At 35.2% G+C, this 265000-nt stretch overlaps 13 protein-coding genes across 18 annotated transcripts in view; 8 read left to right on the forward strand and 5 right to left on the reverse strand.

Moving 5' to 3' along the window:
• Nucleotides 1-4785: 4785 nt before the first annotated feature.
• Nucleotides 4786-11073, reverse strand: LOC144453388 (WD repeat-containing protein 74-like). The gene is made up of 9 exons (XM_078144672.1): nucleotides 10996-11073; nucleotides 10335-10441; nucleotides 9686-9871; nucleotides 8895-9038; nucleotides 7447-7548; nucleotides 6811-6911; nucleotides 6308-6506; nucleotides 5582-5635; nucleotides 4786-4958 (listed from the first exon to the last, which is right to left on the reverse strand). Exons 1-9 carry the CDS (start codon nucleotides 11048-11050, stop codon nucleotides 4791-4793), a joined length of 1116 nt encoding a protein of 371 aa, XP_078000798.1. The 5' UTR covers nucleotides 11051-11073; the 3' UTR covers nucleotides 4786-4790.
• An 11665-nt stretch (nucleotides 11074-22738) lies between these two features.
• On the reverse strand, nucleotides 22739-45573 carry LOC144452268 (potassium channel, subfamily K, member 16-like). Of its 2 annotated transcripts, XM_078143335.1 has the most exons (5): nucleotides 45356-45573; nucleotides 41693-41755; nucleotides 37827-38524; nucleotides 26154-26498; nucleotides 22739-25401 (listed from the first exon to the last, which is right to left on the reverse strand). In XM_078143335.1, exons 3-5 carry the CDS (start codon nucleotides 38128-38130, stop codon nucleotides 25121-25123), a joined length of 930 nt encoding a protein of 309 aa, XP_077999461.1. In that variant the 5' UTR covers nucleotides 38131-38524; nucleotides 41693-41755; nucleotides 45356-45573; the 3' UTR covers nucleotides 22739-25120. The 2 variants fall into 2 exon arrangements, with proteins under 2 accessions (XP_077999461.1, XP_077999469.1); XM_078143343.1 differs by lacking the exon at nucleotides 41693-41755.
• Nucleotides 45574-52902: 7329 nt separating this feature from the next.
• Nucleotides 52903-60498, reverse strand: LOC144443890 (potassium channel, subfamily K, member 16-like). The gene is made up of 2 exons (XM_078133487.1): nucleotides 60299-60498; nucleotides 52903-53784 (listed from the first exon to the last, which is right to left on the reverse strand). The coding sequence occupies exons 1-2, from the start codon at nucleotides 60417-60419 to the stop codon at nucleotides 53165-53167; spliced, it is 741 nt and encodes a 246-aa protein (XP_077989613.1). The 5' UTR covers nucleotides 60420-60498; the 3' UTR covers nucleotides 52903-53164.
• Nucleotides 60499-74279: 13781 nt separating this feature from the next.
• Nucleotides 74280-83125, forward strand: LOC144452983 (spermatogenesis-associated protein 7 homolog). Its single transcript, XM_078144234.1, has 11 exons — nucleotides 74280-74343; nucleotides 74499-74632; nucleotides 75940-76005; nucleotides 76711-76800; nucleotides 77727-77774; nucleotides 78056-78189; nucleotides 78473-78852; nucleotides 79326-79736; nucleotides 79905-79949; nucleotides 80307-80442; nucleotides 80944-83125. The coding sequence occupies exons 2-11, from the start codon at nucleotides 74578-74580 to the stop codon at nucleotides 81004-81006; spliced, it is 1428 nt and encodes a 475-aa protein (XP_078000360.1). The 5' UTR covers nucleotides 74280-74343; nucleotides 74499-74577; the 3' UTR covers nucleotides 81007-83125.
• A 5003-nt stretch (nucleotides 83126-88128) lies between these two features.
• On the reverse strand, nucleotides 88129-94260 carry LOC144443897 (uncharacterized). Its single transcript, XM_078133499.1, has 5 exons — nucleotides 94109-94260; nucleotides 92105-92146; nucleotides 91151-91415; nucleotides 89194-89357; nucleotides 88129-88667 (listed from the first exon to the last, which is right to left on the reverse strand). Exons 1-5 carry the CDS (start codon nucleotides 94143-94145, stop codon nucleotides 88129-88131), a joined length of 1047 nt encoding a protein of 348 aa, XP_077989625.1. The 5' UTR covers nucleotides 94146-94260.
• Nucleotides 94261-97024: 2764 nt separating this feature from the next.
• On the forward strand, nucleotides 97025-123183 carry LOC144449005 (neutral alpha-glucosidase AB-like). 2 transcript variants are annotated; one of them, XM_078139405.1, is made up of 26 exons: nucleotides 97025-97070; nucleotides 99117-99215; nucleotides 99952-100188; nucleotides 100589-100771; nucleotides 104748-104793; nucleotides 105172-105370; nucleotides 106107-106203; nucleotides 107790-107891; nucleotides 109407-109485; nucleotides 110079-110252; nucleotides 110453-110514; nucleotides 110652-110729; nucleotides 111143-111218; nucleotides 111746-111872; nucleotides 112628-112851; nucleotides 113580-113676; nucleotides 114045-114146; nucleotides 115222-115280; nucleotides 115968-116152; nucleotides 116381-116445; nucleotides 116655-116731; nucleotides 117257-117331; nucleotides 117518-117631; nucleotides 118251-118360; nucleotides 118974-119077; nucleotides 122758-123183. In XM_078139405.1, the coding sequence occupies exons 1-26, from the start codon at nucleotides 97048-97050 to the stop codon at nucleotides 122862-122864; spliced, it is 2901 nt and encodes a 966-aa protein (XP_077995531.1). In that variant the 5' UTR covers nucleotides 97025-97047; the 3' UTR covers nucleotides 122865-123183. The 2 variants fall into 2 exon arrangements, with proteins under 2 accessions (XP_077995531.1, XP_077995538.1); XM_078139412.1 differs by lacking the exons at nucleotides 97025-97070; nucleotides 99117-99215; nucleotides 99952-100188; nucleotides 100589-100771 and adding an exon at nucleotides 102067-102090.
• A 3248-nt stretch (nucleotides 123184-126431) lies between these two features.
• On the forward strand, nucleotides 126432-147877 carry LOC144443904 (calpain-9-like). The gene is made up of 16 exons (XM_078133512.1): nucleotides 126432-126578; nucleotides 128810-128879; nucleotides 132866-133118; nucleotides 133646-133908; nucleotides 134882-134969; nucleotides 135163-135240; nucleotides 136765-136928; nucleotides 138880-139052; nucleotides 139457-139668; nucleotides 140392-140434; nucleotides 143780-143857; nucleotides 144223-144280; nucleotides 145001-145062; nucleotides 146042-146110; nucleotides 147162-147240; nucleotides 147696-147877. The coding sequence occupies exons 1-16, from the start codon at nucleotides 126432-126434 to the stop codon at nucleotides 147875-147877; spliced, it is 2019 nt and encodes a 672-aa protein (XP_077989638.1).
• An 8101-nt stretch (nucleotides 147878-155978) lies between these two features.
• On the forward strand, nucleotides 155979-206640 carry LOC144449988 (calpain-1 catalytic subunit-like). 2 transcript variants are annotated; one of them, XM_078140557.1, is made up of 20 exons: nucleotides 155979-156042; nucleotides 156482-156685; nucleotides 182298-182367; nucleotides 183309-183561; nucleotides 184440-184692; nucleotides 185194-185291; nucleotides 186715-186792; nucleotides 187221-187384; nucleotides 188144-188316; nucleotides 188635-188846; nucleotides 191341-191386; nucleotides 193718-193786; nucleotides 196303-196380; nucleotides 197046-197103; nucleotides 200372-200433; nucleotides 201543-201611; nucleotides 201967-202045; nucleotides 202559-202675; nucleotides 203066-203124; nucleotides 204082-206640. In XM_078140557.1, exons 2-20 carry the CDS (start codon nucleotides 156518-156520, stop codon nucleotides 204106-204108), a joined length of 2133 nt encoding a protein of 710 aa, XP_077996683.1. In that variant the 5' UTR covers nucleotides 155979-156042; nucleotides 156482-156517; the 3' UTR covers nucleotides 204109-206640. The 2 variants fall into 2 exon arrangements, with proteins under 2 accessions (XP_077996683.1, XP_077996689.1); XM_078140563.1 differs by lacking the exon at nucleotides 193718-193786.
• Nucleotides 206641-209639: 2999 nt separating this feature from the next.
• On the forward strand, nucleotides 209640-230961 carry LOC144447430 (calpain-1 catalytic subunit-like). 3 transcript variants are annotated; one of them, XM_078137474.1, is made up of 20 exons: nucleotides 210785-210960; nucleotides 211452-211508; nucleotides 212271-212475; nucleotides 216356-216425; nucleotides 217130-217382; nucleotides 217923-218175; nucleotides 218901-218998; nucleotides 219335-219412; nucleotides 220233-220384; nucleotides 221012-221199; nucleotides 221853-222064; nucleotides 222442-222484; nucleotides 222689-222763; nucleotides 223156-223213; nucleotides 223727-223788; nucleotides 224305-224373; nucleotides 225665-225743; nucleotides 225853-225969; nucleotides 227758-227804; nucleotides 228446-230961. In XM_078137474.1, exons 3-20 carry the CDS (start codon nucleotides 212317-212319, stop codon nucleotides 228470-228472), a joined length of 2040 nt encoding a protein of 679 aa, XP_077993600.1. In that variant the 5' UTR covers nucleotides 210785-210960; nucleotides 211452-211508; nucleotides 212271-212316; the 3' UTR covers nucleotides 228473-230961. The 3 variants fall into 3 exon arrangements, with proteins under 3 accessions (XP_077993583.1, XP_077993600.1, XP_077993592.1); XM_078137457.1 differs by lacking the exons at nucleotides 210785-210960; nucleotides 211452-211508 and adding an exon at nucleotides 209640-209782; XM_078137466.1 differs by lacking the exon at nucleotides 211452-211508.
• Nucleotides 230962-235500: 4539 nt separating this feature from the next.
• LOC144453380 (axin interactor, dorsalization-associated protein B-like) lies at nucleotides 235501-249588 on the reverse strand. Its single transcript, XM_078144661.1, has 10 exons — nucleotides 249368-249588; nucleotides 248953-249016; nucleotides 248282-248335; nucleotides 243194-243248; nucleotides 240349-240415; nucleotides 239483-239655; nucleotides 238153-238278; nucleotides 237112-237234; nucleotides 236497-236614; nucleotides 235501-235746 (listed from the first exon to the last, which is right to left on the reverse strand). Exons 1-10 carry the CDS (start codon nucleotides 249472-249474, stop codon nucleotides 235650-235652), a joined length of 984 nt encoding a protein of 327 aa, XP_078000787.1. The 5' UTR covers nucleotides 249475-249588; the 3' UTR covers nucleotides 235501-235649.
• A 520-nt stretch (nucleotides 249589-250108) lies between these two features.
• On the forward strand, nucleotides 250109-256612 carry LOC144450138 (peptidyl-prolyl cis-trans isomerase FKBP3-like). The gene is made up of 6 exons (XM_078140709.1): nucleotides 250109-250250; nucleotides 251113-251307; nucleotides 252967-253108; nucleotides 254196-254260; nucleotides 254882-254979; nucleotides 255498-256612. The coding sequence occupies exons 1-6, from the start codon at nucleotides 250149-250151 to the stop codon at nucleotides 255550-255552; spliced, it is 657 nt and encodes a 218-aa protein (XP_077996835.1). The 5' UTR covers nucleotides 250109-250148; the 3' UTR covers nucleotides 255553-256612.
• Nucleotides 256613-259094: 2482 nt separating this feature from the next.
• Nucleotides 259095-265000, forward strand: part of LOC144443917 (nephrocystin-1-like) — a 23250-nt gene continuing 17344 nt past the window's right edge. Inside the window, exons 1-5 of the mRNA XM_078133516.1 lie at nucleotides 259095-259225; nucleotides 259653-259735; nucleotides 260249-260309; nucleotides 261041-261115; nucleotides 261805-261866. Of these exons, the coding sequence (XP_077989642.1) occupies nucleotides 259163-259225; nucleotides 259653-259735; nucleotides 260249-260309; nucleotides 261041-261115; nucleotides 261805-261866 (344 nt within the window). The 5' untranslated portion in view covers nucleotides 259095-259162. The remainder of the gene's footprint in view (nucleotides 259226-259652; nucleotides 259736-260248; nucleotides 260310-261040; nucleotides 261116-261804; nucleotides 261867-265000) is intronic.
• LOC144453370 (uncharacterized) lies at nucleotides 262089-263465 on the forward strand. Its single transcript, XM_078144647.1, has 2 exons — nucleotides 262089-262121; nucleotides 262605-263465. Exons 1-2 carry the CDS (start codon nucleotides 262089-262091, stop codon nucleotides 263352-263354), a joined length of 783 nt encoding a protein of 260 aa, XP_078000773.1. The 3' UTR covers nucleotides 263355-263465.

Below are 265000 nucleotides of genomic sequence, written 5' to 3' on the forward strand. Positions count from 1 at the left end.
TAAATCTACTGATGTTTGTTGTACACATATGATGACAGTACTATTCAACCTTTGACCAATTTATACGAAAAAAGCCTTATTGGTCTTAGACTCAATATAACGAGTGTACATACGAATATCGAATACGGAATAACTTTCTGCATAGAGCGATGAAGTAATCTCGCGCGATATTCTACGAGATCTTAACCTGAGAAGAACGTGTCTACGTCACAAACGTTCGGACGTTCTTCACATGATCGAATTCCAAAACACAGACGTAGACTGACGACAGCGGCGTACTTACGGCTTTTCCTCTTGCTATTTCTAAAAAGAAAATAATAATAATCATGCTGTCGAACATCCAGGAATTGCTTTGCACACCTGGATTGACATCTAAGAGAGTATATCAAGGTAAGATATCAATTTGTTTTAATCTTGTTTTCAAGAGTTTGGTTTCAATCCTTGGACTACTGAGTCGCTTGTTGTATTTCTGGCAATGCTAATTACTGCAACACTTACAACGAACTGTGTTACATGACTGATACGCTCTTATATTTTTTTGTTAATTGTGAAAAGCACAAGATCTTTCCTTGTTCATCTCTCTCTCCTCTCCCCCCCCCCCCTCTCTCTCTCTCTCTCTCTCTCTCTCTCCCCCCCTCCCTCTCTCTCTCTCTCTCTCTCTCTCTCTCTCTCTCTCTCTCTCTCTCTCTCTCTCTCTCTCTCTCTCTCTCTCTCTCTCTCTCTCTCTCTCTCTCTCTCTCTCTCTCTCTCTATTCATTAATAGTGCATACAGTTGTGTTCGTGGTGTATAAGTTTCTTTTTATTGTATGCTTCGTATACTCGACCACTGCGCACGCGTTACAATGTTTCTAGAGAAAGAGATGATGACGTAGCAGTCCGTATATTACGGTACTGACCAAAATCAACCCGGAACTGTTTTCTATATTAACCAAAATCAACCCGAAATTATTTTCATAGATAATACAAAAACAAATGTTACCGGGGTTCGAGATCAATTTACCGGAGTTCCCCCATGGATGTGACCTCTGATCACTAATAGCGTAGCGATGGAAAACATTTGAAATGCTTTGAAATGATGTTTAACGAATAAAAAAATGGGCAAATTAGCTTCGAAAAATATCTTCAGTAAGCCTTATTCAAGAAGAGTTTTTGAATAACAATGCATATTTTCATTCTATATTTTTTCTTGCTACTGAGAGTCGTTTTTTTTATATTTAGATACAATATTAATGTTGCGATTTTCATTTAAATACACAGAAAGTATGTTACATAGCTAAAAACTATCATTTTATTTGCGATCTTTATGTTATTATGAGCAAAGCTATTATTTTAGTTACATTCTGTTATTATGAAAACGTTTATATGTCCCTGGTCGAAGCCAGCACGTCGTTTTGCAAATGCTTCGCGGGAATCCAGACGCTTTCTGTCCACGGTTTGGGACCGATTCACACATTTATTCTAACTTGGGTCAGTTTGGACACCAAGTGTTATTTTACCTGATACTCTCACCTGTACGACCCTCTGCAGAGTGACTTGGGGTTCAAAGGCCCGGGTTAAGCGTTTTCAAACAAGTGATAGATGGACTGTGTCTAACTATAGCGACCCGCTGTTGTTTCTATAGCAACAAGTGTCTAAATAAATAGGATATATTCCATGCGGAAGGTCAAGTTTCATACTTTTTCAAATTTCCATCTGTGGAGACATATAATAAAAATATTATAGCCTTGACGGGTAGTGCTGATTGTATCAATGCAATGATATCAAGGCAATGATGTACATTATTTTGCTTTGTTTTTCTCCTGTACCATTTTATATATTGTTTATGGTTATTCTCTAAATAAAAGCTTTCACATTAAAAAAACGAGATTAAAGGGCGCGACATTAGAGAGTTTCGGCTACACGTTCAATGTGTACGCGCACGTATGACGTAGGAGATTTTGTGCTACTACGTCGCAATTTTGACCTATTTCTCTGCCTACTGACAAGTTTCGCGGGCGTTTCGAACATGGCGACGCGACGGCTGTTTACACGTAAGTAAACAACGTGAAATTTCTTTTGAAATTTTTTGTAAAATCATCACTAATATAATCAAAAATTGTGATGCTTTTATCAAGGTTGACCCTTCACAACATAATACACCTCAGTAATTTTGTTTTCCTTGATAAAATATTTAAAATGCAGCCTTGAATCTGTGGCTGCCTTCACGTAACTGATTTTGCACAGAAATCATGATGTATGATGATGACTGTCGTTGCAATCGTCAAGATACTACAGGGTGATTTTATTGTGAACATACGAGATTATTCAAGTAAATATATCTACTTAGTTATTTGTCTTGTCATAATGTCGAGCCATACGGTTATTGTCATTGCCCTATTTATGTCATATAACCAAAACATTAATGTAATATTTAGGCTAACCATGTAATCTATTATTGATATATACGTAAACGGCTAGCCGAAGCAAAATTAGGCCACAGCTGGTACGCGAACGTGAACGTGAACGTGAGTGAGTTGCGCGTGCGTGCGCGTTCGCGTACACGTTGAACGTGTAGCCGAAACTCTCTAATACTAACAAAGTACAATGGTAATAAACTAATATCAATTTTAATTTTAATTATTACTCTCTTTTTAACTAGTAAATAGAGAGTGAAGTTTACGAAATGAAGCAAACGAAGTAAGAAGGTTAAACAAAGAAGTTGAACGAAGAGAAAGGGAAGTTGAAGTTATGAAAGATACGATACGGCGAGAGGTAGAGATAAGACAAAGAAAGACTGAAGAAGAAAGACAGAGATTTGAAAATGAGTTGCTAAAGTTCAAGAGGGAAGAGAGACGGTGTTGACAGCCAGAGAGGGAGAAGTAGAGGCGAGAGAGGGAAACATTGAAGAAGAAAGACAGATATTCGAAAAGGATAGATTAAAGTTAGCGGAAAGAGAGACGGTGTTGGCAGCGAGGAAGCGAGTAGAGAAGAGGGAAGGAAAGATAGAAGAGGAAATACAGAGAATCGAAAAGGATATGTTAAAGTTAGAGGGAAGAGAGACGGTGTTATCAGATAGAGAGGGAGAAGAGAGAAGGAAAGATTGAAGAAAGACAGAATGGAAAAGGAGAGATTAAAGTTAGAGGGAAGAGAGACAGTGTTGATAGAGAGGAAGAAGTAAAGAAGAGAGAAGGAAAGATTGAAGAAGAAAGACATAATTGAGGAGAGATTAAAGTTAGAGGGAAGAGAGACGGTGTTGACAGATAGAAATGGAGAAGAAGTAGAGAGGAGAGAAGGAAAGACTGAAGAGGGAAGACAGAGATTCGTTAGTGCCAGTTATAATGACATTGAAATGATGTCAAAAATTGAATGTGTAGAAGAAAGAGAAATAACATTACACAGACGAGAAGCTCATGTCTATTTTAACGAGTGTCTCTTGAGATCAAGAGAAAGAGAACTGGTGCAGTGGTTCTATCTGCTGAAGGCAAAGTATGGTTGTGAAGAAGTTTGCTAACAACAACGTGAGGAAAATGTGGTAGAAGATAGTTGGATACCGATCAGTTTGAATAGGTTTGAAAAATAAAAGATTGTTTTGATTATTCATCAAAATCTAGTCTCGTTTTCAATTGTGTAAGTTTGACATTTGACGAACTATGATACGGTATCTGAGCTGACAAATCTAAACGACAGTGTACTTACGCTTTATGATTTGCGTTATTCCAAAGTTCGATGCATAAAATCGCATATGGTGCAGAAACACTGTGCACCATAATAACGAAACGAAACTAAAAATAAGGATATTTTTACCATTTGGAATGTTTTCTTGATACTCAGCTTCCAGACAATTTTAAAAAAAATTCATGATCGATTAGTTAATGTTTGTTTTTATATCTTCGTGTTGTACCTTTTACCTTGCTCAGTAGAGGGTGGGTCTGACCGTAGTCATGGTTACAACTCAAAGTACTGTTACTGATACTATCGCACTGTTTGCAGTAACCATTTTCTGACCATTTTTACTCATTGACAAAATGAAATAACCACTATGGCTGTATGATCACTAGACATTAAAAGGTAAATGGTCACGCATATATTTAAGTGACACAGTCTATGACATGGATCTAATATTCCGCTCAAAAGCCAGTGCATAAAATAAACATTCTACATAGCAAAAACTTGTAGTTTCGGCACTGATGTACAGTAGCATAATTTAGATACCCGGTAAACATATCAAGAGGCTTGGCAACCGAAACTGTAGTGTTTTCGATTTTATCTAACCAAAATATTATATCATTCCGTCATTTTCATATCATTTTCTTAAGGTTTGGGGAGAGTTTCACCAATTGCTCAACATGGTTCACAGTTTTTAGAAGTTAGAACTAATATATGCCAAAATGAACGTAACAAAGGTTACCGTCAAAACCCACGAAGTTTAATACTGACTGTGCATGTGTCCCCTTATTAAGTAAGTGAAGAGATTCAAAAGAATATATGCTAATATGCCTAGCAACAGGATCATGCCCATGGCAACAGCTAAATGATCGTTTATATTGCAAATATGAAGTGGAAGGGTATGCAAGTTAATAAAGATTCAAAAAATGTACGCAAATATCCCTCGCAACAAGGCCATGTCCATAGCAACAGCCACATACAGTTGTGCTACAACACCATTGGCGCTATTTTTCTTTAACATGCTTGGTGTTGCAGAGTCACCCCAAACATGCCATAAGTAGAACACAACTCTACTAAATCACAATGAATACTCCATAAATCTAGTACTTTCTTAATTAAAACAAGAATTTATTGCTATTATCACATCACATTTTGGTTTTAACTTTCTTTTTCTTGGTCACTTCACTTGTGGGCTTTGGTGTTTCTGTGACTGTATCCATATCATCCCAGACATCATCGCCCTCATGTCCTGAATCCTCCGATTCTACTGTTCTTTTCTTACTGTTCTTATCACCCTCAGTCTCTTTAGTCTCCTGGTGGGGGAAAAAGAAGGATAAACAGTCAAGATCTTGTCACTTGAGTCTATTATTGTAAGGGAGCATAAGCCGAGTTTATACATTTCTGGGGGAGTAATTTCTGTTCTATATATTGTAGTATTCTACTTATTGTCAAAGTATACTTAACCATCATTTACTATTGATAGAAATCAAACCTTGTATTTAGGCAGAATATCTTACAGTGGCACAAACTTTTTACATAAAACGGCACTTCAGTTATTCTAGTATAATTAATATTAGTGTCAATGCATGTCTTCTATAACATTACAATTGTCTTCTGGCATTGTTAGAACAGTTGATTGTATACTAGGGATTTTCTCAACATTTTTTTTGTACATGTAATAAATAACGTCATCAGATCGTGTATAAGTTATATCCTAATACCAGGTTTGAGTTCAGTCAATTGCAAGTGATGGCTAAGTAAGTATGCATCAGTAAATAGAATACTGTGGGTTCCTTTTAATATGTAGAAAAAATTACACCCCAAAAACATACAAACTACGCTCTTGCCCCTTTAACAATTAGTTGATATAATTTAGTAAACGAATTTGCTAACAACACCAGAAGATGATTTTCGCTGCCAACAAGAAGCAACTTACCTCAGACTCTCGTTTTGAAAACAGGAGGCAGTTTAATCTTGATTTGAGATAAACCTGGATGGTAAAAATAAAGACAACAGTGTTATGAGTAGAGATTCATTGCAGAAAAAAAAACACTTCAAAATTACCATAAGCATTAAGTATATAAACTGAAATTTGTATGCTTGAGACTCCAAATACTGCTAAAGACTAGGTTATCCAACTTCCCCCACCCCACCACACACACGCACACACACACACCATGAAATGGAGAAATATGAGAAAACAAAGTAACAGTAATTGAAAGGAAAGAGCAAAATATCTTAGCACTGCATAGTGCAAATATTTTCAGGTATTTGTACAAAACTTCGATATCTATCAATTTTGTATGCAGGCCATTACTAACATGTTTTTTTGGGGGGAAATCCTTATTGTTAATTTCACTACAGATGAGAAATTGGTATTAACAGATGTATACACAGACTGGATGTGACATAGTGAGTAGTTGTGTTTTACCAAATTTGTTTACAATCACTTCCTGTACAATCTTTCTACACATTTTTGGAACTTACTGAGTTACAAAAAGACTTGGTCAATGCTATTTTACATTGTTTCTCAAGTAGGAAAAATGGTAAAGTTCTTTCATGAACTAAACAAATCCAAAATAAATACACATCTGTCATCCGTATCACCACTTTAAAATTCCAAAATGTTCATCATTTCTTGCTCTTAACATATAAAGCTTACCTTGTGTTTGAGTTCCCCTGAGTTTGTGTCATGAATTCTAAGATGTCTGTCCAGACCACATGATGCAACTAATGGTTTACTTTCATGGCATTGAATACAACGTATACTTCCAGCAAAGCCTCTGTACACTTTGTGAACCAAACCTTTCCGTAGATCTATCTTGGCCATCTGTCCATGTGAATTACCCACTACGACATAACTGGAAGTAGATGAACATACCAAGTAATGTACACATGTTTAAAAGGTAACAAGCATAATTTTTGAAAAATCTGGAAAAATAATGATATTCACAGTGTTCTTGCAAGTCTGTGAAATTAATTAATGTTTTTGATTCATATTTTGATCACTGTAGAATCATTGACATACAAACACACATAGAATGATCAGGGTATAAATTCCATATTTTTGTCTGAATGCACTCAACTTGGTGTAGAGTTTGACAATTCATAATATTGTGTGTATGTCTTATAAGATATCCACCAACAAAGTTTAAGACAACTTACTTTGCTCCTGGTACTAAGGACAGTGCCATTAATGGATATTCATCAAATTCAACACTTAACACAGGTCTTCTCTGTGGAGTACTAGGGTCATATAGACGAACCTATAATACAAAGTTATACCAATCATTGGTTACATGGTGGTAGTATTATCCCTAGAAGTGTTGGAATCAGATAGCAACAGTCCATATCCTGAATATGGTATGTGTAACATTTAAGTTTAACTACAAGTAATATTGGGTTTACTGGCCTGTTTTCAAACTTCCCACCCAGTTAGTAATGTCAAAAAGACTCTCAGAAATTAGAAGACAGTGAATCATCACCAGTTCCCTTGGTCATGATGGACACTTTATAAAAGATAGAAATTTACATTCTTTCAAAGAAGTCCATTGGCATATAGACTACTGCTCATTATACCTAGACTCAAAATAATTGAATTTATAAGGCATTATTATGTTAGACCAATAGAAAAAATAAACACTGTAGCAGAAACAATTCACTTGGCTAAATTGACCATCAAACATAAAAGATAAATTATAGCCCTGTACACAGGATACACATATCATCACTATTTACTCATTTAAATAAATAAATAAATAAATAAATAAATAAATAAATAAATAAATACAAGGATCTTACATGATGATGTCCGGTACATGAAACAATTTTAGATGATCCTGGAAGGAACTGCATATCACAAACCCAGATGGGTACTTGCAGATCAAGGAAATCATTACGAACCTGTAAGGAAGTGAGATGTAACTATATTAAAGCACAAGGTGTTCACATATGTTTTATCCAGTGTATGTGAGTAAAATGCTGACTGGCAGCAAATACAATGTATAAGGTATTGTGTGTATAATACAGACTTGACCAGAGAGTAGAAACACAGTAAAGAAATACCAAACATACAAACCCTGACGTATCAACACCATTTTACGAGTATAAAGTTGGCGTCAGATTCAGATTCAGATTCAGGTAGCGTCATATTCAGCGTCAGATAGCCTCAGATCCGAAGACACCCGACGGACTCAATCAAACCTGAAATAATACCGTTGAGACTACAGGGAAAGATTCCGCCTCACAACCTTTTGACGGAAGGAGGAATGTCTCTGCTTGTACAATTTTTAAATTTTAAATTAAAATTTTTTAAAATAGCAACATATTACGTACATAAACTTAACTTTACTGACATTTTTACTGACCTCATGTACATTTTTGGCAAAATGTATCAACCAACAAACATACAGTGGCTGAACTTGGGGCTATCAATGTCTCGGTTGCAAGTATTTCAACTCTATTTCACATATTTTTCCCAAATAAAAATTGTGCAAGCAGAGACACTCCAACTTCCATCAAAAGGCTGTGAAGCGGAATCTTTCCCTGTAGTCTCAATGGTATTATTTCAGATTTGATTGGGTCCGTCGGGTGTCTTCGGATCTGAGGCTATCTGATACTGAATATGACGCTATCTGAATCTGAATCTGACGCCAACTTTATACTCGTATTTGTTTAACAACCTGATCTGTAAATTCTGAAAATTTCAATTTTGTTGAATTGATTTATGTGTAGTTTTGTAAAATAAACAAGTATCAGTCCAACTACAGTATTAGATTATCAACAGTTGTAAATGGAAAGAGAACTATATGTACAACTATGTCCACCCATTGAAGATGATACAAATTAGTTATGCTAGGGAGTCTACCTGTATCCATACCCCTAACCTAACTCCCTAGGTTGAATGCACATGTATCTCTAATGTACAACCTTGTTCACAGTTCTGCATTTTTGCCTTTTGTACAAATCAGTGTTATGCTAGGGGGTCTAACCCTATTTCTATCCCTAACCTAACCCTGGTGATAACTCCCTAGCTTGAATATAAATGTGTACATACATAATGTATTGTATAGTCAGTCCACTGTTCTACATTATATGCGCTAACTCCCTAGCTTGCATACAAATGTGTATCTATTGTACAGTTCAGTCCGTTCACAGTCAGAACTGCATTCTTGCCAATAATACATATCTAACCATATGCCTACCCTACCATAACCCTAACCTACTGGGGCCAAAATTTGAAAACTTACATTTTTGGCTTTAAAAATTGGTGTTTCAGGACTTTCCAAATCCCAAACTTTCAAATCATTTTCTTTTCCTCCTGTTGCTAAAATATTCTTTTTTTCAGGATTGGGTCTCATCTTGTAGACATTTCCACCAGCCTTGATTTCAGTCTTAACGTAAAAAAGAACACATTTCTATGAATTGTGAATTCAAATTACAGTATTCAAGAAACAGAACATACATTTCATGTCATTCATTGTTTCTCTATTTATGTTGACATCGTGTTCTTGTTCTGTGCAAGACCACGATGGAAAGGCAAAACGTGAACATATAGGAGAAAACACCATTGCAAGAATTTCTACTGGTTGAATAACATGTTGTGAAGCGAAATTTACTGTACATACTACTGCAATACATTTGTACTTTGAAAATGAACATGACTGCTGCATAACTCAGAGTATTTAAAACAGCAGAAATCAAGGTTTCAACTTACACAATTTGAAACTAAAACTATTGTTTCGACATATTGATATAAGCTACTGAATGGACAGTGGTTTAATTATAGGATGGCATTTCAGGTGAGTATACATTTTGGAGACTACCAGTGTTTACACATCTTGATTACACGGTGATAACACAACAAAGACACCACTGTCGCCCACTTCCGTGACTTGTGTAATCTACCACATTGACAAAGAGTTGAAAGTTTTAGTTCGTGTCTATCTTAGTAAACCGAAACCCCAATTGCCTGAGTAGTATCTCAAGATACACAACATACAGAAATGAAACCATAACAAGATAGCAAACATTAACTTACACACTCCTCAGGTTTATCTTTCCAGAGTTTAACAGTCCCAGACTCTGTGCATGTCAATAGATTACCATCAATCCTGGTAATTCCTGTAAATGCTCCTTCTCCACCTGAACAGTCTTCTTCTTTGGTATATTCATTCAAATTCATGTCAAACGTTTTCACAATTCCATTTCTTAGTCCTAGACAAATCTGCTCACATAAAATAATCAACTTTAGTTTAACATTGGTGTCTCAGTGAAATTACAGATGGCACAAAATTTTATTTATTCAACTTCCCATTTTTATTTTGGTTATTTTTTGACTACAGGTTGATCTCTACCAAAACCACGGTACAGGGATTATGTAGGTTTTTATCAGATTTCTCCCTCTGGTTCTGTGGTTTCCTTAGTCTAGTTCCTATACGGTATCATTACAATTTACACCTCCACTCACCACGTTGACATCCAGACTTGGGTTTCCCAAACCTTTAGTAAAAACAGTATATGGAAATCTATACAACTTTGACCAGATTAACCCTTTGGTACTGATATTCCCAAACCCTAGCATGTATACAGAAATTTACACATATTACATCAAAGCAGCCCATACTCTGCAACTGCCTTGTTATTGAGTCAAACATCTCAACAAATACAGCAACTATACATATACATACCTGGGTTTCATCTTCATTTCCCCAGCACATAGCATTTATTTCTTGCTCTTTATTCAACGCTTTTATGTTTGAAAAATTTGATGCGGTCTTCTTCTCTAGATTAACACCTGTGGGTCAATTTATTTTGTGAAATGAAATATCATACAAGTCTACTTGCAAATCATGCATTTGTCAGTGTGTTTGGTCATAAAAAGAACTGTATCTAAGAGACACAATAAGGATGTGTTGTATTATCAGTTCATGGCCAGGATGCATTTGGTGTGGATCTGTGTGTGTGGAGGGGGTAACTAAATTGTATATTGCAAATCATAAATTAGTATCACCATTATTCCAATTTCACATTTCAACCCCTTCGACTGTTCTCCACTGAAAGGTACCCCTCTCCCGTTCTTCATGAGGTAATGAATACACGCTTGATTTCAATTATATCGTTCAACAGTCCAGGCTATCCTATTACATGTTACATATTTACGGGATAGTTTCACATGGTTTATCGTTCATGGTTGAAGATCGAAGCTCAGTGAATGAGTTGTACTTGATTACATGATTTCCGCAGAACGACACCACTGGCCTCATACATCTTGACTCATAGCAACCTTCCAGTCAACAGTAATAGAGTGACTATTCGTTTATCTTCAGAATAAAACAAATTCCCCTCTACCTTTCAAAATACCGGTTTCAGCTCCGACCCACACGTTGTTCAACAGCGCAGCCATGTTGACACCGGAAATGGACCGAACTAATACAGCGCCCTCTCACGCCAATATCACATAAAAACAAAAGACAAAATGTTTGTAGTGAGGGCGTGGTCGTTGTGGTGGCATCAAGGTCCGTCCATAGCGAGATGGGTTCTTCATCTCTTGTAATTACGAGAATGCTATTCAGAGCCCCCACTTTCTCTTCTTTTTTTTTGGGGGGGGGGGGGGGTCACTGATTAATTTCCAATCTACTTTGAATGGAGACACGCCATTATGATCTGACTTAAAATGAATTTTATTCAAAAAATGAACTGTTGTATTTGTCATATACCTTATCAAATGCAACCCTTCTCATATCCCTCTGGACTTTTTAATATTTTGGAATGTCTTATCCCTTCATTGTATTTTTCTTTTCAACTCCTGTGGATCCCAAGGACATATACCATCTTGGTGGACAGTCTCCAAAGGTATGTATTGTAAACCCAACAGACTGTCCTGTGATTTTGCGCAAAGGCAAAGTCATTGGACAAGCTGTGGAGGCTTCAATCCTGCCAATGGAGGATAACAATTCAGGAGACAAACAACCTCCAGCTGAGATGGAGACCCTAGCTCACCTGTAAGACCTGCTCTAGCAATCAAGCAGCAATTTAGGTGGACCACAAGTAGGGAGTCTGAGGCAACTTCTTCATGAAAATAAGGATGTGTTTGCCTAGGATGACTTCAACTTGGGCAATTTTACGGCCATTGAACGTCAGATTGAGACTGGAGACATTCGGCACTTCTATAGTTTCACTTAGAACCGTAATGTTGGGTATAGAGTAGGCCTAGCAAAAACAAACCTATCTCTGATGGTTACCCCTCCCCTTAAAAATAAGGAACCAAACCTATCTCAGATGGTTGAAGATAAAATGTACATAGTTTTTATTTATTTATATCTTATTCAGTAATATGGAGACAGCTTGGACCCCTTTGGCAAGAATCGGTTCATTTTAGTTATTTATAAGTTTCACCTAGTTTGACCTTTGGTTTAGTTAAGTTTAGTCTGTTATTTTTGGTTTGGCTCAGAAGGGAGTTGTCCGAGTTTCACTACTGACCTTGCACAAAAATAAAAAGGTCTCTGGTTCCCTTTAATAAAACAGAGAGGAGTGTATCGAAATTAGGGCAGCGCCCTCAACCATGGCTCTGAGCGGTATGCAAAAAGGCAAAGCTAGGGGTCCGGCAAAGCCATCAGTTAGTAATAAGTAAAAAGTAATAGTCAGATCCTGGATCCTGGATGAAGTCAGAAGCCTTTGGAAGAGCAATTGCCGGTGCAGCACGTACAGTGTCTTGGGAGAAAAGTTCTGAGACTCCTCCGAAATCAACCCTGGGACATCGGATACCACTCCTCGGAACCCTGGGACCACAGATAGAATATCCTAGGAAGTTCTGCTGTACCGTCACCAGAAGATTTCAAGTATAGCTGGTAATTACACTCTTTTATGCTTGTAGTAAAACTAGGCCCACAATCAGTCGTCACAGTGCATAAAAGGAAAACTAGTTTTCCTACAGAGTCAACGCCGCCACCTGGCAGCAACTGAAATCATTGGATTTATGCAGAACCATCACCAGGAGGGGATGCTCTGCAGGTAAATACAAACAACGTCAAATTCCCATTGTAGATGTGACAATTGTCATCAATCACATGTCACCTGTTAAGAAGGCAAGAAATATTTGCCACAACAACCTCATTACAATTCCATTGACTTCAAATTATATAGTGAAAACTGTTCACCGTCCTGTGATCGCAAGATACAACCGCAAGTTCATCAGAACCCAATGACTGAACCTGCCATCGGTCGCAACAATATCATCCCTATTTCAACTCAGTCGGCTGTTTCTCTATCATCCAATAAAATAAAACAAGTGGCGGCATGCAACTTATACACCACCACGGTAAAGCCTCAAACCAGCACACCTGTATATGTAAATGACAAATACATAAGTGCAGTGATGGACATTTTCCAGCGCCAATCCTGTTTGCTCACTATGAATCCATCAAATCTCATTACTGTGCCTACAGAGAATCTTCATCACCAAGAGCTCAGAATGTCCAGTTTCCTATTATATATGGAATGCTTGCTCTGTAGAGAAGAAATTATAATCTGTCTCTGACTCGATAATGCAAAATAGAACTGATGTATTTGTGTTAACGGAAAATTAGAGCTTCTAGCGTCTGCCACATAGATTCCATGTCGACCACAGCCTTCATAATACATAATTTACAGTCGAGTGTACATTTATTACTGGTAGACCTCCGATCACTGAATGATAAAATCTTTGATGGATTTCAACGGAAGTGTATAACCTTACAGCATCTTGCATCTAATTTAGACGCCTTGGGCATAATATACAAGGATGTCATAAATCATCTTCACTCTGCTATCAAGGAACTTTGTCCACTCGATTCTGATGAAGGCTACAAAGCACACAAAACTGCCATGGAAGGCCGTCGTTCAATATTCCTGAAGGCCACCTAAGGTACTTAGTTGATAATGGGTTTACTGCTGTGCAGATTGGCAGGATGTTGGGCATGAGTGAACACTCTGCGAGACAGAGGTGAGCTCTTGCGGGATTCGAATGAGTGACAGGTATTCAAGAGTTACTGATGAGGTCTTGGATCAAAATGTAATGAGGGAAATATTGCAGAATTTCCCAAACTGTGGAGTCCGATGTGTGTCTGGTTTTCTGCAGCTTAGACAACTACGCATTCAGCATGACTGAATCAGGGATTTGTGCTACAGAGTCGATGCCCAGGGCGTTTTAGCACGAGCTCTGGAGTTTCGACTTACTGAAAGAAGAACTTACAATGTGCATTCTCCCTTAGCCTTGTGGCATATTGATAGTAACCATAAATTAATTCGGCAAGTGTCTTGCAACAAAAGGTAAATGTATGTTACACTGAATAATCTCACTGCAGTGGTTGATGGGTGTTCGCAGTTGTGACCACCAGTAGAGCTGGAAGTCTAGATATTTGTAATTTCAGAAATGTCCATGCCAGAATTGCCATGGACTTTTCCAACTGAAAACGTTTGTCAGGGATTCTATGCTATAGTTCAGTCCCTGGACCCATGCTGTTTGGTCTGTACACAGCACCCCTTGAGGACATCATAACTAAGCATGGTTTAGGTAGTAGACAAAAGATGTCTGGTTGGTACCCCGGTGCCATCTAAATAGTGGCTTAGACTGTAGTACGAGCTTAAAAATCCAAGTGTGAAGGCATCACTACAGTACACTGGTCGGTTGAATATTAAGTATATGGTACACAAGAGAGGCAACTCAGAGACCCACATGAAGTTAGTCACTATGTGTCAGCAATATTCAGGTACCAGAAAGAAATGTCAGTTCGCTTCAGAACCCATGCTACCTTCATTACCATGGATGACAAAAACACAAGATAAAAGTTGGGGAACCTGGACATCTTGTATCAGCTGTTGAATGTGGAAAGCAAGTGCTTGTTGGTTCAGGTCAGAGCTTCCAAGTGTCAGATTGTGATTTCACTAAAAGTGGCACTGACACAAGTATAACACTGAAAGTGGATATTATGAGCAGCATTAAAGGTAGCTTTCTATAGAGGTAGCGTGTTTGCAGGAATTAAAGACAGCACATTCCAACGTTCATCAGCTGCCAAGACATGCATTAGAAGTATGTCAAATACTACAGAAAGAAGATGACAACTGAGATGTTGTTAGCATACTCTGGTGGTGGACTTGATCACTGGGTTACTTACAAGTTAGTATGAGTGACTCTCATTGCAATGTTCTTGGCACCTGAATGTCTGCATGGAGTTACAATACATTTAAATGGTTTATTTCATTTAGACTAAATGTTATCTAACAAGAAGTGTATGTTACATTTCAGGTTCTTATGGCAGAGTTTTGAGAGATTTTAGTGTTGAATTGACTTTGTATCTCACCATTGATATTTAGAAATAAAGTTAAAAGAGAGAAGAAATTCTTAAGAGTGGTTATTTCCAGCTTTCTTTTATGTGCAATCCCCGGGTACTGAGTCAGAAGTATTCCACAATCACTGTTGAAGATGTGCTGAGGGAGTGACTTTACCAGTGAGTGATCTTCAAAACCAGACAGTTCATCTTTCAGTCCAACTTGAAAATGGTAAGAGAGATGACAGAAACATGCCCTAACCTAGCTAAATTTGCATAGGTGGCTCTGGTGATTCCTGTTTCAACTGCTGGTAAGTAATGTAAACTATACATTACAGAGTCTATAACTGCAGATTGCACAGTGAGCTGAAATTTGAATGTGTATGATAGCGTGGTCATGATAAAAACAAAAGACAGTGTTGATATTAATAATCACTGTAAAGATGCAGACAGTAGGTCTTATGATGATTAACACACTGAATGTTTTTTCCTATTTATTTTTCAGACTGTGAAAGGGGTTCAGTTCCCGAAGAGCATAAAGAGTGAACTGAGAAACACAGAAAGTTCTCAACAGCCATATGATGGTATCTGCAGAAGGACCAGCACCAAAAGACTTAAACTTCTCATGAGCAGTAACTATTTGGTCCAGCATGAAGAAGATTGATTTAAAACTTTGAAATGTATTGGAATGACTAGATTTACAATGAACAAACTTAGAAGATGGCAATGAATTGTTTCTTGGCTATGTAATAAAACATGATTAACTATGCTTTGGGTTAAACATTTTGTGAGGTACATATTTTCAGAATTGTCAGTATTTCATAATTCTGCATAATTATTTATGGAATAAACAAGTTTTGATTGTATAACTCCATGGCTTATTGTGTTATTTTACCCTATCTTTTGACATGTAATAGTTGTATAAAATTTACAAAGGTTGTAGTGTCCCTGTTTCCATGGTGATGACCTTTGACCCAAAGATATCTGCCCCTACCCACTTTTTCACCCAGGTTTGGCACCCTCCTATGCTTTTAGTCCGTGGAGAACACTGATGTTGATGAGTAAAAGTGTACCATTAGTTCATTTACACCTGAAGAGTTTCTTACCATTCATTCTAGTATTTTTAATTATTGTCCTGAACCTAAGTCCCCCACCACTGCATTTGACCATACACAACCTCAGCTCCATTAGTAAGACTGTATGGCTTACACCATAAATTGAGCTCTTAGGTAACTTGTTAAAACAAAACAAAAATTTGTACATGGATGGAAAATCCCAATACCTTTCCCAATATTCTGACTACTTTTCACATAATACAACAAATTTGCAATGGCAACACCAATTTTAACTTAGAACACAAACATAAGACTTGATAAGTCATAAAGGGATGGAAATTACCGACCCCTTTCTTCCTAATTTTTTTATTTTATCTATTTATTTTGTTTTGCATATTGATGTTGAAAAATAAGCAAGTTCAAACTTGTGATCGTAGAGAGCATCAGTTGTTACTGCAGCTGTTACTCCATATATGCTCTCACTATTGCTAGTGCACATATGTTGTGAACTGGTCAAAACCCCATGGTATACATGCCCAAGGAGGTGGTTTATTGCTTAATTGAACACCTTTCTGCCTAATTATATCTCATACAGTTGCTTCAGCTTTTCCTTGACACTGAGTTTGAGATGTTTATTCCTTGTGAAGTCAAAACCTGTCAGAAGAATGTTCTGCTTTGCAACTGTGTGTCTAGTCACAGTTCTGTCCATCATCTGGAGTGTTTTGAAAGTGGTTTCCATTTTGCTGTCCAGGTACCATGCCACCAATGCACTGTCACTGTGTCAGATTCAACTGATCTAATCTCATCAATCAATGGGATCTCTTTCCAATAGTCTGATGTTGCTGTAACAAACTGGCCAACCTCAAAATTCAGTGAATCATCTTGAGATTGATTGATCTCCTTACTCCGTTCTGAACAATGCGTGCCTGCATACACCTGCAAATATATATGAAAAAGAAACCAGAATTACACACTATGAAAGAGAACCTGAATGTTCTATTAACCCTGTGAGGCCCAGAGTGCCCAAAAGTGCTTTTATGGTTACTTTCTAACCTTCCCATATGCCATGTGGGAGCTACAGTGCATTGACACTTTTTTTTTCATTTGTCTAAGGTCAACAAATTCTTTCACATAGCAAATGGTTGATGTGTTTTATGAGAAGTGGTCATCATACATGTAAAACATCCACATACAAATGTCAGTTTGAATAGTAATATTTCATTTACCTTAGTGGTGGCATTCAAATGAAGTGTTCTCTTATGAAATAAGCAGAGAGCTTCCAAGACTTGAGGTTGAGCAACATTCTTCTCTACATCAGTTCTCAACTTCTTGTCCAGTATGGTTGATATGGTTGACAGTAGCAAGGGTAACTGTTCACTTTTAAAGTCATCCCAAAATTTCCTTTGTTGTTGGTTCACCACTCTCACAACACTGCTGCTACATCGTCGCAAACTCTGGTGTGCAAGAATGAACAAATCTGAATTCAAGAGCTGGGAGTTAATCCAGCATCAAATTGACATCTTTGTAAAAAAATACAAACTTTGATGTTGTACATTGTATTATTGTTAACTTTCCCTAGTAAATTTTCGATGATGAAGAAGAACCATTTGATCCATGGAACCAACCACCTGTGGCAAGCAGTTGAAGCCAATCTAAAGCCTGTCCTGGAATTCCAGTGATCTGTAAATACACTGTCATCGGAGCATCAGTTGCTAGACGTAAGAGAACTTCCAGACCAGTCTCTTTCTAAGATGATATCCCAAGGCCTGAGGAAATTGATCCCATTGCTGGTTATTCACAGTCTACCTGCAAATAAGTTCCAGCCAGGATGGGGAAATGAGGAAAGAAAACCGGAATGGTGGCCATGTGACATACCCCTTCGTAAATCCTAGCCATCCACCAAAGTCACTACCAAGGAACCAGTCCTGGTCAGAGATGATGAAAAGTGTGGCAAGAAGTTGCTACGAACACCATGATGCTGTGCACTTGACAGGTGAGTACGACTCTAAACTTTAAGATTGTGATGTGTGGCACTTCCTTACAGTTCACCTGACCTCTTCAGAGTTTTTTGTTTGTTTTATGTTGTTGTGTTGTTGTTTTTTGTTTTTGTTTTGTTGTTGTTGTTTTGTTTTTTTGGGGGGGATGTATTTGTAGGCTTAGTATTGCCAACAAATTCAAACAAAATTACTATTAGGTCCACTCTTTAATTCTTACAGTGTAGGTTGGTAACCCAGCCACCAGTCAATTGTGGTCACCCTGGAATGCCTGTTTTTACAATGATTTGGTTATTTTAATTCCATCTTATTTTGTCACTTTTAAAATTTTTAAAAAATCACAAGTTATCTTCTCTTCTATTACCAATTTCAATTTACTAATGTGACTTTTCCTTTTAGGTGATGTCGAAGATTTGTCACCATTAGAAGACCTAGGCGAGTTGTATAGTTGCAATCACACCAATACTTATTAAACTAAAAGCTAAATCAATAATATTTTCAGGACATGTGCGCTTTGGTATCGCAAATGTGTGTACCAAATTATAATGAATTTGAAACATGCATTCTTGAGATATATATAATTACCGAAAAACATTAATTATGTAAATTGATCATTAATATTCATGTTTACAACCCATTTGAGAGTCTCAACAGCAGTCTTAGTGTTTACTTCAAATTGAGACTCAGTTGTAGTCGCATTTACCCAGTTGAGGGGGTCATACATACCTCCATCCCCTGCTAATTGTATATGTAGTCTTCACTCTTAAAAAATAAATGTATCTGCTGCCCACTTTGGCATATGCAAGACCAAAATAAAGATGAATTAAAAATTCTACTGTACCGGCATGATACGACTGACGAGCTAGCAATGGTCTGTGACCCGTACAGAGTCCAGCTATGAGATGGAGGGATGGGGACTGTGGTCAAAGAAGGCCCTAAGGAGAGATGTGCGTAGTCATAACTTATTACATTACAACATACGAATGCCTTGTGTATCAATTGCCATATTTTTTAAATTAGAGGCATTCATTTTTTTTCTGCCAGACTTGAAGACAATGTGAGGAGGCTGGAAAGTCGATGATATATGCATTCTCATCCATGTAAACACTTGTTCGTACAGACAGTAAAGATACATTACATGTATGTATTCTATGAGTTGCGAAGAAATGAAGAGTAAAAAGAAGTGGATTGATTTGTTCACTACAAATTGTGTCTAGTTACTGTGAATCTATAAAGTGGTCAATTCCAAGATACTCGATCCCGTCAAGTGCTCTCACTCAGACAATTTCACCAATGTGAAGGTAGAAGTTGAAATGAAAGTATATATACTGAAGTGTATGGCCTAAACACAAATCTCAAACTGAAAATAATCAAAGTAAAATAATACTACCGGTTGACAGAGTACCAAAACCAGCATTACAGGCCTACAGGTGTGTCCTAAGGTAGGACATATTAAAACCTGCAAAATCCCACCAGTGGCTACCAGTCGAGCGTCAAGCATGGCATGCTATAGCTGCCAGTGTTCTTTCGCGGGTAATCCCACATGTGTAACGCCCCCAGCGGTCACAAAAATTCTGCGAGAGGTATACTAGTATATGTTTGATGGATATGTATCTGTCTGAAATTTCTGTGAGAGAGAGTGGCAATATTCGAAGATTTACAGTTGAGAAACAATTTTAAACGTCACCTCATTCTCTGGGATTTATCATTTAAAACATTTACAGGAAGTCTATCTGTCGAACACTAGAGGGCAGGCTTCGATATACCACATCGCACTCAGGACTGGCACATGGCAAAGGATCCAGACAAGGAGAACGAGCAGAATTTACGGCAGAGGAGAGCCAGTGGAGAAAATAATTTGGTGAATATTTTTTTCGCAGCTCTCCCCCCCCCCCTTCCTAGTGTTCTCAAAATATGCTACCCCACTGAACCCAAGAATTTCTGTAGCATTACCCCCCCCCCCCCCCGCATTCTGGCGATGTACAATCGTATGGTAAATGACATTAAAATAAGTCACTGTGGCAATCGACTTTGATCAACGTCCAGAGATTTCTTTACAAATAGATAGATGTAGGTTTTGTAAGGAGGGATCTCACTTCTGTACACATAACCTATATTTGGAGCGAGATGCTTAGTCAGCAGGGTTTTTCCCTTCAATCTTTATATTTGGGCAGAAACAGCATCCCAATGATCCCTATGGCCCTAGTGGGATGTGTCCCCCTCCCACAGTGAGCACTGTTTGAAAATAAACATGTAGGAGGGCCATTAATAGAGGCATACACTTTCAAACCATAAAGTAACTTGAAAAATTGTCACAGTTTTCATAATACATCTTTCCCATAACATTCCATACCATAAGCATATAGCTAGGAAAAAAAACTGCAGAAAATACTATCATTAAGTCAAAGATAAAAGTAGAAAGTTGAAAATACATAAACTGAATTCTTGCTCTGTGTATAAGTGTTTTTATGTCAATCATAATATGCTATGGAATTTTTTGGGAGAATAAATCATAGTCACTGTATATTGCAATCAACTGTAAACTTTATTGATCATTATCAAGAATACAATATACACAACCTGTATAACGTTTCTGACATACAAGGCACACAGTCTGAAGTGAAATACACTAGCCCCATCTACACATAGGTCGTCCTACCTGAGGCAGTCCCAAGTCCTACCTGAGGTAGGATAGATTTGTGTCTACACGTAGGAAGGTTACAGCGTAGATCTCATGCGTTCCGTCCTGACAGTACTATAGGACGAAGTCAGGAGGGTTTCAGGAAACCTCTCAAAGGTGTCCTAAGTCAGGACGGTTTCAGGACAGGTTCAGGACGCGTTTGCGTCCACACGCACTTCAAACTATCCTGAATCATACCTCAGGTAGGATTTTTAGTGCCGTGTAGACGGGGCTAATGTACATTTTCAAGTATGGTGGCATAAACATAATGACAAAATGTACACCATTGAATCTTTAAAACAAACTTCAAATCACACAACAGTGTACCCATGTATGGATAAAGAACAATTGTGTAGACAACAATCATTGGCGTTCGATATGCAATTGCACGTTTTTTGTGTTTCTGATATGTTGGTCTGTGACTATAGTATATACTTTATTGTAAATATAGTGATGCTGTGGTTGTAGGTATTCAAATATAATATTATTAAAACTGAGCATTAGTTTACTTTCATCTCCTGTTAATATCAGATCGGTTCAATTGTTCATATAGAAAGGTATGTAAGAATAATGAGTAATGGTAAACACGGTACAATTTTATTTTTACCTCGACTAGACTCATAGTTGAACTATAATCCTATATAAATTATAAGTTCCCAAGCTCACTATCCTGTTTACAGCTTTTATGGTATATTAAACGGAATATACCATAAGTGATAGACAGGTTATCAACTCCCTGGGGAAACATTCAATCCATTGCAGCCTCTATTTTCATACAGGATTAAATCTTTCACAAAACAACCGATGTTCTATAGGTGCTAATATCTACAACTTGGTTGACTGGCCACAGTAGTTGTTTTAAAATGTCACAAAAGGACTTTAGCCAAATAGAATGAAACAAATAGAAGCAACTGGGCTTGAACCCGGAAACTGAAGATTCCAAGCCCGCCACTCTATTAAACATTCAACCATCACGACTAAAACGTGTAAACACACTACCAGTTAGTCAGTAAAATAAAGAAAACATAATAAAAACAGTAATGCAGAACATCTATTTCAAATACTATGAATTATAAATTTCAACAATAGTAAAAACAACATATTAAATCACTTTAATATAATAACAATTCGGAAATAAATGTATATATATTTCTCATTCGTAACATTTCACTTCTTAAACTGAAGTAACAGAATACAGACTTTATGGTAATGCACTAATAAATATTGTATAGACTGAGATAGATAAGACATGTTTTAAGGTCAGGAGACAAATTACAGAGAGTATATCAGCTAGCTCATAAACTAGGATTGTGTTCAACTATATAGTTGTCTTCATTGACATATCAAACTCTAACCACAAACACAAACTTGTGCCAGGTTTTAATCTTGTACAACATGTTAAATTGACAGTATGGTTAAATGACAGTGGTTTGTCTTTTCTTGTTTACCATTCAACAAGGTAGTTGGTTGTAACTGTTGTATGATAACTGTGAAAGTCTGCAAACTGGCATTATTGGTTTAAAAGGGCGAGGCAAGTAGTTACCATAGAGATAACTATGCGGTTAACTGTGTAGTCTTTTCAAAATATATGATTTTCAAATAATAAAAACAAGCATCTGTTGTCATTATCATACTTTTAATGGCTGTCTAACCCCCCCCCCCTCTCTCTCTCCCTTCCTCCCTCCTTCCCTCCCTCCCCCTTGAGAATTGGTGGTTATTTCTGATTTAGAAGCCAGCAGAAGTAAACAGATACCAACATCCCACCATCACTAATATTCATGCAAATAAAAATGCATGTACATATTTAAGAAAATATGAAATATAAAACATATAGATCGTTGGGATATCTATAAAGGCACATAAACAAAGGCAGGTTTGTTCAAAAACTTACCATTAATATTAGTGCAAGATAATAACTTTCTCCTGATCAATATCAATGAAACATAAACCCTTCATTCTTTGTTATTATTATTAATATTATTATTATTATTATTATTATTATTATTATTATTATTATTATTATTATTATTATTAAACACTAATCAAGGTAAGACGATAAGAATCATCATATGGTAAAACAGCCTCTAGAATTTTAAATGCTATGATGAAAAAATAGAAAGTATAAAAAAAAAGTTATAATACTCCATTACAATAAATGCAATAACTCTCAAAAGAAATATAAATTTAAAAGCAATGGACATGCATCACTCCAAATATGAGTGACAGATATTGTTAAAATGTCAGTCAAAATATAAAATGAAATATAGTCATGATGCATAATGCAACAACAATACATAGAATGCTAGATGACTTTCTGAACACATTACCCTGCTTCGTGATGCAATGTACTTGATTGAAGTATTTCAGTACTTGGTGTACTCTACCTGTATTTTGACACCCCCCTTCCCCACTCAGGTTTTATCTAAATTACATGTTGGCACTGTCTTTTGGGTCAAATAAATTGTACAATCATGATATGAGACATACAACTTGTTTCAATCTTTAATAATCTTCATTCATCATCAAATTGAAAGGTATCCAATTGTTGTAAAGTAACTTGACCCTGTAAGTATTAATCTACTACAAGAATGATAAAATGTCACTTTATTTCACCGACTACCTCTTGAATGAAAATGTGACGTCATTCTCACAAGCCTGAGCCGAGTTTATCCTAGTTTTTTTTTTCACTGGCGCGAGTTGCACATTGCTGCTAAGAAGCCTGCGGATTTTATCTGATGATGGGGATTTTCAAGATAACTGTACTTTAACCTCTGTCCATCCTATCATTGATGTTAACTCATTAAACTAATCATCACCATCAATCTTGTGTGCTCTAATTACTCACAAATTGGCCTCCCACACTGCAGAGCTAATGTGTCCACCTATTATCATTTTAATGGTTATCCTCACTAATAACTCCGAGATACCTTGGCTCATCAATGAATAAAGAGTCTTTGTATAATCATGAATAATAAATATATAGCAAAGGAAACTGTAACAACAAAAATATGGATATTAAAAAATTTTCTTTTCAGCTTATTTGAACAAACTGTTTTATTCAGAGCACAATGGCCAAGCATTATTAAGTCTTCAACAAACAATATCAAGTTTTCCTTTTTGATCATATTGATTTACGTCGATAATATCGTGAGTGTCATTAAAGGCCTTATTACCTTAATAATTTAGTCAATGAGTTCACTAGAAACTAATTATAAATTTAATATTAATATGGTGTCTGTCACGTTTTGTTATATTTACCGAAGTCTGGCGCAATATTTCTATGAGTGCGTATGTCTTTACTAAGATGGAACTGACCACAGCACGCCATTATTCTTGTGCTGGGAAATCTTCTACTTGTAAATGTATTTTCGTAATTATTACAAATGCCAAAATATGGCCCAAAATATCATATCTACAATGGACCAGGACATACCAAAAGCTCAATTATTCTTTGTTAAGTTGAACTGACCTGTAATTCATGATATAATTTCATTAATTCCTAATATTTATGTAAATTCAGATTTGAAGTACTTTTATTCATTAATTTCTTTATTTAATTTCAATATTAGTATATTTTTTCAGCAATTTCTAATGAATTTCTAATCCTTTGTGACCTTAAAACCTGTTCTATTCTTGACTTAATTCCCAACCCCCAACCCAGTGACATTTTTGTCGTTTCTGTTGATTAAGGACCACAATGTTCCTGTCAAGTTACTGAATTATATATGCAGTGATGGATGGATTTGATTATTGATGATTGAATGGAACAAGGCAATATCAACTATCATCCACAAAATTCAAAACTTGTTTTATAATCATTACAACTACTCAACAAGTACGATGTTTCTTATTTAAGGTAACAGTACTATGGCCAGAGGTATAGTCTCAATTATCCAGACTCTGCCACTGGGGCTCTCTCATTTCTGCCATCCACAGAATCTGGATTGATACGATAACAAGATCTTGGTGACTGAAAATGATACATGTTGAAAAAAAATGCATGGTTACCAAGATGGCAACCCAGTACATCCCTAGAAGTACTAAAAACAATAGAAGCTGCAATAGCTGTTTATTAAAAAACATGCAAGTTGAAGTTTAGACAATATTTTATCACAACTGCCATGGTTCATTTTTTAGACCTTTATGTAGCATTGCCCGTACTGGGTGTTGCCATCTTGGAAATGACTTCCCGAAATGCATCATTTTTTGCCAGTGACAGCATAAAGATTTTGCCATGGTATTAGTTTAGATGCTGTGGTGGTGGGCACAAGTAGTGAGAGCCCTCAGTGGCAGAGTCTTGGTGATCAAGAATACCCAAGGTATTTGTCACTGATTCAAAGTGAAAAGACCTCTTTTGTCAGTTACTTGTTCATTGATAGTCTGCTGAAAACACAAACACTCGTAATAATCCATCTTACAACTTTAAAGTAATATGTGAAATCACATGTCTGTACCATTTGTACCATTGTCAGCCAACTCGTCAACATTAGTCAACTCTACTTCTGCATCATCTTTCACCTTCTCCTCATTTTCTCCCACTTTGCCATTTTCATCAGCCTCTTGATTCTTCTTGGCTGTCTTCTTTTCAATTTTCATTCCCCACTTGGTGAGGACATCAGACACCATGTTTATAATCAAAGCTACGTATGCAAGACCGATGAAAATCCAAGCATAGCCACACCACTTGTACACTGTCGGATAGTCTTTATCTTCATTAACACCTGTTCAATGGAAATAATTCATAAAAATAATTTATGATATGATAACTCATAACTTCAATTAATGCCTGTATATATAACTACAAAAATCATTCACAGATATATCATACAAAAATTAGTTTTGCATAAAATGTTCCCGATTGAGTAAAATTTTATTTTTTTATTTGGGACATTTTGTTATATCAGAAATCAATATGAGTGCTACATGTTGAACTATTGTGTCTACAAGTTCAAATTTTGTCAAAAAATGATTCAATGTCTGAAAAAATCACATAAACGAAAATAAAATCCAAACAGATTATGCAAGATAACTGCACAACCTGTGCAAATAAAACCTTAGAAAATAATTTTTATTACCAGGGGTATTCAGCTTAAAAAGTTTTTGCCAGATATATTGTATGACCTCTGATTGTTCAGTTAAACTGACATCAGTCACTTGTACAAATTTTCTTTTCACCAATAATCATTATAAATTATTGAAATGCATTAATAAATTTAATGGAATTTTGGAGCAGCAAGTGTGCAATATAAATGGTGAGGAGACGAGGAGACTGCAGGTGTTAGTAACTATAATTGTACTTTATAATGAGTGCAAGCAACTGACTCCAGTCTAGTTGTCTTGTTCTTTTTAAAACCTTTCAAAGCTAACAGTCTGTCTTGATCTACCTCAGTACAAACACATTCTACAAAATCCAAAAACCAGACTTGCTTACTCTCAGTCTAACAGATTATTTATTTTGTAAATGAATACATACCCATGACAAAGTCTCCAAATCCAACAGTAAGTAAGGTAACGAAGCAATAATACCAAGACTCTCTGAAGGCCCAACCTTCCACAGCCATAAATATCAAACTAGGAAAAGTAATCAAGAAAACTGTACCAATGCCAACTAATACAAACAGGTAGAATAGTCGTGTTACTCTTGGATACTTAGCGGCATGTCTCCATCGTCCGATCCGTTCCTCCAAACGTCTCGCCTGTTTCCCCATACGAGAACCAAAATCAGACAGGAGTACACCACACAGGGGTATACCAATAAAGGCAAAGAAGATACAGAATATCTGACCACTACTAGTAGTTGGTGAAATATGACCATAACCTATCCAAAAAAAAAATTATCATTTTGCAAATTAATGTCATGATATATTCTTTTTACTGTAAGTTCAAAACTTGCGAAGCAACACAAGTGAAAGTAAAATACACTCAACTCTATCAGACATTGCAGTGTGTCGAAACTACGTGTGTCACATACATATATTTTTATCACTGACACTACACACTACCACAGGTAGAGTAGCACTCTTCAGACATCTTGAATCATTCTCATGAAAAGAATATACGAGTATAAAGGCGAAAAATAAATAAATGTGTGTTTTCGATAACTTGGCCTCAGAAAATAGGGTAGGTCGGGATTTTACTTTATTTCATCTTTTTAATTGTTTTTATTTTGGACAAATATTGCTTCGACCCAAAACCAAACGAAATGTCGGTCAGAATACCCATTCTGGGGTAGTTGCTGAAATATGTACAGACATCACTGGGGAAAGAAAACTGACATGTATGAAGGTCAAGAAGACAAAGAATTTTGTATCTTTTTGTTTTAAATGTTTAAAAAATGTTTAGGGTCGGCAGCTTAAACTATGGTCAGTCCGGTTATCGGAAACACACATTGGCTAATGTAATAATTACCACTGCAGTCTGATATGCATTTAAACTTTATGTAATAGATTAATATACCAGATTTCAATGACTTGAAAAAAATATGTCACAGTTATCCATATTTTAAAACATTTCGTACAGTATTTTGATCCTTTCTACCAATATTATAGCATGACAGTAAAAATATTATGGTTACACAAAGATTTTTCTTCTGTCTGATAACGTGAATTCTGAATGGATCATGAGAAAGATAGTGGTTCTGTACTGTACATGGCCTTTAATATTGCATGGTTGGCATGTATGACAAAGTAATTATTTTAAAAAATGCGAACTCAAAAATTCATACTACAACAAAATGATTGAGCTAAAATAATTTGGATTTTAATACCAGCTTACTGAGCTTGTGTACTTGATATTACTAGCAAATGTAATTACTTGGTAATTATTTCATCACTTAATTCCCCTCCTTCATGCTTCATGGAAGGCATTTTTAATTTTTGTATTTCAATTTTTTTTTTTTTTACTGTGAATTCAGTTTTACATGGTTGGACGACTTTGGAATATTTCTAATATTATAACCAGTCTATCAATATGTCTTAACTCTTGGTAGTAAGGTCATAAAATACATTAATTTTGTAAATTGAGCCAATTAGCTCTAAATCAACCAGACCATCAATTCCATGATAAGAAACTATTTATTCTGTCCTGGTCTTACAAAGGTTTGAAATCAGTATACATATCAACCTATACTGTAAACAGATGTGAAAACATTGAAGCTTCACTTGCTGTAACTGGGGTATTATTTTTGGATCTGACAACCAACATTATATTCACTGAAAATTGTTAAAATGCTAATAATCAGACATTGTTCATGTCAATTACAGGTTGATTGTATCCAGAAGTAGTACAGTAACAGGTTTAAATCGTCATACCATTGGGTCGCTGATTTTAAGGTGTGGACCCAAAAATCAATTGATCGGATTTATTGTACCATATTGTGTATACATACAGCTGCATAAATATATTTATCAACAGGAGATTCAACAGTCTTACAAGTAAGTCATTATACCTATCAAAACAGTTTCAAAAACATTCCAGTTGCAGCTAATGCAGTTTTAAAATACTACTGTAACACAAAATATTACGTATTTCTGATATTTTGAACAATATCATGTAAAGTCTAAAATCATTCAAAATATTCATATTACCAGTCATGTTCATATTTTTCTGAGATCTACACTATATTCCTGTCTAGCATTCCATTTTAACCAAAAAAACATGCATGCCATTTTGCTATTGAAGGACTTCTTGATTATTATGTCAGTGATCAAATACAACAACATGCAATGTTGACTATTAAAATGACCACTCAAGATATACATGTACACATGTACTCACACATTATGACAGGAGCTCATGGATTCAACTGTGTTATTTACTTTATTGAAGAGTTCAATTATACCTCAATTGCACTTTTAAAAAGTACCACAAACAATACATACATTAATCTCTGTTTTAACAATTTCACAGGACACCTGTGAAATAGTAAATTTGAAGTTTACAGTTTCAAAAATATTCATAACATGATCCGTTGTATGTGCAAAAAAATTGACAATCATACAGTCATTGAGTTAATGTAGTACACATACAAGTGGAGTTTGTTCAAATGGTTATACTAAAAACAGTCTGACAAGTTAGTGCATATAGAGAGTGGTCGAATTGTGACAACACAACCCCGAGAATTGGCACGCTCAATATCACACAGGCTGCTCTTTTCCTAGTCCTGCTTGCAGACGGAGTAACGCAACCTTAGTTAGCATTCTGACATTGTCCCTTTCCTTCTCCAATGAATCAAGTCCCATACTCTGTCTACCAGCAGCACTACCCTTTCCATTTGCATGGACAGTAGACTGACAGATAAGCCATTGTGGGTGTGGTCTAATCTCCCTAGACTGATGAGGTCATTTACAGTCTAGAAAAACAGCAGCCAAAGTGTAAATAAACACACCAAACTAGTGACAGCATGAAAAGCAAAACACCTCCAATCTTTAAGGTTAGCCTCTTTCTGAACTACATGTATTAAAATATACACTAATAAATTCTCACTGTTAAAGTACACATTGACTTAACTATCTACCATTGATAGGAACCATCTAATATGTATTCATAAATTATATGAATTTCTAGCTTATTTTAGCACCAAACACTTATATTGCAGAGTATCCAACGAATAAATGTAGTTTTCTTTAATAATGAATGCAGTAAAGATTCAATCCTATTCTATTCAATTCTATTGTATTCTATATAGGTGCTGACTTCTTCTGACTAACAATTAAATATGTGTTTAGATCTAGGTACATAGCAACATTACACACACAGTCACTCCATTCTATACATTGTATATTACAATAGTACACATCAGGTTTCATTTTTACTAGAATGAGTAGTGAATGCTGAAATCCTTTTAACAAATTTAAAAACAATATTCATCAGGATGATAAATGTGACTTAGATTGTGTAACCAACGTTGAGTTTCCTTTTGACCATCACTTTATTTCCTGTCAGAGTATACATTATGTAAATATCATTTTACAAACAGTACAAATCTATATTGTAAATGATACATATGCATACAATGTATTAATTCCATATGTTGACAGTTATGAAATATTGAAATATATATTGAAGTATGGATCATATTATATTATAGAAATACTACACTCATATCACTAACAGACAACTGAGATGTGGAATTAATATTAAGTTTTTACATTGAGGATGAGATGCAGGTTCGTTGGTGAATTTTGGCCTTTTTTTTTTTTTGCTCATTATGAAGCTTCATGGTACATGATGGTATGTGCCATCATTTGGTTAAAAGATTTTTTGAAAATCGTTTATTTTTTCCATTAATAAATTTGAAATGAAAAAAAATGACATGAACTCTATCGCTATGTGTGTTTTATATGGTTTCATTCCTGAATGTTTATGTACGTAAAGAAGATTGACAGGAACGTTGATTACAGAAGAGTGTCTTTACATATGCAAATGAGACATAGCTAGTAGGCCTCTGTGCAATGACTGACGTGACATTATCTCTTTAAGAGATCAGCTAAGAGTCTTAGCTGTGTTGTTGTACAAAACCAATCAAACTCGGTAAATTTGGTTATAACCAATAAAAAGTAAAAAATACCTCCTTTGAACCTGGACTTATGCACGTTGATTTTGACCAGTGCATCGGCCAAAAAATGTTACAGTAAAGTGGCCTACACTACAGCCTTCAAGTGTACCCGACGTGACGGCAATGTATTAGATGCACAGTCGCTTGTAAACTGTTATTCCTTTCCTAAATGGTTTTATTCTTGTCTATGACAGTCCTAATACAGAACAATGACGTTATTATAGGGATTGGCGATATTCTTATAAAATCGGTAGCAATGTCATACCCCCTACACACATACAACACGTGTATTTATCTTGTCTTTACTGTGAAATGTGATGGAGGAAAAATGAGCTGACGAACCTGCATCTCAACCTTAAATATAAAATTTATTTTTTTATTACAAATGTGTGTCACTGTCAGTATGTCTTTATTTGAGACAGAACCAAGAAATTAAAATTGAATTTTTTAATGTGAAAATTTGTTCTCTCTTTCCCTTTTAAACATGATTGAATTATCTCAACTTATTCTATTCAAATTGCACAATTAAGAGTACTCCCGGGTGGTCTATACTCATTTCATACATATTGATATTGAATCCACTGTATAAATATTACATATATCATATTATTTTGACAGTTGTCGTATTTTGATATCAAAATGGTAAACCGATATCGCATGTTCAGGTTGGCTTGTTTTATAGCATCCATTTTGATCATAAAGTTGTGACATTAGTAAAATTCAATTTAAAGCAGTCGATTTATTCAATCATTTTTTTTTTAACTTGCTGTCACAAATTAATGAGACATGTATACACAGAAATGTTTCTATCATGACAGCACAGGGGATCAGATGACATACAGAATGTCTATGACCATATTATATTTTACACTGTGTATATATACCCCCAGACAAGGAACCTTGTCTGTGGTATACCAGATCATGATGGGTAGATTTTGCCCTCTGTATGTACAGTGGTACATGGTAGGACCAAAAATACGCCCACCATAAATAAACATTACATAAATTTAGCATATTACCGGGTATGTACTCTTATGCTGTTGTTCTGTAGACTGTGATGTCATTGGTCCAGGTTTATCAGCCTGGCATAATTTTTTAGGGAAAGTGAGATTAAACCGCACCCATAATAGCTGATCTGTCAATCTAATCGTTCTGAGACTATACAAAATTATTGTGTCAAATTTTACACTGTGTATTTACCAGCTCATGATCATCTCTGTATAATATACATATAGTTGTACACACAGAGTACATCATGGTAGGAGACTGAACCAATATAGGTTTATTTGCATTTCAAGGTCTCCAATCCCATGTGCAAAGGAAGATACACTACTAACTGTTACATAAATGTTGTACATTTACAAGTAACTTCAAATATTATTCTGACATATTCTATGATTACATATTATAGGACATCATTTTTAGTGAATGAATAATATGGTAGACAATTTAGGATTTCTAACCATCCCCACCTCACCCCACACCCTACCCCTAGTTCATACTATGGCGACTCAGGGTTAATTTGCTGTTTTGTTCACAATAAATAAACACAACGAAAGAAAAGAAATCCAAATAACCATTATACCATTATTCAGTTGGAAAACAATATATCATGGTGGTACTTTGTATCTTTTGCCAATTCAAAATAAAAGAATAGGGATTACTTGTGTTCAAACGGATAGATGCTACTTTTGAATAAATCAAACATAAATAAACATATAAAGTATGATTTATCTCCAGAATGGTTGCCTGACATATTTTCTTGTGATAAACATACGTGTAATTCTGTTCTTTAAAAAATAACTTACAACTGTTGTTCCATGTACCTAGACTCTCTCACAGCCCTCGGAGCTTTGCATTACTAAAATTAAAGCTAAACGAATTATTTTGTATAATGTACCGATACCATCTACATAACCGTACTCGAATATCTCTGTACTGTGCGCCCTCATCAACCTCATAAAGATACCCATTTGTTGATGTGTGACTGTGACGCTCCGTGTTTTCGCGAAGCCTGAGCAAAAACACAGAGTGTCGCAGTCACAAGTCAACGAATGGTTATCTCTGTGTGGTTGATGAGGGCACACAGTACAAGGATATTCGAGTATGGTTATGTGGATGGTATCGGTACATGTACGTTATACAAAATAATTCATTTAGCTTTAATTTTAGTAATGCAACGGTCCAAGGGCTGTGAGAGAGTCTACCACGTACCACGAGGACTCACATGACATTATAAAACATATTAAAAGGTTTATGAAAATACAAAAGTTTATCAGAATTATTAAGAAGTATATCAAAATGTAACACATTATTTATATACAGATACACCTGTCTCTGAAGTTCTGGTAGGATCTTTGCTTTAGAGAGAGTGCATTATATAAAGCCGAAAATAATGCCTGGATAATTCAGGCTAAGGATATCCCAAGAATAAAATCCATTTTGAAGGTCACCATCATGCTAGACAAACACCATATGAAAATGTGGTGAATTCATTTCCTTTTGTTCTCAGGGATGTCTACAAAACTAGAGCAGAAAAGCTAAAAAATGTGAACACACTGCAGAAGGTGAGATGTGAGAGCAGAAATCCCCATATGGCTGGATGCAAGGCTACATACTAAGCCAAAATGGAGGAAAGAAAGACTAGAGAATCTTAAAATGGGTACGAGTCAAAGAAACCTCAAATGTGACAACATATTGAACAGTACCGGGGCGACATTCGAGTTCTCTATTCTAACAATGTCATAATAATTGTAATGTCATAGACATCGACATTGTACTGGAATACGCATGGTTTTATTTGAAGTATCTTCGCTTGAGTAAAAAATGTATCAACTCAGCTTGTGCCACTTTAGTAACTTCCAGAGTTCTACTGTGCAAAGTCAAGTTGCTTTAATAGAATATTGGACAATTCTTTGCTATGTACAGCATTCTGTCATATGCCTGTTTTAACAGTATAAGCAATATACTACATTTCTTTAATAACTGTTCAAGAGTGGTACAGTATTGTGATCAAGAAAGGTACAGTACTGTGCAAAGTATTAAAACCTAAAAGAGCTTCTTGACATATTCAATGTTGAAAGATTATGTTAAAACTATTCTTTGCCACTGCCTTTGGGTCAATATATGTTTTAACAGATAGCTTAACTTTAAAAGTATAAACAATATCTGCATATTAACATGATTATAAAATTACATGTTTTTCTTAGTATGACTATTAGGGACTGTATCTTGAAATATTCAATAATGCAAAATTATTCTTTGCTACAGCCTTCGGTCATATGGGGGCTTATCATTACAAATAATGAAATATTATTCTTTAAATATAAACATTATCCAATGATAAGTGTTCCTGATCACCATCAATTAGTGAAACAGAATGTATGATACAGGGACCCTCTTGAAGCATCAAGTTCTGAGTTGAAGTTTAAAGTTGAACTATGTCAGCCAACTGTCATGAATTCTTCATATAATCTGGCTTTCACATTCAGTTGTATGTCTCTGCTTTGGTGTAGAGTTAGATTTTCCTTCACTACTGCTTTGTGTAGTAGAGGCCATTTTGTCTTGCTGACACTGAGAGTTATTTTCATACTTTACCAGGCTACCAGTCTGCTTGCTACCATATCCAGGTATGTATAGATTAATTTTATCACAGGATGACAGTCCAGAGTCAAGAGACAAGCACCTCCTGAGGGTAGTTTTATCACGTAGATGTCGCTCCTTGCTATCCCATATATAATGTTTATTCTTCTGAAGCGAACCACCTTTCTCATGTATCTTCTTGGACACTTTTTGCGCCAACTTTTTCACTTTCACCTGCTGCTGCTTGGTTATTGCTGTAACAACAACAGCCAAGTACGACAACCCGAACAGGTACCACACAGCTACAGAGACATCATAGACCCATTGGAAATCTCCAGATAACATTTTATCCCTCGAAGCCACAAAATCACCAAAACCAATAGTTGTTAGAGTTATAAAAGTATAGTAATGAGCGATGTAAAATTCCCAGTCCTCAAGATACATGTACACAATGGCTGGGATGACAACAAATATGAGCCAACTTATAGCTCCCACGATTAAAACCTGAACTGTCTGTCTTCCCCATTTCGGTGTCTTTGATGGCAATGCACGACTGATCCGCTTGCAATGTTTATAAAACGTTTCTTGCCAGTGGTCACCAATCTTACTCAGGAGATAGCCAGTCATTGGGATCCCTACCAGAGCATACAAAATGACAAAATTTCGTCCCCACAATGTTCGAGGAACTATTTCACCATAACCTATGATGAAAAAGACAGGAATGAAGATTTCAAGGGCAGGGGATTAATGATGAAATGTATGTTAAAGTGGCCATGTGGATGAGGATTGGGTATTTATTTTGGATTTTAAATTTTTAAAACAATTTAATCATGGCTTCCTACTTGAACTATCAATGTGAAACAATGAACACATGCCAAGTCCTTGTTTGGAACTCAATACATTGCAAAAATCATAATAAATGTGTAAAATTATTGTTATTGTAGGTACAATAATAACATTTTTACACATTTTTTAGCTGTTTGCAATGTATTGAGTTGCAAACACAGACTTTTGCCCATGTTGTTTCATATTGATTTTTCAAGTAGGAAGCCATGATAAAATGGTTTTATAAATTAAAAATCCAAAATAAATACCCAATCATCACCCATATGACTACTATAAGATGTAAGTATAAAGTGAAGATAGGAAATGTAGCTGAAAAGAGTGATTGATATCGGTAGAAGGTACACAAAGCATGCATGTGCATAAAACAAGACGACATGATCACCACTGTTGTGTTAATTTGTACATGAGTTAAGCATGCTGTGCAGTTTAAGAGCAAGACAAATCTAGAGTATTACAAAGGTGAAATTTGTATTTCATCTTTCATTTTACTGGTACTAGTACGTATATGTATATACACATCTAGCTGTTATCATAATATGTTAGTGAGTGATTCAGAAGCGTTCACTAAGCCTAAAGACCATCCCTTACAAAACTGAACTGCCTGCTTAACTGTTAATTATACCAGTTGTAGGCAAATCATAGCAGTTTGTGATATTTCAGAAAAGCGAACTGTTAAAGCCATGTATTGGAACTGCTAGTACGTAGTTCTTAGCATTGAGTTCATGTATTGGAACTGTTAGTATGAATAGTTCTTATATACTTTATTTCAAGATACATCATGTCTTTCCATAGAGCTCTCATTTACGGAGAGCTTGGCCAACAAGTTAAGCATTCAATGGCATTTGATTGAAAACTCTGCATAAAGGATCATTATATTTCCAAATTTTTTTTTTATCATAATTATAATTTTCATGTCCCATCATCATCATCATCATCATCATCATCATCATCATCATCATCATCATCATCATTTTCACATCATCTAATAAGTATGTCATCTTCATGGCCATAATCTCACGTCACATCAAGGGGTGCACCAGCATATATTAAGATTTCATCATGTTATACAGCCTTGAAATAAATTATTCATGAATATTTTATAATCTGCATATCTAATGACTCCCATATAAGACAATGTGTGTACATGACAAGAACGTGTACTGAACTATGAATGAGGAACAAGTTTCAGCTTAGCAATCTCATGTAAATCATGAAATAACTTAAGAGTTTATGAAAATGCTTTTGCATTTCCAGCAATGGTATTCTTATTGAAGAATATGATATCATCTTTTTCTTTACTGTGAAATTACCAATATCAAACTGCTAACATTGAATAAGTATCCTGTTTTTCCATACACAACAATAAATGAAAACACTGCCCGAGTTATTTACAAATCCACAAGGCTTGTACATGTATGTCACCATGACGATTGTTAGTTGTTGCCATGGTGGCAGCTGACCAACTCATACACTGATGTATCACTTTAATAACCGACATTAGCATCCGACATGATAATAGCTCTAATTTGTTCTAATTTTATTGAACAGTGTTTTGTGTGTGCCATAGAGATCAAGTAGTATTTATGGCCTGTCTTTGGAACTGATCATTACATTACAAGTTTTGTATAAAGTGTTATATTGGACATGTACATGTATTTATGGCCCGTCCTTGGGAACTGATCATTACATTACAATTGTCATGTATATAGTGTTATATGTACTCCTCAATCTGATTAAAATCTGATGTTAGATAGGCTGGTTTTCCTGTATTTACCTTTATTCCATCGTTATTGCGTCTTTTACGTGAGTTTTTTTTTTCCTGGACGAACGCCTTTCCAACGTTCGTCCAGGAAAAAAAAAACTCACGTAAAAGACGCAATAACGATGGAATAAAGGTAAATACAGGAAAACCAGCCTATCTAACATCAGATTTTAATCAGATTGATGTACTCCTGTACTAAATGTGATACAACTGATCGTTCGTCTCTGGGATCACTCCATTCATGAAAAGCTGATTCGTAAGCATTCACTTAGCAACAGGTTTTATAAATTTGAGTAATATGCAACACATTCAACAATTTAACAGAAAGATAAAACAAGTAATCATATCATTACAAGGAAGGGAAGTGAAATACAGAGTTTTATATATATATCTACAGTACTTTTATTTCATTTACAATGTGTCATAAAACAAAATTAAAACAATATTGTACAAGTCAAGGTTAGATTTTATAACACAACATATAAACATGCTTGAAGTTGAATACCTGTCATAGACATTAAAGAAGTTTTTAAACATAGAAATCTTTTAAAAATATATTACATATAATATTAGCAGTATTAAAGAAATCAGTTTTAGTAGCTTATTCTGTCTATTTGTAAGGACTTCATTTCAAAGGTTTTGGTGAATCCCCACAAATTGAGAGAATAGGCTAGATGTTAAATGTTCTGTATTGAGGACATGCCTGCACCCTAACACGGTACACTGAAAGTAATGTATGCAAAATAACAGTTTCAAGTAGATGCTTTCATGTCTGCAAACATACGTCAACACAGGTGACATATGGCTATAACAGTAGTATGGCAAAGCAGAGTATTATACATTGGCAAATGTCAAATTTCATACATTTTCCAATATTGATCATTTGGCAAATAATTCACCCCTTTTTTATTGTAAGTTACTTTGTAGTATTTCTGTCCTTACAATATATATAAATATTGATGAACATATTAGTATAACATTTCTCATACATCAGAACTTTTTTATTTATACATATATAACTATATATATAACTATATACACATCTATATAACTATATATATAACCATATATATTTATAACTATATATATAACCATATATATATATATATATATATATATATATATATATATATATATATATATATATATATATATATATATATATATATATATATATATATATATATATATATATTGTGTGTGTGTGTGTGTGTGTGTGTGTGTGTGTGTGTGTGTGTGTGCAATTCATTTGTATCATTGTGAAATTAATTTAGAACAGCAACAGCTGCAGTTCCAAAGCATGTGGAGTGACTGACATGTTTGACAAAAAGTGTTGTTTTTTTTTCTGTGATAAAACCCCCAAATATTATGACTACACAATAAGCTGGAAATTTACTTACCTATGGTTGTTACAACTGTTCCAGAAAAGAAGAAGGAACTGCTAAAATCCCAATTTGAAGGACTTGTCGCATTGTTGTTCGGAGAGACACCATTACTGTACGCAGTTATGACTGCTGTGATGAGTTGTTCCAAATCACTGTTGGACACACAGGTATGATTCCCTAGCCATATATCTTTATATTGTCGCACATTCACGCGGACATCATCTTCATTACTGGACTCCAAGTAACTGAAGATGGCAGCTCCAATGAACAAATAGATCAGGAAACAAAAACTCAAAATCAACGTAGAAAGCCAATGCATGGTTGTACTTTTAATCAATGTACTGTCTCTTCAGAACTGAGTGGTCTCTCTTTGTAGTGATAGGCTATAAATGTCAGATGTTTGTTGATAGATGGTTTACACTCTGTATGATCTTTACATGAATTCTCAATGGAATAACCTGTTGTGCACCACACAGCTAATAGAGATGGGCAGATGATAGCTATAAATTTTCTGCCAGACTGGTTACACCAGGATGATATTTCATTGATGATGGTTAACTCTTGTCAAAAAGATGATAAAGGATGATAAAATATGATTATCAGTTGTGTGCCTTTCACCGGATATTTTCGTTCACTGTATAATTTGATCAGTTTTCCTGGTGAATTGTCTCCTTGACTGTGTCTGGTAGTACACCTCTTATATCGACTACTTCCTGAAGACAAAGTAATGAAAATAATTAGAAACAACACAATAACCTAATTCTAGTCAAAACTTTACAACATATTCAAGACTTTCAAAAATGTTCTCTTTCATTTTTTTTTACAGTTTTTAATCAGATGTGAATTCTAATATTATCACTTCATTTTGTCTCATGAAATTTTTTATTTTAATGTTTTACTTTTTTTCTCCCCATAGCGTCAGTTTATTTTGTGACTCATATTCATCAGCGTCTCTGTTCAACATTCGATCAGTATCAATGGTTATCTTTCCACGGTGGTCCAGGAGGATTCCTCTGGCAGTCCAGGGTGACATGCAGGCCGAAGTACATCATCCATTTATCAAGATCCCAGTCATAACCCAAAGTCTAATTGTCATGTAGTCTCACTATTAGCTTAGAAATATTTAGTACATGTACATGTAGTACTAGTAGTAGTACTAGTAGCAAGACTGACTACAAGAAATCTCTGGGCTAGTTGTCCCATCCAAGGAATAAACTCTACACTGTAATCACAAATACATGTATACATGTACTTGTAAATGCTAGACATGTACAGCAAAAACTTCAAACATGTAACGACAATCTCATTACTAGAGTAAACACTTCAAGGTGTTATTTCTTTAATAATTCACTTCAGATCTGTGATGGATGTAAACAGTGGTTCAAATCACTAATGAGGTGAAAATCACATACATTGTACATGACTGAATAAAGACTTCCCTATGAATAAAGATGAATGAATATATATTTTAGTGGTATGAGAATGAAATGTCCTTCGATCATCACACAAGGCTGAGAATACTATGACAGAACCCCATAATACACAAGTGCTTTTGATGCAAAAGCATTTTAAAGACATTTCGAGCTATGTTATTGTTTCAAAGAAACCAAATTGACTACTTTTTTCATACAGCATAATGTATATTATGTAAATAATTTATTATGCAAATGATATGTAAATAAAATGTAAACCTTATGCAAATATTTTCAAACTGGTTTACATGTTTGATAGACTGACACAAACTTACATACTTCAAGTATGAATGGACAGACATAATCACATTTTATAATCCAAACGGCAAATATTGACAGCATCAATTTCTTTAATACTGGCCTAGCTATTTACATGCAACATTTTCCGAATCATGAGCATATATTCATATTTCCAGCCATTTTAATATTCTCAATAGCACAGCCAGCTGCGTGTTAATAACATCTTGTAAGATTTACAGTTATTACATCGTTAATAATTCAACAAGCCTCTCTACTACAAGATTCATCATATTTCACTCAAAGTACCTGATCACAGAAATCACCTCATAACAAATCCTCAATGGGTGAAAGTACAACCAGTACATTTGGATGTGATTTTTGATAACACATAAATATTAAAAAGTAGCGATAACTTAGTTCCTTCATGTATTGCTCAGTTTTAAAGTGGCCATATGGATGAGGATTTGGGTATATATTTTGGATTTTTAATTTATAAAACAATTTTATCATTTCTTCCTACTTGAAAAATCAATGTGAAACAACTTATGCCAAGTCTGTGTTTTCTAACTCAATACAATGCAGAAAGCTAAAAAAAATGTGTAGAAAGTTTGTTATTGTATGTACAATAACAACGATTTTACACGTTTATTAATCATTTGCAATATATTGAGTTAATACAAACAAGGACTTGGAATATGTTGTTTCGCATTGATTTTTCAAATAGTAAGCAATGATAAAATTATTTTATAAATTAAAAATCCAAAATGAATACCCAATCCTCATCCATATGGCCACTTTAATGAGGGCTCTTTTTTAGTACAGTAGGATTCAAGGTGTTACTTAGTTTAATGTCTCGCAGGGCTATCTCTAGACTGTAAGATACGTCGTGACGTTTCGCCCTCACCAGCCTCCTCTCCTTAGGGGTTGGCCGATGTTTGAGGGCGCACCGTCACGGCGTACCTTACAGACTAGGCTATCTCAAGATTGAAGTACTCAGGTACTCTGTATTCACCAACATTACTTCTAGTGGTTGGCTTTTAATGCCTTGTCACACTTTAAAATTGACTTTCATTAATACAAATCATACAATGCAATAATGATCGTATAAATCACTTTACTTGGCTAAATGCTTCTCCTTACATTGACCAGTATAATGAATATGTGTACGTTGGGTTAACACATTGATGTGTTTGTGCATAAATCATACTGAAAAGTCTTAAAATATCCCAAAGTTTCTGCTCAAAATTGTAATGAAAATTCTCAAAATCACAAAATTGTACTGAAAAATCTCAAAATATTACTATCAATTCACTGTGTGCACTATAAATTACTCATATGTGGTATTACACATTACCAGTAAGTACTATCCCGACATCCCCCCAAATATTTTCTATGTACTGTAAATATAAGATTGATTTTTGACTACTGATTATTCCATACTCATTTGTGTGCCAATAGGGAACTTGCAATCCAGACTGAGCATGCTCAGATGCAAAGGATTATGGGATTATCTGTGGTTATCGTAATACCTAATCAGGAGCTACTGATAAAATAAACCTCCCACAATGGTCAGGGCAACTATGAATTGATCATTTGTGGTTAAAAACAATGTAACATTATTGTTTACAATACTATTTTATTAGTATTTATCATCACATTTCCCATGATGCAACATTCAACATGGCAGGTTTGCAAGTTCCCTATTAACGTCTGCTTAATATTTGTTATTTTCATGTGTAATTTAGTGAAACACAAAGAAATACATTGTGTAGTAGTGTACTGAATACACACATATACACTGGTATTTACGTTTTACTTTTGTGTATCTGGAGAGGTACGATGTTATGAGTGAATTTATATAATTGAATGTATTTTAGATTTTGAAAGTGGACTTTATATAATTACCGATTCAGAATTGATACATGAAGGCCTCAATGGAAAGAAGCCGACCCTTCAACACTTACTATAAATTTGCACTGTTTGAACCACTTATTGAGTTTTTACCCTGAATAAAGATATTTTATAATAATAAAAAAAATATATTGCGGCAACAGATTAGTCGTTTGAAACTTACACCAGCATCACAGAGAAAAAAGAATGTATGTGGTTATGGAGTGATTTAAACTATATGGTACATGTACAATGAGATGATAAATAATACAAACTTACCACTGTCTTGATTAAGTAGTGCTCCTGTATCACCATGGTATTTACTAGCTTCTCATAGATCAGCTGTATATGGTAAGACATTTATGTATTAATCGATAACACATTACAAGTACTCAGGCAAATACTATAATTTCAGCACTATCTGTCAATGTCATCAAAAACCCTTCAAATATCCATCTTTTACCTCACTGTGTACTGATAAATCAGACACTACAAGTGTAGGGTCTATGGATAAATCAACAGTGCAAAATCCTGAAGTACATAGACAGAAATTGTGATTTTAATTATCTCCACAAAATACTATATTTTGTTGACATCTGTGTCTGCTATTACTACATTGTACTGAAAGGTGTGCAGGATGAGAACTAAAGCTCTTAAAATATATGTATTCTAAAATTATAATGTACAGGCAAAATTTTCTAAACTTTTGTACAAAATGGCACATAACAGATAAATTATAGTTATTTTATTAAATACGGGTAATTCAATAAGCAATTCTATTGAGTAAACATCAGTGTGTCAAATATTTCAACTGTTCTGTATTCTTGAGATATATTATGCAAAAATACAACTATGTTACATGTTCGTACTACATAATCAAGTATAACAACAAACGCATCTACCAACATTTTTTTTTTTTTTTTTTTTTTGGGGGGGGGGGGTACTTTTTTCCCTTTCTGCTGAGATCACATGAATTTCTTTGATATTTACTCTGAATTATCTTCTTAATTATTAAACTACCAGAGGACATTTCAAGTATAATGATATATATCAAATATGGATTACATCATTTCCTGGACATAACTGTTACCACATGGATTTTGTAAACCAATATCAGACTGCTTTAGTTTACTTAGTGTTTAGTCATCAAGGATGAGCTCATAGAACAACATGTAATCAAACAGAAAAGAAGTTTGTAGGAAGTTAGTCTGGATGTCAACTGTGGTGGTACTAACCACAACTGTGACTTATAACCACAGTGAGTGAGTTAATGTGAGTCGACTTTTAATGGTAACGATACTGTATAGGAACTAGACTAGCAGAAAATCGTCATTATCACCTTTTTTGGTGAAATGTGTCTGATACCCAACAATATGTATGCAATCTTGCTCATTCTGTAGACGCCACTTAACTGTTAGACCATCAGGCAATTGTCTTATTAACTTTGACAGTGGTTACAAGTCGAATACCTGAGGGCTTGCCCATAGGGACTGTGAACAGATGTACTGTCATCCTTTGCCCTTTTGTTTGATAATTACCTTCAAAGTGCAGATCTGAGGTCTTACTATAAGACTTAATAGATACATGTACTCAAGAAGAACTGAGACTTTCTGAATCACTTTCACACAATATATACTTTAATAACATTTCATCATCACTTTATATTAAGAGTTATCGCCACAGCTCAGACAGCTAGTTGTAATTGCATTTGTAGAACAGATTACTTTTAAGCCTCTAGATAAGTACCCTGAACTATTCCTACAAGCTGTTTGCTGCCATGCTTTATAACCGTCAATTTGGCGAAAGAGAGTGAGTAGAAGCAGTATCACTTCATTCTGTCATTTACAAATGTATCCAATTATACGACATGCCGTTGAGCATAACTTGTACGTCATTTTGTGTTTAAAATATTACTATCATGTATGTACACTAAAACTGTGGACCCAACCTGATTAAAATCTGACGTAAGAATACAGCTGGATTCTGTTATTTGTCTCTATTTTTTTGTATATAGCTGTTTATTTTCAATTTGGTTGTTCTGGAAGTATAAGCACCGCTTCCAGGTTCCTATACTCCAGGTTCCTATACTCTCGGAACAACAAAAGTGAAAACAAATGACAACATATGAAGGAAACAGAGATTTGTAAAAGTACATCAGATTTTAATCATATTGATATTGACCAGGTATATGGATATATATTTTTTTCTTAGAGTCTGTGTTTTGCAGTACAACCCTTCAGTAATAGAACCTGTTTTCCTACAAAATCATACACATTATTTCATAATGTCTATTTTCTCAAATTAAAGACACTACACAAAATCTCATTGCAGGTATTGAAACATATACAGAAATAAGTCACATCCTTATTATGGTCAACTAGATATTGCAGCTCAAGTCAACCTAAATAAATAATTTCTGCAATTCAATTAAATAAACAATTTTAGTAATATCCATTCCCTCACATCACCACTACAAAAGCAAGTTCTATTTGTTTCTATGAAAACAAGTTTGGAAAATGTATAAAAACAATATACATTACCCTAGAAAAAAACAATTATTGATTTTTATGGACACGTTCTAAAACAAAACAACAATCAGGAGTGTTATAAAGATAAAAAAATTATCAACAGCTGAATAGATATTTCAATGACGACGTAATTAGATAAAGTGAATTAATAAATGAACTATAGTTAAGTAACGTTATTAATCAATCCAGCCCTATACAAAGCCATTACATGTTTTCATTAATCAGGCCACTATAGTTAATTCTATTTTGCATAAATATCAGTTAATAGGGATTAGTACTGTACATCAATGAGAACATATTTTAATACATGAATACATGTTTGTGTATTCACTTTTTTTGCATAACGGTGTCATAATTACACTTTTTTTCATATGTTAGCATAATTAAGTTAACAATCACTATAATTGCAGCTTACCAGTTTGATATTTGAATAATCAGACTTTATTTTATCATATCTCTATTAGAAATTTGATATACATCATCATTTTTGACTACTAAAACGTCCATGGAATCACTGTTTGGCTTCCTGTTTATCATTAAGGATGTTTTCCTGACTGCACCTAGTATATTTACATCCCACTCCCATATTTACTTATAGTTATACAAGGATTACACCTTTATCCATTGGGAACATGAAAGCAAATTGCCGTACATGCATTCATCACTTAGCTAGTGGAGATCTGGAGACCCACTCTGTATGGCAGTCATGAATAGATTACTTAAAGGTGACATTCTTGTACAGAACTGTAATAAATTCTGATTTGCATTCCCTTTTACAATTTCAATTACTGGAAGTTTCTAGTGGCTATCATGTAAAGTAAAGTAGCAGGTGGGCAATTCTCACTGCAGGTACTTATGGCACAGAGTTAGAGATGTATTTTAATCTGTATATGGTTTGATTTGTACCACACACACACACTGACAGCACGTTTTAAATGTAAATATGTCTTGTTGTGATTTATCAATTTGTCAGGGAGACAACTTTATGAAGGTCACATCACTCCCTGGCTGCACTCATGAATGGGTACATTAATGTGGTGATGTGAACTTGAAGTAAAAATGCCCTTTACACAACAAACATTGCTATATATTGCACACATGCACATGTAGTATGTATTACACCATCAACAATATACTGTACATCATAACAAATTCAGGACTAATTTCAGCTCCAAGTTTTAAATTCTGGTTAAAAGTGTACTCTATATTAACTTACCAACAGAATGGCATGTCCATGACTATAGCAAAAGTTCATAGTTTGTGTGGTCTTTATAGTTCCATGACCTCACCTACATATATATTACAAGCTGTAAAACTAACGAGCTGTGTATGACTTCTAAAGCAGACAGACCTTTCACTTATTTTCTTTTCACTGTTGTCAAAACCACACACTGTTATACAATCCCGTACATACCTGTCAATGTGCTATTCTTCGTTGGCAGTTAAGTCTTGAAAGTTAACAGTGACATTCACACATACAACAGCTTCATGTCTGACTGCTTTCCTCAAAATATGGGGAGTGCGTCTCTTTCACTGTCTCATAGTTTCAGTTAGTGCAAATAAAGGTTAACCCCACCTATAATAAACATAGTATTATGTAATATCCCAGCAAACATAACTGAGGTGGGAACACCCATCATTGTATGGCTGAGTGTGGACTCTGTGTGTCAAGACAGGGTTGACCTAGTGCTATTGTTATGCAAATGTTCAATGCAAGTGAGTGGGTGTGTCAGTTGCCATGCCTACAACATTTAAATTCAGCATGAAACTGGCAGCAGCAAAAAACTATATCGGTTAGAGATAACTTTACACCTACCATAATCATAATGTCACCAAAATACCATATTAGTATGAAAAGGTTAAACACACCAGTGAGTATTCCTGCATCTTTTCTATAAATAATTATCTATTTATTTATTTAACTTTGACATTAGTCAGGCAGTCCATACAGGTGACAAATATCAATAAACGTGGACCCCCAAAACAAATATAGATAGAAATACAACCTGGCGAAAACTAGTTACAATATAAAATCAATGAGAACAAATTAAAGACACCTACAATTACATTAAAACGACACTTTGTACAATGACTGGCACTAAATTAGAAGGCATTCACTTATTCATTCTGCTGAGTATTTTCCTTATGCCCTGTTTTGATGGATAACAAAAATATAACATAAAATGTCAAACATGATGAATTTAGCACATTTCAGTGTAGTCTAGTTCCTATACAGTATCATTATGATTTATACCTTATAAAGTAGTGCATGAAATTATAAGTATAAGCAATTAAAAATAATGAAATGTAATCATTTATTTTATTATCAAATGTAACATTATAAAAATGTTGTTGAGAAATGGTCATTCATAAATGTCAAATAAAGAGTTGGTTTCCTTCCTTTCAATTTAATCACCATGGTGATAATGAGTCCATACAGAGAGTTGATTGACCATGTACAGTACAGCTGTATATTGACACCCACTATACAATGACACTATACAAACATGCATTCTCACACAAACCAGAGTTATTATTTCCAACACCACATTTCGAAATAAAGGCTCGTAAAGAATGTTGCTGTAAAACAGGCCATGGTTTGCGATGATGACAAACATGTTATTGTACAGAGAAACAGGAGTGAATGCCCTATAGTGACAAGAACAAAGATATAAAGGGTGGGGGGGGGGGGGTGTGGATGGGGATTTATTAATTTTTTTGGACTGAGCTTGTAGTATAAATGTATCAATAAAGTCACAAGCTGAAGAGTCTGAATCTGATTAAAATCTCATGTTGTGAAAATGGCTGTATTACTTTATTTACCTTTATTTCCATCACTTTATAGTCTCGTTTATTTTCAATTTTGTTCTTCAAGGGTGATTGCTGCCTTTGTCAGAAGGCAGAAAACGAGCAGGCGGCAATCACTCCCGGAACAACAAAATGAAAACAAACAGCAATGCACAATGGAAATAGAGGTAAATAAGGAAATTGAGCTGTATTCACCACATCAGATTTTAAAGATTGAGACTCTATATATATCTACATAAATACTGCAAATCTTGCATTTTTCACTGATAGTTATATTGTATCTAAACCCTTTTTCTTAATCAAGTAATGCAAATTTGCATACTCATTTGCATACAGGTATATGCAAAAATGTTCTGGTCTTGCACTGCAGTATGTATGCACACCAATGCAGGTAGTTCCCTAGCTAGGTCCCTATTTACCAAACGTGTTAATCTTTGGTATGCATTAAATTTTATACTATTTAATAGTTATAAAATTCTTACAGATATGTATCTATTAATTCTCACAAACTCTAAGATTCATTGCATTCAGGAGCTTTGCCATATCACACACTTCAATTTGATGTCTTACAACTGATACTGTATTCTATTTCCATGGCAACTCTCTTGAATTATGCAACCCCTCCCCTCTAAATAAATGAAATTTAACACTATCAACAGCAAAGCACCTGAGATCTAGTGTTTGTTTAGTTTTTATTTCAGTGTTGTATCTTATTCTTGACGACTGTAAATTGCAAAAACAGCATAGACAATAAAATAGTTTTAATAGACTTTTCCACAGGGATCATAATATTTGTACTAATATGTAGACAGTGACAATAAAGAAATTGAAAATTTGTGTTCACTGCAAACTAATCAACTCAACTCTGAATTCAATCTCCCTTCATAAATATTTACTCTCTTCTCAGCAGTTTAAAGTAAATTTGACTTGACTCTTCAAATATGGCATGCTGAAGAGAGACACTATAATTTTTCCAAGCTTATTATGTTACTTTAATACTAATAATATGGAAACCCCCCCCCCCCCCTTTGTACTGTCTATTTTGACCAAACGCCCATGATGATGAATCAATCCCAGGTTCTTCCATATTTTTTTCATTTTTCAGTGTACCCATAATAATTACATAGGATTATTACTAAATTCTTCATCGACATTTTCTGTAACTTGCCAGACAAGTGTATTTGACACCTAAAATCCTAATTCGAACCGTGCTTTATTTGAACTTCTTAGCTCCATCCATTTTGCCCAACATGTAAATGAGCTCATCCATGGTAAAGGCAACAACAAAAACAAGAACAACAACAACAATGGCAACAACAACAACAACAACAATGACGACGACGACGACAACGACGACGACGATGACGACGACGACGACGACGACGACGACAACGACGACGACGACGACGACGACGACGACGGCAGCGACGACGACAGCGTCTTCATTTTGTGCCATGCATCATCAAACTGTTCTTCATAATGGGGTGGGATGCAGCAAGATTTGAAGGATGGTGTTAATTTGTAATGTTCTCATTAAAAAATGGCAAAGTACTAGTATATACTTTACAATTGCTTGGCAAAAGAAACTATAGAAAAATAATAAGTACATTACATGTATCACAATACATTTGTACTTAATGGCATGCGCCTCTTTATAGCAGAGATGTCAATGTTAATGGGGGGGGGGGGTTCTTGTAAATAATAACGGTGTCAGAGGGTATAACACAACTCAATAAAAACTCCTATGTACAGAAGTTGACCTAGACTTTTAAAATTTCAAGACAAGAGTTTTCTACACACATGAATGATGAGTTATAAACATTGGGAGAATTGTAAACAATTGTCCACAAGTTTGACAGCAAGTTTACTGAAAGTTATGTTGTTGTGTGACTATGTACTCTGCATTTCGAATATAATTTTTAATTCCGTTTTACAAATGAAATTTGCATACAAATTACAATGTCATAACAGTACTAGTATTTATGACAATTACTATGGATGATGTTTACGCTATTAAAGTTGACAAAAAATCTTACGAAGAACACTGAACAGTGAGCGAAACACATTCATATAAACATTATCTACGTGTTTTGGACGCACAGTCGCTTGTAAACTGTTATTCCTTTCCTAAATGGTTTTATTATGGGAGTATGATGGTCCTAATACAGAACAATAACGTTATTATAGGGATTGGCGATATTCTTATAAAATCGGCAGCGATGTCATACCCCTACATACATACATACATACATACATACATACATACATACATACATACATACATACATACATACATACATACATACATACATACCACAGGCATTTGTTTCTCGAGTTATGGCTCAGAATATTTCTATCAGAATACAATAAAATGACGATAATATCGTTAATATTGACTTATTAAACCAACACTATATGAAAGGGATAAAATTACACTTGTTTCTGTGATCGCGCAGTTTCACTAAATGCGAAGGAAGACACATTTAGTGAAACTGCGCGATCACAGAAACATGTCTAATTTTACCCCTTTCATATAGTGTTGGTTTAATACGTCAATATTAACGATATTATCGTCATTTTATTGTATTCTGATAGAAATATTCTGAGCCATAACTCGGGAAACAAATGCCTGTGATACATACATACATACATACATACATACATACATACATACATACATACATACATACATACATACATACATACATACATACATATACATACATACATACAACAGGGCCGGATTATACCCCAAATCTATACGACAAGCATAAAATCTAGGCTAGGGTAGAGAGTTAACTGAACTCTTTTCAATAGTACACCATCGTATCTATTTGACACATACCTATTACAAGCACTGGTCATGGATATTGTCAACTACGATCTGCTCAACTTACTTAGTACATGAATCATGAGCCAATCAACTCTGCAGCCTGTCCAACTTCGAATTCTTTTGATATGCTGACTGACATTTCGTTTGAATTTCATCATTTGCAGTACTACATCCTTGCAGTCAGAGTTATTACCACGTCATAAACTGCACAGGATAATGGAGACTGCGATGAACATGTTTGACGTGATGGGTTGATGTAAAGATCGAGAATCGTTTTTATAGTCACTCTACCTAAAACTTTTTTAAAGCATATTTTGAAAGTGGAATAACCCACTAACAGTAGAGGGCGCCCTGTTTATTCTACAGAAACATGAGAAAAACGTCGACTTGACTGCAAGTCGAGCGAAACTCAAAAGCAACGTCGTATGTGAAGGCCGGGATTTCCGACGACGAGTTCAAACTGACTCTAGGACGATGTAAGTTGCCAAGTACCCTAGCATCCCAATAGAACAATAAATCTGTCACGAGGATTATATAGATTCACAGAGTGAGAAAGCATATGTATGCTTCAAATTGCTTGGAAGGTTTGTATAAACAGTTTGAAAAACAGTGCATCGCATATCGCACCAGTGTTCAAATTATTTTATTTCAATTTTGTTGTGTTGTCCGCAAGTTACAATATTAAACATATATCAACAGTATCTGGCATCTCATACATACTGACAGTAATGTTTCTCAGCTTATTCACGATAATGACATAATATATACAGTTAGTATTACTGCAAAAACAACCACAAACATATCAACAATGACAAAAATAACTGGCATGTACGATCACGATAGAGTAATTAATATCTGGTTACTCAGCGTAATCACTCTACATGAAACGATTCTCGTTAGAATCACCCACATTCAAGGGGTATCTCCTCAACAGTGATATCATCATAACAAAACATCGTAATTATTGTTGAAACATTCTTGATATCGATATCTGTTGTTCATGTTTGTCAGTGTTTACATGTTTTGTTGTTGTTTGTTTGTTTGTTTGTTTGTTTTGTTTTGTCTTTCATAAACATAACCAAGATCTGATAATGATATGTTCTGATATTGTGATACAGCAACGGTGGCAGTGGTGGGATATTGTGGCAGTGGTGGGATGTCAAGCAAAATCACCAAATAATGCAAAGTTAAATACAATACATCAAAATAACATGTGACATTATCTTCTAAATTCCAATTCTTGAAGCCTGTACTTCATGGTGGTACTCCATTTACCTATGAGGCCTAATAAAAAAAATTGTGTGGTTCCGATTACACTCAATTTTAGAATAGTTTTCCATATGGTTTTCTGTGTTATTGGTTTCCTCCCATTAAATGTAATCATTACAGATTTGAAAAACAGTTTTATTTTGTCTTATTAAGATGATGTCACTCAGTTTCGGCATCCACTATTTCTTGCAAGGTTTCACAAGTTTTGCAATTTTATTCGAATACGTTAAAAAAAAATTGTAGGGTCGGCAGTGAAAAAACTAGGTGGAGTTGGGTAACCGGAAACAAACAATTTTTTTCTTTACGCCTGAGAGATAACAAAATACCACAAGTGCGTGCCATAAACAGGCTACTAAAATATATGACCCTCTTGTAAAAGAACCTATTTGTGAAATATGACCCCCCCCCCCCCCCATTCCACTGATTGGTCCTCACCCCCTTCAAATACTGGGGCTCCCTTACCATACACAAATAAAATCCCTGAATTAATAAGTCTTAGCTACTCATACTAGTTTTCACATACATAAGTGATATCAGTGAGTAGACTTCTTTGCTATACATTCAGTTTATAAAGGATACATTAATATTTTTTTTTAAACATTATACACAGAAAATGTAAAAACAAAGATTACCCTAATATCAATGTCTTCTACCCTATGAGTAAGATGATTCAAAGTACACTTCAAGCTGGTCTCAATAAATTCAGACACCTAAATATTAAAGATTGCTGTCATAGAAAAAAAATGTTAAAATATATATTTAGCTGAAGGTATACAAGTTGTAAATGATGATTGAGAAAGCCTTTAAAATTTATTGTCAATAGTGATCTTATAAAAGATAATAATTGCCTCATTTACTAATTGACTAATTTATTTTTAGAATTATACAGGTGTGGCACACAGTTACAGTGTGCCAATCCGATCTTTTGATAATATAGTAAAAATATAATGTGTATAAGTTATATTATGGTATATCTCTGCTACATAGCCTCCCAGGAAAAGCCGAAATGAATCATCTACCAAAGTGGATCTCACTGTGTGAGAAGAGCCTTTGGCTCAACAGTCGATCGAGTTTAAATGAAAGTCTAATTATAATAATCGTGATTGGATTGTGACAGTGCTTGCAAAGTGTTGATTAAATTGTTATCTTTCATTATCATTTGTGAGACAAGACAGTGGAAAGTCCTTTCAGCACTATACGTCATCGTTCTGAGCATTTTTCTGTTTGAATTGCCCTGGTGTTGTCTTTGGTCCAGTAAAAGTGTGCATTAACTTTTACTCATTTCTGAGATTCTAAGATTACTGTGTGGTTTCATCCACAATGTGGGCATCTGACATGGGGGTGTCTATTATAATTAATGTGTACTGTTTTTCTGCGTGCCTATGTTGTCCTAACCTACCTGTAATCTTGAAGGACTAAACACCACCACACATTTTCAGCTATCCTAACATCCCCAAGACTACTGAGGGTCTTTTGATACAGTAGTATTTCCCTAGCATTTCTACACAGAACCTGATTGGTTGAATATATAATTATACATATTTAAATTGCTATCAGGTCACATGATGAATCCCTAATTAGGTGTCACCATGAGACATTTTATGGGCATTCAACACTTTCTTTTATATTCTAATTTATGTTAATGTTTTTGCATGTTATTTGTGGCTGGGCCTGACTTACATACTACTAAAGACTCTGTGGGCTTTAAAGTGGCCATATGGATGAGGATTTGGTATTTATCTTGGATTTTTAATTTATAAAATAATTTTGCCATGGCCTCCTACTTGAAAAATCAATGTGAAACATTTACATGTAATATATGCCAAATCCTTCTTTGTTCAATAAATTGCAAAAGATTAATAAATGTCTAAATCATTGTTATTGTATGGACAATATAACAAACTTTTTACAAATTTTTAAGCTTTTTGCAATGCATTGAGTTACAAACACAGATTTTTTCAGAGTTATTTCACATCGATTTTTCAGGTAGGACGCCATGGTAAAATTGTTTTATAAATTACAAATCCAAAATAAATACCCAGTCCTCATCCATATGGCCACTTTAAGATGGATGAGTGAAAATTCAAAATTTCCAAATATATAGCTGAAAGTACTTCTGAATTTAGTAGAGTTAGTCCTTCAAGACTAAAAGTAGGCCGGACTACTGTTGTCCTTCCGGTTCTATAAAAAATAGTGCAAGTCATTAAATCTCTGAATACTTTTTCAGATTCTCCATTCTTAAATGTTACTGCATAGTTTTCATCTGAAATTGGGTATCCATTATCAATGTGCCACTAATTATTCAGCTTGCCCTCATTGTCCTTCTGGTCCATCAAGACAGTGTGAGTCATTCTTCAAATCATTTCTCAAATTCTCCATTCTAACGTTACCATTTTTATCGTCGTCCTCCACCATGCTAGGTTTGATAGCGTTGTCGGCTATTTTTTCTAGCTGCTGACCATGTTTCTGTTCCATTTCTTGAATGACAGCAAACACGGCACTCAACATCGACATACCAAACAGAAAATACACCGCCAGAGCAACCTTGTACATGATTCTATGCACACCTTTTATGTCTTCACTGTAACCACTGACATAGTCCCCGAATCCAATGGTACTCAGAGATATAAATGTGTAGTAGTGACTAATCTGAAAAGTCCAGCCTTCAATTCGGCTGAAAATGCATGCTGGTATGATGATCAGCAGGATGTAGAATGGTATACAGAACAGGATTCCAAAGATAGTGGTACGTAAGTATTTGTACTTGATACACCTACACACTCCTTGTAGGCGTTTAGTGTAAACACGATAGAGATTCTTGTAGAGATCATTGATGCTTGCCAACATGGTGTAGGTCAGTGGGATTCCAATGGCAGCATACAGTAAACACAGTTTCTGTCCTAGACTTGTACTTGGTGCTAAATTACCATATCCTGAAATATTTGATAAAAACAGTAATTAAGATTTTTCCTGAATGTGAATACATAATTATTATCATATTAAAGCTATAAATCTGTAATGATCAAGTTTCACTATCAGTACATTTACATATTAATAATTCCCATCATGCAATGTGTGTCCCTGGCAAGGACCTTCACTGAACAATGAATGAGGAACAAGTTTCAGCTTGTTGTTTCTTGGCAAACACATGTAATATAAGTGAAGTGAAATTATAAATAAAATGACTTTCAAGAATCCAAACTGCAAAAATGCCTTTAATAATTTCTTGCAGTGAAAATTCCCTTTAATCATGATGATCATCACAAGTATATACTAGCTAGACCATGTTAAAACTTTGATTTCTTTACTGTGTTGTTTGTTTGTTTCTTTGTTTGTTTGCATGCATGCAAGAATGTTTTTGCCACCAAACTTCATCATTTTCATTCATTTAAAAATCCTTCATTTTTTCCTTATTTATACATCAGGACACATACAATCTATTAAATATGTGGGTTATATTTCATTATATTCATTTTCAAATGAATTCCCCAAATTATATTTTACAACTATGATAAAATGTGCCACAGTAGCTGTTAAAGAACAATTTAATAGGTCTGACTGGGTATTAGCCTAAAATACAAGATAGACACATTTACAGTGATATATCTATTGCACACACAGACAGACAAGAGAGATTAGATAGACTTAGGCAATGGCACATAGTCAGCATAAATTGTTCTGTAAATGTCTATAAAGTACACATCAGCTATTACCCTATAGTAGAGCTATAGTGGCCTATTAATTTATCACTGTAAAAGAAGTCATTATACACTTTCTACCACTCAGTAATGGTTACCTCCTGTTCCAAGGGCAAGTACACTCTGCTATTAAGATACATGTTTCATGAACAAAACCAGGGAGTGTTTAACACATAAAAGTCATAATTGTATTTTGATGTTATTGGAGCACACTCTGCTATTAACATATGTATATTAAAATATAGTTTTCTTAACTGATGAGATTCTCTTCAATTCAAATGAGTTTCTTGAACATCTCCAGAGGGACACATAAAAGGTCATATATGTATTTCATATTATTGGAGCGCACTCTGCTATTAACATATGTATATTAAAATGTAGTTTTCTTAACTGATGCAATAAAGATTCTCTTCAATTCAAATGAGTTTCTTGAACATCTCAAGAGAGACACATAAAAGGTCATATATGTATTTCATATTATTGGAGCGCAGTTGCTACAGTCACTAATTTTTGTCAAGATGTTGACAACACAGCCCTTTTATGTGTTTAAATTTAATTACATCCAGGGGTAACAAATATTAAAAAAATTCCATGGGTGAATGAGCACCCTTAATTTGAGTAGTTGCCATAGCAACAGATATAAAGCAAGCAAACAAAGAGAAACATGCTGCTCAGTACTACACCAGTCAAATAAATATTAAAAGGGTGATGAGAAAAAAACTCACTGAATAGTGCATAAATAACCAGGCTGACCATTTTAGGACATCAAGTGACTTCTTACAATTTTATAATAATTCAAAACGACAATTACTCGGTAGGGGAATCACAACTTTTTATAATACCCATTGAAGTCTCTAAATTCCATCCAGAAAATGGTTTTGATTAAAAGACAATTGTGCGTAACTCCGAGGGAAAATTTAAACCCTTTTAAAATATTGAAACAGCTTGAAAATTTGACATTTTTGTGCAGATCTTGATATCAAAGCATTTACGCATTAGAAGGTTAAAGTTTCTCTTTAAAAAATGTGTCAGAATTGTAGAATTATTTAAATTAAAAGAATTTTCCTCTGTAAAATATATGTGTTGGGTAGATATTTTCTAGATACATTTCATTTCAATGATCAATATTGAATGGCAAATGAAATTGATTAGCATTTTTCTAACAATATAGGAAACTTATTTAAACAGTGGATTGTTTGTGGTGCATACATGTATGTACATGTTGTAAAAGTATGAATTGTTTGTAGCTTAATATGTACTGGTAAAAGTACTAATATTGAATTACACACTTAATGTTATAGACTGTTCATATGAATGTAAGTGTATCACTGGAGAGAACAGTGCCCAATGCAAATATTAGTAGCAGAGCATTATAGACTTAATTCAAAAGAATAAGGATGTAATAAGTCGTTACTCTGAGTTTCAGGCTTTGAGCGATCTTCAGACGACTAAATTGGGATTATCAGCGTCGATACATATATACATTTAATGTTTGTATGTATGTATTGCATAACAAGATGGTCAGACTAAACTATTCCGGGGGGGGGGGGGGGGGGGGGGGGGTTACTTCTATAGTTGGTGAGCGAGTATTTGCCTTCATGGTGACATTTCGAGACCAGCTCGTATTTGTAGACTATACACATGTTGGGTAAAAGTAATAATATATTGAAGTACACAATTAAAGAGTGTTTTAGATATATTTATATGTAATATTTTTTGGGTTTTTTGTTTGTTTTGACTCTTGATAATGAATATTTTACATTATTTCATGTCAAATAAAATACACTACACTACACTATACTATACTACACTACACTACACTACACTACACTACACTACACTACACTACACTATACTATACTATACTATACTATACTATAAAACATGCAAAGTCAAACACAGTTTATTACACAATGTTCTGTACTGCTAAGCTGTTTTTACTACTTGTGGAAATATATATTAAGCAAAGCAACTTACAACACAAATGCTCAATGCAGTAACATTTGAGAGGGTCAAAATAGAACATAAAGGTGCCTATACTTAATGCATGTTAATGGTGTCGACCAATATATTGAATATTTGTTATTTTTATTATGTGCATATATAAGCAGTAATATTTGAGGTACAGAGAATATAGTAAACATTAACATGAGATATAGTGAGTATTAAATTTAGACAGTTGCTATGGAGTCAGAATGAAGGGAGGGGGTACAGGTTTAGATGAGACAGTATGAGCCACAGGCATCTTGTGTCAGGATGAACACACAAGGGTATCGCTATTAACATAAGTGTGAGCCATAGGGTATTGCTATTAAAGGCATAATGAACCAAGGCCATTGATGAACTCAGAAATAGTATTCATTATTGCAATTTATGCAGGCTGTCATCACCAGATCATATTTTTTTTGATATTGCATATTTAACACAAACAAAACACAAATAATGGTATTTAGAAAATCAGGATGCAAACAAGATACAAGACAATTCAAATGTGGCTTGGAAGAAATAAAAACTACAGAACAATACACATATCTCGGTGTAACATTCAAGACAAATGGCTCTATGAGCTCCACAGCAACCAGATTGTCAGACAAAGCCAGCAAAGCTGCAAGAATCCAGTCACAGATATATTCGACAAAGATAAACAGTACTAAGATAAAGGAAAAACTCATGAATACAACACAGCTATATCTATCCTGACATATGCTGGCGAAATATGGGGTGTTCTCCAAAATCAAACAACTTGGGACAAAACAGAGACAGAAAAATTCCATCTACGTTTTTGTCGCCAAATATTAAATGTCAGCAACAGAGTGAGCAAAATAGGATGCAGAATGGAACTTGGGAGAGAACCACTGATTAGTAGAATATACTACTCAGCAATAAACTATTACAAATACCTCAAGACATTAGACAATAACAACTTAGCCTATTATGCAATGAATGACATGGAGAACAATGATTACACAGGTTCATGGCTAACTACCTTTGAACACAATATACAATTATATAACAGCAAGAATATCAACAATTTAACAAAACAAGAACTATACAACTCAATTAGACAATATTATATCAATCAATGGAATGAAAATAACAAAAGGGAAAACTCTAAGTTACGTACATACAACAACTTCAAAAATTCCCTGGAACAAGAAGAATACATTAAAGTAATGAACAATAAACAATAGTCTTTTCTAATTGTAATCTCACTTTGAAAAGTAGTCTTCAAGGTATCATAAATTTTGCTGTACGAATTCAATGTGGCCTTAAAAAATCAGACCATGTAACACTTGCCAGAAATTCTCTAAATTGGCCAACTATTCAGGAAAGACACGATCAACACTTCAAAAATATTGTCAGTAAATGTATAAGCAAAAAAGTACCACTCTATTTATCTGATCTTGTCACCAAAAACTCAACAATACACCAATACAATACTCGGACCAAATACCACATTCCAAAGGCACACAGTCGTTCTTTCAAATACCGCTCATGTATTTCCGCAAATACGACTACTTAGTAAACACTTAGTTTTTAATGTCTTAAACCGTTTATAACTTCATAATTCTAGCATCTCTCGTGTTTTACTTTTATAACTTTTATTTTATCTTTGTACTCTGCCCTGTAAATTTTGTTACTCTCCCATATTTTTAAATTATGTATCTTTGTATTTTAACGTATGCTTTGTATTTTTATATTCAATGCATGAAAATCCATTTATGGATGCATTGACCTAGAGTAATAAATCAAATCAAATCAAACAACACATCAAAACAATAGCCAAATTTAGATTAAGTTGCCATCAACTTGCCATTGAGAAGGGTAGATATACAAAACCAAAAACACCAGTAGAAGACAGACTATGTACACATTGTAAAGAAATAGAAGATGAAAGACATCATCTAATTCATTGTAAATTATATACAAAACAAAGAGAAAAAATGTTTAGTATTATCACTACCCTCAACTCAAACTTTATAAACTTAGATAGAGGAGAGCAATTTAGATATATACTACAATCAAAACATAAGGATATTATAACCGCTCTCTACATATACCTGGATGATACATGTAGTCAATAGACACACACTAGAACTACTGTATACTTTAATATTTATATTTCATAGATCATTATTAACTTTATTTTGTTTAAATACCAAATTAGAAATGTAAAATTTTCTAAACGGCTAAAATAAAGTGTTATCTTATCTTATCTTATCTTATTTTGTATTATTGTGGTTTTAAATAATGAATTTGTCATTTATACCCATGCAAGGTACCAGTCACTGTGGTATTAAAATATGATACAGACAATACAAATATTGTCTGGCAGGACGTACATAGTCCAGGTAGTCTTGATAGAAATTAATAATGACATGACAATGTCTATTGAGGCAGCCTAGCAAAAACTAAATAACATGTTTGCACCAGAAATGACATATGTATCCTATAAAGTAAAGTTTGTTTAAATATTTGTCATTTTCAATTTCAAAATGAAACAAATTGAATTTGGTTGTATCATTTTATTACAAATTTTATTCCATAGAATTGCATGTTGTTATATTTTCTTTGGAGAAAAGGGTTATCAGTAGTTGTTGATTTTAGGCATGTTAATCACACAATATCACATTTGTTTGTCTATAAAGGACAAAACTCCCCCCTCCCCCCCCCCCCTCATAAACCTTCACAAGTACAACATTGACAAATTTATATATGATGTAAAGCCATGATGAAAAACCAATTGTACCGGTCACACCACTACGATCAATGCAATGTTGGTATACTGAGAAACACATTAAAATACTACCGGAAATCAAGCACTTCTGTATAAATCAATAATCATCTTATCATCATCTCAGTAGTAAATACAGAACCTGTTATCATTGATGGCATGAAAGTTTTCAAAATTTGATTTATAGAAGTGTGAAAATGAAGTTCAGAAATCGCGTTGACACAATATCCCCCACCCCCATTATTGAGCTTTTGTGACAATGTGTGCTAATAGGAAGTTTAGGTACAACTCTGAGGCAAAGACATTTCACATACGGTCATTTGTACTAATTTCTAGAAATGGTTTATAATAGTGCCATGATTTCTACAATGATTTTAAATTATAGTAAGTCATAATTTTACAACACATATATTGCCAATAAATGCCAAGGAAAACTTGGCAATGTCTCACTCACAAGAGGAGTGCGAATGTGGGACCGCGTAATGACTCGAACAATCGGGGACGATTACTCACACGGAGCTCGCAGTTGCTAAAAGTTTGCCAGGCCTGGGTGACTGTGGGATAGCCTGTGGACTGACTTGGACAGCCTCAATATTGACATTTCCACAGTATGAAGCGCGCAACAATAGCCCAGTCACGTACGTAGTCCCAAAACTTGAATGGATTTCAGTAGAAACGTATGATTGTGTTTATACGTATAGACCCTCCACCAACTATAGGTGGAAGGTTTATGGTTTATATAATATGTGTATTAAATTTGTCTGCATTACTGACAAGAAAATCCCTGGGGGTAATTCCCAGCACAAAAATTTGGGGGGGGGGGGGAATATATAAAGAAAAGGAAATAATAGAAATAATGATAAATACATGAATTCACTATTGATACCATTTCACCATAACATTCACCCACCTAGAAACAAAAACAGATTTTAGAAATTTGTAAATTTAGTATTTAAAAAAAAAAAAATTATGGATGACAGATGTATAAATTTACGTTTTAAATAAACAACTTACCAATTGTGGTAACAACTGCTGTAGCAAAGAAGAAAGAGTTTGCAAAATCCCAGTTGCTTTGACGGTCATCGTCGTCTGTGTCATTTAGTCCAGGTGTTATACCTTGATCATAAGCGTGCATTAAGTCCTTAACAACTTTTACGAATTCGTGACGCTCTACACAACGATGTTTTGCCACAAATCGCTTTATAGTGTTTTGGACGTCATGAACTACTTCTGTTTCGTTTGTCTGCTCAACTGCTCGGAAGATTAAAGCTCCAATAAGCAGATACCCTATCACGATCGATAAAATAATACACACCCTCACTCCTGTGTTCATGGTGTTGATGTAATGTGTAATAACCTCGCACTAATAGTGTCTTCAGCACTGAAATATATAATTAAAAAAAAACAACGATACAATTAGGTAATATTTTTGGCCTGCTGGAATGATATACCAGCATTTGAAGCATGTCATTGAAACCTGGTTTGGCTTCAATATATGCTGGTTATTTGACTGTCTGTAAATATTTAATTATAACTGTACAAGGTATATGTAAACATGCCAACTAAAGATAGTATTTACAAAACAAAGCAATAGTTTTACGGGTTGTCACTAAAGTATCTTCTGAACTTTCAAGTGATTCAAGGTTGCATTCGCTTTGAGACTTAGGCTAGTATCTCATCATGTATCTGACTTGATGTACTGGCTTGACAGTTCTTTGGTCAATGACATTTTTACACTTCTAACCATATTTTAAAAACTTCCATGCCTTCAATGACGTACAGATTCTGTATTTACTACTGAGATGTCGATACATGTAAGTTGATAAAAATTTACTTCTATTAATGTGAGATATGGTGCTGGGTTTCCGGTAGTATTGTAATGTGTTCACCATCATGTTTTTACACATTGCATGGAACGGTAGTGGTACGTGTGACTGCCACAATTTTCATCATGATTGACATCATATATAAACTAATCAATGTCACACTTGTGAACATTCGTTTAAGGGGAGGGGAGAGGGGTTTTTTGTCCTAAACAAACAAATTTAGTGTTTTGAGCTTGTGTGACATTTAATCACAATCATCCCTTATTTGAACTGACTTGAAATATGTGAACAACCTTGTTAGACGAATGTGCCAAATTTATCTTGGCTTGAACAATTCTCTGAATAAACTATCAATTTGTTAAACTGATTCGACTACAACTTTATTTTCTTTGATATAGAAAATGACATGTAGAAATGTCAATCGTTTCTTTGGATTAACTTTAGATCTGTGGCTATCAAAGTCTGTTTGACAGTACTAGTTGATTGTGGTGACACTTTATAATTTGGAATGTAATCTACGGTAGTTAGCTATCACTGTATCAGGTAAAGTGGAAGCAGTCATATTAACAAAGGACACAGATGCTCCTAAAATGCTCACTTACAAATCAATTTCCGAATTGAAGTTCTGTTCAAATTATCAGATATTTTGAAGACTCATGAACTTTTCAAATGCTGTTCACTTTATTGAATCCAGAAATAATTCCAGGAAACACCATCAGTAATTGGTTTAGTTGCTATGCAACAAAGTATTGTAAACAAAATAATCATGTAGCCGTGATTTATAAAGGAGACTGTTCCAGCAATCAAAAACGTGACTTTACTGTGGTATATGTACACATGCCAGGTGCCAACTTTGGCAACACTTAATAGAACATTGCTCTATGTAAAATGATATACATGTATCATGTAAATGTCATTGGTTGGTTGGTTGGTTGGTTGGTTGGTCGGTTGGTCGGTCACTCGGTTGGTTGGTTGGTTGGTTGATTGATAGGTTGATTGATTGATTGATTGATTGATTGATTGATTGATTGATAGATAGCTTGGTTGATTAGTGAGTGAGTGATTGAGAGATTGATCGATAGGTTGGTTGGTTGGTTGGTTGGTTGGTTGGTTGGTTAATTGATTCATTGATAGGTTGGTTGGTTGGTTGATTTAGTGAGTGAGTGAGTGAGTGAGTGAGTGAGTGATTGATTGATAGATAGGTTGGTTGAGTGATTGCTTGATTGATTGCTTGATTGATTGATTGATCGATAGATTGTGTGGTTGGTTGGTTGGTTGGTTGATAGGTTGGTTGATTTAGTGAGTGAGTGATTGATATGTTTATTGGTTGGTTGGTTGGTTGGTTGATTGATTGGTTGGTTGATTGATTGATTGATTGATTGGTAAATTGATTGAGTGTTCGGTCGGTCGGTCGGTCGGTTGGTTGGCTGGCTGGCTGGCTGGTTGGTTGGTATGTGAATAGGTTGACTGATTGATTGATTGATTGATTGCTTGATTGTGTCTTTGAATGAGATATGCATCCATGAAGACATTTTAACATTTTTTTAATCTAATTTTCTTTCATTTCCCAGGAGTCTACTTCCACAATTACTGAGTACATTGTGGTGCTATAAATGTCATCAAAATAGTTAGACTCTCATGTACAATAATGGGGTCAAATATAGCTAATTAGTGGCTTGGCACATGTCATACTCATAATACAAGAAATACGACTCTTGGATGACTAGAGACTCTAAAGCATTCAAGGGTCATAATACTGTATTTGCATACCTAGGCTGATATGTAATACTGCTGAAAACATCTAAAACCCCTCAGGGGTAAGAACTTTGTGTTGAAAGGATTTTTTCCATACCGTTCTCGTTTGTAACCATCATGTTTATATTAGTTTTAAGCTATAAAGAGTAGTATACATGTACTTGTATAATAGCTTATACAATATTTGACTTATTTGGTGGTATTTCATTCTTTTGGTATATTTTTTTTTATCTTTATGGTAAATTTATCACAAAGCAAGATCAAATGGTTTATTTTAAAATTTAATAATACTTAATCAACATGCAAATTATGTATAACAATTAAACTGATATAGAGGTTGTCGGTGGCCGAATGGTTAAACCATAGCCTCTTAAATACTACTGCAGTCAGGGTTCGAACCCATTCAGGGTTTGATTAAATTTACCATGCTGTAAGTATAAGAAGAGTGTCAGTCAGTTTGACTCTACCGAACAACGCATGTTTTCCCCTGGTACTCTGGTTTCCTCCTGCATTAACTCTGAACCCATGAGGGATGGCCCTCACTGAACTTCTTAGGAGACAAGTGTTTATATACTTAAAGAACTATCCAGTATAAAGAGAAAATTAACAAATAAAGATGCTCTACCAAATATTTTATTTCAAAATAAAGAAAGAGAGAAGACAGAAACTTTAATACACCAATGTACAAAATGTTGTAGTTTCATATCGAAATATTGAGAAGATATGACAAAGCTATATTTTACAATCCCATGATAGTTTATACACAAGAATTTTCTAAATTTTAAGCTAAGTTTTGTGAAATGGAATGGACTCTTGTACTACAACAACTTTAGGTGATCTCGATCTAGCTAAACAAAGAAAGATGATTCACAGTTAGATCGTTCCTAACATTCTATATGTAGTCAAGATATAAAGAACAACAGACAATTATAACCAGTTTTACGCTCCACGTTTATTATTTTGAATTCTCTTCCTGGGTGAAAGAAATTGGGCCATTATCACGTAAGAAGACAGATGCAATGCTGTGTGTCCAGTTAGTTGACAGGAATGCCAGAAATCGATAACATATTGTGCCACTGACTTTTCCTTTTCGTACAGTTACGGCATTGTCATTTATTAGAATTTACTTATCAATAGTAAAATTTTATATCAAAAGACATTTACATCTAAATACTCGTTAATAGTAAAACTATTATGATATGAAAGGAGCTCTACAGATAAACATCTATTCTATTAAGATTAAAAAGAATTAGGTGAGTTTTTTTATACATAAAAATGAGAATGGCTTTTATGCATGAATTGTATCCATCTGTTCAATAGTTTGAAAAATTAAAACCATATTGGCTGATTAGTTTTTTTGTTTGAAAACCTTGTGTTTCCTGTGCTAGTATTGTGATGGTGATGAGTTCTATTAACAAGTGGTGCATTCATTCATAATTTAAACTTATTGTACTGTACATAGAGGCTACGTACAATCCAGATGTTGTGTTTGGGATTAATTCTATATTAGAGAAAAGAATTGCAAATTTTCCAGAGTGAATTAATTTTACTAACCTCTATGGTATCAAGGACTTATCAATCAATGTCAACTACCTCACTTAAAAAAGAAAATATGTACCTACTTGTTGAGTTCGAGCTGGAATATGTATATAGGGGGTAGTAAGGATTTTGGTTTAAATTCTTTGCTACCTTTTGCCAGCAAATTATTAAGGTGGACCATACCTATCAAATGTGTGTCTTCTTTGTTGATTAATACAGAAATCAAAAGTCATCAACACAGATAGATGATTGACACCCCACCCCCACCAACCACTACCACCACCACCACGAAATATGAGAATATTGAATCCTGCCATAACTTGTTGGATATGCCATTCTTCTGATAAAGAAACCATCTGCCATCTTATTTGCAAAAAACAATAAGACATACAGACTGTCATTTGTACTTCAAGCGCCATAAAATAAAACAAAACCAGGTAATTTATTGCAACAATAAAAAGTATGGCAAGATCACATAATTTGCTGTTCTTAATCATCTTAATGTCACATATTATCCACAGTAGGCACAGTGTTTTTAAAGCTTCCTGTTGTAAATGTCACACCTGTCCTAATTGTATTGATCATGTAATGATGAAGTCAGATACAACTAGTAAACTGTATGTTCGTAGCATAGAACTTAGATGGGGGGGGGGGGGGTGTTACTCCCCTTGTATGAGTATACGTTTTCTAGCCCTTTGGTCTAAAATGGGGTCTGTTTTTTGAGCTGAAGAACTAACATGGGGTCCACTTTCCATTATTTTGTATTTTTCTTGGTCTAAACTGTGGTCCATTGTCCTTTATCTAATCATAATTGCCATTAACTGTCCCAAAATGTTGCCTCCCAAGGAAAATGTATTTTGTCTAAACTTTCATCTTTTTAAAAACCTGTAATGGTCTAAAATGGGGTATTGATTTTTGGTCAAAGTGGGTCTAAAATGGGGTCTGGGGTTTTCAGCACTGGCCACACACTCCTACCCAGAGCTGGCCATTGGTACTGCCCCCGGGAGATGGGTATGCATCCTGAAATACTGTTAACTTTTACAAAAGTTATGATAGATTTTAGTTATTATTTTTGTAAAATATTTTTGTTAATATTAAGATGTGTCATGTTGTTCAGCCCTGTCAGGCTTCTAAACCTGAGTGATAGCTGGTAGCAAGGCACAAACAATATATCTTAGACTGAGAACCTGGTAGTATATGTTACATTTTGAAAATACGTAAAAAGTGGTGTTATATATCTAATGGATATATGAAATGCATCCTAAAAAGTTATTGGTCATAAACTGGGATAAATAAATTAGTCATAAATTTTGATGAAATGAGCATGAAGTGTTTGTTACCAGTATAAAATACAACTAACATCCAACCCTGTGTCAATTGCGTGTGATATGATTATCTTAATTAGTTTGAGCCATTAGCATGATAACGTTTGTAAAAGGGTGATCAATCAGTCATGTTTATCTTTGGGCAGTATTCAAATTCATGATACACCCCAACATAAAACATGTTGGACCTAAATACGATCATCACTTGTTGTGAAGAGGGGACCATATTAAATAGATGAAGTGAAAGCAGAGAACAATATGAATTGCTGTAGTTTGCAAAGTATAAAATGTTGATGTAAATGTCAGAGTGTCCAGCATTTATGATGACTAAATTATCCTCACTTGGTGCAAAATGGGGAACATCTTTGATAGATGAAATGAAAGCAGGGGAGAATACAAATTGCTGTATTTCACACATTGAACTTAATTTTGAAAATTAACATAAATTTCAGAATGTTCATTTATGATGATGCAGCTAAATATAGTTCAAAGCTAATTAGCGTTCATTGTAATTGTCTATATTTCACACTCTACTTTGCTTGATGAAAATGTCATTCTTCAGTACGTACGGTAAGTGTAATGAGTAGAGTTGAAGAAATATTCAAATTAAGCCTTCTAAAGGATGGACAAGGGAAATCCATAACGTGTTTTTAATTTACCTTTTTAGTGTTTGTAAATTTTACAAGTTCAAAATAAAGATTGAGAATCGTAATTTGATGTCTAGTGTTCTTCATAATCTTGATTTATTTTCTATATAATCTGTTAAAAGTACCCTTTTTACATATGAAAGAAATGTTATCAAAAATGCTATTGTACAACAAGCAAATGACCATTATTTGTTTTGTAGAATGTAAGAGGGAGCTATTTTTACCATAATTTGTAAAACTGAACTTCTCTAGGCATTGAAAGTAAAAGGATTAATATAACATCCTTCTGGTCTGTAGTGAAAACAAATTCTAGCAGCTCCGAACAAAACTGCAACGGGGGCACTTGATTTGAACAAGTATTGCTGGCATACTAAAGTTAGTAATTTGCATATTTTAAAGGCATTCAATGTGAACAAGGAATTGCTTGCATAATATAGTTAGTTATTTGCATATTTTAAGGCATTCAATTTTAGCAAGGTATTGCTTGCATAATAAAATTAATAATTTGCATATTTTAAAGTAAACACATTTGTGCAATATCCAAACAATGGCGTCATTAGTACTTTTTAGGATTTAATAGTCATAACTAGTAGTGTGTAAATTTAGAAGGCAGGATACGTTCAAACACAATCTGTTGGAACACATAGTTTCATGATTGAAATACTACTAGGAATTACATTACATTTGAATTGATCATGACATTTCTGATAGGATTGACACATGTACAGTGTACTGGTGGTTTGTAACTTTCTTCTTTTTTCACACAATACGAGTAGAAAATGGTCTAATCCCTCCTTAACGACGTTTAGCTTTCTCATTCAACAAGTAGTATTAATATTTTCATCTTTTTCACATGAACATTTCTAAAAGAGTCTCTCTGCCAATAACCTATGATTTCTTCTTTTTCACACTTGCAGTTAAGGAATCCACCCCTTTATTAAAATTGTCTATTTTTTAGACATGAGTAGAAAAAATGGAAAACATCTAAACCCTTGTCTAGCTCCACTCTAAACATGCCAGGTTACATATATGAAATAAAGTAAAAATAAAACAAAAATGACAGCTCTGTATGTCTGCAATGTTCATGCTTGTCTGATATGTTTTATGTAATGACAACATACTATGTAGTAACTACATCACAATAGTACAGCAGAATCCAAAATATGATACTTCTTTCCTATCAATACGACATCACATCTGTTCAGCAAGAAGATATCGTTAAACAATACTTACCATTGGATGGCTGCTGGCTTCAGTTTGTCAAGTAGGTCTCAGAGTAAGAATTAAAGTTTGAACATTAAACAGTCTGGATGAGAGTTATAGAGGATTCTGCGACACTTTTTATCTCTCTCTTGGTCAGAGCTGACAACATGACATATGGGTAACTTAATGGAGGAGTGATCATCAACCACGTTGTTTAGCAACACAGTGTAACACAGTGGAGGAATGTACAGGTTCTACAACAGACTGTTTATCTACACAACCCATGTGTTCTCTTGTAAGGACAGCACCATTATTTTACAGGGGTGGATTTGGACCTGTACTACAGAATGCAAAAATAGTGTGTTTTGTAAGAATATCCATCAGATACATAATATTTTGCACAGTATCTCTTTTTCGCTGAATTTGTTCTTGTTTGTTGTTGTTGACCCATACTACAGAATGCAACAATCATGTGTTTTGTAACTGTATTTTGCACGTTACTAAATTTTGAAAATTAACATAAATTTCAGGGTAAGAATACCCATCAAGTACATAATTTTTTGCACAGTATCTTTTAATTTTTTTTCACTGAAGATATGTTTCTCTATGACTCCTATTTCTTCATATGATATTTACAGAATTTGGATTTCATCTTAAGTTATGTGTATGTCTTTCAAGGTATAAAAACACTGAAAGCATTTAGAGAGTAACAACAGCCCATGCAAAATATCCCAGAGACTTGGCTACCTGGCTCAACATACTCCGAGCAATTTACACAATGTCAAGCCAGAGAGCTTTAGTTCTCTAGTTATTGTGAAAGAATGCTTACTATATAGATCTATGGAGCTAACCAGCGCCTCCTACATACCTAATCTTGACTTTCCAGATTCTATCTCGGACGTATCTTAAAAATACCAGGAAAGGGGGGTATGAGGAAAGAGGGGAGAAACTCTACAACGAGTCCCCTCTGTCCACAATTTTTACCTCCATTAAAACTGAGTAAAAATTAATGACACATCTGGTTTGAACAAACCAATTTGGCCCACTTTATCAAATATTCAAATTTTGTGACATCTTGCTTCAGGTCCATTCATTGTAGGTACTTGTGCATTATGACTGAAAAATGCATTACAGTGTATCATCTGACTTAGATTGCCTACAACCATATTTGACCAAAGAAGAAAGTGCTCACCGCCTGTAAACTGCATGATCACAAAATGATAAATATTAATGAAGGCTTTCAATTGTTAGATTTTCACCTGTCTGCTCCCAGGAGTATAAAAAAAAATAATTATTTGTGATTAGGCCCAACAAAAAAAATTGTGTGGTTCTCATTACGCTCAATTTTAGAATAGGTGGGGTAGGTACATTTCTTATTTTATCTTTTTTAAATATTTTTTTTTCATATGTGAGTGTCTAGTTCAGGTAGTTATGTTATCCATTGTTTTCCATATGGTCTCTGTGTTATTGGTTTCTTCTCATCAGATGTACAGCCATTACAGATTGGAAGAACAGTTGTATATTGTGTTTTTAAGTTCAGTTTCCACATCCACTATTTCTAGCCAGACTTTACAATTTTTGCAATTTTGTTTTTTCAAATATGTAAAAATAAGTTTAGGGTCGGCATGAAAAACTAGGTGGGGTCGGTTAACTGGAACCAAACAATTTTTTTATTAAGCCTTAGAGCAGTTTTATTTAGGGCCTAAACAAATAATTGTTTGGTTCCGGTTAACCGACCCCACCTAGTATTTCACTGCAAACCTTTACTCTTTTTTTTGTATTTGAGAAAAAAATTGCAAAAATTGCAAAAATTGTGAAGTCTCATGAGAAATACTAGATGTAGAAACTGCCATCACCATAAAAAGACACTTTAAAACTGTTCTTCCAATCTGTAATGGCTATACATCTGATGATAGGAAACAAACAACACAGAGACCATTTGGAAAACAATGGAAAATCTGAACTAGACACTCGCACAGAAAAAAAAAATATAATAAAATAAAATAAAAAATCTACATACCCCTACACTGTATGTGATATTCTAAAATTGAGCGTAACCAGAACCACACAATTTTTTTTATTAGGCCTATAAATCATTCACATGTTTTGGGTATATTTGCTTGTAAAATTCATGTATCTATGCTGATATTTGTGTGTCAGGACATATTAAAAGCTGCAATTACTATATTTTAGTAATGCAGGTATTAAATTCTCATTACACAGTGTATTTTATCTAATAATCCAATTTGGAAATTAAACACTATTAAAGGGGCACAAGCTGAGTTTATATGTATTTGGGCCCAAATTTGGGCATAGATTTTTGCTGCATATGTAAAAAGGTACTCGAGGTATTGTACTTACTGATGAAGTACACTTAACCAGCACTTGCAGTAGGGAACTTGCAATCCAGACTGAGCATGCTCAGACGCAAAGGACTGTTGGATTATCTGTGGTTATTGTAATATGTAATCTGGAGCTATCAATAAAATAACCCCCCCCCCCCCCCCCCCCCCACAATGGTCAGGGTAACTATGAATTTATTTGTGGTTACAAACAATGCAACAATATTGCTTATATTACTAAATGATTAGTATTTATTATCGCATGTCCCATGATGCAACATTCAACATGGTGGTTTTGCAAGTTCCCTATTGACTGAACTCAAACCTGATATCAAGATATAACCCATAAATGATCCGATGACGTATTTTATCATACGTATCAAAAAAATGTTCAGGAAATCCATACTCTGCAATCAGCTGTTCTAAAAATGCCAGAAGACAATCATAATGTTATAGAAGACATGCATTGATAACATTATCCAGGAATGTGGTTTTTATTTTCACTTGAGTCTGAAAAAAGCCAATAAATTCAGCTTGTGTCCCTTTAACTCTTGTTGACTTGTGTAGCTTGATAAGTTAATTATATTTTTTAACTCTTAAAAATGTATTATTTATAGCATCAACAGAAATATTTGAATTATTAATTAAGTCAGAGTTTTTTTCAATTGATTATTGCCAGGGATACAAATTCTATTGAGTTCAGTATTAAAGGGGAGCTAAATCCTACAAAGGCATGAATTCATTTCCCTAAAACAAGCCCAAAAATTTATATGAGTATTAGGCGTAAAAAACAAAAATTGTGTAGTTCTGATTACATTCAATTTAGAATAGGTGAAATAAGTAGATTTTATATTTTATTTCTACATTTTTTTTTTCATATGTGAGTGTCTAGTTCAGATAGATATGTTTTCCGTTGTTTTGCATATGGTGTCTGTGTTATTGGTTTCTTCTCATCAGATGTACAGCCATTGCAGATTGGAAGAACAGTTTTATATTATATGTCTTTTTCAGTTGATGTCACCGCATCCACTATTTCTTGCGAGACTTCACAATTTTCTCGATTTAATTATTTCCTAAATCTTGAATACTTAAAAAAAAAGTTTAGGGTCGGCATGAAAAACTAGGTGGGGTCGGGTAACCGGAACAAAAACAACTTTTTTTAGTTGTTGATAAATATGATGGTGTTCTGAAGGTATAAGACTGAGAAGAGCTTACAAGCAGGGTGACTACTTTGATGTGGAAAATTTCACATCAAATGAAGTATTGATCATGATAAAATTGTAATCATCACAGGTAAATTAGATCAATTACTAAATGTGTTGTTGTGCATGCAGAGCTCTGTTTACTCCCAATTGTGAAGTTTAAGGGACACACAAAACAAATCCTGATAACCGTATCATTAATAATTGTAAAGTTAAGGAAACCAGACATATTCTAATAAACCATGTCATGTGTTTCCAAAGCAATTACTTTTCTGATTCCTTTGAAACCAGTTAGCAATTATTTCTGTGTAGCATTTTAATGGCTTGTGTCTTTCTATGTTATATCCATCAATAAATCAAGCTCAGTTGGTAATTTTCACTTTCCAACAGTTTTGCTATAATTTGATTAGCAATACATATTTGACACGTAACACCTGTAAATATGATCATAAATTATGCAACTGGAATTTTAATTATTTTCTGTTTTTGTTTTAGTGAACAGTAAAATTCTTCTCTCTAGCAAGTATTCATTTATTTATTCGTCTACATTATATATTGTCTCATTTCTTGGGGGGAAAGATAGCGAGATTTTAAAATATTTTTTGATGTGCAACTGCATCTTTTTTCCAGTGGATAATTGCTGTGGTTAATTGCTGTGGCTGGGTTTAAGGTCATGGAAAATGTGACTATGTGAAGCTTAATTCAGTTATTCTCTTGACAAACTAACAAGTAGAACACATTGATAAGGTTATCTGTAGACATAAATTGTGGATTTTTTAGACGGTGCTTTTCAGAAATCAGTTCCCAATTACATCAGTATTTTTGCATATATACCTCATTTCCTTGAGATCTTCACTGAAAATCCAGATAAATGAATAGATCTGGGTGGTCAGGTAGTGTATGTATGGAGTGAATGCTTAAAAATTATTTACATACATTGACATTAACATGGCACAAGCAGAGTATATATTTTATCTGGGTATAATACAATAAACAGTAACTTGTTTCAGGCCAAGACATTTCACTCATGCTTTGCTGCCTCAGTTTAATAGCTAAATCCATATCACACTACTTATTGCTTATGTCAGTAACGTGACCAAAATGGTAATCAGCACAGTTGCTACTGTTTGCAGTGTATTCTATTTTCTCCATATGTGTTGTGTTCGTCCATTATCTGGGTGTATATTCTTAAACAACCTCGATTAAATTATTCTAATATAATATTATCATCAGCAAATGCCATCAGTGTGACATTACAAATTGTCTTCTGGCACTGTGTGCACAGTTGAATGCATAAAAGCTTGGCTTTCCCAAAATTTAGTATTTGTATTATAATGAATAATAAATATTATAGTTATGTAAAATCAGTCCCCCCCCCCCACACACACACACATACATCCATACATACATACATACATACATACATACATACATACATACATACATACATACATACATACATACATACATACATACATACATACATACATACAAACTACAAGCAAGGCAGTTATACAAGTAGTGTGAAGATCCTCATAAAATATTTTAGTCATGTTCCCCAGTAATAGTCTACATGTTGAAAAACACATAATGAGGTCATTGAGAGACTTATCCTGGAGTCATGTCTGAACCCAGTATCAATTTGCAGCTTGGTTTTTAGTGTTGTTGATTATCTTGCATGCCTGACATTACAGACACCGTTAACATAAACCTGATAGCTGCAAATACCAACAAGATTGACATGTAGTATTAAGCCACTCCCACTCCTGTAAAAAGATACAGTACTTTGTATGCAACTGTTTGGTTTTAGTGTATTCAGGAATATACACAGGAACAATAAATATTTTCAATTTTGTCTCTCTTTTTTTCTCTCAGTATTATATTTATAGATATACTGGATAGCTTTATAAATCCAAAGCTTGCTTGGGAATATTTTGTCGAAATTTCCTTATTTTTGGAAAGAATCATTCAGTTTTCTTTTTCAGCAAAACCTTCCACAAAGAAGTGGAAATTTGAGGTCATGGTACATCAAATATGTACGGTTTAAAGTACAAGTACTCAGACAAATATTTATACCTTATGAATGTAATTATTATTACTGTATTCCTTTTGCCAAGATACAATCTGTCAATGTTTGATTGAACTATAATAAACCGCATATAAAGAATTTTGGCAATTTAATGTAGTGATATAATATTGCCAAATATGTGTGGGAAGATATTTAGAAATATATATATACCCATGTTATGGTTTTTACTGAATTAAACTAGATGTTTTTACCAATTCATTAAAATAACACTGATGTTCATTTTTTCTTTCCCTCCTATACTTTTCCTTTCTTTTTTAATAGTCCAAATACAAAAAAAAATATTGTGTTTCTGGTAGCGTAGCCTGACCGACCCTAGTTTAAGCTCCTGAAGCAGCTGCCGACCATAATATAAGTATCTTTTTTTTATATTCAAAAAAGCTAAAATGGTGAGAACTTACTTTTATTTCTGTGTAAATTTTCTTCCCAAAGTTTCTTTGGTCAATTCTTTTTAAAAATCCCATTCCAGACAAATCAAATCTTTCAAAAATGTAAGTTGAATTTGTACAATAAAGTGTGCATAAGCTTACTGCGTTTATCTACTTCGCATATAGATTTATATAATGATTGTCTTCACAGTAATAATATTATTGTGCAACACCTCATCAAAGTATTACTGCAGTATTGTGACCAAGAAGTATCTGGTCTTTGGGTCAATGCATTTTGTCAGCGAAAAAATAAAAAATAAAGCTCCGACGTACCTACCGTATATTCTGAAGTCATGTATCGGAAACATTTTTGCCTTTTAAGTTTTATATGGAAAATCTTATTCAATATACACGTCATTATAATAATTTACATGTAACATTGTATTGATCGTTCAAAAAACGCTATCTCAATACATTTCTTCTACGTTGCTTTTCTTTTTGACATATCAAATATCTTCTATTTTCAAAAAAAAAAGTTGAAGACTTTATATTCTGATTTGAAATAAACACATTTACGACCGCCTGGTTGTAATCGTAAGGGGGCGACGAACTCTTACTCAAAACGAGGCAGCCATCCCCAAACTGAGGCCCATTAACGCACCTAGCACTTGTCTGACGCGTGATGTGATTGGTCAATCGGCGAAGGTCGTGTTGCAAGTAATATTCGCTATTTATTTTATCCAAGATAGGAATATCAATAATTTTTGTAAGTCCAAACATTTATCAAATATGATCTCATCATTACCAACAGATAAAGTCAATAGTAAGCAATTGCAAATGTTCAAAGTATCTTCAAAATTGTCCTGCGGTTTAAACTTTAAGCCAATCAAGAACAAGTTAACATTTGAATATGTTCGGTAGGTGTCAAGAAAAATTCAACATGGCGGATGAGGACGCCGCGGATTTGTAAAAAGAATAACTGTAAATATACCTGATATTTATGCGAGACCAAGTCCCCATGGTTGGGGGAATCAACATGCAGGGCAGACAAAATGGTAAGTGTTCGAAACACTATCTCTATATTACGATTGGTCGATAACGGCGCAGTCAGTATTGATCACAAGCTGTTTCTACCGGAACTTCAGTGGAAGGCCAAGATTTTTCTATAGCAACGGGGACGCTTTCTGTTGTTACGTATAGCATTCTTCCAATTTTAGGGTCAATTTGTGAGAATATTGAAGTTAAAACCCGCCTCAAATAATCTGTAATAGAATTATTCAATTTCGACCTGATTCCTGTAGCTGTCGGTGTCTGCGTCTAAAAATAGAACGGACAAGAGAGCATAAAGTTAACCACCTGGAAATCAATCGATATATATGCATTGAAATCTATTGATGTATGTACGTGGTGGCAAGAATTGTTGATATTATAGTGTTGTGAAATCAAAGTGTGATTGCTTGATAGGGTACATAGGCACTCGAATCAATTTGTATGATTTAAAAAAAAAAAAAATTGTAGGGTAAGTATCATAGTATGAGTTATACTTATAGTGTTATACTTACTACAATTTTTTATTTTTTTTTATTATTGTTTTTTTAAATCATCCAAATTGATTCGAGTTCCTATGATAGGGCATATGTCATAGTATTTTACTTTCATGGAGAAAACTCATTTGGCCCTGTAGGTGCAGCTGCAGTAAGGTTTTCATCTCCATTTCATGACATACTCCTTTCACGCAAACTTCGACAGATTTAAAAAACAAATCAAAACAAAAACTTTTAAAAGACGAATGAATAAAATCATTGTGAAAAGTCCAGGCTGCAGATATTGCAGCTACCTCACCTCTTGCTCTCATGATACATACCCAAGAAGATAGATAATTTACAGCCACTGATTGTTTTAGTTTCATTTTGCGTTCTTTGTAAAGTCCATGGTGGCTAGGTAGCATCACCCCCCTACTTCCGTGTAAAGTCTCTCTCAGTTTCACCAGTATTTGTTTTACAATATCTCAGATTACCAAATGTTGGTCCAAGACAATCAAAGGTGAAGGTGTGACCCAGTCTGTCTAAACATGGAGGTCCCCTTACACCTCCATGGTCTAAGCAAAGCTGGGAGTTTTACTGTTATTCACATTTTTTATCATAAAAGACCATTTTAAACTCACAGACTTGTAATCTTGTATATTGTACTTGAACTACTTGTGTAAATTGTATTTGAGCCTAAACACAAATTTCCTCATTATATATGGATGAGTCACGATAAACGTATTGAATTGAATTGTAGACTTATCTTATAATTTTTCCACCTTTGGTTTCAACCTGTAATTTATTAATATTGAGTGGATCTTTTTTGTTATCAACAGGTCAGCCAGTTGACACCTATGGGCTAAAAGGACCATTCAAGGGCCACATGGCCCTCAAAAGCAGTGGTAAGTCACTGTCACACTATCTGACCATCACTTGTGAATCTTGTAGAAAGCTATATGTGAAAAAAATATGTGTCCTGTGCAGCTGTGTAGATTAATGTTACCATAATTGTAAGTTTCCTATAAAAATACAGGCCCAGGCCCTCTAGGTAGAGGAATTGTGCTTCAAATGTTATAGAATTGTACATGTATTTCTCTTGTACTAGATATGAGAATTATTTTGATTATTATGTTGTTGTGCTTATTTTAATTAATTAATTTATTTATTTTGATAATTTCACTCGCATGAGTGTGTTGCAGGTGTCACTGCTTATTTTTAATAATTGTCAAAGTTCAGATATTAGCAGATATGTTTTGTCTTCAAGTTCACGTTCAGTTGTACAGACACATACAACATTTGTTCCGTACTGCATATATTCACCTGAAAGTTAAATCACACAGAGTACAGAGTGAACCATTTTCATCAAATGTTTTGTCATTTATTATGTGATCTCATCTGAGAACTTCAGCAATACAAATGTTTCAAAGCCATACATATTTACAAATTATCAAAAGTATTTGTATGTATTATAAAATTCTACATGAATAAAATAAATTTCAACAGCGTGACTTTATATGCAAATGCACCACCATGCACCATATGTTTCATTGTAGTACTAAATATTGCACCATATACAAAATTTCACTTAGAATTCCATTATTTCACAGCACTGGCTCCAACGACAACAAGACTTACTGGTCAGTATTTACTTCAAGATCAAATGACATCACATTACAGGAGAATTACAAGTGCCAAAGGTAAGATGTCAAAAGTACATCCAGAAGTTTTCCCTTCCACAGCATTGTATGCATAAAATGGAATTTGTAGTTAGTGTTTAGACAATTCATAACTGTTCACATTGAAATACTGGTTGGTGGCGGAACGGGATGTTATTGTTATAGTCCACTGTTGTATATTAATGTTCTCTTTATGGCAACACTAAACTCAAGAAAAAAATGAAACGGTCTGGTTTGCAGAAATGGGTAGTCATTTTCCTCTAAAGAAGTTAGTCTTTGATTTTGTAAGGTTTGAGTAATTGTTTGAAAATGTCAGCTTTATTTTTGGAGAGAGAAACATTGTAAATGGATGACAACACCAGTAATTCTGCTGATTGCTATGAACTTTGCATGTAAACCAATTCAGTTGCTACAGTCACAACTGTACATACATGTAAAGTGCTGACAAGTTACTGACAGCAAATGAAATCTCTGTTACAAGCTTTATCCCCGCAATACAAAACTTTACATTTCATTTTAAGAATAATATGAATGTGTAACAAAATGATCATGCATCCTGAAGAGAAGATAATAATAAACTTTGTTAATTGTACTTTATTAAGCTTGTTAATTGTTATAATGAATCACTATGTTTCAATTACAGTCACACCTCAATTCTTGGTACCTGAAATAGAATATTACTGCCAAGGCACATCATGAAAAATAATGAACTTTTGATTTCTTGGTCGACATCATAACTTTCACTCCACATGCATTACTATAAGCAGGCATGTGTGAGAATAAGTCAACCAAGTTCTTGTTCTATTTTGACCCTCTAGCATGAGATAAAATGCTATCGCAGGTACTGAGACGACTTATCAAAACAGAATGAGACAAAGGGATTAGAAAAGTACTGGCATGTTCATCCTGATGGTTTATTTTAATATCTTCTTTTTGTTTGCTTGCAGCTGTTGTAGATACCACACCGCCAAAGTCCATGGCTATTAGCACAAAGTGTAAGTTGAAGAATATTTTGTACTGTCAGAACTACTCTTATCATGTTATTCAGTCAAGGATATGTGTGCTCCATTTCTGGTCACTTATCTACAGATAACTTAATGATAACGTAGGTATTATCATTTTTGGTCAAAGTGTATTCCATAAGTGCAAGAAACTTAAGTGACTTACATGTTACAGTGGCCTACAGAAAGCCATAAACAAATATAAGTGGTAATGTTACCTAATACAATCAGCAGACAGATTCTCACTCCTCTATTCATACATTTACATTTTACAGTACGAGACCAGCACAAGCGAAAACACCTTGAAAGAGTGTCAAGGATGAGCTCTCGGGCAAGTTCAAGGGCAAGTTCACGTGACTATACACCACCAAGGACGGGAAGAATAAGAGATGAATTAAACGAAGACAGAGTGAGTAGATCACTTTGAGTCTTGTTATCTAGAAAACACATGATTCTAAGATGCATAATAGACTTTGGAAACCTAAATTCGATGATGAACAAAACATATTTCTCTGTTTACCAGTTTTGAAGTATTTTATTAAAATTTTGTGTACTTTCTGTAAGGTGATAAACACCAGGTTTCAATTATCCAGCCACAATATATCCACTGTACATACATTTTCTGACATTTAATACTTGAAAAGTTATAGATTTCTTTGTTCCTTATTTTGTTATTTCCTTCCTGTCCTTAGCTTACTGACTATGACTATGATCTGGTCAATGAAATCATAGACGATACAAAAAACTCACCCAGTGCATACAGAACCCCAAGGGTTACAACTTCAAGGTCTTACATCCCTCCAGACTGGCAGCAGAGGACGATGAAAGCACACCAGGATGACTACCAAGTGCAAACAAAGAAATGGGACCAGATGGATTTATTGGATACGTCCAAACACAAGTTTAAGGAGCCGGCCAAACCCCATACACCTAGAACACTGAAAAGGGAAGCACAATCTAAGATTGCACAATCGAAAAATTATAATCCACCCAGAAGGAAAAGTGCAAATAAAGATCAAGATCTTTTAACAACTAAAGATTCCTATCCTGAGTACAATGGTGAGCAAGAAAGGTAAGTATTTGGTGAGGGGGGGGGAGCGTCACAACGTTTGTATTACAGCTGATGTGTCGTCAGTACAACTAGAATGGTTCTAACACTGCCAGCAAAATACACTGTAAACAATAGTCATCGGAAATGTCTGTCAAACTTTTGAACATAATTTGTCATCTTTCTCAATCATATAATATCAAAATGTTAATGTTTATCAGAAAGTAAAAGTCATTTTTGAGGTAGGCACACTCATTTGTGGTACACCTCCAAACTCAACCCCAGTGATTGGTTAAGTTACCAATTACTACACACGTAGTTCAGTCCTTGCAATTCTCCAAATCAAACCATGTTGTGCATTTTGTATAATTTTTGTCTAGACAACGTGAAATGTGTGGCTGGAGATTGAAAGTCTTCATAAACAGACTACAGTAACATTCCTATGTTGAAAATTCTGAAGTGTTTAAGTGTTTACATGTATTTTTGGGGTATTTCAGAACTGCAAGTACAAATATGGTACTGAATACAACCATGAGATTCAGTGACATAGAGAAGACGAAAAGAGGACTTGTGCCAACTTTGAAAATAAAGAGAGACGAAGACCATGCCAAGTGGGTTCAAGATCGAAATACTTCAAGCCAAATGCAAACTATGAAACTTGATAGTGATGATGATGTAGTTCGACGTGAGAGAGACCATGATAAATGGGTGGAAGACCAAGCCAGACGTGTGGCTGCTATGAAACTCAATGAAACTGGTGTCAGTGAATACATGACTGACAGCGTGTTTGAGTCAACACTGAGAGATCAGTCACCTGATAGATTCAACAGTACAAGGCCATTTACAACAATGCACTCTGATGCTGACGATTACGGCCAAATGAAAACTGAACCAAGACCATACTCCAGGTAATTAGTCTAGCTTAATTTGTTTGTATGATCTTACAACCTATCTGGAATCAGTATCAGTTTTGACTTATCCCTTACCTGAATGGTGACATTATTAGTACCAGTTCATATTTTGAGTTTTTGATGTGTTCATATACCACAAGTAAAGTATGTTTTTCTTCTATTCAGTCATAGGTTCACAAGGAGACTGAATTCAATGAGGCTCAAAGAAGAGTAAGTAATGTGCTTGTTTTCACTTTTACACTGTCCAGTTGTATATTGAATTCAAGGAAAAACAAACTGAATAGAAACATGTGCACATACATGTGCGCGCGCACACACACACACACACACACACACACACACACACACACACACACACACACACACACACACACACACACACACACACACACACACAAGACAAGTTGGTAGTAGAAAAATCACTGACTCAGCAAAAGTAAAATCCCCATCCAACTGTATTGATCAATAGTCAACAAGATAAAATGTTTTGCAGTGAATAAAATCTCAACATTAGCACATCCGTGTAATGTTATACCAGTAACCAGAAAATATTATTTTCACTATCAGGGAGGATGAACTGAAGTACCTAGAGTTTGTCACTGATGTCACAACTGATGTGTTAAATAGAGGGATCTATTCTAACAGGGTACTCACACAAATCTTTGATAAACATGTGGAGAGGAAGAGAGGCCAGCTGGAAGAGGTAAGATATACTACCAATTTTTAGCTAGATTATCAATAGAATTTGTCCATTTGACTCTACGTTAGAAAGCAATCGTAGAGAACAATTACACATGGCTAGATTACCATATAAAGATGCCTGTGATCAGAATGTTTTATAGCGTGATGGATAATTAAAACTGGCTTTGAAAATGCAAAAAATCTTCTCTTTATCATGTTTATAAATTCGCTTACATAGTAGCACTTATCAACACCACACAGCAGGATACAATCCAAAGGAAAAAAATGAAGTACTACTTAAAGCCATATGTTTACTAACAGTACTTGGTATTGTGTGTTCAGTGTGTGTATGTTGTATCCTGATGTGTGCTGTAAAGCATGTGTATCTGTGAATGATGTCTATTGGGATAAGAAGAAATCAAACTGAGGAAGAACTCTAGATTGAATGGATACATTTTGACATGCATAATCTATCAATTATGATTAAAATCTTCTTCTTCTTTTTTTTACTTATTTTTTACAGCGCCGTATGCGTAAGCTGATGGATCAACTCAGACTAGATTTAGGCATACCTGAATACGATTGAAGGTAGAGAACACAACGAATTGAAACTGATGAAACGGAATACATCATTCCAGAAAGCATTAGATTTATGTAGTAGAGAGACATACAACCCCCCACCTTGAAAAGTTACCTTCAACCAAGACATCCTGCCAGCCATTCAATATTGAAAAAAAAATGCATACATTGTGCCTGCATATGATTTAATAGTTATTGTGAAATGGCTTATCCAGAAATGCTCATCAGTTACATCAAATCTTTAACATTGATTTCATAACATATTTGTGACATATGGGTCCTTTTAAAGTCAGATTGTCCATAATCACACTTGTTTTGATAGATTAGTACCCAGGTATTTGTTTATGGATTGGAAGTACAGGAAACCATCACAACTTTTGAGCATTATGTTTATTACTTCGTTAGCGTGAGAGGCAGTAGTTGGAAGCTGTCTATGTAATCACTTGGAAATCATCAACATTTAGTGCTTTCCAGTCAGGTGACCACCCTGTGGGATTGTCACCTGACAGCAAAACTGGTGGTAGATAGGGAAAGGTTGTACTGTATTTCCTGTCACACTTTGACAATGTTGGTGATGTCCATAAGATTCAGACAAAAGCTACAAACTTGTGGCTGCAACACTGCAGCTAATATCTTTCAACGATTACAGATTATGTTCAATTCAGATCAGTGTGCATACCAAACATAGAGTTATCAGAAATGACTCCTGTATAAAATAGTTTCTGTTTCCTATCTCCTTGTGACATACTAATATCTATTCACTAGTGCCTTGATTCACTAAAGCCTTTCTTCTATTAAATGAGACAGTGACTTTAGAATTGATAGCGTTGTTCCTAATGAATTCTAAATTGTTAGAGCGGAGTTAAGACAATAATAAGTAAAGCTGATCCCTCCCAGTACTGTAATTTCAGTATATGCTGCAATAAGTTCATATTTATTGGATCTGTCATACTCTTTATATACTTTATATGTACATATATGTCATATTGTGACAAGGGACTCGTGTAGAGGCTCCACATTTTCTGTATTTTTGTTTCAACTATGTTTTTGTGGGCTGTACCTGCCACTTGAAATGCAATAGCAACAATTTACTAGAGTTTAATTACCTGAAATGTAACAACAAATGCAACATAAAGATCTTGATTTACGTGTAGTCTATTTTCTCTCTGAGTTCACAGCACGCAATAGATGGAATACATGTGACTTTATGCAAACACAATTGTTACATATATGAAGTGATATTTCTGATTTTAAAAACTGAAGCATTTTCTACATGAAACTTGAATTTTCTTTCAAGATATAATGTAGACATGACACTACATGAGTGGTTGTTGTTGTAAATCATTATTGTAGTGCCTGTGTTATATTTTTGATTTCACATCGTAACTATGCCCATTTCTTTCCATTTTCCCGTTTTGCCGGAGTTGTGTATATGCAAGTGAAATTTCTATAGTGAGAAATGCTGATTGGCAGAGGATTGAATATGCAAGTGAAATTTGAACAAATTATGATGAAACCTTCTTTAGTGGCTTCCCAATTCTTCAGGTCAAACAATGTGTACTAAATGTGTTTTGTTTTTTTTAAAAGCTGGATGTTATACTTGCCCCTCGTATATTTGTTAGAAGTTCTATCACTTGAATTTACAAGTGATGAAATAAATGAATAAGTCATGACTATTACAAAAAAATTTTGAAAGTCACATATTTGAAATGTAATCATGTATCACTGAACTGAAGATTTGTAAGCCAGGAATGCAACGTATGTAACATTTAGAGTACAAGCGTTTTTTTTTTCGAGGTTTTTTTTTATTATCTGTTGTTTTCTTTGATCATTTCTCGTACTACACATTATTTTTTTTCTTCAAATTTTCACGATTCATTGCTATACTTTATCAATTCATTTTCCTGACTACGTACAAATTTCTTTTTTTAAGTGTTGTCATGACTTTAATCAATACAGTTTTCAGACATTTATCAGCAACACTGATTGGCGATTTCTTGTGATAATTGCACAAAAACATTTATTTTAGCTTTCTGTTGTGTTTTTGAAAATGTAATGAACTTTATCTATAGTATACATACATGCACATACGATTTATCACCTGCCCAACCTAAAAAAACAAGTTTGTAACAAGATCATAGGGGGTGGGTGGGTGGGGGTGGGTGATTTCCATAAACTTAGGAGTATGATGCAAATTTATCAATTTTGATAAATTATACGTGAAAAATGAAAAATGTACTTAATTTTCTTGAGGATGTAGCAGATAGGTCAACCTAACTTAGAACTATCCCTTGAACAAATGATTACAAAATAAATTTGTCACTTTCATTATGTTTTTAAACAACATATTGGTTTAATCATGAATCATAATTTTGGGGTTATTTTCCAAAATTTGAGTTCGAATAGTTGGCTATTAAAGCTTATCTAACAACTTGTATAATAACTGGTGGATTTGAAAAGATATTTTCCATATTCTCAGTATATATGCATTTACCAGAATGTAGTGTACAAAGAAAAATTAAAATTGAAATATTATTTTTTTTTAGGAATAATGTTTACTTACAGATGTATATGCTTTATAAAGGTTTCAGCTGTTTTGCCTTTGATATGGTTACTTAGCTTTTACAAAGAATGGAAAAAAATATTTTAAAAAAACAACAAATTCTGTCAATGAAAAACTTCAATAAACCCCTCCTTGGCCTGTGTATAGATACATCATGTTGTTATGCTTTCATTGGTCTTCTCATTACGAGGGATTGGCCATTGTGTGAGGGCGCACCAACAGTGAATCTATCAGACTGCCCCTCTCAAATCAATTTTTGATGTTTGATATATGTTCTTTGCTTAGATCCTTGTCCATATATTTGTCTTCAAATAGTTTTGTACTTAGTTTGTATATATTGTATGTATATTTTGTATGATGCCGATATAAACATTGTAGTTATCCAATGATTGTGTTGTATATGTTTCATCATTTTCCAAACTTGTGAGTACTGCCAGTAGTATCTACCACATGGAGTTCGTAAGTATTCCATGAACTTAGTGTAGTAGGTATAGTATGGAAATGTAAGGTTAGACCACAACCCTCGCCCACAGACTTGTCGTGGTGTTACTATCTCAAGAAGCTACTGGTGTGGAGAGCTTCTTGAGGTAGTAACACCAACGCATGTCCCTGGGCTATTGTGTAGAGAACTCTTCAGATAGTAACACCCACAGTAACACCAAGACATGTCCCTGGGCTACTGGTGTGGAGCTTCTTTTAACACTAACACGTCTCTTGGCTACCATATCCCCATGTATGCTCACCCTGCAATTTGTGCTGTTTTTGTAGGCAGGGTACCATACATATTTGTATGTATAAGGGACATTATTTGACTTGGGTGTGTAGGAAAAGACTGCTATAAATACATGGTTTATGTGTAGGTATGCAGATTGAAGAGTTGAAAAAAGGTTGAGCAGCACAAGAAAAGAAACAGATATACATAATACATGTACAATACACACGTTTTCAACATAAAATTACTTCTTGTGTAACATTTTACTAACACACGTATTTCCACACATTCATGAACATTTTATTCAGACACAGAAATTTTAGTGAATTCCATAAAACTTTCCATTTATTGGAAATTACCATAAAAGGAAGTAAAGTGACCATCTTTGGATGCTGATAGATACAGTATCACCACTGTGAAGACACATGGCTTACAGTTGAAATATCAAAATTCATGAATTAACTTTTTTACTATATGGGCTTAGATCATGCTAAGTCTGTCTACTGGTTAGATCTGAAGTGTAGTCATAAATTCAGCCAGTACGCAGGCTGGCTACATGTAGTTTAACGTGTACGTAACTGAATCTAAATGATTAGAAAACACATGTTAAGTAGATACTGACACTCCGTATCAGTCTGGTCATTTTAGAGAAAGATTCTTCTGTCACAAGATATTGCTTTCATTTTCCATACTTCAGACTCATACTTGTAACAATTAGATTATCTGATATTAATGATTTACCACTTGTTCAAGAGCCTATAACATGATTTCATCTCTATGTCCATGAAGACGAGAGATGACAATATCTCAATAATAATGTAGGCAAAGTGCACTGCTATTAATCTGTGGATACTTGGGTGCCCCTATTGCCTTTACTCTTTGAGTGTGTCAACAAGGCACACTGTGGTAGAGCTGTTGTCTCTACTCTCAAAGACTGAACTGAAACATGGTGTGTCATTTTGCCCTCATTGACCTCTTTGAGAGGGGTAATGCCGAGGATAGCGCCCTCACACGACATACCTGACAGACTAAGTTTTAAGTAGTGTACATCTGGTGTACATATACCAGTATGTATATTATTAGAAGAATTATTGACACTATCAACTGACTACAAAATCTAAGCAAAAAAAAATGTGTAAAATTGTCAAATATTAATATCAAAGTGAAAACTTCAGCCATGTTTGAAAATATTACATCATAAAAATACACAGATATCAATAAATACAAATTTCAATTTACTCACATATTGAATTTTATCAGCTTCATTAGTATACAACAACCATCAATTTCCCAGAACACTAATCATGTTAAGTACTCCCTATTTTATGGTTTCATTCAATCTAATATATAAGACACTAGGAATGAACTCTCATTGAGAAAGACAGTCTCAGATTGTCAAAGAAGCTCACAAAAAGATTTGTTCACATTTAATTAAACCCCTCCCCTTAAAATGAAATGTCAAAGTTCAGTTGATATGCCAGATAGAAAGTGTTATCTGTACACTTTTATTACATATACAATGGTCACTTGATTGTCAATCTAAATTTGTTTTTAGTTTTAATGATGTGACTCTGGAAAACAGACAGGTTTGTGACTGCAATTTTTTCAAAGTATTGGGATACGCATAAAATTTTAGTTCACCAATTAAGGTGAAATCTGTCCCCTCAAAAATAAAGAAATTGTGATTTTACAAGTGTAAGCAAGTGTAGGCAATCCGAGACAATCCAATTCAAGATCTATACAGTCTGAGTAAGTTCATTAACACTATTACTCACATTTATAAATCAGTTTTTGAAATTATTAGTAGTTTAGTATTTTATTGTTTGCGTAGTTACATTGTATCTGTATATCACTGACCATAAATTATGTTCTTGTATGACGTAATTTCATGTCAAATAAAATATACTCTACTCTACATACCCAAAAAAAAAAAGAATGTCTTGGCACATGGCATTATATTTACATAAAGGATAATTGCACTAAATATGTATCATAAAATTTACAAACATTCACCTACTATAAATACTTCAATATATAATAACAAGGTTAAACTCTGTTTAGATGTAGCTTTACAATCCTAGCAGTGTAAAACTAGACATATACAATATAACACATCAATGATATATTATGGTATAATATACTAGATATTTGTTATCTATCAACATACAATACTTTTTTTGCTGGGTTGAAGAACCGTACAACAATGTACATGCGTGTCATTCTGGTGAGGTAATTAGGTCACCATGATTAACAAGAACTTTAATATCTGGGTCAAAGGTCAGTGCCTACATCATAAAATGAAAATACCCATTAGTAAATACAAGAACAGTAATAAATACAATTTACACCTAATTGACTATTGTTACCTGAAATAGCATTTTTCTTCCTCGACATGTCATAAAATAACTATCATTTTGGGGGTTCACTTCCAATCCACTGACATGCTCCACATGCATTAATATCGGTGTATGTCTCAACATGTTTTGTTACGTTTTGACCCTCTAACATGAAGTAAAAATGCCATTACAGCTACCAAGAATTGTTGCTTTTTTTCATCAGGGTCAATAATTTGACACAAAGAAAAAGCAACAATTGAGTTGATTTGCTGAATAATTGATAAACAAAGAATGCTTTTATGTTGCACTTCATTGGTTGTCAAATCTTAATTATTTACTTTGGCCTACTTTTACATGACATGCACAACTGCACAAATGTGACTTATAAGTTATATGTGTAATTAAACTCTAAGGTTCTGGCCTCTGAAGATCATTTTCTGTATGCTATATATACTACACTTGTCACATGACTAAGTAGTTAAAATTGTCTTTTCACAAAACCATGACAACCTTGTATCAAAATGTGTTCATTTTGCTCAACACATTTAAGGTCAGAATGTGCAAACTTCATTCTAGACTGCAAGATACATTGTGACGTTCCACCCTCACCGGCCTCATCTCTCTCTCTCTCTCTGAGAGGTGGTTGACCAATGTATGAGGGTACCCCATCACAGCATAACTGGGCTGTGACTTGATTGAGCATCTCGGTCGATAACACCGGGGTCACGACCGGCTTATGCCGTCACGTGCTCGGGGTAGTTCGATTGACGAATCCAATCAAGTGTCAGCTGACAGGGTTCACTTATTCAAATACGACATCTCCCAATAGATGTCATGAAACTTGCACAACTACTCTAAAATTATATTTCAACTCTTAGCTTCATGAGCAAGGACATTATTTTGCTAATTTAAGTACATATAAACACAAATATAAACTTTCAGATGATGTTCATCGCTCCCCACCACCATGTTTGACCATCTGTAACCGAAAAATCGGTCGGGCTATTAAGGGTATCCCTGACAGAATGCGCGTGCACCACTCCCGTACCAAACAAGCGTAAAAAAACCTCAATTAAAGCTGTGTGTTTCTCATCATACCCCAGATACAGTTCCCTTTGTTTTGGTAGGGTGGCTTTGTGATGGCTGAGGTATTTTATGCTAATTAGTACTCATTTTAATTAGATGTAATTCTAAAAGGTCTACATTGCAGTCATTAACATAAAAAAATTGACAAAGAGTGTATATCATTTGTTAAAATTCAAAAATTTTGTGTCACTATACAGATTAAGTGTTTATACCTTTATCATTGAAACAGGTCGTAAGTACATGTTCATGTGTGTATAACTTGGGTTACCCCATCGTACGTAGCCAGTTTGCATGAGTGTAATACTTAAATAGTTCCTATGAGAAACACACACTGAATACTTTGTACATTTCTTTGATACATGATGTCTGGGTACACAAATCATGTGAATGTAAATTTGATAGAGAGTACATCTCCTAGTATGTAAATTGTGATTAAAAATCACCCCCAAAGTCTCCTCCAAAATCCCCACCTCCAAAATCATCTCCACCAAAGTCACCCCCACCAAAGTCACCTCCACCATAGTCATCCCCACCAAAGTCGCCCCCACCATAATCAGCCCCACCGTAATCCTCCCCACCCATACCATCAGTCCCACCGTAGTCGTCGTGACCACCATCATGGTGATGATCGTGATGATGATCATGGTAATGATCATGATGGTGATGTCCATATCCGTGCCCTCCCCACCCCCATCCTAGTCCCGGACCATAACCCCATCCATACCCGTATCCCATGCCATACCCCATTGTTGCACCCATCAGCATTCCGGTAGCAAATCCGTCACCATCACGGCCCCTGTCATTCTGGACAATTACAGTTTGACGCTGGTTGGAACGCACTGGTCCACCACGTTGTGTTGGATAGGGTTTACCTCCTCCTTGTTGTTGTTGTGGGTATGCATATCCTGGCTGTTGCTGTGGTGGTGGGTGTCCATACTGTGGCTGTGGTCCAGAATAAGGTGGAGGCTGGCCTGAAATTATATATTTCAAACACAGTCATGCATAATTCAAACATAGTCACGTACAACTTTTATGTCCCAATTTCCTCACACGTTTTGTTAGCTAGTTACTTATGGACTTTTTCTGAAAATTAATTTTTAACCAATTTCACACAAGTATAAATGTAAAAGCATTTACGGCTTTTGACTAGACCCTCTAGTCTTGTTCACTCACTGCCACTAGAGGGCACAATAGCAGGTTGGGAATGGATATGATGTGGCTGAGCTAATAGTAATAAGTCAAAACACATATTTACTAGAGTGTAGAGGGGAGAAATAAAACACTTCAGTGTTGGATGTGATAATATCAGGTGGGTTCCTGGGTAGTCTGTAAGATATAATGCATCATCTTGACCGATGCACGAGGGCGCCCTTCCACAGTGTACCTTACAGACTACTAGTAGTTCCTGTGTCCTTATGTCAGCAGGGAAATTTGCCTATATTAGTTCAGTATGTGTGTGTTGATATACAACAGCTAACAACAGGTCATGTCACATACCTTGCATGAGACTTGGTTGAAATCCTGGTGGAGGTGCACCTGGCTGTTGTGGTTGTGGCATACCAGGACCTTGTGGTGGTCCATAACCAGGTTGACCTTGACCTGGTTGACCCTGATTAGGAGGTGGTAGTCCCCTAGCTTGATGGAAGGCCTGTAGCCATGACCTAGGAGGAATGAACACATTTAACCATGCTTAGAAATTTTATGAATCAAAGCTGACTGACAAGTTATTATCGTTGTAAAACGAATCTGATCAACGCAATAAAACATGTCAGTCATTATTTTCAAAATATATTTGAAAGTCACTTCAGTCAAAAGGTCAACAAACCATCAGCATTAAGCCATAAAGGTTTGAAATACACAAGATTTTGAAATGTTCACAAAGTTGTAATCGAGTGAAACAATTGGCTACAGTAACGACACCAAAAGTGAGTGTCTGGGTGAGAATTATCCTTTATCATATTAACTTCAGGACCTTTTAATAAGGCAAATGGTTCATATTAAACAGACTTTAATTGTCATTTCTAAGTTGTTACGGGGTGGATGGGGGGGGGGGGGGGGGGGGGGGGTAATTAAGACTGTTAAAAGTACAATACGGTGTATGCCGGTTATCGAACTTCCGGTTGTTTCGCAGGAAAGTATCGCGAGAGGGCGCACCATATCTGACAAAGTGAGGGCCAGAATTTTCATCATGGCATCTAATAGTATGGCGATGTATGAAGCTGTCAACAAAATGGGCGTAAAAGAACTCCGTGCATTCATAAAAGAGTGGAAAATTACTACTTCTAAATCTACTAGATATCGCCAGAAATGCTGTCAACCTTGGTCTAGAAACACTAGAAAATGATAATTTTCTGAGAGAACGGAAGAGGAGACGAATAGTGGATGTCAGGCATCAAAAGATAGAACTAATCGACAGCGGAAACATTGAAAGTTGGACGGAGGACCTTCGAAATATACCTGATGGAGACATGATAAACATATTTCTTTACCTTACTGGTGTCTGTTGCTGGACAAAAGAACGATTAGAAAATTACAAATCTGACAACAGCTTCCAATCTGATTAAAATCCGATGTAGCTGAAGGTCAATTCAGGCACAATAACGAAAGTAAAATAACAATGAACAATTAGCCGACATCTACATCGGATTTTAATCAGATTGGTTTTATACAAGCTGCAATAACTGTAGCGTATATTGTGATTTTGAAGGTTCTTTCCTCTGTTTTGTACCTTTTTCCGTTCCGATGTTTGACTGGAAGCAATCACTACAATTTCTCCAACGGTAACGCAAATGGACGAGGTCACACTGAAAACGTGAGTGAGATGTCAGTGTACTACCCGTTTCAAAATGTTGCTACTTTTGGGTTTTCCTCACGTTCGAATTGCAGAGCCAAACTTACGCGAAATATTAGGAGAACGAGAGGTTAATTTGCTATTTCGTTATTTGATGGGCGATAATGCAATATTATAGCGTAAAGTTACGGGGAATGACAGACAATCTTTAGTCAGTGGTTACGATGCCTATAGACTCTATGCTTTGTAACAATGCTCTACAATTCTGGCCCTCACTTCCGGTTCTAAAACAGCGCCCCTAGTGGCCAAACAATCATATCTTTTATCTTTTCGGGGCTTTTTCGATAACCGGAATACGGCGTATTAGAATTGAAAGCATCACCAACATGTAGATATATATATATATCGGTTTATTGCATCAGGTCAACTGACCCATGAGCTAAAGTCAAGAATAAATAGACAATAACTATACATTGGTTACACCTATTTCTTCTTTTTAACTACCTAACCACTCATTACTTTTTAAATTATTATGATGAGAAATATACAATCAGAAAGGGATCACCTTAATTTCTAATAAATTCAACAAGTTCAAGCCCTTCAATCAGAAAGGGGTAACATTAATTTCCAATAAACTCAACAAATTCAAACCCTTCTACTTACACAAGTTCAGTCTCATCAGCTGCCAGAAAGAAAAAAGTTTTGCCCCCAACAGCAGTCATAGCAAACATGTGGTTTAATCTGTCACTTGAAGTTGGTAGCTTAGGTGCATCTGAACCAATCTGTCCACCAATCCGTAACATAGTCACTTCTTTTTTAATATCCACCATATTATCTCTAGATCCGCCTGCATTTTCATACCAAGCAAAATGTCCATCTTGGTATAGAATCATGTATCTCTTCTTCCAACTTTTAAAAAGGAATCCACCTACCAAGCAGTTACATAGAAACATTTGATTATGTTTTTATATTTCTGTTTAAATGTGAAATATGCCTTGGAAATAAACAGTTAAAAGTTTTGCTGTTAGTTTGTTCAAGCATAGGTGTTGAAGAGAGAGAAAAGCCATTCCCATTCTCAGTTGAAATCAAGGGTCGCCATACAAAATTTTAAAATAGAGGTCAAAATGTAGTCAAATCCAATATGGCCACTAAATGTAGTCAAATCCAATATGGCCACCAAATGTTGTCAAATCCAATATGTCTACCAAATGTTGTCAAATCCAATATGGCCACCAAATACTGGGAAAATAAAAGCTTGTCAATTTCCTTGAAAACAAAATAGTGGACCCCAAATTTTGTTAATTATTTCAAAAGGACCAGACACAAGCTTCTATATGACAGAGTTTGGAGAGATTTTAAGAATTCATCCCCAAGGTGCATTCTACCTTGAAGATATTCGTTCATAGATCTTTCCCATACCCCCTCATGTGTAATAAAAATCAACAAAAAATGTAAATATTTAATTTTTTATTTTTACAACAGCCACAACTTTGATTATTTACTCCAATGTTTTCAAAATTTTATGAAGATTGCAGAACCATTTTCATACTGTATGAAAAAATATTGAATTCTTACATAAAGTCATGCAATTACGATAGAATAATTGACCCTACTTACCATAGCGTCTAAGGTATCCTTTTTTGACTTCTCCAGACATATCTAGATATATATAATAAAGGAAACAAATTAATCTTTATCAATGTCCTATGATTGTATACAAATGGATAAAACTCATCAACAATACTTTAGTAAACCTGTCTTTTGTTTTAAAGTGGCCATGTGGGTGATAAATTGATCTTTTTTTCGGATTTGGAGGTATTTTATCACCGTATGTGACTATAATAAAATAATCTACTACTACTACTGCTACTAACTCTGCTGCTGCTGCTGCTGCTACTGCTACTACTACTACTGCTACTACTACTGCTACTGCTACTACTACTACTGCTACTACTACTACTACTACTGCTACTGCTACTACTACTGCTGCTACTACAACTACTACTACTACTACTACTACTACTACTACTACTACTACTACTACTACTACTACTACTACTACTACTACTACTACTACTTACTACTACTACTACTACTACTACTACTACTACTACTACATGGACTTGGTAAATGTTGTTTCACATTGGTTTTTTTTCAAGTAGGTAAACATAGTACTAGTAGGTAAACATCTTGAATATGCTAACACAGTATGGTCACCCAGATTCATTAAAGACATCAATTTAATTGAAAGTGTACAAAGGAGAGCTACCAAGTTACTTGCTAAATTACGGAATTTAGATTATGAAGACCGCCTTGCATACCTTGATTTACACAGTATGGTATACAGGAGGGCCAGTGGAGACATGATAGAATTATGGAAATACACTCATGGAAAATATAACACAAATCACCATTTAATACAACTTGACACTACTGGGGTCACAAGAGGTCATCCATTGAAACTAAAGAAATTTGGATTTTCCAAATCTATGCTTGTTCACTTCTTCACAAACAAAAGCATCAACACATGGAATATATAGTTTGCCTGTTCAAATTCACTTAACCGTTTTATAAGAGCAATGATATGATATGATATGATATGATATGATATGATGTCATAATGATATGATATGATATGACACATTAATTTAACTATAATTTATACCCTACAAACTGTTTAGCCAGACACACATAAATTATATGAATTATCTTACTTGTATTGCCGCCATTTACTAATATTATGTAACATGATTTATTGGAAAAATAAGAGTTTACTACAGATTTATCAAATTATTTAATTCGCTATATTTTAATATCCTTGTTGAGTCATGTAATGGAATGGTTTATTAAGTATTATTAAATATGATAAAATAAAAATTGTATTTTTTATCAACATATGTAAAATGACACATACAATATTCTAAATATATCACTGTACTAAAAAGTCATATGTGACCATGTCTTTCCACTGGGGTAAATCTTTAGCAGAGGATGTGTAAATGTGGCGAGTATGATGAGACGAAGTGCCAACTTTGACTTAATTTACCCCCAGTGATCTCTCCCCTGGGGGCTGTAGACTGTCAAAAGTGGTACTGCATCTCGTACTACCCCTGGACAGAGGTGGTGGTTAGGTGGGTCACAGGTAGGGTAAAGGTTTGGGTAAAGGTGGGTAAATTGGACTTTTCATGTAGTGATATACTAGTACATTACATCATGTATACATTTACCTCAATATTTGTAAGATATTCTAAAAATGGAATCATACTAGTGAGTCAGATGTTCAAGGTGGTGTCTATTTATTCAAAATGGTACAAATATTATAATTTGCGGTTGCAGACAACGTCATCCCATTCCTAAAATTAAGATCTTTGTGATGTAAACAGATGATTAATTCAAATAATAACAAATATGAAATATGAATGTATTTGTATTTTCGATCAATTTCAGGATTTTTCTATCCCTATATTTCAGTGTGGTATTCAAAGTTACTGTTGACCTAATTACACACTGAATAATAATATTATGTTGCTAAGCAGTTTAAAGTCAACACAAAAACAGGAAGTACACACGAACGACCAGTCAAATATAAACATGGCTGAAAGTTGAGGTCTATGTACGTACTTGCACTTTCAACAGAATTTGAACTTCCACAGAGCATAACTATATACCAACTGGTTGTAGTAAATCCTTCTTCCACTATCACTCTCCCTGGAGCGTAAGTTTTACATCTGTGACATGAACCATGCACAGACGTAAGATATCATTCTTTTGACAGCCGATGAACGAAAGGGAAAAGTTGCGGTTGTGTGTTTCTTTCCTCAGCTCACCTAACATCCGGGTATTTTGAATTTTATGCCGCTGGATGTACTAGTATTCATGGGAGTAGATTCCATGATGTATTTATGTTTTGGCAATACAGCAGTGCTGCCAAAGACTACATTTATTGATGTTTAAAAAGTTAATACCCCCACCTCCTCGTAAATGAGGTTACAATGTTCGTTGCATAGAAACATTGATAGCGTGTTCTATTTTTATATCGTAATTATGCCTGTTATATTTATGAATGGTACAAGTATTGAAGTAATACATCATTACATGTACTACTAGCAGGCCCTATATTTTACCTTTACCTTTTTCTTCTATTTTATGAATGTTGATATATTTTTCTTTGTCCTTGACTCGTTTGTTTGTTTCCTTGTTGCAAATATAGCCAACAATATATTATATAGGTCAGTAACAATATATTATATAGGTCAGTAACAATATATTATATAGTAATGATCGATGAGACAAGCACGAGAGAAATAAAACGTATGCAACATAAACGAAAAATAAACTTTCTAGTAAAGGAAATAATAATGTAATGTTTTGCGCAGTTATACCGTCCTGTATTGACAGTCACGTGTACTTGACGGTACGTAACCTGTGTAATATTGAAAAGATAACCAAAATATTTATTTTTATAATAATCGTGTTCAGTTTGTTAAGCTTATTATATAGCGGGTTTACACTGGGCTGAGGGCATACATGGGTAAATTAGGCGAGCGACGGCGAGCGAGCGACTATCTGAAATTTTACCAGGAAATAAGCAGAAGAGTTCCGAATTTGGAATCGATACGTACTGTAAATAAATGTAGTTATTATTCTTCGGCTAAATGAGTACTGACACGGCCTGAATCTTCAACTGTTTTCGTACCTCAGTGGCAAAAAGTTAACTATGCGTACATCTTGGTATTCGTATTCGATTGATCTCCTTTTGTGGATTTATGAAGAGCAAAACTTATATGTGAACAAGGAAAAAAAATAGCTGCAATATTATTGTAACGTTAATTGTTGTGTCTGGGTTTTTAAATCGTTCCGAAGTCTTGGCGGTTCCACACAGCGACGTGATATCAGTGGAGAGTGCAACGTGAATGGATTTTTGTAGAAATGTATGATTGTGTTTATATATGTGTATAAATCTTATGTCTGAATAATAAAGAAACAAGAAAATAGCTATGAGTAAAATCTCTAGCACACAAAAATTTAAGGAAAAAAAATTATTATTTATTATGTTTAGAGCAATCCCCGGAACGATATATAGCTTAGAAACACAAAATACGCTACAATCATTGCTGTTATTTTCGAGTGCAGTTCCCGGAAAGACGAAATTCTCAAAATTAAAAAAGCAAAAAACAATCGCAATTATTTCAACTATAACAAAAACTGATAGGGGTGAGGATGGATGGATGGATGGATGGATGGATGGATGGATGGGTGGGTCATGAGTGGGTGGATGAATGGATGGATGGATGGATGGATGGATGGATGGATGGATGGATTGATGGATGGATGTATGGGTGGGTGGGTCATGAGTGGGTGGATGAATGGATGGATGGATGGATGGATGGATGGATGGATGGATGGATGGATGGATGGATGGATTGATGGATGGATGGATGTATGGGTGGGTGGGTCATGAGTGGGTGGATGAATGGATGGATGGATGGATGGATGGATGGATGGATGGATGGATGGATGGATGGATGGATGGATGGATGGATGGATGGATGGATGGATGGATGGATGGATGGATGGGTGGGTGGGTGGGTGGATGGATGGGTGGGTGGGTGGGTGGGTGGGTGGATGGATGGATGGGTGGGTGGGTGGATGGATGGATGGATGGATGGATGGGTGGATGGATGGATGGATGGATGGATGGATGGGTGGATGGGTGGGTGGATGGATGGATGGGTGGATGGATGGATGGATGGATGGATGGATGGATGGATGGATGGATGGGTGGATGGATGGATGGATGGATGGGTGGATGGATGGATGGATGGATGGATGGATGGATGGATGGATGGATGGGTGGGTGGATGGATGGGTGGATGGGTGGATGGATGGGTGGATGGGTGGATGGGTGGATGGATGGATGGATGGATGGGTGGATGGGTGGATGGATGGATAGATGGATGGATGGGTGGATGGATGGATGGATGGATGGGTGGGTGGATGGATGGGTGGGTGTGTCGGTGGGTGGGGGAGGAATGGACGATTTGATTTCAAGTTGTTTTATTTATTTACAAGTGCATTTCTTTATTATTGTAAACGTACAATAAAATAGTACTTTCTTTTGGTCAAATTTTACCACAAATTGCATCTACTCTCTCCACTATACTACTATGAATACTTGACATCTAACGGCCAAGTTATTTTCCATTATAAATTTTGATAAAAGAATTGGCAATGAGGGTAATATCCAAATTCGTTACACTGTCTATCTATGTGTGTGTGTTATTTCTGTTTCTAATACTTGGCCATTAGACGTCACGGATTACAATTTGGTTCACACGATCAAATATGGAAGTAGCATAGAAAGTTACATGTACTTCGAATCGATAGAACTTTACTACAACGCATTTTTCATAATCTGTACAGGTGTAGGGAAAGTTCTGTTTTTTAAAGAAAAAAAACGAATACCCAAACTGAATTTAACACTTGACTGTGAGGGCGCAATTTACGCATCTCCTACTTGCTGAGTGGCCATGGCTGGGTCTCCGATCGTAGTACTCAAGATGGCAGCCCCCATGGACAACAGGTAGACGTGGATTTTCCTTTGTTCTCTGTAGTTCATTTGGGTCGTAATGTGGCAATGAAGTACTGTTGTAATAGTAGCTAGTATACTACAGTGTGTGCGATTTGTTTTGGTCGTGTTTCGATGGACAAAGAGGCCCTCTTCACATGTTAATGTGGAGTTTCTGTTCTCCAGTTGTCTGATGAATGTGCATGGTGATTAGTGAATGGCATGGCAGCTCGCTATTGGCTATTTCCATATAACTGTATGGTACGCTAGTAACCCAGTCGGAAGGCCACGTTCGAGACTCTTCTAAAGTGTTTACTTTCCCCGTGCCACATCATCACTAAACCGACCAACCAGACCATGTATCGCGGCATGTTCACATACATTTTATGACAAATGGCCTTGAAATTCAATAGCATAGCAAAGCTGAAAAACACAGCGAGATAATTATTGCATAATTGTATAAATATTGAATTGCTATGATATTGATTTTTTGAACAGCATTCTATACATGCTATGGAAAGTGTTTCAAAATATACATTTACTCCAGAATATAATGTATAATACATTGTATATACAAATGGGCTTTTTGGTTTTTCGTTTTATAAATTCATGCACTTTGTATGGGGAAGTTAAGAATGAAAAAAAAGAAAGAAAAGAAATACACTGTACATGTAAACAGAAACTGTTTGTATTATCCAAAATGGGTACTAACTGCAATATAACACTGGTTGGTGTCTTATATGCGTTATGATCACTACAATCATCTGAATGTTGACTGGTATGGGAACTATAGACTATATTACACAAAAGTTTCAGCATGTACAAACAATGAAATTAAACTAACTACATCTTAAATAGTGTATGTCCTTGTTTCATGTTTCTGATTGTAAATAGTCTGAAATGTCAACGTTGTAGAGCAGTTTGTAGCCAAGCCTTAAATATACATGAAATTCATAACTTAGCCCGGAATCCATGCAGATGGGGTTTTTGAATTTGTTAATTATTCAAAATCTCCATTCACCAGGATTCTAGACTATAAAAATATGTAGACTGTAGAAAACCATTGGTATCAAACATAAAATAATGAAAATATGTTGCCCTGGAATAAGATACAACAGTGTTACATGGATAGAATGTGTGAAGGAAATGAAATGATTCAGTATCACACGTAATTAATGATAAATTTGACCGTAGTTTGTAATCCCAAATTCATAAAGGGATAATTTAGAAGTATGAGATACACAATTGAAATTTAATTTTCTAACTACCAGCAATAATTATGATGTACCAATAATATGTTTAGTATCAATATGGCTGTATAGGTATTTTAGCTCTGAACTAAATTATAATTAGTAGACCAGTACTGGTAGTATCAACTATTGGGTTAGGGCCTAGTGCTGGAGGGGGGGGGGGGGGGGTTGCAACATCAAAACAGACAATTATCATTATCGCTTATGGTAACTTATAATTATAATTTATAGTATTATTTTTTCATATTTTTATGACAACCAGTATTTGTCATTGTTTTACTAGCTGCATAATGCTGATCTGTCGATTTTATTCAATGTTCTTGTATTATCTGTACATATTATATATATAAAAGAAATTCCATTCCATGTAACACACAATCAGAATCCCTTTATCTTGATAAAAGGGACTGTAATACGTTATCCTGCACTCGGTATGTGTAATGATCAATTCTACAGTTCTTGTGACCTTATGCTAAAGTTCTAAGGTAAAACGTTCTGATGTCTTTAGTCATACATTCATTGACTAAATTATTTCACATTGCTTCTAACTGTTCTGAGAATCCCAAAGTACTCAATCCACACCAGACCGTAAGATACATCTTGTCATTCAGCCCTGTCACTGATAGCTGATAGCATGGCACAACACATTGTGGCTTTACAGAGTTCAGACTAATTACACACTTGTCCTTTACAACCCAACAAAAAAAACTTGAAACAAAACAATGTTAAGATGTCCTTGAGAGAGAGTCTACTGGTAGAATATACCATTATCTCAAACACTACTAAAACCCTTGATTGCTTTGCCTTACAGGTGTATAATGAGGCTTCTACTTCTAGCTATACTGTGGTTAGCTGTGCAGGCTGTTGATAAAAGTAATTTCAAAACTTGTGAGCAAAGTAGTTTTTGCAGGTAAGTGTCACTCTCCTCATCCTTTCTTATCCAGATGGTCCATACAGTTGAAGACGATGTTTTGCCACAAGTCTTTCCTACCAGTATTTGCTTTCATTTCTGAGTCATTGATAAGATGTAACAGTATATGAACAAGAACAGAGGGGGTGATAGTAGTGAGGTGGTGTGGAGGACGGTGTGGGGTGTGTGGGTGTATTCTTCACATCAATACATCTATGTTCTTCACATTAGATATCTTTCATCTGCTTCTATGCAGCTGCAAGTATGAAGCTATTGAATTTGTAAGTGTGTTACTGTGTATGATCTGTGTTCAGTTTGTGTATATGAATGCATAGTCTAGTGGCTATTCATTGGGTTGAATCTGAAGATCTCTAGTGGCTATCCATATGGTTTGAATCTGAAGATTTCCTTACCCAGCATGGCGCTTAGTGATGATCCAATACCACGTTGGAGTCCAGACTAATGATTGCATATAACCAATGATGATATGCTGTCGATACCTACAGACAAATTTAAACTTCACAGATACAGATATTCTATTTGACAAAATAGTTATTCCTGTATACATTAGTACTTGTTGAATGTCGATACAACTATGTGTATTATGACATAAATTCTCTAAATATGATACGTCATGTCGTTCTGCTCTCCCCAGCCTCCTCTCTCCAGATGTGAGAGGGCGCCCTGTAATGGCATACCTTACACAGTTCTTAATGTTGCATCATTATTATTTCAGGCGGAACAAGAAACAAGATGAAGGTGAATCAGTGTATGAAGCCCAATTGAATACACTTGAGATATCTGGTACATCAGCTAAAGTTCAACTTTTAAACACTGCAAATAATGTAGCATTAAGGCTGGAAGTCATATCGATAGCCAATAACATAGCTAGACTACAAATTGATGAAGTGGAAAAGTTAAAACCTAGGTTCGTAGTGGAAGATGCACTCATAGGAGAACCACAACAAGCAAAGTAAGTTTTATCGTTACATGTCTTGAATATGGTTATTTGTTATGTAGTTGTCGATAAACGCATGATACTTGTCGGGGGTTCAATTTGAATTTTTTGTGAAGTGGGGAAATAATACATTTTACAGTTTTGTGGAATGAAGTACTGTGGAGAATTCTTGTTATAATAAGCACCAATGATGTGTAGTCCCAAATTATGAATTATAGAAATTTGTCCCCCCTCCAAAAAAACCCCAGCAACAACAACAACAACAACAACAACAACAACAACAACAACAACAAAACCTTAAAAGAAACACAAATGGAGGAATTCATGTGTAAAGCAACCAACTAGTGTAATATTACACCATTGTTGGAGTTTTTGTTCCTTTTGAGAATTAGTGTTGTTTCTTTTCTCCATGTAGCTTAAAGTTAGATAAAAGAGACTCTAATACTGTTGAGTTCAGTCTTGGAGACGACGGCAAATCCAAGTTAGTGCTGCAAGCCAAACCATTCCGTGTTGATTTCATGGAAGATGGTGAATTGGTACTGAGTGTCAACTCTAGAGGATTGCTTTCCTTTGAACACATCAGGGAAAAGTCACCCAGGTGAGTATTGAATGCATAAATTAGATTATGGGCTGTGCCACAACCAAGTACTGCCATGCCAAACTTGAACCCTTCTTGTCAACAGTGCCCTCTAGTGATGTAATTTTGATTGAAGTGATTGACAGTTTTAATCATGTCACTCATCTGAACTACCATGGTTACTGTGTCAATGAAATGAACATCACATAAATGCTATTTTATGAACATGAATATTTGGTTTGACTGATTTTGATTAAATATGAAAATTCAAAAGATGTCTTGTGGCACTAACATGATTCACAACTGTTTGATAAGATTTACAAAAAAACAAGTTACCAAATCATTGATATTAAAACCACTATATAATTTTTGAATATTTGAAATTTTGTCATTGTGTAAAATTAACAAGATTTCCATATTGTTCATACTTTCTTTAAATGTGTGTTGGAACACTTCCCTCTCCTCAAATTGTTAAAATTTGTACATTTAGAATAAATTATTGGAATGTATCCACGGAAACTGTAGATTATGGTTGCTTGGTTACATCAGTGCTTGGTGTAGGCAGGGTAGAGAGTTGAGAGTGGAGTACAGTGTAAAGTGTATACTTGATGGGTGTACATTGCATCTATGCAAAGGAAAGTGCTAGATGGAGGGGGTTGAGATGGGTAAAGTTTGGCTGTACAAAGTGATTGGAATGTATTCTAAAAATTGTATGAAATCGGTTACATTATGCATAGTGTATAAAACATTATTTTTAGTTTAAATAATAACTTGATTATTGTTTGTACTGTTTTGATGTAGTACTACTAACTGTTAGCCAATCATGTTTTTGTTTAGGGTTAGTAAATACAGTATGTGGAATCTACCCGGTTTCACAAACTGTTTTATAGAAATTTTTACCCCAAATTTGGGTACATGATATGGGAAACTGTGTAAAATTTTTATAACCCTAACAAAAACATTGATTCCTATCAAAATCTGTAAGATATCAGAGAGTACAGCTATTGGTGTCTGTACAGGTGATAATTTGCATGTTATGTATAATTAACATATTCTCATCCCAGCTCATATTTACCCATAGTATAATTCTATCCCCCAACATGGTTTGCAATTACATCCCCCCCCCCCCCCCCTTATCGAAATCAATGACAGGGATTTATGTATAAAAAGCTATTTCAAGACAGTACATCTGTAATGTTTTTCTTTCTTTCCTTTTATAAACTATGTATATATATTTTTTCTCACTTCTTCATTTTTACCACGATCAGATTGTTGACAAAAATTGGAAGGGCTTTGAATTCTGCCGTCTCCTCCTTTCTAAATACCTTTATGCCTGCCAGGTGAGTGGAAAGCTTTCCATCAGGCTCTTCCACTCCTAAGTGTTTCTTTTACTCTGTAACTATGGTGATTTCACAGTGGCTCAGCAACGTCTCTTGGACGATAATTAAAATAGAAATACCAGGTTTTTATGTCTGTGTATTTATAAACTATAATTAATTATCTATGCATGACTCTCTCTTTCCACTGTTTCACCTGACTGCATTTGAGCTGTAGTGCCTAGAATTGATGGATTATTTTAATATTTAATCTTGGTGTGTTTTCCAACAGCTTGCTGATAACCGGGTCAAAATACATGTAAACCTAGATGTTTTCACCATTAGAAAATTTTGCTATTTTACAGTCTTCAGCTAGTTCTCAAAACCTAATTTGTACTAATTACCAGACTACTGGTACAATGTTTTCATGTACAAAAAGATATTTTATAGTCACTACATATTTTTGCATTCTTGTTTTCTTGCGAAATAAGTCTTCGGCGAAAATGTCAAGGTTTACAGTATATTCAAAATATTGAAAAAACCCACAAATTGACAAAATAGACATGGTCATAAAATGTACTGATCTAGTATCTATGATAATATCATTTGAAGAAAATCTACAATGCACTAAATTTGAATATGACCCAAATTATTAGTACATGTAATTCAATTCTGTAGTATGGATTATTATCACCACTGTAGACTCAAGAGTTTACTTTTCATTACCTCTCTTCCACAAAAACTCAACAAATTTTTCTGCTACACACAGTTTTTGGTTACCGTGTATGGTAACAAAGAGACTTAGCGATTAATGTTATAATACATTGAGCAAAAAAAAAAAGAAAATAGTCTTAATTTGTTGGGTTCAAAAGTTGTAGCAAATACAGTCCCTAAAAATTTGTAATTTCTTGTTTTGTTCACTGTATTGATTTGAAACCTGATAGTGACAATGTCTAAACAAATATAATATACAAATTTCTGATAACATTATTATTTGAATCATTACTGGTCAATAGACTGTAAAATATATCGCTGGGGCATCTCTATCATTCTGCCCCTTGTTTGTGAAAAGGGATGAGAAGAGTGCCCTCAACGGCTGCTCTTTCGGTCTAATACTAATAGTCAGCCATTCTTGTAAAACCGAAGTGCATCGATTCTGTGACTTCGAAGTTTGCTCAGTAATCTGTCAGTTTGAAGAAACTATTGATATTGTCTATTATGTAATTATTTCAAATAAATTTTACAAAAATAATATTGCTTGTTCTGGCAAAATTAATGAATAAATATTTTATGATATCACTGTTGTTAAATATTATAGTAATGGGTTGTCCAACCACTCAGTCAAAGTAATTTTGCACAATGTCATGTCTTTCGGGGGTGAATGGGTGATGGTGATGTAGTTGGTATGGTAGATGGTCTTGTGTCACTGGATTAGAAGCAATCAATGTTACAAATGTATTGAAACTTAGTCTGCAAGGCACGCCGTGTTAGGGCGCCCTCACACATCGGTCAGCCACTTACTGAGCAGGTCGCTGAGGGCAGCGTGACACAACGTATCTTACAGACTAACTGAAGCTAATGTGTTGTGGTATTGACTTTGTTGTCCAGTAAAATTTAATGATATTACAGTATCTATTTGACATATGACCTAAAAAATGTTCATCAGCTTGGTAGATCACATGACTTACGTACTTTGCAACACACAAGCAGTTCAATGTTTTTCAGCATTGAGCTTTTGATCTGTCTTGGTCGACGATCCCTCATCAGAATGACACATTCCATAGTTACAACTGACCACTAGGTGGCGGTATGATCTGTTTTGGTTGACGATCCTCATTAGAATGACACTTTGACATATAAGTTGCTAACAAGCCAGCCAACTGGTTCAGTATGTTAAGAAAGTATGGCTTTATTTGATGTAAAGATCTACAAAGATGAGATTATGGAAATTTTAATGGAAAGTGCCATAGATCGACATTACCATGGCAACAGAAAAGTATTCTCAATAATAGTTTACAATATACATTTATTTGTTTGCATTATCATGTTAATGTGTGAACATATCTTTCTTTTCACAATAGTATTTCTTACATAAACTTGCCCATTTCATCATTTTTCCCCCTAAAAATATAGTGCAATATTCATGAGACAGCAGTCACTTGTCAAAATAGATTACTAAAATAAATCATATGTTATACTTTGGTTCTTTCTTCTCAAATTTAGTGGGTCTGATGTTGAAATCACTAAACGTTTGTTTATTTGATAATTTGACAAAAGTGTACTGTGACGCTGACATGACAGAATAAATATGTCAGCTAGTATTTCATGTACTATACCAAATGAAAATTTTCAAAGAAAGAAAAAAAAGACAGGTATACATGCATGACTGTTTTTGTTGATCATATCATACAAACAAGCTGGCAAAACTTGATATCAGCAAATACCATGACTTGGACCAAAGGCTTGCATTTTCAGAGAATTAGCTAGTTGTTGCCCTTCCAAAATGCTTAGCACATCATGCGTTGACTAAACGGATACAGAATTAGCTACTAGGATTTACAGGGTCTTGACTATCTAGTCTACTGATTTTGACATTTCTGTAGAGTGATAATCACATAGTAGAGAGATAGAACCATAAAGTATCAATTCTCATCAAATATTGTCATCTTTATTTGCTGCAGTAACCCTCCTGTACAAGAGGAAAAAGATGAAGATGTCAAAGAAAAGGTAATTTTTCACCCCCTGACCCTTGACCTTTGCCCTGACTCTGGATCATTATCCACGTTTTCATCACATGTTAGGATCTTGGTTTCCTCAAGCCCAGCCCTATTCTGTTATCTTATCAATGTAACATGGAATCGTTCTTTTGTTCGAGACCAACTTTTACAATAGCTCTGCCATGCAAGTGTTTTTTACACCCAAACTTCAATCTGACACAAGCCTGCATTCCTTTCTGCTCAAAATATTTCAAACGAATTGCTCCCTCTAGTGGTGTAATAGAGTAATGTTGTATATATGAAATTACCCTCCCAGACAACTGTTTTTTACAATGCTCAAATCGTTACCATGGCGTTATAAGAAACCAATCTTTGTCTTCTGTATCAGGAAGGAGAGGATGGAGAAGTTAATGAAGAGGAAGAGGAAGGGGATGATGATGATGATGATGAAGAAGAAAAACGACTACAAGAAGAACAAAAAAAGAAAGAAGAAGCTGCTGTGAAAAAGGAAGAAGCCAAGTCAACAGATGGCGATCCTGACATGTGGGAAGAGAAATTTAAAACACATCATGACAGTAAACCCAATGGTACGACTACACTGTCAATTTCATAGTTTCATACGTACATTAAAGGTGAACGCCACTCCAGGAAATCGAGACATTTTCAAACTATGGATTCTGGAGAGTCATTTCATGATTTTACATCACCTACTATTATTTGCAATGTCTGAAAAACATCAAGTTGATCTTGTGCATTTATATTATAAGGTATCTTTGATATGGGTCATTGCATGATGGGAGCCAGTGAAATAATATATTCATAGTTAATGAATATTCATGAGATGTTTTACACTGAAGGGGATGCGCACTCAGGAGTCATGAATATTCATTGTGCATGAATACTTTAATGAATAAATTATTCATGCTGACTCCCATGATGCAATAGCCCATAGCAAAGATACCTTATAGAGGCACAAGATCAACTTGATGTTTCTCGGAAATCACATGTAATTTTAGGGGACTCTCCAGATCCCATAGTTGATGAAAATGGCACTATTTCCAGGAATGGCGTTCCCCTTTAAATCAAAACAAAAGGTTTGTTATTTGAACATCTGAATTGCCAAATGTTCTCATATCTCTGTACAGTCATACATGACTGTTATATGTGAATCCTAGCTGTGGCATTATCCTAATTCCTTCCATGATTAGATTGATAATTTCATGAACTGCTTTAACAATTTTGCAAATAGTTTTCATTATTTTGATTGCATGTATATTTCCTATGACATTTTTTACTAAAAACGAATTTGTTATTTTGTGTCAGGTCCCGAGTCCATTGGTTTAGATTTCTCCTTTGTGGGTTTTGATCATGTCTATGGAATTCCAGAACATGCCGATTCCTTAGCTTTGAAAACAACAACGTAAGTTACATACCAATTAAATTTATGAATTCTCTCATCTCATCACAACTTCTGGTACAATGTTATACATCTGAAAGTTTAAAGGGGAACACCACTCCATGTAATAGAGACATTTTCACAAGCTATGGGTTATGGAGAGTCATTTAATGATTTTACATCACCTACAATTATTTGTGATTTCAGAGAAACATCAAATTAATCTTATAGGGTATCTTTTCTATGGGCTATTACTTACGAGTAAGGTTTCACCTTTTCAGGTCAACAGGCTTTGTCAACCTGTCCACTTGCTGGCTTTACTACCACTAGGCATAAGAATTAAGTAATATCATAACTAGGAAAAGCCCATAAGCTCGTGCAGGGTAAATTCATTTGTGACTGGCTGCCTCACGATGATATTGTAGATAGCGCCCTCAATGTGGAGAATGTGCATAGTATATACAATGCACATGCGTAGTCATTGCGCCGCAATGCATCCTTGGGTAAAACCACAAAAAAAACATCGCATAGTATATAGGATGCACATACACTACCAGAAATGAAATTCTTGAGACAAGAAAAAAATTCTTCACACAAGAAAAAAATTCTTCACACAAGAAAAAAATTCTTGAGACAAGAATCAGTAGGTTAAGAATTGCAATTCTTGAAAATTCTAACCGATAAATTCTTATATCAAGAATTTTTTTCTTATGCCAGGTTTACCCAAAAATCTTGTCCTAAGAACTTGTTTCAAGAATATTCAAGAAAAATAATTCTTGTCTCAAGAATATTCAAGAAAGAGAATTCTTGTCTCAAGAATATTCAAGAAAGAGAATTCTTGGCCCAAGAATATTCTCGAGAATAAATTCTTGTCTCAAGAATATTCAAGAAACAAAATTCTTGTCTAAAGAATAATCAAGAAAGAGAATTCTTGTCCCAAGATTATTCAAGAAAGAGAATTCTTGTCCAAAGAACATTCAAGGAAAAGAATTCTTCTCCCAAGAATATTCAAGAAAAGGGAATCTTGTCCCAAGAATATTCAAGAAAGAGAATTAATATCATAACTAGGAAAAGCCCATAAGCTCGTGCAGGGTAAATTCATTTGTGACTGGCTGCCTCACGATGATATTGTAGATAGCGCCCTCAATGTGGAGAATGTGCATAGTATATACAATGCACATGCGTAGTCATTGCGCCGCAATGCATCCTTGGGTAAAACCACAAAAAAAACATCGCATAGTATATAGGATGCACATACTAGTCATGAGCCGCTATGCAGCCACTGCACGAGTTGATAATAACCATTGGTCATGGTACAAGAATATAATTATTACTGTGTTTTACCGACCTGATGAATGTGTTTATGGATAATACATGTAATTAATTTATCATTGATATTATATTAATCTAAGAACTGTTCTTGCAGTCAACCTAAGTTTTGAGATTTGCCTCGGCCACATATTACATACACTTAAAAATTGTTACATACTAAATGAATGTAGAATGTCAGATGACAATGTGTTATGGTATTTAACTAGTGTTCTCGTATTTCACTGAACACACAACAATTTTGTGACAAAGCCATAACTTGACTGTTGTTTGTTCGACAGAAACACTGACCCATATCGTCTGTACAATCTTGATGTCTTTGAATATGAACTGAACAACCCAATGGCATTGTATGGATCTGTACCATACATGCTAGCCCACAAGTAAGTATGGCATACATTGTGTTCAAAATAGTAATCTAGACATCCCCAGTACCAAACATCAACATCTTGTTCACGCATACTACTACTCGGTAAGATTGAAGTGTTTTACATATTTGACAGAATATACATTTATATACCGTCCTCAGTTATGCGAACATTGCATTCTATGATATGCTGCCTACCTATCTTAAAGTGGCCATATGGATGAGAATTTGGTATTTATTTTGGATTTTTATTTGATAAAACAGCTTCGCTATGTTTTTCTACTTGAAAAAATAATGTGAAATAACATATACCAAGTTCATGTTCACATCTCAATAAATGGCAAAACATTAAACAACGTGTAAAATGTTTGTTATTGTACGTACAATAACAAACATTTTACAATATTTGCATCTTTTTGCAATGTATTGAGTTGCGAACATGGACTTGGTATATGTTCTTTCGCTTTATTTTTTCAAGTAGAAAAACATAGTGAAGCTGTTTTGTCAAATAAAAATCCAAAATAAATACCAAATTCTCATCCATATGGCCACTTTAAACACGATCTGAACCGTCCTAGGAACATATGCAGAAAATTAGTTAATAATGAATTCTACGAACTATCTGATAACTCTACATTGTATAAACACAAATCGTTTAAGACTGCTAACAAAAATTATCAAAGATTCAACACATCCACTACATACAGAATATGAATATCTACCAAGTGGTCGTGGCCTCAGAGTACCACATGCACGTACAAACAGATTTAAGTGTAGCTTTGTTCCAAGATCTATTCATCTCATCAATAACATGTAACCGCTACTGTCTGTATGTATTTATATGTATTGTAATCCTAACTTTACTTTTCATGGATTATGTATTTAAGTTAATGTAAACTGTGTGGATATGTAGTTTGTCTGTTTTCTGTCAATGCAACGAAAATTTCATGATCGACATGACGAATAAAGTTATTATTAGAATAGAAGACCAATTTCCATTCTGTTCAGTTTCAAGTTCATGTGTCAAACAGATTTTGATAATATTGTTTGTTGACACATTTTGAATTTGCTGCCAGTGTGGTACTATCATGTAGACACAAATTGTGGCCAGCTATGTTAACCATTGATGTCGTGTTCAGAAGTGTTTCAATGTCTTTAACATTATTTCCGGTGTATAAAGTATTTTGACTAGAGTGTACTTACAGCCACATATCTTTTAACAAAGTTACTTTTATTGATTCACACCAAAAGTAAACACATAGTTACTCAGAATTTCTCTCTGAACATGATTCCATTTTCAGGATGATTTGTTTTGGCGCAAACATTTTTTTTCCAACTAAATAAGATATATCAGTTTAGAGCCCAATACAATGTGTGTACATACCACATTAGCTCAACTCAATGTAGTCATGATTTTAAAACCTTGTGGTGTTTCATTGGTACCAGTTTACAGACTTCATACATTTGATATATATATCTTTTTTTTTACACACCTTGTGAAAATATAAAATGCTATTTTTTTTTATTTCAGTGAAAAGAGAACTCTAGGTTTATTTTGGCTGAATGCTGCAGAGACATGGATTGACATTAGTTCTAACACGGCTAGCAAGGTATGTTAGTACAGGTGGATTTATAATGGAACTCTTTGATTCAAAACTTTTGTCATATTAATGGATTTCTAGTGAAACTCAAATATTTGTGTGAACTAAATAGAATAAATGGATGGAGGGAATCACATTAGAACCATTTTCCTTTAGCTGAAATATACTAGGTAAACTATATATGCTCTGAATTTGGAACTAATACGAAATATGACTCCTGTGCAAACAAACAAAATATTTTTGGTTACATTTACTCAAAGTTGGTCATAGACAATTGGTTACTGCGATATTATAAAAAGTTTTGACCCTGCACATTTTGACATCAAATTGATTTTGCCTTGCACTTGAACTACAGATCATAGATAAAGGCTGTTTTTGGCCACCAGTTGCACTACAGGTCCAAACACACAAGAAGAGTGGTAGAAAGTTGTGGTGCACAAGAAGAGTAGTAGAAATGATAGATTTTGACGGAAGGAAAAAAAAACAGTTTTGTTAATCATGTACTATGAATAATAAATCTTGTTCACACCACTTAGTTTGCTTTGACTTGAGGAGAACTGTTAAAATCTCACAACATTTCAATTCTATCTTTGCATCTACAGACAGTTGTCAGCAAACTGGTGGACTACGTCAAGGGTGGAGGAGATACACCACAAACAGACACACGATGGGTTTCAGAGAGTGGTATCATTGATGTCTTTGTATTGCTCGGACCAACAGTGAAAGATGTATTCAAACAGTATGCTAGTCTTACAGGCACAACAGCAGTACCTCCAGTAAGTATGCTTTTATCACCTTTCAATGTAATTGAGCAAAAGATCCTGCTTTGTGTATGGCATCTCTGTTATTTTTAGTCTAGAATTGAATTGTGTCTATCTGTATTTAAAACATGCATCCTATGAATGAAATGTCACACCAACCCTGTTTCTATAGCAACTCACATTTTCCACCATCTTTGTTTGGTTTTTTTCTCTAGCTTTTCTCAATAGCATATCACCAGTGTAGATGGAATTACAATGATGAAGCAGATGTCAAGAAGTAAGTTTAAAAAAAAACTTTCCTGTGATATCCCAAATTTTGTATTCAGACATTTCACTCTTATTTCCTATATCCCCTTTGTAATTGAAATAGTTATTAGACTCTTGACTTGACCGTTTATGTTATTTCTATTACAGTGTTGACATCAACTTTGATGAGTATGATATACCATATGATGTTTTATGGCTTGACATTGAACATACTGATGGAAAAAAGTAAGTATATGACCATGGCTTGATTCAATTTCATAACACAAACTATTTTCTTGTTTCTCACCCATTCCTACGAAATTTGTACTCATGCATTGTTTACTGTTTTTGCTTGCTGGTTGTATTTTCTTTCACTTCTTTTGTGAGAAATTACTATTTGTTGATAAATTTGTTACCAAACTTTTCAGTGTATTTCACCTGTTTCTAGACTATAAAACAAAGATCCAGACTCAGCAAACATATTTTTTTGACAGAGCGCCCTCGCATATTGGTCAACTGTGAGGGCAGAGTGACATGACACAACATATCTTGCAAGGTCTAAGTATGCATTAAAGAGATGCTGATATGCCAGTGTTTAGTGAAACTGACTTGTGTAACTACACCATTTACTTCAGACATTTTCTCTTTTTTCTCTTCAGATACATGACGTGGGACAGTGTCAAATTTCCCAACCCTATTGATATGCAAAATAACCTTGCAGCTAAAAGTAGAAAGGTAGGAAACTTACTTATTATTACTGCAGTGTGTAAAGTGGTGAACTTTTACTGCTGAAAAAACTGACAGCATTTTACCAGATCAAGAAATTTGTCATGGAGGTTACGATTGAAGACATTCTGAGTTGGTCTACTACAAAGTCACCTATATTGGTCTGAAAATATGTATACAGTAGACTTCAAGGGAACAAGGACAGGGCTGATTTCATCCAAGTTGCTTAAGTTGATGTCCAGAAAATCACAAATCATCATAAGTTGATGTCCAGGAAGGTCAAGAATTGTCATTCAACATTGTTAGGACTTCTCTAATGAAATAAAATTATCTGTGTTTGTTCCCCTTCGATGTCGTTGTGGAGTCACTAGTACTGTAACAGTACAAATATACAAACCCAGTAAAAGTTAATGTTGCTGTGTACGAGGCCATGAGTACGGTTCAAGAATTTCTCAAAATCTGTTCAAACCTGTTATTGATCTATCTTAACTCTATCTATGCCAATTATGTCTGTTTGGGTTTTATTTCCACCGTAGATGGTGACTATAATTGATCCACACATCAAGAAAGAAGACAGTTATCATATCTATAAAGAAGCTAAAAGTTTAGATTATTTTGTGAAAAATAAAGATGGCAATGATTACGAGGGATGGTGTTGGCCAGGTAAGTCTGTATTTGATAAAATGTTGATGGTATGGTTATAGGAAGTACAGTATGTCATTGACTGACTGACTTGTAAGCCGTTAAGCTGGATAATTCTTTGTTTTGACTTTGTTTGATACTTTTATGTTATGTGATTACATGTCACTCTAATAAATAAATAAACAACAACAACAACAACGACTACTACAACGACTACTACTACAACTACTACTACTACCACTACCACTACTACAACTACTACTACTACTACTACTACTACTACTACAACTACTGCTACTACTACTACTACTACTACTACTACTACTACTACTACTACTACTACTACTACTACAACTACTACTACTACTACTACTACTACTACTACTACTACTACTACTACTACTACTACTACTACTACAACTACTACTACTACTACTACTACTACTACTACTACTACTACTACTACTACTACTACTACTACTACAACTACTGCTACTACTACTACTACTACTAGTACTACTACTACTACTACTACTACTACTACTACTACTACTACTACTACTACTACTACTACTACATCATCATCCCATAATCTATTGTTGTTGATACATATAGTATTTCCATTGAAGAAATAAACATGTTCCAGTAAGAAATAATACAGCTGTTAAGTAAAGAACACATGGTATTTGATGCCCTACTTGATAGCATCTTCACCTGAGTCTGAAACCTACAGCGAGTGAGTCTATATCACCATGTGTAATACAATCTTTTCACAGGTACCTCATTCTGGTTGGACTTTTTGAACCCAGTGATCCGTGATTGGTGGTCCAGTAAGTTTACACCCGATGCCTACGTCGGTTCAACTATGAACTTGTTCACTTGGAATGATATGAACGAACCATCTGTATTCAATGGTCCTGAAGTCACAATGCATAAAGATGCCAAACACTACGGAGGCTGGGAACATAGAGATGTACATAATATCTATGGAATGTATTTGGTAAGAAAGATTCTGTATTATAATAGCAAAGATTCTGAATCAAAATACCACAAGCTCTATTCTTGTTTGTTGACTGAAAAACTGCATGGAGACCTCGACCTGAATTCTATTATCTTTAGAATGATGTTTATTAGTTATTGCATCTGTACTAGAGATTACTTGCACTGATGCACACGCATAGTAGTGGTATTTGCACTGCACTGCAATACCGAAAACATTGAATACTACATGCAAATAATATGCAAATGAAGTTGTGGTTGTTCGTGGAACACGAAAGTGCGTCATCGTACATGCAGTGTTATTTTACGGAAGTTTGCTGTTTTATATAGGATTAAACATATGTTATAATAAGATGCAATTTCACTAGCTACGCACATGAAAGGACGGCCACGACAGAGAACACTGCAGCACACATGCAGATACCCCAAGTACGCCACACTTGCACTCATGCATCATGGGGTTCTGTCATATAACTGTTTGCTCCAAAGTAAGGATGAAAGTGATATTATCGAGTTGTAATTGTTGGCATGTATAAGTTATGAATCTTATTTGTTGAAGAGTTAAAGTCATTTTGTAGGTGGACACAGAAATTAGGATTCAGTATCTAGCAAATTAACTCTAGGAATCTGTACCAAAGCTGCACATTATCCAACTTATTACAATACTATACTTCGCATATTTATTCATTCAATTAGACTGAAAATTTTCTCCGTTTACTTTTTCTGTAGCCAATGGCAACAGCAGAAGGTCAAGTCAAAAGATCGGGAGGCAAAGAAAGACCCTTTGTACTGTCCAGGGCATTCTTTGCAGGATCTCAAAGATATGGTATGTATGTGGGTAATTTTGGGAAAACGTTGTAGGATAGAACTGAACTCTGAGATTGTAACAAGAACGTTTATCAAAAATTAATCATAGCCAGGGCATTTACATTGTACCATACTTCTCACAGTGCAACATACATGGTACGTGTAGCGTGTGAAATGAAAGTGGAGTATGTAGAGTTCAGAAGGGTCTGAATGTAAAATTCATGGGTATGTGTCAAGTGAAGGCTCAGCCCTATATTTGCCTAACTATTCCTGTAGAGCTTTCCGTTCTCATATCTGTGTTTTGATTTAAAACCATGACCTACTAGTATTGTATGTTTCAGTACTTTTGTAGTTTGTAAAACAATTGTTGCCTGACTCCATTCACAGGAGCTATTTGGACTGGTGATAACACAGCTGAATGGGGACATCTGAAAATGTCCATACCAATGTTATTATCTATAGGATTGGCCGGTATCACATTTATTGGAGGTAAGATGTTAGTTTGTTGTAGTTGTTAGATGTAAGGTGTTTTCTGTATTAATGTAATAATAGTAAAACCTTGATTAAACTGTTCAAGACTATTATTACTGTTAATCCATGCCTATATGGCATTAAAATTGTCTCCTGGTTATGTAACAGTGGATGACTTACATGTAGTAGAAGGTTTTACTCAACATATTAATATATGTAAACTCAATTATTTTATACATTATGCCAGAGTACCAGGTTTCAGTTCTGACAATACCAAATAATATTTTAGTATGTGGAATACTGTTGGGACATTTTGATGAAGCAAAAATACCCCCACTCCCCCACCCCCATTTAAAAAAAACAACAACTAAAGTGTCACCTACTAGTGTGGTTATCAACTTTCCAGAATGCGTCGATACATATTTTATTAATAAACCCATCCAGCCATGGACCATACAATACATCACCACATATGTTGTCTATGATTATGTAACTGGAGATTTGGAACAGGCGGTTGTAATTTTAATAATAATAATAATAATAATAATAATACTGATAACTACCACTGGTAACGGTCAATTCCTGATGTTAATTTCTAAGGATGCTTTATGATTATTGTAATATAAATCATAATTTGAGAGTATTTATTGCCACCTTTTTTTCACTTTCAAAACATTGTAATTCTATAATTATTACACAAATACAGATTTGATATTATAATTATTCAGTGACATTACATAGATGTATAAATGGGGACTTTTTAGAATGAGTTTGTTGAATACATGAAGGTCAGTCCAATTAACTACTGAGAATGCACACTTCACGGAGAGACTAAAACTAGAGGAGATAGGTACAAGTTTGATATGAAATAACAAGAACTTGCTCTGGTAGGACAGAGGTTACTATGTGAAGTATTTAATCCTATGTGCTTACAGAGGATGCAATGGATTATATATACCTCCAGGAAGTTGAGGGAGTATAAAAGGCCAATTGTGCCATTATAGGTCCATGCCCGGGGTACTAATTGTAAAGCAATGTGTGGAAATTAAAGCACTTTATAAAAAGTAACATTCTGATTCATATTACTCTTTAGCTGATGTTGGTGGTTTCTTCAAGAATCCAGATATAGAACTGCAGACAAGATGGTACCAGGTAAGTAAACTTACTTCTTTTCCTACAAAATACAGAGAAATATAGAAATGGTCTAGATAAAGAAATCCAATAAATACCATGTATCTGTACAAAATACATGAAAAAATACAGATTAATGCCTTGTTAGACCAACCAAACAAACAAATGTAATAGTTTTCAGTGAAATACCAATAAATAACTTAAATTGCTCATTTTTGACATATTTCTATCTCAAATCTAAATGTTTTTATAATATTATGTTTGTTTTTTGGTCTTCGAAATGAAGAAAACTTGATGACAGTGTATGCTTTTGTGTAATATACAGATAAAGTTTGAAATAAAGCAACCCCACCCACCCCCCACCCCTACCCCCAGCTGTGATATCCGAAAGGAGTTTAGTTGGTATGATACAGATACAGGTACAGATACAGATACAGACACAGACACAGACACAGGTACAGACAGATACAGACACAGATGCAGATGCAGATACAGATACTATGTAATTGGTTTTGTAGAAATATTTAGTGTAAAACATACAATTAACGGTGTGAATTTGCTGCATTTCACAATGCAAACTGGACTGAAAATAATCTTATTACGAATGTATGGTCTGAAAAGGGAAATACAGTCCAATGAATTGCTGCATTCTTGACAACAGGTAATGAAATTACCGATCGTAAACTTCAATCTTGTTTCTATTTGCAGGCAGGAGCTTTTCAACCTTTCTTCAGAGCGCATGCCCATTTAGACACCAAGAGACGAGAACCATGGCTTCTTCCTGAAGAGAACATGTTGATTGTTAGAGATACAGTCAGAGCACGTTATGCTTACTTACCATTCTGGTATACACAGTACTACAAGTCATCTATAGATGGTCAACCAATTATGAGGTAAATATTATCAACCGATGGTGAGGTAATTGTTACATGGAATTGATTTTTTAAACTCTGTTTTTCTCTGACTGCCTGAAGAACATAAACTACCAGTATGAGGCACCTCAAATATCAAGAACAGATGTCTGTCAAGTATATCTCAGTATTTGTATGTTGCCATGGTTATTACACATCACACAAAAAAAAACCCACAGCAACTGACAATTTTTTTTTTTCACTTTCCAGACCTCTCTGGGTAGAGTTTCCAGACGATACTGAAACTTTTGCCATGGAAGATCAATACATGATTGGTTAGTATCATTCTTTATTGTATGAAAATGAAAACAACAAAAGAGCATTAAAATCAAAGAAAAACACTTACAAAATCATACATACTGGAATTTGTAAGAAGAAGGAGTATGGTCACTGAGAACAAAATGTACAGACAGGTGGAACAGTAATGTTATATGTAAGTGTTGTTGTGAATTACATCACTAAGTACTGTTGTTGTTGATTTCAGGTGATGCATTACTGGTCCACCCCATCACAGATGCAGGAACCTTTTCCACCAAGGTGTATTTCCCTGGTGTAAATCAGGTAATTACTCTCAGAAATGTTTTTAATATGTAGAAATAGAACATAGTAAAAATTGGCCTGTGAATGTGTATCTCAACCCTTATACGTCTATTACATTCAGCACACTTATTCTATCTAAACTGCAGAGAAGCTTAACAAGATAAAAGCCCAACTCTAAGTCTGTGTTTATTACTGCAGGTCAACCTTGATAGATGAAAAATTAACAGTATTTCATCACAGTACTTTATTTCTACCTTGCCTTCATTCATACTTTATACTTGTGCTTGAAATCAGCCCAAACTAAGAAGACATAGATTTCTATGTCCCAGCCAAATTTAATATTTTTACATTTCAAATTCCATTAAAAAACCCAAATTTATACACTTGCAAGAGCCTGGATGCATATGTTTTCACTTTCATAGGTAACTTTGTATGTGTAAATAAGCCTGTATATAAGGAGCAAAGAATGTTTAGTGTGCATGTTAACTGGACTATAACAAAATATACCGGTAATTATTAATGTCATTTTTTACTTTTAATAAACAGCCATGGTATGATGTAGAGACTCACCAAATTTATACTGGTAAACAGTACACTTCTGTCAGTGCACCACTCTCAAAGGTAAGTTTGTTCTAATTTCTGATTTTTTTTTTACCCCATTCATCAGATGTTTAGAAATGTGTATGCTTGGTGACAATATATAACAAGGCAATAGTTTGCAGTATCGACAACAATTATAAATATGTATTCTTTTTGTATTACATGAAAAATAAATCAAGATGTTGAGTTGTTCTTTTGTTTCCATAGATACCAGTATACCAACGAGGTGGTACCATCATTCCTCGCAAGGAACGTGTCCGTCGTAGTTCAGCTCTAATGCAGGATGACCCTTACACTCTGGTAGTTGCTCTTGATAAGGACGTAAGTTTCAGAGAAGCTGTTAGACGAAAAGATATTTTGACGTTTATTGCATGAATTGTAAAGATAGGATAGTTACTATGAACTACATGAAGTGCAGATGTGGGTTTGATGGCATCCGAGAGACTTTGTCAATCTTGGTGTATGTCAAATTTATCAACATGGTACTCATTGACTGCTTAAATCTGTAAAGAATAATGAATTACAACATAAATCTTCCAACCATCTAAGTTTGCCTGTCACAAGCTGTGCCAAAACCGCTCACTTGTGATGAGTTCCTCTGTTTAAGTTGATAAAGTCAATGTCCTTATAAATCACAATAAAGACAAACTGTTAATCAGATAAATCTCTGCACACTCACACATGACGTGTTACATAACAAAGAACACCAGCGCATTTGGTGAACTTGTTAGTGTTCTGTATTTACAGTAGAATATGAAATATGGAATGTGAGCAAGTTTTGCAAAATTACCGAGCACAATTAAGGCCTTATATGTCAAAGTTTTTATCACTATCAGCCTCACTAAAATCTAAATAAAAACGAAAGTTAAAAATGTGAGTGTTTTTTTACACTGTGTAAATTTTATGTGTGATAACTGATTATGTTATTGTAACTCCACAGGGCAAAGCTAAAGGTGATCTCTATATAGATGATGGTCATAGTTTTGAATACAAAAATGGAAAATACTTGTTCCTGGAATTTGAATTTTCAGATCACAAATTGATATCCAGGTAGGTAAACTTGTCTTTGAAGTCCGTAGTAGATTTAATTTTGATCTTGACCAACAAGGATTGGTCTGGATGTCAACGTGGTCTTTAACCACAATGAAGGATAGCATTAGACTAAACAAGGATGTTCTGCGATCCACTTTCTGCCCCCAAATACCGACTTGGAGTGGACAAGGGGGTGAACATATCTTCATCAAAAACTTGATGAGCTTCATTTTGTGGTGAATTATGTGCAAAACATAGTCGTTATCTAGTTACTTCCCATAATGAGTTATTCATTAAAGGGGAACACCACATCATGGTGTTCTGCTAATATTGTTGCATATCTATGTCTGCTGACTCCAATGGGACAATGTTTGTCAACTGACTCCAATGGGACAATGTTTGTCCTTGGCAAAGACCTACACTGAACAGTGAATGAGAAACAATTTTCAATTCACTTTTTCTCAGCAGTAGCGTGCAAAGTGATTTTAATTTATGAAATTACCCGAAACGTACAAATGTGCCCGAAGTGTAAACATGTACAGTCCTATTGATTCATTAAATTTGACTGATTTGATTAAAAACCTTCTCTATAAATGTCTGTAAAATGTGGTTTTATAATTCTATCCACCAGGCCTATTGGTTACAATCAACAATTTACAACAAAAAGCTGGTTAGAGAAAGTAGTTATATTAGGTATGAGACACCAACCAGTCAATGCTAACCTACAGTATGATGGTAAGTCACTGTTTTGTTGTTGTCTATTTTGTCACGAGAAGTGAATTTTCAAAAAGTGTAAAATATGCAAATGATCCTACTGATCAGGTATACTTTTACATGGTATTTTACATAGTTCCAGTAACTTGCTAGTATGTATCATTTCATCAATTTTTGCTTAAGTATTATGCAAATTATATAATATGAGTACATTGATTTTGCAAATATAGAGATCTGATTGGTCAGACATCAAAATATGTAATTGTGCTAAAACAGTGGTACAGCACAGTTGGCATGCCACCAAGTGGCCCTGAATGAGAATAGTACACTGATATTTGACGGTCAGTCATTGTCGACTGTATACATCATGGCTGGGTGGTGGTTTATTACACAGCGTAGGTATTTGGTTTTAGATAAAAGTGTGATAAATATGATGTGATGTAAAGTATTGCTTTGATATTTATTGCAGACAAGTCAGATAGTAATGGATGCAAATTACAATGCCATTTGTTGTATTACATGTTGTCACCTAGTAAATGAAATCGACATGACTTTATTGTTCAGTAATCCATCTCAGAAATGGCTGACTTTACAGTGTTACACTCGCCAACTACATCTCTACTATCCAATTGACGTGATTAAAGCAATGCCACTCCATACAATAATCATGTAATATGTTATTAATCTTCGTCCGGACATGGACTTATGGATTGGGTTCCGTCCGTCTGTCCGTCCGTCCGTCCGTCTGCAGCCATTTCTTGGAGATGCCTGGTCGAATTTTTTTTCAAACTTGGTACAGGGGCAACATACTATGGCGTACATATGCACGTCAATTTGTTTTATGATATGATCCAATATGGCCACCTAGCAGCCATTTTGTTTGCAAATTTTCCATGTCCAAAGACATAACTCATTCATGCTTGAACAGATCTCATTCAAAGTTGCTATTAGGACAGTGTTATATGACATACATGTGCATATTCATTGTTGTCGTGATACGATCCAATATGGCTGCCTGGCAGCCATTTTGTTTGCGAATTTTCCATGTCCAAAGCCATAACTCAGACATGCTTGAACAGATCTCATTCAAAGTTGGTATTAGCACAGTGTTCTGTGACATACCTGTGCATACCTGTGCATATCCATTTTCAAAAGCAATTGAATTAAAAAAAGTAGCCTACATCATTTTAGCTATAAATAGCCAATGACTAGAGTAAGGCAAAATGTTATGTAAGACTTCTGACGAGGTCACTGAGAGCTGAATATAGTCACAGTTGTGATGGTGTCATTTGCATAATGCACATTGTAATCAGTCAGCTGTTCATTAGCTGGGAAGTTGTTACCAATCCACTACATAAGAAGGGCCACATACTATGCTTATAATAAAATTAATGAAAACATAATTTACTTGGCTGTTACAATACTTTATCAAAATAGAATGTACAACAAGTAAAAGTTAATATATGCATTATACATCTCCAAAGTAATTGCACTGAATGACACAAGATGTACATTGTGCTGGGAAGCGAGGGAACCCATGTCTAGATTTGAAATAGCATTTACTGAGATGCAAATCTCTTCTTGCACAAAAAAAAAGATTTGATATGATTACTAGCTCATTGTAGAAATTATAATGAACATGCAAAGAATTTGAATTATGTGAGATAGTATGATTTGGTTGTCCTCTGTTGTGGATGTGACCTTCACTGTGATGTTAATTCAGGTCCACCGTATTACTATGTACAGTCATTGATATGATCTGATATTTAGATTTCATGTAGATTGCTATTATTGTACTGCTATTCTATTGTATTGCATAGAAAAAGAAATGAAAACATTTATGAAAATAAATCCATTCACATGTATAACAATTCAACCAGTTACGTCATAAGGCCTAATGGAAAAAAAATTGTGTGGTTCCTGTTACGCTTAATTTTAGAATAGGTGGTGGGGTGGGGTAGGTAGATTTTTTATTTTATTTTATTTTATTTTATTTTTTCTGTGTGAGTGTCTAGTTCCGGTTTTCCATTGTTTTCCAAATGGTCTCTGTGTTGTTTATTTCTTCCTATCAGATGTACAGCCATTACAGATTGGAAGAATAGTTTTATATTGTCTTTTTAATTTGTCGGTTTCTGCATCCACTATTTCTCGTGAGACATCACAATTTTTGTGATTTTATTTTTTTTTCTCAAATATGTAAAAAAAAAGTTTAGAGTCAGCAAGTGTTTATGTATATCTACACTGTAGTCTAGCCGTTTTGATTTATTTTGCCATAATATGGGGAGATAATATTTTAGCATTTATACCCACAGACACTGCCAATTAGTGAGAAAATGTGAGTAAATATCGGTAAATGTTGGTTAATAAGACATGTAGAGTGTAGTTTTTGTTTACTGATGTCTGTTACAACCACTAGCAATGTATTTTTTCACAATGCTGTTGAGTTTTATTCACCTAGTGACTACGCTCGTCATAGTCTTAGTGCTAACGTATACCCCTTATGACGTCATAAAATCCCGTGGTCTAGGTGGGACCGGAAATACCCGAAAACTCTCGAAGTAAATCCGAAGGGAAGTGACTGAAAAAGGGTCATTTTAAGGTGTTTGCAGACGCTTTTGAAAAGTTTTAAAACCAGAATGTATTTCACAAACATGTCGTCTAGCAAATAAGCGATAGTGAAGGTGAGCATTTTGAATCACCTTTAAACTAGGATTGGTCAGGTTATCAGAAACATACTATTTTGTTGCCCTTATTTTATTTTTTATTTGGCCTAATGTACATACATGTATGTAGTCATTTGTATGGTCAGATATTCAGATTCAACTATTGCAGTTATGGAATTGCTGTTTGTGTGTAAATGTCGTACTGTGTATGTCATTTAGTATAAATGGCATTATATGTACACAACAGTATGCTCACTTCAGTGCTTTTCCTGTTTAAATCTGTGCCATTGACACAAAACAAAAAGACGGGAAAAACATGCCCCTATCAATCCATGTAACATTACATGTAGTGTCATCTATGTGACTGATCTTTACGAAATCTAAACAATGCATCTGACATATTTCCATATTTAGAGTCTATAGGTATTCACAGATACATAAGTTCACAACCCATAATTAATGTTATATCACTTTTTGTGCGTCATTCATAAAACCTGCAAGATTATGACAGTATATAATGACTGATGATGTTGGTTTCTTATATAGCACTTTCCCACTCCGTGCTCAAAGCGCTTTACAATTATTAGTATTACTCCTGGCTCGGATCAGAATGGCACAACGGCCCTTTAGTCTTCCTCAACTCCCCGGGGAGCATACAATCCATTGCAGCCATTTAAGCGCATAGGATTAAAGCCTTCACATTGTAACCTACATCCTACCAGGTCCTCAGTTATACAGCTGGGTTGACTGAGGCACAGTCGTGGTTCAAATCTTGCCAAAGGACTTTAGCCACTCAGAAACAAACAGCAGACAGCGACGGGGCTTGAACCTGCAACCTGTAGATTCCAAGCCGGATACACTAACTATTCACCCAACATGATACAAATATGAAAATAGATCTAAGGCATCTACTGTGCTGAATAACTTTCTCTCACACTCCCTTTTATTTTGCAAAACTCGCTGTCTTTTTTAAAGAAGTCTGTACACTTTCATACATTGTATAAACTATTAATTCTATGTTTGTCTCTGTTCTCACAGGTGCAACAGAAAACTTAGCTGTTAGCAGAAATCCTACCACACAAACTGTTACAGTTAGAAAGCCAGGCGTGAACATGGCCAAAGAATGGACAATAACTCTGATATAGATGGACACCTAACAGTATTTACAGCAAGATTGAAGAAATTATGTTTCAAATTTGAAAACAAAAAACAAAAACAAAAAAACAAGTAGACATATGCATTTGATTTTGCATATTTCAGTCTTTTTTTGTATAAAACAGAGCCAGTGATATTGAAAATCAGTGTACTTTTTGGAAACTGAAAATCTACAAATTGTTCAATCAAACATTTGTGGACATGGATATGGTTGCAATATGTAAGACCTGTATTTAGCAAAAACAGTATGTACAAAGAGAGTGGGAAATGTATAAACTATGTGAGATTACATTTTCCTATTGACATGAGTAGTGAAATGTGTGGGGGAAGGGGGAGGAGGGGGGGGAGAAGTTCAGCATTTTTTTCATTACTTCATTATTTGCCACACACTATTGCATATAGCTGACACTGGCTAAAGCCATCCAGAACATTAAAAAGAGTAACAAAACCATGGCTGAAGCATGCATCATTTCATCACATATGTTGGTGTCAAAATGAGTGTGACTGGTTGGTTACAAGAAAATCTATGATTAAGCCACATGATGCTGACCTTTAACCTTTACAAATGAATACACGCCTATTACACAGGCTGTCAGTACCCTGAAGTCTATACTCTTGTGTTAAGACATAGACCCTGTAGGGTCTATGGTTAAGACATGCAAATTAGTGACCAACCTTGATGATCGCAATATGCAAATTAGTGCAACTCACAATGGGACATGCATTATTCAATATGTACATTTTGTCACAGCTCTCTATACCAATGTAAGTGTATATATATACAACCATCATATGTGACCAGTATGTGGTCCATATTTTAGTATTTCACACTTTTGATTGTTTCATTCTATATAAATTCTGCTTCCAGTTTACCTCATAACAGGTTTTTTTCATAGATATCACGATGCAAGGTGTTATGTTTGTATTTTGAATTTAAGATTGGGACTTCCATTTATAGATTAATTTGAAAGACTCGACTCACGGTTTAACCATAATAATACCAATTGATGTAAAGAATGACTATAGAATATAAATATTGTTGTACTAATTTCAAAAGAAAACTTGATCTGATCACCGTAGGCACAAAGATGACATGGAGAGAGTAAGAGAGAAGCTAGGCACATTTTGATTCTGATTTGAGGCATTTGCCTGGTTGAAATAACTGTATTCAAATACTGTTGACAAGGGTGACGCTTTTATTGCTATGTTTCTTGTCATAATACCTTTAAATAGTGACAGGTAAAAAAAGGGGAAAAAAGTAAATGTACGTGTACAAGTTGGTGATGCTTTAAATTTGTAATCATAACAAACAACAATTAAAATCAATAGGTAACTATATAACAAATCAAAGGTCTCGAATTTCAGCAATGATGAAAGTATTGTTTTGGCTCAGAGATACAATAGGCTTTGTTGTGTTAATGGGTTTCTATCAATTAAGTTGTGTTCATAGAGTGTATCAATTTAAAATGAAAGAAAGAAGAAATATGGCGGTTGGTCAGTTGTAGAGAAACATAGAATAGTAGTAGGGTCATTCCATGGTCGTCAAACTTCACTCATGTGTTGACAGTGGTAGCCTTTACATTGTAATATTATTTGGAATCATGCAAAGCACATCTTATAGACAGTAACTTTATCAGGTGACTACTCATAGTTGGAAAATTTTGTCCTTTTTTTTGGTCTTTTACTGGTAACAGTCAGTCGAAGTCCACTAGATTGAAATACAATAACTTTATGCTAACTTGACAAAACATTAAATCCTTGCCTTCCGTAGCACAGCCCTAGCGACTCATTAGATGCTCTGTCACTCAAATCTTTGTCATTGTTTTGCTGTACATAAATTATGATCTATCAAAGTTTTAAGGTCTGGTGATGGAGATTTTACATGTCTTCATAAAGAATGGATGGTCTAGGACCAGAGAATTAAAAACTGACAAGCAATAAATTGAAGAAACATTTTTGTGTGAGTGTTATATTCTTACTTTGATCATGGAGGTACAAGGGGAGTGTCTCTGATGACATACACTGTGGGTCACTGACCACCTTTCCTGAATAAACGCTAGACTACGATGTAAAACATGACAGAATTTAAGCGCCTAGCATTTGTCTTACGTAAACCATAGGTCTTTGTTAGTGCTGTATAGCTAAAACTAGCTATCCCTCCGTTCTGTCGTCTTGATTACCCTATGGAAGTATAACTGATACTTCCATGATTACCCACACTTAGTTATAAAGAGAAGTTTGGCGACGAAACAGTTTTGAATATCACCTTAACTTCACAGAAACGTACAAAATAAAACAGGCAATTCATTGCCTCAAAAAATTGCATCTAATAAAGTTGTTTTTAATATTCTCCAAATGAAATTCAAGAACTCATGTGGGTGTATCCTGGGACAGGCGTTTACTGGCATTCACAACACTTTCATCGTTTTCAACAGACTAAAACGTAGAACTGCAGCTTCGATTTTCCACTCCGTAGCGACCTCTACATCTGCAGCCCTGCTAAGATTTTTTTCGCAAACCCGGACAGAATTTTTTCACATGTAAAAAGCTGCAAAGAAATATGTGTAAAGACTTGTAAAATAAAGTGGAAAAGAAAGATTAACATTTGATATTGCAAATAAAATCAAGCTTCTAACACCAGACCAAATACCTTGTTTTTGTGTACTCAACCTCAGACCAATATTGTATGTTATTTTACTTTTAGTGGTCGGTGGTCTGAGACTCAACGTACTTTACGGTCTCATTCGTTATGCATAGCGATCATCCCTATCCCTGGCGATCATGTTTTCACCATGGGGTTAATGACAAAGGAAGGGGTGGTTGGAACCGTACGGTAAAAGTGTTTCCTTTCATCTGTTGCCCTAACGATCTCCTCCTGACAAACAGTAACACTTTGGCCGTGTAATATTCCAATATGATATGTCCACTATGTACATTTATAATTTAAAGTTTCGTATAGATTTTCTGCTCTTGCCCTATCGGAGATGACGGTTATCCCTAGTAAATGGTATGATCCGGGGACACCTTTAATGTAAGAGCCTCGTTTTAAAAGTATGAATTACGATGGAACTTTCATTGAGATGGTGATGCGTACATACACAGTGTAGATCAACCTCAAAGGCGTGGCTGCTGTATTGAAAGGTAAGAACATACATGTATGGATAGCCGGTTTCGATCGTAAGTTTTGTCTTACGAGGTGCAAAGACTCTGTTGATTTTGTCCAAAATGAACCTCAGTTTATTTCAAAGTCAGGTGTGAGGTCAGATGGGGTGTGTTTTGGAGAGAGTAAACAAACGACAGCGTTCTACAACTCTACCCCGGGATTCGGGAATCTTACGTAATCTACCTGGTGGCACACCCCTTTCTCCCTTTTGTGTTTTATGTTGACTGGACATTTTCTGTTTGAAGCAGGAGAAATGAAATTCTTTACGTTCAATCGTATGTTTTAGATTATGTTGCCCTTTAATAAACTTTTCCGTGTTTATATGTTTATCTTCAGCATTTGTGAATTGTGAGTAAAGTAACACCGTCACTTTACAATATTGCAATCGGTCACCATGGCTCAAAAACAGGATTATGCGACAATCAAGAGAGCATGCTTGGCAAGAGGAGAACTTTGGGAAGACCCTGAATTTCTAACTGTTAATTCATCCATGTTCTTCAGTCGGAGTCCTCCCCGACCATTTGTATGGAAACGACCAGGTGTATGTAAAATACTCTCTTTTTTTTTGCTTTATTTTATGACATCCTCCAGTAGACTATAAGTATAAACGGAGTTTGACTGGACATGGATGTATCAGTCTCCCCTAATACATCCATGGACCGAGGCTATGTTTTCAGTTTCACCGCTGTTTATAATTTGTTTTACAAGCCGTTGTACTTAGCTCTAAAACTTGGCCAGTTTATAATTTGTTTTACAAGCCCTTGTACTTAGCTCTAAAACTTGGCTTTGGCTTAAAAATGTTGTTCAGGGATACTATAGAATGAGATGATAATACATTGTCGCATGTATCCGTTGCTGTTGTGGCAGTAGTGGTAATAACACGTCATAAAATCAAAATGTGGAGCGCACACAGTTCTAATTAAATTCTGTCTAATTGGCATTTTTACTTGTTCATTAGAATGAATTGTTGCATGTATCCATGGAGGTATAAGGGGAGATCCATTGTTGTGTTCAGTAGTTAATTAAATTATTTTTAATTAAATAAACAGTTTTAATATGAACAAGTTGTGGAACACCTATTGAAGTCTGAAGCCAGGAGCACAGAGGAATCAGCTGAGCAAAATTTCACTCGTGGCAATTTCCTTGCATCGATTCCTCTCGTGTGTCGACAACTTAAGTTAATGATGAGAATTTGGTTATTTGTGGCTGTGAACCAAATAATTCTAGAATGTTGGATATTTTTGGCCTCAAGTAAATTTTTCCTCGTGTGTGCACCTGATATGTGAGCATTCTGCTCACAACCTTCTCGTACGATGACATATTAGTACAAAATGTTTGTGCCCAGTCTAAAATACAGTTGAGTAACTTCCAATGTATGTTCATGATTTTAGAAGACAAATGTGTCGATCTTTGGCCTAAATACCTGTGGCTATTGCCTTAGAGGGAATAGCCAACAAGATGCTGGTTATGGTGTCATAGCATGAGATAGTTATCTCATTTGGTATATAGTTTCATGACTCTTCCCGCTCAGTAAACCAATGGCTACAGGTATTTTGTCTTCTTAAACCATGACACTACCATCATTATTGACGTAGAAGTTTACTTGCCTGTGTTTTAGACTGGGGCAAGCATTTTTGTAATTATGTCATATTATAAAATAATAAGTTATAAATTATAGGTGATAGTTTCCAATAAAATCCAATGCACTTTAATTTCCTAAGTACATGACATGTTGTACTCTAGATTTATGCAGTTAAAAAAAAACATGAGAGCAAATATAAATCAAATATTCAGAAGTTTAATTTAGTTGCTTTTTTTTCAATTTAACTCATTGACTAAACAAATTCTATATGATATAAGATGGTCATTCATGACAACAAAGACATTCATGACATTTTTTTTGTTTAAAATTCTAATTGTTTTACTGGTATGTCTTTACATCGAATGGGTTGGTCATGCATATCATGTTTAAAAAACTTCACGCATGAAATATTTACTTTGGAATGTGGGCTGAGTAACAAATTTAGCATTCAAGTAGAAAGGTTATATGCATTTAGAATGTATGATTTATTTTGACTAATTTTACAAGAGAGACAGAAGTGATGGGCGTACTTGGAAAATACTTTTAAATTTACAAAATTAACGCACTAGATCGTATGTTACATGCACTAGGTACAGAAATCTATGCTAGTTTTAAAAGACCCTTGGGGACTAAGTTAAACAAATCGTACTCAGAACGCAGCTTTGACCAATCACCATATACCTGTCAGGAATATCCCCATATGGGGATAATAATTATCCCAATCAGGATATTTCTGTATCCTAATTTGGATAACATGACCTTTGAACGTAACTATAGTAACACCATGTCACAGAAAGGGAGATCTTAAGATTCAATGAAATACTAGACTAGTCACACATGGACACAGATTTGTATACATTCTACTCTCAAAGACCTAAAAAAAAAAATCCAGGGGTTGGACATAGCTTGTCCAAGGCAATTTTTCAGTATGTGCATTTGCAAAGTATTTTATCTGCAACAGTATCTGTTTATTCTGATCAGGATAAACTAATGTACCTGTCAACAATTTAGTTTTTTTTTTTTTTTAATTTATCCCGCTCAGGATAAAGACTGAAAGTACCTTGTATGGTTTTATCCCAATTGGGAGGTATTCCATATTAGATAAATCAACTCTGCGTTGAAGAAGCAGGGAATCGATCAAATAAATGTGTAGTACAAGTTTATTCTCATTTTGTGGGTTTTTTTTGTAGGAGATAGTAAGTGATCCCCAGATGTTCGTTGGTGGTGCCAGTCGTTTTGATGTGGCTCAGGGTATGCTAGGTAAGTAAATGAAAGCATTGCATGTATTGTTGTGATGGTCAGTCATGTTCAAAACTGATGGCTCTTTATTGGTACATGTATATGCTTCAATGGCAAAACCAAGGGGGGCTAGTAGTAACTTACATTGGGTCCCGTCCGTTTGTCTGCCGTTTCTCAAATACGCATGGACTAATTTCAACCAAACTTTCAGTAAACCTCAAATAATAATCTGTGCACATTCATATCAATTTGTTATGTGACATATGCAAATTTTACTGCATGGCGGCCATATTTGTAGTTAAAAATGAATATTTACTGCATATCACTTCCTGCCTATCACAGACACATTGTAGTATTAAATTTACATATTGCCAATTTCTTTTAAGTCATGTTTACAAGTACTGTTGATGAAAAGAAGTATACACAAGCATTATCTTTGATGCTGATATCACTTTTACTGAGTGGCAGCCATATTTGTAGTTAAAAATCATTTACTCCTGTATCTTGTATATACATGGGGCAATTTCAACTAAACTTTCAGTAAACATCAAGTACTATCCTGTGCATATGCATGTCATTTCATTTCTGGACTCGCAATAACGTCCAAAATGGTGGCCATTTTTGTTGTGTAAAATTCACATTTTACCTAATAACATCGAAAGCTTCATAGATAGAGACTTTTAGTGTCTACACCCATGTTATCAATGACAAGCTTTCTCATGACATCTTGACCTTTTACCTTGACCCTCATCTTTAATTTCAAATAGGCATAATGTTAAAAATGTGTGTGTGTGTGTGTGTGTGTGTGTGTGTGTGTGTGTGTGTGTATGTGTGTGTACGTGCGTGCGTGTGTGCCTATGTGCGTGCGTGTGTGCCTGGGGGGGTGGGTGTGTGTGTGTGTGTGTGTGTGTGTGTGTGTGTGTGTGTGACAGGGACTTTCATTGTAAAGACCAAATGGGGGTCATATTTTATCTAAATTTTCAAATCAACTTATGAATTGGTAAGTTTAAATGTAATTATTTGGAGTATGTCTTCAATGAAGACTTGTTTCAGTCTGACAATGACATAACTATCAATGTGTGTATTATTGTGTTCTTGAATGTGTGGTCAGCTTCCCTTTTCATGTAATGGTACAGTCCAGGTGTTGGGACATACCAAAACACTTGAACCATTCCTATACATGTATTGAGTCCGACCCAATTGTTGGGAATGTATCCTTGAAAGCATTATTGTTCTTGGTAGAATTGACCAGTTAAGTCAAGAAGTCCAGAGCTTTTTCAATATTATGTTTTGTGCCGTAGGACAACAAAGTTGTAAAATCCACTGAGGCATATCTCAGTATGAATAGAGGATGTCAAACTCTCAAGTACCTGAAGTATTTGTGTGGAACAATTAACCCAAAAATGTAGTGTCGGAGTCAGTTTTTAGCACTCTACTATCATAGCTATATAGGCAAGTCAAGGCATCTATCTGTTTGAAAATGTATAATGTCACCCATACTTAATTCTATCGTAACACCTATAAAATGATCGGTCGGCCATTCTGCTAAAAAAAATTACAAAATTGAAAGGTATGGGTATGATATTACATGTTGGAGATCGTACTCTCAATTCATAACCAAACAATCTGAATGACTCAGCCATAACAATTGAAGTCAGAGGGAAATTTTAAACTATTTGTTTTATTAAATTTCCCCAAATTTCAGCACTAAATGGTAATTTTTGCTCATATTATGCACTCATGGGGTTGCCATCTGAAAGTCTATGATGTGATTTTTTTCTAATTCTGACATAGAGGGTGTTGAGTTTTTTTAGATTTCACCAAATTAAAGAAAATAGGGTCATAAGAAACATAGAATCGTAGACAAGGAAGAAATTTCTGTCTTGTCTGTGATAGAATTAGTAAGGCCACCCTAACTTTTTAGAATTCTGGACATCTTGGCTGGTTACCAGGAGATATGCGTTAGAATGTTAATCATGGATAGGATAGAGACGGGAGTCAAATATTGAAACAATTAAAACAGATACTACAAGCGGGAATCATCTCCGAAAAAAACTGTTAGTCGCAAACCAGTTTTGTCTACTTCACCATGTGGGGGCGCAATCAAAGGAAAGTCCTTTGCTAGCGAGTGTTAATTTTCTTTTGAAAATAGCATTCTGAGATTTAGATTAAAGATATCAAATTTAAAACTGCATGCTGTTCCTCAGAAGAAGAGTAACACAAGACTTCCCTTCGATGGATGCCTCCATTTTGGAAAGTTGTGCCTCACATGGTGATTCAGAGAAACTGGTTTGTTACTTACGGGTTTTTAGGGTACAATTTATTGTCTTAGTATCTGATTTCATTGTTTCACACTTTGAATCTCATCTCTATCCCACCCTTGTTTATTTTAGATTTGGATTTATATATTTTGAAATTGTTTATGACAAAATTAGTGTGCACAAGAAATACATAGTTGGTGAAACAGCAATTTTTGTTGCCACATTTCAATACACCTTATTCCTGTTACCAACCAGTCATTTTCAAAACAAGGGTCACAAGAGGGCGCCCTACATGGATAAATGTAGGGTGGACTTGATGGGGAGCACCCTGGTCTAGCACGGTGTACACCAGCTGAGTTTTGAGATACTTGCTTGATCCGGTAATGGTGTGTGTCCGATCCATTCTGTTGGGATGCCTGAACAGCATGACTGATTTTGTCGTTGGCAACAGTCAAACGTGATAGCTGGTGTATAGCCATTATAATCTGAAAGTTTGTATTTGTATTGAGTGTACTATTAGTAAAAAAGGTATTGAAATAGGAAGCAAAATGTTGAAATAAGATTTTTGGGTAGCTATGCTGGTTTTGTATGTCATCTATTGGGAGAGGTTACTTTTGAAATAGAAATGAAAACTTGGCCCTACATTTGATCCCTTCACTGAATCAAAGTCCACTCAGGGACAGCTAATTGAATTACATGCCAATATAGCACACAGACATCAAAATGTGAAAAACAACTCTTGTTAGTTTCTGAAAATTATGTCATTGAAAATAAAGTTGGTAGAATGTTTTCAATGGTTGTGAATTATGCAATCAAATTCTCCAATAAAATACTGAGAAATGAGGATTGTTCCAAAAAAGGCTTAGGCCAAAAAGTTGTTTGGTTCTACTAACCCGATCCAACCTACTTCTTTACTGCCCCCCCCCCCCCCCCCAACTTTTTTTTTCAACAAAAAGTTATCGAAAAATAGAAAAATTACAAATTCGCACACGCAGTAGTGAGATTTGAAGATGTCATTGCCTCGTCATCAAAACAACATGGTAGAATATAGTGAGTGTATGACAGATTTTTTTTGGCCTTATAGCCTCATTTCTGGTCCAATGGCTGTTTCCTAAACAGCACTCCTATTGGCCAAAACTGTAGAATCTTTTGTCTTTCTGATAACTGGCATATGACATATTGAATCCAGTTCTCTGAAAAGGTTTTTGCAATTATTGATAGACCTTTTTCTAATTTTTTTCTGTAACACCCATGTCAAAAGACAATCTTAAAACACGTTACATCAATTTTGAAGAAAAAAATGCTCAAGTGGGCGAAAGAGAAGCAGAGCCTTGTTTAATATGCTACTTTGGTCTAAAAAAATTTCCTTTAGAATTAATCATACCATGAGAATCTATGTTTTTCAAACTTTCCTTCAGTGTGCACTTACAATTCTTAAATATTTACATATACAGGAACTAGCATACAATTTTACAGAGATCTAAGTAAATTAATCAATCTTGAATTCTCATGAGTGAGTGCATTTGGATGATTTTAAAACAATTTCAAAATATACATGAGGGAATTAAAAAAAATGTTGAGGTTTTAGTGAAAGCAGCCATTAAAACTATACAAAAATTTGATCTTGAACTCGTATATAACTCTCATGGCTCCACTGATAGGATAACACTTTAAACCTGGGATTGAAACCCTGGCCTTTAACCACATATAACATGACTACTATCGGCATGTATACTCTTTTCACAGGTGACTGTTGGTTCTTAGCTGCCATAGCATCACTCTCTTTGCATGAAAATCTGTTGCACCGTGTTGTTCCCCCAGACCAGAGCTTTTCCAAGGACTATGCCGGCATCTTCAGATTCCAGTTCTGGAGATATGGCGAATGGCGCACAGTTTGTGTGGATGATAGATTGCCAACTTACAATAACAAATTGGTCTTCTTGCACTCAAGGTCAAACAATGAATTCTGGACTGCATTGCTGGAAAAAGCATATGCCAAGTAAGTCAAGAGGGGGATGATAGCAGAGGAGTATGTGAATACCATGTTGCCCCATACAACAAACCATTGTGACCTGATAGTGTGTATGTGAAATTAAGAGATTAGGATCATAGTACAGATTCAGGTATACTGAATAGTCAATTCATCACCACAAAGAGAGGCAATTGTATATTAAATAACATTTTGCTGTATGCAATATTGCAATGTATGAATGGAAAATGATGATATGGGCAGACAGACAGACAGACAGACAACATAAAAACATAACCTTCCCTTATGATATGTAAATATGGACCTATTCAGGGAAGATGATTGAATATGGTACCTATTTCACAGAGTGTATGGGATAGCTATTAAGTACCAAGTGAAATCTGTAAGGGTTATAACTTATATATAGACTGTACATTGATACAAGGTGTCGTGTCAGTGTCACCCTATCAGCTAGCCCTCCATGATTTGAGAAGCCCAAGGGCTGAACAACATGACTTTTTATTGCAGTGATTTTAAAAATGTGTCAATCTTTACAGAATGAATGGCTCCTATGAAGGCCTCAAAGGAGGAAGCACAGTTGAAGCTATGGAGGACTTCACTGGTGGAGTGGGAGAAGTCTATGAAATGAGAGGCAAAGAGCCGAAAAATCTTGTCAAAATCATGCTGACAGGCATGGAGAGACAATCCCTGCTAGGCTGTTCTATCAATCCTAAACCTAATGAAGTTGAATCTAAGTTAGATAATGGTCTGATTATGGGTCATGCATACAGTATCACAGGTGTCCGAAGAGTAAGTATTAGTGTAGATACACACTCTCTATAGTTTAACTTTTCAAGATTTAGTACAGTCGAACGTGGAGTAAGGTCTAAAAATAATAAATTGTTTGGTTCCGGTTACCTGACCCCACCTAGTTTTTCACGCCGACCCTAAACTTTTTTTTTATGTATTCAAGAACAAAATAATAAAATCGCTCAAATTGTGAAGTCTCGCAAGAAATATAATAGTGGATGCAGAAACTGACATCAACTTTAAAAGACAATATAAAAAAATCTGTAATGGCTGTACATCTGATGGGAAGAAGCCAATAACACGGAGACCATATGGAAAACAATGGAAAAGCTAACTACCTGAACTAGACACTCACTCACATATGAAAAAAAAATATATATATAAAAAAAAAAATAAAAAAAATCTACCTACCCCACCTGTTGTAAAAATTTAGCATAATTGAAACCACACAATTTTTTGGGTTAGAACTAATATATTTTTATCGTGTCAAATATCACAGCCAATCGCAAGGAAAATCGGGCACCTTTGTTGCTATATGACTATTAATTAAACTATAGTGAAGGGCTATAGTGAAATTAATTTCCCAAAAATGGCAGCCTGCTTTGAGACAGATTATAACTCCTAAGTATGTGATTTGCACTCAGTAAATGAGATGGCAATAAATATCTCTTAAATAAACTCTTAGTCAGAAATTTAGCAACAGTGTCTTTTTTCAACATTTTGGATAAAGCTCTACCATTTTTGAACTTATTACAACACCTGTGAAATATTATGATGTCGTTGACAAATTAGGCATAATTGTACTGCGCTGTAACTTTTATTGCCATGGTAATGTGTCATTTTTCCATATTGACTATGTTCTATATTTCCTACGATGAAAACCTGATCTCCCCACTGCCCACATCACAAATGGCCATATGAACATAATATAATATAAAATAGAGCTGATAAAACGGTCTGTTTTACAAAACAGGTTCGAGTAGATACTTCAAGTGGAGTTGCATACATTACTTTGGTGCGTATACGTAATCCATGGGGCCAAAAAGAATGGAATGGTGCTTGGAGTGATGGGTAAGTGTAAATTTTAAAATGTCAAACATATTTGTGGTTAAAAAACAGGGATCACTTTTACAAACTTTTCAGTAATTTGGGAGGAATTTATATTTTTGATGAATGGTACATTTTTCACAACATTGTCAATATTGTAAACATTGCATTGAGACACTTGAATTGCATCCTTACTTATACCTTTTACTTATGACAGTTCTCGTGAATGGAGATACATATCAGATGAAGAAAAACAGAAGTTAGAACTTACAGTCGATGATGATGGAGAATTCTGGTAAGGAATTTCTGTGGATTTTGTGATAATAATATTGTATATCCGATTTCAAATCCTGGGGTTCTCACATCACAATGCTATTGGAGCCGTTAGGATTCCAAGGGATAATTCTTGTGTTCTTTGTCAAACTTTTTTCTGGCTCTGCTAATCAACTATATTTCACATCCAAACTGAGCTTCAGGAAAGCTTTAGGAAAATTGAATGATATGGAAAAAACAGATGTCTAGCAAAATTATTAACAACTTAAGGATCCTAAACAAATGAATGACCCAACATAATCCTTGAGGTGCCACTGATGATATTTAAATAATAACACATGCCAGCGAGGGCAATATCACAATTAGTGCCTGCACAAGGGTTGGCACCCTTTACCAACATTTTGGTAAAGAGTGCCAACCCGAGGGCAGGCACTAATTGTGATATTGCCCGAGTGCATGTGTTATTAATTTTATTACACCATACACTCATTGGTCCAGTCATTCACATAGCTACTCTTCATTCATCATCATTCATCATTGATAGAAGGAAAGTTTCTCTTTGATGATGCATTTCGAAATTGTACTTGCATATAAGCATCTAGTATGGACATGGCCTGCATTATTTGTAGGAGAGCGAGTGTCCCCACAGCTATTCTGTAGTTATATTTAGAAATAAACATTTGTGTCTCCCTGTAGTTACTTCATCACCTCGACCACTCAACATTGGAAAACATGCACATAAGAGAAGCGCAACAGTCAAAATAACTTCAGCTGGCAATAGTGCCTGGCATTAGTCTTTGCACGCGTGGGCAATAGTCTATTTAAAGAAGATCATGTGATTTGATTCTGACCAATGACACCTTGTGTAAGAATGTCGAGGTGAAATTAAATACTTATGTGACATCCTGGAAATGAATCATGGGCCTTGAAAATCTGAAATGATAGGGACTATATAAAAAAAGCAAGCCTTCATAGAAGACATAGCCCCCACCGATATATGCATATTAATTTACATATAAAAAAACAATGAACTATAAAGAAAAATGTAGATGATTGTACAAGTAACAACAAATGCATTGAAACTAAAAGGTGTTTAATAACGTACTGTACATGTGTTTGTGAGTTTATTATTTAGGTTTATGGAGTTTTTGTATGATGTGCTAGTGATAATAAGCAACAATAAAATGGAACCCCTAATTTTCTTTAGGGACCCCATATTTTTAGTAGTGATGGGTAATCTAGGACTCACTGGTTTCAAAGTCTAGTGCAACCCACTGATATGTGGAGTCATGATGGGTGAATGGTTAGTGTGACCGGCATGGAATCTACAGGTTGCAGGTTCGAGCCCTGTCGCTGCCTGCTGTTTGTTTCTGAGTGGCTAAAGTCCTTGGGCAAGATTTGAACCACAATTGTGCCTCAGTCAACCCAGCTGTATAATTTGGGACCTGGTAAGCTGTATCATTATTATTATTATTATACAATGGACCAATTGAATCTTGTACAGTAACATTGCCATTAATGTGTTTATTTTCACCTTTTATTAAAGGATGTCATATCGTGACTTTGCGAAAGAGTTTCAACGTCTCGAAATCGTGAACTTGACTCCTGATGAGCTGAGTGATGGTATCAAAGGCAAGAAATGGAATGCTACTAATGAGAATTCTAGATGGCTGAGAGGATCTACCGCTGGTGGATGTCGTAACTTTATAAGTAAGTAAGGCTGTTTACGAAAGCAATGTCATAATTTTAGGGGTAGACGGGGAGCTGTTTAAAATGACAATTTGTCTGACAAGTGATGAAAACAGAAAAAATTGATGGACAAGAGACGACAGACAGTGTCAGAGCTAGAATATCAATCTAACCCATGGCCTCTGCTCATCTTTCGCTGACGATGGAGAATTAAGAATTAGAATTAAGGCTTGAGGCCTGCTTGGATGTGGGTTAAATTCTAGGTGTATAAACTGGCTGTTTGGCAGAGCTATAGGAAAAGTTGGACCAGTGCAAAAGAATAATCCCAATGTAATCCCCTACTAAGAATAAGATAACTCTAATATGATAATGATGATACAGGATTGAAACCTTGCCCTCTAAATATAGCTGTGATATATACTGCCAACATTTTTTATTGTACATTGTATCTGTATCTGTATCTGTATCTGTATCTGTATCTGTTTCTGTATTTGTATTTGTTTTTGTATTTGTATCTGTATCTGTATCTGTATTTGTATTTGTATTTGTATTTGTATCTGTATCTGTATCTGTTTCTGTATTTGTATTTGTTTTTGTATTTGTATCTGTATCTGTATCTGTATCTGTATCTGTACCTGTACCCGTATCTGTATCTGCAGTATCTGTATCTGTATCATCTGTATCTGTATCTGTATCTGTACCTGTACCTGTACCCGTATCGGTATCTGTATCTGCATCTGCATCTGTATCTGTATCTGTATCTGTATCTGCAGTATCTGTATCTGTACCTGTATCTGCAGTATCTGTATCTGTATCTGTATCTGCAGTATCTGTATCTGCAGTATCTGTATCTGTACCTGTACCTGTATCTGTATATAGTATCTGTATCTGCAGTATCTGTACCTGTATCTGTATCTGCAGTATCTGTATCTGTATCTGTATCTGCAGTATCTGTACCTGTCTGTACCTGTATCTGCAGTATCTATTATCTGTATCTGTATATGTATCTGTATCTGCAGTATCTGTATCAGTATCTGTATCTGTACCTGTACCTGTATCTGTATCTGTATCTGTATCTGTATCTATCTGTATCTGCAGTATCTGTATCTGTATCTGTATTTGCAGTATCTGTATCTGTACCTGTACCCGTATCTGTATCTGTATCTGTATCTGTATCTGTACCTGTATCTGTATCTCTACCTGTAGCTCTACTTGTACATGTACCTGTATCTCTACCTGTACCTGTATCTATATCGATCTCTACCTGTATCTCTACCTGTATCTGTACCCATTGTTTACTGTACATTGTATATGTATCTGTATTTGTATCTGTATCTGTTTCTGCAGTATCTGTATCTGTACCTGTACCTGTACCTGTATCTGTAGCTGTACCTGTATCTGTATCTGTACCTGTATCTCTACCTGTACCTGTACCTGTATCTCTACCTGTATCTCTACCTGTACCTGCATGTATCTGTATCTGTATCTGTATCTCTACCTGTATCTCTACCTGTACCTGTACCTGTATCTGTATCTGTATCTGTATCTGTATCTGTATCTGTATCTGTATCTGTACCTGTACCTGTACCTAGCTGTATCTGTATCTGTATCTGTATCTGTATCTGTATCTGTATCTGTATCTGTATCTGTACCTGTACCTGTACCTAGCTGTACCTGTATCTGTATCTGTATCTGTATCTGTATCTGTATCTGTATCTGTAAGGAATAAGGAATAAGGTAAGGAATAACACAGAAGAGAGAGCATTAGTCAGATCAATGTTTTTTGATTGACTGCCATTTTAAAGGCATCATGGCAGATTTAGCACACACAGTACTATTGTCCAGATGGTTCCAGTCTACTAAGGTTTCCACAAAGAATGACTTTAAATTGAGCAGCTTTTCAATTTCAAAGCAATTTGAATTGTTAGTAACTCTTTTGTCAACAACGTTTTCTTGTGTATTTATCGCTCAGATACATTTGCTACCAATCCACAATTCAGAATAGAACTGACAGAGGAAGATGATGACGATCCTGATGATGAGGATGAAGGATGCAGTGTCATCGTGGCTCTCATGCAGAAAGACAGACGACGACAGAAAGCACTCGGCAAAGTAATGTTGACCATGGGTTTTTCCATTTATAAGGTAAGACACAGTGACCTGTTTTGGATTACTTTATTCAGATTTCTCCAAAACTGAAAAGAGATAATAAATGCATTCAGTTTCAATATTCAAACCTGTTTATTAAGAGCTGTATTCAATATTGAAACATCAACAAAAAATGAAGATAAATAAAAAAAAACGTAATGGGTGGTTGCAATCACTATAGCTCAAGTTTAAATCTGGTTGCAACCAACCACTGTGCACTGATTGGACAGAGATGTTACTTGTCTAAATTTTTGTCTGATCAAGCAATATGTGATCATAAATTAATTGAAACTGAACAGAGTTATAATTTCTGCTGTGCTTGCATAGACGGAATTACAACACAAGTCAGCTTGATAAACATTTCTTCATTGTTTTTTTTTTTATAATGTATTAATTGACAGGTGGATGACGGTTCTCCCAATATTCTACCCAAAGATTACTTCATGTACCATGCATCCACTGCCAGATCAGCCACATTTGTCAACGCCCGTGAAGTCAGTGGCCGTTTCAGGTTGCCAAAGGGAAATTATGCTGTAATCCCGTCAACCTTTGACCCCAATGAAGAGGGGAATTTTCTGTTGAGACTCATGTCTGTCAAGGCAAGTTCCTCCGCGTAAGTACAAGGGACAATTTTTAATCTCAGATTATTCTTGTGCAGCGTTACAACTGCCGACATCGGACCGAGGACAAACGAAACCTAAATTTTAATAACTGTACAACAATTCTACTCCTGATGCTAATTGTCAAATCTTGATAATGATCTGACAAAATGTGCACAGTTTCGACTCTATAATTTTAAATAAACAGCATCATGGTCTATATAAACCAAGGATTTCTTAAAAAGTCTTGAAGTCCTGTAGGACATGCACACACAGACACAGACACACACACACACACACACACACACACACACACACACACACACACACACACACACACACAGACACACACACGCACACACACACACACACACACACACACACACACACACACACACACACACACACGTACACGTTTGAGTAACGTTGCTCCTCCTCACCAACCTGCTCTCAAAAGTACATGCCAGTGAGGGCGCCCCATCAGAACATTGTTACAGACTTAGCACATGTTTGAGAAGCTACCACTTGTCACATGAGACTGTGACCTTTCAACTTTCATGATAGCTAATAGTTAATGTCTATCAGGATTTCTGTTAATGATTTACTATTAACTGTACTAGCCATAAGCACACATGGCAAACGTGGAGCACATGGCTTCAGACATGCTATAATTGACTCTGACTAATTCACTGTTTTCTGACAAATTTGTCTGACCATGATTGTTTTTCCTGTTGTAGGCATGCAGATGAACAGACTGGACGAATTGAAACTCCACCCGAGGTATGGTAAAACACATTGAAATTTACCTTTTTTTAAACTCTGAATAGCACCTGTATGAGTGCACATGATTAAAAGTACTCACAATGGTTTAATGTGAAAGACTTTTTCCTATAAAAGGATGTGTTCCAATTTGCCAAGAAAATTAATGTCTGGTGTTATTATATACGTACTATCTCAAGAAACTCTTGGTGTGGAGATTTTGAGCTTCTTTGGATAGTAACACCAAGACACGTCTCTGGGTAGTCTGGATGCCAACGTGGTAATCAATCATCGCTAAACCCCTGTAAGAGATATCTTAAGATACGATGAAGGATATTGGCTTCCCCAACATATGTATATCCTGACAGACAAGTCTCGGTATGTGTATGCTATGGGCTTCTTTCATACATATTGAGATCGCTAGTCTGAATAATGCCAACATGGTCTGAAAGATTTAATGAAAGATAAAGGAGAGACTTAGTATATGGCTATCACATGCTATCTTTGAAAAATTAGTGACCGTTCAATGACCTTTGACACCTTGTCATGTGACAGCCATATATTAAACAATGGATGCCTACAATCCAGGCACATGTTTAAATTAATGACAAAATGAAGCATATTTGAAATTGCCTGAAATAATCTTGACATATGCTGTATATTAATTTGTCTGATGCAATTCAGCTGCTTAGCGATAGTTTCAAAGTTTAGAATTAATGTTTACACCACCTGTCTCAATTATTCTATATTTATTACGATGTAAAGTGTTCCAAATAGTTACTGTTAAGACAATGTTTAGTCATACTCTCCTTATAACAGCATGTACAGTGTTAATGCCCTGTACATTGTCATATAACCTGGCATTCATACAGTGTTAATGCCCTGTACATTGTCATATAACCTGGCATTCATACAGTGTTAATGACCTGTACATTGTCATATAACCTGGCTGGCCTGTACATTGTCATATAACCTGGCATTCATACAGTGTTAATGCCCTGTACATTGTCATATAACCTGGCATTCATACAGTGTTAATGCCCTGTACATTGTCATATAACCTGGCTGGCCTGTACATTGTCATATAACCTGGCTGGCCTGTACATTGTCATATAACCTGGCATTCATACAATGTTAATGCCCTGTACATTGTCATATAACCTGGCATTCATACAGTGTTAATGACCTGTACATTGTCATATAACCTGGCTGGCCTGTACATTGTCATATAACCTGGCATTCATACAGTGTTAATGCCCTGTACATTGTCATATAACCTGGCATTCATACAATGTTAATGCCCTGTACATTGTCATATAACCTGGCATTCATACAGTGTTAATGGCCTGTACATTGTCATATAACCTGGCATTCATACAGTGTTAATGCCCTGTACATTGTCATATCACCTGGTATTCATACAATGTTAATGCCCTGTACATTGTCATTTAACCTGGCATTCATACAATGTTAATGACCTATACATTGTCATATAACCTGGCTGGCCTGTACGTGATAGATAATGAACGAGTTTGGTTGATTATGCGTTATAACACGAGGGGGCGTAGCCCCGAGTGTTTGACGCATAATCAACCAAACGAGTTCATTATCTTACTTATCACCACGGCGATAACAATAGAATTTGCATGTATTCCAAGTCTGTCAGGTGGCACTAGTGAAGAGTGGGTTATGACTTATAATCTACGGCAATCCTGTACCCTGATTGGTGGACGGAGTGTAGCCGTGTGATAAATTGTCATATAACCTGGCATTCATACAGTGTTAATGACCTGTACATTGTCATATAACCTGGCATTCATACAGTGTTAATGGCCTGTACATTGTCATATAACCTGGCATTCATACAGTGTTAATGACCTATACATTGTCGTATAACCTGGCTGGCCTGTACATTGTCATATAACCTGGCATTCATACAGTGTTAATGCCCTGTACATTGTCATATAACCTGGCATTCATACAGTGTTAATGACCTATACATTGTCGTATAACCTGGCTGGCCTGTACATTGTCATATAACCTGGCATTCATACAGTGTTAATGGCCTGTACATTGTCATATAACCTGGCATTCATACAGTGTTAATGACCTATACATTGTCATATAACCTGGCATTCATACAGTGTTAATGACCTATACATTGTTGTATAACCTGGCTGGCCTGTACATTGTCATATAACCTGGCATTCATACAGTGTTAATGACCTGTACATTGTCATATAACCTGGCTGGCCTGTACATTGTCATATAACCTGGCATTCATACAGTGTTAATGACCTGTACATTGTCATATAACCTGGCTGGCCTGTACATTGTCATATAACCTGGCATTCATACAGTGTTAATGACCTGTACATTGTCATATAACCTGGCATTCATACAGTGTTAATGCCCTGTACATTGTCATATAACCTGGCATTCATACAATGTTAATGCCCTGTACATTGTCATTTAACCTGGCATTCATACAGTGTTAATGACCTGTGCATTGTCATATAACCTGGCTGGCCTGTACATTGTCATATAACCTGGCATTCATACAGTGTTAATGCCCTGTACATTGTCATATAACCTGGCATTCATACAGTGTTAATGCCCTGTACATTGTCATATAACCTGGCATTCATACAATGTTCATGACCTATACATTGTCATATAACCTGGCTGGCCTGTACATTGTCATATAACCTGGCATTCATACAATGTTAATGGCCTGTACATTGTCATTTAACCTGGCATTCATACAGTGTTAATGGCCTGTACATTGTCATATAACCTGGCTGGCCTGTACATTGTCATATCATTCAAACTTTATGTACTAGCTGTTATGATATCAAAAAGTTTACCTTGTGTATTGTTTGAGCAACACCAAATTAATGAACAGTATGTAAACTGCATGTCCACAATTTGCTGTTTACTTGAAAGATGTTTTGTTAAACTTTAATTGTTGTTGGATCAATGATTCAAATTTTCACTCGCCGATCAGAGTTGAAAAGGTGCTGACCAAGTGTTTATGAGATCTAGACAACACACACACACACACACACACACACACACACACACACACACACACACACACACACACACACACAATGATTTAACACAACAAATCAGTCAGTGTTTAATAAAAGAAACTCGCATTTGTATTTAACACTGCCTTAGTATTCATGTCACTGAGATCAATCTTTCAAAGGAATTTTCTCTGGTAGATGAAACAACAGTTTTGTGGACCAGAAAATCCATATTAATTAGGTCATAAAAACACAAACGAAAATGAAGCTTTGTCTATTAAGGGTCAAGTTTAATGTGTTAATCATTCTTTCTTTGAATTTGTGTTGTCCATAGCCTGAAAAACCCCTGACACCTGCACAACAAGCACAGGAAGACAAACTGAGACAATTCTTTCAGAAACTGAGTGGAAATGTAAGTATTCATTGAGTTTCTTTGTACCTGGACCATGTATATATCTGTTCATATTTGACCATTCCATGAAATGGAAACTGTAACGATCTCAATTATGAGAAATGATCTTGTCAAGGTTTATACTGGCAAGCTGAATGTCACAACAAATCAAACTCCAAAAGGATTTCGTTCACAGCAACCATTTCAGCAAAACTCAAAGTTGTTATTTTTATTCTATATTTCATATAAACTTTTATTGGCCATTTGATTGATGTAATAATGTTTTATGTAAATTGATGGTCTTATCGACTACTATGAAGTTACAATTGGATGGAAGACTGGGTTGTTTTTTTTAAAGGATTTGTTCTATCTTTCACTTTGCAAAGGACATGGAAATTGATTGTTGGGAACTGCAGCAGATTCTGAATGGAGTGTTGAAGAAAGGTAGGATTTTAGAAAATAACGAATTATTACCATGACGATCTAACATCTTCATCAACTTTCAGTGATTTGGAAAATTTGTTTGTTTGTTTTTTCTTCAGATTTTGATTGTTGTTGGTTGGATCAATGATTTAAATTTTCACTCGCCGATCAGAGCTCTTAAAGACTGCTGACTACATATTGATCTATCTATGGTTTATAGTGACCTTATGTCTTTTATATCAGTTTTTATCGTCACATTTCTTGCATTAGTTTTTATTTCATCATAAAAAAACAACTCAGAATATCCCATATACATGTAACATAATATATCATATTACATAGCTAAACATATAAAAATTTCTCAGAGGCCTTAATTCTAATAAAACTTTACAATACATATTATTGACAGGGTTATTTCAATTACCATGATCCTGACTGAATATCATGGAATCCGGGATATACCATAATAACATCAGAACCCATGAGGGATCATCGTCACTTGACTTCTTGGGAGATCAGTGCATAATTATATACTTAAAGAACTATCCAGTATAAATAAAGAGTATTATTATTACCATGCCTGGTTTAAAAGCTGCTTTGGTAGTCACCAACAGGCACTGCCCGGAGGGAAGTTATATTGGGTTCCATCCGTCTGCCCATTCATGCATGTGTCCATGCCTTAATTCACCCTCATATCTCTGGCATGCACTAACTGATCTTGTGTACCTCTTTTCTCAACAGAACTTGTAGCCAGTGATGGATTTTCCCTGGAATCCTGCAAGAGTATGCTGGCTCTGTTTGATGTATCCTTTTTACACATGTGTGATGAATTTCTTGCAAACTTTCATTTCCGTTGAATGTTCCGTTTATGATGTTGTCCTTTTTATACCAAAGTGAAAAAGACCACAGCTTTGTAAACTTGTGTGACTCAATTGTAACTCATCTGTACCTATAGGCCTGTCCTCACCTGAATTGATTCAAAACCAATTCAAATGGATTTATAGTTCAGTTAAATCGGTTCACAACCATTAACCGATTTCTGTCCCTATGAGAAAAATGAGCAATAAATTTGAATCAATAAAGCAGTTTTGAACCAATTTAGTTGAATTCGTTCAAAACCACCATGTATGGGGATAAAAGAACCGATACTGATTTGACTTGATTTCACACCAATTTTACCATTTCATGTGGGGACAGGCTATATACAACTGCTGACATCAGCCCATGGACAAACCAAAAGTAAACAAATGAATTGGATTGATAACACTTGGCACAGCATGCTGGAAGATACTATAATTATATTCCATCAGTTGTATGACCACTTTACATAATAGTTCACCTTCACAAGCAAATTTCCAGTTCCCCTGGCATTTCAATTTCATGTACACATAAAGAGGCCATAAAATTGTTGTTATCATACCATAGTGTGAAATACTTAGTCTCTGCAGTTCCAACATGCTGTGCCAAGTGTTATTAATCCAATTCATTTGTTTACTCTCCCTGTTTGTAACAGGTTCCGTTCATCCATGGTCTGATGTCAGTAGTTGTAATTCATTCTGTCTAGCTAAAGTATAGAACATTTATCTTGGTGTTGATAAAGCTCTAAAGCTTACTGAGTTCTGATAGTGGTGAAAAGGCAGAAATCTAAAGCCAGAGTCTGAGTAGTTAGGTCTCCCAAAGCTAGTATGCATATGGACTCAATTCAACTAAGCATTACAAACTATAGATGTTTAATATGTGGCAAACTTGAAAGTCAACATTTTCCTTAGTTGAAAACTTCAGGACGATATGTCTGGTAAACTTGGCTTTAATGAGTTCAAGGTGTTATGGAAAGATATCGCTATTTGGAAGGTATGTATTACATTATCATTGTGTATATACTTTATTAGTTTGTTATAAGGGCCAGAATGATGTTTTTCCACATACACATCTTTTGAGACTTTTCTCTCTGAGTGCCAGAAAAAAAAGAAGAGTTTATCAAACTGTGAAAGTAACAGAAAAGAAAGAAGAGTTTATATAAAAAATTGATGTCATGAAGCCTTGTGTATGCTGACTAATTTAAATAACCTTAAACCTGTGGTGTAAACAATCCATTGCTAATAATATTTTTACCTTCTGAGCATTGTTAGTTAATAAGTCAATAATTTAAACAGAGCATGTCCAATATAAAATTCTTTCTTTTTTAATTTTGATCGTTAATGGTTAGATCAATGATTTAAACTTTCACTTACTGATCAGAGTTCGTTAGAGACTTTGGTGCTGACCATATTGTTCTCATCACCAACATGTATAGACCCAAGAGTGAATGTTACTCCAGAGTCTTTCCTAACATGTACATAAACATTCACTTTTTTCTTTCTGTTATTAACTGACGAATTAACCCATCTTTAAGCTTCTATAGGCTGACCTATAGATGTCTATAGGCTGGCCTATAGAAACCTATAGGCTGGCCTATAGAAACCTATAGGCTGACCTATAGAAACCTATAGGCTGACCTATAGAAACCTATAGGCTGACCTATAGAAACCTATAGGCTGACCTATAGAAACCTATAGGCTGGACTATAGAAACCTATAGGCTAGGCTATAGAAACCTATAGGCTGGACTATAGATACCTATAGGCTGGACTATAGATACCTATAGGCTGGACTATAGAAACCTATAGGCTGGACTATAGAAACCTATAGGCTGGCCTATAGACACCTATAGGCTGGCCTATAGAAACCTATAGGCAAAACGTCCCAATTCTTTATAGGATCCTATGGGCCGGCCTATAGGATATTTCTTTAAGCTCCATTTTGCAGTAAATCTCCTTAAACTAACTGTCAAGGTCAGTGAGACTAATCACAAGGTTTCATGTTGCGATAAACAAAAACTGTAAGATGTGTGTCTTTCATTACAGAATGTATTTAAGAAACTCGACAAAGACAACTCTGGTACATTCAGCACATTTGAAATGCGTGATGCCCTTCGTGCTGTGGGTAAGTTTTGTTTCCAATTCTTTCTTCTTTAAGATAGAAAACTTGGCAATACAGTAAACTACACACTCAGGTGCCACATAGAAAAAACTTCCACTTTGTGCCTGAAGAGGGCAGTATGATATACAAATTTTTTGATCATCCAGTAATATAAGACCTCCATTAGTCAAAACAGGGACAGCTCAGGCCAGCTGAAAAGGAGGGAGGCAGTACGTCATTTAGCAAAATCATTCCTACATCATGATCTCTGTATCAGATTGTAGTGATTTTCAGAAATCAGAAATAAAATATACTGGGGGTAATTGAAATTGAGGAATGTAGATGAAATACTGAGTGAGAATTCAAAATAAATGAAATGGTGATAGTGATAATTGTCTTAGGATTGGTCAGTAAGGGTTGACTTCCTTGAGTTGTAATGTTTACTTGTATTTCATATTATCTGTTGTTACACACTACAGGTTATACAGTAAGTGAAAAAACTTTTGGTGCCTTGGTACTTCGCTATGGCGACAAGAACCAACTCATTGATTTTGATAGCTTCATCCAATGTGCTGTTAAGTTGGAAGGCATGTTCAGTGAGTATATATTGAAAACATTCTCTTCACTTATTCCTCTGTTACTAATTAGACACAGAAAATGATTTTGTGAGGACATGTACAAACTTTGAACAACGTGTGTGTGTGTGTGTCTGTCTGTGTGTGTGTGTGTGTGTGTCTGTCTGTGTGTGTGTGTGTGTGTGTCTGTCTGTGTGTGTGTGTGTGTGTGTGTGTGTGTGTGTGTCTGTGTGTGTGTGTGTGTGTGTTTGTTTGTGTGTGTGTAGGGTCTGGGTGTGTCTGTGTGTGTGTGTGTGTGTGTGTTTGTGTTTGTGTTTGTGTTTGTGTTTGTACATGTGCATGCATGTGTGTGTACAATTTGAAGTGTTGAAAGAAATACTTGTTTTGTCAGGAAGTACATTCATCCCAGTTTTTGACATGGATAAAAGTCGTATGTACCAGGTTCATATGCTGTTTTGCTAGATCAGTGATTAAAATTTTCACTCGCCGATCAGAGCTTAAAAGCTGCTGACCAAGTGTTTATGAGATCTAGACAACAAATTAGTCACATGACAGCTACCCTGCTGACATACTACTTGGTTTAGAAAGAAACGTACACAAATGTTGCAGAAAATGAAGTGAAATACATCACTTGAAAAAATACATCACGGGGGGGGGGGGGGGGGGGGGGGGGGGGGGGGGGGGGGGGGGGGGGTTCTGCATGTTTGCTCAATTGTTTTGAAACCAGAATTGTGTGATCCCCAGGGAGTTCAGGAAGTATGAAGAACCATTGTTCCATTATAGGTCCTTGCCCATAATATTTGCAAAGTGCTTGCACACAGTGTTGGCAAGCATTAGTATAAAAACTCACATTATAAACTGACAGTATTTTTGCCTTTATTTTTGTTAAATTTCAAATCTGATTGTTTTCCTCACACAGACAATTTTTCCCGATATGGTGGAAAGACGTCTGGTAAAGTTTCCATGGGGATAGATGATGTAAGTCAAGTACTATAATTTTGATTTTGATAACCTGTCGAAAGTGATTCAACTTACTAGTAACAAGTTTATAGAAGTGAAAATACATAAGTCTTGTCGTCGTCGACTTTCAAAACATTTCTATCGTTTCGATGAAAGTTACCAACACCAGGGAAAATCTAAGTGATGAAATGATTTCATTGGTGTTTTGCTTTGAAAGATATTTTGCACAGTACTTGTTTTGCTAGATCAGTGATTCAAATTTTCACTCGCCGATCAGAGCTTTAAAGCTGCTGACCAAGTGTTTATGAGATCTAGACAACCAACAAACAAAACACATTTTTTTGTAATCACTACAACTGTTATTTGCACTACAGGAAATTTTCCAGTGTCTTGTGCCACACTTTGATTCACATACAGCCACACAAGCACTGGAACAAATTACCCTATTATCATTTACCCAATATCATTTCCAGTGCAATGCAATGTAATGCAATGGAGAGCACAGCATGGGCATCAAACCTGGGCAATAATCTTCCATATCACGCCCCAGCACACTTTGCCCAAATATGGCAAGTGGCTCACTCATCAATATCTGTTCACTCAGTGATTTGGCTTTGTTAATTTCATCACTGTTTTTACAGTTTTGCAAATAAAATAACTTATCACTGCCAATTTATGTGATTATGTGCTTCAAATGATGTTTCCATGCCTTTGATATATGCTAAAACCTATACACACCGACGAATGACATGGATATGGAGTTTATGGACCTCCTAAAGTCAGGGCCCTTCCATCGTACAACCTTGGTCTTCGAAACCCATATCCAGGCAGTAAAGATTATTATGCCACAATGTCACTAACACTACATTGAATTTAGTCATCATCTTGAATTAATTATTCCACTCTGACCTTCTTTATCCACAGTTCATCCAAGTGACAATGTATTCATAAGATGGTCACAGAAGAAAAGAAAGCTGAATCAGAAATCTGAATATGCTGCACAATCGTGTGATGATAATCAGAACAGCTAATCAGTAGCAGTAGGAAGGAATAATATATCATTTTTCTGACAAAGGAAATGAAAGTTAGATAAAACAATGTGCAAATAAATTTAATTCTAGATTTGATGTGGAAAATTTTGGTATAGGAGTTATTAGATTTTCTGAAAAATAATTTCTGAAAAAGGATTTCAAATATTTCTGTAAAGAAGGGAATACAGCCATCAGAGATTTTATTTCCTGTATATGCTTCTGACTGGACAACAGTTTACCAGAAGCTGGCATTATTTGAAATATTTTTTGATGGTGCCGACAAAGTGCATTAGATCTCCAATGGTTGTATTTATTTTGTAAGTGTTATAATTTGTGACGAAAGTTATTTTGTGTTTATATTTTGGAATGCAGCAACATATAAAATGCATATCTCGTTATATTTATGGACAAGCGTAAAATTGGTGTGCATAGTTTTAGAGTAATCTAATATGTAGTTAGTGACCGTGTAAATTTCTCTCGGTCATCTTGCCCAAATGTTAGTCACACTTAACCCAGCCTCTACCCAGTACAAACTGAACCATCAGCCAGATTTGGTGAAGCAGACACAAAGAAGCTGTGAAAGTATGAAATCAAGAGAGGCTGTGATTAACTTTATCAATTCTGCATTTGAATCAGTTTTATGTTAAGTTGTGTTTAATAATAACTAACGAGCTGACTGCCTAATATTTTTTTGGCGGTAAAATTATATTAAAGGCTTTAAAATTCAAACAAAAACAACCCAAAGAAACCAATATTGACACACCCGTCCCCAGTTGATACATTTAATATTGTTTTATTTATTGGGCCACCAATATTTTATTTTATACGCGTTTACTATACTTTTTTTTAGAGAAAATGTGCTAATTTGAAAAAAAGGGTTATGGGAACAGAAATACTTTGGTATAAAAATAAACAATACAGTTGTAGTGCAATCAGATAGTGTAATAAATGATACAATATATATTTGATATTGGGTTCTTCAATTTCTAATCGGAAAGTGACAATCCTATAATCATGTTCATTTCATGTGTAGTATGTTAATAGAACTGCAAATTAACAAGTGTTTGCCTTTCATTCAATTTGATTATTATTTCACAAAATGAAATATAGATAAAAAAAAGCAAGCTCAGGACCTTGAAGAGATTTACATAGTCGGTTTGAAGTGATAGGTAATATAAACTTTGAACTTGAAACCACCGACACATTGTTTTTGTCTCGACTGTACAATATGGTGCTCCACATAGTTTGCTAACCCGGAGATTAAAAAGCAAATGTTACTATTTTCACTACATCTTTTATGCAAAATAATGTATTTTCTACTATATGAAATGTACAAAAGTATTCACTTGTACCAAAACAGCATATTAATACCATAACCATATGGACATATTCAATAAATTTACATTTATGAATGGACATTTTAAATAAATTTACATCTAACTTACCTGGGTGGTATATTTAGAAACAGACAAAATAGATTTGAAATGAGCAATTGTTTATATTATATCATAGGGCCTTTAGAAATGTACAAATACAGCTTAAGGGTGTGTGTGTGTCATTTATACAATGAATATATAAATTATTTATTGAGAAAGATACAGGTATTCTGTATGTTTTGTTCATTTTTAGACTCAATCTGTATTATACGAGTATGAAATATAACAAGTATATAGAGTGTATTGTTATCTTTTAATTGACCATAATTATCATGTAGACAAAATAATGGTGCTGAAATGGAATGTATTTACAAAAATAGTAACTGCTACATCGGATATCATTCACTCTAATTAGCCATAATAACTCTTACAATCAAAAGTTGCTGTGAGACAGACTGTATGGAGAAACCAATAATGATGTTGGGTACAGTGGCTATGCTGGTTCAACTGTTTTGCTGTGGTTTGAGTGTATTCCATGGTGGCAATGTAGCTGAACCAGAAAAGTACAAACAGACACTTTGGTTTCACAATCTGACCCCATTAATTTAACTGCTGTTCACTTCATGGCAGCAGGCAACCACTTGAAACCATGATAACATCCACACCCACCACATAGAAGTTACAGTAAGTTTAGGAAAGATAAATGTGACATCATTCAGCATCTAACAATATTTATGTCAAAACCAATCATAACTCAGTCTCAGGAATTTTAAAGGACACACCTCACTCCTACACATGCCTTTCAAACTTTACCAAATCACAATAAGTATACATAACACAGCCTCAGGAACTGTGACTTTGAGCACACGCCAACGCTCTTCTCAGACTTCCTTGGTTCACCATAGCAAAGCCTTAGGAACTTTGTGAGGGACACGCCTACCTGCATACATGCCTTTCAGATTTGCTAACTCACAGAAACATTTTAAACAGAGCCTCAGTCAGGAAGTTTGTGAATACAAATATGCTGTGAATGTCTTTTATTGTTTGCATTGTGTCTTATGTACAAGAATTGTCATCTATTAGAGCCTACGAGGTCCTATTGTATTGTAATATAGCTTATAATTAATTGCTGGCGTGGGAACATTATTAAAAAGAAAGAAAGATAGAAAGTTATACATACTACTACTACTACAGTGTCTGTCGTGTGATTGTTCATGTTAAATGGTGTACGTCCGGTTTGGGGAAAAGAAAAAGTAACAAACACTACTGGTGTGTGACTAATGATGGCCAAGTGAACTTGAATCCTAATCTATCTGGAGACGAAATGCGGGTTTGTAAATGTAATTTCAAACTATGAATTCGTATGAATCAACCAACATTTAGAATTACATGTGATTTTGGAATTAGGTTTTCGGATGTTGATTTCAATATTCGTAATTTGAAACTAGAATCGCAAATCAAAATATGAACCTTTTCCCAGTACCGGAATGTTAAAGGGGACACTGGTGTTTTCAAAAGCAGATGGCGATGGGTTGGGGGTGTAGTATTTTGCACTACAGACATATCTCTTCCGACCCATCCCCATATAATTGCTGAACAGAGCTTCCTACAGGTCAGGTAATAGCTGGAAGCAGGTAGATTTGTTATTTTAATCACCCATTGCCTTCGTGTGTCATCCGAAATGCGATGTCATCATCCAAAAACCAACTTTCAAAATCACACGTAATTCTATAATGCTGAATACATAAATTCGAAATCATAGTTTGAAATTACGTCGAAAACTTATCATTTTATCTCTACATTAATTATAGCCTAGAATTTAGGCAACATAGAATTTTGATTCCCCCATCTCCCGAATTCAAAACCCTCATTTGCATAAATTCCAGGCAAGATAGATTAGGATTTCATTTGGTGGTATTACTAATAGCTACGTACCACCAACTACTACAGTGTGGTGTCACAGTGTTTCTTCTTTGACATTTGTGTGGGTGTCAGTTTATAGGCAATCACAAAACTGGTTTTATCTTAGCTGTTTCTTTATGCTTCAGGGACCCATAAAAGTCATTTTCACCAATTGCACAGTCAACCCCTGTATTACTATTAGTCTAAAATAAGGTTATAGCAAAATTGGTAACAGACTTTCCATACATTATAGTTCCGCTACAACTTTTACACCCTAAAATTAAGATTATGTATAACTTTGATGGAGGTTTGATGTATATTATCGACATCATTCTGTTCGTTTTCTCATATTATGATACTGTAATTGATTTTATCTCAAAAACGACCCCACTGCAGTTTATGCCGCAAAATTGTAATCTGACTCACTGTGTCAGGAAAATATTCGCTCTTGAAGTGCTATCGAGCACTGCTTGTAAACGCGAAAGAAGAGACTTCGCGGTGAGTGAACTTGCGCCATCACAGAAGCAAGTTTAATTTTATTACCCCTTTCATATATACTTGGCTAAATAAGGCAATATTATCGATATTATCCACATTTTATTGTATTCTGGTAGAAACATTCTGATACATATCTCGGGAAACAAGTGCCTGTGGGGGGGGGGGGCATCACCTACCTCAAAGTGTATGAGTCCATAGCTATAAATAAAAAAAAAAGCTACCTCGCACGGTGTTACTTTCATCCATGGTTATTGTCCAGATTGATGTCTCCTTGTTACACCTGGCGGGAACGTTTGGTGTAAATAAGCTGGTACATCATGTGTTCTATAAAATATATAAATAACGTTCACATACGGGCCCAAACTGATCCATAAAATTTAACTACATCAGATCTCTTGCTGTAGTCTGGTGTAATTTATAGTTACTTTGTTATCATAACAAGATCGCATTGCCTCATCGAGGTTAGGCAACACACTGTTTATTTTTACCTTGCAATGTTTTTTTGAAATTTATAAAGTTAGTAGCTTTTTTAAAAACAATGTATACACAGAAAAATGGACGACTCAAGAAAAAAAGACGATAACAGAGTCTGGGAAATGGAAAACTGGTTACATCTCAATAGAATATATCAAATGTAGAGATGTTAATAAAAAAAATAACATGTCAGTTAGAGGTCAAACTATTACAAGCTTCTTGATATAGTAACTTATGGCCTGAAAGATTCTGTAGACGCTCTCATTGCTGATTTGTATGTATCAATATCTATTGAATAATTGTACTAGAATATCCTTGTACTGTACCTTGTTACTTCGACTCCGTGTTATTGAGATGCCCGGCATCGCAGTAACACGTCAACAAATGATTAGCCCAATGTCACGTGAGTCGATGATGACCCACAGTACAATTTTAATATAATTATGTACATACAAAACAGTTTCAGCGATGCGATGGCCCGATGACTGTGAGAGAGTCTAAGAGATCCCGGCGTTCCTTCCACATATAACGAATGCGCTCTCTCGTTAGGCAGCGGCTGAAACTTTCATATTGAATTTGGTGAAAGAGAATTTTTTTTTTTAGATATTTCGAAACATTGTGCAAAATTCCCAAAAAAAAACTTTATCTTGCAACATGCCCTGATCTGCCGTGGAAACCGTGGTATCAGATAATGGTATTATAACTTTTACTAGTCTTAAGATAAAATGGAACAACATACAAGTAGGGGAAAAAATTGGGATTTTGCTCGAGGAGATGTCGGGTCTTCATTGGGCAATGTACAATCTTTTACTGTATGAAGATGAGTACATGTCAATGGCACAGAGGAAAATATCACCACTAGCCCTCTCTCTCACCACAATGTTTACTTCCCCATGTTTGTAACAGGTTCAATTCGTCCATGGTCTGATGTCGGCAGTTGTACAATGATATGATATGTGTCATATCATATCATATCATATCATATCATATCATATCATATCACATCATATCACATCATATATCACATCACATCACATCACATCACATCACATCACATCACATCACCATGATCACATCACATCACAGCATATCATATCATATCATATCAATGTACTTACGAAGCTGTGGTCAAAAGGATGGGATTGTGTCATGAAATGCAAACCATCTATGAGCTTTATCATTTTGCCTATAAAAAGTTTTATCATAAAATGGCGAGGTCACATTTGAAAATTGAGAAGGATTGAATTCACGACACAAGCTAGATTTGATGAGATACATGTATATCATGTCACGCTCTCATATAAAGCGATATGTTAAAGTCACAAGACATTCGCTATCCGTAATGTTATATATTGGGGGGGGGGGGAGTTATGGATTCTACGCTGGTAAATAGCCGCCCATACGAAAATGTAACGGCATAATTATATTAAAATTGATAAATTTTTCTAGGACAGCGAAATTCAACTGAAATAAAGAAAGTCCGCTGCATGCACTCGATGTCTGTTATGTTATAATTTTCAATATTACTGACATTTTTTTCTTTATTTTTACACAGATTATGGGTCACGAGTGTACAGTATGTGGTTGAAATGCTAATCTTTGACCATGCGTACGTAGTCATTCATAAAAATCTCGTATACTTCATGTAATTTTAGAGTTGGTCGTGAACATTTGTTTCTTAGGGGGTTCATGGTCACCAAACTATGTTATACTGTTGAATTTTTTGTCATTCGATGTCCTTCGATCACCATAGTGAAATAGTTTTAATTAATGCTAATATTTTTTAAATCTTCAAAACCAAAAATCCTCATGTGTTTACACACATCGTGATTAAACCACGGCAATATTTTATGCTTCTCCCTAGCCCCCCCCCACTTCACAATGGTACGATCCACAAACCCTGGAACAGCCTCGTTTTCAGGTTGTCTCGTTTGCATTTGAATGAACCACTCTCGTCTGATAAACATTTGGCCTGACTCGCACTGTGAGGACGGAAGCACGCGTCTAAAGGTGAGCATGCAGTGCGATATACTTTTGATGAGATAATATGTTTCGTTTTAAATTACTCTGCTTGTTATATAAGGCTAAAATTGCAATAATTGTGGATTTGTCATCCTTATTTTGGCCTCCAATTTGAGATCGAAGAAACACGTAGTTTTACAACCTGTGTTTAAATTTCGTGTGTGGTTTGCCCGGCCCCTTGGTTAGTTTGTTATGTTAAATGGTATTAGACATGTGCAAATATACGTAATTTTGTTGAGTTCGGCACACCCCTTTTGAAGTCCTTTTGACGTGAAGTGTTCAATAATATTGTACAGTCTCATCATTTGTTTGTGCAACCGCATCGTTTACGTAATACGTTTCTCTTTAAAAATCCAAACCGTTAGAACATTTACGCTGCTCCTCATTTTCCCTCACATTTTCCTCGCCATCCTTTTTATCTCCGTAGCCTTTGTGAGCTGTAACGCAACGTCACCTTACAACCATGGGTCCTAAACGGGGAGAGTTTCATAGCGAACAAGATTACGATAAAATCAAGAGAGAATGCTTGGCTAAAGGCATACTTTGGGAAGATCCCGACTTTCCCGCAAATGATCAGTCGCTGTTTTACAGCCAGAAACCTCCACGAGCATTTGAATGGAAACGACCATCTGTAAGTACACTCTAGATCTGAGCTTCTAATCAAATATTGACTTCAAACTTAAACGTGTGACAATAGATGTTCGTCCCAATTTGACAGATGTAAATGGTAACGGTAAATTATGACTGACCCCTATTCATTCACGCCTTGGTCACGGTGGTTTAAGTTACTGTAAGTTTTTTTCCCCAATGTTAAAAACACACATGGTAGTACAGACGATTTTTGTATTTTTGACACGTTTATGATCCGATGTACGTATGCGTACACTAACAGAAAGTTATGTTTTGACCTTTTGCAATGTAGTTCACCAACTCTTCCATACAGTAATAACACTACTAGTATATTACCATGTCTTCCCTACGAAGTATATATGACATATGTAGGTGCCAGTGACATTTTGGAGTACAGGGTGAACTTCAGGACCAAAATTGACAGTTACATAAGTCATTCATTTGATCCATTCTAAATTCCTAGGTGAAGCTGCTAGCATATGTTTTATATTTGTCATGTAGTGTATACTTTAAATGACCATTGGGCAGGAATATGATACTGGTCTGTGAATCTGGTTCACATGGATTTTTCAAATTTAAACATAGATACAGTCACTTTTATATAAAACTTAATTGTTCTATACAGAACATGTATACATGTAGCTAAATGGTAGGGATAGCTTGTGATTTGCGCAATTTCATAATATCCCTGTGGAAATGGAACAAATTCCGGATCTTTGATGAATGCTTCATGTGTAGGTGTGGGCGTTGTTGCTTCAATGCATTTAACTTTGTGATTGCAATATGCTATAGAGATATAATCAAGTGTGCCCAACCCTATTGTTAAAAGGTAGGACTTAGAAGTTAGATGTCATACTAAAAGGAAATACAGGTCAACATTTTTTGTCCTTGGTGATCGACATAAAGAAAATGTACAGTAATAAACTTGTGCTAGGTCAGTGTGAACAATGAACAGTGCAGCACTTCAGTTTTAGACAATCTAATCTTATTCAACAATAGCTTGCAGAGGCTATATTATAGTGTACTTCTTAAATTGTATTTTCGATTGCACACCTTATTTGGAGGTTACTGGTGAAAATAATTAAATTGAAAGACTAAAGTTTGCATGTTTTGATTGGAGTAACACCACCACCCATGGTTTGAATGATTATGAGTCCAACTCTATATTACAGATTTGTAGTTTCCACAGTCAGTAACTATAGGCATTCTGGATAAATGCCAGCATACCTTTCTCTGGACATGACTTGAAATTCTGACAATGTGTACTAATAGTTTTAAAATCCCTGACATAGTTTTTTTTTCTCCACCACTCCTACTGAGTGTTGTTGAGCGTATAGATCTTGAGGCAAAAATAGCTGTGGTAAAAAGACAGATGGTCTACATCTCTCTAATAATGCTGCAGTCAGAGTAGAGACAGACAGGGGACTGATGAATGGTATGTGATTGAGGCTGAGCTTAGAGCATGGTGGTCGAACTCGCCTGTGAACTATGTGAACTCAAAGTGTCTTGCAATGGAATATGGTTCCAGGCTGGTGGTATGGATGGCATTGTAACATCACACAGTATTATAGTAAACATAGTATGACCTAATAGGGACATTGTCAAAAAGAAAAACTTATCAAGCATGTATAATGCAAATATCAGAATTATGCACTCTCGGGTTTGCGATAATTGTTTAGCATTTAGAACATTTGTGAAGAAAAGATGCACAGTTGTAACGGTATTGCAATCAGTCTAGGAAAATGTAACCATATATTGACAGTTTATGAACAATTCATTCAAAATCTAATTTCTTAAAAAATCCATTTCAGAAATATAATTTAATATTTTTAGCATAAATTTTGTACCTATCGGATACTATGTAACAAATTTAGTTTGTCGACATATCTAATATTAAAGGTAAATGTGAAGAACAGTGACATTTAAAAAAAAAAATTATACAGGAAACCTGATCCTCCACTGGTAGTTTACACAATAAATGCCATTAATTGTTTGAATACAGATCAAATATCTGTGTCAACAAAAGCTTTGAATTAGTGGAAATGTTCTAGCTTTTAATTATATAGCGCTAGAATATGTGCTGCATTCACTCCAACAATATTTCAACACACTGTGATGGCTGCCAACTACTGTTTACTATGATATATTGTTAATAGGCCAGAGTTTCTTGCCAATAATTCTCCAGTAACGTTTGCTATCATCTTCTAATGTACATCCAACTGTGAGAGTGTCAAAAAGGGTAGAATCATTAAAGATGGGTATACTTTCCTTGCAAAGAAATGAAGTACTACTGCTTGTACCAGCAAATTTTGGGTCTGTCATATATATTATTGGTTGTTTATGTATCAGTATTATTATAGAGTGAAATGAAACAATAACCCACAGGGGTGAACAAATCCACTGGTCCTGGGTCCGGTCGGCGGACCACACAAATTTTACCTTGTCTGGTCCGTCGGACCATACTGTTAATGTTAAAAAGTCATCTGAATATACAGATTCATAGGCAAGATTTAATGTTTCACATAAGCGGGACCCGGGACCACTAATTCTTTCAGCAGGACCACTGGATTTTTTAAGGCACTGGTAGAGGGACCACCAGTTCACAAAATGATTTGTTCACCCCTGACCCAGTTTCTTTGTTTGTCATTTGTCACACACTGTTTGTCATTGAACGGTTAGTAGCTCCAACATGTTGGCACTGCCCGAAGGGGGCTATTAGTATACATTGGGGTTCCATCCATGCGTCCATCAGTCCATGTGACTTGTGTGTGCGTTCATCCTCATATCTCTGGCATGTATCAACTGATTTCAACCAAACCTGGCACAAAGGTAACATGCTATTCGAGACATGTGCATGTCACTTTGTATTGCGAGCAAGCAAATATGGCTGAATGGTGGCCATATTTGTTGCATGCACCAACCGATTTCAGATAAACCTGGCACAAAGGTTATATGCATGTCACTTTGTTTTGCGACTAAATCAGATAGCAGCCATATTTATTGGTAAATAAGATGTAATACGTGGTGACGCCATTCAAGTGTCTACACCCATATTATCAAATATGAGCTTTTAAGCCATTGACCTTTGACCTTGAATGTCTTCTTCAAGGCCAAATTAGGGTTATCCTCATTGCTTTTTGAATCAAACATTTCAAGTAGTATAATTTATCTTAATCGTGACTTTGGTTTTACTGTGAGGCATACACAAGTCATTTATTTAATTTCATGACCTTAACAAGTCTTTTATTTAATTTCATGACCTTGACCTTTATAGCAAAATGATGGCTATATTTGTGATAAGAAAGCATATGAGTATTTTGCCTGTTATCTCCAAAGTTTGATATATATGGACACCATTCAAGTATCTACCCTTACTTTATGAATGATGAACTTTCTAACGAGACCATGACCTTTGACCCTGGAAAACATTTTCAAGGTGAAATAACCGAAATTTTCTTTCTATGTTAATTCAAGAAGTTAATACACCAAGACCCAATTTAAATGTCTATACGCAAAGGTCAGCTTTCTTTTTTATACCTTGATCTTTGACTTTGACCCCATATTCAAGGTCAAACAAGCAAATTGTAAATAAATTATGAAGTTTTATCAAATTTGCACAATAAGTGCCATAAAACAGACAAGTTGGGGGTGGGGGCTATGTCTTCAATTTGAGGGCTTGTTTAAATTATATACACAATATGATATATTTATATGACAGTCCCCAGTATGGACATCTGTGCTTGAGTGTCATATGTTTAAAAGTGGCCGATGAGGAGGATAGATTACATCTCGACCTGAATGCCCAAACACCCCTATTGTGACTATCAAATATTTTCCGTATTTGTCAAGTGGAAGTTTACATGTCAAAAAATATATATTGATTTAATTTGTAATTATAATTTGTGTGTAGATGGAATGCTAAAATATGAGTATTTTGCAAATTGCAATTTTTGATGAAGTACTTTTATTAACTATTTCCCTCGTATTGCCCATCAGGGGTTATTGACACATTAAAAGCTTCACCTTCCCAGCAAATATCCCAGAACATTCCGAGTTGAAACAATGGCATGATTCCATATGTATACTGAGGCATGAGTGGAATAATAGATGGAATGTAGTGAACCTGACTGCTGTACTTTTTAAGGCAATATATGATGCCATATATGGAATGCTGTCCAGGGTTGAGACAGTATTATATAACATGCTGGTATAGTAGGACCAGTAATATTTGCAAAGTTCTGATGCAAAACTATTGAATCCTGCAGTTAATATGTTTATAATGTAAAGAGTATCATCAGCCTATATTATTTTTTTTTGCCTGAAAGTAAAAATACACCAGTTTCCATATGTTTTTGACATAACCCTCTTCTGCATTCTTAGCATGCCTATTGTATGAAGTGGACGTCTGTATTACATGGCTATGCAGGTCAGGTCAAGTGCTGCAGATATAACCAAATAATTGCAAGTTTTGACGGTTGTATTTCTGGAGTTCATTACAGTACATGTATATTTATAGCCTGATGGTTTGAAAAGGTTGAAATAGGTTCTATTATAAAGTATGTCTGCAAGTTGCTCAAATCAACCAGCCTAAGATCAAGAATTATAAGTTTCACTGAGAGATTGTGTATCAAAGTTTTGAAGAGTGAAATTTAGAACTTTTCGTTTAGTTTTGCAGACATAGGGTCAAGTGCAATTGAATTTCTGATCTGTTGTTCATCATACAGTGTGCGGTGTACCAGCAATTGAGGTGCTCGTGACGTATCATTTGCATGAGAATTGTGATTTACCACCCTGTCCTCGTCATAGTCTTGACAATAGCAATGCACTACAGGGATAGTTCTGCTATAAATAGTCTCACTAAAAATGTGGGTACAAGTAATGTACGCTAGTCCATTGAGTTGTAGTACATGCATGTACATGTATTTGTCAGTTGCAAGTTACCAAGCTGAATGAGTGCCTAAGGGCAATGAAAGACAGAGATTGTCTGCAATATACAATAGCTGAACTATTGGAAATCTGTACACAAGGTCATGTGCTTTGTGGCACAAGTGTGTTTGACAATGTACTTCTAAACATCCCATCACAATTTGAGGCAAGGCAAATACCCATTACCATGCTAAGTGTAGGCTATAGCCTCTAGATTATTCTAAGTGCTGCTGTCTCATTTGTTTATGCGGCAGCCCATAAATTCTTTCACTGCAGTAGTTGTCCCGTATTTGTAGTTGAAACTCTAGTAGGCTGTGAATGTTAAAACTATAAAACTTGAAAATTTGTACTCACAGAGTCAAAAAAATTTGAATCCAAAATTTTCGCTGATATCTCGTCAGCATTGTCAGGAGCACAGGTACTTGAATCAATGTGTAGAAAAAAAAAAGTATTGTATATACATAAGACGTCTTATTATATACAATACTTTTTTTTCTCTACACATTGATTCGAGTACCTGTGGTCAGGAGTGTACTGCAATGGGTTAGTGTCGAAATATGGTAGAATATTCACTTTTCCTCCTTATTGTCTGGGACCATTTCGAGACACAGATCCCACTTCTTATCTTGTTTGTGAGGTGAAGTTTGCCACCAAGTTACGTGAATCTATTTATGACGACTGCACATATTAAACTTATATTCACTCTGATATTGAACTTGGCAATTGTACTCAGAAATCAGTCTTTTCACCATTTTATAGTTAAACAGCTTAGTATATCATCTAATTTTGTGATTATACAAAATTTCAAATTGAACTCTCTGAGATTTACTATCTGGTACTTTGATAAAGCCAGAATATGACTAACAAGTTGGGAACTGTTGCCGTGTAGCACACCGATTCTAAAAATGTAATCGATATTGTAGTAAACAGAGTGACTGTATCAAATGTCTGTGAGAAACGAAATATGTTGTGAAAAGTGAACCATGACTTGCGCTAAGGTTGTAAACAGGATGTCCTCACATAGAATGTGATTTTTACAAGTGAAACTTAACCTGGGTGTGTGTACCGGGGTGTGTACAAGAGTATTGCGTGCTGTTATGCATTGAACATTTGACCTATGGTATTGTCAATATGTCAGTTTCTGTGAACATAACAATATGACAGCAATTGTGTCATAGACACACTCACAAACTCTTATATTATGTACAACCTGCTCACAGGCACGTGTTGCCCCAAGATATGTATCAGAATATATGTTGCTGTCGGAACACAATAAAATATCAATACATGTACTAATGTTGACGTCTTTGGCCAATTATAAACGGAAAGGGCTAAAATAACACATGGGTTTCTATGATCGCGTAAGTCTACACATCGCGAAATATATATATACAGTGTGTGGACTTTTGTGAACATAGAAACTCGTGTTATTTTATCCCTTTCATATATAATTGGTCAAATACATCAATATTATTGATGTATTCTGATTTAAACATATTCTGATATATCTCGGGTAAACAAGTGCCTGTGGACTTGTTGTATTACGTAAACGACAACAGTGACTGAATCAGTTGATTGTTAGTCCTGTTCAGTCTAAAGGTGTATTGGGTATATTTACTCTATAACTCTGTACCTTGGAATGTATTATTTACATATGTATACTCAGTTACTAATTATGTTAATTCATTGTAGTTGGTAATCTTATTTTAAGTTGAATGTACATGAAAACAAAGAGAGGTTATGTTCAAAGTAACAAATTTTTTGTAAATAAGATTGATTTGAGGAAAATTGAAAGTCAATAATAGTGAATATCAGACTAAATTAAATAATCTGGTAGTCTGGAAGAAATTGGTACTTTCCTGTTTCACAATAAATAGATAAAACAATGAGTATGGAGTCAGGTGATTAAACAATACCTTTGTTTATCAGCTTCTGTCATGGATAATAATAGACTATAGGTCAACATTTTGTGCCCTTTCTTTGTTTTCAAACTTCCCCTGAAAAGCTTTCCACATCATTCTACTGTAATTTGACAGGAGTTATTGTCAGGTCAGCTACATAATGACAGAATTGAAACTCAGTTATATTGTGATTGTGAAGAATAATGTACTATGAATAGCACTATGATGCAACCTGTTCATTGTACAAAATAATGTACATGTGAAGACCAGCAGACATATAGATTGTGGCACTAACCGAAGTATGCTAAAAACTACATGCATACTGAATATACTAACCTATAGAGACTGGCTATCTGACTTGACACACTGGCATGACAGTATACTAATGACATTTTCAAGCCACGTAGGAATCCATACACACATAGATATATTACAATTACAGTATTCAACAACAAAAATAAACTAGCCAAGTTCCTGTAGGTGGTGTGTACTGTGATATTAAATAAATATATACATAAAGTATTAGTTTATCATAAGTTATGATCTCAACCAGCATTTCCATGCAAAGTGATTACTGTATTAAATTCATGCTTATAAATTATTATTATCTGCCTTCCTAACCACACCTATTTTAAATTCCACATACTACCTTATAATTTCTAGGTCTGTTTTACAGAGAAAGAAAGATAAACATCTCTGTGTTTTAAGAATTCATTAAAACTCTATTCATGCATCAATAAGAATTCAACTCATAATTGATTATATTTATCTGTGTAGAGAATGTGACAGTAGTTATGTATGTTTATAGCAGGAAAGCAAATAGAATATTCTCCTCACAAATTGAAAGGGTTAATTTCATAGCTATTTCAGAAAATTTTCCATAAAAGTACAGGTGTTTGTGTGGGGGTGTGTTTGTATAGACTGAAATGTGATATTCATTATTGGTTTATAAGAGATACAAATTTCTCTATATGGTTTTGAATAATTTTAGAAAAATTGTTATGATGATTTTAATATGTATTGCACAGTCCATTCTTGGCTGACCACTTGTAATGTGTTCAGTCATTCTTGAGCCTAGATATGATTGATTATTGAAATGTATGAAATAGTTGTAAATTACCTCTGTATTGCCTCAAGCATCATCCCATCAGATTGTATGACCCTGCAAAGCTAGGGAGGGTACCTTTCAGCGTATATAGGATTTAGGAGATCACTTGTTAGCAACACAAGTATCATAATTTATATTGATCTAAAGCCGACAATAGGTCATTCTTTATAATCAAATGACCCTGAATGTCTTTATGAGGCCCTTTTTACATAGTGTTACTGTGTAGTATATTTGCTACCTTCAAATTTCAATGTAAACAAATCACTGATTCAATACAAACCTTAGTCTTAAAGGTATATGGAGGGTATTCCTTGTAGTACAATGAGTACATGAATGGACAATTCTCAGACTTTGATTTGTATAATCCGGAATGTACTCATATCTAGGCAAACTTCCTCATAATGTGTGACTTCCATGGAATGTCTCTGTTCTATTTATGTGTATTTTATTCCAATATTTACTGATGCTTTTGTTGATAGTTTAGTGACTTTTCTTCATTGTACACACTTGGCATTGATTGACAACATTTTTTTTTTTAAAAAGTAAGCAAATTTGATATGATAATAGTAATCTACATTATTGTATTGACATGTCATAAAATTAGAACCAGACAGTAAGAGAAAGAAGGACAAAACAAAGAAACTATATTTAATATCGAAAGTGACATTTCCCCAGTATTGTTTATGTACAATCAAACCATAATGGGTCTATGATTGAATTAATTTCATAGATGTAGCCCATTTTCCCTGAAAATCAAACTTTTGATATATGCATTGAAATTTGTCCCTGGACCATTCTGGTTACAAAGAAATTTGGCAAATTAATCATCTTGTTTTCAGGAAACTGATAATCTTTTTGTTTTCCCATCAAGTTAATAAAGCAAAATTGTGTGGTTTCAATTACGCTCAATTTTAGAATAGGTGGGTGGGGTAAGTAGATTTTTTATTTTTTATTTTATTATATATTTTTTTCATGTATGAGTGTCTAGTACAGGTTTTCCATTGTTTTCCAAATGGTCTCTGTGTTATTTATTTCTTCCTATCAGATGTACAGCCATTACAGATTGGAAGAACAGTTTTATTTTGTCTTTTTAAATTTGTCAGTTTCCACATCCACTATTTCTCGTGAGACATCACAATTTTTGTGATCTTACTATTTTTTTCTCAAAAACGTAAAAAAAATGTTCGACAGTAAAAAACTAGGTGGGGTCGGGTAACCGAAACCAAACAATTATTTTTTTAGTAAAATATAAAAATGTTGATGTCATTTTGACCTCTGTTTCACAAATTTATGTGGTACCCCAGATTTTTTTTCTACATGGTTTTATTCTGAGAATAGGTTTTAGTTTTCCCAAAGTACACTGTAACTGCACAAATATTTATTTTTTATATCCGAGGCACATGCGGTGAGTGAAAAATTGATCAGTGTATGTAACAGGAGCTGACCAGCTGTGAAACGACATAAATTTTATCTTATCAATTATGTCCAGTATGAACGACTCTCTGCATGGTTAAACCAAAGGTCGTTGGCTAGTGTTACCCTAGCTTCAAATTTATAGTGTCATTTTCTTCAAAGAACAGCATGGATTCCAGCTTAAATTATTGATAATATTTCAAACAATGAAACTGTTGCAGTGGCGACTTGGCAATGCCATATCATATTATTCATCCAAGTATTGTATTTACATTTACTTTCCATAGATTGAATTCTTTCACAAGAATGTTCTTACATGTCATCCATGTAGCCACACTGTCTTGTTAGTTTATGTCCTGTGGTGGGTATGGGGTACCGGCCTATAGGAAGAATTCTACACAGCGCTGCTAGAATGTCCATAATACTGTGTTTGTTTGTTTGTCTGTCTGTCTGTCTGTTGTCTGTCTGCCTGCCTGTCTGTTTACCTGTCTGTCTGTCTGTATGTATGCATGTATGTGTGTACGTACGTACGTATGTGTGTGTGTATGTATGTATGTATGTATGTATGTATATGTATGTATGTATGTATGTATGTATATGTATGTATGTATGTATGTGTGTATGTATGTATGTATGTATGTATGTATGTATGTATGTATGTATATCAGCTAGTCCCTGCGCCTGTCTATCTGTCCATCCGTCTCTCTCTCTGTGTAAATGACAGATAGTGAGAAAAGACTTCTTTTATCATCATGCAAGGACTTGGTTGGATTACTACTATAGTATAGCTGCCAACTTTGGGATTTATGTGAACATGTTAGTGATTAGATAGGAGCCCTATAACTTATATGGAGCCTTCAGTAATTACAGGAGGGGGGATCATATTTGACAAATTGGTTCTTGGGGGACAGCTAGCCACAGTAGGGGAATTGCAAATTTGGTATAAATTCTTGAGTCAATAACTCACTGGGTTGGGTTTTTGATGGGATGTTCCATGGACTACCTAAATGATGAAAAGTATATATTTGGATGCATACAAATGCATTTAACAAAATATAGCAACTGTGACCACACCCATAGTAACTATAGTATGACCATATCCGAAGTAACTGTGTAAAGAAAAGGGTTCAGAAATTTTAGATTGAAATTCAGTATGTTTGTTGGTAGACAGAAATGATAACCCATAGCAACTATGACCGTATCCATGGCAACAGTTTAACTTTTATATAGGTAAAGGCATACACTAAAATATATTTTGTTTCCAGACGTAAAATAAGTATTTCAAACCTGGTAAAGCCCAAGAGTCTAGAGTGTGTGAGACTTGAGATTTTGTGTACCCAAATCGTATGGTAGGCCACAATGAATTAACATTACTAATGTACAATAAAAATCCCTAGCAACAGTGACAATACCCATAGTAACTGTAGAACTGGATTGTTTTGGTTTAGGTTTAAGCAAAATATGATAACTTTATAATTGCCTAAACATTAAATTTCCAATATAATGATTTACTGCACCACAACTGTTCAACAATCATTATGCAACTATTTTGACAATACCAACTGCAAACTCACTTAATAAACATTAAAAAACAGTATTATAAATAAATTCTTGCAATACAGTGCACTGTAATCAGTTGTCCTACGACTCCACTGGCATTATGTTCCATTGGGCTAGCATGTCAATGTTTATATAATACCTGACAGATACCCAGTTATACTTATAGTACAAGTGTGAACAGACTGGATATTGTCCAGTACCATATGGTGTCTGAGTTCCTATTTTGACCATCACAATTTAAGATTGCTATTTTTAAAGATATTGTTGATGTATACATGAACTATATACAGTATTGCAGGTATTCGAATCTGAATATTAAGAAATTATTTGATTGTATAATATATTCTACAACCACTCAATATTCAGATTTCATTCAAGTACCCGCCCGTGTATGGCCATGGTAAAGTAAAGGATCAGTTATGTAACTATTCATATATTAACCCTCTCTTTACATGCTCTGATAATGTCAATATATACCAAGTGTACATATTGAATCATATCCAGATAAAGTTACACAACCTCACGAAATCACTCTGACTGTTGTTCATAAATAAACATATAACTGAAATATGATACTGTTATTTTGCTAGTTGCAATGAGCCACTGCTTTGGCTCATGAGGTTCACTTATAAAGTTATATAGTGCTTTGCTGCCTATATCTGTACATGACCTGGTCATTTCTTATGAGCTATTGTTCACTTTAGCATATTGTCTCTCCCCCTCCAAAAAAAAAAATATATATATTGTATACAGATTACAATGATGATTAATGTCTCATGATTCACAAGCTTTACAAGATTTACGAGATTTTATCATACATTTCCATATATTGCACAATCATCGGAAAATGCATTGAACTATATCGATATATTTAATTAGATTTCAGTGCTGTTTAATAGAAAATTGAATATTACGTCACTTAACTTTCATCTCCTGTGTATTATATAGGAGGTAGTCCAGAAACTTGGCTATCTGACACAACATATTTTTTCTTCATTCTTCTGGCAAACAGCCTGTCAAGTCAAATAGCCAAGTATCTGGGCTATAAAAATAGGGAGTTTGAGGACCTTTAGCAGATGGATTTGGCATTCTAAATCATTCCATGTATATCTTCATGGTTTCGTTTATTTGGGCTGTCAGCATTGACAATTCTGAAAGCCAGTTACTTTTCTAGGTTAGGAGGACCTTTGACTTGGCCAACTCTTTATATAGTCATTGCAGTCATCCATGATATACAATATGTATATATACACTTCATGATATATCCTCTGTCAGAAAATATGCCCAAGGAGGCTATGAATCTACAAATAAATGCAAACACCTGCATTATCTTGTATCTCCTTTATAGAATAATTTCCTGGGGGACAATCTTATGTATAACATTACTAAAGGCCTAGGTACACTAAACTGTGACTTGATATTTTAGAATAAGGTCAAAAAAATTTGTCTCGTGAAAGCAAGGACATGTTGACATCTAATGAATTTTACACGGAAGTTCACAAAGGGTAAAGATCAGATTCCATGCATATTTCATCTTGAGAGAAGATACTAAAATCAATATTGAAATTGAAGTAGTGACATGTAATTATCTTTTTTTTATTTATCGTGTCAAATGTTTCATTTTGGGGATATATTGTGAAAATGAAGTATTGTAGTTAGGAAAGATGGATCGTGCACTGTTTTTTCTCAAAACAATGAATTAGTAGTAGATTAAATGCTAGTAAATTTATGCATGAGTTGTCGCATGTTCAGCCTCCAATTACTTTAATTTCAGTATACTCAACAGTTGAGTTGTGAACACCTCACCTGGCCTGACATAGATAAAAAAAACAGGATTGTATTTTGATGTGAGGCTTCCTTGCTATGTCTAAATGACAATCTGATTATTAAAAACTGCAGTAGTGGTGGCTAGTTGATCTATTACCTTCCTTTTTGCTCGAATCGTTGTTTGTTTTTTAGGTTCATGTTTTTGGCTTGGTCACCATTCCTAGAATGTACGTATGTTTGGCGACCAAAACCAAAATATATGAACATACGTGACAGTACATAATACCAGGCACAATTCAAGTAGAAGCAAAGAAGGTAGTATTGAACAAATAGCCCAGCTTGAGTCTTTGGCTATCTCACTTTACATGTTGGCTTGACATTGACATGCTAACAATTAAACATACTATATTCCTAAGCCAGCTCATGCAAATAGCAAAATCGCTGGGTTACATTTGGGTTATTAAGAGATCTTCAGATTCAAACCCAATAGGATAGCCTCTAGACTAGGCCGACTTCTGCTTTGGGTTTTAATTAGATTGGTCTGAACGAATGACTTTAAGGTGTACTATTAAGTCGCTTGGAAGGACGTCATTTCAGAATATTATGGTAGATATAGACAAGGCTGCACAGATGATTAGATAATAAAACATGAGCTGTCAGACAGGTGATATCCTGTTGGAGATAAATATTTGATCATGAAGTGGACAACACATTCCCTACATTGACAGGCTGTGTTGAGTATTTTAATTACATGACATTAAGTATAGAGATACAATGTTGACTTGAAATGACATGTACAGTAATGGCACATTTAAATTTTTATAATAACAAAGTGCTCATGGCCTATAAAAGCTTGTTGATGTATCTTTTTAATTTCAATATTAAGTCATTTGCATAATTTATGATGTTTTGTAGGTAGGCAATGAAGTGCTTGTGGGCTACAATGCTTGTTGATGTATCTTTACATTTTAATGAGTCATTTGCATAATTTAGGAATTTGTGTAGTTAGGCAATGAAGTGCTTGTGACCTACAATGCTTGTTGATCTAGCTTCTGATTTTATTGAATCATTTGCATAATTTATGATGTTTAGTAATTAGGCAATATCATGCAAATTTCATAAAACTTGTGCATGGATAATTACAAAGCATATGTGTCCTGTGTTTTGATGTAAATTTGAATAATAAATTTACATACTAATTTAATTACATCTAACAAGTTAAATATTTAGTAGTCATGAAATTGCATAGATAATGCCATTTCACATATTGCAACAATCATTTTTTAGCAAAAAGGAATGAAATCAGTCAGTTTACATCTGGCAAGTGTACACTACAGGCACATGTTCTTCAAGTGCTGCAGGGCACAGTTCATACAAAATAGAACATTAGAGGTTGAAATCCAACCCTGTGGGTAACCTTCAGCTCCCCTCATCATAGCCTTATTTGTGGACTAGAGTATATTTTTTATGTCTGTCATAGTATACATAACTGTATATCAGGCTGTTTGCCAATACTTCTGTTTTGTTAAAGGAGTCACACTCTGTATTTTAATAGTCTATTTATAAACCTTGTATCAAAAGACAAATATTGACTAACGTTTGATCATGTAATAATGTTACTTTAATACATCTGCCTTTTGCTTTCATAGCAATACTAACTTTGTGACCTTTTGATAGCATTTACTCGATGATAAATAACTTGATGTTGTTTGAGTTCTTACTTTTTATGTTCCATGTTTTAAAACTGTTCACCAGAGACAGAGAAGTAGTATGTATACCAAGAGGACAAAATGTCAAGGCAGTGGTGGTGCTGACCATTACAGGGCATGAGATTGTGTAATTTATAATTTGTTGCTAATTTTTTTTTGGAAACCTAATATGTGCTGTCACTCGTTCGTGCTTGTGTGCTTGTTTTTCCGAGAGGTTGCGATGATTGATAATGTCTCTGACAAGGATTGAATATCAGTTTCAGAGCTTTTAACCGCAGACCTATCAAGATGCACATATTCCAGCCTGTCTGTTTGTCTGTCTTGGGATAAAGTGGCGATTGAGATGATATCTGTGTATTGATCAGCACAGTTTACTATGGATAATATAGTATTTATACATTGTAGTCAAAAGTTTATCCTTAAAGGCACATGGCTGATTTTAATGACAAAATTTAGTTGTCTGTCAGAAGAAATAAGTCCTGATTACAATAAAGAAAAAATTCAAATTATTGTCATTCGTATGATAAGACAATACTAAAGTAAGAACCTGGGATGCAAACATGGGCCTTTAAAGCCCATATGTTGGATAAAGGATTACAATTTGGGTGCAAAAAACAGAAACTACTGAATAGATTATATAACTATGAATATACATGTAGAAGGACCCTGTCCATAATCTAAAAACCTGATGCCATGCATGGCTCCACTGATACATTAGCTGTAACACTAGAACCTGAGATTGAATCACATGTTTTTGGTGGTTGTAACAACACTTGTACAGTATCTATATATAGAACCGACAGACAGGTTTCTTTTTATAGCTATTCCTCGGCTAATATTTCGTCCAACATGAAATTTTTTCACTTTGTTGTGAACATTTCAGCAAATCAGGTGATACTGTAACAGGATATAACAGGAAAATGATAAATTAATGGATGTCACTTTATATAAATAATTAACTATATGATGATACATATGAAAAGATGAAGATTTGCATTCATTTCAAGGTTACATCATGTGTCTGCAAACCATCTGTATACTCATTAAAGTTGTTTCCAGCTGTGTGTGTCTGTCTCTATGTCTGTCTCTCTCTCTCTCTCTCTCTCTCTCTGTCTCTCTGTCTCTGTCTCTCTCTCTCTCTCTCTCTCTCTCTCTCTCTCTCTGTCTCTCTCTCTGTCTCTCTCTCTCTCTCTCTCTCTCTCTCTCTCTCTCTCTCTCTCTCTCTCTCTCTCTCTCTCTCTCTCTCTCTCTCTCTCTCTCTCTCTCTCTCTCTCTCTCTGAACATATATGATATCTTTTAAAATAAATCTCTACAATCAGTGCTATAGAAGTGAGACTGGAAAGTAGGTCAAGGTTATGTTGGTGTGATAGTCCTGGAACCTTGCATACTGATTGTAAAGTTAGTAGGACCAAACAGTGGTCATAAATAAGATTGAAATGTGATGATTCTAATAATGTAATGATCACACACCTGTTAAGGCTGTAATTTGTTTGAAATTAATTTATTCAATGTGATAATGTGTTTTCACCCAAAGGATTATAATATATTATAATTATTGAGATGATGTCTCCAAGATGTTTGATCACTCCCCCACCAAGGTGTTGATCGATGCATATTAAAAGTTAGACTTTGATTTACACGGAATCTGAATGTTGTGAATATCATGAAAAGACAATATCCCCTCGATCTCCCATCCAAATTCTTGTCATCTTCATATACCAGTAGTACACAACAGCCATCTACTTCAATGTAGCCCAGAGACTCGGTTATAGCCATGATCCAGCTTGACAATGTCGTTTACCAGAATAATCAGAAACAACAACATAACCATGATTTTATCCTGATCTGCACTGAACACATACAGTCGGGATGCCAACGTGGTCGCTAACCATGAAAAGTAAGAAAGATCTGAAAGATTTGATGAAAGATATAGCACTAGCTAGATTATGCAGAACACAACTCAGTGGCCAATTAGCTTTCAACAAGGGCCTATATAAAAGTGTCTTAATATTGAAATGGTCCAGAAGTAATTTTGGTTCAAGGCAATGCATAACATACGGAAATCAAACGTGTTCCCATGCTATTTGCAAGTGACTGATACCAGCAGTAATCTTACATTTAAAGTACACTTAACACTCGGTGCTTTGTGTTGGGTCAGACAAACCACCAAAGTAGTCTGGGGTTTAGCCAGCATTAGATTGAAGTAATTGTATAATGATGTAGTCTGTACTGCAGAGCTCTGTCCATTTAGAGTTTTTGTTATAAATGTCATTATTTCAAGATATATCACACCATTCATCCGTCAAACCATTATTTTCTGATAAAGAATATTATAAAGTTAATAGCTTGTTGACCTGGTAAATTTGATGCACTTCAGGTTCACAATAAAACTATTAATTAGTCTGTAACTTTAGGACAAGGTTTGACATTTGGTAGTATACAATGGACACTACCGGTATTATGAAGGGCTTATAGATTTACAGGGATTGTTTTTTTTTAAAGCGTTATGGACTGTTGTACGATTCATACCTGAGTGATTTATGTATTTTGTAGCAGTCAGTATTAGTGTAATTTCTGGCACATGACACAAAATTTTGCCTAAACTGTTCATATGACTGACATTTTATACAATATAAATAATGCCAAAATGGACCATTTCCTGAGCCATATACATGTACCTCAATCAACTTGAAAACGTCTACTGAAGTGTTAATCTAGTTTAGAATGCACACTATTATGAAGGGCTTTTAGATTTACAGTGATGGGTTTTATCAAAGCTTTATGGACTGTTGTACGATATGATCCATACATGACCATTATGTATTATTTTGTAGCTGCTAGCATCAGCGCTGCTTCTTGATTAGACTAATGAATTCATCATTGTTTGCTCTCCATTTCACTTTATACAAATGACAGCAATGTGGTGAATTAAAGCAAACAACACATTTTTCAGTCTCTTTCTTCATCAAAGATGAGAAGTTTCTATGCAAAATTTGCCATGTGTCGGACATTACAGTACAATTGACAAATTTGAAATGGACCAGTTCAGCCATATATACCTTATATCAGCCAACTTCTTTAAAATGCTCAATGGTGTACAAAACTAGTTGAAGATTCAAAAGCGATTTGTTCTCATTGACTTCTGATATACACTATTAAGGCATTCTTCGTTCTCCATTCTTCGTACTTTATAATATTCAGTGTCAAATCAGTACTTCAAGCCAAAAAAGCTAGCAATATGTATATGAACAACATCAACAAGTTGTAAAATAACATATGATATCCTAAGCTTGAAGACCTTGGCAACTTTAGTGAGTTATTTTCTTGTGCATAGAGAGATACACAATTTATGCAATTGCCCTTGGCATACCATTGTATGCACATCACCTCCTGATTTGTACAGCTGCTGTCAAAGAAAGGAGATGCATGATTTTCTTCCTTAGGTCATCACTATGAATACTAAATTTTCCTAACTGTTCATGATTTTAATAACCAACTCCAACATGAGACCTTCCAAGTCATAAATTATCCTCCTAACACACATTCCCTATTCCCAGTGATGGCATGATGGAATGGCAAATGAGACGGTAGAACTTCAAATGGGACACCGTATCTCTAAGGACGTCGGTTTTCTAGGAGCTAAATTTCCATAACATAAATCTGAAATTATACACCATTTGTAAAACTTATACAGACTGCTAGGTGATTTAGTAGCATAATAAGTAGATGTGTCCTGTGTTTTACTCATGAGATATTATCGTATTGCCCTATTAATAGGAAATGTATCATTTGTATTTGTATTTGCAGTGCTCAATGTGTTTTTGTGGAGGCTCTGGTAATGTATACATACCTGTTAAATACATGTAAATACAGTTGTTAGCTTATGCTGTCTAGACTGACAAAAGTCTGTTACACAAGATTTACAAATGCAAGTTACTACCAACAATGCATTGTAAGTAACTGTTTACTCTGACAATACCGGTATGTCTAGACCAGAGACTGGGTTTTAGGCTACATCTGGCTTGAACATTTCGTTTTCTAAGTCAAACCATTATGTGGAGTCTGATAGCCTCATCTCAGGGCTACTGCCTGTCAGATCTGAGTCACAAATCGTTCCAAACATTATTCAGTCTGTACAGTCAGAAAACATCATACTTATATTTGGACCAATATTGTGTGTGTTTGAAAACTACGGTAATTGTAATGGCAGGTAAAGATTGAAATCTGAAATGTTGGTGAGAAAAAGTTGTTTGGAAAAAATTTGTCCTGAACAAATCAATGATCTTTAATATCTAAATCCTAGTCCTGCTTGCAGACAGAGTAAGTAATTAGGGACTTGATTCTGACATTGCAGTGTCCCTCTCTTCTCCAGTCAGTATCGCATCCCCCCCCCCACTTGATTCTGACATTGCAGTACAAAATGTATGCCTCTCTTCTCCAGTCAGTATCGCATCCCCCTACTTGATTCTGACATTGCAGTGTCCCTCTCTTCTCCAGTCAGTATCGCACCCCCCCCCCCTACGTGATTCTGACATTGCAGTGTCCCTCTCTTCTCTAGTCAGTATCGCATCCCCCCTACTTGATTCTGACATTGCAATGTCCTTCCCTTTCTCTTCGCCAGACAGTGACGTATCCCCCCTACTTGATTCTGGCATTGCAGTGTCCCTGTCTTCTCCAGTCAATGACACATCCCCATACATCAGATGCAAGCAAGACTTATCTAATCCATCGCTCTATGGATGTGAAATTCACATTTTATGTCTTGGCTTTCAGGACAGTGTATATTTACATGCCAACTGTTGACTGTTTATACAGTAGTGAGGGATATAGAAAACAGCTTTGAATCTAGGCTATGGTGGCCATTGTTATGATTATAGTCTGGGAGTCACCAGGCATGTGACATTTCTGAAATTGAGTGCCTGAAATTTCACAAATATTTCAAAAATATGACATATGAGCGAAGATAGCAGACATTTCATAAGATTCACTGAAAGTCATGGATATCTGAATGATTTGATAGGAGGTAGCAAATCCCGGAATCATTAAATTTGACATAAAATATACAAATTTGATGACAATATTGTTGTCTGATTAGGCCTTAAAAAAAATAATTGTTTGGCTCCGGTTATACCCGATCCCACCTAGCTTTTCACTGCCAATATTTAACGTTTTTGTATTTATTTGAGAAAAAAAATAATAGAATCGCAAAAATTGTGAAGTCTCACGACAAAGAGTGGATTCAGAAACAGCCATCAACTTAAAAAGACACTCTACAACTATTCTTCCAATCTGTCATGGCTGTACATCTAATAGGAAGAAATAAATAACACAGAGACCATTTGGAAAACAATGGAAAACCTGTACTAGGCACTCACACAGAAAAAAAAATATAATAAAATAAAGTGAAAAATCTACCTACCCCACATATTCTAAAATTGAGCGTAATCAGAACCACGCAAATTTTTTGTTAGGCCTTATGTATGTATTGTAAATTACATGTAAAGTGAAGATAACTTTACCCTCTTTCATTTGAATTTCAAACATACTTTAAATTTTATCTCTGGTATTAAACTTCGAAGTCCAGTGGTTCCTTCACAAGGAGAGGTCATGGAGGGGTCGTCAAATAAAATATTGAATTTTGTAAACAAATTTGAATCTTTTAATATATCCTTAGTTTTAATTGTCCCATCTTCTTCATCCTTTATCAATTTGTAAGCAAAGAGTAAAGAAGTCTTAAACAATCAAATAGAAGTGGACTGAAACTACTGCTGTCATATAGGGTTGATGAATAGTTTTGTCCCCAATGTTCCAGTGATTCTAAGTTACTTTCATTTGACAGACATGTCAGTTATGTAGCCCTGATGGATAGGTTCTATGTATAGCAGGCAACCCCAAGCACAGTCAAATTCATCAAATAGTTGTCTACATCGCACTTGTAATTAGATCGGCCCCAGGAGCTATGTCATGTAAGACAATGTGAAATATGAAATTGATGTGTGTGAGGGTCGTGGTATTTACATGTACAAGCACCTACTTCATTAACCCAAATTATATATATTTTAATATCAGAATTGTGGGTTAAATATTGTCGCAGTCAGTATAGCTGCTGGAGAAAAAAATTAATGAAAAAACTGAAAAGAGAAATTTTGTATACATTTGTCGTGTGTGTGTGTGTGTGTGTATTTGGAAACTGCTATCACAAATTGTTGAAGTTCATGCTAGCTTTTCATAGCTAGCCTAGTAGAATTCAGTCGAATGAGGATTTTGAATTAAAATAACAAATTCAAAACCCCCATTTGTATGGAATCCAGGCTATTTAATAGCTGAATCATATGATGTATTGATGGTATGAAGGATAATGCTTCGGTACCATTTGTATCACTTTCACATGCATAATAATATATAGAAAATTAAGCTGAAGTTCATTTATTTTAATCTTTTTCCCCAGAAAAATATCAAATAGAAGGAATATACATGAAACTGGCCACTAATATTGTTTTTTGTTGTGTATTTTTTTTTTTTTGGGGGGGGGGGGGGCTGGGTATTATTAACATATGATATGATATCCTAAATCCTATGCTTGATCAAAGGAGAATGAAAATGATACAGTGTGCATTAATACTGGTTTTGTTATCTGTATCTATCTTTTGATGACCAGGAGTGCAAAAGTAACTGAGTAGAACAGTCCTGATAAATAAATTCAATCCTGACGTTTCAGAATCGATATTCTTCCTCATAAGATGTCAAGGCAAGATATATATATACATGTAGTAGGTCATCACCTGACTGTATATCTACTATAAAAATGAACGGTTGACCCCCTTGGTTCAATCATCAGTGCTAAATACCATCATCTTGTGATATGTGATATGCATAGCATCAAGCAGTCATCTGTATTTGCATAATGAGGTTGACCTTGTGGATTACTTTCAAACAAGTCTGGTCAATGCCCTTTGCATGTGATCTTGGTTATCTACTTGGGTATTCTAACCACAAAACCAGGCCAGTGTTAAGTTTTGATACACACACTATTAAAGAAGAAATGGTAAACCAAGCTATAAAAAAAGCCATTACAAGTACAACATCGAATGTCAGACCATAAAAGGACATTATTTATTGTAGACCCTGAGATCTGCATAAATATGTATATAATGGTATACGCTTAAATTTAGACACAGATACCTGAAACAGCCAATCTGAGAAAATATGGTGATGTTTTTTTACAAAGTGGGTATAAATTTTAGTCAGAAATTTCAGAATTTTAGCAGAAGCATGTCGTACAAAATTTCAAACATTTGTTGTGTTCATTGCCTCAGACGAAGCATGAAAATTCCACTGATCAAGTAGATATAGGTCTGAACATTTTTATTTAAAAAAAAAAACATCTCAAATAAAAAACTTGAACAATAAAGACAGGTACAGTAGTAACCCAATAAAAGATAAACAGTGTCTACAATTGTAGGATATTTATTATGTTACTAGAGTTGATTAAATTGTATACATGGTGTCAGCTGTTCAAAGTGATTAGTTATTCCATGGAGGTATAAGGGGAGATACCTCCATGTTATTCTTATACTTTCACTAATCTTTTTGAAATATAAAATGAAGTATTTCCCTAAGGGTTTTAGATTACTTCGCATTTCAGATGTTGCCGATGGTTAATGAGTAATTTATTAAAGATAATTGCTAAAAGCCAAAGGTCAACTTATTTTGCCCTTCTATTGTATATTGTGTGTTATTTTGTGTACATAATAAGACAAACAATTAGCATGATATTGATACTGCAGTCATTTAGAATATACATGTAAGTAATGTTGATTTCAGGAAAGGCCATTAATTAAGTTGACAATGGTTACTGATGAAATGGTAAATTTTTAGGAGTTTTACCCATAGCTATAGATGAACACCACAGAATTAGGATATTCACGTATTTATACCATGTACATGTAACTACTCTGGCAATCAAGGTCTCAGTTTTGCTTAGACAGACACAAACTATATATTATTTTTTTTACAAAAGTGGGCGATAGCAGAGCTTCTGTTGTGGAAGTGTAAGCGGCCTGTGGTCAAGATAGAGAAAACAATCTCAAGTAATGTACACTGCAGGATCATGTATTAAGTCATTAGAAATGTCACCCTACTGTTAGTACAATTCATTTCAATAGTTTTTAACAACATGTTAAAATAATAGTTTGGGCTATCTTAATAGTATTAACCGAGACCTCAATTGCAAGAGTAGTAGAACTTTGCCACACTAATAATATAAAAGTCTTGTACATGCACACACATAAACATATATGCCAGTGACGTTTACAGGCACGTATTAGTGTCAAGTCGTGTGGAGATTTTGGCTATTTCATGACCCATACTAAAGTGACATGTTGAAAACACTTTTCTTGATTTTTTTTTTTTTTTTTTTTTTTTTTGGGGGGGGGGGGGGGGGGGGGTTTTAGCCAAAATCCCCACATGGCTTGAATTTTAACTATATAGGCACACAATATGAACATACACAGAAACACATACCATGCGTACACTATTCACCTCTGGTGTTATTGATTTATAAATAACTAGTCAGAGGTGAATACAGGAAAATGATAGGGCTTCCTAAATATCACCAATTCCACACTAATGATATATTGCATTTCATCTTGTGAATAGATAGTGTTTGATGACATTAAGTTCAGTGAATACTCTTTGTCAGCTGTACATGTGTTTCTACATTCTCAATATTGCTGTAACCTTGTCATCTATACCATTTCAAGTATTAGGCTCTGCCTCTACCCAGGGTCTCTGCATTCTCAATTGCTGTAGCCTTGTCATCTGCACCATTTCAGGTAGTAGGCTGTGTCTTGACATTCTCAATTCCTTTAGGCTTTCCATCTGCACCATTTCAGGTTGTAGGCTGTCAACATATAATCTTATATGACAGCTTTACCTGTAACAACTAGTATTGAAATACATGTAGAGTTAATTGGCAATTATATAACTCTCTGGGAAGTCAATTCTGCATAGATAATGATATTATGAACATATAGCTTGTAGTTGATTAACTCTTTTCAGCACCCTCAGGTAATCTAAAACAGACAGTTACCAAATGCACACAGTTAGATGTTTTAACCATATTGTAGGGCTTCAAAGGGCAATCCTGCCTATGGGGATAATTACTTGCATCATTCACGTTTCATTGTAAAGTGAAACGCTTTAGGTATTAGAATTGGAAAGGTGGTTGTTATGTCCCCAATACTTTCTTGATATTGAGTGGGGGTGGAAGGAAGGTTATATCCAAATACTTACTTGAGGGGGGAGGGAGGATGGGGTGGGGGTCTCATATGAAATTATATCACGTTGCATAACATAATACTTATACAAAATGTCAACACAGAAACCATAAAATACCCTCAAAGAATGCCATGATGCTTAGAGGAGAACTTAGAGAAGGATTTTGACATTCCCAGTACTTTAATTTAATACTTGATGCTGACATTAAAGTATCAATCATGCAAGACTGATGACTGACAGATGTAACTTATCACATGTGACTAATACTATATATGTAGAGATATATACAAAATTTGATACAACCACAGGAGGTTGTAATTCTATCCATATTTTGAAAGATGATGGTCATTTATTGCAATTATTCTTCCTCCAAAATAAGGATCAACTTCAAAATGGAGATTGAGAACCTGAAATCAATAACTATACTTTAAAAATAGACATCACATCAAAATAAATCACTTGTCTGCATGAAACAAAAGCAGAAGAGGGTGTGTGGGGGGGGGGGGGGGAAGGGGTAGTAAATCAAAAACAAAAGAAATTCAAGAAAGGCGAAATAAAAAAATAATTGTGTGTCTCCAATAGTTTAAGCTATCACAAAAGGGGTATACTGACCAACATTGTGTTTGGTTTTGGGTCGAAGCAATATTTTTCAAACACAAAAACAATTAAAGAGATAAAATAAAATGAAATCCTACCTACCCTGTTTTCTGAGGCCATGTTATGGGAAACACACACTTTTTTGTTTTTTTACCTTTACTATACATAAGGGCCTCAAGCCTTGCCCCTTCACCTTGTCAAGTAGTAGATGAGCCATATTGCATCAGTGAACATTAGAGACCAAGGGGGACTATTACAATGGGCAGTGTCCGTCTGTGCATCCATCTGTCTGTCTGTAATACATCATTTCTCAGAGATGCTATGTCCAATTTCTTTCAAACCTGGTACAAATGCAGCATGGGACTGAACATATGCACACCACTTTGTTTTGCAACATTTGCAAATTTGTCCGAATGGTGGCCATATTCGTAGTTAAAAAATCAATATTTACAGCATAACTCAAAAACTGTAATATATAGAGACTCCATTCAAGTGTCTACCCCACTATTATCAGGTACAAGCTTTCTTTTAAGACATTGACCTCTGACAACCTTTGGGGTCAATTATCAAAATCCAACCATTTCTTGCCTAGTATAGACACTTTGTCGTATTTATTTGTTGCCAATTTCCTTTAAATCAAGTCCACAGGTAATATAGGAGAAGATAAACATACAGAATGATTATTAAACTTGTTAGTCTTATCAAATTATTATTTGCTGTTATTCCTGTAGTGGTTATGAACAAATAACACTATTATCATCCACTTTATGTACAAGGGTCAATAAATATTGTACAAGTGGCATATAATAAAAATACCCACGCTGTTGCTAGAAATTCTTGATTTTGACTAGAATGATATATAATGTAACCAGAGTAGTTGCTCAAAATTAATTTGAGTAATTGTTTTGTCCGCCTGGGTCTGTCTTCAACACCATAAATTTCAAAAACTCTGATACATATTTATGTGTAATCCCAAGAAATCAATGTTTCGTGCCATAATACTCAGCATGATTTCACAGACCTAAATACCAATACAAGCCACAGATGATTCAAATGGTTGGATGATAGTTTCAACAAACTATTTTTGTGGTCCAGCCAGAAGTTTACAGTTATTTTTTTTATTTACCTTTCATTGCCTGTGTATTTAGTTAACTAATTCCTTGATATGTCAATTTTGTTTTCTTTTCGGCTCCTGGCAAATAAATATGTATAATCATGATAATGTATATGTGATGTCACGTACGGAGATGAAGTACATTGAGGATGGTTATTATTTCACTAAAGGAGAATTTATGAAAGTGTATAGCAGCTACAATTTGCTCATGATATTTGTACTATCTGTTTGATTTCAGGAAATTGCATCTGATCCACATCTGTTTGTTGGTGGTGCTAGTCGATTTGATGTAGCTCAGGGTGAACTGGGTAAGTTTTTTTACCTTCCTTAAAGGGAGGTATTTGTAGTAGTGTTATACGTCTGTCTGTATCTGTCTGTCTGTCTCTGTCTGTCTGTGTCATCATTTTCTCAAAGAATAGGCTGACTCAATTCAAACAAAATTTGGTACACAAGTTGTGTGGTTCTCAGTATAATGGCTCGAATCTTTTGTCAAAATTAGCATAAAAATTGTTGGTCAGCTGATCTTGTGATAGATGGCCATCCCTATATTAAAATGGTATTGTCGACATATTCACATTGTGACTGTTGATGGCGCTCTGTACATTTAGTACAATATAAGTGTACATACACACATACATACCTTACAAGAAGCATTGCAATCAAATGGTGATTGATTAGCTCATAGACACTGTCTATGATTAGCTTTGATGTTTAATATCCCAATCTAAATTGGATTGTTAACCTTTAATAGATTGATATGTTTATAAAAATCACAGGGTATATTTTGCCAAGAAACTCGTCCCCAAAAATGTATGGTATAAATTACAACCTACCAATATTTCTCCCTTTCTTGTCAGAATTATTTCTAACGACATTCTTCTGTATTTCCATGCAGATGAGAGTATCCCAAAGAATGGTTGGAAATTTGAAAGTCATTTTATCAGTGGCTGTTATATATTTTCTGCAAAATTGAAATAGAAAATATATTTTTTTTTTAGTAGAAAAGCGTTACCAAGCAGCTTTAAAAATATTATAATTTTACAGTAATTATCATAGTAAGAAACTGTGCAATGCACACAGCACAATGCTGAAATAAATCCTAACTTCCAACGTGTGCCATCAAGTCTGGATGTAAAGTTGTAATGTTTACTATATCACCTCACCTGCACAGATGAATCTTCATCAGTGTACATGCTCATTGTTGTATTTTGAGACTTGATATCACAATTAGTTTCATTATTTCCCTCAGGTGACTGTTGGTTCTTAGCTGCCATAGCATCTTTGTCTATGCACGAGAAGCTGTTGTACCGCGTTGTTCCACCAGACCAGAGCTTCCAAAAGGACTATGCCGGCATTGTCAGATTCCAGTTCTGGAAGTACGGCAAATGGATAACAGTTTGTGTGGATGATAGATTGCCTACATACCAAGGCAGATTGGTCTTTCTGCACTCCAAGTCACAAAATGAATTCTGGACTGCATTGCTGGAAAAAGCCTACTCTAAGTAAGTCTCGGTGCTAACTAACAGTGGACTGTGAGATTTGTCACTGAGTACACTTCTACAGTCTCTTGTTATAAACATAGAGGCACAAACTGAGTGTAAACGTGTTTGGGTGTAGTTTTTGCAGCATATTTATAAGGTACTCACAGTATTGTACTTTTAAATACTGACATAACACTTAACCACAACTTGCAATTCACTGAAGTCAAACCCCTGGTATCAAGATATAATTTAAACGATCTGATGGTGTAATTTATTCTACACACCAAAAGAAATCCTTAGTATGCAGTCAACTGTTTTAACAATGTCAGACGACAATTGTAATGTTATAGATGACATGCATCCACCTAATGAAATCATTTAAAATAGTTTAATTGAGGTTATTATGTATTATACGTATTAGGTATTTTCACTTGAGTATAAAAAATTACAAACTCTGTGTGTGTTCCTTAAAACCCAATCATAGCGGGGACTATGTCATTCTCAATCACTTGTTGAAACTGTAAATTACCCTTAATTGAAACTGTACATTACCCTATAACATAATAATAAAAATAATAATAATACATGGTTATTAAAACAAATTGTGACTCAAATAAAATGGTCAGATTCCGTGAGTTCACATATCAGTAAAATAAACACGTTGAGAAACAAAAACAAAAGTTGATCAGATAAAACAAGTTCTTAAAGTTATAAAAGTCTAATGAAATACAAAGTACAATGATTAAAGTGAAAGTGTCATTTATGAGGAACAAAAAGTACATTATTTGGGTTTTCAGTATTTTGTGATGTTAAGATCGTAGTTTTATGCCAAGTATGTTACTCTATATGTACTGGATAATGTTATTTACGAATGGCCTTGATTCTTGTCATCTGTACAGAATGAATGGCTCCTATGAAGCACTGAAAGGTGGCACGACTGTAGAAGCCATGGAGGACTTCACTGGTGGCGTTGCTGAACTGTATGATTTGAGAGGCAAACAACCCAAAAATCTGTTCAGTGTGATGAAGACAGCCATGGGAAGGCAGTCTCTGCTAGGTTGCTCCATCAATGCACATCCTAACCAAGTTGAAGCCAAGCAAAGCAATGGTCTCATTATGGGTCATGCATACAGTATCACTGGTGTCAGAAAGGTAAAAAACTATTATATTTCTGTTGACTATGAGACTATGATACTTGCCACTCACTGCCACAAGATACTTATCCAGAATGTGTTGTTTAATTCCCGGATCCATGCATAAATTTGTTATTTAGCAGCCCCCTGTACGTGTCTCCCTGTGCATGCTAAGGTCATTACTTTGGTTTCTTTGACTTTTGACAATCCTTAAATATTACCACACTTTTCACAGGCTCTAGGAAATTTCTCTATACATGCAATGGCTCATCATTCAGTGACCATGTAACATGTGATAGCTAAGTAATTGAACAATAATTGTGCATACTTTTGAAACAGCCTACAGTCTTTTTGCTAAGGTTTGTGATCGATGGAAGGGGAAATCTGGTAAACCCTGCAAAGATTTCTATACTTTGAACAATAGATTTCGGTGAGGAACCTCACAAGCAAATGACAAGGAAACTCAGATTTTACCTAGTTCCATCCCTCAACAAAAAAACACTTTCAATGTTATCAACAGGTTAATGTTAATACCAGAAGAGGAAGGCTAGATATTCAGTTGGTCCGTATCCGTAATCCATGGGGACAGACGGAATGGAATGGACCCTGGAGTGACAAGTAAGTCTAAAATACAGTACAACAACAAAAATGGAAACATGTACATCATTTAATACTAGATTAAAATATAATCAATCAAAGAAATAAGAAGTACTTGTACAAGTTTTGTAATAAAATGTATTCAATGAGTAAAATGTTGCTACATACAGTTGAATTTTATTTGTAAAAAATATTAAGTCGTACATTCATTTCTTGAACATCATCACCACATCACATGCACATACAGAGTGATTCTTTCAAATTCCGAACAGAGGCTGACTGTGGTATCAGTATTCAAAAGGCAGTTGCTATGGAAATGATTCAGATGTGAAAGAAAAAAAGTCCAATTTCACTTACCAGAGATTAACAGATGTATCTATAGCAGTATCCAATATCTTGAATTCTTCCCCCGTATATGTATTTATATTATCTAAACGAACAGTGAAGGTGGAAGGGAAATATCCCTGATTGGCTGCCATCACCATGTAAAAGTATCCCTGATTGGCTGCCATCACCATGTAAAAGTATCCCTGATTGGCTGCCATCACCATGTAAAAGTATCCCTGATTGGCTGCCATCACCATGTAAAAGTATCTCTGATTGGCTGCCATCACCATGTAAAAGTATCCCTGGTTGGCTGCCATCACCATGTAAAAGTATCTCTGATTGGCTGCCAGCACCATGTAAAAGTATCCCTGATTGGCAGCCATCACCATGTAAAAGTATCCCTGATTGGCTGCCATCACCAATTAAAAGTATCCCTGGTTGGCTGCCATCACCATGTAAAAGTATCTCTGATTGGCTGCCAGCACCATGTAAAAGTATCCCTGATTGGCTGCCATCACCATGTAAAAGTATCCCTGATTGGCTGCCATCACCATGTAAAAGTATCCCTGATTGGCTGCCATCACCATGTAAAAGTATCCCTGATTGACTACCATTACCATGTAAAGGTATCCCTCATTGGCTGCCATCACCAATTAAAAGTATCCCTGGTTGGCTGCCATCACCATGTAAAAGTATCTCTGATTGGCTGCCATCACCATGTAAAAGTATCCCTGATTGGCTGCCATCACCAATTAAAAGTATCCCTGGTTGGCTGCCATCACCATGTAAAAGTATCTCTGATTGGCTGCCAGCACCATGTAAAAGTATCCCTGATTGGCTGCCATCACCATGTAAAAGTATCCCTGATTGGCTGCCATCACCATGTAAAAGTATCCCTGATTGACTACCATTACCATGTAAAGGTATCCCTCATTGGCTGCCATCACCATGTAAAAGTATCCCTGATTGGCTGCCATCACCATGTAAAGGTATCCCTCATTGGCTGCCATCACCATGTAAAAGTATCCCTGATTGGTTGCCATTTGTGCTATAATAGCACCATTGTTCAATTTTGCATAGCACCAAAACTGACTGTCATCTTATTGTATTGTAACAGTGCTGGTGAATGGGAATACATCTCGGATAAGGAACGCAAGGAGTTAGAACTGGTTTCTCAAGATGATGGTGAATTCTGGTAAGACACCACTTTGTCATGTTGTGAAATAATTACTAGTGTCAATCAAAATAACTCCTTAGCAAAGATCAATGATTTAATATATATATATATATTGTGTATTTGATACTGAACTGGTGTACATTTATCATAAAGTTGTGATTTTGTAATTATGCAGCATCTCTTTCATTGAAATTGCTTGTACACATCAAGTCATGTACAAACATGTATAGCTGTACATTGTATAAATAGCAAAATTAAGCTTTCTTCACATTAGTTGTAGATACTTTTATTCATTTTGCATTGTTTTACCCATGCTCAGCGTTGTCATACAAAATTGATAACCTTAATAATACTGTTACAGCATCATGAGGCAAGCTAGTAATAATTCATGGTTCCCAGTTTTCTTCAATATTGTAATAAAAGTGATGACAATTTTGTCTTTGAAGGATGCAATACCAAGACTTTACGAAAGAGTTTGAACGTGCTGAAATTGTGAACTTGACCCCAGATGAACTGAGTGACGGAGTCCAAGGCAAGAAATGGGACGCTAGTTTCAGTGATTGCAGGTGGCAGAAAGGAGCCACTGCTGGTGGATGCCGTAACTTTCCGGGTAAGGTTCTTTGTGCAGAAATACGTGAAGGTCACTGTATCGAGTAACTTATGGCCAGTTCCTTGACAGCTGTATCTAGTAACTTATAGCCAGTTCCATAACAACTTTATCTAGTAACGTATCGCCAGTTCAACTACAACTTAAACTCAATAAATTGGTGAGCAACAACTGTCTTTTTTCAGTTTTATGAAGGGCTGAGGTCACTTCTGTCGTTGCAATACTGAAATGAAACATAACAATCAATAATAAACTTTATGTTCAGACAGTTTTATAAACAGATTAACGTGACCAGGTCACCAATATTTAGAATGCTATCCAGTTAGATTTTTCAACCCAAATGGGCCCAGCTCTTTCAGTTTGAAAGTGTTTTCATTGAGACACTGTTAATGAGGATCTCAACATCTGTATTATCAAAGAAAGACTGTCTAATCAGACTGACTTTGTCTCATATGTGAATGTCTGGTATCACTGACCTGTCCACAAATTATAGGACAATATGTTAAACACCAATTGATAGCACATCAGTGTTGGGGCGGGCGGGGGGTGGGGGGGGGGGGTGGGAGGGAGGGGGTTGGCTATGTCTTTGAACATAGAAGACTTGTTACAGTGACATTTCAACAGTACCTGTTAATGATGTACTGTCCACATGTTGTAACAGTCCTATGTGTTCATACATCATTCTCTTCTAGACACATTCTTTAGTGATGTGTTTGTCCAAACTGTAACAGTCCCATGTATTTATACGCTATTATCTTGTAGACACATTCTATATCAATCCACAAATCAGGATGACACTGACAGAGGAAGATGATGACGATCCTGATGATGATGATGAAGGTTGCAGTGTCATCGTGGCTCTCATGCAGAAAAATAGACGTCGTCAAAGAAAACTTGGCAAAGAAATGTTGACCATTGGCTTTGCTATATATGAGGTAGGAAGTGATCAACAATAGGCACACACACACATGTAGATACACGTAGTAAAAAAAACAAGCAGTTCTTACACTCCAAGAAAACTTGGCCCCAAAGAATGTTGACCATTGGTTTTGCCATATATGAGGTAAGGAGTTATCAGAAAACAGACACACAGATATTGTAGATAGTAAAATTAAAATCAGTTCGTACAACTCAACAACGTTCCCAGGATAATCATAAAAATGTCTCTACTACCATGAACACATAACATCCAAGAACCTTCTGTGTGCCCTAAAAAATATGAAAACCAATGTTACTGTTTTGTTTTTTAACAGATTGATGCAAATACTCCTTCTCCCCTACCAAAAGACTACTTCCTGTATCATGCTTCCAAGGCCCGATCAAACACATTTGTCAACTCGCGTGAAATCAGTGGTCGTTTCAAGTTGCCTAAAGGAGACTACATCGTAGTGCCATCCACGTTTGACCCTAATGAGGATGGTGAGTTCATGCTGAGACTCATCTCTGTGAAAGCCAGCTCCTCAGCGTGAGTATACTATGGGTATTTATTCCATGTACCACAGATTTCTTGCACTGGTGTACATACAATATGCATATTAGTGGTATTTGTAGTACTGCAACTAGTGCAGGATTGAAAACATAACTGCCTACCTGTATGCAAATCATATGCAGATGAGCAAGTTTGTTCCTTGCAGATGAAATTGTTTGATTGCACAGTATGATTTTTACAGAGATTTGCTGTTTTGGATAAACTTAATAGAGCACCCCATGCCGCACGAGTATCAGTGTGGGTACTCCGAGGTATTTGCACTCTTCATTGCAGTGTTTTCTGCTTTACTTTCATGCCTATATACACTGCCAGCACTCGTGCAAATACCCTGAGTATACCTCACTGGCACTCATGACATCTCATCTTCCACAATTTCTTTGTCTTGACAAATACAACAAGTGTCAAGATAATGAGATTATGGTAAATATGATGTCATCACCAGCGGTTTTCCCAAAAACCTTTGCAGGAAATAAAAAAACATTGGCTGAAAACATGTAGGGTGTATAGCTAAGTAGGTCTTTGTTACAAGATTTCAAAGTTGAATAATTCACATAGGTGCTATTTTATCACCCAATATTTTTATGTAAGTTGATAACAGTAATCAATACAAGTGTACTAAAAGCAGAAAAAAGTCTGACTGGACTTATATGCTAAAAATGACAAGTTATAATGCCGCTAAGTCTATAATTGTGCAGTCAATATGTAGAAGAACACACTGATGTGAAGAATAGTCTCTTATAGCGCGATGCCAATGCATGGTATGATGTACATTTGTGTGTGATGTGATGTCATACTTAGTCTAGTTACTATACATGTAGTTGTTCTGTATGATCACTTTCTAACGTATAGTCAAATGGACAAATTCGGCTGAAAATCTAGCTAGTTGAATTTCCTGCTATGCTTGGGAAGGGATGAACAGCACATATCAGTAATAATCCATCACACACTGACAGGCAGTTGTAATTGGTTTATACTTTGTTCAGTTTACTACAAACTCAATCTCCAGTTTGAATGTAAGTGACGTGAAGATACAATAACATCAGCACATTTATATCAATCCTCCAATTAGCATAAACTATCGCTGTCTCTTGGTCGTAAGAACAGAATGCTGTGCTAGAGAAATCCATTTGACAATATGATGGAGGTGATCGCAACGCGTATAGGACTAGACTAAGTCATACTATGTCATGTCATGCAGTGATGTCTATTGAAAACCTTATGATGAAGCAGTGTGTTAGTACATGTAGTACTATGGACAATGAAATGCGATGCTTATGCAAGGTGAATGTGATGTAATCATGTGATGTGACGCAGTGTAATGTACTGAGTGAGGTGCAATGATATGGCAATTGAATGTAATGCTGTGATGGGATGGGATGTGATGGGATGTGATGACATGTGGTATGACCTGACCTGACCTGATCTGACCTAAGCATCTCCTGGTATACAATAGAATATGGAGTTACATAGTTCCACTTTCAACATGAGTTTCATCCGGATCCTACCAGAACACTTCCACCCAACCTTATATATCAGTTACTGACATGACCAATAAAGAAATCATTGAAAGAAACTCTCATTTAATATTTCTCTCATTACATGAAAGAGCTGAATTCTTGCATTTTCTTGCAATAGCCCATAGCAAAGCTACCCTATAAAGACACAAGATAATCAACTTTATGTTTCTCTTAAATCACAAGTAGGTGATATAAAATCATGATATGACACTCCAGAACCCATAGTTTATGAAAATATATTTATTTCCTGGAGTGGCTTTCCGGTCCACAGTGTTTGGAATGTATGAGAATAGTAATTAATCACCCACCAGAGTTGATATTAAATTATATAATTTTTTGTCAAGCTATTAAAAAAAAACCTCCTTGCTGTCAGTATTTTTAAATGTGTACAATTATGTTATATCAAGTGCTTCAGTCTGTATTGTAGTTATTACATCACATAAACCTTTGACACATGTTTAAAGAGCTTGTTGAGATTAGTTTCAAATGCATTGGTTTGGAATGACCTGGAAGTGTTATTGTTTGTTTACACATAGACCCTAGTACAGTGGTTTATGGGAGGTCATGTAAAGTAGTATCTAGAGAGATAATGCCAGAGTGGTGGTGATTATCACAGACTAGTCAATCATTAACCGGTTTACTCAACATGGCTTCAAGGTACAGGTGTGTGTGTGTGTGTGTGTGACAAGGCAGACAATAGTCGGACATCAAGTTCTCATATAGTCTGCCCGTAGCTTGACCTCCCAAATTCTGTCATGTGTATCTGTCCCAATATCTTTGTTAACTTAGATTAGAAGTTTGTGTTTCATGAATGATTTATATTATGCCTGTTGTAGTAGCCAAGTGCAGTCTTGCCTGCATTGCCGTACATGGCTTCACAGGACTTCAAGTAGGACATGCATTTTATTCTTCCGTGATCATTTCACTAACTATGGTTGATTTTTGTGTCATAGGGAGGCAGATGAAGAGACTGGACCCATTGAGAGTACTACACCTCAGGTATGGTTTGTTTGTTTTTTTCTATGAAAAATTTTGAATTATTTAAAAACTGTAGGACATGTTCTGTGATTTGATCTATTTTGGTCCTCATATTGTCATGGCTTACTGAAACTGAAACATGAGTTTCCTGTTATTTGAACACCATGTGTGTATTAAATATTTCACTTGAATATTGAGCCATTGTGGATAAAAATGAAATGTTTTTTTCTTTTTGATATGTTATAGCCAAGTAATTTACATCAATACAAGCGTAGTGGACTTTAACCTGTGTGGTATATTTCACTGGACTACAAAAAATGCAAAAATATGTAGTGACTAAAATGCCTTCTTGTATATGAACACATTATACCAGTCTGGTAATTAGTGAAAATTGGTCTTTGAAAATTAGTTAAAAGACTGTAAAATCGCAAAATTTTCTAGGAGCGAAAATATCTAGTATTTAGTGTAATGTTTAGCTGTATATATACACCACGTTGTAAGAGGTGGAATGTCAAGACTGTACCAAAGCCCACACATAATAACGACAGTGTTTTGTAGCTAAGAGAGAAGCAGGGATTTTATTGATTTGTTTGAGTTGTAGGTACATGTAGGAGCATTCTTCAACTTGTTTGAATCCCTGCATGTTCTATCAAGGAGCCAGTTTACAATGCATTGCCCTGTAAATTTAATGCACGTACCACTGTTCTGTTTACCCAAAAAATCTTGTGTTCCTCCTTTCTTTTTTGATGTTGTAATCATTTTATTGCTTTGAAAATTGAAACCAGAGAGTAATAGCTATGTTTTAATACTAAGTTTTCTGAAAAGTGGTCATATGGATTAGGATTGAGTATTTTATTTTGATTTTTTTTTAGCAATTTTATCATGGTTTTTGACTTAGCATATCAATGTGAAACAACATATGCCAAGTCCTTGTTTGTAGCTCCATAAATTGCACGAGATTAATAATTGTGTCAAATGTTTGTTATTATCCGTAGAATATCAAGCTTTTTAAACACAATTTTAAAGCATTTTTGCATTGTATTGACTTACAAACACAGTCTTGGTCAATATTGTTTCACTTGGTTTTTCAAGTAGGAAGCCATGGTAACAGTGTTATATAAGTTAAAAATCCAAAACAAATACCCAATCCTCATCCATATGGCCACTTTAACATTAAAAAATGTTGACATGTATGCATGCACAGTATCCCAGTCTTGCTTTATTCAACGCTTTCCATAATATTGAAAGTTAGATATCGTTAATTTGTAGAGTAACAGTACTTCTAGGTATCGATATGAAGCATTCCTGCTGTTTATTCATTTGTTGTAACTCCCTAAAGTAGAATGTGCCTCGGGGATCAATCCATGAAAACAAGTTATTTAAATCTCTCAATTCTTTGCCATTTAAAAGTTTGTTCCTCGTTCTTTTGAAATAATAAAAGAAATTTGGGGTCGACCATCTTGTTTTCAAAGAAATGGACTCTAAATTATTTTCCCACTAAGTTAACACCGTGTTCAGTGGCCATTTTGGATTCTAAAGTTGGTGAATATTGTTTTGAACTCATTTCGAAAAATGGCAAGGTGACCCCTGATTTTTTGTCACGGTGTTAATTGAAAGTGGTTTGAGTGAGTTCCTTGAAAAAAATAGCAGCAAATTTAAAGTTTATCATTGTATTTCCGAGGTACATTCTACATGACTGTGTATGCTTTCTCTCGTGGTTCTGTGCTGTTTATTAACAAACTCTTGTCTCTTGGTGTAATTGCACACTTGCTTTCTATTAACAGAGATACAGACCTGCTCCTGTTTCCCCAGCACGTGATGCATTTACTGTATGTTATAAACTAACCTAACCTAATACTAATATAAGCTAAACTAATCTAAGCTAACCTAGGCAACTCTTGTACCATGCCCTAGCTGTCTTATCATTTCCCTTTGAAATGTCTGTTAATGTTTCACCGTTTCTCAACAAAATGATGGTTTCAAATTTATCAGAACAAATCAAATCAAATCAAACTATGGGGTGAAGGGCATTACCAGAGTTAAAAAGCTAAAAATAAATCTAACTTTATACTACTTATTATCTCATTAAACATCCACCTGTCAAATTCTTTGTATAATATAATGTTTTTTCAGCACCACTGTCATGATGTATGATGTATCAATTTTGTCAACTTTTGTGCATTCCATACAACACACCATGCAGCGCCTTCACAATCACAATACACACATTTTTTCAGCTTTTTTTTTTGCTTCTCACATATCACTTTCCATGTATGTATCCTGTGTTCACTTTTTCTCATCCACCCATCTATTCATCGCTCCATTCACCCATCGTTCCTCTGGCACGTCCAGCCTGTTGCTCCAGCCGGTGAAGCTGCCGACGACAATGAACTTTTCCCAGCTGCCCCAGTTGCTGGGGAGGTAAAAATGATGGACATATATTGGAGATGCTTAAAACCTTTGCTACTATCATAACATATTTTTAGTCAAACTCGTGGTTATGTGAAATAATTATTCTAATATTAAACAGTAATGTCAAGGTGTTTGATTTTTTAGGGGATAGCTTTTCTATAGAAAGACTTAATAAGTTTGACTTGACCTATGACCTAAGAGCCATGACCTAGCTTCCGGCAATCTATGACATCTCTGTACACTGAACAGCTATACCTCACATCCAGTTAAAATACTTTGTTTGTCATATTAGTGAATGATTTCCACGATGACTCTGTCACTGAAATTGTGCAATACATGTACTGGACAGAAAGGGTGCTACATGTTCAGAGACAGAGAGACTCATTGGCTTTGTACGAAGCTAGGCTGTGGTTTATGGTATCATGTACACTGTGACCATTGAATCAAAGTGTTTTCATATCTGATAATGTTGACTCTTGTGTGTGCGTGTGTGCCCTAGAAGTGCATGGTTTTAGCATGCCAGTGTTTTGCAGCTTGAAATATAGTGTATAGGAATTGATAGACGAACAGGAACAGTTTACATCACGTTTTCTCAAGAGTCGTTTTTTGCCTTCACCTATCCTGCCACTGCCACTGCCGCCACCGCCACCACCACCATCATGATATATCTGCACAAAGAAACAAGAAAGAATTAAGTTCATGGTACTTTCTGCTCACAGAGTCAAAGTTTTCAGATGGTAAAATCCGATACTTTATTGCCTGGAATAGAAGTTCATTAGCATTGAAAATGCAATTAATTCCACACAATTTGAGAGAAGTTAAGCCAGTATGTAAACACAGTGTTATAATAGTGAGGGTTCAGAGAAGTCATCAGATATAGTATTAAATATGCCTTATTGTGTTTACCCACTTGGTAGCCATAGGAACAGCATAAGAGGCCCCCCCCCCCAGATTAATGAGGGTTAACATTGCCAAAATGGATGACAATACCAGCAGTAGCTTCCTATGTAAAGAAAAGCATTATAAAAAGTTTCAGAAGTTTCTACAAAAATCAGTTTACAAAGAACGGAAGCAGAATTATTTCAATTGCCTGAAAATTCTATTGATTTATGTTGTCAAATAGTGAGAGATCAATTTTCAATGTATGCTGAAGAACTCGTGGATTCTAGCGCACACTTCAACCCAAATGGCTGCTGCCAAAGAGCGCCCCCTGGTGGTCACACATTACAATCTTCTACTTTTGTCACTACCTAGCGTACAGCATACTGTATTAGTTTAAATATCTATAGTAATTTACAATTCCTATGTATCCATCAGAACTTTAAAGTTGTTTTATCAATATGAAATTATTTGAGGAGGGGTATAATGCCACAAAACAGAAGGAAGGATTTATCTACCGAGACTAGCATCTCTATTGACAGGTTTTGTTGCCAAGACAACAATATTTGCTACTGCGTGTGTATCATGCTTTAAAATCGCACACTAGTTGATCTCAGTGCAAGTTTAAAATTTTGCTGTAATCAGGCACCACGGCACCATCACTTTGATCACATGGTATTTCAACTTTTAATAGGTCTTTGAGTTTGAAATAATCCATAAATGGAAAATAAGGTATTTGACTCTCAGAATTAACTAATATAAATGATAACATGAACTGAAGGATTTCTGGTTTATGACATTTCCTATCACTTTTGTTGTGAGCGAATGAGTGGAAAGGAGTGCCCTCCAGCACCAAATCTTGTAGTCTACTGATAACGCTTACTATTTCGAAACAGCTTTTCCTGTTCACAACCATGTAAACGTGTGGAAAGACATATGCTACACTAATACATGCATCCTGATTTCAAAACTGACAATTCATTGCATGTACTGAGCTGTGTGTTCAACTTTGATAATTGACTACTACTACATCAGTCATTCATCTGTAAGGTACGCCATGACAGGGCGCCCTCACACATCGGTCAATCCCTCCCATGTGAGAGGAGGGCGGAACCGACATGACATATCTTACAGTCTACATCAGCCATGTGATGACTGGTTCATTGACAGAACTAGTCAGTCAGTCAGTTACATTGCTATTCATAATACTAATCCGTTACAAGCCACATCTTGGCATTACAAGTACCCATCTTTGAATGCAAGAAAAAGTACCCCTTTCATACATTTGCTTATGAAAAATATTTGCAGACATGAATTGTAAAAAACAGTCTCTTTATTGGTGTCTGTGTAAGCATTTGAAAAAGTCCCTGAAGTGTCAAAACTAGTAATTCATTCCGCCCATTAATTTGTACCGAATTACTGCAGACAAGTGTTCTGCCATGAAACCTAAAACATTTGGAGATTTTTTGCAAATGAAAATCACAGTCATATATTTAAATATCCTGTTTTGTTTTTTAAGTCCTTCAATTTTATTAGTCACACCTTCAAAAAGGAAGACAAATTGTGCTTGTAATGTGAAAGATATCCTAAGTTATTGTTACAAATCATCAGTTAGTGATACCTGTTTATTTACGTTTTGTCCACAGCCTAGTAAACCCTTAACTCCTGCACAACAAGCTCAGGAAGAAAAATTCAAGGAATTCTTCTTCAAACTGACCGGAGATGTAAGTAGACCTGTATTTTCACACGCCTCTATTTGTTGTAAATTAAATACCTGACATTGTCATGGTCTGATAATCAACAGAAAAATAGCATCAGCCAAAAAAAAAATTCAGGTTGTGTGAAATTTGGTAATGCTGTGTCAAACTTTGAACAAACAAATTTTCAATGTTTTATTGGTCTAGAAATGTAACAACATACAAATGGTGTAAGATTTCATAGTCACTACAGTGTCCAATAAACTTTGATGTAATTTATTGTAATGTGGCATAGCTAAATTATCATGACAAAGACTTGTATGGTACATCTGATTATATGAATATTATGACATCTATTTTGAGAAAAGCAGATTTAGATAAAGTAGAAGCCTATTTTGATACAGTGGAATTCTATGTTGATAAAGTGGAATTCTATGTTGATAAAGTGGAATTCTATGTTGATAAAGTGGAAGTCTATGTTGATAAAGTAGAAGTCTATTTTGATAAAGTGGGCTTCTGTTTTGATAAAGTAGATTTCTTTGATAAAGTAGGCTTCTGTTTAGATGAAGTAGATTTCTATTTTGATAAAGTAGAATTGTACTATATAAAGAACCATGTACAGTTATATAATTTAATGGTGAATCTTCAGTTCTGTATTCCATTCACACCTTGTGATATATTTTTTCTTCAAGGACATGGAAGTTGATGCCTGGGAACTCCAGGAGATCCTGAATGCAGCTCTGAGGAAAGGTAAGACATCATATATATACAAACAAACCTGTTTCTATAGCAATCCAGAAAGTGACCAATCAGCAATGGCCAAAATGATAAACAAAGACTGTTTCTATAGCTATCCAGAAAGTGACCAATCAGCAATGGCCAAAATGACAAACAAAGACTGTTTCTATAGCAATCCAGAAACTGACCAATCAGCAGTGACCAGAAAAGACAAACAAAGACTGTTGTTATAGCAATCCAGAAACTGACCAATCAGTACTGACCAGAAATGACAAAGACTGTTGTTATAGCAATCCAGAAACTGACCAATCAGCAATGACCAGAAATGACAAAGAAAGACTGTTTCTACAGCAATTCAGAAACAGACCAATCAGTAATGACCAGGAATGACAAACAGAGACTGTTTCTATAGTAATCCAGAAACTAACCAATCAACAATGGCCAGGAAAGATACTAAAAAATGACTGTCTGAAAAAAAACTGCTTGCATCCAATCATGCATGGTACAGTTATTAACATCAGAATGTTTTGATTATCTACATAACCATGAGCCAACATTCTGACAGCATCAAATTTATTTGCATATCATTATTAATATTTTATCAGATAACATTATGCCATCTTTCAACTCACATCCATTTAACATTAAATGTGATATGAAATTCAAAACTCATTACATTGACTGTGTGAAGTTTTTTGCTTGTGAAATTCAAATCTTCTTTACTATCTCATAGTAATATAATTTACTGATGTCATAATTATAGCATTTGAATATACAATAATTGCATGAATGATACTCATATTCACATTAATTAAATCTGTGCATTTGAATGGAATGATTAACATAAATATTAATATATTTATCAATATGCTAATCAGATTGTCATTATGCATAAATAATCTAATTTTTTTTCCATTGAATTCATCTTCTCATATTCATAATGCCTGTTTTTTTCTGCCTTGGCCAACACTGAATATTAACTCCTCCATCGTAAGTGAATACTTGGAAATCTTAATGAAGTATGGCTGCATATTTTATAGTGAGCAAATCCAAATGACGACACGTATTGTATGAAACACAGAACCCATCTCTGCGTTCTCATGAACAGACTTCTCACCTGCCATCCCTCTGTAGTAAATGGTGTCTTCCAGCTGGGTTTCTACACTTTGTCAAGGGGGTGGGATGGCAGGGTACTCATATATATGTAACATCTGCATTTGTATTCATACTTGTTTCTCATGATCCCCTCCATCTGCATGCTTTATCTTTATCGCAACCAACAGACCTTGGTGAGCAAATAATGTGGTAACTTTCTCTCAATATTGTGTGTGTCTCTGTTGTAAAGTCTAACCTGTGTGGTGGCAACTAACTGTATACTTGCATATCAGGCAAATAGTGTCTGGTGTTTTGAAGTGCTGGGTGTCTCTTTTGTGCTAGGTATATATATATATATAGCGATAAATACATGTCGGTTAACGGTGCTGTAATATCACTTGGTTGCACCTAAGTTGCACTAAAAGCTAATGTAAATGAAAGACTATTGATTAAATTATAAAGAACACAAGCCCTTAGACTGTAAGATACATTGTGTTGCTGTGCCCTCACCAGCCTCCTCTCCCCAACCGAGGTGTGAGGGCGCCCCATCACAGTGTACCTTACAGACTAATGCTGTAGATAACCTGGTACATGTATTGCACATGCACAATATGTTAGTGAGTTAGACAGTGTTATCAGTGCCACAGTTTAGTTTACAATGGCTTGATTGCATGATTTAAAACATGTACAAAACGATAATATTTGCCAACCTAGACTCTAAAGATATACAATCATGTCATACCACACTGGCAGCTATCATTTCACTGGAGTGAAAGCTGATAGTATGACAGGACAAGTGGTATCTTACATTTGCCAACCAACCAACATGGCAAGAAAGTAGAATTCACTGTTTGCTCAATGATAACAATTCTGTCAATCATGAAAGTGTGTTATAGTATACTTCCATACATCAATAAACTTCAAAGACAGACAGTATACCAGCTTTTGGTAATGAAACTTAATTTTAACAGAATTTAATTCATATTTCTATAAGTTAGGAAATTTTGGTGTATTGGCCATTACTTTATTTGGATATGGTCAATAAATGTACTTGTGAACCAAAGAAGAATAACTGTAGCACTGATATGTAAATTGCCATGATATGTTTTCACAGTGTCAGTCATCTGTGTGAGTGTACTGTGTATAATATGTAAATGTAGGAAGTGAACCGTCTGTCTATACATAGGATAAATATTAACAAATGTAGATACTCTTTTTGTAGTGTTGTATTTGTAGTAAATGTTGTTTAAAGTAGGGTTTCAAAAACCAGAATTGTCGTTATGTAACTTGGTTTTATAGTAATATTGTGGTAGTCTGCTTACAGTAGTTAAATCTCAATGTTGGATAGTTTTGACACTCATCTCGCCTCAACATGTGACACACGTGAGGTTAAAGACTAGCCTACCTTATAGTTCTTGTCGGATGGCTCTGCTACTATTTCAGCTATTGTAACTGCCGTTTTGATCAATTAAATTTCACCTGTCCTCACTAGGGAATGACAATGAAATTCAATTGATCAAAATGTCATTTAATATCACTGAAATAGCGTAGTAGTGTGTACAGTTGTTCTTCAAGACTACAGGTAGACTACAACCAAACTCATCCTGCAGCAAAAGATACTAAGATGGAATACTGGTTTCCTTGTTTTTGTATGATTTGTTGTATTGTTTGTTTGTTTGTTTGTTTGTTTGTTTGTTTGTGGTATATGCAGAAGTATTGTAGTTTAACTGCTAACTTAGTGTAACTGAAGACCACAATTGCAATCATTCAGCAGTAGTACTGTACACCATAGTTGTTATTGCAAATTATAGTAATTTGTTGTAGAGTAATGCAGAGTAACACCTTTATATAGTTACCTGGAGCACACTGCAACCTCTTAGACTGGAAGATCTGTCATTGGGCCACTTAATAATTGTACCCACATCAGTTTGGTTCTTATGAGTGGTTACATAAACAAAAACCATGACAGGATCCTTCAGTCTAAGTGCTTCTAGATGTTGAATAGATTCTTCATTGTAGGTGCTTCACATCCATAAAGGTTTGTGGTATTGAAATGCATGTTGTAGCGTAATTAACATTAAATGAATACATACCCACTACTAGAAAGAAATAAGCCAGCACCCTTCTTTGTATTACAGTGTTGTTATTTTGTCTATTAAAAGGTGTTTTTATATTCCCTCAACAGAACTTGTAGCCAGTGATGGATTTTCCCTGGAATCCTGTAAGAGTATGGTAGCCATGTTTGATGTATCCTTGCTTATATAATGCATTTATGAAGCATGATTTTATGACATTAGTAGTCTAAGAATGCCTTGATGTTTATGGCAAACAGATCTTACTAGATGCACAAAGCATATTGGTCAATGTGTGAAACTTTTTTTTTTTTTTTTTTTTTTTTTGGGTGGGGGGATGCATTTAATGTGGTAAATCAGTTAATGAAATTAGCTGTTTAGTTCCTGTTGATGTATAGTAGTCCAAGGCATTAAATGTGTCTACCTGGGAACAAGGTAAAATAAAGGAACATAGTTCACAGAGTCTGTATATTATTACATGTGTACCAATGACTACATACACCAGTATGCATATACATACTAGTGGTATTTGCACGGTATTGCAATATTGAAAACATTATCTGCATACCTGTATGCCTGATCATTCTTCGAGTGTTCACCACAAAATCACATGATTGCACAGTATGATTTTTACCATTTGCTGTTTCGGATAAACATATGAAAATAATAACAGAAGCCCTTGACGCTTAATTGCCAATGTGGCTACTTCAAGGTATTTGCACATACTCTTATGGTGTTTTATGCTGTACTTTCTTTCACAATGTTTGTGAAAGTACGGCTGCAGAAAATACCACAAACACTTGAATGTGCAAATACCCCGAGTGCTCCACACTAAGCTGGCTCTCACACATCATTGGGTTCTGTCATAATAACTTGTCTGGTCTTAGTCATCAGATCTAGGTCAATGATCGGGACTTAATCATCAGATCTAGGTCAATGATCGGGACTTAATCATCAGATCTAGGTCAATGAACAGGATCTTTATTGTACCCATAATCAGAGTTGTAAATCATTGCGTACTGACCCACATTATAAGTACATATTACCATGAGGGCTAATTTAAAATGATGAACAAGACATTCTAAATAACTGCACTCACTTTAACAAACTACTGAGGTGATCAGAATGACCTTTGCTGGGCCTGGTATGCTGAGAATTTGTGGGTGTGTCCCCAAATTACCAAGACATGGTAGTGAAAGGGTTTTAATAAACAAGTAATAATTAGGCAATGATTTATTTTCATTATGTGATTCCAGTGACTTGTTCCTTAACAAAACACTTCAGGACGATATGTCAGGTAAACTTGGCTTTGATGAGTTCAAGGCTCTGTGGAGAGATATCTCAACCTGGAAGGTAATTGGACTCTTAACTTGAACTCTGATCAACAACAACAACAACAACAACAACAAAATAGAATGTGCCTGGTCCTTTGGGGAAAAAACTGAAAGAAGTTTGGGGTATCATTGTGACTTGTTTTCAAATTGGATTCCAAAATGATTAAATTTTGATATAATTTTGACACCAGATATTTTTTTCTTGATTTCAACTGAGAACTGATTTGAACAAAGTTTATACAGGAAAAGTTTCAAGATTGGTATTTTCTAGGTGCCAGGATTGCTACCATTTTTCTACAGTACATGAATAGATGTCATTTTTTTTCATGAGGAAACTATTATACATGTGTTATTGTTTGATTTATTTCATACAGGGTGTATTCAGGCAGTTTGACAAAGACAAGTCTGGTACTTTCAGTACACATGAGATGCGTGAGGCCCTGCGTGCTGTAGGTACGTATGCTTACAATGCCCACACACACACACACACACACACACACACGCACACACACACACACACACACACACACACACACACACACAAACACATTCTAGTAAGTATGCACATTGTATGCATTCGTGCTTACAAACACTCCACATATCCAGGTATATTCCGTTTTAAAGATCGTTTTAAAGCTACCTAACCCAACAAATTCTAAAATTGAATGTAATCGGAACCATACATTTTTTTAAGGCCTATAAAACATACACGTATTTATGCTTACAAACACACTCCACATATAAAAACACACTCCACATATAAACACAAAATTGTGAAGAAAAGTTGTGTTATTTTCATCATCATTGAAATGCATGAAGACCTTTTTGTATGTTTCTTGATGAGAAAAACACAAATCTAATCTTTGCAGAATCCGTTTCACCATTCAAGAACCATTCAAACCATCATTCAGGTATTATTTGTAATTTATAAATATCTGACATTGTTTTTGTTGTTACGCACCACAGGTTACAGAGTAAGCTCAAGAACATTTGGTGCTTTGGTACTTCGCTACGGCGACCAGAAACAACTTGTTGATTTTGACAGTTTTATCCAGTGTGCCATCAAGCTGAAGGGCATGTTCAGTGAGTAGACATTCCTTTAAAACTTTATTTGTGGTAAATGAAAGATGAGAAGAAAGTATCAACAGAACCCATTTAACTGAAAGTGTTGTTAGCATTGATATGTTTTTGACTGTGCTCTCGACAATGAAACAACAGCTAGCTTAATATGCAATTTGAAACGAAGTTGTTTGCTAGATCAGTGATTCAAATTTTCACTCGCCGATCAGAGCTTAAAAGCTGCTGACCAAGTGTTTATGAGATCTAGGCAAAAATGCAACCAGTCTTTGTTTTCAAGAAGACCTTTGTTTCTTGAAACCAACCTGTTAGAACTGTCTGTTGAATTTTGTACTTTTGGTCCAAATTGATCCAAGGTATGTTTTTTGATTTGTTTGTTTGTTTGTTTGTCTACAGATACATATGCTAAGTATGGTGGAACCAGGACAACCAATACAAGCATGTCAGTTGATGATGTAAGTATAAATGAAATAACAAACAATACTTAAATTTGTGTAATTCTAAATCCACTACCAACACACACTGCTTAGAGTGGCTAGAAAGGCTAATAGCTGATCACATTTTCCCACGCTTTGACATTTCGCCGATATACTTATGCAAATGGTGGTTATAAAGACCTATCACCATGGTGAACTTGATAGCTTTATGCAAGTAATTACATTATACTATCACTATCTCGTCATGATGCTTTGACATGAAATGTGCCGCAGAAATAAACTCTTCAAACTTTGAAAGTTTCTTTTTTTTTTGATGGAACTCCAACCTATTCTCAGTTAAAATCAGAGGTGACAATGATATAAAAATTTAGTCATTTTAGAATCCAATATGGCCACCAAATACTGTAAATTTCTTTATTATTTGAAAGGGACCAGGAACAAGCTTTTATATGACAAAGTTTGAAGAGATTTGAAAATTTTTAATTTCCAAAAAAATTTGTCCGTGAGGTACATTAAAGTGGCCATATGGATGAGGATTGGGTATTTATATATAAAGCAATTTTATCATATCTTTCTACTTAAGAAATCAGAGTGAAACAACATAAACCAAGTCTGTGTTTGAAACTCAATGAATTGCAAAAAGCTTAAAATGTGTAAAAAATTTGTTATTGTACATCCAATAGCAAACAGTGTACACATTTATTAATCTTTTGCCTTTTATTGAGTTTCAAACAGACTTGGTTTATGTTGTTTCACATTGATTTTGCAAGTAGGAAGCCAAGATGAAATTGTTTTACATATTAAAATCCAAAATAAATACACAATTCTCATCCATATGGCCACTTCAACTCAACTATTTTACAAAATCCCATTTGAAGATAATGGATTTGAAAACTAAATCTCCTATTAAGAATACACAAATATGAAAAATAAGATACATTTAACTAATTATATCTTTATTTGCTTCCTTCACAGTTCATCCAAATAACAATGTATTCTTAAGAGAAGATGAGAAGATAAAACATCTGCTTGAAGATTTTTTCAATCTTGATTCGTACTCCGTCGTTGGTGACAGTAAGATAATCCAGAGAAGAAGAAGAAAAAAGTGTCATTTTAGTAACTATACTTATATGAGCAGCAAAAATCAAACTTAGATAAACTTTTAAAAGGAGTTGAAATAATTTTAAGAGAATCCCAACGAAAATCAGAATATAGGGATGTTAGTTACGACAATTTTGTTGTAGTAGGATAAGTCAGTTTTGAAATATAAATGCACCTTATTTCGTCCTCCAATCTTCCATTGTTGAAATTTATCTCTTTTTAAGGTCGCTTTTTATTTCCAGTTTGCCAAAAAATTAAGGCTTTGATAACAATATTAAAAATAATATGCCAAAGAGAAAGATTTGAATGATTTGATACGTTTTATATCGGATAGTTTTTCAGTTATAGATATATACAAAATTTGCAGCAGATGTCATACATTGAAATAGCAATTTTAATTTTGCCCTGGAAAGTTTTTTTTAATATCCAACATGTAAGTTTGTTGTTGTTTTCAAAATTTCCACCACTGCATGTCTACTGTGGGTATTTTTTTTTTTTTTTCTAAATTTTCCTGAAGCAGAATATGCTATTTCAACAAAACTTTTTTTTAATTAAAGTCAGGTTTGCCATCATCATTGCATTGTAATTTAGCATCAGATTAAATTTTTAAATTGAAATTTTCAATTGTAGAATGTAGAATGTAGAAAATATTGTATTTATGGTTTTTATTTATAGTGTCATAAAACGTGTTAGCATTAAGAATGTGACATTAAAGAAATCAAAGATTTTAAAGACTTCAACCTCTCGATGAAAAACCAGACAACAGAAAGCGGGACACAAATTTTACCATCTCAGGAACCAGTCAAAGTTTATCAAATGTAAAATCTGAAATCTGAAATGTTATACCGTAAATGGAAAGTGATTTTAGATTCTTCACTTATCAAATAATAGGTTTGATAACTGTGTGTTTTTAACACCATGGTATAATGACTTCATAGCACAGACTGGTATGTGATACATACAAACATAGCAACATAGTATGAAACCCTCACATAGCAACATGGTATGAAACCCTCACATAGCAACATAGTATGAAACCCTCACATAGCAACATGGTATGAAACCCTCACATAGCAACATAGTATGAAACCCTCACATAGCAACATGGTATGAAACCCTCACATAGCAACATAGTATGAACCCCTCACATAGCAACATGGAATGAAAACAAACATAACAACATACTATGAAAACTCTCACATAGCAACATAGTATGAAACCCTCACATAGCAACATGGTATGAAACCCTCACATAGCAACATAGTATGAACCCCTCACATAGCAACATGGTATGAAAACAAACATAACAACATACTATGAAAACCCTCACATAGCAACACGGTATGAAAACAAACATAGCAACATACTATGAAACCCTCACATAGCAACATGGAATGAAAACAAACATAGCAACATACTATGAAACCCTCACATAGAAACATGGAATGAAATAATTTTACACTCCTAACTGACTCATGTGGGAACATCTCAATGTGATGATCCAGAGTGTTACAATAGTAGATAACCCCAAGTACTCTTAGTCTTACTGTCAGGTACTTATTTGCCGTAGACAATTGTATCATTACACCTGATAATTATGAATAATGTCGTCGTGGCATGGGATCTCACTTGGTGACATTCTAATTCTACAAACTAGACAATTCATTCATTGTATCTGATTTTAACAATTTTAAAAATGAGAATCACATAGATTGACTTGCACATAGATTTAAGTAACCAGTTATATACTATATATACTAGGTAAACTATACAATGAAATAAAAAACACAGCAACATATGTTAATAATTGATGCAATACATGAACTTCAGTGTAGCACTGTATATATGGTATTAGACAACACTATCTAACATTTCCAAGAAGTTTTCAAAAACTGATACGGTCTACCTCCAGGCGTGACACGATCCTTTGCAAACATAAAAAGGTCACTGAAGTTGTTATCACACACTGCCATTTGATGTGAGACTTGGGTCATTTTGCCTTCGACAGTCGACATTTTAGCAATTAATTTTTCATAATTCCAACATTTTACCAGTTAGATTTTGGAATACCAGCATTTCAACAAATGAAATTTTAGCATATTGGCATTTTAATAAACTAGAATTTCTGAATACCAGCATGTTAACTTAGGGAATTTACCATGACGATTCATTTTGAATACCATTACCTGCACTTCATTTACTTCAACCGAGCCTTAAACTGCCAAGGCTTACTTGCTTACTTACTTGCTTACTGCGTCTTTCCTTCCAAGTTCTGTAATGCAGTGATGAAATTTGAAATTAGAAGATTATGCATGATAGAGAGAGAGAGAGAGAGAGAGTCACTGCATGCAGATTTATTGAAATAGTGGTTTATCAGGAATAAATTTGATAGTAAATTTGATGTTGTTATGATAGTGTAGTTAAATATGAAATAAATACATATTGATCAAATCGATGCTGTTAGCCTCACGGAGGTTTATGTATTTGTATTTTACTGGTTGTGAAGTTGTAATGATGTCTGTATGCTATTGCTAGTACCATATTGTGGGTGTTTTTGTAATCAGCTGTTTACTATCTGTATTAGTAATATGCTGACGGGTTAAAAGCCCAATAATTGAAATCCCATATTCTCACAGCATGTCAGTGAAGCAATAAGGATTGCATAGGATCATTCTTTTGTTTATGGACCAACTTTTTCTATAGCTCTGACAAACAACTCTTTTTTTCACCTAAATTTAACTCTTCATCAGACGTTGACCTTTACAAATGAAAAGTTGCAGTCGCTTGAAGATTGTCTGCAGAGGTCAAAGGTACCCAGTCTATTAGACATCATTCATCATATATTCTGGTTACCAGCTTTGCACGCTTTTATCTGAAAAGTGTCACAAGAGGGCGCCCCTCATACTGACAAATCACTTGAAGCAGTCGACAAAATGTGGCCAAAATAACTTTGGTTCCTATTGGCTATTTGATCCGACACAAAGTAAGCAGACTATTTTGATTGATTGATAATGCCAGCGACATTTGCTGTGAAAAAAAGATTTTTTTTTTTTTCAAAAGTACGCTAAATTGCTCAAAATGACCCTTCGGCCTTCTGGTCCAAAAGATACCTCCGCACAGCACCCCATTGGCCAAAATGTGAAGTCTTTTGTCTTTCTGACAACCGATATTAGCATTTCCACATGGTCTTTTGCGTCATATCATGTTAAAGAAGAAAAATTGTGTTGTCTTCTAAGTTATTAGTCTTTACCCTAAAGACCGAGGAAAGTTGATATATCTATATATATATATATATATTATTTTATCTAGCATGATTATAAATCTATCGTTTTGCCCTTCATTATCAGTTGACTAAACCAGTGACGTCACAGACGTCAGATGGGCAGTCTCGCTATACCAAGGCATTTCCCTGCAGGCGCACCGAAAAATAAAGCTTCGGTGAAACGGTGTCATAATTTTCCCACTCTTAAAAATGGACACATTTTCTGTTCATATTTCATACTCTGTACATACGATGGAAATCAAATTCAAGGAACGGCACCCACAACATAATAGAGTTTTTTGACTGTCTGTCTGTCTGTCTGTCTGTCTGTCTGTCTGTCTGTCTGTCTGTCTGTCTGTCTGGTGGTCGTGGTGGTGGTGGTGGTTGTTGTTGTTGTTGTTGTTGTTGTTGTTGTTGTGTCTAAATCCACTAAGTGTAGCATAGAATCAAAAGCATGACGTTCAAATAAAAAATGAAATTGAAAAAACAAAACAGCACTGTTGAAATTGTATATACTATCATTTAAAAAACAACCATATACATCGTATACCAGCAAAGTGCGAAGTTATACATATCTAATTTTAACTACACAAATGGGGTATTGTAAGCCTAACAATAGTGGCTAACTGTTAAAATACAATATATGTACAAGCTATCATTGTTTACGTTGTAAATACCTCGAGCAATATACACTTTTACGGAAAGAATTCTGTTGAAGAGAATTATCTGCTCGCTTCGAAAGCCGTGTTTATATCTATGTACCCCTTTAAACATTATGCAATGAACAACAAATTATCAAAGCTAATATAATCTGTATCCTCCAAAAAATCTTGGAAATTTTCTCTTCCCCAATTTCTAAATAGTCTGTTACAATTAATTGGTTGGTTGGTTGGTTGGTTGGTTGGTTGGTTGGTTGGTTGGTTGGTTGATTGAATCCAGGGCACACTGCAAAGGACACACAAAGTGCATTGGCCAGTTAAAAACCTAGGGTGATTGCGAAGTCAAGTAAGGGTCAGTATCTAGACAGAACAACGCAATGAAACCCGTGTCTTCATAGATGTCTGATACATGCACCAAACAAATGTCTCTTTTAATGGCGGCTACTATCACTAGAAGGGTGTATAGGGTACGTTTTGGAACATATGGAGAAATATTATTGAAGCAAAATATATATTATATATATGATTTACGTTTTCGTTTTTGCGCTCCTGTTTGTAAATATTGCTGCCGAATTATCTTGCATATATAATCATTTGAAAGCATTCACTGCTTGATATAATAGTGCGAATATTGTGACCGCACGGAAATTCATTTTACCGCATGATCTTTAGAAGTTTTTCAACCTCAACTATCTGGCCTCTGAGTTTTATACCAATCGTTACTTCAATACTAAAAATACCACAAAAGCCGTTAACATACACCGGGGGTGTCCACTCTATGAGTTTAGATTCAACTGTTTAGCATTGAAAACATGTCGAGAAATTGCTAACAAAGAAACTTTTGTTCATAATTGTGTATATGTATATCATGTGGACACTGTGCAGTGAATCAATTATCGAAACTTCCCAAGAAATGTATGTGCCAAGATGTACATCCATAGACTATGGTACATCTGATCATTTGAAAACCAAATCCCAACGGTCGGCATGTTTGCTGTAGGATATCAGCCGCCGGGGATATTAGTAGTGCAGTGGTCATGGATTCAAGATGTAGGGGCGGGTACCCCTTTTCTACGCACATTGTACGACTGAGTGTAAGGGTTAAAACCAAGGAGTAATTGTGCATAACGTACTCTCCAATTGTCTTTCTTTGAAAATACAAATTAAATGGTATTTGTTTGATTGCTGTAAGCAGAAACTCAATTGCAACATTTATATCATGAGATGACTCAGCGAAAACAAGCATGCATCTCACAGACTCCAGGACCCACTAACAGTACACAAGAACATCAGTATGGGCGAACAAGTAGACAAAATATACGCATTTACAATCGACAGTTTCAATTACATGTGCAACACCCATGTGAAGCTTACCCACGGGGTGAGTATTTCAGTATTAAAAAGATACAGAAAGATCGTTTCATTGTCTGTGTTCAGTATGGTGATTTCGGTTCGCGATGTTGATTGCGGTGGGGCCCCCGGAACTTGGGTTCGACCGCAGGTCACTTTTACAAATCATGTAGCTGTCTTTTTAGTAGGTCGTGATCACATTGAAGTAGTGTGGTAAACCGTTCGACAGCATTATTTCACCGCATAATATATGCACACAGACCTGTGTACTGGATTTAAAAAACAAGGACCGCGGATAGACAAGGTGAGATTTACGTTTGTTCTGGCTACACACACTCAATGGTTTAACACCCTGTGTACTGGTGTTTGTAATATTGTATGGCGATGGTTATACCGAAATTATAAATATAGTGCGAGGTAACAAAATCTTTAATATATTACAAAAAAAGAAGATATTTTCAGCAAAAAACAACAATGCTTATTGGAGTTTAGGCACGCAGATATGGACATAGAGCAAACTGCAGCAAAACAAAAATATGACATCATCATGATCATGTGTATAGTTTACACCCGTATAGTGGAATGCTATCATATTTTCATGGAGAACATACGTACAGTACAGTATATTACATGCTATCAAGTATTTTGTCATAATATATTGCTTGGCTTACAGGCGGGTAAGTAATATTAGATTTATGGAATGCGTCTTTAACCTTTGTGACCTTGACGACCCCCGTAAGATCTAGCATCGAATTATCGCTCTTCTGTCATCCTATCACTAAAAGTAGGCAGTCCTGCTTTAGACGGACGGAGAATCGTGTACCCGTTGGCAAGCAGGACTATATTAACTACGAAGATGGTTGCGAGGGGGGGGGGGGGGGCAACTGTGCATGAAATAGTAAGACTAGTCAAATGTGTCTCGTCCTTCAAAACTAGGCTACACGACATGAATATTAACACCCCCTGGTGAACAACTGTTATCCAGTCCGTCTATGGAATGATTGATGAGATATGAGAGTATCATCACGCGTACACAGAGAGGCAACTGTATAGTTTTAGTAGTGTCGTTTGCTAATATGTCGACCGGGAATGTGAATAAAAATACATAGCCCTATATTAAACATGCTTATTAAAATAACCTTTACTGCCTTGTTCTGTATAACTAGGACACGCCTGGACGTATAAAGAAGCGAAAGCTCATTTTTGTACAGTGAATAAAACCTAACAATTACATGCAGGTGACCTCTGACAATTGTTGACTGCATTCATTACTAGCCAGTTTATTTCTGGTATATACTAGTGCGCCGTCTCATTCCCACGGCGAATTCGTACCTATCCAACCGGGCCTCCCTTCAGAGTATCAAATCTTGCTCATCAGCCATACGAAAACACGAAATCGCTACTTGTCCGATCTAGTCAACAACACATATGTGCTGATCTTAGCCAGCTATTTAAGAAGTACTGGATGATCTAATTGGACTCGTAAGTGTTGTTTTTTTACATTTGTATAACAATTCAAGACACTCAGACAAACTGTGTGTTTAACATGTACGCTAGTCTGTTAAGATATGGGACTTGTTGCGGTATTAAAGTGGGTGGATTTTAACCTACATCTGAACGGCGATAGAAGGTTTGATATTTGGTAGTTTACCTGATCGGGATATAAGTGTATAAGCAAAGATCGAGATGTAGGCCGCCTAAAGTGTGTACATGCAATACTACAGACAGGGACGCTGTACATAAAGACTGACACACCCATTCAACAGTACACGATTGAATTGTGGTGTCTGACACTTTGCTACCCCAAGTGCACACTACATGTTATTCAAGTAATATCAATACACATGAATGGGTTGAGCAACACATATATTATTGTACATGTTCAATCAGTACATTGTAAACAATTGACAACATAATCTCGGCTCTTTTCTCATCAAAGAATAGCTCTCAATTATCGCTTCGCCTAATGTTAGTTTTATAGGGATGTATTGAGCAAACTGGTACTGTCACCAGATCCTTGGCAAACCCAGGTAAGTATACAGAACGAAGGTCCATAAATAAACATATAGCTTGGAGTAGTATGTATTATAATATAATTTATAAACCTTGAATCCATCCCAATGGGGAGTAGTATTTACAGGCGGATTTTATAGTTTGCTTGAGGATGTAATTTATGGTAAATGATATATTACTTGTTATTAACACCCTATTCGTCCAGTCCGGTTAATACATACATAGGTGTCACGCACAGTCCAACTAGCACGTGATAGAGGGACTGTGCGTACTGCAAAGTAAGGAAATTCAGGGTACCGTTTTTGTTTTAGTTACTCAGTCCTGGCACAGGTGGATATGTATTCTTTCAATGAACGAACGTATTTCTGTGTGTAACTTTAACTTGAAAGGGAACAACACGATTACGGCACCCAAGACTCATAGCGAGAAGTATTTTGTTTATCACCCTCCAAAAATATCAACTTGTGTATCAGTCATGATATCACACGCACGCACGCACGCACACGCAAGCACACGTGAGCATAATGCACATGTACGTAAAACAAACAAATGCATAACAAATAAATATAGAATGTAGACCCACATGCAAATACACAAACACAAACAAACAAACAAACAAACAAACACACACACACAAACAAACAAACAAACAAACAAACAAACAAACAAACAAACAAACAAACACTCACTCACACAATTGACAATATACTATAGTAAGCATTGTGTTCACAGACAAAACAGCTGTCATAAAGACAATAACTCTACGTGATGTATTCCAGGGGTTGTACTCTTAAGACGTAAACTGGTCATCTTAAAGGAGACAAGATGGACAAGAAGTATTACAACGACCAAGACTATGATGAAATTAAAAGAGAATGTCTGGAGAAAGGTATACTATGGGAAGATCCAACATTCCCTGCTGATGACACGTCTTTGTTTTACAAGGAAAAACTACCCTACGATATAACTTGGACGAGGGCAAGCGTAAGTGTTACAATCAACTATCCTATACACAACAACAACAACAACAACAACGACGACGACGACGACGACGACGACGACGACGACGACAATGAAGTTTATGTCATAATTTACCAATTTTAAAACTTTTGAATCTGGAGAAGATTACCGTGTACAGATGAATATGAATTCAATCGAGTGTGTCTCTAGAGAATAAATCCAGGTGTTTATCACTGTACAAAAATAGTTTTCTACACTTTTTAATATATTCAAACACTATCGCGACCTCGATGGATGATCTTTTTTTGGTGACAGTATTGACCACAAGCGGAAATTTCCTTTCAAAGGCAAATGAAATGTCCATGGTTGCGGCATTGTCAATTGAGTAGCCCGCAAACACACAAATCACAAATCAAATTTGACTCAAGTTTGTGATGGTAGTTCATAGGATATACGACTGTGTACTAACCTAGAAGATGAGCAAATGTAATCACTTGTGTGCATTGTTCCATTTAAAGTCAGACAATTTAACATTTTTTACAACAGAGATACAGTACTATACATACTATTGGTTTACAATGGTTTTATTCATGACAAACGTTCTGCCCTTTCAATTTCAATCATCCGAGTCTGTGGAAGCAGAACATATTGCTATGCTTTAGACACAAAATGACTTAGAGGTCAGCTGATATACATCGTTATATGTATAATATTTACCAGCTTCTACGATTTAGTGTGTAAGATACGACGTGTCCTGCCATTCTGTCTGATACCACTACTGATTAGGGCTGAACAGCATGATGAGTCATACAGTCTATATAGAAGGGCTCTGGTGTCGGTGATACTGACAATAACAGTGTATAGAAGGGTCATGGCCTGTCTGTCGTACAGACAATAACGTGTAAAATACTAGCCATGCTAGTTTATATCACCTCAAGTTGTTGCAGCCATTTGCAGCAGCAATACTAATTTTTCACGATTTCCATGCATATTATATTAAAATGTCTTCAAATGACAGTGTACGAGAATATCATATTTTAAACTGCATAGCTAAGGAGTTAAAAAAACTGTGTGTTGGAGAATGAAAGCAACTAGTGCTGCAGTACATTATTTTGCTAGGGACTGATAAAATGAATGAATGAATGAATGAATGAATGCACTCCCCAGACGTAGTGTTTACTATAACATTCACTGAAACCTTTCGTTACAAGTACACGGTGAAAATATCATATTTTTGGCAAAGGACACTGTGAAACATTTTTTTTTTCTGTTATTTATCTAATATTCATAATAATTTTTGCATAATCGTTCCATATGGACGTGTATTTATATACCATCCTGTTAGTAGGTAAAAACATACTTAGAACCAAAATAGCGTGAAAATACGATACAGCATACTTTGGATCATAACTGATAAATTTCATATTTGTTTTACTATTCTAAAATATTAGTAGTTACCAAAAAATATTTTAATCTAAAAAATATAGTGTAAAACTTTATCGAAGTTATTAATTTAGTTTGTTAGGTATTAGGTTTTGCAACAAATAGATTTACCGCTTTATGAAATGACAAATGTATAGATAAAATCAAATACCATATCATTTTGCACATTTTCTGGCCATCGTTTTTTTTTTTGCAACGGGGGTAAGAAATTACATGGTTTGCATATGAATATAGCACATATACAGGCATGTAAGGGTAGCTCAAACGTTAACCCAGGTATTATAAACTTGGGCTCCCAGTTTTACCAAAACCCAATCTGAGACCAGTCCCATTTCCAATCTGAGACTGGTGTCAAATCGAATCTTGCATCTGTGCTTACAATAGCAGTTCCATAGATTAGAACTGGGACCGGTTCCAGATTGAGTTTTGAGGGTCTTAGCATTTATGAGCAATGGGGTTTGTGTAGTACTTTCCCAGTCTTGTATGACAAGACCATAGACAATCATTGTATTGGTTGTATGAGTAAGAATAGTGGAAAGCGTTCCAGTCAAAGATCGTCAAAGAAGGTTTGACATGTCATTTCAGGTCTTAATCTTTGTATTGTATTGTCACATACTTGGTATGTTAATATCGACAGATAGATAATGTTTTTAATGTAGTATATGCTAGTATAATCTGGTCGAACACTCAGCGCACTGACCCGTGATTTCGCACGATCGCTGAAGTAATCCAACAGAGAATCGAGTCCCTATTTTAGATTTGTTGTTTTGTCTTGTTTACGATAAAGGAGACTTTCAGTAAGCCCGTATCTCTATACTAGTATTATTTAATCTTTGTAATTGGTTTGAATGAAATCAACCATTGGGTATATAACTATGGTCTGGAGAGAAGTTACTGCGGACGTGAGGGACGTATAAGCTTAATACTGACAGAAACTCTTCCTTCAGCCCTTGTACATTTGGGATTCAAACAAAACAAACAAACAAACAAATAAACAGACAGACAGACAGACAGACAGACAGACAGACAGACAGACAGACAGACAGACAGACAGACAGACAAACAAACAAACAAACACAAAACAAAACAAAAAACAAAAAGCAAAACAAACACAGACACAAACACAAACACAAACACAAACACAAACACAAACACAAACAGACAGACAAATAAACAGACAAACACACACACGCACACTCACACACACACACGCACACACACACACAAAATACTTTTTGAACACTTAAAAAAATCAAACAAAACCAAAATCGAAGGCATAACACCGAAATCGTATTGTGACCACATCCATTCACACATTCAAATGAATGAGATTATTTTGAAATGCTTCGACATCTGTTTTCGTTACCTACGTTTGGATCTCTGAAAAATAACTACCACATGAAATGACGTCAAGATAAGTTCATTAAACAAACAATATTGCACAAAACTACCCATGTCGTACTATTATTCAACAAAATAAAACTCCCCTGTCCAGTATGTTTTGCACACCTTTCACAATAATAATAAACCCTGGGTTATAGATCGAATGTGTATGCAAATGACAAATGTAAATCCCCAGGGTTGTATATAGTGTGATCTGAATGACTCCATGATGATGTATTATTTGTATGACAAATAGATGCTGTCTGTCTAGTCAACTCATTTTCATGTCAAAAACAGTACAGGGTATAACCTACACTATGACATAAGGTCTTTCCTTTGTGTGCGATATGTAAATTAAAACTAACCTTCGTATGAACCCAAAGTTGACTCCCCACCACGCTTGAGTCACAGAAGGTATGGGCTTTCATTACCTTGATTGGCTAGTGAATGCCACCTAAAGTGGTGCCTGGTAATATATAATAATGACAGTATGGTTGCTACCCACGTCACAGGGGACCTTTTTTCCATAGTTGTGAACACATTTTATGTATTTTTAATGATACACGTATTAAAATCTGATGAAAGACGTCATGGTATATTAATTATTGTTTTAATAAAAAATATTAGTGGCTTGCTTTGACGAGAACCCAGGTCTCTGAACGAAGTTGTCAGAAAAGATGACGCACGGCTTTGTTTTGTTTTGTTAATACAATACGTGTAAAATACACTCACCCCAGTTGATAGTCAAATATACCCAAGCCATATATAGATGTTTTAAAGTCTTACATTAAATGTATCTTCAGATTCCAATCACCATTTGACTTGATGGATTTCAAAGCGGTATTAATAGTTGAGAGAAGTCTAAACATGATATGGAGGGAGTAATGTAAGCTGCCAATGTCAGTTTTTAAGTACTTAAACATACATATAATATCTCACTATACATTGATTTTTCATGACATAGGGCTGTACTGTCACTTTTATGTTAACATTAATCATTACTGGACTTAGTATGATTTTTTAAAAAAAATGCAAATTATGTTGACATACAAGTATTTTTATTTTATGTTCTTCTAAGGAAATCGCCAATGATCCCGCCTTCATCTTGGAAGGTGCAAGTAGGTTTGATATCAACCAGGGCATGCTGGGTAAGTAATGCACTCACTGTATGTCTGTTAATTAAAGACCAACGATTCAGTCCCAGGTTTCCGCATTTTACCTTATTTATTTAAACCATGAGGATTTCGATGGGACCACGCTTTAAAGTCGTGGACCATTTTTTTCTCTGCCAGACAACTAATTTTCTCAGAGTCATTGAAATTATAATTTTTAACGATCATGTGTAATGACAAATTCAGATCTGTCACTCGCCAGGGCCCTAGGCTTACAAGTATGTAATTATGATTTATACCTGTTTGGTCATTTGGATTATAACTATTGCTATATCATTCAAGGAAGGTAATGTTTCCAAATTCGATTCAAATTTACAAGATAAAATAAAGTGTAAATTATGAAATACATAAATAATAATTCTCCACATTACAATGTACGTCTAAAAACTAAAACATCAGCTTTTTCTTTGTTTCCCCCAAAAGAACGTTAATATTCGTTTGCAAATCGTAAGATATATATTTTTGATAAATTGCTTTTACGTGAAAGATTGTGCATATTGACTGTTTATGTCGAAAAGTATATTGATTACAAATTAATGTACAACAGACATCAAATTACCTGTTTTACAATATTTTTTGACGTTTTAAAGTTTACGAACAATAACAGGACATGACCGCGTTACAAAAACAGCCATATATTGTAGCCTACCCTCCAATTTCGTTCCCTTGCTTTCCCGCAGGTGATTGTTGGTTGTTGTCGGCCATCGCATCGTTGTCTCTCAACACACCTTGTTTGTATCGCGTCGTGCCGCCAGACCAGACTTTCAGAGACGGCTACGCCGGCATCTTTAAATTCCGATTCTGGCAGTATGGGGAATGGGTGACAGTGTGCGTGGATGACAGGCTACCCGTGTACAGAGGTCGATTGGTGTTCCTACAGTCCAAGGACAGAAATGAATTCTGGGGTGCATTGCTCGAGAAAGCATATGCTAAGTGAGCATTGATACATGTGTATTAGGTTTAATACAATTCATTTTATATCAACAAGTGAAAAGGAATGCGTTATTATTTAGAAGAATAAGATCGAAATGTGATCTAATTTATAGTGTTATAATGCACCGGTCTATGTAAGATTTCAACCATAAACTTAATTGTATATAAACAATAATTTTCCATCGGATTGAAGGGGTAATTCTTAGAAACTTTGTTACTCGAATAAAAATGTTGACGACAGTTCCAAAATGTCGTCCCTTTTTACAAAGATTTCATAAGATAAGGGGGAGGGGGCTTATCAGTAAATGCAAGTGGGAATCACATTTGACAAATCGGTTCACGGCGCGGAAGGCCATATTTTAGGATGTTGATTTACAGGAGGGTGACATTTTACGGAACCGTAAACCGGGCTTGATTTCCTCCACCCCCCCCCCCCCCCCTATGTTGTAAGTACTTGAGGTTCCTCAATATTAATGATACTGTTACTGTAAATGTTTCAGATTTGTAAATCAAACCATTATAATTATATGATGTTTTCAGACTGAACATTACCTACGAAGCCCTGAAGGGAGGTACTCAAGTGGAGTCAATGGAGGATTTCACGGGTGGTGTTGGGGAGACTTATGATTTGAGAGACAAGGCACCACCCAATCTTTGGAAGATCCTTAAGCGTGCAATGCATAAATCATCCATGGCAGGCTGTTCTATTGGTGCGCAGAGGAACGCTACTGAAAGCAAGCTAGACAATGGGTTAATAACTGCACATGCATACTCCATCACGGCTGTTACAACGGTTAGATATATATATCTATATTCAAAATATACTTTTTGCAGTTTCTCTATGATAACTTCGTGCAATACATCATATTGGATCTACGTATCTTCAGATTTCTGATGTTGAAAATTTTACATGTATCACATTTTTCGAGAGTGTACGTGTTTGGAAGTTGGTGTTTACTTTATTGTGATTTATGAATCAGAGCCATTTCTAGATAGTTTACTTATTGCCTCTCGAAATGTTATCGACTAGAATGATATGCCTCGTAGCATTAGTGTGCTTTCGATAGCTAACTGAATTAAAACCACTTTCATATGGTAATCTTTTTTAACCCCCCCCCCTCCCTGCAAACTGTGACAGTATATGAATATTAGTTTTTCATAAGCAAAATATATCAACATCTCTTTGTAATTCAATATCAGGGCTATCGAAAGAACTATACACCTGGTCTGATCCAAACTCGAAAAATACATTTATACCGTTCGTGGTGCCAGTGAAAACCCAGAAAGACAGTAAGCTGGCGCAGGCTTATAAAGCAAATATCACCGAAATGTATTAATTATGCAAATCACCTCATTAATATGCAAATGACCATTGTAATGTATGGGTATCGTTGGTCAACCAAACTTCATCTGTTTTGATTATTTCCTTATAAATATTTTGTCAAAATTTCAGAAATAGAAAAATCAAACCGAGAGTTCTTAAATTTCAAAATAATTTTTTCTTTTTTTTCATTTCAGAAAACTGTCCGTTGTCACGACGGCGTTAAGAAGGCCGAACTGTTACGTATTCGTAACCCGTGGGGACAAACAGAATGGAATGGCGCCTGGAGTGATGAGTACGTACAAACATTTTGTTAAATATACTTTACTCATTATAGTATTGTAATGTTATGTTAGATCAACAGTAGAGGCCGTTTGCAATATATTTTGTCCGTCGTAAATAAACTTGACAAAATTAAGAAATTATAAATGAAAAGATAAAGTAACAAATTCCAAAAATGGATCCCCATTAACCTAGCCTGGTTTATTTGAACAACATACATACATTTATTTGGGATTATGTAAAGGCTTTGAAATGCGATGTTACCTCCATTTTAAATTGAATTTCTTGATTTGTTCAACGTTAGATATTTCGATAACCTTGCACAAACATTGTGTTTCGTTCAAATCAGATCGGCTGAATGGAAATTACTGGCGAAAAGTGAACGGGACGAGATTGGTTTGGTATTTGAAAATGACGGGGAGTTCTGGTAAGGCGTGTTTCTAATTAGTCTTGCTGCTGGACCCCCCTCCTCGGGCTATTCTGCTCACTGCGAAGGTGACCGAAGGTATAGCTAGTGCATGAGGGCGATAGCCCGAGTGTTCCAGCCTCGATAAAGCGACCTTGTCGTATCATATCAGAGGAAAGCTCGATGGGTCTAGCAGCTAGATTAGTTTTTTAATTAGCTTTATGGCCAAGCTGTCCAGTAAACGATGTCGTGAAAAATACCTGAAGTGCCGTGATATGGAGTGTGGTTCCAAGCCAGTCTTTTATCAACTTTCGAAGTTTGCTATTGTACTTGAAGTGTCACAAACGTCTTAGTTCCAGAGCAGTTTTAATACTCAAGTGAAAATACTTCCGTAAAATCTTGATTAAACTATTCTAGTATAATGTTAAGGGGTCTAACCCTAATGCTAACATAACTCTAACCCCCTAGCTCTGCTGTCCTTTGTCAATTCTCTAACATTACAATTGTCTTCTGGCATAGGTAGAACACTGGATTGCATAGAAGGGGTATCCTCGGCATTGTATACGTAAAGTAAATTATGCCACTGCAAGGGTTATATATTAATACTGCAGTACTGGAGTACAGTATATTAAAACAAGTGATGGTTAAACGTGCTTCAGAAAATAGAATACAACGAGTATTTTTATATGCAGCAAACATTAAGCCCCCAAAACGAACAACCTCAATTTGCACCCCTTTAAAGATTTCAGTGATTTTCATATTGGTTTATTCTTCCTATTATTTTGTTGACCGACAACTTTTCTTTGTCCCTGTAACAAACGATTTCATTGGTTGATTATAGGATGTCATATGACGATTTTGTCCAGGCCTTTGAACGACTTGAAATCGTCAACTTGTCACCAGAGTTACAAACGGGCGCTACCTGGGTAGTTACCACTTCAGAGGGCAAATGGCAGAAAGGGGTATCAGCTGGTGGCTGTGCTAATTTCAAAGGTATTGATGTCACTCAATCTTTATAATATTCCTAATTACAAGAAAATTAATATTCATAAATCAGCAATACCACCACCACCACCACCACCACCACCACCACCACCATAACCATCATCATCACCACCACCACCACCACCACCACCACCACCACCACCACCACCATCATCACCATCATCACCACCACCACCACCACCACCACCACCACCACCACCACCACCACCATCATCGTCGTCGTCGTCGTCATCATCATCATCATCATCATCATCATCATCATCATCACGTTCACCAGCACCACCACCATCAGTACCAGCACCAGCCCCAGCAGAAGCAGCACCACAACCCCCCAAAAACAACTATATACTATTACTACTCAACAGTGACAGGGCACAGACAGACATACATACAGACAGACAGACAGACAGACAGACAGACAGACAGACAGACAGACAGACAGACAGACACACACACACACACACACACACACACACACACACACACACACATCATCCAATGTGTAGGCCACATGTACACCCCTCTACAGACCTTTGGCTCTGTTGCGATAAGAGCACGGATATTGTGATCTGAAATTCAACTTAAATTCGTTTATTTTATTTTTTTATCAAAAAGATACATTTTGGATCAATCCTCAAATAAGGATGACACTGGAAGAAGAAGACGACGACGACGATGATGATGATGATCCGAACGACAGCGAAGGAGGATGTACTGTTGTTGGTGCTCTGATGCAGAAAAATAGACGTCGCCAACGCGAACTGGGAAAGGAAATGTTGACAATCGGTTATGCCGCATACAAGGTAATAAATTGTACAATCACGAGAACTGTCACAATTCTACACTGCATAGACCATAGCAGAAATACAGTGGAAAACATCAACCCGAAACAAAATTTCTTACCACTATTGCTACATTTTATCGTCAGCTGCTACAAATGTCTTACTAAACATTTATGACATTGCTACATTTTATCGTCTGCCGCAACAAATATTTCACTAACATTGCTACATTTTATCGTCTGCCGCAACGAATATCTTACTAACATTGCTACATTTGATCGTCTGGTACAACAACAAAAGTGACTGTACTTTAATAGTTTCATTTTAATCATTGCAAGGATCATCATAGGGACATGTAGTATTTTTTACATTGTTGTTTTCATTGTCTACAGACTCAAAATATAACAACGTTGTCACTTAAATATAGTTCCCCTACCTGTAATCTGAAATTAAAAAAATTCGGAAAAAGGATAATTGTCACATATAGTATAGAGTGTATTGATACTACAGTATTTGTAGAGGGGTTCGTGTGGTATTTTCCTTAGGAAAACAACAATTTAAACTGTACTACTACATGTCCCTGTGGTAAGGACGGGGATCACTTTTACATAGCTAAACGCAGGAACAAAGGCGGGAAATCATAAAATTTGATCAATTTTTCCCGCACTATTTAGATTGACGACAACGCTCCAGTTCCTTTGCCTAAGGATTACTTCTTGTACCATCGAGCCGCAGCACTGACTAAAACGTTCATCAACAGTCGTGAGAATGGTAACCGTCACAAGTTACCAAAGGGAGAGTATATTTTCGTACCGTCCACCTTCGATCCCGGTGAAGAAGGCGACTTTGTGTTTCGAGTCTTCTCTCTCAAGAAGAGCTCGACAAGGTAGGCAAGAGTGCTTTGGAAAATCGGGTGAAAATTCTGAAAAAATTCTGCTTAGATCCAGACGTGAGATCTGAAGCCCGACCTGTATAAAGTTTCCTTTCAAACAGGTCGAATCAAAGTTAGAAATGTGTATATGCGCTCCGATAACTCCGACATATCTCCCGACTTATTGGAGCGCATATTATATCCAGAGCCAAATCAAAGCCAACATCTGACGACTTTGTTTTTGAATCTGATTGATTTTGATAAAGCCATTTTTTTAAAACTTGGCAACAGCTATTTACTAGTTCTGTTGTTGAACAAAGCAGATAAATCAATAGACTCTTTAGATATTTTACAAGATTTTTGATAATTTAACTTTTTTTGTCCCTGTGCAGCAAGATTGATGAGAAGACGAGCTCTACTGATCCCGCCTCGAAGGTAAGATTCCGAGTTTGTTTGTTTGTTTGTTTGTTTGTTTGTTTGTTTGAAAGTGAGAATCGAATACAATCCGAGTAACTTAGAATGCTAATCTTTAAAAAAAATTGAATTTGTTGGTCACCCTTGCTGCTTGCTTCAAGTGTAAACTTCTTTAATAAAAGTATATCTAATTCTTGACAGAACTGTTTTATTTTCTCTCTGCAGCCGAGAGAGAGAGATACAATAAACGATGCAGTCGAGCAGAAATTCAAAAACTTCTTTGCTAAAATCAGTGGCGTTGTGAGTATCCAGTCTTCCTTGTTTTAATCAGTTTCTTCATAATTATGCATCAAAAAAAGTTTGAAGAATGTTTATGATTTTCGACGTCCATTTCTGTATAATTTTTTGTGTTTGTTTTTGTAACCAGCATGTTGGACCTTGTATGATGATACAATAACACTTATTCATAAATGTTGATACCATTTCTGAAATTACAATTGTGAAAGCCTCTAGATCTCCTATTGCGAAATAATGACGTTTGCTGCGAGTGAAATAATGAACTTGGTTGGTTTTACAATCATTTGTTAAATGCAGTGATGGCAATCGGTGATCAAAATCTCGGATTTCTGATACCATACCGTGTATTCAATGCACCTATGCCATGCCCTATATAATATTTCACGTTATTCTAGGACATGGAAGTCGACGCCGAAGAACTCCAGAAGATATTGTCAGTGGCTTTGAAAGAAGGTGGGTTGCGTAGATATGCGATTCCAGTGCTTCAAAGAGAAGCAAGAAGCTTCGTAAATGCAATCTACCTGTTGCATCTTACAATGTAGTCTCGGTTACCCAGATTCTCACCGCTGGGGGCTCTCCTACGAGACCACCCAAACGCTTTTACTTTACTATCGTAGGCATGGCAGAACGGGCCCCCATATGGCAGAGCCCCAGCGGCGAGAGTCTGGGTAACCGAGACTAGTTGCATCTTATGTCTCCCACCCTGTCTCCTCCCTCTTGTACGTATGATTCACTGTCTCTATGCTCCTTTCTCCTTTCCCAATGATACAGTCTCCTCTCCCAGTGACCCCTTCTCTGCCAGTGATTCTTTCTTCTATCCCCACGAACTCCCTCCCCCAGCCATGATTCCTTGTTCTCGCCCGGAGCTTCTTCAGAGCATAATTGCCTACCATTATCGCCATTACCTATCATTACCACTGCTGTATTTCTTATTAAGATTTATATTCTATTAAATTTCTTCAACAGACCTTGGTCACGATGGTATATTCTCACTGAATACGTGCAAAAGTGCTGTGGCTTTGTTCGATGTATCCTATTTTTCAACATACCCACTTTGTGGGCATGTTTATGGTTTATTTATTATCGATCTACTCAAACCAGTAACTCTGTGTAACAAGTCACAATTTCAACCTCGCTCAAAATTTGACAAGAAACATAAGTGTTAAACTTACCTTTTTTAAAATTTGTTTTGTTACGAAATAATTATTCATAGGAGTATGTATGTATGTATGTATGTATGTATGTATGTATGTATGTATGTATGTATGTATGTATGTATGTATGTATGTATGTATGTATGTATGTATGTATGTATGTATGTATGTATGTATGTATGTATGCATGTTTTATATATAAAATATTATATATATACAAAGCAGTGTGTCATCATACGGAGCAGCGTAAGATCGTCATTTAACAGAAATAAAATTGTCATGATCAATTTATTACTATTATTTATTTAAATAACTTGTCATATTGCCAGTGTATGTAATTTCTATTGATCGATGCCTTGTCATAGTTGACCTTGACTTATCGTAAATCAGAAAGACTTGTCAGGCAAGTTAGGATACAAAGAATTCAAGGAGCTGTGGATGGACATCAGAGCATACAAAGTAAGTATTTGAATGTCAGTGTTCTAGTACAAACTATGGATGACTTTTAATACATGTTTAAATACTGTACTTATTGGGTGATTAATCTACGTATCGTGTGAACCATGCTCTAGCTGTTAACATTTCATGTGTGTTAAGGTAGATCTCACCTCGGGGACATTTTCCTGAAAGCCAGAGTTCTTCAATTTTCTCCAATTTGTGCCATATGAACATTTGTTCCTGGTAGTTTTGAAATAATACAAAGAATTTGGAGTTTTCTTGAAAAAAAGTAACAACAAAAGCTTGAAGAATATATTTCGAAGACTGATGGCAAGTTGATCTCGTTCTCAATTGACTATTTATTGATGATTCTAACTGAGGGAATACCAAAACGGGACTAACAGTAGCTCAGTAATGTTTTTGTTTTTTTGGGTTTTTTAAAAAAAAAAGGGGGGGGGGGCGAAACAAAGTGAAATACATGTATAGTCGAATTATTTTCTCCATTAAATGCTTAATGCGAGGTTCCGTGCGGAGTTGAAGATTGCTAGCTTTTCTTTTAGCATTACTACTTTGTACAATAATTGTTTTTTAGACAATCAGTTATTATATAATTTATATGGGTGTGATGGTATGATTTCATCTTGGGCATCTGGAGACATGGACGATGCCAACTTTATAACATGGATGTGAGACTGTATTATTATACAAAGGACTGAACTACTACAATCAGAAAATCTGTAATTTAAACTTGCACTAGCTGCAACTGGGGCATTATTTTTCATCAAATAACCAAAGATATATTCACTAAAAATTGGTCAATTACGTATAAAAAAACCATTGTATCTGTTAATTAGTGGTCAATATTATTTGTAGGTAGTGTAGTGGCAAACTTATTAAATGTTGAGCGAAAGCTCGGTTTTGATTCCGTTGAATCTATATGTACTAGTTGTAACTGTATTATCATTTTTCGATCGAACAACCACAACTTATTTACTGAAAATTGTTAAAATACCAATAATTAGACATTGTAGTCGCTAATCAGTGGTCTATTAGCAGTACAGACATAGGTTTAAATCGTAATCGCTGTCGAGGGCGCTGATTTTTTGGGAGCGGACCAAAACAAATTAATGTGGTTTGATTTATTTTTTAAACAGTTACAAAAAAATACGTTTACCCACAGGTGATGTAATACTGTTTGTATGATATTATGAACAAGTGTTATTGTACCCAACAAAACATTTTATTTAAAAAAAACGTCCCAGTTGCAGCTCGTACAACTTTAACGATGTCTTTTGTTTCGTGCAACCAACAGAACGTGTTCGAGAAATACGATAAGGACAAGTCTGGATATTTCAACTCTTACGAATTACGATCAGCTCTGAGTGGTCTTGGTAAGTGAATTATGTCATCAACATTCCAAAATGGCACGTGATACTTTTTTTGAGCCGAATTCAATACATTTTTACATTTTTATCCCTATTCTGTATTTGACATCCACAGGTTACAGTTTGAGTTTCAAAGCCTTCAGTATGTTGGTACTTCGACATGGTGGAAATGACAACCATTTTGAGTTGGATGATTTTATTCAGTGCATCATTAAATTGAGGGCTACATACCGTAAGTATTTTTTTACACCACTTCACGGGTCTAAATCGTGTACATTATTTACCAGATTGCATCGACATTGTGTAATATTGCACTGTTCAGTGCAATATCCACATATTGCACTGGTACGATACAAGTATTAAGACAATGCTCTACATACACTAGAAAAATTACGCATTTGTATTGAACATCTAATCAAACTTTGAAATGGCATAAAACACAGAATGTGACATGTGTTACTGTTAATGTTAGTTTTTAAGTATTATGTCTCAAACATAGATGCAATAATTGTAATATTGGTTTTCCGTTTTAACCTTTTAATTTTCCTTATTGAGCTTTTTATTCTTCTAGGGTTTGCACTCAAAAACTAATTTTAGAGCAAACTCGGGAATAATGAAACGCTCAGAACCAAAAAAAAAACGAACCCGAACATTATTGCAACTATAAGTCTCAAACTGTTCAACTGTTAATTCAAACGTAAGTTCAATGCCCACAGTATGCTTAAATCAAAGCAACAAAGAATATATGCTGATCAAATTCGACGTCTTTTTGCAGGTCGTACGTACGTACCACACTCGGCACATGTACTACAACAGTTCCTGCATTGATTAATTGTTAATGAAACATCATAAAACGTCCAATTAGTACATATATACCGTGGCTAACAATCGGACATACAGAGTGGTGATATAGCTGCAGTAATTGTAGCGTTTGTTGTGATTTTGAGGGGGTTTCTACTGTTTTTGAGCTTTGTTTCGTTCCGATGTTTAACTGGAAGCAAACACTACAATTCCTGCGGCAGATTTTTCTGCTAAATTACGTCTTACCTACCAAAGTATCGGACATTTCCTAACTCCAACATTAATTACGGAGATTTCAAGACCCAAGAAATGTTCAGAGGTTCCCCAATCCTGTCAAAATCGGCAAAAGTAGCAACGCATGCTGCACTTAAACGTGTAGTACGCTGGCATCTCGCTCACGTTTTCAGTGTCATCTCGTCTATACAGAAGAAATCACAAAAACGCTACAATTATTGCAGCTAAGTTGCGATAGTGATAACCCAGTGGTCAGTGAAATCACGTCGGATTTTAAGGCACACAGAGCCGATTTCAAGTCTTCTGGACGAAGGCAACATGCTTATAAGGCGACGTAAAAACTTAACCATACGTGATTTGCATAGATGTTAGATTTTTGCTTATCTGTATTTACTAATCGTTATATTATGACTTGATTCGATTCTGTAGACACTTGAATATATATATATATATATATATATATATATATATATATATATATATATATATATATATATATATATATATATATATATATATATATATATATATATATATAGTTTTGGTAGTACTGGAACTCTTTCTTGGGTGTAACTCGGAGTTTCACGCATATTGCGATCATCAGACACTGTGTGTATATATATATATATATATATATATACACACACATATATATATATATATATATATATATATATATATACATACATATACATATACATATATATATATATATATATATATATATATATATATATATATGTGTGTGTGTGTGTGTGTGTGTGTGTGTGTGTGTGTGTGTGTGCAAAGACCACCTCTATATACAAATATGCCTATTTTTTCTTAGGCTTATAATTGGAGACCTGACTGATCAGGTCTGAACTTATGTCATAACTGTATGTGATATTATGGGAACAAATTAAACGAGACATTATTGTTGTTAAAAGACTACAGTTCTGATCTTGAATGTTTTATTGATTACATACCTATCTATTTTCGTTAATAGAAGCATTTGGTGAAGTCCAGAAAAATCCCAGCATGGGCATCGATGAGGTTTGTATACAAACGTTTACACCCTTTTAGAAAATGTAAAACAACAGAGTATATTGTAAAGATAGCAAGTGATGGGTACTCAAGTGAATGAGCTTTAAAACAATAAACCCACATGCCTAGCAACAAAGATCACTCCCATAGCAACAGTCTAATGAGGGTTTTTTCAAAGGTAAAAAAAATGATGGGTGCCGAAGTGAATGAGCTTTCAAACAATAAACACATATGCCTAGCAACAAAGATCACTCCTATAGCAACAGTCTAATGAGTGTTTCTTTCAAAGGTAACGCAATTTATGGGTAGTCAAGTGAATGCATGCTCATTCAAAAAGTAAAAACAAATGTGCACAACAACCATAGCCACAGCATAGCAACAGCCAACTGGTAGACACAGTTGCAAAGATCTAACAGCAGCAAAAGGCAGTCAAATGAATAAACGTATGCCTAGCAACAAAGATCACTCCCATAGCAACAGCCAAATGATGGACACAGTTACAAAGATCTCAAGCTACAGCAGCAAGAGGCAGTCAAATGAATAAACATATGAGAAAAATAATAAATGAAAGTATTCCAGACATCTAAACATCAGACTATCGTGTTACATGTATTGGGTATTTACTTTTCAGTGTTTCTCCTTTTTTTCAGTTTATGACCCTGACCCTGTACTCTTAAGGTCTTCCTACAAGTGTCGGAGATGGCAAAAACAAATATAGACACCACCTTTCATGACATACAGTTGAAGATATTGGGAATAGTTAAGAAGCATGTTAACTGGTTGCCATAGTTATTGCACCTTAATGATTAGAAAAGAAAGTTTTTTTTTTTTTGAAAAAAAAGTAATATTACTATGTTCACTTTTTTTATGGCTACCCAGTTTAATGAATATGAACTGATTACCAGTGAATGTCAATATAGTTAGGGGGTCTTTCAGCACTCTGCGAAGGTCAAATGCGCCTTTCTTGCCATCATTACTAGTAATTTTATAGCTATTGCTAGTAAAGCTTGCTGTCACACAACCTGCGAAAAAAAACACTGGTTTGTTTGTTTGTTTGTGGTATGAAAAGCTGGAATGAGACAGGGGCTCATGCAACGACATACAAGTAACATAGACCCTCCACCATGGAGGGTCTATGAATGTAATAGTATCGGTAACTTATATGACAACATTCAGGAGTCTGGATCCCAGTACTGTGTACTGATAGAATCACTATATGTCATAACAATCGCGAGTCCGACTGTTACTGTTACACTGTGACTGCCATAGACATAAACAAACTGATAAAGACATTGTGTGAACCACAGACAACTAACTGTCCACACACACAGTTATAAGTTGTCTGTGTGTGAACCTACATCAAAGGCGCCCAGTATTGTTTTTCTATCAGCTATATTTTTGTTTTTACCCAATTTTGTCTTGGCTCACTTCATTCAAGCAAATGTGTAGTCTTGCTGCTAGACGTTCGGGCCTTCTTTCCGATACCATAAGTGAACAAAGTTCGCAGTGAGGGCTTTGCTTTGTGTTCCATCCTCGACAGCGATGTTCGGTCGTGTGTCGTATTCTATCGGAAGAACATCCGAGGTCTAGCAGATAGACTAGCAAATGTGCTGGAGTTTTTTTCATGGGTTGTAGTGAAATACCTAGCAATCAATATTTCATTTTCTATATATTGTAATTATTTTCAATTGAAATACTTGTTAAGCTTGAGGAGAGCAAGCTGGAAATCTGTTGTTACACATTTGTTTATATTATTGGGGTAGTGCCAGTGGTATAAAAATTTTGTTCTGCTTGAGGCAAGTTACACTTCCAAATATTCAAGGATGTCATACTATTTTTTTTATCAAAAGTAAGTTATGTAGGTATGGTGCCTTTCTTTAGAAATGAGCATTTTCTCAGGACAGTAATCATCAACTCATATGGTACGGACACCTCCCACCTATTTGGCATAAATTGTCTTATTTTAAAAAAACATCCACAGTTGGCCATATATGTGTTCAGATTTGTACAACAATACATTATCACCATTTTTAATAGCAGTAGTAACTACAAATGCTTCTATGATTGGTCAGTCTCATGATAAGATGTTAATTTTTAAAGGAGAGTCTATAGAACACGAGTATAAATTAAGTTAGTTTCAGATTCAGATTCAGAATTACATTCACATTGGAGGACACTGTGAGACTAGTTTAATATTGAGCCTCGGGTTCAGTCTCATATTCGGGAAATCATGGTGTATTCCAACAAAATTCATCAAACATGAAAGAATACCGTAGACTTAAAAGGAAATGGTCCAACTTCTCACCCAATATAAATGTTACTTCCACAGGTTTTTTTTAAAAAGATTAAAAACTTTCTATTAACGTCTGTACACCGGTACATCATTGGAATAGTGCCTACCAACAAACATACACCAGCTGAACTTTGACCTATTCTTGGTGACAACCTTTTTAATATCTCTATTTTTATGTAATACTTCCCTGTACAAGCTGAGACATCCTTCCTCTCCCATCAAGTGGGTGTGAAGAGGGGACATTTCCTCTAGCCCAATAGTATAATTTCTTCTGTGACTGCTTTTGTTGGGGGCAAGCGTGATGAGACTAAATGAGGCTGAATCGGAGACTATCTATACAAGGCTGAATCCGAGACTGATTCTGAGACTAGATTTATATACATCTCTAGAACAGATAGGTCACATGGGGTACTAGATCGACAACATACGTAACTAAAACATTTCTTTTGCTTTTGGAAACTTTTGATCATTTCAGCTCCAAGATTTAGATTGACAAATATGTAACAGTTGAAAATATGAATGAGATGATGATGATGATGATGAAGTCTGATTTGTTAAAAAATGAACTGAAATTATAAAAACAACAACAACAACAACAACAGTATAGTTATTAAGAACTTTTGACAAAACTTGGACACAAATTTTATTGAAATTCTTCTTGGGTACATAGAGGTTTGGCTTCAGATATGAATTTATAGAACATTACCTGTGTTAGACTATATGATATGCTGTGTTGTGGCACCCTAGTACAGGACACTCCTTTCAGAAAGGGGCTCAGAATCCAAGGGTGTGCCCCAACACAGCGTACCTCACTGACATGTGTAGACACTTTGATCAAACATTGCACAGAATCAAAATAAACTAGCAATACATTACAGAATTGGATGGCGTTTTTATTTGTACAAAGATGGATGTGTATGAACACAGTATGATAGACACATGTAATGGTGGCGTGACATTCAATGGCTGCATCCTATGTGGGCTGTATTATTTATTTATTTTTTTTTTTACACATTTACGAAAACATTTTGAACAAAACTGGAAGTAACAAAAATATTGTAATATTTTGACACATTAAAAATCAATCCTGTTTATGTATTATTTTGTTGAAAGAAAATGTAGCAGGTAATTACAATGTTACTGCTGAGATTATGAAAATGTAACAGTTAATTTAGGACCATGTTAATACCTCTGAGATTCTGTGCACTGATTCTCTGAAATGTTGAGGTAGTCTACAACGCACATTTTGGAAGGAAGGAGAGGAGTTTGAACACTGATAAAAAAAATCTTTCATTAAGAATTCTTTCATATTGATTGGCTTTCACCTGCTCAAAACTCTTGTTAGAACATTATTTTGTGCAGGTAAATAAAATTCTAAAAAGTTATTGTTTGAATAACTGAATCAGTGAGGTCACCAAAACAAGTCTCCATTGGAGCTAAGTGACCCAGATGGGAGTATGGAAAGCGCCCTCTGGAGAATTCTAAAAGATTCTTATACATCCTAGTATTGGATTACAATACAATAATGGCAGTGTCACCTGCAAGGTCTAGTTTTTACTTGATGCAGTTCTTTGTTTGGTCTATATACAGGCAAGTAATAATATTAGTAACTTCAAATTTTCTCAAAACATAGTCTATACAAAAAATATTCTCTACACAGCTGTTACCAAGATATCCACAGTATACCTCAAATAGAATTGACAGTACATTAACAGATTTCCATTTTATGAAAGAGCTTCAAAGAGCTAGGTCTTCCCAGCATGCATTGGGACAACAGGCAGATGATGTCATCATTCTCCCCACACACACTACCTCCATGATGTCATGGTCGGGCACTTCATAGGATGGCATGAATATGATTTCTCTCTCTCTGATAAAGGTATTGACATTGCTTGCTCCTTAAAACCTTGAATGTCTGGTGAGATGTATAATTCTCACATAAGTCACATCAAACATGCTATTATTGGTAGAACACCCAGTAGTAGGAGGTGGCAAGATGGTTGCATTAAAGCACAAACTGAGTTTCTACGACTTAGGGCATAATTTTTTTCTGCAGTATAATGATTGTATTTTGATCACTGAAATACATTCAAAGATGTATATTGAGAGAAATCAAACCTGATATTTAGGAATAATACATAAATACTTCCATGATAACTAGATCTTATTCCCCAATACTTTTCTTCATTCAGCCAAGGAAAACACGAGTGACCTAAGGGGGCTTTGACACTACGAGTCGCTAGACAAGTAATGATAACCCTTAGGTCACAAGTTTTTTTCCGGCTGAAAAAAAAATATTGGAGACTAACATAATCATACCAGCGCCAGTACTATGAAAGAAAAATCGGGGGAAGTAATGACAATTTTGAATGTTTTGACTCATATTTCGAACACAACAGAAGCAGTTATGTAGACACGTGTTGTCATGACACAGAAGTGCGCTGTCGTTACATAGAACAACCAGAGTATATATTCAGTATTTTTTGTTCAGCTTGGCTCATGCATGGTATAAAATTTGTTATATATATATATATTAAAATATCAAGGAAACCGCTCGCATCAAGTTTGCACACGTTGCCAGAATACAATTTCAGCGCTATCGAAGACGTGCATCAACATTAACATTCTACTAGCATAGTTTAATTACTGTTTTTATGTATAACTATTTTCACTCGAGTCAAATAGCTTATCAACTCTGCTTGTGACACTTAAATATACATAACATTCATTTGTCAAATTTCTTCACTGAGAGGAACTATCTACAATGTACTGTGACATATTTGAGGTATACTAAGTGTACTATATCTGATGTAAGATACTTTATGGATAATTACTGCATGGAAACAGCTCTAACTTATGATAAGATTGACATTTATTGGACACGATGCTACCTTCTGGTAGGAAACTTTATGGACATTTACTGGACACAACACCCACCTTCTGGTAAGATGTTACCGGTATATTGACATTTACTGGACACAACACCCACCTTCTGGTAAGATGTTATATGGACATTTACTGAAAACAATTCTACCTTTGTATTCATCTAACTATAAAACACAAGTGATACATGACATTAAATATTTACAGGTTCAAACTTTGACAATTGAAAAAAAAAAAAAAATGCTGTACATTCCAGAAAACTCTCTAGAGAAGCTAATTTTCTTTACACATCATTGGATTTTTTTCATCAGTTTTTAATAAAACTAAAAGTACTGATAGCAAGATGAACAACTCTGTATGCCAAAAAGATGATGAATAATTACATGAAATGGATAACCTTGATTATGAAATAATTCTTTCATTTGGCAAAAAATCATGCTGTTTACAGCTGACACAAGGTTGGTGCGTAGTTTCACTCATATGACACAATTTTTTTTTGACATAAAGACAGACACATTTCAAGCTGACTTCTTTTCCTTCTCTGTGTCCAGATTAACAATAAAAGAGGTACTAAATACATAGCAGGACCATATACCTATTCGATTCACATCAACAAGTGATTAAGCTTTGCTATTCTTTTAGAGTGCAGTAGAAACAGTTTCTGCTGAAATGATTTCACATGGACTTGAGGACTTTTAACAACGTCAATTGTTTACTTAACTACTGATAAGTAACATGACTACTTGTTTGTGTGTCTACATCCCAACTGTGCAGCTACATTGTTACAATTGTTTATTTTGGGTTCGAAGCTGTCTGCGTTTGTGTAAAAAAAATGATGTGTCCCATCAGTCAAAACACCATACCAACCCTAATCCTGCTGTATGTATATTACTGAAATCAACATATCCTCTCCATACTTGATGCCAGCATTCACAGTTAATGTATTATTTACTAAATCATAACTAAGTCATCGATGCCATTCAGTTACTTGTCACTTCACGGCTAGAACTGAAAAATGAACATCCCCCCATGTATCATTTCAAATTTAGCTTTCTGAAAAGATTTCTTACTAACGTGTTTTCATTTTCAGCTAATCATACATTTTGACGTTTAACCCTTGAAAAACAGACTAATGTTTATATGTATCAAAAATGCTGATTATGGAATTCTTGGCTGAAAGATTAGTCTTCATTTCATTGCATTGCATTTGAATTAAAAATTGGCAGCTTGTCTTTTAAAGGAATATAAAACACTTAGAATGGTGTTCTTTTTTTGGATGGGGTGATAAGTAGATCAAATGTATATTTAATTCTCATGCCATAGGGTTATTGTGTAGGATATCATACTATTTCTAATTTTGTCTCATTTGTTTATTACAGAATTAAACGTATCAAAACTGAATTATATAGAAAACTATCACTTTTCCAACATCCTTTAAAATGCTTAGAACACATATGTGTTTTTAGGCACATGTATGAGCACACACACACACACACACACACACACACACACACACACACATACACACACACACTCATATATGCATATTTATGCACATATACGGACACACATATACTAATTCATATGTATTCACACATTATTTTTATGGCCCTAAATAACATCGATTATTAATAATTATTTCCAAAATTGGCAGAAAGTTAATGTAATGGTTTCTCTCTAAAGATATAACAATTGGGACTGTATTCTTTGTTAACTATAAAATACGACGTAAAATCACAAACAGATGCAGTAAAATTTCAACCACATTTCGTATTTCAGCAAAATTAGTTTTAACATCGGAAACGACGTAGGATATTGACAGACGCATACATTATACAAAACTAAACCACAGCACAATAACTTGGAACATTACATACAACTTTTAAAAAACATTTACATTAAATAAAATCTTGTTCAAAAAAGGAAGAAATACTCTTTGTTGATTTTGAGAAAGGCCTTTCTTGAAATATCTTCAGAAACCGATGCAATCATTTGTACATTTTTGAAATCATGTACCCGTCTCCACCTTATTCCTGTATAATTGCTGTCTTCTCCACTAGATACAATGAGAGTGTACCATCTTACAGGAAAAATAGGGTAGACAAGTTCAAGAGCTTGGTTGTATGACCAGTTACCCCACTTCCCCCACCTCCTGTATAGTTGCCCAGTCTTTCCACTTGATACAATATGACTGTACCAACTATCAGGAAAAAATAGGGTAGACTGTGTGAGGGTAGCTTTATTTATTTCTATGTTTCTCATGACCCAACTGACCCTATGTCTATGGAATCAGACTGAAATTTCTCTTAAATACTGCCCTCTATGGCAAGATCAGAAAAAATCACAACATCATTGATGGTGGTATCGGTAAGACAAGTACAGTGTATATGTCCGCATGAAAGTCATCGTTTATTGTGAGACTTTTATGAATCAAATGGTTCATAGCTTCCTTCTGACTTTAATTGTCATTTCCAAGTCAACCAGACTATAAAAATATGATTATAAATTGAAAATATCAGCAACATGTACATAAGCCTATTTTTCTCTCTTTTTTCGTTACTTACACCAACCTGACCCATCACTTTTAAGATGTCCCGGTGAGAAACACAGAAATAAATATGGCTGCCTTTAGATGGTAACTCAAGATGCTTTGTAGTATAACTTGGTTAGTAGTCGTTCTACTCAGTATGAAGTATCAGGAAAAGGTGAAGATACAATTGTTTTGATGTCAGAAGACTGAGCTTCTTCCTCTTGAAGTCTGTGGGCTTCTTGTACCTGTAGCAGACAGATAAATGATAAAAGACAAAGACATTCCGTTTACTAAATTGTGAGTTAAGAATCACTAACTGGGCCAAATTGTGGATTCTGGCACAGTATATATTCTGAGAAACCACATCACTGAATTGTTAAGGAAGAATGTAGCCTTGCTGCTAGACCCCTTGGGCTATTCTGCTCACTGTGAAGGTGGCTGAAGGTTGTTAGTGAGGGCAAATTTCATGTTTTGCGCAACCTTATATCCAAGCAGCAAGATTGAAACAGAAAATATATACAAATAAAGTATAATTAATGATTATATGAAATGTTGTCATAGAGTTTTATTTCTCTCTATTCACCCAAGTGCAGGTAAAAAGTGTTCATATGGCAAATAAACATATGATTTTGCTTCCTGCCTGCTTCCGGGCAATCATCCCCCACCCCAGCCCTGCAAGCATGGCCATGTTACTGGCTAATTGGCAGCATTGTACAATGGGTAATGTGATTGGCTAATTGGCAGCATTGTGCAATGAGTATTCCGATTGGCTAAATGGCAGCATTGTGTAATGAGTATTCCGATTGGCTAAATGGCAGCATTGTGCAATGAGTATTCCGATTGGCTAAATGGCAGCATTGTGCAATGAGTATTGCGATTGGCTAAATGGCAGCATTGTGCAATGAGTACTGTGATTGGCTAATTGGAAGCATTGTGCAATGAGTACTGAGATTGGCTAACATAGGGAAGAGACAAAACACTGCGCTACTACTTACAATTCAATAACACAGGCACCATTTCTAATTTCATCCAGCTCCATGAAGGCAAAACATTTAGTGCTGGTAAACTTCTTCTTTGGTTTGTAGTGCTTGAATTCAAAAAAGATTGCTGTACCTGTAATGACATCAAAGAAGGACAAGTTGTACACCTGTATACTTCTCTCCTAACAACAGTATACTGCTGTATTTAAACCTGCACATGATATAGTACACACACACTACAAACTATACACTGCACACTATGCAAACATGTGTGCACACACACACACACACACACACACACACACACACACACACACACACACACACACACACACACACACACACACACACACACACTGACTAGCTCTCTCACTCATCAAAAAGTAAAACAGTGTATTATTCAAGTTCACAGTTACACATGCTACATTATAGCTACACCTCTAGCCAGTACATTAGTTACCATCTAACTATTTAGCCCTATAGGAGTTACAGTATTTTGCCATTAGTTTATCCATAGGAGAACAAATGACAGATCATCTTTACAAATATTCACACCTAGCAATGTACAAGTCTGACAACATACAAACATTACACTATCATCTGCACAACACACATACCGGTAGTACTTACCTTTTGGTAATTTTTCTATTGGCTTTTGAACTTCTAATTCTGTGTCAAAATTAATGTAGAGATCTTCTTTACTGATGGCAACTGGTGTTTCTTGTACGGATGTAACATCTACACCACTTAAGTCTATGTACAGATAAAACAGAGAACATGTCACATGATAGAAGTTATTCATATTGACTGATGGGCTACATTGGAGGTATATGTTCTACTTTTTCTTCCCCCATTTGTGCCTATTATTCATAAGCTGATTTGTTCATTGTTATACCAGCCAATGTAAATGCTAAAAGTCAAAAGCTTGCAAATTGTTTGTGATAGAGTACTCGAGTACTGAAATCAAAACCACCCCAATGAAATCATTTTGATATGGGCATTGAAAATTTAATTGGCTCCGACTAACATCTATATATTGTGAGTGTGTGTGTGTGTGTGTGTGTGTGTGTGTGTGTGTGTGTGTGTGTGTGTGTGTGTATGTGTGTGTGTGTGTATGTGTGTGTACGTACGTACGTACGTACGTATGTATGTATGTACGTACGTACGTACGTACATATGTATGTATGTAGGTATGTATGTATGTACATGTATGTATGTATGTATGTATGTATGTATGTATGTATGTATGTATGTATGTATGTACGTACGTACGTACGTACGTATGTACGTATGTATGTATATATGTATGTATTTATGTATGTATGTATGTATGTATGTATGTATGTATGTATGTATGTACGTACGTACGTACGTATGTATGTATGTATATATGTATGTATGTATGTATGTATGTATGTATGTATGTACGTACGTACGTACGTACATACGTACGTACTTACATACATACGTACATAAAGACGTGTGGGGGTGGGGAAGGGGTAGGACCAACTTCAATTATGCCAGACAACTGGGTTTTCTTAAAATCCTAATCCAACATATGACTTTAAACACATATATAATATTCAACTTATTCCTGATGTACCAAGACTTTGATCTTAAATTGTAATTGTTTAATACGGCTACTATTAACTCAAACTGACTGTACCTTACCTTTGACACTAACGGTAAAAAAAGGATCAACATGTGAAGCTGCACCTTTGAGACCAATCTTCTCAATTCGTATGGTCAACAACGTCATGCCTGGTTCATGTGGAATTCTGGGTAAAAGATTGCCGGCTAGAAGAGAATGAGTTTATAATATCATTATCAGATGACTGATGACCAAGGAATAATGAAAACTTGGTATAAGATTTGTAGCTAACTATACAACAATAACACAAACACATTTAGAGTACCTCAGTAGCCAGATGAGAATGTTATCCAAAGTGTGAATGGCAACAAAAAGTGTTAAAAAGTGACTGCTAGCAACATAAGACAAGTGGTTGCTCTGTAAGGTATGGAAAAAATGTGACTGGGTTTTCTGAGGGTTGATACAAGCAAGTGCGTGGTCGATTAAGGTTTGACTGTATGTGATGACATAGGTACTGGTACTATTGCAGTACTTGCTACTATTACTTTTATTTACACCTGATACTACCCCCTTGTAACTACACCAAGTACTAGAACTTGATAATTACACCTGGTGCTTACACCAAGTACATGAACAAACACCTGGTACTACCACCTGGTACTACCACCTGGTACTACCACTTGGTACTACCTCCTGGTACTACCACCTGGTACTACCACCTGGTACTACCACTTGGTACTACCACTTGGTACTACCTCCTGGTACTACCACTTGGTACTACCTCCTGGTACTACCACTTGGTACTATCCCCTGGTACTACCACTTGGTACTACCTCCTGGTACTACCACTTGGTACTAGCCCCTGTTACTACCACTTGGTACTAGCCCCTGTTACTACCACCTGGTACTAGCCCCTGGTACTACCACCTGGTACTACTACCTGGTACTACCTCTTGGTAATATCACCTGGTACTACTACCTGGTACTACCACCTGGTACTACCCCCTGTTACTACCACTTGGCACTAGCCCCTGGTACAACCACTTGGTACTACCACTTGGTACTACCTCCTGGTACTACCACCTGGTACTACCCCCTGGTACTACCACTTGGTACTACCCCCTGGTACTACCACTTGGTACTACCACCTGGTACTACTACCTGGTACTACCACCTGGTACTATCCCCTGGTACTACCACTTGGTACTACCCCCTGTTATTACCACTTGGTACTACCCCCTGGTACTACCATTTGGTACTACCCCCTGTTTATACTACCACCTGCTACTACCCCTTGGTACTACCCCCTGGTACTTCCCCTTGGTACTACCCCCTGGTACTTCCCCTTGGTACTACCCCCTGGTACTTCCCCTTGGTACTACCACCTGGTACTACAATCTGTATACTTACATCTGTATGATGATGTAGGTACTGAACTTCTTATACTGGTTATTGTAGAACTACCACCGCTACTTTTACTACCACCTGTGGCTCCTAAATTACTAACTTCCTCTTCCTCTTCTTCTTCTTCATCTTCAACATCAAGGTCATTAATTTCACCCTTTTCAAGCATTGGTGGAGGCCTGAAACAAGACAACACCCATAATGTTGAAGCCATGTTTTTTTTTCAAGCTTTCAAGTTAGCATATTTGTCTGCTTCTCTCTCTCTTTTGCCATGCTAGAGTTCCATTCAGGAGTGTGTTAGAACTTTAGATGAAGGTCTCCATTTGTTCTTTTATTCTTAAGTCTAAATTTATATGCTTGAACTATATGTGTGAGCCAATGCCGCAGTATTTCTCTTCAGTGTTAAAGTTGATTGTGTTTTAAAGTCCTTGATGAAGCATACTTTGATGTGACACCTGGTTGGATGTTTACAGACATTTTTGTATTCATTTATTGCAGATAATTATGCAAATGTCTTCTTCTTGAAAAAAGTCAGCTGAGGTGTAAAACTAGTCAAAGATGCTAGCCATTTTTGAGTACATATTAAGTCATTTACAGTGCAGGTTAAAATAGATTATGCAAATGACATGATATTTCAGCCATCGAATTAGGTCTTCCGTTTTAGGAAATCAATCTCCAGCAGTAAAATCACAACTATATAGTATCACAAAAATATAGTATCTTTTGTATATGATTTTTTTTTTTTTTTTGTGTGTGTGTGTGTGTGTGTGTGTGTGTGTGTGTGTGTGTCTCTGTCTCTCTGTCTCTCTGTCTCTCTCTCGCTCTCTCTCTCCCCCCCCCCCCCCCCCCCCCCCAGTACTACACAACCTTACCTGAGAGGTGTTGATGGAACAGATACTGGGAATTCTGGCTGAGACCGACTTAGAAGACCTTGTAACACTGTATTGAAACAAGAAATAAAGGACAAGTCAACATTAATCACTTTCTGTTCAGGAAATTATGCTTTACACATGACAAACTGACCAAATTATCTTTCTGAAGAATCATCTATTTAAATACATCACCATCTAGGATATATCTTTATATTGTCATTTTAGAAGACATATTCATGATTAAGTGAGTGTGTGTGTGTGTGTGTGTGGGGTGGTGGGGTGGTGGGGAAGATTAGAAATATAGAAATATAAATATAAATATATTAAAATAAGCCACTAGTATGTTAATCAGTTTATTTGCTGAAAATTGTAAATGTGCTTATTTCTGTCAGTGTTCAAAACTACATAGAGTCCTCATAAAATTCCAGATCCTTTGTAACTATTTGATGTTTGAGAAAAGTACTTCATCCTGCTTTTCCTAAAGTGTCTAATCCCTTCTCAATCTATCTTGATTTGCATAATAAAACATGATCTATTCAAATGCAATTGAGCCGACAAATACATCCTATCAGTGAGGACATATTTTACAAACCTGTTAACATTCAATTACAAAATGTAGTCTAAATATCTGCTTAGCTACTACGCCCTCTAGTGGCAGTGAGTGAACAAGGCTAGAGGTTCTAGTTGAAAGTGCTCAGTAATGCTTTTGTATTTGCAGTTGTGTGAAATTGGTAGAAATAATTTTAAGCATTTAAAGTTGTTTACTAGTATGTTACTTTCATCTTTCTTTGAATTACTATCAGCAGTCGAAACACATTTTTAGGTTTTCAATGTTCAAACTTTTTTTGCAATTCAAGTTATTTTGAAGAAAATTTTGCTTTTGAAATGTATACTCATGTATTGAAGTTTAGTTTACCCCTTTCAGGACTAGAAACTTTCCCGCCAAAATTTTTGAACAAAAATTCTTGTCTCTCTGTAATTTTTGGAGAAAGATCAACTTTATTTTAGACCAGAATTCAAGAAATATTACTTCCCAATGAAATAATATTCTTAAATTTTAGAAAATGTTCTTACAATCAAGTTTCTATTTATTCCAATATCGTCTCTAGTCATGAAAGGGTTAAAGAAACCAATACACGTCAAGCTGAGACGATGACATCATCAGCCTCAGTCTAAATCAATATCTATTTTGAATAACTCTGCTACTGATGGCCATTGTTGGCAGCAATATTTCATTTCAAAACAGGAGTAAACCACAGGTCAGAGTTGACAGACAGCAAGATCATATAACAAAGTGTAACTGCCTGTTTGATAAAAAGAGACATATTTTCATGTGCCTGTAAGATAAGTCGTGTTGTTCCGCCCTCACCAGCACGAGAGGGGTTGACCGATGTGTGAGGACGCCCTGCCATGGTGTACCTAACCTTACAGACCAATTTTGATGCTGATATACAGAAATACTGCATTGAGCACTTTGTATGGATGTCTACTGTCACATGTTATGAATTATTTATCAGGAGTCTTTCGTCCTGGGACTTCTTTTGAGTGCATCACTAATACTGACTCAAATGACATACACTAATATCTAAATGACGGTAAAGACCTAAATTCATTCTATACTCACATCAATTTTAGGTTTTATAAATGTACCAGGCAGTTACAAATTCCACATAATTTACACATGGATATTAAAATAAAAAATACAGAATAGGGTTTTTTTTAAAAAAAGAGGTAATATTCAAATCTATAATTCTGGAAAACTCAAATATTTTATTATAGATATTATCAATGTGGATTTAAGCTTTTCTCTCTCCTTTTTTCATGTCCTTAAAAAATTATACAATTAATTTTTTTTAAATACAGATTTAACAATACAGTTCAAATAAACTAATTTTTTGTTTACAAAAAATTACAAAATTGGACACTTTTTTTAATTTTAAATAAAAATTGTCAATGATTAAACAAATGCTGGAAACATTTAAGAGATTGAGCCTATGCAGAAAATGTACAGTACACTGAAAATAAATTATTCCTGTGACGAACTCATTTTTGGAATTTATGTGTATGAACAAAAAATTCCAAAATTTGAAAAACTCAAAAAAAAAATTGAAGAGGTCCTCATAATCAAACACTGACTGCATTATTCAGTTGTACTGAATATATGCAGAGTAGAGTATGCTGAAGATAAAACTGCCATTGGTGTGATACAGAGTGATATACTTTGGTTGGGTGTGGTCCCCACATTGTGTTGACATAATGACACTTCAAGGTACCCAGAAGGTTATTAGATACACAGCTATAAATAGATACAGCTAGATTGTTTATTGCAGCCGTTGTAGGATAACATAGAACTCAATAAATGTCAGTTTTTTTAGACAAAAATTATCATTTTCAAAGATCAATAAGACACAGCAGTGTGATGATTTCCCTATGGGTTGTGGAATGGAGGGACAAAATCATTTGAATGCAAAAAAAAACGTTCCTTGTTTTCAGAAACTGCCTAAGAATTTTTCCATTTTTCCCTCTTTTCAATTTCTAAAAATGCAAAGGTGGGAAAGTATGAAGTTGTTTTCATCAAATGTAGGTAATTATTTTTAGTATTTAATGATCAATTTTTGGAAAAGTGTATAAGGTCACCCAGGCAATGATTCTAATTACAATTCTCTCAAAATCTTGATGCTTGACTGGGTTAGGTTTTAATTAGCCCGAAAACTTGGCTTTATGACACAACATGTTGGCTTTTTCAAACGACATTTCCAGCCATAATAGCCAAGTCTCTGGGCTAGTTTTAATCAACTATGCCTTTCTAACTTTCTATACAGTAAGACACTAATTCTGTACGTACCTGATTCAACCCTCTTCAAACTTTCCAAAGAGAACCCTTCTACTGCATGTGGTGACTGTTATAGAAGTAAACAGTGAGAGAGACAAATATGTAATTACTGTGCTCATAATTTTGAAATAAAATTACAGTAAATTTTGTGACATTACTTTGCAATATTAATATTTCATCGCAACAAAATATCAAATTAAGTTTAACACAGCTGGCTGAAGATAAAGGTGGGCCTTGGCCATGTTTATATTTCTCATGACCCAGACCAACCCTTAGGACTATATATCTTATCTCTTGAATTTGACCCAAAACAAAGATAAAATTAACGTCCTCAATGACCGAATTACAAAAAACTACAACTCCACTCATCGTATCGATGGCAACCCCACAAATGCATAGGTAAAAATTGTAATTTATCAATGAAATTCAAGACTTTTGATAAGCCAAATAATTATCCCCTTGATTTTATTATCATTTCTGAGGCATCCAGGCTATTAATTATCACATAGCTATTGAAAAGCATCATCAACATACATTGTACACACACACACACACACACACACACACACACACACACACACACACACACACACACACACATTACATATGTATTTCCTTTCTGTTTTACAACCATCTGACCCATAACTTTTTAAGGTGTTTTGATGAGAAATCTAAATTGACAGAGGTCATCCTAATGAAAATACACTCAATGTAAGTAAATAGTCTCATCCCACAAAATCAACATGGGTGAGTGTTTGTTTTTGAATTTCATGACAGCATGAAATTGATTGATGTGTTTACGTTTCAAATCAATAAATGAGTGACTGAGAAGCAACTGATGAAGGTGTTAGGAAGTAAATGTTAGTAGGCTGTGTACTTTGGCATAAAAAGTATACACATCTCGGAAAGCTACACGATCAATGATTAAAACACTGTAAATCAATGAGTTATGTCATCTATGAACAGTCACATGGACATTACAATGTATCACAGGTACATTTTAAAACCTTGATAGTGCCAATATTCCTTCTGAAGAAGCAACTTTTCACGAATCATAAAAAAATTCCTGTGTTAATTAATACCTAAACCTTTGAAATTCTCTAAATCTTACAGACCATCTGATGAAATTTATGATGGCAGAGGTAACACAGACTAAGTTGATAACATTTCAAAACAAAATGATATGCATAGTCCCCTGTAGCATGGCACCTTTATTATGCCAGGTTTGAGTGAACTCAGCTTGTATATATATCATAGATATGGTTACATATGGCAGACAAATTAAGGCTACAATCTAGGCTTGTTGTTGATTTGTAATTGCTAATTTGCGCCATTTTAAACACAGAATTGTATATTGCACTTGTGTAAATTGTTTGTAGATTGTATTTTGAGCCTGAAGACAAATTTCCGCATTTATATATGGGCAATAAAATTATTGAATTGAATTGAATTGAATTACCCATGTAATAATAATAGGCCCCAAAAAGCCAAAATCAACAACAAGCATAGAATCTACAATGTAGACTACAGAAAAATGGACCGACGGACAGAACTCATTCCAACAGCTCCCTCTGGGCAGAGTCTGTTGGCACTTACAGAATTACAGTACAACAGCCACTATTTGAGAAGGGTGTTACCATGTATACTGTCTACAGGCATTGGCTTGGTTTGTAGCTATGAAAGCCAGCTTTCATAGCAAAGTCAATGACTGAACACAGGCTGGGTCACCTGCATTGAGGCCGGAATTAAGAAGCCCCAGATCCGGAACTACACCCTTCCACCGACTCCCTGAGGGCATCAATTACATTTTATACTAGAGGCAAATTGGCGTTAAATTCTTTTCAGCTTTTGTTCTTGATTTTGTACCACACTGACTGAAGGGTATATTTTAACCACAAGTCAACAACAATCTTGTAATTTTAGATGAAATGATTGAGGTGTTCAGGAACTGTACATGTGTTGGGTTTATGTGCAAGGAGTTCATTATCTTTTAATAACAGCACCCCTTCCTTGTAAGTTGCACACTTAACTCTCCCAGATGGTCTGTAATTGCTAATTAACCAGGAAGTATTACCACAAGTTCCCCTATGTAGAAGTTTTGTATCTACGCACTACAGACTGACGTTTGTAACATTACAAACGGATGAATGAAAATGGAATGGATTCCGTGAACATTATCTGAAATAGTATAATGTTGTACTGATACTAAGTGTGGAATATTTCACATTGATTTTCTAGGATATTGACACATGAATTGAAAAGTATCAGCAATTTTCTGGTCAAATCGCAACGAGTATTATTTCATTAAAGAAAAATTGCACGCATACTTATAAGTAACTGTATTACACCACTGTCACTAATTTAAGAATTGATGTACACGTATGTTTGCTAAATTTGAATAATTAATTGACTTAATTGAGTATTATTTTTAGCAGAAATCAAGAACATGAATTCCAAGTGAAAATATAATAGTCCATCAATCTACTGTAATTTGTAGACCAGACCAAAAACTCAGTATTTCAAATTCAACTTCTACCGGGTAATAATAACAACAATGACTTTTATTATCAAAATGCTTTAAAATACACATCGATAAATGGGTAACCCTTGTTAGTACCAGCCTAATCTACCCAGCCCCCCCCCCAAAAAAAAAAAAAAGAAAAAAAGAAAAAAAAAAGTAAAACACAAAATCTCAAGTAAAAATATGTCACACTTGGAAAAGGACAAACGGTACAACGAAAACTGAACAAAGTATATAAACGCATCTACAAACATCAAATAGAAACAACTTGAAACAGCGACATTATAAAAATTCTGAAACATGACATTTTAAAAGATTTTAAAAACATTGATATTCTCTGTCTTAGAGAGACAGTCAATTTCATTTTAATCAATTCAAACACAGACAAGTAAGATTCAAAGAACGCACAATATAATTATTAAAAGATCCATGGCCAAAATAAACAGATACAAGAACAAGTCATATTTTCATAATATGACTTATTTTACAATAACAGAATCCTCTGTATGACATCCAATAGTAAAAATGTCAGTTATCAATTTTTTTTTTTTTACAATGATTGAGTTGTCTGTATGACATCAGATAGATTCATCTGTATTGATTTTCCTTCTGTTCGGCTTATTGTGAATAGTATTCCTTTCAACTCCTTTATACATAAATTATTGTAGAGACAACGACATGCATAGAATATTCTAGACACGTTGAGATGGAGAAACCAAACAACTGCTCCAAGGCTTGGCCCCCTCCTGGGTGTCATAACCACTAAATGACCCCAAGAATGAACAGCTGGTACAGGCACTGAGCTAGCAACTATGTACATCCTCAATACTGTAGAGGTTTTAAATTGGGAAACAGCATTAGCAGGCAAACAATCTGAGATTGGCTAAATCGATGTGTTAACAATGCCAATGTATCAAACAGGCACATGACAGCTTTCCACACCTGATTTGAAAAACTAAATATCTTCATATACCCATGTTGGAAAATTTGAAATCGATGGATAATTGAGATTTTGTACCTCAAGAGATTTGACAAGTCTGTCTACATCTCTGGATCTGTGACTCCATTAGTGTTTCAATCTGGTAATACAAAGCACTGGCAGTCATAGAGCCAGACAGAGGTAGACAGACTATGACAGGTAGTATTTCAAACCATCAAAGAAAATGTTTGAGGTTAATACACAGCAGACATAAATAAGTGGAGGAACTAGTTATCAAACTAGCTAACTTCGGTTGAATGAAAGGAAGAGGTTTTTTTATTCACCGAAGTAAGCCTAATGACTTGCATTTTACCAAACTATTTGTTAAACTTAAAGCCCTGGCACAATCAACAACAATTTATCTAACTTACTATATTACTACATAGTTGGACTAATCTAGTGCCCCACTACATATGCATCTCAGCTGGTGAATTTCCTAAAATAAGACTCTTTCCATCAACATAACCAACTATTTGACTATGGTAGTTACTAGTTCTATTTTGGAAGTTAGTATTAAATGATCTCTCGCTAAATAATATGAAAGTTCCATTTTCCCAACTTGGAAACAACTTGGTTACATTGAGAAGGTATGTAATGAAGAAACTCTGAGATGAGATGTACACCATGGAATAACTAATATCAATAGAAAGGCTGTCAATGCAAACAAAATGCTGTCCATACAAGAACCATGTCTGAGAGTTTTTATGTAACTTAAATTACTGTTCATGTCAAATTGTTGACCATCCATTTATCAAGTGATTTCTACTTGTTCTTATAAGTACTTATAATAGATCTAATTTACTGAGAGGACACGATTTCACTGACAAAGCTCCTGACTTCATTCTGTGATGTTTTTACTCTATATGGGATTTGTATAATGATTGTAGGCATCCAATGCATAAAATGATGTGTGACAGAATTCTATCAGTATCTGTAATAGGTTACAGTGTAGGTCCTGTACTTAGGAATGACACACCAAATTCAGTTCAGTTTGTAACTGCCTATATTTTAATTGTTTTAAGAAATTTAGATATTTTCTAGATATTCTGAAAGTAGGGAGAAATAAGAAATAGACAAGGACATTTTGTGTACAATTTCCACATTTTTTGTCTGTCACCAAGAGTCACCAATTGTGGTTTGCCTACCAATATCACAATACATGGACAACTTTCAATATCGGTACAAGATGCCATATCTTATCTAAACATAATAACATTTCCACTACATACTAAATGGCACGCGCCACAAAATATCCAAAATAAAAGAAAGAATATTTCAACACCTTGTTTAAATCTCATGATTTATTTCACAATCGGATATCTTGTCACCCCAAAGTGACCTTTTACGACCTTGAATTCAGATTACTTTGTACCTCAACTCATCATACACCACTCATCATATCACACTTACAGAACAACAATAACTCAAATTTGGAACAAACAATAATTTAAAAAATATACTATCATGCTCCCCATAAGATATGCCTATCCTTGCATAGATATATTACATTTGTGCTAGTCAATAATCAAAACAACACTTCTATAGAAATTTCTTGTGAACTGTTGTAAAATGATATGTGTTTGAAAACTGTCGTACTTACTTGCAAAGCCCGACTTCTTAGTTCTAGACATGACGCAATCTTGGATAATGTTCTCTGCAAAAAGGGAGAGTTTTTTGTCAGATTACAACCCTTTATGTGTAAAACCAGACATCCTATATATATAGGGTATAATTACCCAGAGTTACAGAAACCAACTTATTATAGGGTTAATCAATTTGTTCATTTATTCAATTTTTATTTATATACATTTTGTACTAAACATACAACTTGACATGTGTTGTCTAAAATACAGAATTTTATTACCAACAATTTTTTTTCTTTCATTTTTTGTGCTACTTTTTCTTCTTCAAAATAACAAGAAATCAAGATGTGCAGTTAAGGTATTCTCTGATACATAAACAGGAATTTAGAAATTTGAAGAAAAAAAAATTATGAATAATTTCACATGACCTAAATGTTCTTTACAATATGGAATTGGAAAGGAGAAATCAAAATAAAATCAAAGCAAAGATAATGCAATAGTCAACTTAATAATTAGTCAGTCATTTACTTTGAAAATGATTTTTTAAAAATAAAATAACATTCTTCTTTTTTCTCTAATTTTTTGGTACTGTGAAATTTCAATTAAAAACTTGCGTTCACTTCTTGTTTGGAATTTCAGAATGGACTGCACTTGCCCGTAGAATTTATAAATACAAGAAATACACTACCTTTTGATCATCTGTAAACTGACTTGAACTTGATGTTGCTTCCCTGTGCAACTGTCTTGAAAGCCTGTGGTACGATTGAAAAAATACAAATATTTAGTTGGTCAATGTTAAATGTGTAGGCAATGTTCTAAGTATTACAATAACTTAATTATCAATGTTGAAAGTGATACATAAAAGAAAAAGGCAGCTAACTTTCAGAATTAAGCATAAAAACAAGACAGACACAATCTTACCCACTACTACTGTAGTTTAAACAACCTCACACCAACCAATTATCCATGTTCTCCACACCTAATATAAAAGAAATTTGTTTTAATTGTGTACACACACACACACACACACACACACACACACACACACACACACACACACACACATGCCAAAGTCCATAGGGTGAAACTGTGTTTGTACTTACATCTGATATTCGTCGACTGCTTCCACCAACTGACCCCACGAATCGAAGTCGGTACCCTTAGTAAAGGAGCCCTGCCAACGGGACACCAATTTACTTTTCTCCGTCATTTTTTATGAAAAGAATGGTTACAGAAGACGTTAGATCCCTGCTCTTTAAACAGGATAGTCTAACTGCAGATTGGGAATCACTCTTGACAGGCAACTTCGATCGTTGCAGCTAACTATCGACACAGCACACTGTACATCAACAACAGCAAAACGGCGTTTCCCTCCGTTTGTTTGGTATGCCGCCACAAGTCAATCCGCATTCAATGATTTCCGTACAGCAGGGTTTGAATATGTTATACTGTGGTGCATAAACCGGTGAAATAATACAAATTCACACTCTTGGTATACTCGATATGACATAAATTTCCTCTGCGCCGATGAAAATCCTGTATAATTCTGTTTTTGGGTGGGTCCGTTTTAAAGCTTGACACCATGCTATCATGACCCGGAAGTACAATTCTGTCAACAGAACCGGAAGTAGCAGAAATCATGAAGACAGGGATGGAGTGACTAAAAAGAAATGTTGATATATCGCCATGGAAGATAAGTTATCATTGATACTAATGAGTATTACAAACGAAAAATATAATTTTTATCAATTTAATTTATAATAGATATTTCTTATGGAATTCATTTTGATGACATAAACAAATTTAACAATAAAAAAATTATGCAATTTGTTAACTTCCCACAACTAGTCCAAGCGCACATTGCTAAGTTTATCTGGATTCAATATGGTGGAACCGAGCCCACCCTGGACAACTGAACAAATTTCATCTGATGACGTTTCAAAGAAAGATGTTGTGCAATTTTTGCAGCAGAATTCTTCAACTGAGGTAAGAGCACTTGTAATTGGATATGTTTCTTTACGTAAGGCACTGACATGTGAAAGTTTATTTTGTGAAGTCGGAGTGGGATGCTGTAAACACCATTTCGTACAGTACACGATGTGTACGTGCAATGCATGGTGCATGTATGACCAATGTTTCTAGTATTGTAATCCCAACATCGGAATGTGTATCGCTGCTCTAACATATCTAGAACATTCTGAGATTACTATGAAACAATGATTATTTAAACGGAGTGACAATATGACCATACAAAAACTCTTTTAGTGTAAAATCTTGCCAAAGTCACCGTTTTTGACATTCCCTTGACTAGCTGCAGTAATTGTAGCATTGTTTTTTATTTACCAATACTTTTTTTTATTCTTTTTTATATTTTATTTTGTGTGACTGAACATTTTTCGTTTTACCTTTTATTTCCTACGGGGTTTGCAAAGAAAAACAAAGGTTCTATTGGAGGACTGAGAGCAACATGGCGAAACTGCTACAACAGTACTACATCTAGGACTTGACTTGTAATAATTAACCTTATATTAACCATTATATATATATATATATATATATATATATATATATATATATATATATATATATATATATATATATATATATATATATATATATATATATATATATATATATATATATATATATATATATAGTTTCAAAACAGATTAGCTTTTGCTCAGTTTAATAAAAGAACATCACTTTAACAAAGTATAGTTGGTAACAGCGTATACATGTATTTCATTCAAGTAATCCTTGAAAAAAAAATTTTATTGCGTGTTTTCATGTTTAGAGCCAGTGGATGTAGTAATCATACCATTTGAATTATTTTGGGTTGTGTTTTCAGTTTCTGAAAGAGCATAAATTAGTTGGACAAGTGAAAAATGTGACTAAAACATCTAAGAAAGAACACCTGATTGATGCATATAATAAACTGTTTGAAACCAAAGCCTTCAAAGGGGATGAGGAACCAGCAGATGAAGTTGCTGTGGTAACAGAGAAAACAGAGAAGCTGAAAGTGAAAGAGACCGAGAAGGCAGCGGTAGGTAGATGTTGGAAGTATTCAGATTTCATGTTATTCCAAGTATGACTGACTGATTTACCAGGTCAGTGTTTTTTGCTAAGGGCGGTAAGTTGGTAAAATCTACTGGGGTTCTGATGTCGTTTTACCTGGGTCTCCTACATGTACTAGTGTTTTTGCTAAGGGTGGTAAGGCCAGAAAAAAAAAGCTGTTCAACGGGCCCCTACCTACCCATATTTTTGGCATTTCAATTTTTTTTTTTTTTTTGGTGATGGGCAAAATATCCTCATGCCGGCTTTGCATGTCAGTGAAATGCACACTTTGTTTCAAAATTAAGGGAATTTCTTTATATTTTCTGAGTAGTACATGTAACAATATACATTTGAGTCAATTCCAAATTATGTACTATCAGTGGTTTACTTGGCTCTGATGATGCATACAAGCATGAATTGAGATAAAATTAAACTGTTGCATATCCAATATTCACTAAACGAAATGAGCAAATCTTTATGACCATGGGAAGGACAGTCATTGGGCCATCAAAAGTCTGATAGTCTGAAAGTCTTCAAATGTTTTACTCTTTCTTTATTCATGATTTTTTTGGAATCAAATTAATGTTCAGGAGAAGTCATTTACCACATCTGCAAAATATCTTTCAGCTTTGCCACAACAAAATACACTTCATAGCCAGATAAAATGTACTGCATGTCATAATTGTCTCTCAATTCTGGTATTTTAAAATCCACATTCAAGCTTTGTAAGACTTTAAATCATGTTGTTTGTTTGATATTTTATGCCTCTAAATGGCCTCCTATATTGTCTTATTTTCAAAAAAGTTTGCATTTTTGAGGATGTATCCTTCCAATCAGTAGCAATCACGGTAATAATTGTCTTTCTCCCAAAACAAGATGGAAGGTGGCTGACTAAGTACCTCCCTTCATAGGTCAGAGCTGATTATGAGACATCTCCTTACAAGTATCCATGTGAAATGCACATCCTTTGTCAAGTAATATCATTTGGACTGTTATTGTAGTTGATTATCACTTATTTTTAATGCATCATTGTACCTGTGCTACCATATATAATTTTATATCTCCTCTATAGTGTAGGTGACAGAAGGAGTGGCTAAAACAATTCTGGAGTTTCACTTAGCGGGTCTTAACATATTTTGAGAGGAGCTACAAAATTTGTTTAACTGTAAATTGTGCACATTTCCTAACTAGAGCTGATGGAAATCAATTGCCATACAGACAAATTGCAAGAGATAAAATCAAAATGAATGAATAAGTACAATGTAAACTCAACTTCAAATGTTTTGCCATCATTACATGTGGTTTGTTTGTAAAAAAAAAAAAAAAAAAAAAAAATCGACCTACCTACCCAATGTGTTGGGTTATGTTGCCCGTTGAACAGCTTTTTTTTTTTCTGGCCTAAGTATGTAAAATCTACTGGGGGTTCCCATGTCATTTTACCTGGGTTCAACTTTGAAGTCTTGTAAAGAAGCCCTACTACACTTGACAGTGGTTCAGACATTTTGGGGATTTCCTGCAAGGGTTAATGGGAAACCCTCTGGTAGTGACTTCCCATATACCCTAATATCTTTGTCTTGACAAAGACTGAGTTTCAAGACAATTAAGAGATTAAAGGTATATGAGGAGGGTATATCATTTTTCACAACAGGAAGTGGAAGTACCTAAATATCGCAAGAGAATAATGAAGAAAGGTGATAAATTGAACTTGCCTAAGAAGGGAGACATGGTTGCTGTGTGGTATACTGGCAAGTTAGAAAATGGTAATGTGTTTGATACAAACATAGTAACAGGTAGGCACAAACTACTCCATATCATCTTCATTCTGTAGGTCTGTTAGAGCTACAGGATCTAGTATGGGAACCTTCAACATGCCATTGTACTGCAATGTCCTTAAAATGGCACAAGCTGAGTTTATAGACTTTTTGCTCAAGTGACAATACTTATGTAAAACCACATTCCATTATGGTGATGCATGTTTTCTATAACATTACGATTGTCTTCTGGCATTGTTGATGGCATAGCAGGGATTTCCTGAACATTTTTTTATCCGTACGACAAAATTGTGATACGTTTTGGTTCAGTCAATTGTACAAAGGACAATTGACTGTGAGGGCGCTGTTCTTCCTGTCTGTGTGTCCCTGGGGGTATTACCTTTGCTATGTTACTACTAGTGCATGAAGCACTGCTGCTGTCCTACATTGGAAATGATGGGGATTTCAGGTCAACACATCAATATTACTATATATGGCATAGTCCTGCTTTGGGTTATAATGTGTGTGGGTAAGAGGTAGTTCAGTGTGCTTCAATAGGTAGAATAATGCGAGTACCTTTTATGCGTAGAAACTCAGCTTATGCCCCATTTTAGATTCGGCAAAATTAGATGTTTAGCAGATTCGTAGAAAAAGTCAAAGTTGAACTTCTAAATGATCCTATGTAATCCTTACTGATCAAATATCGTAAATGTTATTATGTGAGATTGAAACATTGGAGTTTTGAAATCATGTGAATGTGAATTCTCTTTAAGCAAAGAACTTAAAAGGGCATAAATATTTTTATTTTGTTAGTATGTTATCAATAGTCTGTTTACATGCACAAGTGTACTGGTAACTCATTTTGAGAAATTTTCAATAAAATGTGATTTTTACCAGTAAGGGTCAGTACTTTAAACAGTGATGTCTGATTTCATCAATCGTTAGTGGGTACAGATTTCACCAAGTGACTTTTCTTACGTGTTAATGTTTTGATGGTTGTTGCCTTTATCAGGGTATAAACTGACGATGATTCCTGTTTGCCACTAGAGGGCGGTGTGGTGACTAATTTGTCTTAGATGTGACTGAGCCAGTGCGACATGTTTGTACTATTTTATAATTTATACAGGAAAAAAGAAGAAGTCAGCTCAGCCATTTCGATTCAAAGTTGGTATTGGGAAAGTGATCAAGGGGGTAAGCTTCTGTAGAAATAATCGTCTGTTTTAAAGTTGGACATGAGTTGTCACACAGTAAATCATGCTGTAACATATTATTCTAAAAAAGTAAAATTTAGGTTTTCTTTCATTCCTGTGTCACATTTCATGGATTTTACTGTATTTGAATATTGATAGTTGTAATTACAAGGGTTTTGGTGCAACAGTAGAGTCTATACTGATTGGAGTGATTTTGTGTACCTGTTTTTTTATCACCCCAGTGACTTGAAGTGTTGAATAACAACAATTTTTTTTATTGAATTTGACACATACTATTTTTGACTACAAATACAAAACTTGCAAGCACTTTGGTGTTCCATATCTTTTTATGTTGCCAACTCTTCATGACCAATTTGAAATAAGTTGGAATAATATTTCCAGGTCAGCTAGTCTGTGTGAAATAGCAAAAATAGCAATATTCTACATTTTACATTTTGATCCTCCTGATTTGGATTATGTAATAAAATTTTTTTCATTCAGGACATTGTACTTTGAAGATGTTAATAATCTTCCAACATCAAAGTGCTAAAACATGTTACACCCTGCTAACAATTTTGCTGTGATATGATGAATATTTTGTTCCTTTTTTTTCCCCTTCCAGTGGGATGAAGGCGTACTGACAATGGGTGTTGGAGAGAAAGCAGAGTTGACGATTGAACCAGAGTGGGCTTATGGTAAAAAAGGAATGGAAGGTGCAAAGTATCCTTTGCTACCAAATCACAAATCTTAGTATCAAATGTATTTTAGGAGTACATAGAGTGAATTGCATTGCTGCTGCAGTGATGAATTTCAGACATATGCAGTGCTGCATTGTAGTACTACAGCAGTATTATGACTGAACCCTGTCATGGGATGAGTGCCATTGTGACAATACTCCAGGTACTTGAGTACTTGCGATGCAGTATTCTCTGCAGTCATACATTCACGAGTATAACAAGTGAATATGAAAATGCGGCAAGAAACACTGCAAGCACAAGTGCAAATACTCTAAACCCCCCCCAAGTACCCATGCTGGTGCTCATGTGGCATGGGATTGTGTAATTTTACACATATTTATCCAAACAGCAAAAGTTTGTACAAATACCACTAGTATGCAAGTACATAAATTCAAGTAATCAGTGGTACATATATGACAATACAGGACATTAGCCATGCATTTAAAATCTTTCCATTGTCACTCCATCATCTTGTTTGTATTCCTTGACAACTTGTTCTAGAATTCCTCCAAATGCAACTCTGATATTTGATGTGGAGTTGGTTTCAGTTGATTAAACTGATAAAAGCAATGGCAAGGTGCAGCTACATTCAAACGATCATACGTCTGTCTGTCTGTCTGTGTGTGTCTCTGTGTGTGTTTGATCGTGTGAGTCCAAAAAAGAGAGTGAGTTTGAGGCATGTAATGACAAAAGCCACAATTAAAAGTTCATTGTTTTGGGGGCAACACAAATTTAAATGGTTTATCCAAACTCAAAAGAGTAATAAATAGTAGTACTCTGAACTTTTTGACTGTACACTTCAGTCTTTTTCAACTGGATAATCAACTAATGACATTTATTATTGGGCATATATTTGTCAATTTCTGTCTTTGGCACTGCTACACTGAACAGTATTATACTCTGCTCTACTTCCTGCTGTATGAACTTTGCCAGAGGTCAAAGGGCAGCTGGTTAGAAATCAGATCCTGCATATCCACAGTGGTCAGCTGATGTAGTAGACAACAACATGTGAAGATCTTATGACGTTGGACAGCTCTTCCGTATGCAAATTTGGTCTGAATATTGTTGAAAATGCTTAAAAAATGATAATCAAAATATTGAGCAATATCCAGCACGGGTTGCAAATATTGAAAGTATTCGTATTACCTAACAAACGATATCTGTCTCTTTGTTTGTTTGTTTGTTTGTTTGTGTAAATTTACTCAAACTCAGTCTTATGTTCAGTTGTACTTCAAAGTCGTTGCCAGTTTTCAGCTCAAAAAGCAAATTTATCTCCAATTTTTTCATAATCATATCATAATTTCAATCTTGCTCTATATTTTGTTCCAAATTAAGCAAACAAAGAAAAGTATAACTTTGCAAATGATGAAAACTTTTATTATGTTGAATTCAGAAAAAGAGACTTTTATCGCAACAGGAGTACAAACTATAACTTCTAATGAGTATTTGTTAGATTATAAATCATGTTCCGAGTCTTCAGAGAAGACGGCAAAGTATTCTTATTTTTTAATAAAGAGCTACAAAAAATTTGGAATTTTATCTCGATCATTTGTAGTGAATCGTAAGTTTTCAGAGTTAAGGAGTCAATAAATGAATAAACTTCTTTTGCGTTAGTGACTATATTAACGGATTTGTGGGTTTTTTTTATAATTGTGTGATCATGTATGCATGTATTGTGTGTAGTCCTTCAGATACTAAGGCCAAGAAGAAGAAAAATTGTTTGGTTCTGGTTACCCGACCCCAGCTGGTTTTTCACTGCTGACCCTAAACTTTTTTTTACATATTTGAGAAAAAAATAATGAAATTGGGAAATTGTGAAGTCTCGCCAGAAATAGTGGATGTGGAAACTGACATCAACTGAAAAAGACAATACGAAACTGTTCTTCCAATCTGTAATGGCTGTACATCTGATAGGATGAAATAAACAACACAGAGACCATTTGTAATACAACGGAAAACATAACTAGATACGCACACATGAAAAAAAAAATATTTAAAAAAAATAAGATAAAATATCTACCTACCCTACCTATTCTAAAATTGAACGTAATAGGAACCACATAATTTTTTTTATTAGCTTAAGGGCTTTGAATAAACAAATAAAGTGTGAACTGAATAATAGTATTTACAACCGTTATAGTCGGTACTTATTATAGAAATGCCTTCGATCAGTGCTGGACAATAAAACTGGCTCTGAATAGCTTCTTATCACACATACATTCTTTTACAACCACCAACATCAGATGGTGACAAATGCGAACCTGTTACAAACCGGGAAAGTAAACAAATGAATTGGAGACTTGCATTAAGGTTTGATATAAAGAAGTTTTATGGCCAATTTGCATGTACATGAATTGCCAGGGGAACTTGAAATATGTCTGTGAATGTGAACTACCTTTTTCTTTATTTATCATGCAAAGAGGCCATACAACTGTTCTTATCAAATAATGAAATGTAATACTTGTCTCTGTATTTCCAACATACTGTGCCAAGTGTTATTAATCCACTTCAGTTGTTTACTTTCAATGTGTGTAACAGGTTCCGGTCATCAACAGTCTGGATGATTGTACATACACACCACAACACACAGCAGGGTGGAATCCATAAGAAAATATCAGAGATAAAGGGAAGGGGACTCCGAACACCATCAATATTAAATAAGTGTATGACAATGCGTTTACCATATAACCAACTATGGCTTGTTAGATCAAGTTTGTTAATAGATGGAAGCATTTTCCAAGGCTGGTTCAAAGTTGATTATTTTGTTTGGTATATTGAATCACAGGGGCACGTATTATTGCTTAGATTGCCGTTTTCTAAGGAAAATATCGTACGAATCCGGCTGCTACAAATGTATCAATCTCTATACTAGCTCTTTTCACCTTACAGGTAGGAATATATAGTCAAAAGGTTGTTATATTTAGTCTGTAGACCTGGAAAACAACAATCTATGAAATATTACACGCCCCTATGGAGCCCAGGAACAGTGTTACAAGCAAAAAAACAACAACAACAAATAATCAAACAAACAAAACATGCATGGGGGTAATAATATGCCTATGTTTCTATATATGCTCATCCATGGTTGAGTATATAATATAGAAACATATAGTATTGATATCATATGGCCTAGGAATATCAGATTTTAAAAATTCAGTTATATATTTCTTCCATCATTTTCTTTCAACTGGGACATAAAACAACAACATAAACACATATTTTCTTAAAGAGCATGAAATCCCTAACAGTATATTAATACCCCCATGCATATGTCGGTTTGTTTATTTGTTGTTTGTTTGTTTTATTTGTTTATTTATTTATTTATTTTTTCATATATCTATTTATTTATTTGCTTGTTTGTTTGTTTGTTTGTAACACGGTTCCTGGGCTCCCTGTGAACAAACCATAGAAAAGAATTTTAATCTTGCAATGATATCAAGAATTGAGACAATTTCCAATGACTAACACTGCACTTTTTCTATGAGCTACACTCTATATAGCATTCATATCAAGTGTAAAAGTATACTGTTTCAATTGGTTTATTTACACGCCCAGCACGTGGCCTTTCTAATATGGTCAATTAGCAAATGAAACAGTATACTTTTACACTTGGTATGGATGGTATAAATGATTGTGGTACATACAGAAAACGCTTAAATACTTTGGTGTTATGGGTTGTATTACTGAGAAGTTAGACCACAGGGGACCCAGGAACCGTGTGACTAACAAAACAAACAAATAAATAAACTATCAAATAAATGACAAATGAACAAGCAAACGAACGACAAGTATAGGGACAAATAAAATAATTAAAATAAACCAGCAAATAAACAGATACTCATAGGGGTATACTAGATAATTTTTTTTTTCTGTACCCATCACTACAAAAAATGGGTATACAAAAAAACATCTTATTCACTATACAATTTTTAAAAAATCATACACATTGATTCGAGTGCCTGTGTCCATTACTACCAAACTTGGGACGGCATTGATTGCTGTAACGATATGCATGATATGTGTAAATGATAGAGCGCCACCACAGTCGAGTAGAGAAACGGTGAGCAAACGCATAATTTAAAATTCCGAAAGCACAAAATGGCCGAAGAAAGGCTATAATATTTTGTTTTCGTTTTAAGTTTATTTTGCGTGGGTACAAAACAGCAATGGCTAAGGACAAAGGACCTTTACAGACTGCTCAGAGAGAAGGAGATGCTCTTAAGAAAGAGGTAACGTGTCTAACAGTCGAATAACTTGTAAATTGAATGACTAGTGACTATCTGATAGACTGGCAACCGTCCAGCGTTCATGACAACAGAAATGAAGGCCGATATGTATGTATACGTGGTAATGGTATACCGTTAATATATTCGACAGTTGACCATTTAGGCAGAAGTTCACTGTCGTCTGTGAAACTCAGTAGTTGATTTGAAATGATCGGTACCTTTGATAAATTTCTTCATTTGACTCATGTATGTATGTATGTATGTATGTATGTATGTATGTATGTATGTATGTATGTATGTATGTATGTATGTATGTATGTATGTATGTATGTATACATGTATGTGTGTGTGTGTGTGTGTGTGTGTGTATGCACAAACAATCTTATACACTTATTATGGAACTTATGTTATTCCCGTTTGACAACTTTAGGTTGACCAGTTTCTTGGTCAATGTCAGAATTACTTAGAAGATCCATCTGCTGGACAAAAAAAGAAGAAGGAATTGTACAAAAAGTGAGTATGGTACCTTGTTTATTTATTGTTCTCTACCAAATCTTGACTAGCCTTCCTCTAGACTTCAAGGACTAACACTACTACACTATTCCGCTATCCTAACTGACTTTTCTGGTGTGTTTTTTAATTTTCTCTCGTCCTCACATCTACTGTGAGTTTTCAGTGGAGAGGATGAGCAAAAATTAAAAAAATCTAAATCTCAGGTAGGATAGCGGTTCATACTGTAGTAGTAATGTAAAGTCTACAGGTTGGTTATAGCTGGACAAGTCTGACCAACAAGAATGAAATAATACATGATAACTTTTAAGGTGTTCTATAGTCATTAATGATTACCCAGTAGTCTTGATGGCCCAAAATTAGTATAACTAATTCCTGAAGAATGTAGTGATTTCAACCAGGATTTTTATCCCATGAATAAAGCATAGATGGCTATGGATAAAGTAGTCTATCTTTATATGCAAGTTATGCAACAGATAGTAATCTTGATGTCTCTCGTCAAATTTTTTTTTGTAGGTCTGATGAGCTAAAGAAGAAAGTTGAAAAGCAGAAAAAAAAAGTTTCTAAACTGAATAAAGTAAGTGATATCAAGCCTGGATTGTTTCAAAACAAAACTGAAGACTTATTTGTTCACCAAAGCCTATGGTGTGCTTTAACCATTCAACGCTACTGAAAAGAACATTGCTCTGGAAATCGGCACTATATAAATTTGATTGATTGATCGATTGATATTTCATAATCTGTGACTTCACACTCCTATATTTGCTGACCTGTTGAGTTGATGTAGAGTGTCAGACAGTAGGGCAACAGTTGGTCAGAATTTTTGGAAACCCTCTGCATTGAGTTTTTGTTGAGACCATCCAGTCTGATGGCATCATGCACTGCGTAAAAGAATGTGTAGTTTATCTTCTGTTTTACTAGGACATTCTTGTTTGTAAACAGACAACTCAAAATGCCCAGGTCTCACTAAATTACAGTCCCTCATTTTACTATGTCACTTGTCTGAAACAGAGACACAGAATATAACAACAACATAGCTAAAGCAGAGATCCTTTCTTAAAGACCCACTTTGAAAAAGGATTAAATGTTATATGTAAAAAAACACTTGTCTGACAATTTCAAAGCAATGGAAAAAGTTGGCACAGAACAAAATAATTATCCTATGTATTCCTAGTGGCTCCATGTTGATAAGATAAGATCAATGCGAGAATCTGGGATTGAAACCCTGGCCTTTTAATTGAGAAGAACAATGTTATAGGGGATGGTATAACTTTTTGGTGTGATTTTTATCTGTCTTGTCTTACACAGGGTAAGGAACCAGTACATGATGACAAGTTTGATCAGAAAAAGGCACAAGAAGAATCAAGAATGAACAAACTGCTGGTAAATATGCAATACATTTTGAGATTTTTAAACAGTATTTCTATAACTATGTCTAAAGTACAAATACATGTGTTTCTGACTGAAGTGTGTTTTGTTTGTTCACAATCACAAACATGAGGCATCTTGTAACTTTCACTGACACTGTAACAGTCACTACTACTGTATGTATGTAAGCTCTTACTCATCCCAAGTCCTGACCATCATGGTGCATTTGGTTTATTTGCATAATGTCAGAGTTCACATAGGGAAAATGTCTTTCATAATTCATATACATTTCTGCTCAAAAACAAAGTTAAGTTTAAATGTCCCATCACGCTTCCTGTTACTGTCTAGATTTTTATAGTGTGGGACTCCCAACATCAGGTCACAGGTCAAAGATCATTTCATTAACGTAAGAATAGTATATGCATAAGCAACAGGCTTTTTTTTTAGGCATTCTTACACCCTGATAGTACTGCAGTGGTGTGATTTAACTATGCGAATAATCTTTCTAGTGATGAGTGCTGAATGCACACAAAATGGGTCAATTTTCTGTTTGAATGTGCTGCTATCTTTTATTTTTCATGTGCAACACGCATAATACTATCCAGAAGAGGGTCAGGTCACCCTGGTCAAACTGTGACAAAACGTTTTGTCTGCAGAATGCACCCCTGTTCACACACACACATACATATTCTTTGTTTTTTTAGGATCAGTTGTCTAAAGTTAGACAGAAATTAGAACCAGACAAAGTGGAGGAAGACTATCTTAGGTAAGATCTATCTAAACAGTGTGTGATGATGTGTTCAATAACATTGTGTTTTTCAAATATGCTTTCATTAATACTACTTAGTCTGGATTTTTTTTTTAATTCTTCTTGATATTGCAGTGGACCATAATAACTTACTTTCTCTAATACTCTTGGTGTGTGTTTTGATATATACATGTTTGCATGACTGTTTGGGTGACTTCTAAAGTTCTATTTCAGCTGACAATGGAGATATGTCTAAAATCTAATGGTGTGGAGGTTTGAAGAGTTCAAGGGTTTTTTTTCACACTTGCATGCAAAATTTCATTCACATCTTTTCTTTACTCGCATACAGAAAACACTTGATTGTTTTGGTCAAAATCAAAATCATCGTAGATACTGTTTTTGCAGTTACAGTGCTTTTTTTTATTCAAATTTCTGATACAAGTACAAATTATGTCATTCTCATTCTTTTTACTTTGGTGGTAACAATCCTGAAAATCAAACTGTGTAATTAGTTTGAGTTTTCAGATATATGCTACCATAGTTTTCTGACACTAAACATAGACTAACACATACTCAAATTTATTTTTGGTTTATTTCATTTGAACTGTTTTTATGCCTCATGCTTCTCACACTTTGGTTTGGTTTGCATTTGGGTTATATTTTTTTTCGTATTATCGACTAACAGCATCGTTATGTGTTTTGATTGGTGTGAAGTGCCAGCATGATAAATTTGAATTACACATCATACTTTATCAGTGTCAGTATGTTCTCTATGTTCTTGGTCGTTCCATCAGACAAGTATCTCAAGGAGGAGACATTGATGATGATGATGCTGATGACGGAGATGATGATGTACAAGTTGAGGACCTCGAAAATGCTGATGATGAGGGGGAAGGGGAGGGGGAAGATGATGATGATGATGATGATGAGGGGGATGACGATGATGAAGATAGTGAAGTTTCTGATTTAGGGGACACTGTTGAAAGTGGTGAAATTATCACTACAGCTGGAAAAGGGGATAAGTCTAGCGACAAACAAAAAAAACGAAGCAGGTTTAGTAGATCACGTTCGCCTGAAAAAGAAGCTCAAAAGAAAGCGAAAGAAGAGAGTAAACTAGAGAAAAAGAGAGAAAAGGAAGAAGCTAAAAAGGCTAAAGAGCAGGAAAAGAAAGAAAAGAAGGAACGTGAAAAAAGGGAAAAGGAAGAAAAAGAGAGACTCAAAAAAGAGCAAAAAGAAAAGAAAGAAAAAGAAAAAGGGAAGGGTAAAAGTAGGAGTAGAAGTAAAAGTAAAGACAAGGGAAAATCTAAGAAAGAGGAAGTTGAAGATATTGAGGATGAAAGTGATGAAGAAGAGGAGGAGGAGGAGGGAGAGGAAAGTGGTGAAGAAGCTGAAGAAAGTAAAGCTGTCGCTAAAAAGGATAAGAGTAAAAAGACGGAAAAATCCAAGGATTTCTCCAGGGAGAGAAGTAGCCGCTGGAGTCTCTTCCGGCGTAAATCTGATAGGTGATTGATTGTGGACATATATGAAGCTGACTCTTAACTGTATGTAACCAGTATTCTGAGCTGTACAGAAACAAATATGTCGCTATGATAGTATCGTTACAGTAATACTCTATATGCCAGAATTCTGGTTACGTTAAGTTAGGACATGCTTGGTTGAATACAGCTAACATGAAACAAACAACACTCATAAAGTCATCAGTCTGTGTATCCATATCTATGTCTGTCTGTCTGTGTGTCTCAAGTCACTTACTATCCTATGATCTTTTGCACACATACGCATCACTGTCCATTATGTTATGTGTACTGTAAAATCTATGTACAGTCTGTCTGTTATTTTGCACTTGGTTTGTTCACACATACTCAAACAATTGTGTTTGTCAATGTGTATGTCCGTTTTTTGTCTGTTTGACACTAAAAAAAGCTTGCTTTATTAATGTGGTTGATAAAATTAAAGGTTTGATGATATTTGGGTATGTCGTAGTGGGTTATTATGTTATGTCATGGTGGGTAATGTCATGTCGTGGTGGGTTATTATGTTATTGGGTAATGTTATGTCATGGTGGGTAATGTTATGTCATGGTGGGTTATGTCATGTCGTGGTGGGTTCTTATGTCGAGACTGTAAGCTACATCATGTCTCTCTGCCCTCAGAGGGGTTGACCGATGTGTGAGGGCGCCCTGTCACGGCGTAGCTTACAGACTATGTTATGTTATTGTTGTTGTGGTTTATGTTTAATGTGTAAATCACTACTCAGAAGTGGTATGTAAAAGATAATATCTTGCCTTTTGTTGATGAAGTTTAGTGTTATTGTCCATGTCCTAAAACTCACTATTTCTTGTTTCCAGGTCTCAACTAATCTACCATCATTCATGTACAACCTTTAACCATCACAGATGATAGATGGGTTTCTTTATTAATTGTTTGATTTTAGAGACATACATCATTTATTTATCGACAAACTTCTAAAATTGAAATGATTTGAGAAGCATTATTTTGTTCTTGCTACCCTATATCTGCCAATCATGAAACTTTAAAACCCTGTGATGATGTATTTATACCATGCACAAGCCAAGTTGTACATGTTCAAACAGAGAATATGGAATTTACGTTCTGGATGTTCCACATCATGGCAGTGCACATCTATGTCATTTGGTATATGCTTTGTTCAAAATATGAATTAAAACATTCACAATCACTATTTCACAATTTTTCGTAACTTAAAGGGGAATTTCACTCCAGGAAATAGAAACATTTTCATAAACTATGGGTTCTGGGGAGCCATTTCATGATGTTACATCACCTATAATTATTTGTGTCCAGAGTGTCTATACAAAGGTAATGTACCCTCCACAGGCTCCAGTGTAAAACATCTCTCATGAATATTCAGTGTGCAACTTGAATATATTATTTCTGCTGGCTCCCATGATGCAATAGCCTATAGCAAAGGTACCCTATAAAGGCACAAGATCAACTTGATGTTTTTCTGATATTGCAAGTAATTGTAGGTGATATAAAATCATGAAATGACACTCCAGAACCCATATTTTATGAAAATGCCTTTATTTTCTGGAGTGGCATTCTTTGTTAAGCTTGTGCAGGTATAAATATATCATTCTCCAATATTTTCCATCATCCATTCAGAAATTCTGT

This window comes from Glandiceps talaboti, chromosome 2 (assembly GCF_964340395.1).
Source record: "Glandiceps talaboti chromosome 2, keGlaTala1.1, whole genome shotgun sequence".
Lineage (NCBI taxonomy): Eukaryota > Metazoa > Hemichordata > Enteropneusta > Spengelidae > Glandiceps > Glandiceps talaboti.

Bases quoted from the DNA above. Each gene is read 5' to 3' on its own strand.
- LOC144453388 (XM_078144672.1), bottom strand. From the start codon at position 11,050: ATGGCTGCGCTGTTGAACAACGTGTGGGTCGGAGCTGAAACCGGTATT. The intron at 6,507-6,810 runs GTAAGTTGTCTT...ATCTACTTCCAG, and splicing joins TCCTTAGTACCAGGAGCAAA to TTATGTCGTAGTGGGTAATT. The intron at 4,959-5,581 runs GTAAGTTGCTTC...TTCCCCCACCAG, and splicing joins TTTCAAAACGAGAGTCTGAG to GAGACTAAAGAGACTGAGGG.
- LOC144452268 (XM_078143343.1), bottom strand. From the start codon at position 38,130: ATGCATTGGCTTTCTACGTTGATTTTGAGTTTTTGTTTCCTGATCTAT. The intron at 26,499-37,826 runs GTAAGTAAATTT...TTTTTTGGATAG, and splicing joins AACAGTTGTAACAACCATAG to GTTATGGTCATATTTCACCA. The intron at 25,402-26,153 runs GTATGTATTCAT...TCCATTGAACAG, and splicing joins ATTTGGAGACTTTGTCATGG to GTGTTAATGAAGATAAAGAC.
- LOC144443890 (XM_078133487.1), bottom strand. From the start codon at position 60,419: ATGCACGCTTATGATCAAGGTATAACACCTGGACTAAATGACACAGAC. The intron at 53,785-60,298 runs GTAAGTTGTTTA...CAAATATTTCAG, and splicing joins AGCAGTTGTTACCACAATTG to GATATGGTAATTTAGCACCA.
- LOC144452983 (XM_078144234.1), top strand. From the start codon at position 74,578: ATGCGAGACCAAGTCCCCATGGTTGGGGGAATCAACATGCAGGGCAGA. The intron at 76,801-77,726 runs GTAAGATGTCAA...GTTTGCTTGCAG, and splicing joins GAGAATTACAAGTGCCAAAG to CTGTTGTAGATACCACACCG. The intron at 78,190-78,472 runs GTGAGTAGATCA...TCCTGTCCTTAG, and splicing joins ATGAATTAAACGAAGACAGA to CTTACTGACTATGACTATGA.
- LOC144443897 (XM_078133499.1), bottom strand. From the start codon at position 94,145: ATGCTCTGTGGAAGTTCAAATTCTGTTGAAAGTGCAA. The intron at 92,147-94,108 runs GTACGTACATAG...ATATATATCTAG, and splicing joins AAATTCTGTTGAAAGTGCAA to ATATGTCTGGAGAAGTCAAA. The intron at 91,416-92,104 runs GTAAGTAGGGTC...ACTGCTTGGTAG, and splicing joins AGGATACCTTAGACGCTATG to GTGGATTCCTTTTTAAAAGT.
- LOC144449005 (XM_078139405.1), top strand. From the start codon at position 97,048: ATGGCAGCCCCCATGGACAACAG. The intron at 111,219-111,745 runs GTAGGAAACTTA...TTTCCACCGTAG, and splicing joins TTGCAGCTAAAAGTAGAAAG to ATGGTGACTATAATTGATCC. The intron at 112,852-113,579 runs GTAAGAAAGATT...CTTTTTCTGTAG, and splicing joins ATATCTATGGAATGTATTTG to CCAATGGCAACAGCAGAAGG.
- LOC144443904 (XM_078133512.1), top strand. From the start codon at position 126,432: ATGGCTCAAAAACAGGATTATGCGACAATCAAGAGAGCATGCTTGGCA. The intron at 145,063-146,041 runs GTATCCTTTTTA...TGAAAACTTCAG, and splicing joins GTATGCTGGCTCTGTTTGAT to GACGATATGTCTGGTAAACT. The intron at 146,111-147,161 runs GTATGTATTACA...CTTTCATTACAG, and splicing joins AAGATATCGCTATTTGGAAG to AATGTATTTAAGAAACTCGA.
- LOC144449988 (XM_078140557.1), top strand. From the start codon at position 156,518: ATGGGTCCTAAACGGGGAGAGTTTCATAGCGAACAAGATTACGATAAA. The intron at 156,686-182,297 runs GTAAGTACACTC...GTTTGATTTCAG, and splicing joins TTGAATGGAAACGACCATCT to GAAATTGCATCTGATCCACA. The intron at 191,387-193,717 runs GTATGGTTTGTT...TGGCACGTCCAG, and splicing joins TTGAGAGTACTACACCTCAG to CCTGTTGCTCCAGCCGGTGA.
- LOC144447430 (XM_078137457.1), top strand. From the start codon at position 212,317: ATGGACAAGAAGTATTACAACGACCAAGACTATGATGAAATTAAAAGA. The intron at 218,999-219,334 runs GTACGTACAAAC...CGTTCAAATCAG, and splicing joins AATGGCGCCTGGAGTGATGA to ATCGGCTGAATGGAAATTAC. The intron at 222,065-222,441 runs GTAGGCAAGAGT...GTCCCTGTGCAG, and splicing joins CTCAAGAAGAGCTCGACAAG to CAAGATTGATGAGAAGACGA.
- LOC144453380 (XM_078144661.1), bottom strand. From the start codon at position 249,474: ATGACGGAGAAAAGTAAATTGGTGTCCCGTTGGCAGGGCTCCTTTACT. The intron at 240,416-243,193 runs GTACGTACAGAA...GTTTCAATACAG, and splicing joins TTTGAAGAGGGTTGAATCAG to TGTTACAAGGTCTTCTAAGT. The intron at 239,656-240,348 runs GTAAGGTTGTGT...GTCTTGTTTCAG, and splicing joins GTTCCATCAACACCTCTCAG to GCCTCCACCAATGCTTGAAA.
- LOC144450138 (XM_078140709.1), top strand. From the start codon at position 250,149: ATGGTGGAACCGAGCCCACCCTGGACAACTGAACAAATTTCATCTGAT. The intron at 254,261-254,881 runs GTAAGCTTCTGT...TTCCCCTTCCAG, and splicing joins TTGGGAAAGTGATCAAGGGG to TGGGATGAAGGCGTACTGAC. The intron at 254,980-255,497 runs GTATCCTTTGCT...AACTTGTTCTAG, and splicing joins AAAGGAATGGAAGGTGCAAA to AATTCCTCCAAATGCAACTC.
- LOC144453370 (XM_078144647.1), top strand. From the start codon at position 262,089: ATGGAGATATGTCTAAAATCTAATGGTGTGGAG. The intron at 262,122-262,604 runs GTTTGAAGAGTT...ATACTTTATCAG, and splicing joins TAAAATCTAATGGTGTGGAG to TGTCAGTATGTTCTCTATGT.